The sequence below is a fragment of the Poecilia reticulata genome, chromosome 3 (assembly GCF_904066995.2).
Source record: "Poecilia reticulata chromosome 3, P_reticulata-male-v2, whole genome shotgun sequence".
Classification (NCBI taxonomy): Eukaryota; Metazoa; Chordata; class Actinopteri; order Cyprinodontiformes; family Poeciliidae; genus Poecilia; species Poecilia reticulata.
In genome coordinates, this window is record NC_088832.1 from 9,682,239 (window position 1) to 9,939,203 (window position 256,965).

Below are 256,965 nucleotides of genomic sequence, written 5' to 3' on the forward strand. Positions count from 1 at the left end.
CGTTACACTGGCTGATGACGTTGCTGTGATTCACTTTGTCTTGTATTTATATGTTTTGGCAGTTCTGTAATCGTGTCAAAGCAGCAACTTATTAAAAAGTGTTTTATTTCCGTTTGAAACCTGCCCGCTTCCATGGAAGGACAACAGAAAATCACTCTTATAAACATGTAAGGGAGTTATCACCCGAAAACATGGCAAATATCCATCCAATATATTGTTTTGTAAATTGAGGCTATTGAAATTCTATGATTTAGTTGATTATAATATTTTGTTAGTTATGTATAAGGCACACCTAAACACATTACCCTCAAACATCCAAAAACTCTTTGCAAAGAGAGAGAGCTGTTATAATCTTAAGGGGATACAGATTTTTAAGAAACCCAAATTCAGAACCAGTTTGAAAGAACGATGTACCTCTATTCAAGGAGTCAAATTGTGGAATGACCTACAAAATGATGTTAAAAATGCCAAATCATTGTACATGTTTAAGAGATTGTCAAAGATTGGATTCTTGAAGAAGTATGAAACAGTATAAAGTGAGCTCATATTAACGTTCTTTAATTGAGATAGACGACTGACTTTGTTTTTTTTGTTGCAGAAGATAACCATTTTTCCCCCTGTTTTGATTCAGAGTTGAGAAAAAATGGGCAGATATTATAAGATTTTTTTCTTCTTTCTGCTGCCTTTCATTTCATTTTGTTTTAAGATTTTGAAATACATATGGATTGAGATGTATATTTTAGTATATCAAAAAAACGTGTTAGGTTGTTTTTTTTGTACTAAATGAAATGAATGAATAAATAAATAAAAAAGAAATAAATAAAAAAATAATTAATAAAATCACCATACCCTCACTTTGTAGCCCTCTGAAAAATGAACCCATTTAAATAAAGAAATCCCTCCATGGGTGATACCACCATAGAGAGCGTTCATTTTATAGCGTTAACATCGGTGCTGTAAGTGGTCCGGTATGAAATGGGTGTGATAGAACAGCGGTACCACAGCACTCTGGGAAATTATTTTTGATGATAAATACAGAAACAAGCAACTATGATTCATGTTCAAAAGTATTTTTTTAACGTTCCATCTTATAGTAATAACTTAACAAAATTGTGTATTTGACTTCAAAGTCTAGAGTCAAGACTGCTTTAATTTATACATTGAAAATTTCTATAGTAAAATGCAATAAATTAGTTGTGATCTACAGAAGATCAACATTAGCAAGCTCAAGAATATGTTTAGCTCTTAATACATAATAGTAAAGGTTAGTTATAAAGACTAGATGACATGTCAATTTATGGTCTTAAATTGCAAAATAAAGTCTGCAAATTGGTTGTAGAATGGTTTAATTTTTACAGAACTTTGCATGAGCTACTTTCAAACTAAGTGTTTTGTGTTATACAACTACATTTCCTGTGGACTTAGAATTTAGTTTTGTTTCAAAATTATGTTAAGAATATATTAAATACATTAACTTTAAAATATTTTACACTAGAATTAATATATGGTATAGAATACAGACTTCAATGGTTTGGAAGACAAAAGTATTTGGAAATGTCCAAGGTTTTTAAAAAAATGTTTGTGAATATATCACAAAAGAGACAAGATGCAGAGTTGGTCCATCTGCAGCCTTTTCAATCACTTCTCACAGAAGTTCACTGAAAAAGTTTCTCTTTTTGTAATCTGGGCTTCTTTGACCAGGATGAACTTTGTTGGACAATGTTTTTTTCACTTTTGTCCAAAAAGAAACCTTAGGCCTCACATCCATTTCTCTCTGTGGGCTTTCGTCGTTCATCTTTATTGAGCTAAAACGTCCAAATGAATCTAGTGTTGACTGACTTGTTAACTGATCAGAGAATTCACTGATCGGTTGGTGTTCCCGCTAAAGCCTGAATAGGAGACCTCTGCGGATTGTGGCACAGAGATGGAAACAAAGCAGAATAAAGAGTTTGAATTGATACTGGTTACATTTATTTCAGCTGTTAGTATTTAATAACTAAGTGTTTTATGGGAATGTGGATCTTTCTGATCCAATTTGAGAAGCAATTTTGATAGGTAAACTTAATTTTATTGTGTCATGTAGCGCCGGGTGTTGGTCTTGGTCTTAGGCTCGGTGGTCTAGACTACAACTCTGCTACGTGGCTCCTTAGTTCCACGTCCTCCACTGCCTGTTGGATTTCTTTCAAAATAAAAGCCACTAGTGGCAAAAATAAGTGAAGTTCATGCTATATTAGGACAGGAGACAAGATGTTTCCATTCCTGAAATTATGATGCATAGAATAAAATATCTAAGTTACAAAACTATGTTACAGAGTAAACACAATAAAAACATGCTTTATCTGTGGCATTGTTCATTAAAATGGCACATTAATGATGTATTAAAATTAAATACGATCGATACACTTAATATTAGCAATTAGGTATTAATCAGCAAGTACTTTTACTTTTAATACTCAAGTATTTTTAAAAGCCAGTACTTTTTTTTTACTTTTACTTAAGTAAAATGTTAATGTGGTACTTTTACTTAAGTAAATTTTTTGCGTACTTCCTCCACCATTGTTGGCAAGAAAGTAAATTCTTTAGTTTAAATCAATGTTTATTGCTTATTCAAGCACAACTATTTTCCAACACATGCCCATCCAGTAAATATAGTTTAAATAAACATATGTACAACACATTTTGATCATAACAGGAAACTACAACACAATCCTTCCACAGACATACAATCATATTAAAAAGTTTTTAAACTAGTTAAAAAGACACAAACATGATACATAAATATAGAAGTCATGACTTTTACATACAATTGCATGCCAAGTCTTATAAATCCTAATAACCATGAAGTAACTAGCTAATATTTACTATGTGCCCTGTAAGTATTCTGTTTTTTTTTCAGCTCACTAATGCAAGACCATCTAGTATTCATCAGTAATTTTGCACCAAACCTGAATGCATTACTTTGTAATTACAGGAAGGCTCAGTTATGACTGAAAACAGATGTTTCCTTCACAAGTAAATATTAAATAAAAACTTAGCAGCCCCCTCAAAAATCACATCTTCATTTACCCTTTTAGACACGTTGCATCAAAACTCAGCAAACCAATTAAAAGCGAACAAAGACAAACCTTCATCCCATCACCTTCATTAGTCATCAGCGTACATGTCATATGAACAAAAAAACAACAAAAAAACCCCACCAAATTTAGAGAGCAGAAAAACAGTAACAGAAAATTTATAACAAAAAAAAAAACTTGGTGCATAGTTTCTATAAGTACAAATGCTCAGATCAGAATGATGGTTGGCCTGCTTTAGAAGTTCTGCATACTTATATTGTGAAGCTCAACTCATTACTAATATCAGATTTGTTCTTAAGGCCTCATTTTGGCTCAGCTAATTTGTTTTAAACCAAAGAAATTGGTTGCACATTCAAACATATTGCACACTGATAAAAGGCAGTCTCAAATGTCAAAACTACCAGGCCATGTTCAAGGCACTGCTTGCATCAACATTCTTGTTTTAGCTGTGTTTGAGACAGAATTTATCCACGCCGTTTTGTGAGTTTCTCATTGTTCTTTTGGCAAATTTCTGTAAAATTATCAAAGGTCTGTTCCAAACGACTAACCGTGACATTAAGTCATGGCTTCTTGGTTAGAAAACACTAGCCTGAGTGCTCCAGGTATTTTTCTGAAGCAGTTTAATTCCCTTGGTTACCGCTGAAGGCGCCCTGGGCAGCAGAGGTGGCGGCGCTAGCAGCGGCGCTCTGGAAGGTGCGGTTGGTCAGGACTCCCTGGGAAAACTCCTGCTGAGCCTTGGAGAAGCTCGCGCCTGTATTTCTGTACTTGGAGTGGACCTGGGGTGGGAATTATGACTAATATAGGTTATTCAGAAAAATACATTTCATAAAAGTCAACATTTAATTTGCATGACATTTACAAAATACACGGCAACAAAAAGGTATTCACCCCTTTGGATGTTTTTAACCCTTCTTGCTGCTTCTAAAAATTATGTTCAATTAAATTTGACTTATGACAAAAAAGAAAAAAAAAGCCAAAACAAAAATTAGCTCCTTAGAGCAGTGAAGTTGTCCTGAACTCTTAGCAGATACCAAAAGACTCTGACAGTGGTCCTGTTCAGCCAGACCACTTTCTCCCAAAACTGTACTGAATCCATAATTTAGATGCTCAAACTTAAGATGTACTTATATGCCCATTCTTAAGCAACATAATGCATTTCTAATGTTTTCTTTGGTTGCTATGGTGCGTTTTAAGTCATCTCAATGGTGAATTAAACCCCTTGTGGCTACATTATTCTGTAGCCACCAGAATAATGGTGTATAGCCAAACTGCAGGAGATAGACTTTTGTTTGGGTTGTAAAACGATCAAATTTATTTCATTTAGTGACCTGAAAAATCAACTTATTTGGTTGGTAGAATTTCTTCAATATAATTAGCCTACCATTAAGACTCAAGTCTACGTCCACTTTGTTTTGTAGAGGTCTAAGCACAACTGTATGAAATATAATAACACCTGCAATGTAAAAAATGGGTAACTTACCATTTTCAGCAGGATGACACCCAAAACAGCGTTGACGGTGAAAAAACCAGCCACTACCATCATAACCACGGCAACTGCCAAGTTTGTACGAATCATGCTAATTGATGAGATCCATCCACTGTATAAACCAACGACAAAGAAACATGACCACGTGTTTGAAATTTTCCTCTACAGTCAATGCTACACATGTTTAAAAATAAATGCTCCAACTAAATGCTGGGTTGGCTAGCATCCAAGCTATCCCCGCTGATACTTAGGAAAATATGAAACTCGAAAGAACAGAAGATGAAAAAGGCTTTCAAGAATTACCGTATTTTCAACACTGTAAGGAGCACCTAAAAACCTTCAATTTCCTCAAAAGCCGACAGCGTGCCTTATAATCCAGTGCACCTTATATATGGACCAATATTGAGCCACAACAGGTCTAGCAACTACAGTAAGAAACCGCCGACTTTATTTTTCCCCGTAGAAGAAGAAGCGCGCGGTGCATGCTGGGATAGTTGTCAGAACGCTGGTTTGTTAATAAAGTTTGATAAATACATTTAAAGCCAGCGGAGGGGCGGGGGAAGAGAGACGGAGACTGCGGTGGCAGTGTGTCGGTTGGTCTGTGTTACCCAGAAAGCAGTTGGGCACAATATCGCAACACCAACACCGTGAGTGAAACAATGACTGGGGCAGACTACTATATAAAGCACTCGAGGACCACTTCTTTACAAATGTGGATGTGTAATAAGAGTACGGAACAAATAGGCAATTCTATGCTATAAGGCGCATTCTATTCTATGCGCCTCATATACGAAAAAAGTTTTAAAATAGGCCATGGTGCGCCTTATAGTGCGGAAAATACGGTAATACACAACATGATGTTGAAAATAAACCCAAGAAGAAAGGCTCTGTGCACTTACAAAAAAAAGCACCGCACACAAGATAGGTCAACAGGAATCTGTCAAAGATATGCAAGAGAGTAGAACACAGGAAAGAAATAACCACCAAAACACTCAGCTGTGAGTTGTGCATGCACTATTACAAACCTACGCACATCATCATGCTCATACATACTGGAGAACAAATGTGAATGAAAATCTACCAGCACTACACTCACCTGTTTCCCCATGAGGGAATGCCCACTGATTGGATAATGTACACTGCCACTTGGAAGAAGAAAACAAAAAAGAAGAAAAAGAAGCTGAAGGAGCTGTCAGACCTGTGGATGAAAAAGAAAAACAGACATAGTAAGTGTTGTATAACATTTAAAAGTTCAACTTTCATATTACGGAAACACATAAAAAGGCAGAAAGTGCTTAGGAACCAGTAGTTGCTAGAAGAGTCTCAGCACTCAATGTCACAACTCTTCAACTATAAAAACGGTGGGTTAAGCACCAGTCATTTGCAGTCAGATAATAAGCTTAAACTCTAAAAGCAAGAGAACAACTTGAGTGGGAATACTTTTGTAATAGCAATAGTACACAAGCACAGCTATGCAATGTTTGTCCTCTAACTGCATGTCTTTTAAAAAAGCTACAATGTCTTTATTTAATACTTACAAGTTTAATTGGTTAGCATTAAAGAAGTGAAGTCAAGCTACTAAAATGCTACACATACATGTTCATACTTGAAAAATATTCATAAAGCATTCACAAAGGTTTTTCATTACACATTTACTTCTCTTTCACCATTACTTGGATCCAGTGCTGAACGTAAATCTGTACCTGAAGGCTTTGTAGACCGGCCTGTACCAGCAGACGAAAGACACGGGGGTGAAGAGGATGAACCACAGGATGGACAGACCGAAGTCCACACCTTTAGCAGCATCAGCGGTGAAGTAAGCCAGGCAAGCCAGGATGTTGAGGAACAGGGTGGCGCTGTGGACTGTGGTGATTCACAAGAAAACAGGAGAATATTTAATACATCCATTAGTTTTAACACATGAATGACTTATTCCTATATATACATATATTTTTAAAAATCATCTCTTTGGGTTTTGGGTGAAGGCATATAGAGATGCAGGCTACATACACATCCAGAGGTAGTACATTCTCTTGCAGATTCTGCGGTACTCCTCTGAGATATCCTCCTCAAAGTTCTGATAGAAGCATGGCTTTATGGGAAAGAACCTTGGAAGAGGCGGCCAGTTGTTTTCTTTAGCTGAGAAACAGATATTAACACAGGAGGGTGGAACTGATGCTCATACTAAAGCATTTTCTCAGTGCAACTCCAGAAAACATGTGCAGAGCTTTACCTCCTGGGTCTCTGTTGCTCCTGTTCTGCAGCTCCTGCTCCTTTCGCTCCAGCTCTGCGGCTTTCCTCTCCAGCTCCTCCTGCTGCTTGACCAGGTTGGCCTGAGCAGCTGCTGCCGTAGCCTGATGCACAGCAGACAAGTCAGTGACAAACAAGTTAGCGCTCTTCAAAAGAAAAGGCCCAGCAGAAAGCAACCCAAATAACTTCAGATTCATGTTAAGGTTAGGTTTTATTACTGCTGAGTTTAGCTGATAATGGATGTTAGATAAATACAAAGAACTCAAACTCTGAACTTTATAAGGTTTTGACTATTTCCTTAGAAAACCTTTTTAAACCATTCTGAGTAATAAACAGAACTTGACCTCATTGTGAAGTGTTGTGAATTGGTGACATAGAAATAAATTGAATTCTGTTTGCAAGGATACTTTTTTATTGTACTAAAGCTTGGAAGTACAGTTATACAACAGAACTTGGTATATACAGCTGACATTATTGATGCCAACCGACAGGTCAAAATATATACATCTAATGTACAATAAAGCTAAACCAAAACCTTTAAAATATCCCATAATTTCTGATATTTAAACGAGGAAAAGCCCACTACACTTTGGAAAATATCCAAATACGCGTCTCGTACATTTGCCAGTTAAATCTTAGAGGACATCTGGGATTTGTTGGAGCAAAATAATGTCTAATGTTTTCAGTAAACTTCTGACTTAGCAGAAGTTTTGCCTTTTTGCCAGTTTTCTTGATGTATTTTTCCTTCATCTACAAAGACCTTAACACTCCATTCATACTAAAGAGAAATCATAGGTACCCAGAATGATCAAACACTTAACCATTTTAAGTTGTCATGGGCAGCCCAGTAAACTTTAGATGATTTAAGCTTTTGATTTCATTGTGGAAAACATTCCCAACACAGCGACGCCCAAAATTTTCCTATTGTTTTCCCACCACTTACTTGTGGACTTTGCTCCACAGAAGTCGGAAGTACAGCAGGTTGGGATGAGGAGGTTTTAGAGACTGGGATGGTTGTTCCAGTGTACTTTCCCTGTGGGACGAATAAAAAAAACAAAAAACTATTGTTTGAAAAAAACCTAGACACACAATTGATCTAAATAAACGACCTTACATCTGTAACTATATTTCCTTTGTGAGCATGTTAAGATTATTGTGGTACAAAAATGTCTCTTTTGCATTCCTTGCTCATGTTCGAAATAAATATATTAAACAAAATATTTAATTATCTAAAGATCACCATTTGATTTGCGGTGAACGGGTTATACTCTCCGGTGCTTTCATTGACCCCGCTGATGGCTTGTGTGACTGATGCATCCTGGGAAAGGCAAAAAATAAAATAATAACACATAAAGTTAATATAGATATAACAATTTATACACTAGTAATGCATAAAGCGAGTGAAAGTGGCCTCTACCAATGGGCATGTGAGCTTGTAGACTTCCAAGATCTCTCGCCAATTAAGCCTGTCAAGATGTTCTGGATAAACAAGTCTGATCCATGAAGGCCCCAACTTACAAATTTCAGGACTTTAATAGAATCTTCTAACATATCTGTACAAATTTCAATAATACATTCAGCAGTCAAGGTGAGTCCAGAGAGGTCAGGGATAGTTTAGCAGCATAAAAGCGAGTTTACCAAGCGCCTTGCCTAATCGGTGCAATGCAGTAATCCAAGAGGAGCATTTCAATCCTGAACCATTTCACTGCAGATTAATAATTCACGTGGATGGAGGCCCAGTAATAGGCTTGTTGTGGTTGCTGTAATTATTTCATTAGATTGAGCAAGTGAGAGGGTTTACCTTTAAGAAAATACGTCTCCAATCATTCGCCTTATTTTTCAGGGCGTTAAAAACGCAATGAGAAAAACACTAAAGTTAACAAAACTAACGCTCGAGGAATTGGTAGAGTTCCTGTTTACAGAATGCTTTAAAAAGAAAAAAGAAACTCAGGGACGTGGAGAAGATATTACGTCTGAATGTTTGCAAACACCTGCTAATGATTCCCCTCACCTGCTCAGGTGAGTTAAACCGAGAGGAAGCTAATGTAAAAGCAAAAAACATTTCCTTAATTACTTGAATGATAAAGATAAAGTGCCCTACATTTAACTGAATACGTGTCCGACCTCTTATAGAAATTCTTGGCCAGGAAATACTAATGGCCGAACCCAGCAACCAACCAAACAGGTTTTCTCTTTCACTCCTCACCTTACACCTGATTCAAACCTGCCAAAAGTCACAAAGCTACATCGTACACACACCTGGAAGGGGTTCACGTCCACCGGGTCAGCGAACGGGTTGCTGTCAAGTCCCGACATCGTGAACAGGAACGGATAAATTTATTTTTGTTGCGTGAGGGAAAAAAATACGACAGGTCCCGAACTCTTCCCCGAGCGGCTCCTGCCTGCTCCCTCCGTGACGTCGGGTTCAGTCCGCGCATGCGTACTGCGATAGGCGAGCAACGTCTACAGGAGGTTGCCCTCGAGTCATTTCTAATCAATTAGGCCAGCTTTATTTATAGAAATGATGCAAATTGGTTTCAAATGTGCGCTTCTCGTGACAGTCTGCTGGCTCATGTTTGTCTCGAAATGCGAGTCGGGGCGTGAGCAGTGTTTGAAAACACTTTGAATGCGAGAACATGCGCATTAATCTGAAATTTAGGGTCAGTTTCCCCCCGCCGCGAGACTCCAATGTAATCTGAACCGTTACTATCCTGAACACATTTTCATTGTTCCATGTAATGTCTTTCACCTACAGCGTCAACCCGATGTTTAAAAATGTGTGGTCATTCATTTTAGAAGGCGCTGAATATCAGGACATTATAAAAGTTATAAAAGGGGTAAATAAAAAAAAAAAGAAAGCCAAGTTGATAAAGCAATGACTGAATATTTTACTTTTCCCCTACAAAGTAGAATTACCTGAAAGGTTTTCCCAGTGAGTTCTGTCTTGTGGAGGAATTCTGGATCATTCTTCTGTGGCGCTTTGCTTGCATGGCCGAATTCCAGCTCCCAGACAAAAAGCTCTCCCATTTAATTCCGGAATATGCGGAAGTATACTGGATTATTATGGATAACTGAATCCAAAGAGACCAGGTTCTGTGGCTACAGAACAAGCCCAAAGCATGACCCTTCCAACACCGTGCTTGACAGTAACTGGCATGATGAGTTTGCTGCGATATGGTTCTTTAGGGTTTCCTACAAACACCGCGGATTATTATCCAATATTTCCACTTTGGTTTCGTGGGTCAAGTCTTGCGGTTCAGTCAGATGCATCTTTTTCAAGATCATGCTAAAGTATATTTTTCACATAAAAGAGGTTTTCAAAACAATGCTGTAGTCATTTTTGAATGGGCCATTTGATACAAATTAAATTAATAGAACACCACTCTCTAAAGGTGGAAAAAAAGACAAATTCTCCGACGTTGTGTTCTAATTATCTAGACTAGGGTTCCAAAAAATAATAAAATGTAATAATTCTTGTTATTTATATAGTTTCCCATTTAGAACAAAAATAATGTGTGAACTGAACGTTTCACAATGGACCAGCCAGTGAAGAAACTTGAAGGACAACCTGTTTATCCAAAGGAAAAGCTTCACAGATGCAGTCTTGTTTCATTTCCAGTAAGCAGATGGAGAGAAAAAGTCAGAAGAGATGAATGGCACCGACAGATTTAGATTAAACCCAAAAGCTCTCACTGGGTAAACAGCAGGAAATATAAACAAAAAAGTCAAAACTATTCTCTGTAAACTAAAAGCAGCAGTTATTTTTCTGATATTCAAAGCCACTTATAAAATAAAATAAATCAGAAACAAAAATGGTAGATGCTATGCGATTTGAGGAAGTACTGAAACTGCATTTCCTGTGAGGCTGTTTGCACCTTTTACCCAGGTGTCACCTTTGTGGAACCATAAATAGGAGATAAGTACAGCTCAACATACACATCAGTGTCATTCATCATGGGTGTACAGTTATGCATCTTGAACAGTTTTCTTTAAACACATGGTAAAAATTATATATATATATATATATATATATATATATATATATATATATATATATATATATATATAGACTCCAATTACCAACATCTGGAGAAATGTACCTTGTTCCATTTTGAGCAGGTGTTTTTGAAGATTCTCACCATTTCTTTATGGAAATTTATTTAAAAAGTATGTTTGACAAAATGAGACTTGATACCGAAGTACCATATCTACTTTTATGAGTGATGATTCTTAAACATAGATGATGCATTAGATATTTAACAAACTACATTCCACTGAGGTCTTTTACTGATATTTTGCAATACCAGCCTCAATAATCTTGATCAGGATATTTCCCATTATGTCTTTCTTCTTCTTGAGGTGTGAAAAAGTTAAGGGGAATTATGTGCCGATTTGTGCAATTAGAAAAACAAGTTTGACTTGATGCATGAGCTGGAGAAATGCAACAGCAGAAAAAATTGTCCTTAAATACAAGCAGATTCTTTAATAAAGACAGAAGACGATGTGATTTTATACTCTTTCTTGGTTGCTATTGACCAAAATGCTCCAGACACAGGAAGTGGATGAGTAACAGTTGCATTTGTCTGCTATGCCGTACATAAGGCCTGTACAGTACATTACTCATGTTGTACGGCTGTAAAACAGTCGAATGCAAAAATCCTGTAGGCGGTCTGACATTCCTAAAAAGCTGGGATCCCATTGGCTGGAATACACACCAGCTGACTTGGTCCCTTCAATTGGTAGCGGCATTTCACCCTGTTAGTGAGGGGCGGCGGGTTTGTGTGGGGAAGCAGCACAAACTTAAAACACATGAAGTGGTTTTTGTCTTTCACACTCATACGTCCAGTCTTGATCTGCACATGCTCAAAATATGAACATCCCGACCCAGGATACTCAAAAAAAAAAAGAAAAAAAAAAAAGATAAATATTATACTTCAACTACCCAGCAGGGGCAGGTGTTCCAGCTTTGTACAGTATTTATACCTGTATATTATAGGCCATAAAGCATTTCTGTGATAATAAAATTTATTAAATAAGAAAAAAAAAAAGTCTTGTAATAAGAGTGTCCACTGCTGACACTGATTGTTTTAAACTGTAAACCGATTAAGAAGCTAATATTTAGGAGCTTAGAGTCCAGTGAACATTGGCGATGTCTGATGGGAGTGTGGGTTTTTGCCCGTTAAGAGGAAATATAAATCTTTAGGTCTCTAACTGTAACATTCTCTGATAAGTTTTTTTTTTTTTTTCCATATTCCAACATTCCCTTTTCCCTGTCCTGCTGCTCAGTCTCGCCCCTTGTGGTGCAGAGGACAGAGCTGCCAAGGCACTGTACTGTGAAAGCATGGTGGCAGTCGCGCCCTTCTTGCCTCCCTCCGTCTTCAACAAACAGAGGCCGAAGGTATGAGTGCTTTGGTGTTCCTGCGTCCTTCATACCATGAATTCATTACTACCATACAATACAAGGTGCTGGGGTATGTCCGGAGGATCCCTGCCAGGCCCGCCACCGTCTCTGATGTTCCTCGAGGCAGAATGTCTGGCACCTTTGAGTTTCTGCTTGCCCTTCTCTGGATTGTAAGTGCCGCGGCTGGTGAACTGCGGCCTCTCGTCGTAGGCGTCGTCCTGCTCCCCCGTCAGGCTGCCGTCAAAGCTGTCCGACCGAGAGGACTGAGACGCGTTCAGGGGCGGGGCCTGGGAGCGGGCCAGGCTGGAGCCCACCGCAGGAGCCTTGGAGTGGAAACGAAAGCGGCGAGTGGCGGCGGAGGAGGAGGAAGACGAAGAGGACGACGGGTGGAAGTGCGATGAGGAGGAGTAGGAGGAGACGGTGGAATAAGAGTCGGCCGAGTCCAGGGAATCGGGCTGCCGTTGGGGCGGGGCGCGTCGTCGGGAGTCCTTCCTGTCGGGTCTGCGAGGCCATGGGGAGGAGATCCTTGGACCTCTCTCTGAAATGACACCAGAAGGTCAGATACTCTGTAAGGAGCCGTAAATGGTTAGAAATCATTCATTTAAATTGGACCCAGGCGTTGTGTTCGAGTCCAATCCGACTCAACTAATTCATTTTAATTACAAGTCCGTGCCTGAAGTAAACCAGACATATTTTAATTCAGACTTTATTTTTAGACCATAATTTGATTCTTAAGTAAAGTATCTTTTCACAACTCTAGCTTTTGCTTACCGTCTACTAGCTCCATTTTGAAGCTTGTTGTAACCGCAGGGTGAGTCAAGAGCAAATCATCTGGGATGTGTGACTGATAGGAGAGGAGCAGGGCCAAATTTCAGGGTCTGGGCCATAAATCTAAACTCTAATTTACAGATGTTTGTTTTTATATACACTCTGTTGGTTGTTTATAAATGTTTTGTTTTTTTCGTTTTGATTTAAAAGTATTTGTAGTTTTCAATTAGTTTTTTTTTTTTTTGCTTGTTTGTTTTGTACCTGACTGGATCCCGCAGCCAAGAAGTGCCAAAAACGACTGTCAGCAGGATTTTAAATGCTTGTTTGCTGGGTTAAAGAAACAAAGATGCATCATTATGCATCACATTCCTGCGGTGAAAACAGCAAGGTACGTTTTTGTTTATTTCGTTTTCCGTTTATTTCGTTTTCCGTTTATTTCGTTTCGACAAGTTTTCACTGTGATCTGGACAGAAAACCTCGAACTCTGCCCAAAACCTTGAGCTGGGTGGCTGCCACACAGCCTTACACTATGAAAACATGCAAGCTGCAGTACGATTATTTTTTGATTTTGCTGCAAAATGACATACCAGAGAAGTCGGAAATGGTTTCCTCTGAATCCACATTGAGGTTTTCTGAGCTGTCAGCCGTACCGATGGAGGCTTCAGACTCCAGGGTCTCGTCATCTGAAGCTCGCGGCTCCAGTGCCAGCATCTCCACAGTCAACTCCTCTCTGTTATGAACATTTCACCAGGAACATGAGCAAACATCATCACAAACAAATAAATTATTTGTTCTTTATTCTATACCGAGAGTGCCTAATCCAAGGGTGTTCAAAGTGGAGCCATTTATTTTTGCGGACAATTTGAGAATGCAGTTGGACAAAGCTCTGACTTTTAAATCAAAAGCTACTTTGAAAAATGTTCAACGCAACTAAAAGTTATCATCTTTTCCAAGCTTTCTGGTTTCTTTATTTTCATGGTAAATGTAGCCCCATCTACTCATTGAGTTATTTAAACTATGCCTTTGTGCACCAAAATGTGCTTTTAATAGCTGTATTGCAACTTGCCTAAATCCAGCAAGTGTTTTCAAACTAAGGCTGATCCTGTTTTTATTGCTGAGAAGACAAAATATTTTTCAGTTTTCTTCAAATGAGCAAAGAAAAAAAATCCGATTCCTAAAAAGAGAAAAAATCTAATTATTTTATTAAAACAGCTCATGCCCAATTTGTTGTTGAGTAGGTAGAAAAAAAAAAGTTTTTGGTGATTTTAAATCTTAAAATTATATTTGCTTTGCCTGAGTTTTGAGCTGACAATTTTGGCCCACGTGACAAAAAAGTTTGTACACCCCTGGTCTAGTCTGTTCTGGGTCATTAACCAGTGATCCAAAATAAGACCAACTTCTTCTTCTGCAGGTTTTCAATCTGCTCTGTCAGCACTCTGTCCTCCTGCTGCATGGCGGCCTGCTGGTGCTCAGAGATTTCCACGAGTGACTCTGCCCCCTCTTCGCCACCACTCTCCTCCCTCGCTGCGTCGGCTCTGAACGGCAGCCGAGGACTGGGCGGAGGCGACGGCATGTGGTAGGTCAGCCGATGCGCTTGACCTTTTCCCTGAGGATCACATCAGCAGCACAAACACACGGCCTTAAAGATGCTGTCCAGTAGTGTATTTTTTGTTTATCGACCACTGAACACAGACAATAAAAAAATAAAAAAAAATAAAAAAAAACAGCAGAGGAAGGGAGTATGGATTTCCACGCAGGAATTCACAACACACAACATTTTGGAAAAACATCCTAATTGAAAACATTCTGGTTATTGTGCCATTTGTGTGTTTTGGTTGGTGACATCACAAGAGGCACAGGAACGGAGCTGATCAGCCTGGATTGGTAATAATTTAGTAACAGATTGTGAGTCATTTGCATTTTGCGTCGCAAGGGCTTCATCTTTATATGTCTGAATCTGATGAGTTGTTGCAGAAAACATTAACTGTACCATTTAATTCTGATAAAAGCTGGTTAGAAATTATTTCTGAAGATCTTTGGTAATCTAATTTTGTCAAATGTTTCTGAAAATCATGTAGTTTTCTATAAGAAACTTTTTTTTCAGATGCATAATATACAACTAAGCACGTTTTATGGATTAATATTAAAAACAGGAATGTAAAAAGAAAAAGAAAATGAATAAAAGTAAAAAATTTATGTTCTCATTCAAACCTTTTTATTGTCTTTTGCCTTTTGTGATGTCACCAGAAGTATCTGGATACGTCAGCTCGTTTTTAGCAAACCAGGTCAATAACACAGTAAAACAACTAACCCTGAAATATTTTAGAGATGAACTAAATCTTGGATTTATTAGAATGATTTAATAGAATAATAAATAAAAGTAGCTTTGATTCTGTTATCTCAACACTTTTTATCCCTCAGAAACAGCAGCAATACATTTTCACATAGAGTAACTGGACTACATGAAGTCTATAATATATATGTAAACAACTTAACATTACTGCACCACAGGGAAGATTTGCACACCAACTTTACCGTCTTGGATGTTTTGGCCAGCTTTAAGGAAAAGCAACAAAAGAATTCAAGTTTTTTTTTTGTTATTATTCTCTAGTTTCTCAAGAAGAAGTGAACAGAAAATATGCTTCCATTTAGAAATCAAATGAACGAAATCAAAAATTAAAGAAGCTAGATGGGGGGAAAGCAAGTGGTGATCTTTGTTCACACTTTGTTTCGGAGAAAGGAATGTGAAAAAAAAAAATCTCCCTCCACTTTTCTGATTAGACTCCAACCTTCACCTAAATTCAGAAAAGACGTTTTTCATACAAGAAGCATTAAGCAAATATAATCGGAGTCGGCCCCTTGACTGCATAATACTAATTTAACCTTAAAATAATGCAACAGAATATCGCTTGAGAAAAAGAAGAATGTAAGTGGATTTGAGTTGGTCTTCAACGTTTCTTCTGCATTATGTTACTTTCCTTTTGCTGCACTAAATTAATAACTACATCTCCAGGTTTGAATTTGTTAATAAAATTATTTATTCCAGCGCAGCTATGGATGTCAAGTAAAATCATCTTTTTGCCCTCCAACGTTGGGGCAAAAGGACATGATGTAACCAAACATGCAACGCGTCTATACAGATTATTGTGCAAAGTACGATAACTCTCCTTAACTTAATCCAGACATTTCATAAAATAGGACAAGGAACAAAAAGGTCAACACAAAATGATGATTTACTGATCTAAACCTCAGTAGCATATGCTGATATATTTCACATCTGTCAATGCAGGTTTAGAGTAAAGGACGTAAGCTTTAAGAGGAAAGAAGCTGAGAACTATGATGGATTAATTATCATACGTCAGGCAGACGTGTTCACAGATCGATCATCTTGCTTGATCTCACCATCGATCGACGAATGAGGCTCAGTTTCGACTTGGCCTTGTTCTCAGCAAACTCCAGCGTATTTATGTCCTTTAGGCGAACTTTGTACTTAGTCATCTGTTCACAAATGATGAGCTCCACACACCTGCACAGTGAGGTGAAAAGAAAAACCTCTGAATAACTGGGTAAACAATATGAACACCGATTCATCTCTACAAAAAAAATATATATATATAACGTTATTTTACTGAACAAACAACATGATGCAAGTCATTTCATCAGCATTTAGACACATGTAACACGAAGCTGCTACTGACTACTGACTTCACCTTTAGTCTCTTCCCGTTCATCTGTCCTTATTTTTATCTATCTGATGATCTGGCTAGGCTGGATTGGTGCCTCATTGTTCTCACATGGAATAGATTAATTAAATTGAACATCCTCTCTCCATCATTTTCCTCAGAGTCATGCATGTCCACATCACACTTTGCAGAAAACCCAACTAACATCCACGGTAAAAACTAAGGAGGATTTCAGCTCCATTGTTTTGTTTTAGAAAACAATGGAGCATGTTTATGGACATGATAATCATCTGTATCTAGTACGTTCATTTAATTATTTAAATCTGAGTGCAAGAAGAAAAAAGAAACGCACAACAGATTCCAGGTTGTCATTTATTAAACAAAGATTAAGTTAATGTTGGAAAGAAAGAAGGATGTGGAAAAAACTAAGAACTTCCTTTGTGACTCCTTGGGATTTAAGACGAGAAAGGAGCAGCTAATTATAAGCACTTGATTAATTTTGGTGTGTGTTGTCAGAGTAATGTCATGTGGTCATTTTTTATTTTAACTTGATTTTTTTTTTTTTTTAAGTTTTAGGTTACGTCTCAAATAAAATTGTGCTAGTCTCTATAATCATTTTACTTTTTAATAACTGCTTGCATTTCATAATCTATTCTAGAATAAAACTGTTTGAAAATACAGAAATTATTGCTCAAATTCAGACCATTTTATCTGTCAAAAGTTCAAGAATTCAACTTAATGTAGGTATTTATGTTTCACACAAATTATTTCCCATCATTGAATTTCTGACACGGTCAAACCAAATAACCATCATCATGACATTTCATTAAGCACGCACACCTCAATATTGATCATATTTCATATTTCCTTGACATATTTACAAGAGTTCTTGAAGTTGAATTCAAATACTTTTAAAATCTGATAAAAAAAAAAAATAATAAAAATATATATATATTTTTTTTTTGACATGTAAAACTTATTTTTCCCACAGCTGTATTTTGTGAAACGTGTGTGTGTGCGCGTTCTCACGCTGTGGTCTTGCTGATGTCCTGGACGCTCTGCATCGGGTCGGTGGTGTCCGGGCAGCGAAGGATGCAGGGAGCAAAAACGATGGCCAGGGCATTAGCCGACATGCGGTTCGTTTCCTCTTGCAAAGAGATCCTGGGAGCAGAAAATCCACCGTTAGATCACATCATCGCTCATCAGTCGGGCCTTAACGCTCGTGTAACTGAGAGGCTTTTATAAACAACCACGTGCGACGTCTGCAGGGGTAATGGCACAGCTTTACTCAATAGGACTAATTCCATTAGACAGCTGAGGTTTCATTAAACACTTAGCCGAAGAGACGTTATTTAGAAAACTTCCGCCAAGAAAGCAGCTTCCCCTTTAGCGTCAAAGACATCGTCAGTGTTTACATCCATCTATGGTGACAGGAAGTAGCTGTAATGTGTAATAAGTATCAGTATTATAGAACAAAAGTAAAGAGAACAAATGAGAGATAAACAGATGTTCAAATAGTTGATACTGGATGAAATCTGGGAGATCTGAAAACTGGTTTTTCTTTCTGTTAAGAAAAAAAAAAAAAAAAGAGTGGTCCCACTCCACTGTCGCCACAGATGCAGATGACCGACACTAATCCTTACCCTTCCTTAAATACACAACTTTTTTTTTTATCAACTACCACTGTTTTATCAGGAGATTTTGTTTTTTTAATGTGTTATAATCTGGATGTAATTGGGATCAGAACATAACTATGCATCTGTTAAATGAATTTGGACTAATTTGGGCTCGGTGTAACTGTGTGAATTATAGCAGCTCTGCTAACTGAGATCCATTGTAATTTGGTGCAACATAAATAACCTGAACTGGACCTGGTTCATCTCCAACACTCATCCACACGGCCTTCAAGAACTATTCCTTTTTTTGTCATATTACAGCCACAAACTTTAATGTATTTCTATCAGATTTCTCTGTGAAATAGAAAGAAAATGATACTCAGCGTCCTTTTTTGCAAATGACTTAGTGAGCATGTATTCAATCAAAAAAAGTGAATACTTTTGCCACCTTTCTCTGCAATGACAGCTGAAACTCGGCGTATGGTTCTACCAGCGTTCGACATCTAGAACCTGAAGTTTTTATTCCTTTCTTCAAGATTACTGAACAATCTGTCCACTGAAGGTGACTCTTCACCCCAGTCTTCTGCAGCCTCTCACAGATTCTCCTCCACTGTTGCTCTGTAGTTGCTCCATCCACTTTCTTAACAAAAACAAGCATACCCACAGCATGATGCTGTTACCACCGTGCTTTACAGTAGGAATGGCTAATTCATGGTGAAGTGCAGTGTTATTTTTTCTGCCATATGAAGAATTTTGAAGTAGTGATGCTGCTGTGTTTATATAGATATTAAATATAGCGGTTGACTATATTTACCACTTAGGCGAAATCGATTTCAGCTGAATATTTTAAAAAACCATTCAACACATTAGAGACTAGTTTGTGTATGTCTACAATTCTTTAAAATTCAACTGAAATATAAAAGCATTAAATAAATTCAGGGGGTGTTTTCAGGGCCAGACTTAGAAAGATATGGGCTCCTGGGCTGGAGCCAGATTTGGGGCCTAGTCTGGGATCTGCAAACATCAGTGGATCTGAATTGATGCATAGCTTGATGCTGTTCCCCGAAAACATACTGTAACTTCACAATTTTCACAAACATGAATATTGCCTTTTTCATGCATTTCGTATTCTATGACTCATGTCAAATAAAGTTTGCTGGAAAAAAAGAAGTATTGATTAAACAATAACACAGTTTTTGAGCCACCCCAAAAATTGCCGCCCTGGTCTACTGCCTTTGTAAATAATTTTCTGACGCAGGATGTTTTACTTTTGTGAACAAAAGAAAGGGAAAAAGAAATGGTTTCTGACCTGACGAGATGAAAAATGAGGCGCTCCAGAGTGTTCAGGTGAGTTCTGCTGAGCTGGTCTATGACGGAGTAAACCCCCCGGATCATTTCCTTCTTGTCCTGCAAACCTAGAAGCCAAATCTCTGTTTACAGCTCCAGAAAACAAAAGCCCGTCTGTCTCATAATCCCTGATGAGACGCAACTCAAAGACTAAACTGCGCTGGTGCTTGGCACTCACTCATTGCTCGGATGAACTCCTCGTACAGCTCAAACGTCATCAGCGGGTTGGGCAGGTCCCTCAGCCACTGCTTGAAGACGCTGGCGATAACGTGAATGTTGTAGTCGTCCAGATTCATGCTCTCCACATCTGCGAGGCCAAACGGTGGAAGTGTTACACATCCTTTTTGATCACGCCACCTACGTAAAGTTTCTTGCAGCCGTTTACCCGTGTCTAGTGCTAGCTTGAGCTCCTTGATCTTATTGGTGGAGCCGGACTTCCTGTAAATTCCCTCGGTGTAGAGGCCGTGCATCTCGATGTAGTTGATCAGCTTCTCCACCACCAGAGGAACCGTCCGCTCGTCGTTAGTCAGACGAGCGACCTCCACTCCGAACTGTCTGGTCGACAGCTCTGGATCAAACTGTCCACACACAAACATAAACGCATGAAAAAAAAAAAAAACCACACATTGACAGCCTATCTAGAATGACTTCAGTAGGCTGCGAAACAAACCATTTACTTTGTGGAAAACACGATTAATGTCACGGGAGGTGATCGTGACATAGCTGAATATGGCCGACTCACCTTCTTGCTGCATTTGGTCGTCTTCTGGCAGCACTTTCTGTGGCAGGCGTACCGACACACTGGATGGACACAACCAGACAGATCAAACAAGTCATTCCCATTATCCACAGAGAGGCAGTGTCTCCTCATTATTCACTTCAAGTTGACAAAAGCAACAAAAATCTATTGCTTAAAGGAACAAAGTGGCATTGGCTGGCACGAAGAAAACATCCTGTGGGAAGAAAGGAAAAGCTGTGTGAAAAAAGAAAAAAAAATCTCCTGAGACACGGAGCCGCAGACCTCATGAGTCCAGTTGAAAACAATCTGATTAGGGAATGAGGAGGGAGAGAAGGCAGAGCCTGACCACTGAGGCCTGTGTGTGTGTTCATCACGCTCACAGCCTGTGTGTGTGTGTGTAAGGGTTGTTGGCGCTTGTCAGGAAAAAAAAAGTAGGTTTCCTTGATTTCAAACAATTGATTTGCACACATAATGTGCTGATGAGTTCATCTTTTTCCCATCTGGGCAAGCTGAAAGTTGCTTTTTTCTTTTTACTTTTGCTCACAAAAGTAAGAAATGCCACAGTAATCACACCACTGCTGATTACTACAATCAGACAGCTGCAGCGTCTGCTGGCGTTCTCACTGAAACCAGGAGGACAGAGCACATCACCCCAGCTCTAATGTCTTCTCCATGTAGACCACAGAACATGTTTTAAAAATACTTCTGTTAATGCAGTGGTTCCCAAACTTTTTCTCCTGGGCTCTTAGAGGATTCTTAGAGACTCCCTGTCTCTAACATTTTTGGGGGCAAAATGAATGTACGCAGCTGGACATAGACAACATCAGTAGCCTACAGGCTGCTTGTTATGCTTACGGTGCTGTATGGATATTAGCTAGCTAGTCATCTTTTAGCTAACATTACCTGCATCCAACAGCTTTACTCAACAGTCAGTTTGGGGGAAAAACTGTGAAACGTTCTTTGCGTTTTGCTGCCATGATTCTAACACCTGCATAGCTCTGCACAGCAGCAGCAGGTCTCCTTCACTGCCGCACAGGTCTAAACCCAGTGCAAGTGACTTAGCGCTCATGTTGCGTTTAAAGGGGGTTTGGACAAACAGGTTACGACATGTTAACAACGGATTAAACAGTTTTAACTGCTGATAAAAGTGACAGAAGACAAAGATATGGGAAGTGTGGAAGCCCCTACTGTATCAAATTGACATAGAATGGCCAACTCTCTGTTATTCCTAAGATAAAAACCCAGCGCATACAGCATTTATGTTTTTGTTTTTTTTTCCATCCAGACGGCTTCCTGCGCCCCTCTGCAATGGCACAGCGCCCCCTGTAGGGGGCGCACCCCACAGTTTGGGAACCTCTGTGTTAATGTATAAATCACTGCTTAGCAACAAAATGCATTAAAGACCTGCTGTTGTATCAGCCTTCCAGACCGCTCAGGTCTTCTGGTTCTGCTCGGCATCCCCAGAACCAAACATGGAGAAGCAGCATTCAGTCCTTATTCAACACTAATCTCGAGCAGACTTCCTTTAAATCTAAACTAAAAACCCCAACTGATAAAGTTGCCTATGATTAGTATTAAGTAGAACATTGATGTTCTACTTAATACTAATGTATTGGGTTGTTGTAAAAGCATATTTTAGTAATCGAGTACTTTATAGATTATTTTTTACGAATAATCTGATCTCTCTCTCAGACAATTTAACAATTCTTATTGGTCCCCCAAAACATCATAAAACAGCGAAAAATTCAACCCCATGCTGTTAGCACTTAGCAACAACTCATAGGCAGAAGTGACAGCGCTGCCCACCACAAATAATGACCCGGGCGGAATGCGGTGCGCTAAATAATAAAATACAATTTAACGAAGCTTCGAAGGAGATAAATTTAGTAATCGAGGTACTCGCATCATTTGAGGAATCATTACAGCCCTACATTGATCCGTATATTTTATATGATGATTTTTAGATTATACCATTTGTCAAAACGTAATGTTGGTTGTTGCATAATTGGTTACTATGATGTAAAACTATTTGAACTGCAAAGTTGCTGAATGTGGTATACAAATACACTTGACCTGAAATGTGACAGCTTGTTAACTGGAAAAAGCTTTTTCTTCCATGTGCATTTTTAACTGATCAACTATAGATCCTCCTGTCAATCATCCAGTCAGATTATTAAATTTAGCCTCTGATCTGCCAAAAAAAAACAACCCAAAAATAATAATCTGAAGTTTTCTCTTTCAGTTCTTCAAATGGATCAAAATAAAAAACTGTGGTAGTTTTCAGCTTACAAACACTCCACCCAAGAGCATCTCCTTCAATGGCATTTACGCATCATAAAAAAACCAAAAAAAACTTCGGTGTCTAAACAATTAACTTCTTTTCCCCCTGTAACATTGAAAGCATTTTTCCTTCAAGGAAACTGCAGGACATTTTTTGTGGGTGAAAATTCTTAAAAAAAAAAAAAAAAAGAAAAGGAAGTAATTAAAAACTGAACAAATCTCAAGAGAAAACAGCAATCGATATCAAGACAAAGCAAATGTCTTGATTATTCTTTTAAAATATGTAAAATATATTATCTTGATGTTGGATATTTTATCTGCCGACTCACATTTGCACACACAGGCGCGATCCATCATCCAGATGAGAGAGGAGCAGTATTCACAGTATGTGGGGATGCTGTACTGAGTGGACTTGAAGATGTGTCCATTATGTTCTTCTACCTGAAGAGGGCAGCAAAGCGTGTTTATTGTTAAACCTCTTGACATTTAACACTGTAAACAAGGACAACTCGTATGGTGCTATTGTAAGTAGGCACTAAACGAGAGACTGAAGAGACTCACGATATCGGTGTCCTTTTTCCTTCGCTTTTTACGTTCAGGCTTAGGAAGCGGCTACATTAGAAAAAAAACAAAAAAACAGATCATTATTTTTGGCTAATAGATATTTTGTGTCTCTAAACCTTTGAAAAGTCACAATTGTGAATAGATTATAAAGTAGAGACGTCCACAGAATCCAATCATTTTAAGCAAACTTGGCCTTCATCAGTGATCTGCCGTTTAGAAACAAAAATTAGATTTTTTTCAGACCAGCAAATACTCCACATGCTAATAGATTGTGCAAACAACAATACTCTTCGATGTGAATGGTTTATCTAATTAAAGAGTTAATGTAAAGTTGGTTATATCTGGTAATCATAAGGGATTTACAGATGAACACACTGAACCATATCAGTGGTTCATTCTGGCCACCAGAGCAGCACATGAGCAGATAATAGGAAGGCTGAACAAAGGACGTCAAAATTCAATCATGCTGGATTTGAACATGTTAAAGTAAGGCTCTACGTTGTCCAGGGAATGCTACTTTAAACATGCTAGCTATGCTAACAAAGTGCTAATGATGCTAAAGACTTCAAAAGACGCCTCATTTTGTCTTTAACGCAGAGCTACCTCTGCTCATAATTTAAATATTTAATGACTGTTAATGATGAGAAGTTTTTAAAAATATTTTTCATCCTGCTCTTGAATTATTATTCTTATATTATGTTTTTTTAAAAACCTGTCAGGTAGTCGGATAATCCCATCTTCTCTGCCTAAATCTATTGATTATTGAAGGGCAATACAGTGTACAGACTTCATAATCTGTACTCTTTTGGTTGAATGTAGTTTTTATTTCCACTTTGGTTTTATGTGGCGTTTAGTTTTTAGTCAAATGCGTTTTTGAGAATCCATTTCATTTTTGTTTTTGGTTGTTTTGTTTATTTTGTTTTCCAGTTCCAATGTTAAGTTTTCTTTTGAAAATAAAGTGTATCTATTTTTGGCAGGATGTGCTTGCATTATTACGTCATTAACGTTACATCGGTTTAAAATGTTCTTCAAACAATATTATCGTTAATCGCAATAATTTTTGAGATAATCGCTCAACAAAATCTGTTGTGACAGACCTGGGTCCACATGACATAATATATAACTTGAGTAGAATAATAATAAAAAATATTTTTAGAGAACATGAATTATTTTTTCTATGAAAGAAATTGGGATTACTACTACTGCACAAAATTTGCTAGAAAAATTCAGCCATCTCTTCAAAAAAATAAAAAAATAAATAAAAGTTTTCCAGTCCTGCCATCCAGTAAAATTCCCCAAACTATTACCTTGCTGAGAGCGCCGTCCATCAGTTTGTACTCCGTCATGAACTCATCCAGGAAAACTTTAAATGTGTTGACCCAAACTTTGACGGGAGGCTCCCTCCAGTCCCTCTGCTCCTGCCGCATCGTTTTTTCCAGGATCTGCTCAAACAGAGCGTGAAGGTCTTTATAGCGGATGCTCTTACCGTCATCCATCTGCAGAGAAAACACAGGAAGAGCCAACAAGGGATTACATTTAAGAAATACAGCTTCCAGGATAAAATGCATGTAAGGGATATAATGGTTTACTGCAAGCGCTGTAGAGTAGGAGTTGAAGATGTTCAGGCGGAACTCCTTCAGCGCCTTTTTGAAGACGACGTCCACCATGGTGTCCTTCTTACTGTCCTCAGTCTCCAAATCATTGATCTAAAGTACAACGTATCATCACAAACAACAGAATTTCACCTGCATTTTAGTGTATAACTCCGTTTTACGCACACACGTGACTAAGATGTACCTTTTTTAGGAGGAAGTCGTTCATGCTCCTGTAGTCGTTGATGCAGGAGAGGATCTGCAGCGCGTCGTTCTGCCACTGGGCCGGCTCCACCGCCACGCTGCTGATCTTCACGCTCCTCCTCCGCTTCACCTTGGGGGACGGCTCCTTGTTCTCCTTCAAGTCCCTGAAGCCTCGGTCCACAGTCGGGTCAGGACTGCAGGGAGGCGACATGTTCTCCTGGCCCGCTGCGTGAAACAGTGACACTTTGTTATGACAAGAATGAAATGAAACACGACAGCGGGATAAAAACACAAACAACAAAGAAGAAGAAAAAAAGACATCTCACCATCCCCCAGGAGCGGTCCAGTTTCTCCATAGTCTCCATCCAGCGAATCAGCCCCGCAGATCAGCTTCTCTCTGGACGTCTTCTTATCCCCGTACTTCGATTTGCCCCAGAAGCGCATCTTCCCACGAACCCTGAACCATCCAAAAGAGAAACTTTTAACACATCTAAGACCAAAGAGATAGGAGTAAATTCTGAATAAATTTCTTAAAAACAGACAGGTGCACTTCAACAACAAACCTTCCGTCTTGTGAATGTTTGTGCATCGACTCCACTTTGACTAGATCTCCTGATGACATGGCTTTGTGGAGCTTTTTCTGCTCCTCTGAGCTCAAGGGCTGAAAGGTGGAGAGATAAAATGTCAAATACATAAACAAATGTTACAAATGAAGCTTTAGTTCCACAAAGTCTACAAAATTCAGTCATGGCCTTAAGTTTTTCAGAAAATCTGCACGTAAAAACCAGGAAGGAGAGGTTGCTAAAATACTTATTAAAAGTCTAATGAACCTCTTAAATCTAGGTGTGGGGTTCCAAAAAAGTAGCTTAATGAAAGATCTAAGTAATAATGCCTCCATCAACAAGGTGAGGAATCAAGGTGTTCAACAAAACAGTGATAAAAAACGGACGAAAGATTGTAAAATTAAGAATTCAGCCAAATTGATCAGGAAACTCAGAATTTAACTGAGCATTATTATTTATCCAGCAGGTCAAAGACTGTAAGTATTGACTCTTAAATACATTTGATGTACTTATAAACCAAAATGGTAGCAAGGAAAAACAAACGTATAGCATAGAAACGTCTGGCCATGACTGAAAATTTACACTAAAAAAAAAAACAATATTCCACCAGGAGATGGCGCCGTCCTACTGCTGAAAACATTGATTCAATTTGTAAAAATTTAGCAGTACTTTAAAACTGCAACCAAACTGTGAAAATTGTACAATATGTGAATAAAAGGCAGTTTAAAAACAAAGGAAAGAGAAATAATTTGTTAAGCGCAGGCAGATTACATTCCGTTTAAAGGTTTTCCAAAGTCTGATTAGTGAGGAGAGAGAAAGTGTATGAGTCACATGCAAACATGGCTAATTTCGGAGAAACACCAAGAGAACCAGCAGCTGTTAGGAAGAAGATAAACAGCAGCAAACCTCTGTGAAAATACATTTACAATGAGTCCTACACATCGCTAAGATAAACAGATTGACTATACTGCTGCTACATTCCTGTCTTCAAACACTAAAATCGACATTTAAAACAAAAGCAAACAAATGGTTTTAAGTAGAGATTTTCAAATAGATGAGGTGTCTGATTGGAAATGTCAATCAGTAGCTGGAAGAGTTAGAAGAGGCAAATCTGCTTCTGTTTTTCCTGCCCATATGTGACAGAGATTTTCATGGCAGTCTGAATGGCCCAAATCTGATATTTTAACAAAAGAAAAATCATATTTGTGCCACTTCCATAAGTGATAAGTGAGACATCCACACTTCTGCTCCAGAAAAAGCCAGAGGTGATAAATCAGGATGTAAACAATGGCTGAAAATTATGATTCTGAACTTATGAAAGACGTCTGTGTCACTGAAGCATATCACACAACAATCCCACCACTCTCGGCTCTGACTACACATCAAAACACACTTCTCTAAGAAGCTGCAGCTCCACATTGCCATTAGTTGTACTTTCTTTTTATTAACTTTCTGTTGTGTGACAATATTGTCGACTCTCCCATTGAAGAATAATTTTAACACTGATCCATAAATGGCTCCAATGATTATTACTTTTGTAAACAACGCGCTGCTGTGTGACGTCAACGTTCTTTGTTTCGGGTCATAAACCGTTTACACGGAAGCCTGATTAAATTGCGCATTTAATTATCAGTATGAATGAAAACACACACACACACATTCAAAAAAAAAAAAAAAAAAGATTTCAGTAAAAAAAATCAGAAGTGAGCATTGAGACCTGCTGTGTGAAAGTACCCTTACTGTGCTTTTAAAGAGGAAAAGCCAGAAATAAGCTCAGTTTGAGGCAGAAGTGAGATGCAGATCGAGGCTGTTTCTACTGAGTGGGTTAGAAAAGCCAGAGAGAAGAGCAGAGAGGGGGGCACCGCTGGCCTGGAGGGGGTACCATGTCTGAGTCACTGAAGCAGGCCTCTCTCAGGCCCGCCTCTGTGGAGTTCTGCTTGGACAGCGGCAGAGTGTAGTGGCGTGGGCTGGTGAGGCTGTCGCCACCGTAGTCGTCCTCTTCTGAGTCGCCGCCAGCTGCGAGGCTGGAGGCGCGGGTGAGGAAGTCTGAGCGCGTCCGCGCCATTCTGGCTTTCTTTTTCTGGCCCGCGCTGCTGACCTGGAGTTTACCAGAGGTGAGAACAGCATGAGCAAAGAGTTCCTGCATGGGCCTCCGGCAGAGCACCGGCCAATAGTCTTCCCCGGATCCTTCAGCTCGGCTCAGCTGGAGTTGGAGCCGCCCTTGCAAGGTTCAGACATCCACAACACAAAACCTACACATATACAAACACATGCCATGTAAACAGCAGATTGCTTACATCCCGAGCCTTTGTTGCTTTAGACGGCTTCAAAGCTAGTGTGGGTCCTTCTCTGGGAACAGTCACAGCTTGTCCTTTAGCGTCGGCGTCAAATCTGATGGATAAAAGAGGCACAGACCTAAATATGAGTCTGCTAAATCCATCCATCCTGATCTATAGAGACATTTTTCCTCCACTGTTCTTTAGAAAATGGCTCAGGTTCTACCATACTGCGTCACGCAGCAGAGTCTCAATTGGACCAATGTTTCAGATGTTGGCTGAAACGTCCCGACATGAATTTGACCTATAAATTCTGGCTGGATGTTTTTGGTCATTGTTCTGCTGCGAGGTGAACCTTTGCTCCACTCTTAAGTCTTCTGCAACCTCTGATGTGTTTTACTATTATATTGTCTCTTTCATCTGTGGTTTTCTTCTAAGAACTGTTTTGTTGAGTGTACCTCTCATAGCTGTTCTGTAAACAGATTCTCCCACCTGAGCAATAAGTTTTTCAGCAGTCAAATTCAGATTAAGATGCTTATCAAAAAGCAGATAAATATGTTTTATTAATGTAAAATTAGTACTACAAAAAGAGTGTATATGTGCAAAAATTTTGCAGTTTTCATCAATGAATCTTAGAACTGCCGTGGCTCCTTTTTGCTAACGACGTAATTTTAGCAGGTGATCCTTTCAAAGCATATCAGAGTACTCAGATAAGGGCATTGCAAATCATTAACTGAAATCCACCATTAATTGGCACCATAAAAGATTAGAAAGGTAGAGCACACTCACGGGGTAAACGTCACTTTGTCGTCTGGGGAGAAGAAGATGTTTCCTGGTTTGTCAGCCAGACTCACTGATGTAACTTCCGGACTCTGTGGCTTCTTGCCGGCTACTCTCACCCCGACTCCTGCTCCGTTTCGGGTCTCCAGAGTGAGCTTAGGGGCCCAGCCTTCGGTGGCAGGTCGGTGGTCTTTGCGTCGCTCCGTAGGAGCAGAGAACGGTGGCAGGGGCAGATGGGCAGGACGGGAGCTCCCGTGAGTGCCTGTGGCGACCGGAGAGTGAGGCGGAGGTGAGGTGGAGTCTGACTGCGTTCTGCCGTGAGGAGCTTGACCCAAGGTCTTCTCAATCAGCAGAGAGCTGGGCCGGGGACCTTTGGTGGACGTGGAGGTTCTGGCAGAACCCGGCCCGGCCTGCCTGCTCTGCTGGATCCTGTGCAGGGCCTCTCCTCGCTGCTTCTCGAACATCTCCTTCTCATACCGGGCATACTTGATGCGCTCCTGCTCCAACACTTCCTTCTGCTTTCGTATCTGCTCCATCATCTCCTTCTCGTTCTGCTGCTGCTGGTTGCGCCGTCGCTCCTCCTTCTGCTCGTTCAGCTGCACCAGCTTCTCTATCACAGACTGGTCGGTCGTCGTTGACGAAGGCGGAGAATCGCCCGTCTGGGCGGCGGTATCTCTCAGGTCTACCGGAGGACGGATGATGGCACTCAGCTCGTTGCTTAGCGGGGTTTCTTTCTGCATGCTGATGACCACAACCACCGGGCGCCGTGACGACTCTCGTTTCTCTTTGAGAGGCTTTGCGGCGGTGGCTGTAGTTGCATCTTTGGGGATGACGCTGCCGCCCTCGCGAGCGGGGACGTAAAACGTGGGGAGGTAGTTCTGGATTTTGGGCGGATGTGGGTGAGCGGGTGGACTCTGGCTTCTTTCGGGGAAAGCAGCTCCAGCTTCCTGTGGTTGGGTTGGGTTTGATGAAACGTTCTCCACATTTGATTCAGGAGCAGCAGGTGGGACAGGGGAGTTGGGGTCCTCGCCGTCCATGGTCTCCTCCATAGCCTTGGGCGGCTCTTCGTCCATCATGAGAAGCTCGAAGCTGCCTTTGGAGCTCTCACTGTCAGGCGTGCCTTGGGGTGAAGGGAGAGACGGGCTAGCCGGCGGCACCAGCTCCAGAGACCAACGCTGCTCCTCGGAGGGAGACGAAGCTCCGCCGCTATTCGCCCGGACCTTCAGTAGCTCCAGGCTGAACTCGGCTTGCTCCAACTCCCTCATCCGCCGGTTCTCCCGTTTGGAGCGAGTGGTTTTCTGGGTATTCTCCTCCACAGTTCTCGCCCGATCCTGCGCCACCAAAGCTGACGATGGGACTGAGGAGTTTTCTTCGGTTTCTACTTCAGAGTTGCTGTCTTCTTCCTCGTTAGCGGTGTCCTTTAGCGGCGTCTCCTCCCGGGTGCTGAGATCCAGCCCCATGGTTCCTTCTACCAGGTCTTCCTCCTCCTCCTGTCGCTGTTCTCTCAATTTTCTGAAGCTGCAAATCGAGAAGTTCCAGCGTTACTTCAACGCTATGATGAGAATCTCAGAAATGAAAAGTGAACAACCAACTCCAGAGTTGAAGTTAGAAGTACAAAGCCTTGCCCTCGGGAGCTCAGCAGCCGATTACAGAGCTGCTTTGGCTTGGGCTGTTTGCGTCATGGTATGAACTTACCAGTCTGATTGCACACAGAACAAAGCCCAAATACACTGCTGGTGCTGTGTGCAAAGATTAAGCTGCTTTTTGTCCCCCCACAAGCTTTAGCAAAACCATGCTGTCATCTACCCCTAGAAGCTATTTTCAGAAAGAAACTATAACATAAGGACTCTTTGTTTCACATGCATCCTCTCACACTAAACATTTTCCAGTATGTCCTACCTTTGCCTGCTGAGGAAACCTCTGCTAAATGCCTGCAGCTGAATCACAGCAGCATGCAAGCGCAGGTAGGACTCCCTGGCCTGGTGACAGCGCCACGCTGCCTGAATGACCAGGGCTGCGGACGAGCGCCGACCGAGCCAGAACCTCCACACTTTCTGCAGAACCCGAGTCGCCTCTCTCCACTGCCTGAACCTTTGACGTTCCCGGTAGCCTCTCCAGTGGGTCTGCAGACACACAGCTGCCCTCTCCTGGAGACCGGGGTCGTCATACTCCTCCTCCTTCATGGACCGGTACGTTCGCCACCATTTCTGTAAGGAGGTATGAATTATTGTTTTGAAACATTTATAAAATTAAGCAATGTAAATTTCTAGAAAAATAAACTTCTTAAAATATCTTTTGTGAAATCCCATGAAGTTTATGTCATTTTAAATTTCAACATGTCCACTTCATGGCTTTCAAGCAGCTTCACGCTCAATATGTGCATAAATTTTTATTAGTCGCATTTCCACATCGTTGGCCATTTTTCAGTTTTTTCCATTCTCCTTTTGACTGTAATTAATTGAAATTATGCACACTAGTTTTCCTTTTTTATTGCCTTAATGTGATTTTTTACAAGATTTTCTTTAAATTTGTCCCAGCACATCATCTTATTTGTAGTGATCTTGTGTTTTTCTTTTTTTTTTGGGTCGGGAAAATAAATAAAACTGAGACCTAAAAAACAACTACTTATGGGGAAAAAAAAGAGTCCACAAATTATATCAACGTTATTGTGCAAAAATGTATTATTACATTCAAACTGGACTCTATGTACCTTAGCACAATGTTTGTAACATGTCACATTTAAGCATCCCTCTGGATACTAAAAGTTGTTTTTATATAACTATGAACTTCATCTTGTGACACCTGTTGTTCACACAAGACAAAAAGACATTTAGTATTTTTTCCTTTATATTGTCACCTTCCTAAAATAATGTCCAAAGTCGCTTTTTGTCCAAAGTGATTTTGACAAAAAAAAAAAAACAAGAAAAAAAAAAAAAAACGCATGTGTCCTCACACATCTTTCTTTCCAAAATTGTATTTTGACAATGTTACAATAACTACGATAGAAGGCTAAAGCCCCACTTTGTCAGCAATTCCAATATATAAAATAAAGAAATAATCACTGGAACAGAACTAAAGACAGTCTTTGCCGCGGATCAGATCAGTGACGATAAAAACACTTCACCTGGATGCTGACCGCCGCCTCCCTCATCCTCACGAAGTGCTTCCTCTCCAGCCGAGCTCTGAATTGCTGCTGCAGCATGACGATGAGTCTGAGCACCTTTCTGTGGAGCTCGGCGTGCAGCCGCTGACGCTCGGCCTCCTGTAAAAACACCTGAGGGGGGAAAGGCCGAGATGGAGTCAGAACGGGCCGGCCCACATGCTTACTGTGAGTAAGGCAGTGAGCAAAGTGACACATTTCTTTATTAAAAAGAAGGAAAAAAAAACCCTGAATCAAAAGCGCACACACAGTGGCCAAGAAATCCCAGACCAGATATAAGCAAGGAAGAATGTCAGGCATGATCCTCTAATTATACAGACACATCCCAGAAGCATGGACCCCTCTATCAAACCCCATTCAGAGCTGCGACTTAAAAAACACCAAACATGAGGTTATATCTTCATTACATACTGTTTCTTTCAAAGACAAGATGCTTCCAGGTAATACCACATCATCCCAAACACAAATCAATTCATTCATGGCTTCAGGTATATATAATCACCTGCCCAAGTGTCTTATTTAGGTGTTCAATACAGCACAAGTATAACTCAACTTATATACTATGAAACAATACAAAGCCGTTTATTACACGTTTGTAGCCATGTTACAAATCATTCTTGGAGCTCAATGAAGTCAAATATTAATTTCTCGTTCCCACTCAGAGGTTTTATATTTACATGTCAAGTTGTCCTCAAAATTAACACCAATGAATTAATTTTTTGGTGCCTTGAACCTTTCTGAGCTCTGAGCAGTGATTGAACGGATGAATATAGTACATTATCGCACAAGCTAGGGATCGCCTTCGCTTTGCATTTGTAGAGTGAAACATGTAAGGCCATCTGGCTGTAAGACGAGACCTGAGCAACTGGAACCTTTAATAAAAAGTAACATTTAGGAGAAACTAAAAGAAAGCTATGAGAATCTGCCTAAAACTGATTTTATTTGTGCACATTTCCTTGTTCAAGCTAAAGGAAAATTGGCAGCAAAGACACTCAGATTTGGGAAGTTTGTAATGTTTTTTCAAAGTTAAAAAAAGATGAAAAAAAAAAAATTATCAATACATAATATTCAGTGATCTTTATGTAAGACTGTTCCTTGCGTAACATACCTTATTTCAATAAATAGGCTACGGAACTACTTAAGCTTGTATTGTTGGTGCAGGGACGCCGCTAAAACCAGCCGGATATTCATAACTTTCCTTTTTAAAATCACTGGATGAACCTGGATAGCGTCCACAAAGTGTTGTAATGGGACACTTCAAAGTAAAAAGGCAAAATAACTGCTGAAAACAAAAAAGGCCCCAGTACAAAGCCTTGAGGAACTCTACATGCAAGTAGCTAAAGAATATTCTGGATTCAACATAAAACAACCCCTCATTATCTTCAAAACTATAGAAAATAATGAGGGATCAGGCCAACGCTAAACGGAGACGGTTACGTACCTTTGTCTTTCCCACTTGATAGCCCTCTGGTTGAAGATCCAGCTGATCCATACTTCCCTGGATGCTCTCCCTCGTGGAACGGGTTCCCTCCGGCAGCAGCACACTGAAGTGATGAACAAAGTCCTACAAAAAGACCAGATTATGGAAACGACCTGAAATATCAATTCAGATGTGGATTTCTGTCCCATTTCCAGATGGAACATTTTACATCAATGAAAGCCAATTGAACCGACTCTGGACCAGCAGCAGCCGATCAGCAGCATCTCTATGATGCAACTCAAATGCAGAAAACCAGTGAGGAACATCCGGTTTTAGGTTAAAAAAAAAAAAAATATATATATATATACATTTTCATACAGATTCAAACATCATACATCCATTTCTTTAAACTGAACCTTCATTGCCTGAACTGAACACAATTCAGAGCAGCAGGGGGGCTGGACAGGCGCACAGATGCCGTGTTTATGCAATTACCAGCATGGGGCGTGTTTGAGACCCCGAGCACAATGAGGAGGGTCTGTCCTGACCAGCAGCGTCCATCAGAGTGATCCCATCCACAAGATATTTCTCATTACTGCTGAACACGACACAAAGCATGCTGAGGAATTTACCGTGAATGAAAATGTCTGCTGCAGTAATGATCGGAGTGAGATCACCAGAACACTTATTCTTTCCTTCGCCACTGAAAGTTTCACTCATGTGTGCCTGTTAACATTAAGGATGATGTAAAGTCTACCATGACCTGAAGAGATAAAATGACAGACAATGAAGTTTTTATATTCAGTTTTAAGTAGAAAAATTGTTCAACATTGGGAGAGAATTGTGGCCCAAAAGTGTAAAATTTGAAATTTTCCTTGGTTTCACATCCTTGTGCGTACGATGAGGTAGTGTTTGATTTTCCTTCTCTATTTAACGTTTAAACATCCAAGTAATCTGCAAGTGGGTGGGTGTGGGGTTCTTTGTGTTTTTTTATTCATACTTCCTAAAGATGGATTGAACAAATGTGGCTTCGTTAGTCACATAAGCTAACATTTCTATACCTTTTGCCTTGATATAGAATTACTGGTATAGTTCAGAGCTTTTAAACGTCCTTCATCTTATTTCCCTCAATTATTTCAGATCACTACAAAGTTGATGAAATATGTCTGATAATGCCCCCCCCAAAAACAACAAAATATTTATTTACACGATGAAAGAAATACCCAAAGCAGACATGCTATTCGATAACTCAATGTCTAGCCAATAAGGTGACCTATTCGTTATCTAAAATCTTGGCACAAGAGGTTATTGGCACAAGTGAACAAAACCAGAAAATGGAAACTACTGTAAGAAGAAACAGGAGTGGAAGTGAGCCACTCCCGACTGTCTTCTGTCCAGCAACTAACGCCCATCTGCATTCACCGCCATTCGCTTCATTAGCAGCGCAGCGCTTCTCACGGGGCTGACATCACTCCTCAGAGAGGCAGCGTGGTTAAAGACGGCTGCCATCTCCCACCCCCACAAATTCCCTTCAGACCCAACACACAATGAATCAAGAACACATAAAAAAAATAAATCATCACTGGCACTCCAGCTCTCGAGAACCTGAAAGGCTTTTCAGTTTCTGTTAGTTTTAAAAATCTTCTTGGCCGACACGAGGTCACGTACAAAAACGGGTTCATCTGCACAACACCCTCACTGTTTACTGGAAAACCAGATTTCTGAGCAGAGAGTTTAAAAACACATGAATGAGGCTTCCCTCATAAATCAAACTGGATACTAACCAACGACATGAAATCTGAACCTTTACAGGAGGTTTTAATCCGACACATTTGTAGCCTTTTTGGGATTAGACAGGAATTATCTGTAGGATGTACTGCACCCTTCATGCATAATCACCTTTTCTTTAGTAGATATGAAAAAGTCAGCTGCATAATCGCGCATTGACGATTTAGAAACAAAAACCCCAACACAATTTAATGAAAAAAATATATATACATATATTCAGAAGAAAAAAAAATCCCACATTAAGACTTTTTTTCCCCAAAAATTACCAACTCCACAATTATTGGCAACCAGAACAATTTAAACCATTTAACCATTTAAAGTGGATGTAACTAAAAGTTAGTTTAGTTATTTTCTCGATTCTCCTGGATTTTACTCACAAAGGTGAAGAAAGTAAATATGGGGACAAAAAAAAATCTCCAAAGCTCAGTGTTTGAGAACAGCAGTAAATTATGAAAACATGAAATCACAACGTTCGATGAGTAGGTCTTCAGGGGTTCGGCTGAGCCTCTGCCGCGGAGGTAAAGACACACTTGTGTAAAGTCATGATGACGCCCTGCTTTGCCATCACTTGCTGCAGAGGATCACGTTACATTGCTTAGCTAATCAGGGCTGCGGATGAGCACTGATTGAAGGAGCTCCACTCTCAGCATGGATTTGAACTTTTGTCTTTAATTACTTCAGCAAAGCTCACAGTTTTTACCAAATTCTATAGTCTAAATCTGCTCCTTAGTCGCATCTTTTCGGGGTTAGTACTGCCTCTAGTGGTGTGGGGGTGGTTACACAGCTAATATAATTACATTACTAAATCAGAATACCGCAAAGTATTTTGTGTGTATTTTGTGTGTCGGCGGGGAGGGGGATAAGAAGCGTTCGGTGAATGCGCATATGCAACTGGGGGGTTCGGTACCTCAAAAAAGGTTAAGAACCACTGCTCTAATCTTTGTCAAATCTCTGAATTTGTTAACAACAGATGTGGGATTTTTCTCCAGTGAATAAATGAGATCAAACTACATTTTGCTGGATTTTGTAATGGAGTTTTAACTTATTTTAATGCTTTATGCAAATTATTTTTTTTTTTTAAAAATTGGGTTAGGAGGAGGAGATTTAGTCAAGAATTTCACCGTGACGACGATGTGCATTACCTTGAAGGTGTACTTGACGTTGTATCCCGATTGCCGGATGCGGACTGTCTCCAGCATACCTGTGTACCTCAGCTGCCTCAGCACCAAGTTATCATCAAACCTCAAGGGCAGCTGTGTGTGTGTGTGTGTTTGTGCGCGTGTGTGAGAGAGGGAGAGAAAGAGAGAGGAGGGAACACGGAAAACAGATTTTTCTTTTTAGATTATTTTTAAAATTCCCCAAAGCAAGATTAGGGATAGTTACTAAAGCAACAGTGTCCAGCGTACCTTCTCTGCATTGGAACGGATGCACTTGACAAAGTAAGGCTCCGACTGACCCAGAGTCTCCATGAGCTTATTGAGCGAAGCCTGTGGGATAAAATGTGGGAAAAGAAGTCATCAAACCCAACAGCACGAAACACGTGGAGACACTTCACAGCTGTTTAACAGACAACAGCGAAACTGTCGCCATCTGCGAGGAACGCCGAAGCGTTAAAATTCCCTGATTTGCATCAGTATAACCGTCTACATACATTTATGTAAGGATGCGGTTTGCAAGAAAACAGGATGCATCTTTCTTTTTTTTCTTCATTTGCAGTGACTGTGTAATTAAACACAGACGGACACATGTGTGTCTGCATTTTTGTGTAATCACTTGGAGGCAGGAGGAATTCAGACTTTTTTTCATTTTCCCCCTGCATGGGAGATTAAAGCAATCAGCACAGCACAGGATGTGGAGAGTGAAGTCATCCACACATGGACTCAGGCTGCCTCCCCGCCGGCCGTCCACAGGGGCCTCAGCTGCACCTCCAGCAGCCACGAAACACTGTTCACTTTTAAAGAGGACCGGGGGAGAGGGAATCAAGTGTTTGGTTACGGAAATGTTACTGCCCGCTGATGAGATTGTTTTCCATATTTCAGTCAGCAGATACAGCACTGTGTTGACTGAGAAAACACTGTAGTTGTAAGTTGTCAGGCTTCTGCAATGACAGCAGTACTCCTATCTTTTATTTCCATGTAATCTGCTGCCTGGTTTTCCTATTTACATTGTATATGTAATAAAGTAATAAAGTCAAATTTTGATTACGCAAACTGTTTATCCAGCATAGCTGAGCTTATTTCAAACTTGCTGATGTTAAACTTCAAAGTCCTTTGGAAGTGGTTAAAATCTCAGCTTTGATGGGAAAAATTTTGGTTTGAATCTGAACTAGTTTTTTTTTTTTTTTACAGACGCACCAATCAAACTTTTTTTTTCCAGCTGATTTGGTTTCAGACAGACTCTAATTTTATATTCCAAGTCTTTAACACGTAAAACAACGCGTCGATAGATTTATTCAAATTTAACCAAACATAAATACTGTAATTGAACTTTGAAAGTCACTGATAAGTAGCAGTTATAAGGCGTTTTCTTTACAACTTTGTAATTTTGTGTTTTTATCATGTAAAGCATCTTGAACCTCCTTGAAAGTGGTAGCAAAAACACAAAGTAGAAACTTTTCACAGATTTCCCCTCCTGGATTTGAGGAGTTCAAATCCTCAAATTTGAGGATTTGAATCACTGACAGTGAATCATTCACTGTGTCAGTGAATGAATCACTTCCTTTTTTATATACAAAATCAAGCATGTTTCTTATTACCAGACATGATCTCACACATTATGTCTCTGGGATATGCAGTGTTGCAGACAAAAAAAAAAAAAAATAAATAAATCACAAGTGTAAATGTGAACAGAGATGTGTGTCATTTCGTCCCAGTCTCTGTAAGATTAAGAAAACACAACTTTTCACAATAAGCTGCGGATTTGCTGAATTGTAAAGCAGCGAGTTCATCCATCTGACCTGAAACTGTGCGCTGATACTGGGAGGTTTCTTCTTCTTGTGGAGGTGAAGCAGCGATTTGGTGATGCGGTCATGAAGCGTCAGGTTGCTAAGGTACTTTAGTGATTTGACGTTCAGTAAATGCTGCAGGCAGAAAGTCACAGTCAGCACAACCCGATCCAAACTCTACGTTAAAGTAAGACGACTCCTACCTTCGGAAGAACTGGTTTCGACTTGTAGTTTTTGTTCCTCCTGTTTATATGTATAAAAAACAAAACAGAAATAACCAATGGATTTTTTCTTTCTACAAACATCGAGTAGCAATAAATTACTTCCTGAAATTCTTTCTGAATAGGTCATAGAAGAAGTGGGACTATAATTTTTCCACTGGACAGGAAATATTCTTTCGAAGGGTCAGGCGCAGAGCAGCGCCGACTGAGCTGGTCGGAATGTCGGGATCAGTGACGGAGCCTCCAGCTGGGTGGAAGAGAGACCTCAGGAGGTATGTTGGGTTTCCAGACATCTCTGAGCTACTTCTTTACATTTCTGATCATAACATTTGGATTTCTCTAACCAGATAAAGTTAATCTGGAATCAAAAACATGTCCTCTGGTGCAACTTTAAACTGCATTCAACAGCTAACCGGGTTGTACATGGGGACGTCAAGAGAGCAGAAAGCTGCCTAAGTGAGGCGAACGCTGAACGTTTTATTGTGCGTGTGGAGGGTACTGACATCAGGATGTCGTGCGCTCTCTCCAGGAGTTTGCTGCTGGCAGAGTTGACGAAGATGCCGTCTTCTTCTGTGTTGGAGCCACCGGGAGAGAGGTGGCTCTGCCGACCGACGCGGCCGTTCCAGCCGAGGCCCGGAGAACTCCTGCAGCACACATGAGCAGGAACAGGATTAGGGCTGAAACGAGCTTTTAACCACTAGGAGAAATTATTCGGGTGAGGCGGTCACGCTTAAAAATAAAGAATTATTTTTCAAATTCGATCCCATTTCAATAATTTATTTTTCTCGCCTTCTTTTCTTAAGAAGAAATTACAATTGACAGAAAACATTTTCTGTCAGATGTATGACAGATTAGGTCGTGGCTACAAGAATTTTTGTTTAATTATGAGAACATAGTAATCATTTGAGCAATTTTACTAGAACGTCTTAAGATTATGAGGAAAAAAAAAGTTGTTTTAATAGAGAAAAAAAAATGCTTGGACGGTTACTTTTCTGTTATTTATTCTAGAGTCATTTCAGCTTTTTCGTCACACAGCCAAGTCACAATTTATTATATTAATTCAGTCTTTTTTAGTTGTGGTATGCACTGTGTTTACACAAATTCTGTCCAGGTCCATCACGAGGGCCAATGCAGAAACAAAATCTTGCAAAAGATTCAATTTAAAGTCAGCAGTTGCCACAATAGGGATGTTTGTGGACTGTGGGAGGAAACTCAGGCACACGGAGAACACTGCAGAGACCCAGTGAACATGGGCAGCTCAAACCGGTAACCGTCTGGAGCATCTTAATGATGCCTTGGAGACTCGAGGTGTTAAAACACGACACAGATCATGTGTCATTGATCCAAAGATGCTTTTCCATACTCTACTTTCTTCCATACTTCTTGAGACCTGGAAATTAATTTAATCTATTTCTGTCATTTTATAAACAGTGTTGGAACAATGACCAACCCGAGGAAAAGCAACATCTTTAACATACTTCTAGTGCTGATGCTACACATTAGCTGCATTTCCCGCCATGAAACGATGCAAATAAAGTTAAAACTGTTCCCTTTGCAGATGACTGCAATCCATGTGCTTACGTTCGGTGTAAACACCTCTATATAAGCAACCTCAATAAACTTTTGGGGATTTTTTAGGGTTGATTCAATAGTTTCTAGAGTTACGTTTGGTCTTAATAGACATGACTGTCAAATTTCAGTGCCAGAGTAAAGCCTGAAAACAACTATGATCAGCTGCATCTAGAGTTTCTGCATAAAACTTTACAAAGTATTGTATGTTTATATTACCAATTCTTATTTTATGGACTTGAACAAGGACAAATTATAATTTCTGTCTACCCTCCCTTACAGCTTGATGGTAAAGAAATATTTTAGCAAGTTGGAGGAAAGTAAACAAAAAAAGACTTTCCTACTTTATGACTTGGAACAAAGAGAAAACGGTGGGCTGATGCAGAGGCAGCAATTGATGATAATTTCGGTGCAGCTGAGCAGTTTATTTAGTTTCCATTTTCCTCCTTTGTAGATTTACAAGAATTCCTCCAGCAGCATTTCGGTGCAGGCCACACACAGCATAACGCACAAACAGCAGTAACATGTGTTTGGAAACTTAAACCGCGTGGCATTAAAAGACGGTTGACTTGATTTCCAAAAATAATACGAGGAGGAGTCAGGAGGAGTGGAAACGTTTCAATAGCAGATAAAACTAGAAAATTCCTGAAGAAATTTAAATGGGGCCTGCAGAGGTGTGCCCATCGCTTTGAACCTAGCATTTTAGCCACAGCTCACACAGCTGGATTTGCCCTTGGTAGTAACAGAAGCACATTCGTGGTCTGACATGCTTGACATGGTTCACCACCAGAGCACAATAACAGAGGCGCTAGCCAGGTCCATCACCATAGTGCTATAGCTAACCAGGTTCACCACTACAGTACAATGGCTGAACCCCATGCACAGTGAAATTTAGTCCGGACTGACGACTATAAGCTTCGCACATGTGATTCTCACTCACGGTCCAAAATAAAAACATGAAGACAGAGGGTAATTGTTTATTTCTAAACATTTTTCAATCTTCATACTAAGGATTTTAATTCACACTCCAAAATTCAGAGAAATAATAATTTTATGTAAGCAAAATATGAATAGTCTCAGGAAATATTTATTCTTCCCACAATGCATTGTGAGACCTGTCTCTGTTCTTATTTGTGACACTACTCACTGCCTCTGTCTGGGCCCCGTTGCTATGGTAATTAATTATCTGCACCTGGGCTGGCTCTCTCTGTCAGACAGTATGCTGGAGACAGAGTTTCTATACTTGTGAGACACCCAGCGTCGGTCTCAAGGACCCCCACAAAAAACCATAAGCTCTAGGCAACATTTTGAAAACATTTTACGGGAGCAGGCATGTGTATCTTTGTCATGACCGACTTTGAGATCAATAGGCCGATATTTGTGCCCGTCAGGGGGAGTTGGAAAGAGTTTTGGAGTCAGACCTCCACTGTGCTGTGTGTGTGTGTTTCAGCGAGAAAGATTACTGATTCTGTGAGACAATCGGCCTTGATTTTCCTCAATTTATGTCATCATTTTAACTCAGAATCCCACTAAAAGTAATAGCTCCCTTCTCGGGATCAAGCTGAATGTTTTGATACAATTTTGTGGGGGTGCACGCAGCGGTACGGGTTGCATTAACGGTGATGGAAGAAAAATAAATAATAAAGAGATGGCTTGTTGGGTGTAGAACAGTAGGTTCCTGCCATGCATTGCATAGCAGGCCCCAATAAAAACAGTAAAGTCGTTTTTGTAGCTTTAGGCGGGACCGACCTGGAAGACGTGAATGGATTTCACCTGCTGTGTGTTTCATACAAAAAAAAGCTAATTGAAAACACTGGATGAGGTGATGGAGAGATTTTGTAATTTTTGCAATCGAAAGAGAACATTTTGCCCTCAGTCCAACTGAATCAAACTTGTTCATGGTTTCAAATATCACATGATGTTTTGCTCATTAGTTTTGATAAACATCTACTACAGAAAATGTGTTGAAGATTTTATTTTTATTTGTAGATCTTAAAACAAAGACGCAATGTTTCTGCAATAAAGTAGGTGGATAGGTTTTCTTCTACTAAATTTATAGCAAATGAAATAAAAAATGCATTATTTGGTTCAACATTACTCGAGTTCAATCAAGTAAACAGCTTATTAGTGTGTCTCAGCTGAACACAGTGGCATGCAGACACGGTCATTCAGCCTTTCGATTCAAATTTGCAGATGTAAATAATGAGTACTGGAGTGGTTTTAATCTGGGATGAAGCGCAGCTCAAGCTTCGTTTATACAGTACGATGACTTAAAGTGTTTAGGTTTACAGTAGAATGACTTAAATTCCTGTATATTACTGGAAACATTGTTGAAAACTCAGTAAAGATGATGTTCGAAAAAAACAAACAAACTTTAATTACAGAACAAGATGCAGAAACATCCAGTAAAAAAAAGTTAATTTCCTCTCTGATTTACTTCCAGGTTTATGTTCCTTTCTTTCGTAATCTTTCAGAAAACTTGTCGATGTCCAAATCGGGCGGTGAATCTCCAACTGTAGGATCCAAAACATCTACTTCAACACAACTCTTCTGTTTGCATCTAGCCTGCCATACAAAGAAGAATTTTTCCCCCAGTCGATCATCGATCTCAGTAAACGGTGACGCTACAATATGCCTTTTGTACCGACTGTTTATCTCCAGAGCCTCCGAGAGAGTCCTATGAAGTAGTGCACTGTCTGCCGCTGCATCCAGCTGACACACACTCGGATATTTATCTCTCCCTGGATGATCTTCTGCAACGCATAGCTCTGACTTTACATCATGAAGGAAGCAGCTGGACCGGGTTTAGAGCTCTGTAAGTCTGTGGATCATGGGTGTGTGAGGAGGGAGACAGAAGGAGGCCAGAGGTCAGGCGTTGCATTAAGGGCTGGGGTTAACGGATTCGCTCCTGTGTAACAAAAGCCGTCTCATTGGAGAGTCTGCTTTGCAAGTCATGGTCGTTGCTTGTTGACCTCACCGTCAACAGATAATTAGAGGAAGTGGAGCTGAATGAGAGCATCGCTAACACTGTCAACACTTTAGTCACGTTTTTATTTTTTTAAGATATTACGTATGTACTGAGCAGTAGATGCATTTAAGAGAAAGCGCAGATTGCTTTATCAGTCTCTGATCTTTCTCATGACAATACCTCATAGTTTCTCTATGTTGTTGAGATAGGTGACTTTGCTGTAATACCAGGTTGAATAAACCAGGTACTGGCACTTTAGGCATTCTGGGCTGGAGCTATGCCTTATTTTATCCTTCTACACAACTTTTATTTTATACAGTTGGATAAACAACCAGCTTCTTTAGCAATAACATTTTGTGGCTTATGCTCCTGTTGGGCATCTAAACTAGTCAGCAGTCTTCCCCATGACTGGGTCAATACATGACATTTATGAGTTTAAAATCCTATTTTATTGTCTTGTAATATTCTAATCATTCACAAAAACCCATCAAAATTAACTAAATTTTATATAAACAAGTTTCATCATGATCACGAATCATTGATATTAATTAATGTGATGATTTTTTCTCTTTTTTTAATATTACCTCTTCAAAGGAGGATTAAAAGTTCCTAAAAACAACAATCTGTGCATTTAACTTTAACTGCAGAAGTTATTAGCCTGTTTTAAGTAGAGAAATTTCTGCTTTTAAATAAAACCACAAGTTACAGCTTCAAAAGCCGCTAATATTTTCCATCATTCCTTTCCTGTGGTTTACACTCCTCTAACAAGACGCCAGAGACAGTTTGGGAATGTTTCCATGCAGAAGTCCCACTCGTGGTCTGACCCATTTCCGGCGGACGCGCGCTTACCGTGGCGATTTCTCTGCGACGGCGTTGGTTCCCTGAATGTCCGACAAAGGCGTCCGTGGCGTCCTTCTGGTCATACCTGATTCACAAACAAACAGGCATCAGAGAATGCAAAAACAAAAAATCTAAAATAAATCAAAAATACTAAAAACAGACGACAAACCAAGACAAACGGTCACACAACACCAACAATAAGTCACACTTCTGACACCATGTGTGCCACTCTGGTGTTATTGCAGTGAGCGTTTTGTGCCTTTTTTTTATGAGCCATACAACCTCGTGGGGATGATCTGGTATTAAAGGTTAACAGTGATGTGATCTTGTTAGTGCTGAAATATGGAAGATGATACTGAAGAGTTATTTAAAATTAGTCTGGACTTTACACTTGCTTATTAATCCGATTAGTCATTTCAAATAGGGACATGTTGGGATCACATTTTAATTACCCAAGAGAAGCTAAAATCTAAGTGCGGTGGCAGAGTGATCTAACTGATGCATTGTCTTCTGAAGTCGTGCTGAAGAATCACAGAGATCTACGAGGGTTAGCCTACTCAGAAAGCAAACTGGGACTGAACATAATACCATTCTCTGTTTCATCATCACTTTGCACAACCTTCTCACTCTCATCTGGAGCTGCAAAGGTAGCACAGAACAAAACAAAACAAAAAAAAGACACAAAAAGAAACAAAACATGAGTTTAACTAAGAGTTCATGGAGGCCCGAGACGTCCGTGAGGTCGGCTGTGTGTCCACCACCGTGTGAGCGAGTTAGTCACTTCGTCCGCCACCAACGCCGTCACCGGGATTTGTTAGTGACATCTGACGTGAGGTGTAGGTGAAGAAGCGACTACACCGACGGGCTGTAAGGTAAGCTACACCGCCGAGAAGGACACCACCCAGAATAGCTTCTGCCCCAGACAGCGCTTTGCAACCATGCATTCCCACCGCTACAGGACTCATGAACACGTGACAGGAGTGTCAGGATGGCTGAGGCATGCTACTGAACAACATGCAGGAGGGAGACGGAGGGATCAGAGACCAAGCATCTAGTCTACAGTAGCAGCTGCAAAAATCACAATAAAAAAAACAAACATAGTGCAGTGCCTTGAAAAATTTTCACTCTTATTTTTTTCCCCCACATTTTATCAGAGTACAGTAGAAAACATAATGCTTTAATAAGATTTTATGACACAGACAAATAATTACTGGTTAATTGCAAAGCGGAAAATAAATGTAAAAAAGATCCAGCACTACCAGTTGCCTTCAAAATCCTGTGTCTGTTCAATCCACTATCTGAAAATGACAGTGTTGCAAATCTACCACAACAAGGTCATCAGCACCAAGAATGCAGAAGGAGCAACAATGGAACGGCTTGGATCACACATATCAAACTCAGGGTTCAGGGGCCAAATCTGGCCCACCACAGCTGTTGATGTAGCCCACATGAACAGAACCTTTATAGGAGCAGTATTATGCGTTTTCCAGCCACAGAATCATTTTATAGCACAATACAGTAACTATGCTACCTTCAGTTATAAATATGTTATCAAATATGACTTAAAAGAAATTTGATGCTTTGAAATTGGGCCTCTGTCTCTTTAAGAAAGTCCTGTTCTTTCCAAAACTCTGCCTTCAGGTAGTCATCGCATCCCTCCTCTATTAACCCTTCAACAATGTTTTTACCAGCATTTTATAGAGAAGTAGCTGGTATAATGAACTCAGCACCAGGTGTCTGCTAATTGTTGCTGCTGCTAGTCTGAAGAAGCTGACTAGCAAATCAATAAAATCAAAGAAGTTTTCATCTTTATGCTAACAAATTACATCAGTGCAAAAAGATGTTCAGTATCATTTTATTTTAAGAAATATCAATTGAATAGAGAGCACGCTATTTAGTAATATTTTAATAGAGTTTTGTTTTCAATGATTTATATCACAAACAGGGTCTTTGAAGACATGCGTGATCTTCATATGGCCTTAAAAGGAAATAGATTGATACCCCTGGTTTAGATAAAAGAATATTCATGTCTAGACTTCAAACTAATTGCATCTCTAACACAAGACTTGTTATGATGTCCAAGTTTTCCAAAAAGAATGGGAGAAATTTACAAAGTATGTAATACAAAAGGTCAGCAAAACCTTATCCATTTCACTCCACCACACAAATATGCACAATTCTGTGTTGGTCTGTCTCACAAAACCTCATTAATTTGTTTTGTAGCTGTTGGTTGTAAAGTGTTAAAATGTGAAAAGGCACTGCACATGTTCTTAAGAAACAGTTACTGAAGTCTTCTGTCGTAATGTGGCTACAGCAGAAGCTGATGATGTTGGTCGCTCTCATCCCTACAGCTCCCCTAACATGAAAGTTAGGAAGGGTTACAGTTGTCTTGGCAGCCTTACTGTACTTCTCCTCTTTGCATCTCTGCAGGATCTCTAAGCTCCTCTGATGCACAGGGTGCTGCAGAAAGCTAAAACTATCCATTTTTTTCAATACTGCACAGGGAGCAGCGTCATCATGCCCTTGGAGAAGCAAAACAAAAAGGAAAGAAAGAAGAAGAAAAACAAAACATAAGGGCAGAGGAAGGAGAAAGGGAGAGAGAGACATGAAGAGATTAGACAGTGTAGAAATGGAGGATTTCAGGAGATGCAGTTTTCTACTTGAACAAGACAGTTTTCTACTTGAAGAGAAGACGGTAAACATTTGAAAACGACACTACGAGGTTCGACTCTGTGGGTTTCTGTGTGAGGTCGTGGCCAAAGTTTTCTTTTTTTGTGGTGCAAATGTTATTTCAAAAATTAGCAGCTTCAATTTACACCATTTTAAAATGGTCAGTGAGAGGTTTAGACATTGACAAGAAGCTTGAGGTTTCCAAAGAGTTCTGTCTGCTTTTTAAGGACGTCTTACCACCAGTGCAGAACTCGCTTAATACGGGCAGCAGGTGAGTGTGGATGGATCCGCACACACATCTCATTAAACAGCATTTGCATCACTGTCGAAAACATTTGGCCACGACTGTGTGTGCTCACCCCATACGGTACCTCCATGCATCGTCTTCTACGGGTTTTTTCTTCCGTTCTGCACATCTAGTCTCTTTAGACAAGATGGTGGTGAGTGAACACAAATCAGTTCACTGGGATTTAGTCAAGAGCAACTTTGTGCTGTTGCAGAGATTTTTCAGAACACATTTAACAAATACCGCTGGGTGAGTTAGTTTAAGGATTTCTACAGGTTCTAAAAGTATATTCAAACATCCACAACAAAAGTGAAGGAAGAGCTAGAGAGGGAGCAGCAATGCTTACAGTAACAATCTGATACTGAGATCTGTGGCATTATAAGAGTGAACTCTAAAGACGGAAAAATGCATTCACAGAGCGAGGAAGCTGAGAGAGACAAAGAGCTAAACTACTGAAAATACGTATCAAAACTACAAGCACTAATAGCACAACACTGCAGACAATCGATACAAAATGTAGTGAGAAAAACTGAACTGCAGATCATCATTTTCTCTTTGTATGTAGTAATTAAACTTTATTTTACTACCTGATCTCTGAGTCAGTTTCAGATGTAAAGACGTAACATTTTAAAAAGGTATAATTTCAACTTTTAGATTTCATTCTACTGTGCATCATCTTTTTAAAGAGACTCTAAAGAAAGACCCGCAGTTGTGTGGGCAGCAGAATGCAGTGCTGTCCCTCCCACACGTGTTGCTATTCATTGCCAACTACCTGGTAGAGAAAACGCTATCACACAGACAAGTTTGCTCATTAATGGCTGCGTTTCCATTACATATGTGTGCAAAACTTTCTCAGTATTCCACAAATGTTGAAAAAACTAAACGTCACAATTGTGGGGTTTTTATTACATGATAAATGCAAAGAAAGGAAATCACATGGGAATCACAAGATAAAAAAGTAAAAACATGATATGCCATCGCCCTCTGTCGTCTTTTCAGACAGCAGTAACATCACGACTCATGTGAAACTAAATTAGAGTTTACATTGCAATTCTGTGAAATACACTAATTTCGATTCAGTCGAAAAACCACCTCAGCCTTTACATTAATCCAATTAATTTTTGTAATTTCAATTTGCGCAATTATATGGTTAATGGAAACGCAGTTTTACAAGCAGAATATCTGTCCAGCTGCGAACTGCAGGCTAGCCCTGTCTGAGCTGGTTTTAGCGTGGCGTACTTGTCTTATTCCAAAACCACAACTAACTTCAACAACTGCTCATCTTAAATTTTTGCTTAAAAAATAAAACATTGTAAATAACAGCCTTTTTAATTGCAGTGTTACATTTGTCAGCAGTTGAAACAATTTACCTTTTCAATAAGTTACTAACTTGATACGAAGGTATTTTAACTCGAGGTTAAAATGCTAGTGCATGTCTGTATATTACCACACAAAAAAAATTGGCTCGCTCGTCAACACTTAACGCATCTTAAAGGAGACACAAAAGTTGCTATGGATGCACTCTCTCACCAGTCTTCTTGTGTGTGTGCCTCTTCCCGGCCTCTCTAAAAGCCACCAGGGCCCTGAAGTACGCCCGGAGCACCGCCCAGCGGAACGTGGCCGACGGGTCGATGCCGATCAGGCTGCAGATGAACGCGTTCTTGCTGCTCTTTAGCAGAGCTACGATGTCTGGTCGCATGTGATCCGTGTTCTTCTCCCTAAAGTCCTGCGTTGTAGTGGAAGACATAAAAATGACGACATGCCCCTTTATCTGGATATAAACATCTTCTACTCAACACCAGACGGCAGCTCTTGAAAACTCCTGCTGACCTTAACGCCGTACTTGACCTTGCCAGCGTAGTGCCTGATGATGAAGGCGGGCTCCATGACGGCAGGAAACTCGATGTAGCTGTTCCCTTCATGCTGCCGCTTGAACTTATCCAACAGCGTCTGATTGGTGGCTTGAGGGAAGCTGGAATTAGGAACAGAGGCGAGCGCTTTGAAGAACAATAGATGTTGCATCTGCTTTTAATGCTGAAGAAGAAGAAAAAATAAGAAATCCGCCAGAGGATCAGAACCCTTATGCACTTGTTTAAAGCTGTCACTTGCATCATGGATCCTGCAGCATTAATCACACACACACACACAAAAAAAACCACACACACACAAAAGAAAAACGTTTGACGGTTTTTTGATCTCTGCTCCGAACACGATGAATTTATGAAGTCCAGAATAAATGAAAGATCGTGGCACACGTCATCTGATCTGCAGCCTGTTAGGAGACGCTCAGCGCCAACGCAGGAAGACGTGAAGCTGCTTTTTCACGAGCCGACACACCGCTCTGAGGCCAGCCAGATTGTTGAGCTCCGCTCACATGTTCTCCATTACATCTGAGACACCGGGCTTCACCTTGACTATTTGTTTTCTTTGAGTTTTGACGAGGCTGGCTTTAAAAGCTGTTCCTTATAACATCACCTTGACAACAAGTAGCGAAGAATTTAAGCTCAGAACGGAGCAGAAAACTTTACTATGTGTAGTTCTTGGCTGGGCATTGTGTACTGATGCCCATTAAGAATCTTATTTGAACTAATTTAAAGTCAATTATCTGCTTTCTGCTTGAGGTGTTTTTTTTTTTTAGATAAATAATTCATTAGTGAACAAAACTGAAAAGAAAGTTGTGAAAAACCCATAAAAAATGCTGTTTAAACAAACGTAATAAAACGACGACAGATTGATCTATTTTCATGAGCACAAAGAGTTATAAAATCTTCAGAAGGCATCTTCCTTAAAGCAGATTTCAGGTCAAATTTCCTTCTGTACCATTAATAGTAACAGCCAGAGAATCTATCAAGAACGAGAAGGAAGAAAAAAAAAAGAAAAGACATCAGGCGCTCACAGGAAGACAGGAAGAATGAGACACCAGGGGTTCTGGAACGGGGTGAAACCTGAGCTACAAAAACAAGACAGCTGAAAGGCTCCGTGCTTTCCAGCTCTTCCATGTGGGAAAAATCTGTTTCAGTGTCCAAAAGGAGAAGAAAGGCGAATTAAAGGAGGAAATATAGTTCTTAAATTAGCCGCAAAACAGCAGTGAACTTCAAAGTATCAGATGTACTTTTTTCCCCCGCTGCTATGACAAAATCAATTGAACAGAAAACAAGAGTTATGATCAAATCAAGATGTGAAAACCTTTTATTCACAGCATTAATATGACGGGACGTGACAGAAAGGTCACACAGATAGATTAGTGTTGATTTAAAGTTTCATGCTGCCTGAGGTACGTCAAGAATAAATCCTCCTCTTAATTCTGCATATCTAGATTCGTCTTCATGTTTCTTCTGGTTCATACCGTCCTCACAGCGGTTTTCTCTGGCTTACTCAACTGGCCTCTTTAAGATGTCTCATCGTCACTTAATTTAATTTGAATTCAAAAACCGTGGCGAGAAGCAACAGTGCGAGGATACACACATCCTGGGCCAGCGTTTTAGGTTTTACAGCTGATGGGGGTTTCAGGGTTTCAGCATGAAGACAGAACGGAGGTCTCAGTTGGAATGAAACCAGAAACTCTGCTGTCGTGTCAGCATGTCTGCCAGTTTTGTTTCAGCTAGCCAAACGCACTGGATGAACCTTTTCACAGAGAAACAAAAGGAAAAAAAAAGAAAAAGAGAGAGACTTTGCGAAGCAATGAAACAGTGAAACTAGACGACTCACTTGCACTCTTCGTCCAGCAGGTGGAACAGCGCTGTGGGCTTCTTGCTGATCAGGCCAATGCAGCCCGTATTGTCGATGTAATCGATGTTCCTCCAGCTGATGCCCTCCGCTCTGTACTCCTCCTGCAGGGTCACATGAAGACAAAAAGAAAGCCAAGTGTCAACGCTACCTGACCTTCAGCAGTTTGGTTTGATAAGGTGTGTTGTTTGGTGGGATTGGGTTCAGGTCCTACTTTAGGTTATTTCCAAGTATCGGTAAATCTGAGCACACATGTGGGGCACATCAGGGTTCCACTCTTGGGCAACTTTTAGTCGTCATCTACCTGATCATTCTAACTCAGATTGTGGAGTTGTACAACATCAAGGTGTCTGCATGCAGTATGCTGATGACATACAACTTTATATAGATTTTTTTCCTGTACTTTATATGTGATTTTTGGCTTTAAAAAGCAAGGTAAGAAGTCAACACTCATCTAAACAGCATATAGCAAAAAAGTAGGTGTCACCATGGACCTCAATTTTAAAAAAACAAATTAAGTCTTTCTCTAAATCAGCATGCAACCACCTTAAAATATTAAAAGAAAAATAAACGGTTTTCTACCAAAACAAGACAAACAATGATGCGTGTTTTCGCTTTAAATTGGATTGGTTATTGTAATAAAATCTATATACTTCTCTAGAAAAAAAAAATCTATTTAAAATTCTGCTGCCAAAGTCTCAACAAACGGCAAGAAGATAAATCATCTGGCTCCCTGTAAATAAATCTTGTTGATGATCTAGTAACATTTATTTATTTTGAACATGATAGAAGCATAGAGTCACACACACGAACAAGGAAAAGACTTACTTTTGAGGTAATGTTGAGGTTATTGTAATACTTTTGTATTACAATAACCTCAACATGCTCAAAAAGGAGTAGGAAGAAGATGTTCAAGTAATGACCCATTAATTGATTAAATCTGCATTTTAGTGTTTCCTTCTATTTATTTGATGCTGTTGTGCATTTTAAAGTGTATTTGTATTATTTCATGTTTTGGTGCTTTTAAGGTGTCTCATCTCTGTTCCTTTGTTTTCCTGTAAAGCACTTTGACTTACCCCATGCTTCAGCTATCAGAGAATATTCACTTACCTCATGAGAGTACCCGTTATTTACACATCAAGTTTATAACTTGCCAATTAAAGCAACATTCACAGGCTTTGTCTGACCTCTCTGTGCTTTCTTATTCTGAGAAACAACGTCTTCCCCAGTTTCATGTCTTCCTGGGAAAGACATTTATCCAATGAAAACCTTAATCCAGGAGAGGTTTAATAAAATGACTGGATTTTTTTTCTTGCTTCTCTTGTTCCTACCCTGGAGTCAGGAAGTAGAAAAAAAAACTAATTGAGTGTAAAGAATTGTTTATTCTGTCTGTGTGCAGGAACGTGAAGTTCACAGGGAAAAATATGAAACAACAAAACTTTAACTTCAACGTGCTACAAAATAAAACTGTCAAAATTAGATCCACGAGTTTTAATATGAACATAATGATATCAAGTAGTTAATGGAGCAATATCTCAGTATTATATCTGCTTTTCATAGAAATAAATGAATAAAATGAAAAATAAATAAGTCAAACAAGTCATTTTTGAATTTTTCAATTTTAAAAGAATGTCTGGCTTAAAAGATTGCACTTTATTAATTTCATAAAGTAGATCTAAAGATGTGCACAGTGAGTGCAATATCCTGGACCAAGCACTCCTCCTCCTCCAGAAACCACAGCTGAGTAATTACCCAGAGAAGTTGAGTCAGCACCCTTCTGACTCACAAAATGAATATTATCTGCTTCGTATACTTCCAACCATGCACCGTTACACTGAATGAGGAGCAGGTGTTTGCTAGAACCTTTTAGATTTTTACTATAAGAAATGACCCATTTTTGAGTTTTTTTGTTTTTACTGCCTTAAATGTGTTTAATGAAACAACAGCAGCATTTATGCTTCTCTTTTGTTGGCCAGCATCAACATAAAGTACTCCATAACTACTGAGTGGATTTTAAAATTGTATACAAATAAAAATGTGAAACCTTCAGCTCCTCTGACTCGATACTTCGTGTTGTAATCTGAACATTTTGGAGAGATTAATCTACACCAGTTTTGCAATTGTTTCCAATTTTCTTAGCAAAATAACCTAATCTGAACAACTAACATTTAGGAAACTTTGGTTTTCTAGCCTGGCTGAATATTCTGAATTGAATTTAGGTCTAGACTTTGACTAGGCCATCCTAACGGATTTACAGATTGATCTACACCATTTCATTGCACCTATGGTTGTTCAGTAGAAAGTGATCTTCCACTTTAATTCTTCCACATCCTTTAATAGTTAAGAGTATTGCAATGTACTAGAGGAGGGTGTGAAGCAGGCCTCACTGGAAACATGAAGCAAAGCCGCTTTTGGATGTTTTATCTCAGCTGAATCACTACCAGAGACTGACTCAGTGGAGCTCATTGATTTTTCCACACTCTAATAGTGCTCTGTTTTCCCCCCTGTTGGCCTGTTTTTTTCATTCAATTATGACCGGACGTTATGTCACAAGCAGATGCAATTTGGTATCAGAACCAGCTGTGATATTAAATAAAAAATTGTACATTGCTCTGACTGAATCCAATCCTGCTGGCTGAGTTTTAGTTTGCTGTAACTGTGAAAATATGCAAAGGTGATGATGAAGTCTAAGGACAAAGAAATGCAGTACAGTATTACACTGGCATACCAATGACTGTGGAGCAAACACTACACTAAAAGTCAAAAACTGCACTTTAACACCCTAACTTAGCAAATGGTGCAGTCCAGGAGCAAATTCTTCTAAATCCAATTGCTAGTGTATATTTTTATGCATTTATTTTCCAAGAATTTATATTGCTTAAGGTTACATTTTTATTAATATTTAACAAATTGGAAGGAGTAACTCGTCAACAAATAAGCAATTTCCCCTTCAGGGTCAATAAAGTATACTCTATTCTATTCTAACCCAGTAATTATAATTTAAGTCATTCAAAATGAAAAAAACAAAAACAAACAAATATGTAATGCTGAGGCTAAGAATTCAATTTTCTAAAATCAGATCTTAAAATTTTCTGAAAGGCAGTTTTCATACATCTTGATGAAGAGCAGCAAAAACAAAAAACAAACAAAAAAACATTGTATTATAAAAACGGTTTTCCTCATGATGATCTCCAACTAGCCGAGGTGATTTGATCCAAGTACAACACAAGCTAAATATTGTCGATATTGAGAAACTGAGGCACCAAAAGAGTTTGTAATTCAAATGCTTTACACTGAGAATATTGAAATCTGGAGTTAGCGTTTTATACGCTTATGGAAGCTGGTGTGTCTAGAGCGGACATCAAAGGCAAGCAAAGCCAACCCATCTCCAAAGCAAAGAGTCAAGTGATAAGTTGTCGGGCAGTAACTGGAGCCAGACAGTCAGTCAAAACAGTACATAAAAGTCGGCACATAGAGGATGACTTATAGATGTGTTGGACAGCTTTATCAGCCCTTGATGGACTTTTACAGAGGGTCTATCTAAGGCTTGCAGGAGGCCAAGTGGTTAGGTTACGCAGTTACATATGGGGTAAACAGATGTTACTGTCAGTACTAATGAGCAGATGCCTTCATTGGTTCCGTGATATCAATGCCATCAGGACATAGATAGGAAACTTTTCATGTCATCATGCAATATAGAAACAGGCCAGAGCAAAAGATGGCTGTACTTGGAGTGGAACTATGACCAAAATGACTGGACTGGTGACGCACAATGATGTATTCTGTCCAGCAATGACTGTTTATCCATCTGGAGCTGCCAAAGCAGAGAACCAGTCCTACCAATGATTAAAAGACACAAACTGACTTGCTTCTGACCTCATTGTGTGGGGAGTCATAGGGTGTGACTTCTTACTCTGGTACAGTCTTTCAGATAGAAAACACATCCTGCCAGTGCCCGTTGATCTACTGGGAGTTTTATAAATGTCTCTGGTTTACAGAGAATGGTTCAAAAATGAGAGAGCAAACCGATGTATGCAGGAAAAGCCACACTGATGAAAATGTGTTGATGCCAAAGGAAAATGGGCAGCTTTGATCAGCCAATCAACCACTCATAGCAATCAAGGTATGCCGCAACAACAACACATTAGTTAACCTTGAAACACAGTGACAGAACAGTCAACTACAGTCCACACAGGCTCACCAACACCGGACAATAACAGACTGAGAAAACATTGCCATTAACATGGCATTCATTTATGAATGCCATATTAATTCATTCATTTATGAATGCCATGTTAATATGAAAAGTATGAAAGAATGGTTCTATCATATTGTGCATCAAACGTTCAGGCAGCTGGTGGTAGATATTTCCATGGCACAGTTTTGACCATTAGTACCAACTGAGAATCATAAAGCACTAAAACTTACCTTAGAGTTGTTGCTGACCAACAGGGTACCAATCTACCAGCAGTATAACGCACCACGTGAAAAGGTGCAATACGAAACCAATAACCTCACCGTACTCCAATGTCATATTAGATCTTAATCGAGACGAGTGATTTTGGGATGTGGTGGAACATGAGATTTGCATCATGGGTTTGTATAAATGACAAACCTCCAGAAAGTGTGCAATGCCATGATGTTGATGTGGACCAGAACCTCTGAGTAATGTTTCTGACACCTCTCTGAATCCATGCCACAGAGGTTGGATTTTATGGAGGCAAAATGGGGTTTAGTCAGGTCGTAACAAAGTGTGCTTAACAAGATAAAGACTAAAAGAGTAGGAATGCTGGAAAAAATAAAAAATAAAAAATTGTTTAAAAAAAACAAAAGAAATATCATCAAGTGAATGTTCTCTGAACAATATCTTAAAGTCTCAACATACATCAGCCTGAACTGAACATGCTACAAATAAAGACTCTTGCTCTTTTTTTCAGTCAACCTGCAATAAAAAGATAAAAACCAAATTTTTTGGCGAGTCATTTTTTAACCTATCGGTCCAATGAGCAGATCTGATCTGATATTAAAAAGTACTATTTATTTAAATATTGTTGCTGTCCGTGTTTCTGAATTGTGACAGTGCAGGATTAGCTAAAGCAGAGAAGTGTCAGCATGTTAGCTTGTGTAAATATTGGCTATCGGCATGGCAGCAATCTCAATGTCGTCGCACATTTTCATTTCTGTGCATCCCTCCCTACGTTTCACACATACAGCAGTGACTAGAGCAGCTTGTTGTTTGACTAAACTGTGTAATTCTGCATCTTTTTCCTGGCTTTAAAAGGGGGCCCAGAGAACCAAACATGCCCAGGCAGGCCGCTGATTCCAAGCAAACACAATGTAAACCTGTGGGCAAATCTTAAATCATGACTTTAAAAGGCCTTTGAAGTTAATCAGATCACTTAGGAGGGTTTGTATCTTCAGCTGGGTAGTCACAGGGGACACAGTCTCAGCTTTACTACGCGGTTGCACAATGCAATGACAAGAACCTCCATTGTCTTACTGTTGCAAAAAATTTCACAGAAATGGCCTCTGGCATCAGTGCAGGCAAGTTGCTTTTTGAATGTTGAAGTATTCGGTGTATAATGAAACTGTAACTCACTTCAGGTCATGTTACAACAGGTAAACAGATCCTCTGAACCATTTGCATATTTCGTAGGAACACCTTCTTCTGGTAAAAAAAAACAAACAAAAAAAACATAACCTACCTGTTCAAGCTTAAAGATGTGCTGGTTGAAGTAATGCTGAAGACGCTCGTTGGCAAAGTTGATGCAGAACTGCTCAAAGCTGTTGTTCTCGTAGTCCTCGAAACCGAAGATGTCAAGAACACCGATGGACAAGATCTGAAGTAAAGGAAGACGAGAAAGAAATGACCAAATTGACATTTTCCATTTGGAATGTGCTGAAATCTGGGACAAAATGTAGCAATTTTATAAAAATTACAATTTTCTTAAATTTGAATGGTGAGGGCTTCCGTTTCATTTTACCTTGGTGGTCTCCTCCAGGTCTTTATTGTTCAGCAGAGCGTGGTTGATCCTGAAGACAATCCAGTCAAACAGAGCACTGTACAGAGACTTGGCCATCGAGTCTCGCACTGTACCAGCCTGAGAGGAGGAAGAACGCAACACAACACTTAGCTAGAGTCCACTGGAAAATGCACAGAGCAATCTAATCTATTTCTGCCGTCCTCATTTTTAAAGAGTATTTGATATTTTAAGAATGAATGAGTTTTTGTGTTGCCTAAAGAGGGGAAAAGGTAGAGGAAGAGGCAAGCAGAAGGTTTTTTTTTTTACTTTAGAAAATAGGCTAACTATGGTTTAAATATGAAAAATTATCAGACTTCTAAATACTGACAGACATCAACTACACATCAACTACTCAGCACTAAAAATATGCATCTCCCTTCAACCATTTTCAGAAACTTAAATGCATTTTATTTAGCTTTTAACTGGAAAAAACAACAAAGTAGTGCAAAGCACACAAAGCAAGGTTAATTTATAGAGCAATATCAGAAACATTTCTTAAAACTCCCTTCATTATTTAAAGTACTAAATACTAAATCTTGCATGTCCAATCAAAATATTAGCTCCTCATCACATTGTACAACCATCTTCATGTCACCTGGTAAAGACCAGATCCTATAAGTGTCTCTTTATACTTGATTTTATTGTTGGTGTATTCCGACAGTAACAATCACCTTTTCCTGCTTTCTGACATTTAGATTTTAAAAATGGCACCAAGACTATTTTTAAATCAGTGTAGCAAACAAAGAGATTTTGTTTCCCCAAACTGAAAATCTTTTTGCCTTATTTTATTATCTTTTGAGAGATTCTGATCTTATTTCCTTCTTATAAGTCAAAATAAAATGATTTAAAATCTAAATCTGCTGAAGGTATAAATTATTTTGGTTATTACATGCTGAATCTATTCTTTGTATTAATCCATATTTCTCGATGCAATGACAGAATTTAGCTTCCTGTAGATTTTGATCTGTCCTTTTTACTGCTGGTTCTGTTCAAATTTCCCCCCTGAGGCAGGTGGGGATGCATGAAAAGCTTCTGCTTTCTTTTTTTTGTCTTTAGACATACGTGTGGTTAATCTTTTTAAAATGCTTGGTGACCCTTTTTTTTTTGTAAGGCTAAGTTTAAAAATCGAGGGCAAATTGTAAAAGGGCTCCCAGCTTTTGCGTTTTAACGTAGGAGTCGAAATTTAAGACGCCATCCCTGAGTCACCCCTCGAGTTCACTTCGAGACACATCTGTGTCAGACATTAGAGCTCGGCCATCTGCATCTGACTTTGTGGCAGCTTTTGTATTCAACAGTCATAAAATATGCTGAAAAATGGGATCAGAATATTGACAATAAAAGTGATTTATATGACAGGGTAAAATATAAAATTCAGACAAATCGGACTTAAGAGTTTTTTTTTTTTATGTTACATTTCTGCTTTAAAAATCAAGCTTTTGAACTTTCACCTGACAATAAATCCTTTCAACATAGTCCTGTCATGTCTCCAATTGCTCAATATGGATTTATGACAATGTATATAATATATTCCAAAAACTATAAAAAGGCAGGAAGGAGAAATCGTACTGAGAGTGGAAACTTGGCCCAGATGAGAACAGACCAGACTTTCTGCCATGCTGCATTGTGTCACAGCAGAAAGTCCCACTATACAATACACTCTGATGATTGCTCTGTATTTGTGATAACAGCTGCATTGTCGTTCAATTGAAACAGTGTGACTCAGTAAAACGAATCACACTGTCAAATATTCTGGGAAGATCTGACCTTCCTGTAACACAGTACAAACCGCAGAGCAGCTTCCTCACTCTAAACCCTCCCTTTTTCGAAATAATTAACCAGGCTGTTTATTTAGCACGCTCACACCAAATATGTCTTCACTACGCCAGGAAGGATATTACCTTTCTGCTTTAGTGATCCGAGAGCTTTTCATTACTGGAAGGATGGATGACGGAAAGCATTCACGATCGAGACCAAAATGGAGAGAACGTACGAGTTGACGTCTTTTAAGTTTTGTTTTGCTTTATTGCAGTCAAAAGGGAATGAGGCTGTCGAAGCAATATTTACATAAAGACCACCCAGTGAGCTCCCATAGCAGTCACTGTTTGTTCATTTAGAACGACTCCTAAATATCCAGCACGTCATTACGAGGTTTGATGGGAATATTTAACACAACACTGGATTTCTCGGATGCTGAGACGCAGTAAGGAAGAAAAATTATGCCTATATCATTGCAAATATTGAGAGGAAAGTTGAAATAGTTGCTAGAATCTGTCATTTCTGATGCCTTTAATCTGTAGATGGTGATGTGCGTTTATCTTTAGAGCGTAGATCACAATGAAAAATATGCATTCCCTTCTCCCTGAGCATGCTGAAAGACTTTGTGATGTGATGATGTGTGTGTGTGTGTGTGTGTGTGTGTGTGTGGCTGCAGACGGAGGGACCCAGTAGGAGGAGATCTGGTGCTGGTGCACCCTGTCCTGTCAACACGACCGTGTCAGGTTCAAAAAGACCCGCAGCTACAATGAGAGAGCCGACCCGCTCCCTTTAGTAGAACAAGATGTGACTCAGATGTACAGCTGAACGAGCAGCTTTGTCTGTGTACGCTAAACCAGACACAAAATGGGTTAAACTATACTAAATGTGCAGTAAGTATCCAAGTTTGATGCTGCAACAAACCGTTTGCAAAGTGAAATTAATCTGATATTTTCGGTATTTTGTGCTTTCTCAGCCCAAAAGCAGAGAGGGAACTGATTCCTGCCTGACGACAGCCATTAGATATAAAGAACTAAAGAATGATGGCCATTATTTCACCCGTGTAAAAAAAAACAAGTGTTGATATAAACAGAAAGTAGGGTATCAACTCATTCAGGGGATGACCAATCACAGCTCCACAGCATAGGACCAATACTTTCATACTGACCCAGAAATCTGCGAAGCTTAAATCAGAAATGTCCAGGAAGTTTATTCAAAACCTATTAGGTGTTTGGGGAAATGGAAAGTATCTGCATTCTCACCTCAGCCAGCTTGTAGGGAACAATCAGCTTCTCTCCCACGGTGACTGTCTTCCTTGTTGTCAGAGCTTCAAACAGCATCTCCTCTTTGACCTGGTATCAACACAGACACGGATAAAAATCGTGACTTTCCTGCCACTTTCTATTAGGTTTGCCCTAATTGTAGTGTTTTTTAAAAAGCCTCACTTGCAGATATATATATACATATATGTATATTTTTGTCTGAGAAGTCGCTAAATATAGTGACAAAGTCGCTAAGTTGGCAACAGTGGAGTGACTTGGTAACCATGTACACGACCTGGCAGGAGGGTCTGAGAGTCACGTCTCTCCACGTTTCCTCTGCCATGAGAGAGTGGCTGACTTTCAGATCTTTGTGGAGGTAGATAAAATCAATTTCACATACAAGTATTGAATTTGAATGCAGAACTAAAAAAATAAAGTCTTTATTCAAAAAAAAAAATAAAGTGACAAGAGGACCTAAAACAGCTCATTCTGAAAGGAGCTGAAAATAGGCAGAACTGATCAGACTAACATCTCCTCATCCAAGAATGATTTTGTGCAAAAAATGTAATGAGTATATTATAGAGTATAGACCTATCCTAACCTGTTCAAGGAAGTAAAGCAGATAATCCTTAGCAAAAGCAGTGAGGATTTAAAGTTAGTTTCAGATAAGAAGTGAAGTAAAACTCCTCTGCCGTACCTCCAGCAGCTCTGAGACAACAGGCAGCACCTCAGGGTTACAGATGTCGATGGAGTCATCCCTGTAGGTCTTCCTCTTGTAGCGAATGTTTCCCAGGTGAAGGATGGCCGACAGCAGAGAAAAGATCCTGTTTCACACATCGTGAACAAACGGAAAACAATTTAACCCTGGTCAGAAAGCGTCAGGATAGGAAAGCCCCACTGAACCTTCGGTTTTCCTGCGTCACTCACTGTTTGCGCGTGGCAGGGAGAAAGCCCACCATCTCCATGGCCAGCTGGAGCCTCTCAAAGTCATGCTTCAGGTCCTCTCCTTCGACGGTGAAGCAGTCCTACAAGAAGCAGAGCCTGGCTGTTATCAGGCCCTACATCCACTGGGAGCCATCAGGGCCAACAGCAAATTACAGTGAGCTCACTGAAGCCTGCTGACGTCCACTCGACCTTAACGTATCTTAGCATTCATCAAACTTATCGCAAAAAAAGAGGCTTGAAATAGATCTTTGGAGTTTACTTTGTAACTGGGACTGAAAATAGCCAGGTTGCCTGAAGGAGTCAAAATAAGTGACTCCTGCCAGAACAGGCTATGATCAGGGCTCTCTGGGTCAAACCAACACTCCCGCCTGATGTGCAGAGCGACTTGTGTGCACATGGAGTTGAAAATCTGGCCTGGCTTCCTCCTTAAAACGAGTCCGCAGAATTTTGGCGAGCCGTCAAGAGAGCAGAGAGGAGCCGTGATTTATGGCTTTGTTTGTGTCTAAGTGATGTATGACAAACTAAAATAGCTGGAAGGAGAAACGGGGGGTGTTTGACTTTAGGCAACAGCAGCAACGTGTGGAAAAAGCTGCAGATTTAAGGTCATGATTGGACGTAGCTGATGCTAAATTAGCACCGTACAGCACTTACACTAGAATCATGCAGTCACTCCAATTATAAAAAAAAAAAGAATCTATCATTATAATATTGCTAACATAAAATGCTTAGCAGCCAAAAATAGTTCAACATGAAATTGTGGCTGAATCTGGGTTTGTTTGTTTATGAGAGGACGATAAGCTAACCACAAAGTTAGCGTAGCTTCACAAATTCATTGTAATCCAAAATTTCTTAACTGCAGCTATGATCACAAATTATCACTCCCTAGTTTCAATCAATCAGAGCAGAAACTCCGACTGACATTACCGCAGAAAGGAACCACCTCTAAACTATTTGTCGTTTCTTTTCAGTGAGTCAGACTTCCTTCTGATCCTTTAAAAGCGTTGTTGATCAGCAGTTCTCCAGATTTCCTGAAGGTCTGTCAATGATTTTACTTTTTTGGGGGGGACTTTGCGTGACTTCATATTTCCTCCTCACTCATCTTTTGCCCATTGCAGCATTTTGTGGTAGAACGAAATGAAGTAAGAAAGTTGAGAATAAATGAAGTTCTACAGTGGATGATTGGAAAGCTGTGTCTTTAGCAAATAGTAAAGATCCATCATTATTTAGTTGATTAACTATCAGCATATTGGTGTTATTATACAATTTACGATCTGCTAAGACGTTCTATCTTTGATTTTTTTTTGCTGATTTAACTAAAATATGTTGGAACAGATGTTTTAAAATCAGGTTGTGTCAATACAACATGGTTTGTTACAGGAGATTAGGAGTCTGCAGATAACTCATAAGTTACATTTAAATCCTCACTTTAGCTAATTCACACCTTCTGACTATTATTTTTCATACCATTGTACCCGAGTATTGGGTATAATTTCTCGTAGTTCAGCATCCAGCCATGACTCTCGTATGGCTTCATTTTATTCTATATTATTAAATATCTCCTGTTAATAGATATTATTCGCTGGATCAACGTCACATTTCCTTGAAGCAAATTCAGTAGAGAAAATTACTCTAAATGATTGGTTGTCAAATGCAAAAGGGTTAATGGCGCAAAACTGCAAAAGTACAAAATGGCAAAAGATTATTTCAATTACAAAAAAAACACATTTCTGAAATTTCCTTGACTTTATAATAATTTCAGGCATTGGACTGAAACAGCCTGAAGAATTATCAATCAAGACATAAAAATAAATATTGTTGTTTCCCTGATACTTTTCTAAAGTTTTACATTTTTATTTACATTTTTCATAATGTGAAATAAATACCACTCACGGACATTTACAATAAGACAGTGTACTTTAGCAATATTTTAAAGTGGAAAACGAGAGTGGGGAGGAAAAACAGAAAGGAGAGAACACAAAGACCAAATACACAACCGATTACAGGCAGTCGTTTTTGATCACTAACCTTTATCAATCCAGCATTTCCACAGCGAGTGTCAATTCACTCAGGTCTAAAAGCTGAACAGAAATGGGTCATTTTACCAGGATCATATTTCAAAAAGTTCTGTTTTCAAAACTGCTAAAATGTTTAATCGCTTTACTTTTGAGATTTTAAAGATTCTTTAATGCAAGTTTTGTCTGGCTGCATGGTGCATAATGCTGCACACTTTGGATCAGCTGGCTGAAAGATGGGTAAACTGGTTATTCCATAATCATAAAAAAAGAACAATGTTTTAAAATATTTCTGGGTGCATAAAACAGTCGGTAATGAGAACACAGGTGGATTAAATGCTCTGTTTGAAGTGGAAATGCTGGACTGGGAATGATCAAAATCAAAACAGGCAGAGAGAGAGCTACTGTGACTAGACATACCAGCACAACGGAGGGGAAGGCAAAAACAAACCGGGCTAAAATAAACATAAGTTAACCCAAACCAGGAAATACCCCAAAAAGCAACAAAACCAGTGGAGGAAAGGGGCTTTGGGGAGAGGGTGTGCAGGAAAGGTGTGGCTTGTTCCCAAAGCGTTCAGGTGACATTAAATCTAATCCCCCAGCCCCCAAACGGTGCAGATAGTTGACACTCAGCTGAGGCTCATATACTGACCGGTTCACTCTCACAGTAACTGTCCCAGTGCGGACGGCTGCTTGTCTTTGTCATCTGGAAATGTTAGGGCAGAGTTCACAGGCAGCGGGGTCAGGGTTAGACGGCGGCATGTCAACAGAGAGGCTCAGACATTTCAACAGCAGCAGAATGACCAGCTCATCACGGTGCAGATTAATGCTTATCCAGTCTGACTGAATAACACAATTCAAAGCGGAGGAGTAAACATCCATACACAGTAACACAGAGCAGCTAGTAGAGACAAACGGGGAAGAAAGCAGGTTAACACATCCTTTCTTTATGTACTAATCACAGTAAATGATGAATTACTGCCTGTCTGAGCCATGAGTTTTTTTTATTTCCTGTTTTAAAAATGTCTCAACAAAATAAATTAAGAAGATTATGATAAAAAAAAAAAACATTATTATTCTAATATGATCTAATATTGGATCATATTAGATCTAATATCAGGTATTCAGGTTATTACACAAGAAGAATTTGAAATGACCTTCAAGTCTTGTTTTAAAATAAACCAACCCTGCTTTGTCTGAGCGTTCTGTCGCTGCTTCCAGCATCACAAATCAATCAATCAATCAATCAATCAATCAATCAATCAATCAATCAATCAATCAATCAATCAATCAATCAATCAATCAATCAATCAATCAATCAATCAATCGTTGAACTCTTTGCCGTCTCATGACCACATGGAAAATAACATGTACAGTCTATTTCTAAAGTAATTTAGTGAGCTCATCATCATTTGACCATCATCTATCCATTTATTAATCCATATAAATATGAATCCATCTGCTCTTCACTCCATCTAAATCTAGGTGCATCTGTCTATTAATACATTCGTCTTTATATTCATTCATCTGTCCATCTATCTATACGATGTATTTTCTGTAGGTGTAGTATTTAAAGCCTGAAGTCTACACAAATATTTGTCATAAATACATAGCTAACATCACACATTTATGAAAAAAATGCAGAATTTTAAAATGAAAAATGCATAGAAATGCAGTCAAGACGTGACTGTAGCTTAGAAATGATCAATACTGGAAAAAAAAGAACCAGACACTGGAAAGATGAGTGTGATACAGAATATGTAATTTCATGTAAATCTGTAATTTTTCAAATTAAAATTAAAAAAAAGAAAATTACTTTTTTAGAAAACTCTGGCAACATGAATTGTGAAGGTTGTGTGTTTGTAAATATTTGAATCATTACTATATACTCGACAGAGCTTGCACTTAAAACGAGTCACTAATATATAGTTTTTCATTAACACTAAAACAAACAGGCTGCTTTAATTTAAAAACCCACAAGGCTTAACCTCAACAAACTTTAATTCAACTGCATTTCTGGGTGCAGGAGCAAATTTGTGTTAAGAAAAATACAAGAAACCCTAAAGGACACATAATGAAAACTGACAAAAGAAAAGAAACGGCAATAAATCTGGATGGCATGTCACAGCCGATCAGGTGGGGTTAAAGGTGCAAGAGGTGCATTTTAAGCTCCACAAAACAATGCGCTGAAGTAAACCAATGGGATGTGAACAACATGCAGCACACGAATGTATCCACGTGTTTGCATGTGAACGCCGGCGGCTGGGAGGAATGGGAGGAATTCCCTGCTCTCCTCTGCGTAGGTGGAGGAGGAGGTGGGGGAACCGGGTCCCTGGTTGTCATATCGTGACTATGAAAGCCCAGAGGCACAGAGGCAACAAGTTTTATAGGACATCCGCATTCCCTATGTTTCATGTGTTCTTATGCGAAACTCGTTTTTGTGGCAAGGAACACAACAAAGCTTTTTCCCCCCTTCCTCTTATCCCGTTTTATGAGTCAGAAAGCATGTGCTAAAACCTACCTAACACATATGCAGAAGCTATTACCAAAAATACTCCCACAAAAGCAAAGCAAACAAATTAAGCGGCTTGTGTTGTGGAAGTAGACGAGGGAATTAAGATGGTAAATATCCCATGTGCTTGCGAAGGAAAGGGTAATTAGTTTGTGTTAAAAAGCCACCGAGAGCGTTTCCGATGTGTCCCGACTTTTTGTTTTCCTGCGCCTGGACCCTGAGAATGATGAACTGATGGCAGAAAAACTAAACAGAAAGTATGCTCAACACATGGGAAACATTTATGGTGCTATAAAAGCCTCTACCTGACTGAGGTAATGATATTCTTCAGGCTTCTTAAGGTGAAAGGCTTTTCTTTCTTCTTCACTCGATCCTGCCAGCAGGTAATAAAACACATGGTAGTTTCTAAGAAAAAGAAGAGGAGGAAAGAAAACACGTCATAAATATATAGATGGATGATTAAGTAAATGGTCTCGGAGTCCAGAAACACTTTCACTAAAACAGTAAAAAAGTCTTTTCACATCTTTTTTTTTTTTAAGTAGTTTGAAATCCTTTGTTTTCCATCTCTGCAAAAGTCAATCAGTTTGGTGAAATAGTTTAACTGCTCACACAGTGAAAGTGAGCAGTTTCACCTTAAATTTACAATACTCCCATTTAATATTTAACAAAGGAAGCAATCTCCTCAGACTTTGATTTGTGATTATATTGTGAAATTTTGAACTTATTGTTCTCACACATTTAAATATGATTTTTATGCTGTGGATGTCAAGACCCTAAAATTGCATATATTTGTTTATGTCTGTCAGACATTCTGAATCTGATCTCAGTGCAGAGGTACTTACCGCTCATTGTGCTCTTGATAGACCAGTCTCGACTTCTCCAAGAGGTATTTTTCTACATACGCCCTGTATGAACAGAACAATACCAAATACAGCTGAGACCAAATTGTACTTTAAATAACAATCAGATTGTAGATCCTAAATGCATTTAAATTGAAACTTTTGTCAATAAATCCCATGTTTTTGGTCCTTTAGTTGCCTTTTCAGTTTCATATCCCAAACTGTCAGTATTAACCTACATACCAATCAGGGTAAAATGATTCAAAATGTATTTTATCACAGTTTGTCTCAATTATTACAGGATGTGGTTTGAATTATGTTTTATTGCATCTTAAAGTATGATTTTATTACATACTGCAGAGTTGCTACATAATGAGGTGTTACAAGCTCCCTGCACAGAATCTCTATCAGATTCAAGTCAGGATTCCTGCTGAGTCAACCTCAAATATCACTACTTACAGACACAGGTTGATCAAATCAAAACATTCAAATCTGCCATCGACAAATAATTAGAGAGAAAGTAGTAGAGAAAGTAGGTTTGTAGAAAGCGGTAGATGCTTGTCCTTCTTACCCTCTCACAGTGCCACTCTCCTGGTAGTTCACCTGAATGAACTTGCCAAAGCGACTGGAGTTGTTATTATGTGCTGTTTTTGCATTCCCAAACGCCTGCAGGGGGGAAAACAGAAAGATGCGATCAGAAAAAAAGAAAACTGACAAAACTGTAATTTATTTTTATTTTTTCATTTCACAGAAGTTATTGGCAGAAAGGGTCAGGTTGTGAGTCGACTTTAGGTGTGCACAGTCTTGATGCGAGTCGAGTGTGGAGAATGATCAGCCTCATGTCGGATTACCTTGAAGCGGTCACGGTTAGAGAGCACACATTTTGACGGCTCGGTTAAGACTATGTCATTCTGACGGAGATTAATAACAGATTGCCAGGATGTCTTAAAGAAGGCGTCGGACAAATTGCCAGAGGAAGACTAAAGAAGGGCCAAGAGGATAAGGGGGAATCTTCAGTGAGTAATGAGATCCATGTGGCCGTGTGGAACATGTGTAGTGGTGGTGCTGCAATAAGACAAGCCAGTATTTCCCCTCATAGCTCTGTTTTTGTTGTATGGCTGCCTGGAGGGGAAGTAAGCTTTTTTTTTTTTTTTTTACCATATATAAACTCTGAAGTTATTTGTAGCTCCACCACAAGTAAACAAATTCCTCTGAGAAGCACTAAGAGCTGTCTAAAGCCTCTCGTCTGTGAAAAGGGAAAACACCCCTCCCTGACCTCGCCCTTCACCGAACGCTGCTTACAAACACACTCCAAGAAATAGCTCCAGCGGTAATGAAACTATGACCACTTAGTATTTGTCCCAATACAACCAAAACTGATTGAAGGAAAATATACTCACATTTATTTATTTATTCCAGTTTCCCAAACCTGCAGACTAAATAATGCAAGGCAGCAGCACTAAGTGTGGAGAAGGCTAGCTAATAGTTGCTAGCGTATCAGGAGATGATGTTTTACAATGCTCACTGGTCAGGTAGCCTGGTAAAAACCAGTCCTTCACAGTTCTACGATTCTCTTCATACAGAAGGTCTGGAGTCTAAACTTTTGAGAAACGATTATTTGCTGGAGGCGTTGAGCTTTTAAATGTTACCCAATCACTAACGTCTGGCTGTGAAGTATGTAATGTTCGATGCTATGATGCTCACCAGAAATTGCCTGCACTCTGAATAACCATCTGCCACTGTCGTTAAGGTTAATTCAATATTTGGAAGCATGGCTAACACATACTGAACGGCGAATTCGTTCACTTCTTCCACTGCCATCGTTAAAACTACAGACCGACTGCAAAAGTCATCATTCACAACTTCTTCTGTTCGCCGATTGGCCAGGTTCTACTGGAGGAATCGAGGTCAATGGGAGAAATCTCAGACAGAGCAGTGAAGTGAGAAGAGAAGGCAATGGGCAGTCACCATGTTTGAAGAGCTGGAAGGAGTTTTGTGTACCACCCTGTACTGGTGTTACACCTGGTAGATATCATACTATCAAGACAAACTTTGTTTACCACCAAGCTAAAAAACATTAAGATTCTATTGGCCCACAAGGTCAAAATGAAGAACATATTTCCGATATTTCCAGAGGTGCTTGCTGTTCGTGGCACCCTCTCTCCGTGAACTGAGCTGACCTGCTTGGTTCAGTGACTGCAGGTCAGACGGGGACAGACCAACAACAGTTTCTCAGATGATGATAAAAAAATTTCCAGCGTCTTTAGCCAATAAAAACCAAGCACAGCAGCTCTCACACTGCTGTCAGGTCACAGACCCCAGGTACTGGGAGCGTTTCTGGGCTTTTTGTTAACATTCAGCAGGAAGCAGGATGTGGAACAACTAAAACACAGAAAGCTGATTTATGTTTGAGCTCCGGTTCGTTCTTTCACCTGCTCTGTGTAACAAAGGTGAAAAAGGCCAGATTCTCAGATTCTTAACGCATGAGGAAATAGCTTGACGGTATTTATGCCTCAGCAACATTCAAATAATTTGCAGAAGACCAATTAAGCAATCAATAAATACATTTTAAATGCGCAAGTTAAATTGAGAGAGATCTCAAAGCAAAGTTGTGATTTCAGAAACTTCTCCTTTAAGACTAAACATTTTAAAATCGCTCGGCAGGCTAACCACAACAATGCATATGTGTCCATTCTCCTTCTTGCATGGCCTGTCCAGAACTATTTAGGAACATCTCTGTCACCAAAGTCCAAAACTACAAAGCATTTGGGTAAAATAATACTAATAACATTTTTAAAAGATTCTAATCTTCCCTGCTCTCAGTCCCACAGTGTTAGTGGGACAGCAGGACTGACTGTGTTTAGACAGACATGATTCCCACCACTTCAGTTACTCTAACGGGTCAACAACATTATTCTTGGCCTCAGACCACAGAGCGAGCCAAAAGGCAGAGCAGTGACAGACTTGAGGCGGTGCCAGCGTGTTCAGGGTGTAATGTGTCTGAGTGCAGGCTCACAGTCAGGGACACTGCCACAAGGATGATATTTAAAAAAATAAAATAAAAAAGAAACCTGGATGTCTAGCTATGGATCAGTCATGCTGGGATATGATTTCTAGTTTTGCGTCAGAATTAAAATTAATATTTTATTTCCCCCATTCTTTGATCCAGAAGACATCAAGGTAACAGGATTTTAATCCAGCACCTCATTTCCAAATTAAAAGATATTTATCCCGAAGACAGGGGTTTTCTGTGCTTTCCTAAACTACCATCTTGTACGTCCGTGTCGTGACCTGAATTTATTACTCAACATAACAGAATAAAAGTGAGTCACGCAACTGATCCAAACGTGGACATGTCTGGGATTTTTTTTTTTTTTGGCTACATATGTAGTCTTTGTTTTTTCTTTTGATCTTTTAAAACAGGCACACAGTAGTTTAAGCTTCTACATAAAGATTTGTGCTCGCTTAAAGTACAGTATTGTTACCGTATGTTTATGTAACGATACTCTGAAAATTTGTATATCAGGTTTACTGGAGACATTCTCAGTTTTTCTGTGGATTTTGGATCTTTTTCACTCAATTTCAGTCATTTCAATTTTCAATTTCAACAGATCTTTATTATTTTTTATTGTTTTACTAAACCTAAAAGAAAAAGCTAAGTAAATTCTGTTGAATGGTTCTTTTCTGAACTGATAATAGTGGGAACTCTTGGCTTAACTGCATTTAATAAACAAGAAGAAATGATTTCTCAGTATTTGACCTGCTCATTTCAATCTTTGGTGTATTTGTAAATATAATATTTTTATACTAAACACTTGACATAAGACTATAAGTTACTAATATAAATTCTAACGTGTGTTATTACACATGAAAACAACTTTGTGAAGAAGCTACTTAAGGTGGGATTTTAAATGTCAAAGACAACAGTTCGGCAACTATAGGTTGAGTTTTGTTGTGATTCTGCAAATTTTGTCCCCCAGTTGTTATTTTTCTCATTTTAAAAAACATTTTTACAAAACGTCATCATGGTCAGCTACAAAGATTGGGCAGAAAAATAAACAATAAAAAACAGCAGCCAAAGCTAAAGTCTAAAGGAAATCTTTAAAGCACAATCGGAAAATATGCAGAACTATTGACAAAAACCTTTTGAAACAAAGTTTGGCTCCTGATTGCAAGTAAAATAAAAATCAGACATTGTTTAAAATCTCAGTGCCACTCTGCATGTTTTACAAGAATCTGAACCTCAAGTCAGACATTTTCAATACAATGTAATCTCCAACAGAAACTGCATTTAAGCAAATGCTCCTAGTTTCTTTGGAATCAAACTAGTTTTTGTCATTACTTTTGATGCCGTTCTGCACAGAGTACTTAGCTATCGAGCTGATTCAGTGACCTGACCTTAAATGGGACGAGGATGATCTAATTTGCGGTTTCTTTATTTTTAGGCATCGTGTTTTTGCACATCATCAACAGCTTGGAGGAAATTTTCACGCTGCCTTGTGTTTAGGGATCATGTGAGCCACACTGGGAACAGCTTTGTTTTTGTTTTAAAGCCCTTAAATCAAATGGGTTGTGACATAAAAAGAAAAAAGCTTTCCTCTGACCACACTTGGATTCTAGGACGTGCCACCAAACGTTCAGTGTTTCTTCTCCCAGCAGCCCAACGGGGGAAAATGACCCAAATCTGAATCAGTCAAAGAAAGCATTGTTCATTTGACCTCTTCATATCCTACTCCATGATTTCCACCAGCTGACTCCCCCACTGCAGCGACTGCACAGCATGACGACAACCATGCAAAACCACTACCAAGATGACCCTTCGTACACGCAGGTTACTTCCTTGTGGTGTGGTGTGTGTGGGCCCGCTGCATTGTCCCAGGGCCAATTCATAACTGCGACCCTTGTAATCTTAAGGCAGAGTTTCCCTGGGTGGATTGTGGTCGGTGTGGTTGTTTCATCACAGCGGTGAGAGGTGCAGTCATGGGTTCTAGCCAAGAGAAAGCACAGTGGGCTGTGGGTTCTGGCGGTCACTGCCGCTGTGTTAAATATCTGAGCATGGAGTACAGGCCGGATTTACGGACTGGTGGGGGCACAAGTAAAGCCTGGTGGCCCGCCAGGCTTGTAATGCACTAGGGGAAACTCTGAAGCCTATTGTAAAGTTTGGCCCAGTGTACAGGTTTAACCTGCCATTGTAAAACATGGAACATGAAATATAAGCAGCACTCATCAGTAAATATTATATATTATGTTGGATATATATATTACAGCAGCACTCATCAGTAAACAACTGCAAACAGTTAACCATGATATTTCAGTATTTACTGAAGTCAAACTTGCTTTTGTGTCTTATTAACACTAAAATGATGATTCAGTCAGATAAATTATCCAGAAATCAGAGGTATTATACCCAACAAGTCATACTTTCCTTCAAGGAAAAGAGCAGAATAAAATTAGAGCTAGACTGAGTTTAGTCAACAGAGGTCAAAGGTCAGCTGGTTCTTTCCATCTTGGAAAAACAGACTCTTCTAATGCATTTCAAGCACAGAAGCTAGGTTTAATACAGGGGACAAGAACTAAGAAATACATAAAATATGCAAAGAGTTTCCTATTAGATCAATCTTCTCGTCAAGCTCTCAGCTGATTACTCAAAAGCAAGACAAAAACAGGCGGCTTGTTACCGGAGCAAAGCTTAAATAAACTATTTGGCCAAATCCAAAAGTCCTCTTATGTTAGTGAGAAGGAAGTACGCATTAGACACGGTGATGGAGTTAAAAGGCAAAGCCAATAGAAAAATAATTGCGGCTCTCCGGCTCCCCTCAGCCATCAGAGACATCTTTTATACAACGTAAACCTCTGAATTAAAGCTGATGAGTGGAAAACATTCCTCAGTCCAAGCCCCCCTCAAAGACAAAAGCAAAACACAAACTGTACTCATATTGAAAATTAGCAAATTAACTTCCCCTGCCATCCGGTAAACGGTCGACGTCTGGATGAATTTTTCAAATAAGACTGTATCCTTACCCTTGGGCACCGTAAACAGGCCCACGAAATTTCACCGTTTAAAAAGTGAGACGGTTAGCAGGAAATTGTGCGGACAAAGGAACAGCCACAAACCAAATACTGCAGGATAAACATGCGAGAATTTATTTGAGGAAAATCATCTGGAAGGTATGGAAAGGCTGGAAGCGTTATTAGCAGATTCCTCACTGAACGTGATGCTGGAATGTCAAATTCTGAGCCAATTACTGCAAAAGATAGAACGCCACTAAGCAGCAGCACTTTGACCAAGAATAGAGAAATAATGTAGAAATTCAGAGACAAACAGAAGGCCTCATATCGCTCAACACAAAAATATTCTTAGGCAACCATAAAAAGATCTACAAGGATGAGAGTTCTAAGTAGGAGAGCCCTGATTGCAGAGTTCTGCTCTGATCTATAAAAAGCCTGACCTGCCAGTTAAGATTTTGGTTGATAAAAGTCACTAAATACAGCAACAATGTCGCGAATTTGGGAGCAGTCTGTTACTGTTAACTGTGAATCTGCAGATCTCCACCACATTTACTTTTTCTCGTGACGTTTTCTCACAGAAAACCAAAACGTTGGTGTCGGGGAGGGAAAGGACGATCGCTGCATCTCTACTGAAACCGCATTCCTAATGCTAATCTCTCATCTCATTCAAGAGTTTGAGCTGATGGCAAAACTTGATAATTTTTTTTTCCTCACACTGCGTCAGTCGGTTGTGTTGCTAAGCCATACCCATTCTCACTCCTCCTGCCATGCAAGTACTAATTTTCCTCTGCTGAACTTCTGGCCTCGTGTTACATAATCCAATCTGCATCATACAGCATAACAGAGCCACTGTACATGCATTACACTGCGCAGAGATTCCTCCAAGTCAGATGGAAAAAAGGCCAGAAAAACTAACAGGACCAGCAAACTCCTGGCTTGAGAGCAAAGCTTTACGAGTTGTACAGAAGAAAAATACAGTAGTGTTTTCTGTTGATAAGATTAGCTAAATTGACAGGCACAGAGAGGGAAGAGGATGAAGAGAAGGTACAAGGACAGCAGAGAGGGAGGAAAAAAGGCTAATAAAATTTCATTTCATGTTTTGGGTTTATGCATTTTATTAGGATAAAAGCCAGAGGTGGGTAGATAAGTCAAAATTTGTGGCACAGCATATTTTTACTTAAGTAAAAGTAAAAACTAGTTGGTAAAAAATTATCCAAGTAGTGACTGATCACGACATCAAATTTAATATTTAAATATTTAAAAATGATGTAATCAGACAGACAAAAATATCAGGATACGGACAAATTCTGGCGTTTTTAAGGCTAAATAAGTAAGCACAAATGCATAACATCTGCAAAATAGTCAGGCATAAGAAAATTTTCCAAATCCCCTTTTATCCAACAAAAAATGATGAAATACTTACAGTACATAATGTATGTATGTTAGAAAAGGGTAAAATACTTCAAGTCATAATATATACAATTACCGAATATTTACTTTATCTCCAAATGACGCAGTAGATGGAAGTAGATGGAAATAATGAAGTTTGTGTGCAAACAAAAACTTTCACTTAAACTGAGTCTCTGTCTGGTATCTGTGTTAAAAAGGAGTTTGAAGAACAGAGTCACTCTGTTCTTCATTCAGAGTAATTACTCTGTTCTGGGTAGAGTAGTCAAAATTTTTATTGAAGTAAGAGAAGCAATACATTACTCAGACGTGAAAAGTTTTGACTTGTTTTAACAATTTAATACTTTATCCTTCTTTTTGACGGAAACTTGAGAAATTGTGTTTTTTCAACATTAGCAAAATACAGCAAGAGACTTGAACATATTTGTAGTGGAAATGCAGGTGTTGACTGTATATAAAAGCTTGAAAAAGTAAAACGTGTAAAAAAAAAAAGCACAACTGAATCCACTTGTCATCCTGCTGATGATGGAAGAGCAGGGTGTCCTCCACCATCAGCCTCTCCGCAGCGTTGGAGAGAAATGCAGTCGTTCCTTCCTCTCAGCCCACTGAACTCTGAGTCACTCCACCAACAACTCCAAGAGACAAAACCTGATTGTTGGGTCTGACTGACCACAGCGCCCACCACAATGCTCAGCCACCAAAAATAAGCGGCTGAATATATTAGCTTACATCGTGTGTTATCATTTGCTAATGACAGCTCTGACAGGCCCACCGACTTCGCTCGCATTGAGCCTCGTGCTGCAGCGCACAGACTACCCCCATCCAGCTTGAACGTCTGCCAACAAACTGCAGCACAACAGACATGGGCGCGGCCCGGGTCAGTCTCCTCGTCCAAATGTAGTGACGTTATGAAGCCACTAAGTCCAAGTGATAACTTGAATAGAGACCTCTATCAATAATAAAACCACAGAGTGTTACTTTTAGGATAACATTAAAGTGTCACGCATCCGGTTAAAAAAAAACAGATAAGATATGAGTGGCTCTAAAAAGAAGCACAATGAAGCTTATGAAAGCAACTCCCTAAAAAAAAATAGAAAGAAAAAAGTCACTACGTTTACATTACTACGCATCTGCGACATAAAGGCTCTCTTCAAAGATTTATTGGATGCAAACAATTATTTTCCCTCTAATTTTTTTTTCAAAAGTCTGATTACATAAGCAAACTCAACTCTGAAGACGACTGGTTAAAAGTAAAACTCTAAAGTAATCCTGTTGTATTTTACTGCTACGTTTGGCTCTGTAGGTGGCAGCGTGAATCTGGTGTGCCAATTTATCTACAAGGAGGAAAAAAAAGTCTGTGGTAATAAGTCTTACATTGATTGATGAATCAGGTGAGATCATAAGAAAATTAAATGACACATGGCGAACTGCCATTATGAGTGACTGAGTTGTGTCCAGGATCATAATGAAACTGATAAAATTATGAAAAACAGAAAGTCAAGTTACAATCACAACTGGATAGAGTTTGATTGGCAGAACCTTCCTTTTTTTCCCCAGCATCTAAGCCGTAGATCCAACACCAGTCAAAGCAAAGCTGGACAGAAAAGCACAGAATCCAGAACCATTAGTAATGGACTGGCTGTCAAATAGCAAATGACTGATATAAATGTGGGACCATCTTGCCAGAGAAGGAAATAAAACACAACCACCATACAAATATGAAGAGCTTTAGTTTTTTGAGGGACTTCAGTGAGTTCAGCCTGTGGTGGATTTAAATGTATGAAAATATCAAGTTGTTTAGGTTTTTAACAGAAGTGGCAATTATGTGTCTGCATTATTAATGCTTTTTAAAACTTGTTGGAATGTATTCAAACATTAACTATAACAATTTTCACAAGTTTGGGCTGGATTAAAAAAAATATTATTCAAGAAAACGAAAACTGCTCCACCATTTCACATTAAAAGTTGCAAAATAAAACATGAAAATTAGAGAGACTGCAGAATAATTAAAGGCTTGTTTTTTTAAATGGTTTGAACAAATGTTTACATGTCTGCGCTCTCTAATGATGCAACGTTCCATTTGCATTCCTCGCTCAGAGCCTCTCAACGCGTTTATTTCGTTGGCTGGGTGGGGATAACGTCGGGTTCAAGTACGCCTGTGAACCCCTGAAAGACGTTGAATGAGTCACACGCCAGTGCGTTTTATTGGTCAACACGTGTTTATTTATGGGATGGGAGCAAACTAACTTTACAGAGTATTACAGGAACACATTTTAAAGCCCAAGTTACCGAACATAGAAGTTCACTCCGAGCTGTTAGTAGTTAGTTTGCTTGATGGTTAGTTTTGCTTTTAAAACATTTTTGATGTTTTGTATGCAAGTGAATCTAGATGATATGAATATATAGCTGCTGTTCTTCACGCCAGCACTTGATATGAATGTAAAGAATGATCTGTACTCTACCGATCTGGCTCAATGTTGATGAAGTTCTGCCAATAAATAGTATTTGCACATTTCATAAGTTTTCTTTCATGAACTTTCAGTCCAACAGTTTCTACATCACAATTTGTGTTGGGAATGTATTCGTACCGACAACCTGCACCGCAGTTTTATAAGCAGAGAAAGAATGAGAACCATCTGCCTGGTCGATCGTTCGGGACCCGACGTCAGTTCAAAACCGACTGAAATCAGGCATCGGTCATGGAGTCCTACATCAACCCAGAGCGTTACAGTGCTCTAAAAACAGCTCATTCAAAATCTAAAATGTTTATATGAGAGTGTTTTACATCTGGAATGCTTCATAATAACATACAGCACTTTAATCAGTCTAAAACCAAGCTGAGTAATTAGGCAAATTTGGTGGCATTCCACTCAGCTCTTCGCTTTGAAGACGGCCGCCGGCTGAGTGACCAGAGTCAATTTGTCAGCCTGTTCAGGATGTGTTTAACCAGCACTGAGTAAATGTGCTCTGCCTTTAGGAAAACAGGCCTATCTGTTAGAGCAAACACTAATCTCTGTCACACATGCCGCCCATGTCAATAGGGGATTTCTCTTCATTGAGATAGCGGTTTGGCTCGTTAAATGTTTCAGTCACTCCTTCTGCAGAATAGGTGCTTCTCATTATCTGACATTGTGTTGCTAGTGACATTAAAAGATGAGAAAACAACATTGCACAAAAAGTCAGTCCAACTGGGAGGTGGTCTCGGACCAGATCGCGTTTATACAGGAGCAATCTGGGATTACCTCGGCGTCCTGCTGGAAGACGACTAACGGATCCAAACAAACCCAGAAGATCAGCACCAAACGGATATACGGACTTGCTGTGAAAATGATCTGCAGCTCATTTGAATATATGCTAAAGCTATGGCGCGATTCAATCAGGAAAAAAATAAATAACTTTATTAAGATGAGCTCTGATACAAAAATGAGAAATCTAAAGTAATGTTTTTAAATGTAGGTCTTTATTTTGAGACAAAAAGTAGTTCATAAAATGTAGGGGGGAAAAAATGTATTTTATACCATTTTCTTTTCCTGCAAAATTTACATTGAATTTCTACAAAGGATAACACTAAAATGCCAGTAATATCTTTTTAGAAACTCTGAAATCCATGGATTTTTTACATTAATTTCCATCCAAAAGGAAAAAACAAAATCAATCCACCTTTTGCTATATTTTATGCTTTGTTTTATATAATAAAAACAGAAGGAAAATGGCCGTTCTTTAAAACTGACAACTTATAATTGCAGACAAATATCTACTCTCAGAAATGCATTTATTTTATTTTTTTATAAAAGTCTTGTGATGTTTTCAGCTCTAAAGGTTTATCTGCCTGCACTGAAATCAGATTGGCTCTTTAGGCTGTAAAAGTTGCAGACCCCTGGCGTACATGTACGGATGGGTTTACCTGGATTACCACACATAATTGTGGGTAACAATAGTCAGCATTGGTCTACAGAACCTTAAATGTTTTGCTCTGTCTTATGCGTGCTTCTGCGATTTGTGTGTGGCTTTGTCTCTGTTTTTGGAGGTGTGCCATGGGGGTGGCTCTGTGACGTGGTGAAAGATATCCGGAGCCACAGAGAAACTTTAATCCAACTCTTTACATTTTGGCTGAGTGTTTGTACAAACACGGCGAGCCACCGCTGCATTTCCAGTTGACAAATGTCCCACCTCAGTAGAGTCTGTGAGCACCAACGCCCAGCATCAAACAAACAATACAACCACCTGTTTGTTAGTTCCCCCATGTAGAATTTCAACGTTTTGGCTAAGACTTTATGAAGCCAGTGAGAAAATGAGTAAAAAAAAAAAAAAAGTTCCACTCAACGCTGAGCTCATAAAAACTGGAGCTGCTTGCAGTCCAGACATCAGCAGAAAAAGAGGAAATGCACGAGGCGCAGAGAGAAGCTTCCCAAATCTGGCCGCCATACAGTGAGCTGGAATGTTACAGTGAGGGGGAGTGAGAGGTGGGGACACAATGTCCTGGAAAACACTGAGCCACGTCCCAGTTTACGGTGTTCACACATGGGAAGTCGGGAAAACGGCAGAAACTGCAACAGACTTTGGACTAATTATAAGTCAGCTTTGAATCAAATTCTTCCAGAGCTGAACATTTAAGACTGCTGTTTGTTGCCGTTGCGAGTTAATGGGGTGTAACCAGAACTGAAGAAAACACTAAAAACAAAAGAAAAGAGTGGATCAAAACAACATTCTTAAAAAGGATGAGGTAACTTTTAACAATGAGTTCTGTAGTTCTCACTCCTTAAAGCTGCTGCTTGCATTTTCGAGGTTGGGGGGGGGGGGATCAAACTGACAAATATTTATTTCACTTGGCTTTTCTGAAAAGCTGACTGACCTACATATACGGCCAAGCGCTTCCTGAGTTTCCTGGCATCTTCAGCCGCCTGCAGCGGAAATCCAAGTCGAAGTTCACCTTTGATCAAATCCATCCAACAGAAATGCTGATTTACTCCACTAGTGGAGGGTGTCTTTTAATATCAAAGTGTTGCCCTCTTAAAAATGTACTACAATGGTGCTATTGTTTTACTTGCGCAAACAATACAAAAACGACCAACGTTGGCCGAAACCATTCCCATCCTCAGAACCTTTATTCTGCACTTGGCACAGATGAAAATAGTAGGTCCATTAAACACTGAAATGTGTTGTCCACTAGTTTTTTTAAGGATCCAGCCACAGACCATTAGAAAGGAAACAATTAGTCTACCTTTGTTTTCTCCCTCTTGTAAATACTATGAAGTTCACAAGAACTAGAACTTCAAAAAAAAATACCAAGATGGAGCCGTTTAGCAACAAAACCTTTAGGTGGGTTTGGTGTACCATAAAAGGAAAAGCAACTCTCACCCATTGCCAACTACGATATTAATATCCTTCTTAATGAATATTAATAAAATCTTAATAAAAGAGCAGAAATACTGTCTTCCATTGACAGACAAAGATTCACCCTCTAAAACACACAAATAGAAAAAAAAACTGATCATCAGATAAACTGTTTTATGTGCAACTTAGTTGCATCAAAGGCATCAGCAGCTTCCTGTTAGCCACTTATGCTAATAAAATCCAGTTAATGTTCAACTCAAGTTGACAGATTAAATGTCCATGGGTGTGTGTGTGTTAGTTATACCCTCCAGCATGTGTATGTTGACCTCTCTCATTACCCAACACCAACACAGAGCAAATCTCCGTCCACACGGCTTTCCATGCTGGAACAAAGTCGCAACAGGTGGTCCAGTCGCAACCCGCTCATATGTGCGCCGCATGTCCACCGTTAGCTTGGAGTTAAACTGTGTTAACAGGCTGCAGCCAGGTGTGGCAGGTGACTTACTGTAGCACAAGCTCAACACTAAAACTAATCCACCTGGTCAGGGCAGAAAGGGGGTCAATCCAATTAGTTTGATCTGGGAGACATAAACATCAGCCTGTGTGTCTAGTTCGGTCCCACAGAAATCATCAGGATTTCTGTTCTAGACACACAGATGTGCTCAACCATTAAAATAAGACACACTACTGTCCTAAAAAAGCTTCAGAAGAAGAAATAAAGGTCGCAAATCAGCTCTTGCTCAAAATGTTAACATACATGAGCCCTATTGAAATCTGTCAGAATTTAAATTCAACCACACACTAAACATTTGAAGTCCTTTTTAGCATGATACAAGAGGGGAAAGCCAGCAAAAATGTGTTCAAGTTAATCTTTCAAAGGGTCAAAATTCAGAGTCTGTTTATCACAGTAAGGGGAAAAGTATGTGGTATAATCTCCAAAACAAAAACACGCTAAATCATAAAACCAAACTGCAATTTCTGAAAATACGGTACAGCAGCCACGAAACAAAACTGGATGTAATTCCAAGAGAAACTGGTCAGGGAAGCTGCAATGACTGACAACAGAAAAAGCATCTGCGGGAATTTCTGCCAAGAACTGGTTTTGTTCTACATGTGACAACAATCTTCTCTATAATCCATATTTCTCTACTAAGGAGACGGGTTTCAAGACAGAAGCCTTCCTTACATCCAGGCCTGGCAAAAATCTTTCAAAACCTTGGGTATGAGGAAGAATGAGCAAGAATCTGATGAAACCATCCCTGTACCCTTGGGAAAATATTCAAAAGTTAACTTTAGAGTGAAAACCACACTATGTATCAAGAAAAAGTAAAAAAACAGGGGTTACTTCAGATGCACCTGGTGTTTATACGTTAAGGTAAGGTTTTCTTCGACCAAAGAAGATTTAAGTATTAATTTAATTGCATGCACATTTTTCCAACCAGGTTCTCATCACTGCTTAAATATTAATGCCTATTTCCAGTGACCTGGACAACAGCTGACATGAAAATCTGTGGGGAGAAAAAAATCCTCATCGTGAAATCAACTAATCTACAGACAAACTACAGGAAAATGTACTCTGCTGCATATGGCCAACTGGAATAATCTTTCCATGAGCGATTTGCTCCGGGGTAACATCCCTCATGTTTTCTGCTCCTTTCCAGATGTCTGCACTTTTCACACAAAGTTTTATTGCACCACATCTGGACATGTGGGAAGCACAAGATGACCACAAACTCCACAGCAGATGAGAGCCTTGCAAGAGAGAGAGCGAGAGAGAGAGGTCACCTGCAAGGATTTATGCAAGTCAAGTGCGGAGGGCAGGGTGCACTTTCAGCATTTATGCAATAGTCAAACTCAGGGGTCAGAGGTGAAGGAAGGAGGACTGCATATTCTAAAGGAGCCGTCAGCTGGGGCTCAAGAGTCAGCAACATGGGTGAGAAAAAAAAGGTTATGAGTAGGGGAGAAATGATATCGTCGCTGTTGTTTTTTTTTATTTTTAATCAAACGGTTAAAAAAAAATTAATTCATTCTCCATAACTTGACTCGTCCTGGTCTGAAAGGTTTTAGACTTATTCAGAAGATTTTTAGGCATTTTTGCAGTTCTGTGACTGTACTCGCATTTTATTTATCTGGCAGCATTTTTCCAAACTTAAATATCGTTTGCATTTTTAGGTATAAAACAGATAGATATCTAGTGCACATATCTCATTTGAAACCCTTTTAATGACTCTGAGCTGAGTTCTTCCCAGTACAAAGTGGTGAGAACTGGCAGCCCACTCCTCCAATGTTAGCATAGCATTAGCATAATTTAGAATCATCTAATGTCCCGTATTGACCACATCTGTGATGTATGACACTAGATTACCATAGCAACAGCCTCCCATTCCTGTTTGAAATAACCTTAGAACCAACTAAAGCTACATGTAGCTTATCTAGTAAACTTGTTTTAGAAAAATGGAAAAAAAAAAAACCCAACATGCCAATGAATGATATACTGTAATTGTTTGATGGGAGAAACATATGTCCTCTCACTGCAACAATTCAGCTTAGTTGCTTTATAAATTGATAACATGAAAAGAAAGGAAGCTGGTTCCCCCCAGCTTTGTGTTCGGTCCTTGTAAGCTGATCAAGTTCAGGTTATCAAGCTAGTGGCTAATGTGCTAGAAACACATTAGCCAAGTTGGCTTTACCAACTTTATAATAAACCAACACTCTAGTATGCAGGGCCCTAAAAATTTTAATCGAGATTCTAACATAAATTCTAAATGAAAAATTAACCACATAATGATGCTTTTAAATAAAATATTGGGATCAGGCTAGCAAAACTAGCATGTCTGTCGATAAAATAAACAACTTACTCAAAAAGAATAAACTAGATATACAAATAAGATGTATTAAATTTTATCTAACTTTTTTTTTTTAACATATAATTCAAGATTAAATAAGGGAATTATTCTCAATCTTCAAACCCAAAAGCTGATTATCTGTCAACAGTATTTGAATTACTCAAATAATTTTTCTTTGGATAAACAATCCTTGAAATTATTACTTAAGAGAAACATGGTCATGAGCTTTCGTAAAGGAAAGAGATTATCAATAGTTCCACCTTATTACCAATGTGAATTAAGTCTCAAAACTATGATCTCATCCAAATTTTCCATAAAAAGATTACATCACAACTAGAGGCTTTAAGAGCAGCAGAAATCTCTTAAGGACTCCAGACACCACAGCAGGTCCACTATAATTGTATTTGGCATCACCGCTTCTACGTCGTTTAAAATAATGGCTTTTCTGAGCGTCTCGTTCCAGCGTGAGGCGCTGCTGCAGGTGCAAGTGGGGCATCAGAACAGCTGACAGCAGGTGCTGACTGGGACATTGAAGGGGGCGATGTTGACGAAGCACCTGCAAACCGCAGCATAAATGAAGAGCCTGTGAATGGAAACAAACAGGCACATTGTCGGACAGCTGCCGACGAGCAACTTCACTGGAAAACGCTAGCAGAGCTAAAAGAGATGAATAAGCTTGTGTTTTCCTCCCAAAAAGGTAGTGAGAGCAGACAGAAGATACAAATTATTTCCATAGTTGGAAAACTTAGAAAATCAAAGAAAATAAGGACTTCCTTTTGAGAGCGGCTGAAATAGTTAACCGTAGCTAAGCCGTCATTTATCACTGAAGTGAGCCACTGTTTTCCAGCTCTTTGTGTAAACCCTGTAGGTCTAAACAACTTGTACTTTCTCTGCACATCGTAAGCCAACCATCTAGATGATAGATCAACTTTTGCCCAATCTTGTCAAAACACAAACTAAACTCAGTCACCATAAGAGCCTTAGTAACCCCTCAGTAACCTTTGACATCATGTAGCCACTGAGCATAGTTGTGCCTTTTACAACAGATAGGATGACAAAGCTGGAAGAGTATGTGCTCTTGCCCTTTTTTTTTGTATACAGTTTCAGGGGAAAAAAAAAGAGCCTGGCACTGGGGTGCAGAGATAAACACAAAGTGAAAAGCTACAGCTGCAGCTGCTTGAATTCTTCATTTTTCAACTGAACGAAATGCGAAACACTGTAACTCTGCAGAAATTGATACTTCTATAAAATACAGGAAAGAACAAGGGTTCTGAAATAAATCTACATTTGCAAAATGTACACGTTTATAAATTTGCTGCCTGCTTTCTTAAATAAAGAGGTGGTGAAATAAGAATGAGAACAACTGGGGAACTTTTTAACCATCACAGACGCTGATGGCTTTCCTTGTTTGGAACAATGTAATCTAAATGGTATGTAAATATATTGGGTTACAATAAGCTGAACACCCTGAACACAGAGATGTACCAGTCAGCTTTTCCTTTCAGAAAGCGATTTCCAGTTGTTTTTTTATCCGTTTGCCGATCCATTATTACAGATTCCAATCCAATCAACAGCTTGAACTTTCACACATCATTTTTGAGCAAAATACAAAAATAAACATCCAGGATTAGTGACATGTGGCTTAATGCATAAATTGGGAAAATGTTGGAATTCCTTTATTTCTTAAACCCAAAACTATTAAATCTCATTATTGTTTAATTTAGCAAATAGGAGTAATTTTGGTAATTCTAACTGGCCTAAGAAAGTAACATTGTGGTCTGATTTAACTTCAGACACCGATTAAAAAAAGGAGTGTGTGCGTCTTTTAATAGGTGTGTGTAAACCTCTGGTTTCAAATGTCTCGACTTTTGAAGAAAAAATAAAATTGGCCAGATCAAACCTCAACAAAAACAGGAAGTCGGTATTATCTGGAAACTCCTGGTTGGTACATCTTTATTTCTTATGTTATCAACAAAAAACATTTCTAATATGTCTATTTCAAAAACGTGCCATAGGCCGTGTGACAGGTTCACCGTTCCATGCATAAGATAAGATAAACACCAGAAGGGGAGCTTTTTATGCCTTGTTATTTGTCATGGTTCTGATTTACTACAGATCACTAGTGTTTGTGTTTATAGCACAAAAGAAAGAAGAGCATTTATTGCAAATGTTGTTGAGTCATACCGGCAGTAATCGAGGCTTGACAGGGACCTTTAGGATTTTACTGCTCTGTTTCTGTTTCCTTCAAGAGTTTCTTTTCATGTGGAAGATGAGTCATGTCCAGTCATTTCCTGGGATTTGTCTTAATGAGTCTGAGTCATGACAAGTTCCAGGTTTGTAGAGAGCAGCAGGAGGACACAATCATTTAAATGAGACAGGCCGTCCAGGTAATTTATTAGAACCTCAATCCGACTCTTCAAACGGTCCTCTCTGTGAAACAAGTGAAAAACAACAGTAATCTGCAAATAACTACCAAACTATTACCCTAACAGAATACTAATGGGAACTCTAATCAACAGAGCATTTCTTAAGAGTACGTACGGATCATTTAACATGTTGAGATAAAGCGTTTTTCATCCTGTTTCTGTTCCGATCAGGAACAGAGGCGAGTCAGAAGTTTAGATTAAAACAAACTAAAATGTGTTAAAAACCACCTTTAGCAGATCCACTGCAGTAAAAGTATTATACAAGAGAGTGCTGGGAAACATCAGTAGGTAGTAATAATGAAACAAGAGTTGGGACTCACCTGGTGAAAATTTCCCTTGAACTGTTGAAACAGTGGAGATTTCCAATTCTATCGGTAAGCCCTGCATTGGACGTCTATCTGCAGACTAAGTAATTTGAGTCATGACTTCATCTCTGTGTAATGGAGCCAATCTAGTCAGCAATAGGAACTACTGCTAAGATGATTAAAAACAGATAAAGCCCTCCAATTATCACGACAAGGTGACTCAGTAGAAGTTTCTTTGATGTTTTTGGGAGCATTTCATACCAAGGAACTTAAACATTTTAGGTTGTTGCAACATCACAAGAGTGTTTCTCATAAAATAAAACGTTATTTCTCAAGTACAGCGGGAAATCAACAATAAACTGATTGTGCAACTCACAACACTATAATTTTACTCAAAAATGTGTAATCGGCTGGTGTCAACACCCACTTTCTATGACTGGCTTTCTGTGGCCCCCATTGATCGAATGACAACTTGCTCGTACTCGTCAGCTGCAACATGGTGATAGTGTAGTTCTCTAACAATGAAAGTGCTGGTCAACAGTGATGCCACAATAAATCAGGGCGTTTTTGTGAATCAAAGTACTTTATCTAGAAAAAGTAGTGCAGGAAGACATCATTAGTCTCATGTTCTCTCACCTTTTGTGTTCAATTGTGCTGTACTTGATGTAGTTATTGAACAATGTATGTTAGTACTTATGTAAAAATAAGCCATGTGCTGGAAATTTAGCAGAGTGGTTTGGTAAAATGCTCATGGATGTAGTAGGAAGAAAAAGGTATTAAATTTCCATCTTGACCTCTCACATTTTTCTGTTGCCATGCAACATAATTTTCAAAAATGTGTCTATTAATATTTCTCAAATTATGACTGAGGTTTCCTGCCAATTTGATTTCCGACTTCTCTAAATATTTGTCAAGTTGGGGATAAATCCATTATCATACCACTTGCTTTTTAAATACAAATCAGGACAAGCTGATATGTGACTTGCCACATTTTGCTGTGAAATATGAAAAGACATCAGCTGTGTTGAGTTTATCTTTTCTAATCCAAACTGTTCCAGAAACATTTTTGGGCTATGCTTTTTGCAAGGCGGTTTCAAATGCAGTCCAGATAGCAGTAAAACTTGGTTTAAGTTTCTTATTTAACTTATTTGTTTGAGAAAAAGCCTAACTACATAAGAAGACCAATAATCTAACTTCAATAAAATGCAGAGCTCTGACAAATAACAAATATAATCTCGGCTCTTACATTCCCCATCTCTCTTGTGATGCCCTTTCCTCCATCTCAGCCTGAGGTAAATCTTATTTGACCCCACCCAGGTAGGGGAAAACCCATATTAAAGCACTACTCTTCCCGGTAATAGTGGGGGGCTCTGGACTGCCCGCATTATGAGTGCATCTCTGTCTTAGTGCAGGAGTATACTGAAGAAGCACTGAAGTAGATGCTGAGCAATGAAACTGCTGACCTGGGATGACTCACACCAGGGATATTTGTTTTGGCTGGGAACACAAAGGAACCCAACAGGAGCTCCAGAACTCACTGGGCCAAGGGGGTCTGTCAAAACAGCTTAGGACTTGAGTTCACCCAGAGAGGATTCCCTAACATGTACACAGTCGGTACTAATAATACAATCACCTCCCAAGTCTTAGAAATAATATCCGAACCTGAAAGGGCTTCAAGGAGAAAGTGTCTCATTTAAGCAAAAAAGGACAATTTATGCTTGCAAAGATGCAATGAAACAATGTTTGTATAGAGCACCGTACTGGAAATGTCACAGCTGGAAACAAACACCTCAAACCAACAGTCAAGTACGGGAATGGAGGGTTGATGATTTGGGTTTGTTGTTCAGCCAGAGGACCAGTGCACCAGACACAGAGGTGATACTTTTGTATACCAAAGTATTCTTCAGCCAAATCCTAAAACTTGGCCAAAAATGGGTCAATATTACAATGATGACAAGACAAAGCAGAAAACAAACACCACAATGGCTGAAAAAGAAAAGACAGAAGGTGGACCGGTTGAAATCGAGACATCAAGCTGATTGACTTGTCACAAACCTACTTGCAGGTTTGAACCCCCAATCCATCTCAGTTGCTGTTGTAACCTTGGGCGAGACACTTAACCCATCTTACCTGCTGATGGTCAGAGGCTGTGCCGGTGCAGGTCAGCTATGGCTACAATAAAGTAGCTCACCAGCGTCAGTGTGTGAATAATATGAATGTGTGTGTCAGTGGATCAATAAAGGTAGTGTGAAGTGCTTTGGAGTTCTCTGGACTTGATAAATTGCCATACAAGTAGTGAACATTTACTAAAGACAACATCTGAAGATTCTGGCACTGCAGACCAAAGAACTGCAGAGGGTTCTGCAGTCTGCTATTTAAATATTAGGGATAAAGGATGGCCTCACACTAATGCAGCTAATCCAGAACGTGCACTCCGTACCAAGGAGATTTATTGTTCAGTCACACCTTCAATCATTCCCAAATGTGAGGCAGCCACCTGAAAACCCACAACTCAGCAAGCCGACAGCAGAATTCAAAGCATGGCTGGTTGTTGAACAGCAGGTCATGATAAACTTAGGAAAGACAATACCAGGCAGATGTATTAAAAACACAACTTTCCCAGAGCTCAAACATATGTAGACTGAGAAGAGAAGCACACAAAGCTTTTGTTCATGAGGTCCATTTCTGAGAATGAATGAAGACATTCTGCATGCATAAACAGTCCCACAACGGAGACAACAGAAGATAAAACCAACCCAAACAATACAGAGCAGTACGTTTTACTGTATATGCAGGCAGTCACCGATATTAGAGGCTTAACGTCATTTCAGACGACTCTGCCACAAAAAGCTAAACACTTTGAGGAATGACCGAAAGCAGATAAGCACTAAAGCAAAACTGTGTGAAGTATTTGTCACATTTCATGTATGCTTCTATTTGTCTTGAGTCTACAGGGTCAGCTCAAGTCCAAAGCTGTTCAACTCGAGGCAGGAATAGCAAAAATCACTTTATGACTCTGGGACTGTGCTGAAATTAAAGCCTGTCAGACTTCTAAGTGCCTACATTTGGAATAATCACTGTGTTTAAGGAATGCCGAAACTTTCTGAGTTCATCTAATCAACACAACGTGTCCTTACAAAGTATGTTTTCATCTCGTTCTCAGCTGCAATAATGAAAACTCTGGAGCAAGAGTCAGGATCTCGACAAAGAGCTCCAACTGTTGGCTGGTTTCCAAAATAAACCCCTGTTTATGAGTGACATTTTCTACGTTGGGTTTAAGAAAAATATGGCTTTCAATGAACTTAGGTCTCAATGTTTACTTTTTTTAATTTTATTTTTTTTACAGTGTACTGTAAATGTTGGCTTTGCTTTGCTGTGGCACTGTTTATATGCAGATAATGAGTCATTTTAAGGTAACAATCTGACCCAGCCTCCACCCCAGATTTAAGCAAGCTCTTCACCAATTCTGGAGGATAAATGTTTTTTCTTCATGATTTCAAAAATTAATTCCCTTAAAATATTTAGTGTACAACACAAGATGGAAGAGGCCTTTACAAACTAAAAATGTTTTGCTTTGTTAAAACTCGGGCAATATTAACAACCCATGTCTGTTTCCATCACCTTGCCATTTTTGTATGCGTTTCAGGAGAGGGAAGGGAAGAGGCTGGCCATGTGGCATTGGTTTGGTCATGTGACAGTAATAGTTATGCAACACAGGATTACGATCTAACTGATGCAGAGAAGCAATGTCAGCATTGAGGTAAGAAAATTTATATCACATTGAGAAATATTTATCAGCCATAACAGCAATAAAATTATCAGATTTCAATACCAAAAAAATTTAGAGTAGAGATATCAGTGTATCTTTACACACAGAGATTAGAGGTAACATTTTTTAAATTTACATGAGGAACGCACTTTAAAATGAGATTTTTGTAATATCAAAGAAAATACTGCTTAATAAATCTTCCTTACTCTCCTGGTACGTCCCTAAAACAAAAGAAAAAAGCCTCAGGGAGGCAAGTGGACAAACGATCCCACTGACGTAAACTTTTCCTGTGCTGATGTCGTCCATCTCTCCCTGCAGTAGCACAGCAGCTCCAGTCTTGGCATCACTCACCATCAGGGCAGATATGCAATCTCCCTGTGCAAACAATTACGGGCAGCTCCTCTGCACTCACAGCTACTCACTCGTGTTGAGGCATTGGGGATTAAGACAATGTGCTTACACATTAACCAGAGAGTCACACACATCAATGGCATTCCTCAGGACTGTATTTACCAAACTGAAAGCAATAAAGTGTGGGGTAGTTGAGCTACCTGCAGCCTGAACTGTTGCCTTTTAGTTTACCCTTTGACCTTGGCTTCTGAGAGCATAGTTTCAACTCAACATTGATGCAAAACACTTCAACAAATTTTTTTTAATAGAGAATACATTAGTGGGATTATTATCGTGGTGAAAGAGTCAGTACAGAGAGGTGTTTTGTTTTTTTTAAACCAGGAAAAAAAAGCCACTTTTAAACTGTAGCATTTAACAGAAGATGAAGAAGGCTTTTCCAGATCAGTGAACTTGTGAATTGCCAAGAATAAAATGAAACAGTCAAGAGTAAATTCCTTCTTAGCTGCTTGAACTCAAAGTAACAACACGGCTTCATTCTTGACAAGAGGACCAAAAGTAAACATGGCAGCAATCAGGAGCTGTGACAGCCAGCATTGTAACCCATTGCGACATATAGAAAGAATCTTAACACAGCCCATATTTGCCTTTTCATACAGGCAGCATTATGCATGCCATTGATCAGTGTTGTGCAACTCTCAGGAATTCGGCTGGGCAAAAAAACAATGTGTAGTTGTGAACCCATCAAAGATCGTGAAATGGATTGCACTATAGTTGCAGGTCCCTGAAGGGAAAGAAAAAAAAAAAAAAAAAAAAAAGAATATGAGTGGAATGTCTTGAGTGATGAGAAAACAACCAGTTTCCTTCACAGACCTCTGGCTGGGCCTCTACAACATCCACCTTGAGACTATTTCCATGGTGCAGAAAAAAAAAAATCTGTAACTACACCATTGATAATTCACAGCCTGCATGCAGATAAGGCTCCTCTGTTCTCCAAATAATCCCCACACAGCTGGACAGAAACTGTACTAAATTTCTTTGTGCCAGTTAAGATCAACAAGAGACAGAGGCATGAAAAGCAGCAATGTGTAACTAATGTTATGTGTGGAAGCAGCTGCAATAAGACACACTGTGTAAACTATGACTGCAGAGATTCCAGAATAGCTAGCATCCATTTTCCAAAGTTCTGGCAACAAAAAAGGGGAACTAGACAGTAATTTTAGGAGGAGTCAAATTCACATCAAGTTTTTAACCGCACAAAAATATTTTAATAAAGGCCAGCTAATGTTTCCAAAGCCAGATAATCCCAGATTTTAGGTTTAATCAGGTCCAAATCAACTCTGAAATAAGAAGTCCAAAACCACCCACTACTCTTAAAATGTAAAACCTTTTGTTGCGTTTTTCCTATCCCCAATTCCACTGCACCTCTAAGGATGAGACTCAAATGCAGCAGATTTGGAAAAACCACCTGCACCAGTCTTTCTCGAAGCAGCACATTCCCAACACAAACCTTCCCCTTAATCTCATGACCGCACCGTGCCTTAGGTCACACACCAGCACAACACCTTTAAACTTCTTCAGGATGCAGTTGCATGCAAGAGCACACCACAAGACCACATGTTTTACAGGGGACTAAGAACCAAGCCACACTGGTGCACACAGGCCTCACCCTGCAGATACGCTGTCATGTAGCTCCTCTTTTGTTCCACTAAGCAGCTTGAGAAGTTACAGCCACAATTATAAACTACCATGTTTAACAAATATTATGCAAAACCTTCCAAGGGCAATCAAGCCATTGTGTGTCACTCACGATGATGTTATGATTAATGGGCACTTATCACAGTCACAAAGTATGACAGTAAAAACACCACAAACTTCCTACGACAATATTTTCTAAATATTGGAGAGGCATGTCAAAGTAGCATTTACAACAGCACTCTTCAGGAATCTCTCATTGCAATCAAAGGAGAGATTTTTTTTCCCTCAACAACAAAAAAAAAAAGGTACAAAACGGTTCCTAAACAAATTTGGAAAAATTATTATACATGCCCTTGAAAATACACCCGACAACCTTGCAAAAACAATTCACGTTGTGGCTGCTTGACGTCTTACAATTTTGCAGGATCTTCCATCACTGTGAAGTGGCACTTAAAGTTCTAAGAACTGAAAAAAAAAAAGTTTGAGTGGAAGCGTGTTGCAGAGCTGGTTTTAAAAAGAAATCAAAAAGTGAGGTCGGCAGCAAAAAATCTTTTGATTGCTCGTTAGTCACCAATAATTACTTGAAGTAGTTAAATAAGAGCTTTCTTTTGAACGCTCTACTGAAGTATTTCTGAAAAAGTAGAAGAACTACTCCTCCACCCCAAATGCAACAGGTCCTTAGGCCCTCAAGTCAAGTTCTGTTTTTCCAAGTTCTGTCAAATGATTTGTTCTAAACAAAACTAATGAATAAAGGTTTATTCCTCACCTCCAATACTGGTCCGGCTCCCAATATGATTTGCTCCACTCCACTGGCAAAGCCCTTCTGACTGAGGGCAGTCAGATGATGAATGAGAAAGTTTGTGCTTTGCGTCTTCCCAGAGCCGCTCTCCCCCGATATGACGATGCACTGGTTCTTCTGTCTCCTCAGCATTGCGTGGTAGGCCACATCCGCCACGGCGTAAATGTGCGGCTCCAAGTCTCCCAGCGTATGATTGTCATACATCTTCACATACTTAGGGTTGTAAATTGGCAGGAACTTGAAAGGGTTAATGACGATGAGGATACTTCCAACGTAGGTGTAGATCTTTTCCTGCCGGAAGCGCGAGCGCAGGTTGTCCAGCAGCGAGCGCTCGTTGAGCTCCGGCAGGCAGCACAGATCGGCGTGGTCGCCCCGAGAATCGGGTTGCGGGAGCAGTCCGCGTTCCATCATGCGCCTTCGCTCCTCCGTCACCTGCAGCCACATCTGGAGACTGCCTCCATAGTGAATAGATCCGTCCAGATTTTTCTGCCTCAGCAGGAAGCGATAATCATCGCCGCCAGACAGCGGACGGTGCTCCAGAGCCACGCGAGGCCAGAGCATCATCCTCTGCACGGGACAGTCGGTGGGGTTCAGAATCCATTCTTCCCCACCAAACTCCTTCACCTCGGCTAACACATAACACTTGGTGCGGTCCAGGTGCAGCCGCTCGATGACGCGCTCGATGGCCTCAGCGGCTGTGGTGGTCTTGCGGGCACTGATTGGACAGTAGATGGTCCCCTCTGCAAGGGAGCCTGGATAGATGCGCACGGTGAGCTCAGAGTTCTCAAAGCGCTGCCGGCGGCCCAGGGTGCCCATGCCACCAACGCCACCAACGCCATCGCGAGCACTCATGGCGGAGCAGGAGCTCCCATTAGAGGCAGCAGGCCTGGTACTGGCAAGTCCTTCACTGGGCTGGTGATAGCACTACCTCAAGACATCACCACTGGAAGAAAGAAGAATAACAAGGTAAGGACCAGAAACAATCAGTATGAAAGTTCCTTTAAGAAAACTAGGGCTGTCAATGTTAACGCATTAACGCCTGAGACTAATCTTAATTTGTTTAATGCATAGTATTACCTGGTGTAGATTATTCACATTACCCATTTTGACCTAAAAGTCTCTCTTCTGCAGAGGGTTACTTAGTTGAAAGCAGTGTGTTAAACGGTCTTAAACCGAGTTCATCAATGCAGAGTTGCAAACGCGAAGAATCAGAGTGGTGTGCTCAGAGGCAAATTTTGATTTAAAAAAAGACCACGCAGTTAGAACAAGCACCCCGTGTACAGAGGCTATAGACCTTTGAACGGCCATCCAGAGTTCGAATCCCAGTCTCGGTTCCTTTGCCCCCCTTCTACCTGCACCCTCCCTTCAGATTACTGTGAAATAAAGGCTACCAATGCCGAAAAAACTAACAGAAGACACTGTGATGGATGTTTGAATAAAGCCAACCTACCGTGTAGCTTAATTATTGCTTACTTGTGGTTTTTCCACCAAAGCACAACTAGTTTACAGTTACCATTTCTGAATTACGTTTCAAAGAAAATGACCTATTTTAAACCTTCCTGAATATGAAAACCTGGAAAACTGAGATGTGTAGTTTGAGACAATAAAACATTTTGGTAAATGTTTTTTTTAAAAACATGCATTTTTTTACCTTTTAAGCTTACAAAGTTAAGCTTTTTAGTGATTAATCAGCGCGATTAAACAGATTTTTTTTTTTAATTGACTGATGGCACTAGAGAAAACACAACAATCTCAACATATGTACAATGAATGAACTTCTCTAAACTGGTTTACAGTCTGGGATTTCTACGCAACCCATTCCACCCCACCAGATTACGAAATACACCAGATTTTGACACGTGGCCCTCGTGTGCTGTTATGTAATATGCTACGGGGTCATATTATTTTGCTGGAGACTGACATGCACACTCACACTGGATAAAGGATAAGTCATCAGGCTCAGTGGGATAACCATTAACACTCATACCCACTGCGAACGCTCACATAAGCTCCTCGCAGACCCCGACAGCAGCAGCTGCCACCCTCTTTGCTCCACGCACAATCACGCCATTCACAAGTTACCGCTTTAATGCAGTGACGGGGCATCATGTGGAGAGCGGGGGGGTCAACAGAGACAGACGGGAAGAGGCAGGGTTAAATTAAAACATCCCAGCTGCTCAGGAGATTTCTCTGCCATTCTGATTCAATTTTAATCATCACACTGGAGATAGTGACATATATAACAATAACGCAATGAAATAATAAATTGTTTTTTTTTCTTTGCAGCATCTGCAAAATAGCAGAAACATTTGTAAATGGCAAATTTATGCGTCACATTGGATAACAATGAGAAGCAGTGTATCCGAGCATAACTGAGGATTAACGTTCTTTGGGGTTGATTGGAAAGGCTCCGGCCTTCTGTGAATGAAGCACTGTATTATTTTATGATCTGTACTTTATGTAACACTTTAAACTATAATTCAGCAGATTAAAATAAAAAATACTGTTTCACAACGCTTTGTTTATTATAAATCAGACATTACATTCCTATGCAGATTTAAATGTTCAGTGCATTACAGAATGTGCTGGAATCTGCCTGGGAAAGGCCTGTGCAATTATATACCATCCACAGTAACATATGCATTTTTATGCGACATGTTATCCGCCCCCTGTGATGTTTTCATAAATGAGCTGCATTTACCCTTGTCTGTACTTTAAGAGCTGGCTGGCGGACCAAGTTATAAATAATCTTGAGGGTGCTCCTGCATGGAGGGATCCCGAGTATTTAATGCAAACACCAGCCTGTCACACACCATCTTTTGAACACATCTTTCATATTTTTTTAATTAGCTGAGAGCCACTGGTTGTCCTTGTTTTGACTTCAGTGATGGGGAAGGAGCCCTGATCTGATGGTCAACACCTCAGCTGGTTTGAGGTGCTTTATTTTGTCCGTCTGGGTCAACCATCTTTTATTCTTTTTTTTTTTTTTTGTAATAAATTTTAATAATGTCATGTCTTTTGAATCATTTATCACTTTTTAAACTTACAACAGGTATTTTAAAGATTTTTAATAACTCTTTTTTATTTTTGTTTTTTTTGCTTGTGGAGGCATATGATTGCTGTTCATAATCTAAAAAAACATATTTCTGCTACCTGTGCTATACTTTTGCCAAATGCTTAAGTTGGAGGCCAAATGTTTGCCAAAAAACAGCATATTGGAAATCGTGCGTTGTATTGGATACTTTATCACCAAACCAGGAGTTAGCTCACATGTCTTTAAGAACACCAGAAGATAACCAATTATATACTTCATTAAAGACCAACCACAGCAGAAAACGTGAAATCGAGATGAAGGAGGGGGTAAAAATAGCTGGTGCACACAGATGACCATGAAGGGCTCCAACAGGGAAATGACAACAATGCGCACCTAGTCCAGATAGTTTCCTGTCAGCCCGCATCCAACCCGCCATGTGTTGCCTCAGCAACTCTGCTACAACCCGCATGACACTGAAGTGCTGCACAAGACAATGTTTTCTTATCAATGCAGAAATACCAAAGCAAAGAGAGAAACTTTTCTTTGTTTTAAATAGCGCAAAGTTTTTGATATAAGCATGTTAAACTGAAGGATCTAGTGGGAGAGCTGTCCGTCTTCCCAATTAAGCTTTCAGTCTATGTCTGCACATAGGAGTGTTTTAGGCAGCAAGTTACAGCCTGTTGTCCTGAACAGATGGTCAGCTCACTGCTCAACAGAAAGGGAGGGGGGACTTAGGGCTGTGTCAGAGCTGCAGCGCATAGGACCACACCGACTGACTATTTACCTTCAAACAGAACCTCGACCAATCGCTGCAGTGCAATCAGAACCGCCGTTGAGAAAGTTATCATGCTACATGTAAGATGTGAAAATCTAATGCAGCTGTGTGCCGTCTGTGCAGTTTGATTTACTTGTTGATCAGCATAGGACTCCATTTCAAAAACGGGTGCAAAAAAGGTGTTTTAATGAAAAAAGGATACTTTATATAAATATGTACTTAGTAATGGTAATATTAAATAAAAGAAAAAATAAAACAAGCTCACCAAGTGTACTGAAAATAGTCTTAATTTTTTTTAAGTTTCAAGTTGCAAATACCCGACATTAACTTCATTATTAACATTTAGATTCTCTGAAAGATTTCATAAGTTATTTCATACTTTATTAAAGTAACCGACTTTTGACCTCTGTAACCATTAAAATGGTATCCGAAACCAGTGTTGTGTTGACGCATTACCCACAGCTTAGCCCAGACTACGACAAGATGACCTGAGCTTGCATGCAAATCTGCATCTGAACGAACCACAGAACTTGTAGAACAAGGTTCTCTGGATGGATGAAGCCAAACGAGACAAATCTGGCCTTAATGAACAGCAGCACAAACATCCTGTACCAATGGTCAAGGAAGTCAGAGGGATGTTGATTCGGGCATGATTTTTAGCAAAAGGATCCAAGCACCTTACAGTCTATAAGCCATGAAGCAAAAAAAAAAAAAAAAATCCGCATCTAATTGACAATGCTCCACGCTCTGCCATAATCGAAATGGCAAATATGAAGATCAGAGCTAGTAAATGAAGAAATATTCTGAGGTATGACATCATGTCACCTGATGGCCGTGTCTACCCACCGAATGTTATAAGGTTTGGTGTAGATAAGTGGGAGGTTTGGGCCCTGAAGGAAGAAACAAAGCAGATGGAGCACAGCTAGAGGAAACCTACTGAGGCCTCTCCCCCGTCTCCCTTCTCCTCACACAACTGAACCAGAAACAGATCCATTTACATGACATGAATGGTTAGCGTTAAGGCACCACAGAAGAGTTATCTGATCTGAAATCAGCGAGGGCAGATTTTCTTCCCTCTCCCCCTTTTCCTCAAGACGCAGCAGATCAGGGCAGATACAATCTCAACATACCAGAAATAAGCAATACTGGATTTCACATGAGGTAAATATTGGATTTGCAGATCACACAAGAGGAGAGTTCCCACCGAATGCTTTGAGGTATTGTTAAAGTTAAACTTGGGTCAGATGCTATCATTGTTAAACATAAGGCTGGGGACAATTATCAGAAGTTGGATTAGAGGCTTAGCGCGACCTTTACCACAAGCAAACGACGGAAACAGCAGCTGATATTTACCTATTATAAAATTCAACACAAAAAATGTCCAAGAACAATGTGAAAAGTCTAGAGTCGTTTATGCAAAATACAGCCACACAGTCACACTTTAAAAAAATGCTGTTGGTGAATGCAAGGCTTTCTCATGCACAACAGGTTTTTGTGCTTTTTGGTTGAACTGATGCTTTAACAAGCAGTTTTCTTTAGTTTCTCCTGTATGGAAACCAATCAAGATCAGAGCAAATCGCAGGCAGAAAGGTTGTGGATCTTGATTGGCTCAGACCATTTAGACCAGGAGTCTGCAACCTTTGACTCTGGAACCATGGATGGATCTCACAATGGATCTGACCTTTGGCTAAAATGATAAAGAGCCAGATAACCAGGCAGGTTTCCAGCATTTTATTTTTTATGGAATAATGGCATTGGATTTCCACAACAGAATGACACCAACAGTACAAGTAATATTTTACACCCATGTTTTCTTTTATTTTAAAGCTTACAAATGGAAGAAAACTGGTAGCTGTTCAAAAATGACATCTGCAATAGTAGATATTTGTGAAAATTACTCATCGTCTATTTTTAGAAAGTCATTGGACAATAGTGGCTCTAAACAACTTTTATTTAGCGGGGCAAAGGAAAAGTGGCTCTCTTGATCACAAAGGTTGCATATCCCCGGTGAAGACTGATACAACAGTTTTAAATCATGTATTGGTTGGTAATTCAACAGACTTTAAATAATATTTTTTTGTCAATGCAAGGTCTGTCTCTTGATTATGGGTCCTGGTTGTGCTTTTAGGCTTGACATCCATTAACTATGTTTTACAATCTTATGTTAAAGTGCGAAAGGAAGTAACTTGAGTCAACAATGCTTTGTTGACCGAATCAACGAGGAGTTTTAGTTGGGCTGACTAACATCGCAGAGTAACAAACGTATTGAAGAGCCCTTCTTCTGAACCCAATTGTACCCTTACTCATAGTCCTACCCATAAACACACACAACATTCAGTAGGTGCTCCATCATAGCATTTGTTTCCCCATGTGTAATTTGTTAGGTTTCTCTTGGCAAAATCAAAGTGGTGTTCAGAGTCTGTATATTATTATTATGGGATGTTGTAGAAAAAGGTGCACATATCTGAAAGACTGGTTAGTCCAGTTTCCATGGGTCATGACTTTGTTTATCAACCAAAACAAGGTTTTGTTTTTTTTCCTACACCGAGTATAAATTCAACGTGGGCTGTTTTGAAATTTTTTTAGACAGGGGAGAGGGAGAAAAAAAGACATTGCTTAGTTACAATATACATCAAATCATCCAGCTGTCAGCATGTCTGTTGCTAAAATAGACAGCTACCTGTAAGCTTGCTACCAAGGAAGCCTGCCTAACTGATTCAATGTTTTAAATATTCAGGCTCCATGCACTGCCTTACAAAGGGAAGACCAGTAAGAACAAACACTCTGAACAAAGAGATATCACACCGTCATTAAACGTATCTTATCTTTTTCTTTATCTTTTTCTTTTTTATACACTGTTATACACAGGTAAGTAGGTGCAAGGTTGCTTACAAACTTGTAAACAGTCTGTTTAAAATATACTGCTGGAAAAAGGAGGAAGATTCTGCATTCTTTTTGTAATCTGAGCATCATCAGTGAAGCCTTGTTGGACGCTTGCAGTGAAGTGCAACTATTTGTCTGACTCCTCAATGCCAGCCATTGTTGCACCGGTGTTAAGGATCGAGTTTGGCCAGCTTTCTATAACATGAGGTCATCCTTCTGAAAACTGGAAGACTGTCACTGACATCGCTCTCTGTGTCAGTGTGTGTGTGCATTCAAGAGCTGGTAGTAAAACAAACTCACATGTCATCTTCAAGTTACTAAGGTATCGTTTGTGATTACGAGTTTTTACAGTGCCATTTATTAGCTACATGCCAGGAGACTACACTGCCAGAGCATAGTGTTAAGCAGTCAGTTATGATGTAAGAAATCTCAGTTTAGTTTCTGAGGTTTTATTTATTCCACTTCTATAAACCAGCCACTGAGGGAGTACCAGTCCATGGCTTGGATAAATTGGTTGTGTCAGCAAGGAAAATTCAACAAAACCTAAGACCTAAGACCTAAGAAGCTGTTCACCTAAAGGAAATTAAACAAACAGTAAATAAAACTTTTAGCACCAGATTTGTTAATGAAACTGAACTACAGCCAGTGAAAGCTCTACAAAAGAATGATGTAGTGATTGCGATGTATTATTATTTTTTTATTTAAAAAGTGGATCAATCATTTTGAATGATGGCGCTAAAGAATTAAGTGCTTCTGTTAGACACTTGTGAGGATGTTTTTCATTAGTGTAAAATTAGAGGCAAGTAGTGTTTTATTGCTTAAGTTCATGTGCAACTTTCACTGTGAATGACAATCTAATCGACTGTCTTTAAAAAGTCAATTTTGATACATAAAAAAGAACAAGAAATGAGGAGACGACCAATTTTCATTGAACACAACTACTGCAGTTGGTTGCCCTGTTGCCTTGCAGGATGGCAATCCTGTGTTGATATCTCAACCTGCGGTCTTTCTGCATGCAGTTTGCATATTCTCCCTCCGTTTGTGTGGGTTCTCTGGGTACTCCAGCTTCCTCCCATAGCACACATTACTGTCCAGCTCATGTTATTCCAAAACCACGTTGAATCACGTTCAGGCATCAACTTGGTTGAGATTCAGATTAATTACATTTTTGAGGAGTCATTTTGTCAGAGTCTTGTGTTGTCTGTGTTGCACAGTGAACACAGGCAGATGCGATCCAAACATTTTTAGTATTTTTAGTCTTTATTCATAGCTGCCAGGATGTGATCCAACCGCTAAAGACTGACATTAGTGTCAGATGTGAAGATTAATATTAGCCTGTACGATATCAGGGACACAAGTAACAAGGTTAAAGTGAAAGATCAGTTTCATTGATGTCCAAGTTTTAATCAATTCAAAGATTTTTGTGTGTGTGTTTTGGTAAGTTTTAAACAATCAGGAAGCAATGGCTTACGCCTGACATACCACCTAAGACTGAATTTTGAAAGATGGAAAATAGTAAAGACAAAATGAACCGTGGGAAAATAAACACAGAAGCTCACAGACAGGCAGGCAGGCTGGATCACAAGAACAGAGATGTTGGAAGGCATCAGAGACAGACAGAAATGATAGGATGTTAGTCTTCCGAAAAGTGAGCTGTGGGAATGTGAGAGCAAGAAGCAGGGAGGAAGGGAGGAAAGAAAGCAATTCTAACAGCCAGTCTGGCATCAACTTGGACAGAGGACAATGAAGCGCTAAGCACTCATATTGCTGCGTAATTAGTCTGACAAAGCCTTTATGATTATTTAATACAGTGGAGGCTTTCCTGGCACTACTCCACCATATGCCACAAGATGTTCCTGATAATTCATCCAACACAAGCTGGAACTGATTTTTGTCCAATTCACAAAATGCCAGCAGGACTTTTCTGGACCAGATGTGATGCATCTGTCTCACCGCTACATGCTTTCAAATTAGACAAGTACAACAATCAACCACAGGCACCCAACTAAGACAGGATGCCTCTGACCCATCTGATCATGCTGGGGGAAGCGACTGAAGGCTGCAAATTCTGCAAGCACTGCACAATGTTTGGCTGGCTGGTGCATGTTATTCTTTTGCTCCTGCTTGACCTCGTTGATAAGCTGTAAAATCCCTTAGATAAATTAACAAAAGTGAGAAAAAAACTAATTTCTAATTGTTAGATTATACTTTTGAGATGAAAACAGAGTGATACTGTTAAATTTGATATTGTTGGCTACACCTTTCCTACTAAGTAGAAACCAGTTTGACATCATTACAATGTATTAATAGAGCTAGGCCTCATCGAGCTTAAGATTTTCTTTTGAAGTTCTAGAGTCGGGAAGAGAGGAACCAGAAGTATTAATTTGCTTTTCTGCACAATTTACCATAAACAATGAGAATGTTGTTAGTGATTTTATTAGATGCAGTGGTAGTAACACTTTACAACATTTCACTCATGAACACATTGACTTTCATCAACACTTGGAGTGTCATCCACTAAAAGACAAGCTTTGCAGTGTCTTAGGGCAGAGTACACATGCAAAGAAATCTATAACTCCTGGATATCAGGAAAAGAAAATATTCTTGACAGAATAACCTTGTTATTCAGTATATTCAGGTTATCAAGTGACCCTCACGTTTGGGCAAATGATGTCAATAACTATTGACCTGAAAAACTGCAGCAACCTCTGATCATAACGCTCCCTCCACAGGCTTGTACAGTAGGCACAAGGGTTACCTGTATTTTTGCCCTGATGTGCACATCACTCAGAAATAGGGCGAATCTAGAATCAACGACCTCTTTCGTTGCTCCAAAGTCCAAGCTTTCTGCAATCCAAGCTTTGTGCTCCCAGATATAAGCCTTTTTTGCTGATTGGGTTTACTGCGCTGTAGTTGGAAACAAATTAATAAGTTAAATAGACAAACTAAGCTATTCTGAAGACTGTATACCTCCAGTTAAAAGATATCTGACGTGGTAATAGGCTGCTCGAGGCAGAAAACTACTCAAGTCAATCCCTAACAAAAAGAAATGTTTCTGCTCGTTGCTAAGGAGACCAAAACATTTGGCTGCATTTAATGTTTAACGTTCTTTGGTGGTTTGCCTTCACTTTGTGTCTGCAGCAGCATGTTTGACATAAAGAGTTTCATAACCTATCAAAATCCCAACGTATTTCATGACAATGGCTTTTCCACTTGTGTATATGCTGTAGTGCATATACACAAGAAAAACGTGGGAGTTTTCAGTTTTAACAAAACACAAGAAAAACAAATTGAATTTTAATTATTTATCTACTAGATCATTGATAATCACATGCTGATAAACAAAATGTTTGATTACAATTTCTGGCTGACTGTCTGGTGGATCTCTAGCATACAGTGAATGTATTAAATGATAATATTAATGGTCATATTATCATGACTGTTTATTCAGACTAACTCCCACAAATACTCCTAATATTTGTGGGAGTTAGTCATTTTAGCTTTCCAAGCTGCATTTTCCCCTGAATATTTCAGATATGCTCTGCAAAAAAACAAAAAAACAAAAAAAATCCACGAACAGGTGAATTTTTCACGATTAATCTGTATTAAGATCTTAATCTTAATCTGTAATGCATTTTCACAAAAAAATTCCCAAATAGGTGACTCTGAATTTTAAACCACAGGGTCCACTATATACATATAAAATCATACGGACCACTCAAAGCCCTTTAGACTGTTGCCACGTTCACCCGGTCACACTCACTGACCAGCTTGGAGTCAAGTGCATTGCCCTTACACATTGACATGTGGCAGAATGAAGTCGTAATGTCATCATGCAACTTTTGGATTGCATGATGACTACTCTTCCCATTGAGTCAGTTTCCCCACAGTACTGTACCGTAATCAAAAAATAAACTGGAAGCTATGCCTTACAGTATCATTATAGAACTGTTTAACCTCTAAAGAAAAAAGCAGATTTGACTTTTTTGTACTGCAGAAATATTAATCTCAAACAGTTTACAGCAGATAATTAAAATCCAGTCACAGTTCCAGCATTTTTTTAGGTGTCACCAAGAAGCCCTGACGACTAGCAGCAACAAGTCTGTGCTTGGATCACTGTCCGCACCGTAATTAAAAATGACTCTAGGCCTCTTAGCGGAGCAGCGGATATCTGAGGCAGGTCATTCTGAACGGGGGCGCCCGGGCCGGCGGAGACTCCCTCCGCATTCCTCTGGCCAAACGTCAGCAGGTGACACACTACCAGCATGAAAATATGACACTGGAGGAAGTGCTAAAGGCGCTTGCTAAACTACGAGGCTGTCTTTTCTACGCAGGCTCCAATCATTGTTGTTGCCTGAAGAAAGAGGAGGGAGAAAACAGAGGAAGGAAATCAACTGAGTGCAGCTGAAGTCCCAAGGACAACATGGGAGGACAACACAGATTTCTGGTTTGAATCGACGGATCAACAATAAACCTCAGCGCAGAGCGAGATCTTGTGGGTCAAACTTTACAAATCAATTTTAGAAAACAAATTATACTGGTAAAATTTAGCTAAACACAAATTGAAAGAGCAAAGTTTAGTCACAAGCTCTTAAATAACTGGTGGATTTATTTCAGCACCCCCTTACACAAATCCAAACGGCTCTGAAAGAAACACAAACACTCAGGTTAAAATGTCCCTTTCCTTCTTCTGTAAACCTGACTTTTTGTAACAACTTTCTAATTTATTATGCTCCCACTTTGCCAAGTTGTGAAAAAACTATTTTTAAACTGCTAGATTAAAGCAGCCACTGGCTATTTTAAAAATTAAAAATGTGGAGTTTGTACAAAAAAAACACAGCTCAAAGTAAACAGCGCCACTCCTCTGTTGTTACCATGGAGATTTCCACTTCCCATGTCCACTCCCAGGACAATGACAGCAGCAATGGGTGAAACAGGAAGTGTTTGCACTGTGGGGGCTTCAACAATACGACACCATCATGCCGATGTTGTTGAATAAAGTTTATGTTTTTACCTCAACGATTAAGGTTTTAACTTTCTCTCAAAGAAAGTCAAATGTGTTTGTCAAAACAAACTGTGCCATAAATGATGTGTCCATGTGTACCAAACTGATTAACACAAATATGTGTATCATTAAAATACTTAAGTTAAATTATTTAATTATTTAGACACAAATGCTTATTTCCATTAATTTCAGTGAGTAGAGCTTGCAGAAAAAGAAAACGCAAACTTCAGTCTCAGAAAAGGAAACAATTGCATAAAATTTTTAACACACATTGTTGTTGCTTACACAATCACAGGAAAGACCGATTACTTGACAGTTGTCCAAAACACAGTCATTGAAAACCTGCAAAAGGAGAGTGAGCCACAAAAAAACAAATCTGATTAATATTCTTGGATTAATATCCAAGAATATTAATGGAAAGATGGGAATTAAGAAAAAAAAAAAAAAGAATGGTACTGTTCCTTTGAAGGTACCAGAAAAAACACCAAAGTAAACACAATTTTCTCCCATGCAATATATTACAGTCCTGGTCAGCCTGGTCAGTGAAGGCAGTTACACTTATTCTGTTCTGACCAGAAAGACAAGTTTAGCTGTTTGGAAACATTTCTGGTCATGAAACGGAAAGTTACTTTATTATGGTAACTGGGTTTTAAAAGATTAGTCGACAAGCTACATGAAGTACGTCTATCAAGCTGCTGACTGCAGGCTAGCTTCCTGAACAGATAGCCTGACTAATTAGCCACCTACTATTAGTTTGTTACACTTTAAGTGTTACTGTGTGAAGAAGAAAGTAGCAAAGAGTGTTTGTTTTTGCACAAGTAAACATATTTACTTAAAAACTACTTCTAAATTTAGCAATTCATTCATCAAAGTCTGCATATCAAAATTAAACTTATCTACCAAGATTAGCAATACTTGCTTCAATTGCACTGACTTTTGTCCCATTTATTTGTAATCTTTCTCTTCTCAACTTACCATCACCATTCCCCCCCCAACATATCCTTTTCAGTATCACTTAGCAATTTTGGTTTCCCAAATGACAAAAAAAAAAGTATAGTAGAAACTGTGGTTTAGGCTGAAATGTTGAACCTAAAACAAGCTTTTTGATTTCGGCTCACCTCATGCTTATGTTTAATTGTTGTAGTGAATGGAAAAATGTTTTCCCTTTCAAACTCCTTTTTAGCTCTGGAAACATCAATATGACACAGTCATTTGGCTGATAGAGTGGGAAAAGTGCTCCACCCTGCAATAAAGTTTTCCAGCAGACGGAGGGCATCAACAATTTACACTTTGGACATTTTTTTTTTTTTTTTTTAAGTTTAAAGGTTCCCTGGAAGTTAAACGGAAAAAGTGGTTATACTTCTGTTTTAAAAGATGCCAAAAATCTGGACTTCATGTATCTGCCTTACGTATACATGTAAAATATGAAAAGTCACGTCACGTATGTAGAGTCTGATATGAACATCCAAAGAAAGAAAGAAGGCCAGAAGCAGAATTCCAGCGGGAGCAGCTGGGTTACATTAATCTGAGCTGATCACAGTCACTTGAGACGGTGGAGCCACAGCATGTTTCAGAAGCATCCCAGAGGTGGCTCTCTGCACGACTAAAAATACACAAAGTCTCCTTTTAGCAGATGCTGTGTCAAGCTATACTGAGCTGTAAATTGGACTGGAAGTCAGACAGAAACAAACAAAAAACCATGGGATAAAAATTACATGGGATCGACGAATACTACGTGTTTAATGAATCAAGCTTTTGCACAGATGATTTTCCAAGCATAGCCTCATGTAAGGGAATGCCAACGGAGAATATTAACTTGAAGGACAGGTGCAGGTAGAAGTTTATATGCACAAAAATTACTTTTTGGGGGGTCTTATAGTGCGTTACCTGTCATCTTTTCACTGTGGAGTGTTATCAAAATAAAAAATTCATTGATTTTTTTTAAAAAACAAGCATTTCTTGTCTAAGTGATAGGATAAACAGAAAGAATAATTTTCTTCCAAAGAAATCATTAACAGGAGTGGGTGGCTGTCCAAAATGAACCTGGGTAGAGGTCAAGAAAGGCCCAGAGCAACATCAATTGCACTGACTTTTTTTCCCAGTCAGTGGAAAAAAGTCCACTGACTGGACTATTAATAGTGAAGTTAGAAGTTAACTTCTAACTTCACCATTAGAAAGAAACTTGACAAAAATGACCTGAGTTGCAAGATCAAAACCACTGCTGAGCAAAAGGAACATGAATGCTCGTCCATTTTGTCAGAAGACAGATTGATGATCCCCAAAACTTGCGGCTAAGGGAGACTCAAGGTTTAGAGGACAATACTTTTTTTCCACACAAGGCAATTTAGATTTAGGTTTGGATTAGTTGCCCCTTTCATAAAAAAAAAATAATTAACATTTATTTAAACACTGCTATTTCTGTCTTATATTTATCTGCGAATCTGACAGATTTATGTGACACAGGAATCTCAAAAAGGGTTAACACTTTATCACCACTTTTACAGATTATGATTGATATCATTCATTCAGATTGTGCAGAATTCACGTCCAGTTCATGAAGACATTTGATCCAATTAAAAACTTTCAGTAATCTCTAAAATATCAATGACCAGCAGTCAAAATACAAGAGTTTTGTCAAAAACAAACAAACTAGAAAACATACCGGAAGGCACTGAGATTAGAATAGACTCTACGCTAAAATAAATCAAGTCTTTCACAGTTGACTCAGTACAGCTAATATTGGCTCTAGTTGGTCATAAAAAGCCTCATTATCACAAATGAAGGTGTGAACAAGGAGGTCGCCGTCAAAGAAAGCAGGTACACGTGTCATTATCAAGGTCAAGACATTAATTATCTTTTGGACCAAAGCGATAAAATAACAAACCTCTAATCCAAGCAACACACACAGCAAGCGCAGTGCACACTTTTCAGGTCGTCAGCTGATGGTAATGACAGGACATCTAGCGTAAGGCTGGGCCTGAGCTGCAGAATTATCCCGAGCACATCTGTTTAGCGTATTAGGGGGAAAAGAATCCCGACCTGTAATTACAGGGGCGCGCTACAGAGGCTCTCGCAGTCTTCTCTGAGGATGGGGGATGACTTGCCGTCTTTCTGCCCTCAGCAGATCGGAGGCCGTTTGAAATCTGAGCCTGGTGGTTCAGCCGGAGCCGCAGCCCACGGAGAGACAGGGTGAGCTGCTGTGCGATGATAACGCAAATTTGGCTGCCTGCCTCAAAGGGGAGGATGACGGAAGATGTTGGTGAGAATATGTAGTGAGGGAACAGATAGAGTGAAGATCTGATGGTTTATTTTACATAATCTGCCTACAGGAGGATCCAGTGGAGAAAAGCTGAACTTGAACCACAAATATGGTGGTTCATCGTGGAAGGAAATCTTTCAAATAGACATTTTAAAACAATATCCAGGTGTTGAGAGTTGATTGGAAGATCTTTTCTTTGAAGATTGCCTCCTTAGATTGAACACCCTCTGACAACTCCAGACACAAGCAAGGTATTGTTTTATTTAGCCTGACTTCTCCTGTTCATGCATCGAGCCATTGCACCAGTAAAGTATGAAAAAGAGTCAAGAGTTTGTAGACAAGACAAGGCAAGTAATAAGCCTCCAGCAATGAACAATATAGTTCATCTTTCCATTGTTCTAATGAAAAAAACAAAACAGCTATGTGGACTTTACTTTAATGCATACCGAAGCATTAATGTAAGCCAACGATAACCCATAACAACCATGTACCTGATTGCAAAAGCCCTTAAAATATATTCTTTCATACTTAACAGGACAAAATGTTTAACAGGTTCAAAAAGGTATGAGTATATTTGCAAGATTTTGCATAGATTAATTTAGAATACAATCTAATGTTGAATACACTTAAAGAGTTGCACATAAGGATACTCCAACAAATTATTACATAACATTCAAATGCTAAAAACATTTCACAGCTACAAATCTGCTGCCAATGTAGGTCTACTTGTTGAGTTCACATGTCTTTATTCAGCTAAAGCAGATCAATAATCCACAGAAACAGGCGTATTGCAGAAACTCCTTAACCCCCTTTCTGAACAATACTTTATTGTCTCAGCTGAGAAGGTCAGAACAGCCCAACCCTTCACATGAAGTCCTGCTGAGCTCACACTAGCTTGAACTCTCCACGTGCACAGCTAAATCAGCTGGATATCTCACACTGCTCACCTGTTCAAAATCCAAAACAAAACGTAGATCAAAATTATTAACTATACTTTGTTATAAACTTGATTTACAGACGGGATGAGGACACAATCCAAAGGTATTCCCAATCCATATGGGAAATGCATTCTCTCCAGCAGATTTTGGGCCTACCCTCTGGCCTCCTCCAGTCGGAGATACCAGATAAACCTTAAAGGGAGGCTCACTGGAGGTATTCCAGTCAGATCCCTGAATCACCTAAACAGGTTCCTTTCGATGTGGAGGAGAAGGGACTCTAATTTGAACTCCTCCAAGATGATTATTCAGCTGCTTGTGTCCTGGATATCATTCTTGTGATAATGACTTATATCTCAAGACCACATGTGAGGGTTGGAATGTAGACAGACCGGAGAACTAAGATTCTTCCTGCTTGGCTCAGCTCTTTTTATGGCAGACTATGCCTGCAACGTTGTAGAGTGTAGACAAGGCCAAACTCTATCAACCCATCTTGGTACAAACAAGACACAAGACACTCAAACTTCAGTACTTGAGGCAGAGACTCACTCCCAACCAAAAGGGGACAAACAATCCACCTTAAACTTTTGACTTTGAGCAGCTGATTCTTATCACAACTACTTTACACTCAGCTACGAATTGCTTCAGTGTATGGAGAATTACGTCATCTAAAGAGCTGAGATGAAATCCTCAGGTTCCCAACCCAGAGGAAACTATCTCCATAACTACAGCTGGAGATTCTGTCCTTGAACACAACAAGCAGGATATGAGACGAGAGGCAGCCAGAGTTTAATCTACATTAGTAACAATCTTGACTTTGTGCAAAGGATGCAGCCACAGTTCTTGTTCTGATTAAGGAGGGAAAAGAAACTGCAGCACCATATTCTATTGAGGGTCAAGGACAAGTTACACAGGAGACACCGTTGTGACTCTCCACTTTAAAATGTAGCAGGACAACCAAACTCCCACATCACCTGTGAAGCAGTTTCTTATGGCTAATGATCTGGTCTATCGTTTCACATCCAGGACAAACGTCACAAGTTAATCTAACAGATAACTGGTCAGAAACTCCTTTTCAAAACACTGGAGTAAGCTTTCCCAGGAACACATACATAACCTTTGGTCCTCTATCTTAAATTGGGACTACAACCCCAGTCTGGAAATCTCCAAGAGTTGCCCCATAACTCCATGCAACATTAGAGAGGTGTCCTCCCTTTTTGCCCAGTGCGAGGAGTTGAGGTCGTGTTTGTCAGAGCTGGTTTGGCAGGGAAGGGCTGGGGTCTGCACCCCCATTCCCAATATCAAATAAACAAACTGGTTAAATAATTTAATCCAATTTTCACTAGAACGTGGAAAAACCTCAAATTTAACCTCTAAAAATCCTATATTATCAGCTCATTTATGGCACTAACTATGCATTAGATGATGCAGGAGAGTAATGCCTGCCATTATTGAGCCCAACATAAGGCCAAATTTAAAATCCATCTTATCAAGGCTTGCTTACTATCAGTTATCTCCACTCTTCCCCTTTTTGCCTCATTCTGAGAGAAAACAGACTACTATGGACTGCCAGAATTTCTAATAGATAAAGCCAACAGAGCAACGGTGAAGAAAAAACCCTAAATCATCCCAGACATTAACCTCAATGCATCATCCCATTTCCTCAAAACTTCAATGTCTTATGGTATTCGGCATAGGTGTAAAAAAAAAAAAATGTTGTCAAATTGGTTTTTGGTTAAACATGTAGTTTCTTATTTTTATTTTCCTACATGCAAATAAACAAAAATTGAACAGATGATGTGAGTGGTCTCATGCCGGGACTGTTTAACAAATGGGCAGCATTGTCCACCACAACACAGCAGCACATGCCTGGGGATTAACCATGGGCCCTGTCATGTTTGTGCCGAGAGGCTGCAGGGGGGCCAGCAGCTTTGTCACCACTGTAACATAACACACAGAAATTAAGCAAAATATAGCTTTGGTTTCAGGGAACATCTGAATGAGCAGCTGACATTTAACCCATTAAATGCCATGCACAGCTGCTGGTTACCGTTGCAATAATTTCAAAACAGACCTTGTACAAGGCCTTGCAAAAGTATTTATACCTTTTTACCTTGCTTTATGTCGAGACGAGCTCTGTACAACCAATCCGTAATTGGAAGGAGAATGGCCCAAATCTACATTTGGACATGTCAACCTATACTGACGGAGCGTAAAAAATACACAACTATTCCAAAACGTAGTCAAGAGACCCAAGGTAACCCTGGAGAAGCTGGAGAAATTCATAGCAGCCAAATCTCAGAAATGCTCACTTTCCAACCTGACAGAACATGAGCAAAGTAGAAATAAAAAAAGAAAGAGGGGCTTCTGGATTTGCAGATTCAGGACTGAAGTAATATATAAATATATATATGAACTGCAGAATGTGTTTGTACTTTTGTAGAGCACTGAATTTGACCCTTTACGGTGTTGTATACTCTCATTAAGATGAAACATGCGCACCCCACACAAATAGGAGTGTGGACCTGCCCATCAAAATATTGGTAAGAGCGGTTTCTTTTTATTTTTAAGCAATTAGGTCTCTAAAGAACAATTTGGTTACATTTAGATTTAGGAAGAACAAAGCAAGGCATTTTCTGCTCCATGTTTCCCTCCAACTGTTGTTAGCAGCCACAGTGAGTTAATGAGGGGAAATGCAAAATGTGAGGAAGCCTGTGAGGCCAAAGTCTCCCTCACATAATGGCTTGCTGAAGAAAGGGGAGCTTTGTGCAGCAACACAAGCAGGTTCCTCTTTAATGACTTCATGGCATGCCAATCACTTACGCCATACAACCCCGTCATGCAGCCACACCACCATTCAGAGACATCCCGATCATGTGAGCAAAACAGCATGTGATTCTCAACCAACCCCACCCCCATGAAAAAAAAGAAAGTTCAGAAAGTAACAGGTTGGGGATGAAGATGGGGTCATTTTACTGAATTGGTAAAAGGCTGTTTACTGCCTCTGTTTACAAGAGAACAACAAACTGTTACAATCATAAATTTAATGTTTCTAGACCTGGTCACTCTGCCCTTTTAAAATGTTGAAGTACTTTTGAAGATTTGCTTATTTAATTGATTATTTTTTTTCAGTGCCGACTACTACAAGACCTTTGGCATTTGTTAATACCACTTGGATTTAACAGAATTTTCCATAATAGAATAGAAAGGAAGGATCTGTGGTTACACACCTTTGTGCACCTAGGATGCAATGTCTGTCAATGTGGGAGATCTCTAGTTCTACAATAGTCTCATGCATGGGGAGGGAGACATTATTATAATGTTATTGTAGCTAGAGTTCTTCTGTCTTCAAGCACTGGTTGAAGAGAGCATCCAAGAATAGCAGTGGCCTTTCTGATGAAATGTTGTCATGAGCGTCTACAATCAGAAGGCTGATCATAGTTATCTTATGGTCAATGTTCACTGGCCAAACAGGGACCTGGACCACATTTTTATTAACCCTCCTAGAGTCATAAGAGACAGGGTCACTTAGAACCCAAGAGATTTTCCTCTGTGTGCGGTCCAGGGGGTCATACTGACCCTGTGTGCGCTTTCACAAGGTTTTTGTGTGTGGTTTTGAAACAGGCTGATGGGACAACCCCCCTGCTTCCTGACTGTCCGTGAACTATGACGCATTCCTCCTGAGCATCGTGCTACAACAGCTGGAGGGCTAATGTTTATCAACTATTAATCAAATAATTTAACCAGCCAAAGAAATAACCTGATAAACCAGGGGTGGGCATTTAATAAATCGTTTATCATTCATTGTAGTCATAAGAATTTTGATTTGTCAATATAAATTGCAATTAATGTTCAGTGTTACTCTCTTTTCTTTTTAGTTACATATAAAAGGAGCAACAAATAGTTCTTAACACCATGTTTATCATGATTATAATAGTACCACAAAATATTGTTATAAAATTATAAGTCCATATTGCCCATCCCATGCATGGGTACAATCTAGTTTGTTTACAAGCGCAAAGTAAACTTAAGCTTTCTTTGTTTTGTTTTTTTTGCCAAATTCAAGAAAAGCATGAATTTGGCAAAAGGGCAAATTGCAGAGATTTAGCACAACAGCTGCAGTCCTTTATATTTAAAGAAAATACTTTACAAAATGTTAAACAGTTATGAGAATTTGTACTTTTATGAGGCTTGGAAAACATTTCAGTGACACTTTCAGCTTCAAAGACATCCGGTTCATTCACCGTGAGGCCACACATCAGGTCCGACAGGGTGGCATGAGATAATGTAAGAGGTGACAAAACCTGAAACTATTTCATTGTTTCACGAAAGCAGTTTTTACTCATGACTAACACTGTTCACAACTTCTCTTAAAGTGATAGTATGCAGTACTTAATACGTCATAGTTCTGTCTGTCACGGCTGTGAAAGAAGCGGAAAGAGACAAACTGACTCTGTACACAATATTTGTATTTCATGCCTGATGAAACAGAACATTAACATTGATAGTCTGTAAACAATAAAATATCTGAAAGAGTCACAGTCTGCCAACACTTTGCCGTAACAATTAGCATGCAAAGCAAGCCATGGGCATGAAAACAAGTGAATTGTCATTTTTTTCCGCACATTTAGATTACAGTTTAATTGTGCTTCTTCAATCTAGCCACCAGCCTTATAGGAGCTTGTATTTGGGTCATCACTGCAGTTAGTTTTATGAAAAGTTGCCCCACCATGCTTAACTCTGTATGTTTCTCTATAAAAATTATGTTTAAAATATTTCTACCTAATTAGGCAGGAGATTTCATCCAAACGCTATGGAGGTCATCAGCTCACTATTGTACAGATGTCAAAACTTTAGGACGAACAGAAATGTTATTCAAAAATATCACTTAAGTGTGATTGGATGAAGCTGCAAAGTTTCTGTGACATACAGAAGTTTAATGATTAACATTTCAAAGTTTTACTGACTTTTCTTATGAAAAGACCATAAAAGTTTATGCAAGAGTTTCTTGGCGATGGACTCAACATTTCTGATTGATAGCCCACTTTGTTCTCACATTTTTCTGGGAGAGAGGCCTTCAATTGTACAGGGGGAAAAAATCATCCCCAAAGTGCTTCTTGTTACTAAACGTTGCTCTCAAAGCAGGTTTTGATCCGATTCTTTATTTATTGTAGCGTGTTTAAATAAAATTAAGGTTGAGCTTTTATTGTTGGTCCTTTTTCCAGATGTCCCAAATAATAAGAAGAGAGTGTCACTCAAAAAAAAAAAAACTTGACCCCCAGTCCTTCTCGATCCAATCCTGAACCTCCTGCAGAATCGCTTACTCAAATCCTCAAGTCCGAGTGGTTGCTGGACTTGCCTGTCGAACTCTTTGGACGCAAGGAGACGAAGCATGGTTTCAAACAGTTCTCTCTTCAAGTACAACCGCTCTACTCTTCTAACTCGGTGAGAATACCAGCTACTCTGTCCTGGTTTACAACTTCCCCTGAGCCAATGATGGGATCATTAAAATTATGCTGCAGCAGGTCAATTTGAGCAAATTAGATTTTTAAGGTCAAGTTAACTCTCATTACCTTCGCAATTAATTGCAATAAAAACTAAATCAGTAAAGTTAATGAAAAACAAGATTTCTGTCCGTCTGAAAAACCTTTAGGTGCAATAATAGGATGAACCAGAGGACAGAAGTTTGGGTTGATTTCACACCTGCTAGTCCTGTAGACTCAATTTGATTGGTGACCAAAATTGCAACATTTACTGTATAATTTTCAGCAGGTGTGTTGGCTTCCACTGCACTGTCAAACGATCCAAACCCTTGAAAAACCTGTTCCCATCTCGTCTGTGGTGGCACAGCACCAAGAACTGCATAAGGAAACGACAAAAAAAACCTCTGAAGACAACATGAGCGCAACTTCCTTCTTCAGAAAATGTTAAAAAACTAAAATGTAGTGGGTTCAGATTTTAGCGGTTGGAAGATTTTCTCTTTTGTCGCTGGTAAAAAGAAAACCACAAGCCATTTTTTTGGTGCGCATCAGAGTTCAATTGCGTATGCAAGTCTCCCCAAACCAAAAGCACTTTGTAGGCAAACCATCTAGAGTTCAATTAAAACAGACTAAGCAAAGCTGGTGTGAATATATCCTTGGAAATAACTGCTTTTTTATACAACTTGATCTACTCAACTTTTAGCATCAGATGATCAAATTAAATCACTCCACCTCTGTGTCTCCTCATTGAAGTGCAAGCCATTCAGACTTTTGCTGTGCTGAAACCAATACACTTATGTTGCAAAAATTAAAAATGCACACGACGCATTCAAGTTTTAAACCGCTAACTTTTTTTTAAAAAGAAAAAGTTCATCTTTATTCATCAAGCATATCCTCTGGAGAAAACATTTCTCCAAAGTTGCGAGGATTTTGCTCCAGGCAGACCCCACCCCACCCCAACATTCTCCATCAACATTTATCTCCTGCAGAAACTCAAAGAGTTATCCAATATCCCAAACTCTTGCTCTCCCCGGTGGCGTCTGTCGTATCTCTGCGCACACCACCGACGTGATAGAAAACTGTGGCCAGTCCCTTTAGAAATAGCAGAGCCAGGGGCCTGTGGGGTGTCAGATGTCAACGGGGAACCAGTTGCTGGAGTCTGAGTCCAGCTCATGCTCACAGCAGCTGTGTCTTCTCAGAGCCCACATTCCTGCAGGACAGACCCACTCTGCTCTCGTCACCTGCGCCCATCTAAACAGCATGCAGAGGAACTTCAAGGGAGAGGTTTACTGTACAGGCAGCTGCTGTTTTTTTGTTTCCCAGTTAGGAAACTATTTAATAAATAATAAAGCAGTTCTCTTTTCTGACTAAAAAGAAATGAAAAAACATGGGGTGGGTCTCCTCTTTCACATATACAATCAGAAATCAACCCATGTAGCTAATGTAGTGATGGACCAATAAATAACCTTTTTTCCCCCCTTATTCAGATCTGATAAGTGATTAACTGGTCATTCCCCCCTAATCATTACATGAATCACCTACTTTGATGCATTTTTTGTTATTTTCAAGTTATATAAAGATAGAGCAGATATGCTGTAATGCACAGATTGCAATTCCTTCATTTCGGAATGGACTCAAAACCCTTTTTCCCCTCCTGTACTTTCTCGTCCTTATGGAGAAAGAAAAACATCAACTCAGAAGTAGTCACGATTGGATTTGGAAGTACATATTACACATTCAGAAACTGAACAGGCTAGAAAACACCTAATGTATATATGAATATTAAAAACGAGATCAAATGTGATGCACTGAACGCCATGCTCGGATGCAGGGTGTTTTGTGCCTGCTGTCGTCTCCCTCCATTGACAGTCTGCACGGCGCAGCCATGATTCAGCATCTTCTTCACCTCGTCAGACCTCACCTTACAGTTCCAGCTGCTCTGCAGAAAGAGTCGCTTACCCTGTGTTATAAGCTGCACCGTCTGACCTCTACTAAATAATACATGTAAACACTGCCCATCCCACCACATTGCAGGCAAAAACTAAAAAAGGAAAAGGGAGAGAGAGGAAAAAAAGCAGCACCCTCCTTCCTACCGGGTCTCAATGACCCTGGATGATGTAGCAGTTCGGTTTTGTTATTAATTAGCTCTGTGCAATAAAGTTTTGTCAGCTTTGTGTATCCGTTTCTCCATCTCGACTACAAACGACGGTCCAGATGTGCACGTTGCAAAACTGCGATGCGTAATGATGCAAACAAGCATGTGGACAATCTCGATCAATCCCGTGTTTAAGGCTTAATCTGCTGCCCAGGGATGCAAAGCGAGCAGTCTGTAGAAACAGACAACTTGTTACACTGCTCACATCTCACAAACACACACACACGCCTTTAATTGTGACTAATCATTTAATAAGTTCTCCCTTACACACACACACCCAAAACGAATGACAGCTGAAAACAATGTTTCAAATGAGTGCAGATGAGAAGAACAAGTTTGTCACAAAGACTGAGCAGTGATTCATTTAAATTGTAGAGGCTGTTTCCAGCCCACCAACAAACAACTAAACATCTCTCTTACCTCCAGGCGTGTTGAAGTTAACTCAAAGCCAGTCTCGAGCTCCCCTTTCCCAGTCAGGCTAAGCTGCACAGTTACGCACACTTGTGGTCCCGCAAAGTGACTAAGTCTCTATTTTAATTCTCTGCATTCCCGCTGAATTGAGGAGTTTTTATTCCTTCTTTTGCCGCATGCCGACAAAACTCCTCGAAATTTCAAGCTCGCGGCGAACACTTCTTGCATTCCTCTTCTCCCTCGTTTTTTTGTTTGCAATTTAAAATGCAGCTTTCCGCGGCTCACTCGCTGAGAACTCTGCTTTGCCTTTTACTAATCAGTGCGGCCACACTGAGGCGCGTCCCCGCGGCTTATGGGCGGAGGGAGAAATCCCAGAGGGAGGACGAACCATATGAACTACGAACCAGAGCGCGCTCCAAACGCGGAGTGATGAGGCGTTCAAATCACCTCGGGTGTTCCATCCTCAATGTAGGGAATAGCGCCACGTAACTGCGTTTAAGTTTTAAATAAAGAAAGAAAGAATGGAAAAAAGAAAGAAAACATATCAGACTAATCCTGATAAAGAATGCGGTGTGATCCTATGCATTCACACACAAAAGGAAAATGTATACAATGGAATGTTGTTAAGTCCTTCTAATGTGTTTCTCTGTTTTAATAAAAAAAATAGAGCACCAGAAGTGCAAATAACAGGAAATAAATAAATATATATAGAACATTTTTGAACGTTATTAATCAACAGGTTATGTAAAGGAAGCAATCACCACAAGTGGTACACTTGCTGCAATACAACTGCAGTAAGTTGTACAAATTTGTAACGATTTGTGACATCGTTCCAAATACAAAATTCCAACTCCAGTTGCTTTTAAGGCCCGTCTCACTTTTTTTCCTTCTCATTTTTACCAGGCATTAATTAAGTTTATTGATTGATTAATTGATTGATTGATCGATAGATTAATTGGTCTTAAATCATCTCCGAAGACTAAAATTTCCGATTATCCAGGACAGCTCGAACACACCATGACAACAGGAAGTAAATAAAATGTAACACGGTCGCGAAGGAGCCAATGAAACACCCCGTGTTTCAAATAAACGATAACTCAACTATATGAGTCAATTTTAAGTTTATTTAGGGTTTCGGTTAACAAGTTTTATATAGTTGAGAGATCTGTAATCTCATTTTGTGTTATACAAGTATCAAAAAGAAGCACTATTAAATTTTTATTGCGTACGTGTTCTGTCAAAAACGGTTACCCTCTGAGTTACTCCACTATCCGGATCCCCGGATGTACGCAGCCAATCGGATGCGAGCTTCTGATTCTGTCTTCCCAACTGTCCAGATGCGGCTTATGATAGCCAGAGCAATGAGGGACAACAGTGCAGTTTTCATGCTGTTCATTGTTTGAATGTGTCTTTCAAAGGTAGGGACATTAAATGAACCCTGCATGTTGTAATTTGTCACTTTGTGGTGTATATGTTCTGTAGGTTATAGTTAGTTATGTAGCTTCGTGAGGTGGTGAAGGTAGCGGTTGGCTAGCTAGAGCTAACATTCGACTGTGTTGGCTGTTAGCTGCCTCCCATCAGAAAATGAACTAAACGCAATGCAGCAATACGACACTTTGCTGCGAGTTTATGACCCAGCAGACACTGATGCAACCCCGTCAAACACCAAAGTCTGCTTATAAAATTAGTTACTTTTTTTTTTTTTTTTTTTTACTCGAATGAACGAATCAAGTCAGCCCCTTTTAGATGTTGGATCAATGTGTGTTGGTTTTTGTAAAGTTTATTTAGCTAAACTTAAGGCCTTGAAATTACACAAGTTTAATACAGCCTCAGTCATGTTCATTACTTTTGTTTACAGAATCACTCGCTAAATATCAACACCTCAGCATAGCTATTAGTTCAGGAACTTAATATTTTTTCTATAATTTTTTTTTCAAAGCAACTTTTCAAACGGCATGGACAATAAGAATGAGATCAAATGATACCTGGGTCATGTATGGAGAACAAAAGTTAAGGTAGCTGCTGCTTTTTAAGACCAGAAATTATGGTGTAATTATTATACCTCTACTTTCATTTAAACCTGTAAAAGTTGTGGAAAAACCAAACAAACACAATTTTTTTTATCGGTATGCAATGTTCAGCAAACCATCTTTGGTAAATGTTCTCCATTTTTATCAGTTGAAGTAAATGCTTATTTACTTGTAAAAATCCCGTAATTGAGCCAAAATGTTGTTTTACCATTAAAAACAATGAACATCCATTGTTGAAACCAAAATGGATTCTAGTTGGGTTGCTTTTCAACATACTTAGCAACTAAAAATAATAGAAAATTCTGATCAAATTTAGATAAAATAGTTGCCGTTTTGAAAGAAATTGAATCGCTACCAGAATTGATTTTCCTACTTCTTGAAAACTGTTGACTATTCTATTAATTTAAAAATCTGACCTATTTTTGAGAGGAAGCAACACAGATTGACAAAACTGTAACAAGTCTTAGGTATGTTGATAATATTAATAAATAAACGGATAATGATAAAGGCATGCTTACATTGCCAGAGGGATTTTTCCACAGAAGGAGTCGCAGAATCGGTGATAATAACATTAACGTTACTATTTTTACTGTGCAAGAACCTAACTGGCAGATTTTGTTTTATTCTTTCTTTTTTCAGACTGACACGCCAAAGGATGGATCCTGTAGTGCTGAGCTACCAGGACAGCTTGCTGCGGCGCTCCGACGTGTCCTTACTGGAAGGCCCCTACTGGCTCAATGACCAGGTCATCGGTTTCGCCTTCGAATACTTTGCCAACGAGCGCTTCAGAGTCCTGGGCGACGCGGCCATCTTCATTAGCCCGGAGGTCACCCAGTTCATCAAGTGCGCCTCCTGTCCTGACGAGCTGGCCCTCTTCCTGGAGCCGCTGGATCTCTCTTCCCGCCGCTGGGTCTTCCTGGCTGTCAACGACAACTCCAACCAGACGGCCGGCGGCTCCCACTGGAGCCTCCTGCTCTACCGCCGCAGCTCCAATCACTTCGCGCACTATGACTCTCAGAACGGCAGCAACTCGCTGCACGCGCGGCGCATCGCCAGCAAGCTGGAGCCCTTCCTCGGCGCCGGCAGGAAGGCGCTGTTCGTGGAGGAGCCGTGTCCGTCGCAGCAGAACAGCTACGACTGCGGCATGTACGTCATCTGCATCGCCGAGGCCTTGTGCGAGAAGGTCAGGCTGGAGGGCTCGCCCCGCCTCCCCGTGCAAATCATCACCCCAGCCTACATCACCCAGAAGCGGGCCGAGTGGTGCAGACTGATCCAGAGTCTGGCTCAGAACGACCTCTGCTGCTCTCTGTCTTTCACCTAGCTCGTATGCTAGAACAGCGCCCCCTTCCCTTCCCCGTCCTCCGCCACTGTATCTACTGCTGGAGAAACAGAATGCACTCCCCGCATACCAGTATATAACTACATATTTATTATATTTCCCTGACAGTCAAAGTTTAAAAATGAAGAGGCGGTGTGATGTTTTTCCAGTGTATATGCACAGCAACGTACCGTATGTAAACGACACCAGCATGCCTATAAACCTAAAAACGTGAACATGCTTTGTGAGCTTGGAGAATGTGGAACAGGAAGCACTGAATCTTTTCTCTTGTTTGGTGTGCAGCGAATGTAGAAATGTTTACACAGATTATTGCTCAGGGTCATTTTAAATGAACTGAATTGACTATAAGAATGTGAATACGAACTCTGGCTCCTGCATCTTGTCTCGTTGTTATTGTGCTCCCGTTTTTTTGTTTTTCCAGCAGTTTCAGCAGGATTTGTGTCTCTACACCTGATGTAGATGTCAGACAGAAGCATTTTGTGCCACTGAGTATGTCTGTGTTATTTTTTGTTTGTTTGTTTGTTTGTTTTGGAACAAAGGGCAATGTTGAGTGGAGGAATGTATGTTACGTTCTCCAATAGTATCTCACATGCAGTCTGATCTGATAAGTGTGGCAGTCGTCACATTTTTGTGGACAGAAAAGGCGCTGTAAAAATCGCTCTGTGGTTTTTATTTGACATGCCAGCTGCCTATTTTTTTCTTTGTTTCTCTTATTAAAACTTGTTTGGCTGCAGAATGATATGGCTTATCTTCAGTTTTTGTTTTAAATGTTTCCCAATGAATATTCTTCTTGTTTAAGTTTTTAGTAGCGTTTGTTGATGCTGATAAACACATACTGAGTCTGACAAAGAACAAAAAGTTCACATTCATTTCAACAATTGATTTTATTTCAATACTAAAATTGAGTCTTAATTTTAATGATTTATTCCTATAGATTTTGGTGGTTATTGCTGACAGCTAACGAAAATGTAAAATTCATCAAAATATCGCAATAAACCCAATTTTTAAAATAATTTTTAATCTAGAAACGTTGAGATGTTCAGTGTATCCACTTCTGCCCCATTTTCTTCCACACTTTTTTCCTTCCATTTAACTTTCCATTAATACGCTGGAGGATATTAACTCTACAACACAAATACAGAGACGTATTCAAAACTTCCTCTGTTAAGACAGAACTCACAAAGGAGTCTGATTTAAGACATTTTATATGGGCTCTACTTTTAGTCTTGATCCAAATCTCTAGAGCACAGATGAGGGTCAGAATCTAGATGGACCGATCTACCAAGAGTTTTGCTTTTTGCCTCTGCTCCTCCTTCATCATCCTACCATCTCTCGCTAACACAAAGCTAGCTACTTGAACTCCAGCAGATTAAATTACTCAATTCTTGTGCCGATAAGCTGCTTCTCTTATCTGACCCAAGCAGGGACGACATTGACTCAGAACAGAACGAGGATTATATGAAACTTTAAAGGATCAAGATGTGTTATCTATGTTATCACTAAGAACATGTCTTACAGCTGACTGTTTACACAATGACTGATGATGATTTATTGGTTTGTTCTAAAAGAAAATCCAAATTATGCCTTCTGTAAACTGTTGCTGGGAAAAAGACAAAGTTACAGCTTATGTTTGTTACTAGTTTCTAACTTGATCATAAATAGAATAAAACAGAATAAATAGAAAGAGGTGAACTCTCTTTCATCATCACTGGTGAGTATAACTCATGTCAGTGGTTCTTCCTCCGAGTGGTTCATGTTTACCTGTCATATAAAAACTCAACAGCACAGGTATGGTCATGTAAAAAATTAAAAATGGGTGTTTAGGATTTCCAGTATCAATTTTAAGTTTACTTGTAAATCCAAATAATTTAAATCAACATTAAAATCTCAATAGAGAAACTTTGTAAAAGTGAATGCACTGGGATTTAATATTTAAACCTCAGACCATTAGAGTGGTGTACTAAGTGTTAATAGTTGCTTCATCAAAAAGAAGATTTTTAGAAGTTTTTAGATGTAATGAGGTCAACATATAAACCAAATACATCAAACATAGAGCTGTTGCCTTGCAGCAAGAAGGTTCTGGGTTCGATTCCCGGCCCCGGTCTTTCTGCATGGAGTTTGCATGTTCTCCCTGTGCATGCGTGGGTTCTCTCCAGGTACTCCGGTTTCCTCCCACAGTCCAAAAACATGACTGTCAGGTTAAAATTGGCCTCTCCAAATTGTCCCTAGGTGTGAGTGTGTGCGTGCATGGTTGTTTGTCTCTGTGTTGCCCTGCGACTGGGGACCTGTCCAGGGTGTACCCTGCCTCTCGCCTAGAACGTTAGCTGGAGATAGGCACCAGCAACCCTCCCGACCCCACTAAGGGACAAGGGTGTAAAGAGGATGGATGGATCATACCAACCTTGAAACATGGTGGTGGAAGTGTCATGCTTTGCTGCAGCAGGAGCTGAACAGCTCTCCATCGTAGAAACCACCATGAACTCTTCTGTTTATTTTAAGGAAAATGTGACACATCTGTAAAAACGAAAAAAAAAGTTGAAGAGGAAAATGACTTAGACTCTGAGTCAAAGCCCAGATTTTCATCCACTTGCAAATCTGGGCTTGTTTCCATGCTTTGCTCCTCAAACTTAAGTCAGAAGTAGATAGGTACAAGAAACATTTTGTGTTTACTGTAATTTTTCCGAGTGCAGGTCATCTGCCTGTGGTCTCCTTCCTCATCATGCTTTAATATCACGGTGTTAGAAATGTATAGATCTAAAATTAAGTCCTTAAAACGTCTCAAATTCATTAGAAAAAACTAAGTTGGCCTTAATCACAGGTCTTAAATTTTATAAAGGCAGCAGTATTAAAACTCCAAACATTCTATATCCTTGCTAACGAGCTAACTAGCTAGCTAGGTTGCTAGGTAGCTGTTTCAACCTAGCTAGCTTGGCATCACTACCATATAAAATATTAAGTTAGATTTTGTACATTTCTGTCGTGTTACAGGTCTTATAAATTTCATTCATAAAAATTATTTAAAACGTCCTCCTTTTTATTTAGAAACCCGCAGAGATACTGCATTTTCAACATCTTCAGCCAAGTGACAAACATGTTTTTGTAAACAGCTACCTGCGTGTCGGATGGGACATTAAAGCTCTGCTGCTGACAAACATCCCAGCTCGGCTCCCAGCTGCGCTCTGCTGTTAAATCTTGTTCAGAATGTGTAAGTGGGTCAAGTTCACATCATAATATCAAAGTGGAAAAGAGAAGGTGCAGACTCCAGTGATATAATGCTCCCATTGGGTTAACATACCAAACCAGCGAAATGCGGAGGTGACCTTTAGGTCTGAATGCTTCGAAAATACAAACTATTAAATACACACGGCAGAGGACGAGCAGCTGAAGACGCATGCTTCAAAATATGTACTTTCAGGGTCCCAAAATGTAAACTGAAATAGCTAAAAACAAACAAACAAACAAAAAAAAAGCTAGGAAAACATTGAAAATTATTTGAACTGTTAACATCCATGAATAATGTTTTGACCCCATTTTTGTTTTTAAACTGTATGTGAGTAACCAGCATGACTAAGTCATGCAAACAGTACCAGCAAATGTAGATTTTTGCATCAGAAGAAGAAAAAAAATCCATTTTGGATTTTTTTCACTTTATCCAAAAACAAAACCTTCATAGTTGCTGCCATGATGCTCTCTCGATCTGGTAGTGGTTAAACTGTAGCCCCCATAAAACTAGCGGGTGTTTACATTTACTGCATACATACAATGCCTTGCAATAGTATTCATGCTCCTTAGTAACAAAGCAACAACAAAATGTCTATACAGTCTACCTGAGCTTGATCTGCATTGCAAAAAAGAAACAGAAAAATCCAGTCTCTTGACATATGTAAACCCACATAAAATAGAAAATTAATTAACCTATGTTTTTTTTTATTTATATATATTTTTTTAATAATGAGGGTCCATCTGAAAATATTGTATGAGTTAATGGGGTAGGAGTTCATAAGTTTCTTTCTTCTTCCTACTCCTTTTTGAGCATGTTAAGATTATTGTGGTGCAAAAATATGTCTTTTGCATTCCTTGTTCATGTGTGTGATTTTTTTATTTCTATCATGTTCAAAATAAATACATGTGCAAAGCATGCAACAAAACTGCATCTGCACAATAACAATTGTGGCAAAATCTGCTTGTAAATGTGTTGACTCAGGGGGTCTAAATGCAAATGCTTGCTGCACTTTTCAGATTTTTAGATATTAAAAGTTTTGAAAGCAACATCTCAAATTCCTTCAGCTTTACAACCAAACTTTAGTTTAAAAGAATCACAAGTCATTCAAAAAAATGTGAAAAACCATTTGGATTTGGCTGCTTGGCCCACTGTGGTTAAGTCAGCAAAATTCAAAGTATTCCACAGTTAAAGGTTTTTAAGCAATACATAAAAAAATAATTCAGCATCCCGCAACAGCTCATCTCTTGGGTTGGGTCATTCAGGATGGGACTACTGGTTCGAAATAGCCATTTTGCTGGGAGCAACAGGGAGAAATCAAACCATCTGATGAGGCACAGACGCTGGGAGTGAAGAACACTGAATTCTTTGTGTCCTCTTTTTCCCACAGACAGTTAATCCAACCGTGAAAATGTACTCCTCTCCACATCAGGAGCCACGATACCACCTGTAAGGCAAGTACTGTGCGGCTCACGTTACAGCAGAACCGCAGGAGCTGTTTTCGTCTCCGTAAGCGACGCGTTGACTCTGATATTTATGTCCCTGTTGTTATTTTGCGCTAACTGCTCTGGCTTTTTCAAATCGTACATGTCACACATATTCTCCGCTTGCTCTCAGCTCTCCAGAGAGCGGGTGTTGCTCTCACTCAGTGATGGCCACGTGGAAATAAAAATACAGCCAACGCATCCAACTGTTTGTGAACACACTGTGGTCACAGCCGGCCTCCGGAATCCAAAGCACAGAGGCTACAACGCTTTCTGGTCCTCTGAGGATGAATTGTTCAATCAAACTGGTCATCTTTTTTATACGACATATCTTTTCTGTGAGACTTCTTTCTTGCACGCACTTCGTTAAAGTATCATATTTTATCTGCAGATTCCGTGGTGAAGTTTTAGACTTTTTTTTTGGAGGCTTCTTTTAGGATCTTGCGGCCTGCTTTTGAGGTATTCTTGCTTGGAAGGCCAGACTGAGGCATGCTGGCAGTGTTAGTCACCGTAGATTGTTTTCTTAGCAGTCTGATTTAACACAAGTTGTTAAAATCTTCTTTCTCAAGGCTTCAGGCAGCTCTTTTTAAACTCAACATGCTCTTACTTCACCACCAAACTAAATGTTTAGGGCTTAAAATGGGCAAGTTTCCCTGGAAATGCTGGACGTTGATATTTTAACCTTCTTAACCCAAAGTGATTTTGCCTGAAAATAATTTTAGCCATTTTAAGCGAGAATAAAATGTAAAGTATCTTTTTAATCTATCTTTTCCAGAAGCTGTTTCGGTAAGGTTCAAATGGATATTTTTAGGCCAAGTAGATCAGGGATCACTCCAAAAGCAGGAAGTGGACTATAGCACAGGCCATTCTGGGTAGATACAACCTCAACAAACGCCAGAATGTAGCTGTGCAGGAAGAAATTACTTGTGGTCTTCCTCCAAAGACGAGAGAGAAATCATACAACCGATAAAATCCGACGCTTTGCCTTTCCTCTGCTTTTTTTTTCCTTCAGTTTTGTTTGACTATATTACCAAAATCCCCAGTTGTATTGTTAAAATATATATGAAATATCTTATAATACATGTCAAAACAACTGAATATGCAGTAATATATAACAAAAAAGCATTTAATATTTTCAATTTGTTTCTTCATTCTAATATAAAATACTTCCAAGAAATGATATTTCTGTCCCAGAATCACCTCAGCCAGGAAGAAACGCCTTTTTTTTTTTTTTGCTCCTTTTTTTTTTTTTTCCTGTTTTCAGTTAAGGCGGCAGCAGGCCTCCCTTCATAAAATCGCCGGCTGTAATACATTTGGATCGCGCTCGCTGCACACAGACACATTTAACGACCCTCTGATGTAATGGGCTCTTGGAAGTCCTCCAGCTTTGTCGCCTCGGACGTGTGATGATTTTACAGTGTGTGACACAGATCGTTACCATGAAGTCACAGTCCGCCTCCTCGCTCACGCCGAGGGGGTCGCAGGTCAGAGGAGCAGCATTCCAGGACAGACAATACGACTCCCTGGAGGAAAGGAGGTGGCTGCAGCTCGTCTGGCCATCTGCTTCGACTCAACCCCACCAAAACTCCCTTTGCTCTGCTGCTGAAACACACGGAGCTTTTTGCAGAGGCTTCTTTAAAGAGACTAGAACGAGTTGGTGTCCCGCTGAGACTGATAAACTAAATGCTGCATGGGAAAATGATTAGCATCTACACGTTTTGGTTCACGACAGACTGAATTAAGAAGCAGAAAAACTTTGGGATACATTAAGGAGTAAGAAGAAGAAAACTAAAGATGAATTTTGCAGTCCAGTCACAGGACAGTGTCCCAGGACAGCACATCCGTTTTCTTAAGCAATAAGGAAGAAAAACAAAAACTACACTTCAAAAACAAAATCTTATTATTGGTATTTTTGGTTTAGTTTTTAGAGTAAACATTTTAGTACATTTGAAATAAGAAAACTATCTCACAACTTTTCGGCAACATTCAAGAGCTTGTTTTAAGTCAATAATTACTTAATGTTGATGAAAAAGTGCCAGTTGTAAGTGAAGTAATCTGTCATAAATCTCAGCAAGTTGAAGAAGAATCTTCAGAATTGTTTCTGTATTATTTTAGAAAATCTTCCACATGTATTTTCTAAAAACGCTTCACTACACATTGCTGCACTCCACTTCGTGCAGAGGTTCAGGGCTACTGAGAAACGATCACTTCCCGGAGGCGTGGACTCTGTTGAGGTTTTAAATGTTACCTAATTGTCAACATTTGGGCGTGACGTATGTAATACGCCAGTTCGATGCCATGAAGCTTACCAGAAATTGCCTGCACTGTAAACAACCATCCTCCACTGCGAAGAGAGAAGAACTGAGATGAGCAAGATGGCCGTTACTGTAAATTCAGTATTTGGAAGCAAGGCCAACGTGGACTGAACGGCTTTGTTCACTTCCTCCGCTGCTGTTGCTAAAACTACAGGCAGATCACAATTCTAACACAACGCAGAAAATCAACATCATCGTTCATGATTTCTCCTTCTGTCCGCTTATTGATCCGGTTGAAATTCTGCTGGAGAGAATCCAAGTCAATGAGAGAAAGCCCAGGCAGAGCTGTGAAGAGAGATGAGAATCGAGCAAATTGTGAAGGAAAGCAATGGCCAGGCTAAGGCTAAGGTCTATTTTGAGGCAAAAATTACAAATAGGACAATCCAAAATCAATTACATCTTGTAGAGGAGCATCTTTTTCCTTATGTTCATATTTCTCTACCCTTGATTTACAACATTGGATAAAGTTTCAGTGATTTTCCGGTTCATCTTAAAAGGCAATTCAAGAAAAGAATAAGCAAGAAAATTTCAAGACTGTTGCTCTTTTTGTCGGAAAGCAAAGCAGAAAACTACAAAGTCTTTGTCATTTTAACGTAGTTGCAGTTTAATTTAAAAGTGTCCAGAAATACATCACCATCCATAGAAAATTCATCAAATATCCTCAAACAAACATCATAAAACAAACACTCTGAGTCTTAAAGACTAACGGCTTCATTTGAAATGTTTGAGTAAAAGAATCCAAGCAACCTTTTATTTTACACAGATATTCATAAATGTGATGAAAAACATAACATTTCATCTAATCCCTCCACTCTTTTTTAAAAGCTATTATTGCTGTTTCACTGGAAACAAGTGAAATCTCTGTGCTCACATGACCTTCTTCAGTGAATATCTTTAAGATGACAACCGAGTACCTTTTACTGAAAAAAACAAAACACTTTATGTGACATGTGGCTGAAACGATTCGGACTTCATCTAACGAGAAAAAGTGCAACGTTATTGCTAGTTTTAACTCTCCCTCTAAAATTAAACTAGTTTGCTCAATTAGTCAAAAATATGTTTGATATAAACAAAAGGCTCACTCACGCTGGCAGCCATCAAAAAAATACAAACATTTCCTTCTTACTTACATCTCAATATTTTAGCCTCAAACATCAACTCTTTGTCATCCGTCTGCTCAACAGAGCAGTGAGGATTCAGCAGCATTTTTTCCCCCCGCTTTTCACACTAAAGCACATCTGCGATATTAACTGCTGACAATCTATAACAAAATCTACTTTCTATTTAGAAATAAATATACAGTCTGTTTGCATAGTCTGGAAGTGATCTTGGGTTGGGTGGTCGTCCCGGACCTTATAGATGCCTGGAACCTTGATGATGCAGCTGAGGAGGGATGGAGGGTTTGTTCTGATCCTGGATCTGTGCTGGGGCGGGGCGGGGGGAAAGGGGGGGGGTTGCATCATCGACTCCAAGCTTGAAGAGAGAAGGTTTAAAGTGGAGGGCAGAGGTTACCTGGAGCAGGAGAAGACAGTGTTGTTAGTGGAAACCTAACGGCACGGATAGTTTTTTATCCCCGTATGCATAATTATATCCTTACATTCTTAGCAACAGAACTAGTGAAGTAGATGAGGTTGGGCAATATGGATTAAAAATGAAATATTACCAAATCTGTTTTTAATCCGTTTTATTTTATTGTTTTCTTTTTTTTTAAAATAAATTACAAATGACTCACAAAAGTGGCTTTTACTTCAGTTCCCACTCCTGTGAGTTGTACGACTGAGTATTAGGTTCGGGCAAAGAGAATTCTTGTTTCATTACAAGAATATTGTGTAATATTAGGAGAATAAAGAAAAAAAATTCTTACATTATGGGGAGGGGGGTGGGGGAGTAATTTTAATGAGAAAAAAGATCAGAAAACGTTATCAAAATATGACGTGAAAAAATAGCTCCACTAGCGTTTATGGAGTGCGAAAAGTGACCATTGGCAATGAAAAGTTTTACAAAACGTTTGCTCAAAATTTGCTATTCAGTACAAACATGAACTGATTTCATCTAAGTATGTACAAGATTTCCACTGTTTTGAGGAAAACATATCCGTCTTTGTAATTTTTTTTTCTTTAGTGACACTGCCTGCAGGTGTGTTACCTCTCTCTGAGGGGCAGATTTGGGTTACTGAGGAAGGAGAGCTGCTGCTCCAGACTGCACACACGAAAGGCCAGATAGCACGACGAGAGGATGAGGAGGATTATTCTGATGAAATAGGAAGAGACAAACACATTTAGATGCTTCTGTAAACACAAAGGAAGAGAGCTGTAATGTTTCTGAATGAACACTGGGGGGCGGTGTTTACTATCCTGTCATGCATCTGTAAAAGTTGAAAAGAAGAAAGCTAAAACATTTGATGTATTGTGTTTTTAATGTTTTCTACTTTCCTTCAAACTTATTTTATTAATTATATACTTTTTCTTAATTCTCTTAATTTAAAAAGTATTTTAAACTTATTTGAACTTGTCCCTTCCTTTAACAGCTGGAGCAGGAATTTACAAAATGAGCGATGAAACAGACGGACTTGTGTAAATAAATGGAAACATCATTGTGGACAACCTGAGAAAATGAAAATACGTTTATGATTAATAAATTCTTTTGACATATTCACACATTTATGGTTAAAAACATTTACATTTAATGAATCAAAACTGAAAAAACATATAATTTTTATACTTATTAATTGCAAATACAATGAATACAAAAACAAACTTAAAGTTATTGTGACACGAAAGAAAGAAATACACGAATAAAACATACGACTGGAGCAGAAACTAACTAATGAATAAATTATTATGACTGAAAATTAAAGGGCAAAAGAAATAATCTAGAAATATAACCCTATTTGCCAATTAAATTATTTTTTAACAACATAACTAAATAAAAAAATAAATATTCATATTGATGCTAAAGTAAATTATGAATTAAAAAAAGTAAATAAAACAATTGATTCATTTTAGACGTCTAAGATTATAAATTTTAAATTATTTTGTTGTATCTTTTTGTTGGGTTGTTTTATTGTTTCTGATGATTTTTCCCAATTTTGCCTTAGTCCTCCATAAATCTATAACACCTTTAATTTTATGTTGCGTCTAAATCTAAAACAGCTGCATAAAACTGTATTGATTACAACTATTATGAATATGATATGATATGTGCTTTGGGTGTGTATTTTATGAGTGAATGAGGTTGAGCTCTATTTCTTCACTCAGCAGGTTAAGCTTGCTAATAAAACAAATGATGATGTACAGAAATAGATGACGACGAGGCGCATGTCGCTCTGTGACATAATGTGAGATATTGTGGTGAACAACGTTTCATCGGAGGACTGAGTGTTTCAGCAGCTCTGATCTCCTGTGACTGAATCACCTCCTATTTATATTAGCACATTAAAGCCCCGTGCGTGTGTGCATGTGTGTGTGTGTGGAGCTGGGAGTCAGCTGTTGGAGAAGGTGAAGGTGGTGTGTGTCCCTTCATCCACTCACAGCAGGGTGAAGAACTTGAGCAGCTGGTACTCCATCTGACCCAACTCTGCCACCGGCTCTGATAAAAGACCTCTGTCTGTCTGCAGACCTCTCTCTGAAACACACACGCACACATCATAACGCCACACCATTAACATTAGTCGACTGGGCTACATATTCCACTTTTTAGCTTTGACTTTTTGTGTGAAAACCTGAGTAAATTTGTGCTCAGATTAAATCCTTACTGGATAAAACCTGTCAAAGGAAAAAGTTTAAAAATCTGTGACTGTCAGAAAAACTTTGTTTTGTGGCAAAATTCTCATTAAATCTTGGCTATAAAGCTGTTTTCTGGGTAGTGAGTAGCTGCTGCTGCTCATCATCTTATAATAACTGGACTTTAGTGGGTGAACTCCATATACTGCCACCTACTGGCAACATCAGAAAAAAAAAGATGTAGCCAGAAATGCAGAGCACCTGCAGATGGTTTTGCCCATCTTTATAAAAAATAAATATTGGTAACTTCATGTAGCGACTAAGGACTGATTGTTAACATTTCTGACTTTATGCTGGGAGGAAATGGCACAGAATCGTGTGTTCACTAAAAAAAGACATCGTGCCTCATTCTCCATATTTTCCCTGATGTTTTGACTATTACTTGTGACTGAGTTGTTGTTTTAAAAAAAAAAATACTTCAAGTGTTTCTGTAGTAAGAATAAACACATTTTCACTATAAAACTGTAACTTCCAGTTGTTTTTAACCAAAACATTTCTATCCAAACTGGTTGTATTTTCTAAGATAATATTAGTGCCTATTTAGTTTATGGTGCTTCACATTACAAAAAGGCCAGAGAAGTGAAACACAGCTCAACAAAAACAAAAGTAAAAAAAAAACAAAAAAAAAATTTCTTGGTTTGCTGATTATTACAAATGGAAATATGTGGCTGCTTATATTATTTATGCTTTGGTCCTCAATCGTAGTATTAATTTATGTCTCATACATACAATGCATGTTGTTCACATGAGCTTAATTATTATTTTGTTGATCAAAGATGATTCAAAACAGGCAGAAACATGCACAGTGGGGTCATCATAATTCACACATACTGTACAAGGGGTTAGGAGTAACAGCAGGTTAAAAAGTTTAGTTAAAACACAGTGCCATATAGTAGGCAGTTTACTGCATTGATATGAGGAGTAAAAGTATTAAACTATTCCTCACTTAAGCTTTTGATTTCAAGCAGGCAGAACCTGCTCTCATCCTCTGAAGTGATGTTCATTAGTAGTTCTTTTGACTTTTGATTAGAGAAGTGGATAAGTGTGCGATAAAAGAAGTTTCAGGCCTTGAAGTTACATTTAGAGCAGATGAACTGGGTTTGAATGTCACATCATTCAGAAACAGGAAGGAAAAGACCAGACTGGACCTGGAAGCTTGAGCTTTTTTTTTGGTTGGTCATCTCTTTTTTTATCCAACGTTTTTAGTAAATAAGATTTATGAATCAACTTTGATGGTGCTAAAATCCTAATTTATTTCTGTCAACCTGCTAACTTTGATGTATTTTATGACAATGTGTAAACACTTTTCATACATTGTGACAGCAAGCTGCTCATTATATGTGCGTTGCTAAGATAACTGAATCAATATCATGCAGTTTACCACCTACTTTTTGTATTTTTTTTTTAACTTATTTTGTAGCCATTTTGGATTTGAAGTAAAAATTGTTGAGGAAAAAATACTAAAGGAAGGTCTAGTCTGACCTGCTGGTGATGTCAATAATATGCACAGGTCCGTGAAATATTCAACATGCTGCCCAGAGCATGTTGAGCATGAATGCACCAAAACATTCATCCATCCAGAATTTTCCAGAATGTTTTGTTGTGATAATCTCAACTCAATCCGCACGGGCACAAAGCTTTTTAATACAAGCCTCCACGTGATTTAATCTCCATCTTGTTGCGTAAGAGAAAAAAAAAAATCCAAACAGAGATTGCTCATTTGCTCTCACATTCACACAAAAACGGGAATCCTATTTTGTGTCCCGCGGTGATTCCTGTCTAGATTTAGCAAAGGGGGAGCTAAGTTTTTGTTTTTGGCTCAACCTTTTTAATTCAACTTATAGAAAAATAAAGTCACCTCTGGAAAATATTTTCTGGAGGAATATTTAACAGCACCGACTAAATATGTGCACAAAACATCAGAGACTGAATATGTATGTGTGTGTGTGTGTGTGTGTGTGTGTGTGTGTGTGTGTGTGTGTGTGTGTGTGTGTGTGTGTGTGTGTGTGTGTGTGTGTGCGTCACCTTCCAGTGGCGGCTCCGTCTTGAAGGGTGTGTCTGCTGCTCCCAGGCTGCTGGTGGAGCTGCCCAGCAGGTCGGGAAGGGACGAGGACACGGACACCACAGACGGTTTCCGTCTCCATTTTAACACCGACGGGAACTCGTCGACCACTGGGAACTCATCCGGAGCCGGGAACTCATCCTGCAGCGCAGCAGAAAGACGAGGCTGTCCAGTTACTCAACAAACCAGTTCATGAACATTTATGGTTCTAACCTGATATGAAGTTGAAAATATAAGACGGCTGTTAAATAATTTTTACATTTTTCATTTAAAGCATAAAGAAATTCCTGGCAACATTCTTTTCAATTCATTTTTGAATAAAATAAATAATCATTTGGGTCAGGAGTTCCCCAATACTATTATCAGGATTTCCTTTTCTTTTATATGCTTGTTTTATAATTTAAACTATATTATATGATCTGTATACATTGGCAAAAACTTGGAGATTATTCTGATGCTGTGCGTCCCATTATTATTATTATTATTATTATTATTATTATTATTATTATTATTATTATTATTATTATTATTATTATTATTATTATTAATTTGCTTGTCCTGTTATGAATCAGTTTGGAATCAGTTTGTTTCTGTGTAATGTTATTTATTACATAGTAAATTCAACAGGGATATGGCCACCACAACATTTGTGATCATTACTGAGCTGGTAAGTGACATGTTTTATTAAATTGAGATAAAGGGTAGATTAAATCAGTCTTCCTTCTCATTTTCAAACAGAAAAGTAGTTGATAAGCTTATTATTTTGTTCTTGGTTATGTAATCACATGTTTTCTCTTGTCCTAGATAACTAGTTTTCTTTGTTTTTAGAAAACCTGTTTGAAAAACAAAAATCTAAATAGTCTTTTCAATTGAACATGCTCACTTTTGTTACGGAGAATATCAAGGACAAGCCAGGGAGCTAACAGAGCTCCGCAACACAAGGTGACCTCAGAGAGCTCCTGACAGCATCGAGCCGACCCGGGGAATAATTCACCGCACGGCTGCAGCTGCGGCAGAACGATCGATCGATCTCGTCTGAGCGAAGTCGACCTCAGCTTCGGATCGATCCGTGCTTCATAAAACCCATCAAAGCCGCTTTTGATGGCTGAATTTGGATGATTTTGCGGCGTTTCGTGAAAGACTTTCACTCACCAGCGATAAGACCGGCTCTTCCATGAACTGCTTTAAGCTCAGACTCTTCCCGTTGACCTGCAGGGGGAAAAAACACACACGCCTCTTTATCTGACACGCTGCCACATGGACTTAATGAATAAGTGCACCTGGTGTGTGTGTGTGTGTATGCGTGTTCACGGACCTGTAAGTGTGTGCAGATCCTGCGGAGGACATCATACACACTGTCTCTTGATAGCAGGGAGACAAAAACATACTGAGGAGATAAAAGAGAACAGGAGGTTTTTTTAACTTTTATTCCACCCACTGTCGTGCCATGACGAGAAGATAATCAGCGTTATTCACTTCACCTTCTAGTGGACATAATGTTTTGCCTAATTAGTGCACTTAAGGTCATTATTAGTGATTTCAGCAAAAAGTCTTTCACCTCTTCTTCGTTGGTTATTTCAGTGGTTCCCCAACTTTTCAGCCTTTTAACATAAAAAATTATTTATACTCAAATATTTTTTTTATGATCCCCTACAGAAAACAAGTTGATGTTATAAGAAGCTAGCAGACAAAAAAAAACACAAAAAAAACAATAAGCTAACCTTAAATTAGGCTAACTTTAAGTTGTTAGTTTATTGTCTCTCTGGCTGAAGCGTCTACCTTCTGGTTGGTGTCCGTCGTGATGGCCAAGCCGTTGGGCACCAGGCCGGCCGTCTTGTGCTTCTTCACAAGTCGCACAGTAACAACGGGGATGGCCACCTGAGCAGAACGACAAAGAACTTTTCAGGAAGACACAAACCTTGGATTCGACCTCTAAACCGCTAGAGCGAGAAAGCAGGAGAGTAAAGACCTGATATAAAAGAGCAATGAGACGGGCCCTGCGGAAAACCAGCAGGGACACAAAACCTGCATTATTGAGTCAGAATGTGAGGAATGCGGCTTCAATAAGTGGCTTACTGTCACTGAAACCTCTGGAGTTTTGAGGAAATTGAAGGAAGAGCTGGAAAGTCCAACATCAAAGTGAAACATTTCAGAGACGAGTAAAGTTAAAGGTTAAAAACACGAAGAATAAAGACAGAGGGACTTCCAGTTTGCTCTTAATCCTGATTGACTTCCAGCGAAATCATTTGTAAAGCTGTGCAATCAGCTTTGCCAGGCTGTGACTTTAAAAGTCGCCCGGATCAAGTTTCCCCCACAGTCACTGTGAGTTTATTAAGCTGCCTCCTACCTTGATGTCCTTGCCGAAGAGGTTGGCATAGAAACACAGCCAGTTTCTGGAGATGTAGAGGCGGCCCTGCAGGAGGATGTCTCTAAGAAGAGCACAGGAGTACACTGACAAAAGAAGAAGCACAAAATACTTAACAAGAGCACAACAGTTAAAGAAATAACACGCATCCGACATCCTGTAGTTTAACATCACACAGTCCCAGAGGGAAAACCTCAAGCAGCGATCAGGAAATAAAATAAGCAAAACAGAAGTTCACTCAGAGCCGGGGTTTGTTTTATACTTTACATGTTTCCAAATCAGGATCATGTTCTGGTTTTGAATTTCCAGGATGAAACAAAAAATATTCCCCAAAGCCTGGAGGACGGTTTTCTAACGATGCATTTTACTGAACTTTGCAGATATTCTCACTGATGCAATACAGAGTTTCTCCACTTGGGGGCGGGGAAGTTAGCCAGGTATAAAAAAATGTTTTTATGCAAGAACTTATGAAATAAATAAAAAATATAAAAGAGAAAGGATTAATGAGTTGCAACAAATGTATTTATTTATGCAGAATAAATGTTTTTTTTGTCTCCGTCTTTCTGTTTTTGGAAGCTTTTAACAGTTTTTAACAGTCAAAAACAATAATAATAATAAAAAACTAGAAGCTAGAGTATTTTAAAATCATGCACAATAATAAAATTTGGCTAAAAAAAAAAGGCTGTGATATTTCTTTAAATGATAGATTTCTTCTAAACTTAAAAGTAGAAATGTACCTACAGTTTTAATTTCTATGCAGGCATGTCCAGCTGACAAACAGGAAGACGTAAAAAAACAAGAAGAAAGCTGAATCCACTACAGCTAAACTGATCTGTTTTACTCGATACTACTACTAACATTTGAATTAAGACAGACAAGGTTGTTAAAAGCTAAACTCTGCACTGCAAAAACACAAAATATTAAGTATTTTTGGTCTGGTTTCCTGAGTAAATATCTTAGTATCCTTGAAGTAAGACCAAACTAACTTACAAGTAACTTTTCTGCAACATACAAGTAAATACTTCCTTAATATTGACAGTTTTAAAAAGTCCACTGGCAGATTGTTTTACTAATAAGATATTTTTCTAGTGTTATAAGGGCCTGAAAACAAGCTCCCATACGTTGCTGAAAAGTTAATTGTACGCTAGTTTTATCTTATTTCAAGCATAGAAAGACATTTTTACTAGAAACTAGACAAAAATATTTGGTAAGACTTTGTGTTTTTTGCAGTGTGCATCAACACGTCACAGCTTCGTAAAATCAGAGGTTGGAAATCGGCCCCAAATCTCTGTCCCAGTAATTACTATGATAAATAATAATATTGAAGACTATTTTAAAGTGAAATACTGATGATTGCATAATAATGCAAGTTTGCCCTCTCAAAGACTAATAAACTTTCATTTTGTAAAGAAGTCTTAATACTGGAGCTGGAGGATATTTTAAATATCCAAAATAAAACAAAACAAATAAAAACAACAAAAAACATTAATGAGATGTATTACTGTCTCTGTAACCAAAATTGCCCTTCAAAAAAATATTAATAATCAGAATGTGAATCATTAAGCTCATTTGAACTTATCATGCGACTAATTGATCCACTGATCTGTCTCTTATTGCTACAGGCAAACTTAACCTAAAACAGCCACATTTTTAGTGGCCTTGTTTTTCAAAGTTTAGACACAAATTGATTTTTTTTTTTCAGCTGATGACATCACCACAAAATGACACAACAACTTACACCCACGCGCACACACACAGTCCTGATTTTCTCACATGGAGGGTACATGCTGTCCCGCCACAAGCAGCTCATGTGCACAGTGTAAAAGCTGACACGGTGACGGTACCTTTCATGAGGATCTCATCCTTGGGCACGCATGGGAACAGTTTGTGGTACTGCGAGTTGTACTTGCTGACAGTCTGTGCAGAGGGACAGGGCAGAGTCATGAGCAGCTCCTTGGCGGACCGGCCTGCCCGCACAGCGCCAGCACCGCCGACCCCTCCACCGCCGCCGCCTCCTCCTCCGCCTCCGGCCCCTCCGGCTCCGCTTGGCGCAGACACCACCCTCTCCCACAGAGGACGAGAGCTCTGCACCAGGCTCAGCACGTTGGCACCGTACTCACACACACACTCTCGCACATCCAAGGCCTGGAGCAAACCGCTGCAAGACACACACTGTTCCCCCCCCTGCCACTGGTCAGTGTTGGGCTGAGGTTACCGTCTACTCAACATGCATCTGCCTCTAAGTGCAGCTAAAACAAACACACACACACACACACACACACACACCTAGACTACAGACTAGCAGCAGCTACGCCTCATTTTGTTGCCTCAGAGCTCTTTCTCAACTACAAGGCTGCCTTTTTCTGTCTCAAATACACCTTCAGTGGCTCTGCCGCTGCTCCCTCCCCACTCCTCTTTCCTTCACACACATACACTCACTCTGTCCTTCAGCTGGAAAACACACAGGTACTTTCAACTCCTTTCTTTCCCTCCCTTCTCCTCGCTGCTGTCAGTTTCTCTAACGGCAAGAACATTCAAGTCACCAATTTCTTCTTCCCTTAAAAAAAGAAAAGAAAAATCACTAGATCTCTCCTTCATCTCCTCTCACCTCGCTGCTACAACTCACCTGCAGCCTTCAGAGTCTCTGCTACAACTTTCCTGCTCTGCATCTCATCTATCACTGTTTCGCTCTGTCGTTCTGCATCGCTCCTGGCGCTCTTTTCACTATTTATAGCACGCGGCAAGAGGTAGCTCCTGTCCTCTGAGCAGTGCTTGCAGAGGCTTAGGATATGTGGAGGGGGAAACCCTCGGTTAATGTTGTTCTGGAAGAATATGCCGACTCATTCAGAGTGGAAATTAGATCCGTTTCCAACGTGTATTGTTTTGCTAAATGACTAAAAGAGTATGCAAGAGGGCAGAGGCAGTTTGTGATCTTTTTTCTACTGAATTAAACAACCAAAGCGTTTGCCCCTCCTTGTAGATTTCTTCTGTTTTTGCTTTTTATTTTTGCTATACTTAATTGTCTCAGATCATCAAACTAAGCAATCAGACTAAAATAACTTTTCTGCAGTTTTCAAATGATGATTTCATCAAACCGACCTGGAGCCATGTGGAAAAGCGATCGGCTAATGGCCGCTCTTCTTTGCAGAAACGTTTTAGTTCAGCCATCTTGGAGGAGTTTACAGCGTGAGCCTCATCTTTATGGTACATGAATTGGATTCGAGTCCGGTTCAAAGCCAAGCTTTACTCGGTTGTTTCTTTGGAACACACTTCCAGTTTTTAAATGCACTTCTTGTTTAATTCCTCGCTTTTATACAGCGTCCTTTGCAGACCAGAAACCTCAAATCCCAAACCATCACACCACCACCATGTCTGACAGTCTGTTTCCACAATTCTGGGTTAGTTTTAGCTCAGACGTAACATGAACCACACTTTCACTTTCCAAGAAGTTCCACTTTTGTCTCGTCAGTGCAGACAAAACTTCCCCAAAGGTCTTGTGGATCGAGACGCTTTGTGACACATGAGAACAGCCTTTGTGTTTCTTTTTGTCAGCTGTGGTTGCGGCCTTTGAACTCTCCCACGGAGGCAGTTTGTGCCCAGCCTTCTTCTTCATGTAGACTCATGAACTCTGACCTCAACTAAAGCAAAATGAAGCCTGCAGTGTTTTGGATGTTCTGGAGTCTTCACCCTTCTGGGTGAAGTCAATGAACTCCTGGAGTCATTTTGCTAGACTGGACACCACTTGGAAGATTCACCGCTGGCCCATGTTTCCTCATGCTAGCTGGCATCCACTAACTACAGCTTATACACCAGGGATGTTGAACTCATTTTCATTTTGGGCCGAATCAAAAACCTGAATGTTCTTAAAGGGCCGGTTGTGCCAGAACTAAGCTGTTAAAATATCAATGAGTGGCTGTTTGTGTCAGTTTCTTAAAATTAAATATTGAACATCGTTTCAGACTGACCAGTCCATCCAGGATTTTGTGAATGTTTCTGGGTTTTTTTTTTGTTTTGTTTTGTTTTGCCAATATATGATGCTAAATGTAACTTTTATTACTTGTCACATCGGTCATGGACTATAGCTTGACGTCAAGTAAGGCTGAGGCAGTAGTCACTTAAACCCAATGTTTTCAGACAATTTTAAGAAGAATTTTTTGCAAAAATCAGGAAAATAAATATGTGGGTCTGTTGATTTTGTGTGGGTTTTGTATGAATTTTGCAGATTTGTAAAAAACTGGAGGGACTAATTTGGAGCCTAAAGGGCCACATAAAAAGCTACGGTGGGCCAAATTTGGCCCCGGGGCCTCGAGTTTGACACATGTGTCCTACACTGTAGTGCGCTGGATTCCCAAAGCGTTAGAAATGGATTTGGATCCCTTTTCAGACTTCGAATACTTGTTTCCTATACTGTTTTCATTTAGATGATGTGTTGCTTTTTGAGATTTTTTCATTTACTTTACGCTATAAAATGTTCTATTTAAAGTTATTTCTTACATTTGATCGTCAGGCCTGAGTTATGCTTTTGAAAATGTACACAGCTTTCCAAAAACTGTGGCTCATCACAGTTATTTCACAATTTAACATGAGGGACAATTATTTTTTCACATGGGGCCATGTAACGGTGGAAAGCTTTTTACCTCAATAGATGAAAGAATAATTTTTTTTTAAAAAAGGCTGCCTTTTTCTGAAATTCCACTTTATGTGCTGATCTGACATAAAAACAGAAAAACCTGTAAGGAGGGTCAATACTCTGGATTTGGAAAGATTATTTTGATATTTCAAGAGGTGAGCAACATGTTCACATTTCACAGCCTAACGCTACTGAAGCTTCGTTACGCTTTTATTAGCTAATTTTACTTCATGTTTGTTTAAAGCAAAACCAAAACAGGACAAACTCACCGATCCCCTGTAGCATTTCTTCACATCTTCATAGGAAAGGTCTTCAATCAGCTGAAACCTGTGGTGTAGTAAAAAAATTTGTAAACAATATATAATAATACATGAACCAAACTCACACTATTATTCTCTATGTGGGAAAGGTAGGCTTAAAATAACAGATTGTGAAGATATTCCTGCAAATCGGACGGAAAATTTGAGCCAAAAGAGGTAAAAACACTCGAGATGCACATATTGTATTACATGTTCATTGTATCTGAAGCCAGAGTTGGCATTAGATAGATATACCGAGCAGCTGAAGCGTGAGAGCGGCCAAGCCAGGCGATTATGTGTCGCTCTTTTAATAGCAAGAGTTTCACTTCAAACTCGCCTCCGGAGGAGCAGATGTCCCAGCATGATGCTCATAAATCTGCTTCCGAGGCAGGAATAACAACTCAGCAGAAAAAAACGCAGCACAATCAATCCTGGAAGGAAAATGTCACTGAACTGCTCCGTTCAGGTGTTCTGGGGAAGGCGGCAGCCGGTGCGGACCGAGGAAAGGCTGAATGTGGCGAGGCATTTAGATAGAAGGACAGAGAGAGAGAGAGAAGCACACTTCGTCTTTCATCTGGTATCTCACTGAAAGTGTCGGGTGACTGACAGCGAGCTCAGGGAGTGAAACGCGGCGCTGATATGAAAGCGCCGCCGCAGGAGGAGGCACTGATAACACTGCGGCCCAGCAGGCACTCCGACGGAGCCAGTCAAGCTGCTGCTGGTTCCACTGGAGAGCTGAAAGTGAAAGTCCACACTGCGGAGGTCATTCCTCAGTGAAAACGTATCATATCAGCAGCCGGTCAGGACCGATTCTTGCTTCACTATTACACTGGGTTTGAAAGTTTTACCCATATTAGACGACACCTGGGTATGTCTAGACTGGAAACAGTATTTACACAAAATGTAAAAACTCTCTCAATTGCTCACCTGGAATGACCATTTATCTGATAAGTTCAGATTTTTGGATCAAACCTTTGACAGAAGGTCTCCTAAGACATGTACTTTTCACAAACTTTTATGAAAAGAAACAAACAAAGAGAGAGTGGAAGAAAGGAAAGAGAAAAAAATAAATAGAAAGAAAGAAAGAAACAAAGAAAGAAACAAAGAAAGAAAAAGAAGTATAGAAAAAAATGAAAAAATTAAGTAAAGAGAGAAATTGAAAGAGACAAAAAATAGAGAAGGAAAGAGAAAAAAAGAATGAAAGAAGCTTGCAGCACTCTAGACCATCTTTAACCTTTTACAATAGTGATGTTGCTTACTGCAAATAAAAAAGCGATCTGCCCCCATGAGAGGCGAACCAGCACAGCAGGAACCACTGACCCGATGAACGAGAACACGCTGAAACTCTGAGCTTCTATTTATAGGAAACGGGCAGAAACCTCTGTAGAGCTTTTCAGAAATGCCGACCACTCGAAGCGCTTTCACGCTACAATCACAACCATCCGACTGCACTTACAAACACATGCAGTCACACATTGATACGCAGGGCCAGCCGGAGTGAAGCGCCTTGCCCAGAGGCGAGACGACATGTGGCGGGGGAAGGCGCTGGAACTGAACTCACAACTCACAAGACCTAATTAAAAGCTAAATATTATGTTGTCTCCTTCCTATAATAATGACCAAAGTCATTTTTTGCCACAATAAAACTAAAATAAATAAATAACCACCTCTTTCTTTCCTAAAGATGATTTAGGTAAAAACAATCTGACTGGTTATTATCATAGGAAGGTGACAATATATTACATATGTATTCAGGAGTTTGAAAGAGAGCAGATAAATATATAATCAGGGCCCTTCAAGCCTTTCTGGGGCCCTAAGCAGCTTTTTCTTGAGGGGCCCCCATGCCAACATGCCAACACCAGATGATTTATAATTCCTAAACTACACTATGCGTGTAACATACCTGGTATCATTAGCATAATTTGTAATTAGCATACATTATACCAGAACTATTATGACTATTGATTTCAACCTTACAGGAGTAACAAACAAAAAAATATAATTTGGATTTTAAAATGCAGAGCGGTATTAAAGTGTACCATTTTATTTTAACTATTTGAAAGTAACATCAACTAATAAACACAAAATTTAACATCTTATGTTTTCCGAACACTAACAACAAAATTAGATTAATCATTACTATCTATAAAAAAATATAGTTATAAAATTTAGTTTGCATTATTCCGTGTTATTTTAAATACATATATTTTCTATCATGCTAGTTTATTGCTCTTGGTGGCCTCCTGGTGGTGTGGGGGCCCTAAGCAGTCGCTTACCTTGCATATGCCTTGGGCCGGCACTGTATATAATAAATGTTACTGTCTACTATTAGAAAGGTATGAGGGGAAAGTAAAGTTCCTGGGTAGCTCACATCCATGGCTAATGTCTTTCTAGCTCTAAACTGTGATATAGATGTTAATTACTTGTGAAAAAAACCCCACATATTATTCTGAAATCTAAAAATATGTCCTGTGATTCTTTAGAAAATGTCCTTATGAAACAGCGGTCTATCTGTCTTCAACCTTGAACAGCGTTTCTGATGTGCCAGCTGCCATTATGCAAAGCCTCGTCGTCCTCTCAATGCAACAGCTCTGTCAGTCAGTGTCCTTGCTCTGATAGCCTGCTCTGTAACAGGATAGGATGACCTCTGACCTGAAACAACTGTGTCTGGCTCTGATGTTTCTTTCCATGCAGCTCTTTGTCACAGTGAAAACTCTGGCTGGGTGCAGGAGAGTGGGGACTGATTGCTTTCAAAGAGCGTGCAGCAAAATGCAACGTGCATTAAAATATGCACGTCATTCAAAGCAAGGCGTTCTGGCAAACAATGACGACACAGAAAGATGTCATGTATAATCTGAGGGCGTTTTCACACCGTTTCTGGTGGACTCCGTTTGATTGGGGACCAAAATTGCAACATTTGGTCCATTTTCAGCTGGCGCGGTTCACTTTCACACGATCCAAACAAACTGAAACACTTGTTCCCCTCCTCGCCCGTGGGGGCGCTGCACCAAAAACAACGGACAGAAACAACAAAAATAAAAAAACTTCTGAAGAAGACTTGAGCACGACTTCCTTCTTTACAAAATGTAAACAAAAATGGAGTAGCGTCGGTTGTAGGATTTCTCTCTGTTAAAGGAACCATTTACCCCACTAGTGCTAGACACAAACGTTTGTTTTGGTTGTATTTACCCAGAATACCCTGCATTGTAGTCCACTTCCTGCTTTTAGAGTGGTCTCCAGTCTGCTTGGTTTTCACATTCAAACCGCACCAGAGTTCACTTCAACCAAACAGAGACCTAGGTTCATAGAAGGACCAGAGTTAGCTTTTTTAGCCCATATCAGAGTTCGATTATCATTCACATCTCCTCAAACAAACTGGATTTTCTAGGCAAAAGGACTGAAGGATCATTAAAGCGGACTGACCACGTCCAAACAACTTCCCATCATTCTAATGCCAGAAATGTTGCTCACAAGTGGAAAAATATTTTCTACCAGGAGTAGAGATCAGGAGCAGAGCTCAGATGCCCAGAGGAACAAACCCAAGAGATTAAAGAGGAATAAGAAAAACACTGAAGAAGTGCGTCTTGTTAAGGCCTGCGAGGAGAAACACCCTTTCTCTACAAAGAATATTCCACCATGTTTTAGGTTTGCAGCAGTGCACAGACAACATCTTTTGGACCGGTGAGCAGCATGGCAGATATTTTGCCAAGCACGGTGGTGGAGTGGTGATGATTCAGACTTGCTTTGTAGCCACACACATCCCCCATGAAGTTCTCTGTATGCCAACGCGTTGTAGATTCACAGTGTGTGTCTGTCTGAGAGATGAAACTCAGGCTGGCCTGCTTGAGAGGCTGCTGCACGACCACAGGAGAACCGCAACGTTTTGAACAAGTTCCTCCACAGTGATGTGTGTGACCGTGTGTCACACAGGAAATAACTAAATTAACTTGTCATTGCTAAAGAGGACTGTGGAAGTTCCTGGGGGGTTTAACACAGAGCTTGACAGTGTTGAATCTGTTGTGTGTTACGGAACACTTTACATTAGATTTAAATGGTTTTAGAGCCTCTTAGGACCAGACGGGTCGGACTTATTCGGTTCAAACGCCAACACGAGCTTAAAGTAATCAAATCAAGCTAACACCGGAGTTAGTCAGGTCACGAAAGGAATTAAAAACTACCCCCCTTAACCTCCTCAACGTTTAATTATTTTACGTAGCTTGACCCAGAAAAAGAATTGGAAAAAAAAAAAAAATCCCCCTTCCTGGAAAACACATCTCTTCATCTTGTGACCGTGCTATGAACAATAGCGTATGTGTGTTGCTCTTCCTGCTCGCCGGCTTCCTCCTATAAATAGGCGGCAAGGCGGCGGATCTGCACTCCCAGGTGGAGAGGAGAGAGTGATTATTAAAAACCACCGGCGGCCCCGCGGGGACCAACCGGCTCTCTCCACTCCATCTGTCTCTTTCTTTCTATCGCGAGATCCAGCTTTTCATCAGCGGCCAGTACAGGTGACTGAACGCTGACGGTGCGGAGCTGTAGGAGTTTTTGTTCCAGCAGAAAGGAGGTCATGATGCAGATATGCAAAGAAATAAAAAAAATAATAAAATAAATAGTAAAATAAGAACGCCCAACATCCTTTGAGGATAGTGAATTTACACTATAAATTTAATCCCATAGATATGATACTAGGCTCACACAACAGCTCTCTTTAATCTCTCATGTTTTCTTCTTCTCCAAAGCAGAAGGTTTTGAAAATAGAAGCTAAAACGCGACTCAGCAGTCGTTCCCCGGAGAACAAAGCGACGTGTTGCGTGCTGCACGTGCGTTTGCGTGCACACGCGTGCGCCTTTCGTCCAAGGATCACTGTGCCCTTGGCTGCGAGGCAGAATGGTGAAGCTAATTACAAGCTCAAAGAATCCCAAATTAAATCCAAAATTAGAAAGTGAACACCTCCCACTGGTGGCCGGAGCAGTTGGCTGTAAACGTTGAAGTTTTGAACGCCGGGCCTTTAGAGGATATGTCTTTAGAGTCTGGATTGAAACTCAAGGTTTTGAAGTTTGTTACTCAGTAGTTAAAAGAAAACACAAAAAACACTATTAATCATACTTATCTCTAGTTTTGGTATGAAAGAATCCCAAAATGAATGTCTCTAGTTTCATACTGAAACTGAAAATAAGAGAAAGTCTCTGGGATTATTAATAATTGTTTTGGTGCGAGTTCCTGACTGTAACTGTAAATGCAGCAGTATGATGGTGCTTTACAAGTTTATCCAGGTCATTAGAATATACTCAGATTAAAGTACTATTGCAAGTGAATGTTTCGTTTTGTTTTGTGTTTTTTTTTGTGAGTTATGATCTTTTCCTTTGCAGGCCGGCTTGTGGGAATATTTGCTGTGTAATCTTTTTAAAACCCCTGTTCTTTAAAATCAGGTCATCTGCCTGGAGCCCATGAATATCTACAGAAACTCGCAGCAGCTCGGCCAGAGTTCATAACAAAGAATAAAATATCTTTAAAAAGAAACAGTAGTGGTTCCTAAAACATATCTTCTTTCTCCTTGGACTTACAGGTTGGTACCCAGAACTAGAAAGATTACATCTCCAGAAATCACTTTTTTTATTTTTTATTTTATTTTATAGAATCCATTACTAAATCATCAACATATTTTTAAGGATCTGTGTTTTGTGGCGGCTTGTAAAAACCGGTCAGAACATTCTAGAACCTCAAGCACACTTTCAGGAATCTGGATAAAGTTCTCGGCAAGTATGAAAACAGATGAATCAGGTCCCATGTTATTTTTTTAAACAATGTAGCTGAGGTATTTTCTTGGTGACTGTATAATTATTTTTTTTAAAAAACGTCACTAATTTTGACTTTACTTTAACGCGTTGGTCGAAAAGAGAAACAAAATAGTACACTGTTGTACTATTTTGTTTCTCTTTTCGACCAACCTCCTGCAAAGATGTTAAGCTCCACCCTTACAAGTTGTCCCATAATACAGATAGATGTCGACACTTTCAGTTTATCCATGTGATCCAGTTTACAAACCCGAAAGCTCCAGAATGCGACCCATAACTTCCAGGAAGCACCCTGAAAATGATAGACAGTAATCTCATAAGTCTGGAAAGTCCTAGGGTACAAGTCACCTTGTCATAGTTAGTTCTGAGAATGTTACAAAGCTAACTGTAATATGTAACTTTCATAAAAATGTTTCATTTTTTTAGCACATTTGTTAAAAATGTCACTATATCCTGACAACAGAGAAACAAGCTAACGTTACAGGAAAACTGTCCATTTCTCCAGTTCTGGGCCTGAGGAGCTGATGACAAGTCACCTCATAATATATCGCCCAATCAGTTCCATGTAATTTATGGGAAAAAACCCCATCTCTAAGCCCCTGAAAGTCACAGTTAACAAGTGGCTTTGTGTACAGTCCAGTGCCTGTGGATCGATAGAAGAGTAAACTCTGAAAAGAAATCTGCAAATTTCAGAAAATATTCTGTAAGCTCTGGGAACGTTTGACTCGTATGGTGTACGGCTACCAACGTTAAAAAAAAAAAAAAAAAACACAGCAGGTCGGTTTCTGTGTAATGCCACAAACTTCTACTCAAAACATAGAAGAAATGAGAGCGGCGCTCTGCTCACCGAGTCCTACAAGATCAGACCTGACGTGTGCACGGAGTGTTAAACTCCCTCTCATTCACAGAGTTTACCAACACACCGCGCTTCAGAGCCAAACCTCATCCCAGAACAGATTCCAGATTAATCTGCTCCCGCCTCCAATCCTCCTTACGTAACAGACAAACATTTTGTTTGTCGGCCTGTTGCAAAACGTCGCGACAGATTAAGACACTTTATATTTCTGTCATTATAACTTATTGTTATCAAAGCAGAGTGTCTTTTGCGAGGACCTCGAAGGGGAACATAAACAGACTCCCTGTAAATTTCTGTGTGAGAACGTGTGTGTGAGCTTGACCATTGTTTCACATCAAATACAGAACAAAATGAGGCTGTGAAAATAAATCTCGCAGGGCTGGAACCCACGATCATCCCACAGGATGCAGATGGTTTGTGTAGGGAGAGAGAGGGGGAAAAAAAACAAAACAAAAAAAACCCAAAAACATGTCAAAGCAGTGAAAGTTGCAAAGAGCTGCGTGACATTTGCCTGAAGTGGCCGTGTGTGTCTTCGTCTTTGGAGGGGTCCAGGTCGTGTGTGGAGAGGAGGCCTGTTACTTCGCCCTGCTCCTGCTGCTCGGTCATGCTCCTGGCCCTGGACACACAAACACACACACAACTCAGCGTTAACAGCAGGCACGTCTCCCCTGCTCGATCCCCACGTTTGGCTTCAAACAGAGAGAGACAGAGAGAGAGAGAGAGAGAGAGAGAGAGAGAGAGAGAGAGAGAGAGAGAGAGAAAGAGAGAAAGAGAGACAGAGAGAGAGAGAGAGAAAGAGAGAAAGAGAGACAGAGAGAGAGAGAGATTCCCCGAACGGTTTCTGGGTCAAAACAAGCGGACTCTGTCTTATCGCAGTGATGCAATGTTTCCAGTTGGATTCGGCTTGTTTGTAGTACATTTAAAAAAAAAAAAAGGAGAGAAGAAAAATGCCCACTTGGCAGAATAAAATTGTGTTCTGGTGCTTTTGGTAAATAGGTCAGTGTGTACTTGCACCCAGATGTCTCATGCAGAAAAAGTAGAGCACCTTAGTTGGAGACTGTGCAGATGGCTGACCTGATGTGCCACCCCTTCCTCCCCCCTCTGGCGCCTGAAAAACACATGCTTTAGACGTCTCCAAGTGCAACCTCAGCGTGTTACAAAAGCGGGAGAACATAACGGTAACGCAAGAAGAATCTCCAATGGTAGTGTGTTTTTTATTTAAAATTATTTTAAAGTTAAAGTTACCCATGAGTCGGTTGCTAATAATCAACTGAATCTAAAAGGAGGAGGTTTGAAATAAAAGCAGTTTTTTTTTCCAGCTTTGTGTTCGGTGTGACGGACTTTGTTGCTCAGGTCAGTTCAAGGCCTCGCTGACGCTGGTTTGCGCAACGGTTCAAAACAGACGCCAGGAACCGGTTTTGTCTCCAAGTCTCCGTCCTCTGCGAGGTCGTCGAGGATTCTTATGGCCAGCGTCCTCAAGTGGACACCTGCTGGCGCTGCCGCCTGGCCGCCGCACTTCTACAGAAACGTTTTAGCTCTACCGTCAGCCATCAGTAACTTGATCTTCGATAGTTCAACACGACAGGGAAGATTTAAATGTGAAAGCACTTTAATTTGAGGTTGTCTCTTTTAGGAAAATATTTTCCACTTACGTTGGACGATGGTTCCTAGCAAAAATTTAGATATGTAAACTTTTCCCACAGTTTTTCACATTAAAAGCAGAAACCTCAGGGTATTTTACTAAAATGTTATGTGACAGTCCAACACAATGCAACGTGTACTTATGAAGTGGTACAAAATACATTTTATTAGTATTATTATTTATTTTTTATATTTTTTATAAAAACAAACCTCTGAAAAGTGTGGTGTGCATACGTCCTCCCAACTAAGTAAACTCCCAGCATCTAATTAGGAAATGGAGCTGATGTGTGTAATATTTAATCACAATATCAATACAGATGCTTTATGAAGGTCTATGATATGGGTTAGAGAACATCAGTAAACAAACAGCATCACTTTTTTTCCCCCAAGGATAAAATTGCGTCAAAGTTTAAATCAGAGTTGGCTTATAAAACAGTACCTCTGGTTCAGAAACGTCGCACAGAGCTCTCTTTAAACCTACAACTTATAATAAAGAGGAGCAAAAACTCAAAGACTGAGAAAAGCTTTTATCAGAGAAGCAGCCAAGAGGCTTTCAGTAACTTTGGAGGAGCTGCAGAGATTCATAGCTCATGTGGGAGAATCAGCTGCTAGTTGTGAACTCCATAGATTTAGCTTTTTTGGAAGATTGGCAAAAAGAGGTTAGATGTTGGGAAAATAAGCAATAATAATAAAACTGGGATGGTTTGGATGGAGATGTGTTGGTGTGTTATAATGGCCCAGTCCAAGCTTAGACCTGAGCCTAATTGAGAAATTGTGCTAAGGTCTGGATTTGATGTTCACTGTTTCTCTCCATCCAGTCTGAAAGGCCTTGAGAAATTAAGAGGAATAGACAAAGATGTCATCTTTACATGTTCAAAAAGTGACTTTAAAAAGTGCTGAATGCAAATGCATGCCACACTTTTTAGATCTTTATTCGTCGAAAAACATACATTTTGTTTTGACTTTCACAATTAAGCACTACTTTGTGTTGAACTACTACCCATGTAAAAATATTATATTTGTGATGCGACAGGATGTGTTTACCTGAAATAAATGTATATAATTTCATACATGTAGAGAACTGCTGACTATCCTGACAACGTCATCATATGAAAAACCCGTCATCAGTATATAATTACATAACAAGCTGACAACTTGACAACCATGCTGTAATTTTTATGAACAAACCAAAAAACATGGCTATTACGCCAATGAAGTTACTACAAAACTCTTAAAACCGATACATTTACTTGCTAACATCACTGATTGCTGATTTAAATGCTGTTTTTATTTTTTATTTTTTTCCAAGGTGTGTAGCATGTCATTTTGGAAAATCATTTCGTCTCATCATCAGACCACAGAACGCTCCTCTCGGAGTCTCCCGCATGTCTTTAGATAAACTCCAGGCAAGATTAAGATTAAATCTAAGCTTTTTGTTGCCACTCCACCATTAACTCTGATCGCTGAAGGACCCGGCGAACTCTCTGCAGCGTTAAGCTCCTTCCCCGTGGCTGCAGGTGTCTCAACACCCTTCCTCTCCAGTCCTCTTCCTGCCAAATCACTCAGAGAGCTCCTGGCAGATTTAGATAAGAACTACACTCCTCTAACCTGTTAATTACGGATTCAACCAAACTGCATGTGACGTCCAATGTGCTGAAGTTTTTTTTGACTGCATCTTCAATCAACCGACACGCACACCGGTTCCACTCAGGCGATCCTCGTTTCTCTAACCATGACACCGGCAACATCAAAACGTCTAAACTTAAAACTTATCGAATGGATCAATCAGAACCACTACAATCAGTTGACATATCAGAAAGAGTGTGGATGTACTTCCTTAACATTGCATGCTCTGAACATTAAATTTAGCGCTCAGATTTGCTGCATATTGACGTTTTTAAGGGTCCTGCTCCATGGTCATCACTGTGGTTTTTCTGAAGCCCATTATTTCCTTCACATCCCTGTTTTTTTCTGCCTTTCTAACATGGATGCAAACACGTCGCCTCTGTGCCGTCCTCTGGGGGCAGCGGGGAAGTCGCTACCACCTGCTCCTGTGTAATTACAGGTGCTGATGGAAACAGGCAACCAGCGTGGAGTTTCCAGAGTATTATCTCTAATTGGCCAGAAGCTTTACGTCAGCCGCTGACCTGTTCAAACAACAATGGCTTTCTGATGCTTGGAAGTAGAGCTGACTGCTTATGTGGGATCGAGGAGGATTAAATGGGACATAAAAAAAAAAAAAAGAAGCTTTTTGTAATAGATAAGGCTGGGAACTGCAGGGTCATTCCACTTTTAATCTAAGTTTAAAGGATTCAGGGCTTGACTTGAAGGTAAAGTGGGGACTTAAAATTTGCTGTTTGGTTAAAAAGATGTCCTGATATCAACTCTTTACCACACAAATGAGATGCTTTTTAATGCTGAACTGTATTGGTCATGGTCGGACTTAAACAAGGACTTACACTGGGGCAGTAGCCTGGGGCAAGGAGGTTTTGAAGGTGGCAGTGTGGTGGGGTGAGGGGGGATAAAATCTGGTTTTCTATGCATCGAAATGTAGTAATGGCGTCAGATAGCAAACGTCAAAACTTGATTGTCTCAGCGTGGCACCTGGAAAACATAAGGTCACGTGAACCGCTCCCAACAAGTTCTGCACCAAAGGGAAATGTGACTGACTGTGCAGCACTGAAAGGGAATGCTCTGAAACACGACAAACATGAGGAGCCACATTTTACCTGGAGGTGGAACTGAAGCAGCTGATCTCATCAGGCTCATGCGACATCACCTGAAGTCCAGGCATAGTTAAAGATCTGTACGTGTTCTTTTTTAACTAATGGAGGCTGTTCAAGAAACAAAACTGCACACATTTTAAAAACCACAACAAAGACATATCCTCAGGGAGCCAGACTTTTGTATCCTCTCTTAAAGTGGATTCATAAGTCTGGAGGTGTTTTTCTCTGGGCTTTGACTAATTTGTATTCCAGTCTTTGTTTCCTACAATGTGTGTTTGAAATTTAAGAGACCAGACAAGTGCACGGATAAATCAATGTGTTGGGCCTAAAAAAAACCCCCCAACTAAACAAAACAAAAAGTCCTGCACAGTGTCAGTGTCTTCAGTTGCCAAGTTGTCAGGACACAGAGACATTTAAATCAACATTTATCTGGGGAAAGTAAGACTTAGCTTGATTAAGACACAAACAAACTCTGTGATCATCAGTAACTTCCAATTAATTTGGAACGTTTTCTCATGCAAAGTCTCCAGCTCATATTGAAAAGAGCAGGGCAAATTAAAGGAAATGTGCAGAGAGAGCACTGAACATGCTCAACGCCGAGATGAAAAGAGAAGTGAGCTCAAGCAAGTTACCTCTTAGGAATTCTTGCAAACGCGTCTAGAGACAAGAAAAACCCAAGACCGGCGAAATGAACCGCCACAAAGGCAGCCTTTGATGATGTTCTCCAATGAGCTCCTTAAACATGAGTTGAAACAATAACTAATAAACACATAAACAGCAGCAGCATCCACACATGCAAAAGTTTTCATGCAGCATCAAATTACAACAATAAACTTAAACGCTGTTGATTTTCTGCAGTCGACCAAACCAAAGTAGCGAATAACCGCTGAAGGAGGAAGGATGTACGGTTTTAAAAGTGTTTCAATTCGACTAAGCCTCGTTTACTCTGACGCCATCCAATGATGCTCCAGAAACAAACAACTGCAAACGTTCCCACCTAAATTGACAGGCTGAGCAATTTTGTCTTTCCCTCCACACCCCCAACTTTTACGGCAAGAGGAGACTTCTCAAGGTTGATGGGGGAGACATGGCGATACTGAAAGCACAACGGTTAGCGAATGACTTGAGACCGGTGTGGATGTTCACCTACACAGGTAGAGCTGCAATGCCTCAGGGAGCAGACCAGAAAAAACCCAGACACGTCCCACGTCCCTGTGATCTGACCGTCCGTGTCCTTCTTTGTCTCTTGGGAGAAACATTTTGCGTTGTCACAAGACATCCTCCAATCCAATAAACTGTAATCTCGTTAGAGGCTGTTAGTCAGTGAGAGGGTTGAAGCACGCGTTCTGCCCCCATTTCCCTGCAGTCCTTCAGCAGCCACGTCGTTGTTGTTTTATGCAAAACGACCAAAGGTTCCACCAAAAACTTCTTTTTTTTTATATGTAAAAAAAAGAACAGTCTGTCCTTGATTATAATCAGTTACAGGTGTTGTGTCACCATCCTATTTCCACACCAGCAGTAACTGACACTATCGGTTTACAGTGCCATCCTGTCGTTTCTCTGCAGTTTAATCCGACGTATTTACATAGAAACAAATTGCAGCTACGCCAGCGCAGCCGACCTTTGCTGTCAGACGATGTCAGACAGGTAATTGTTATTGCAGGGGGGAATGTTTGTTATGACGAGCTTGCAGTGGGTTTCTCGGACTTAGACAAACAATGGCATGATTACAAAACAAACGAAACCAAAATAAATGCAACGCAGGAAATGAATATCTGCCACTTTTGCAACTCAGGTAAAAAAATACCCTGGATCTCTTGGTAACATTATTCTCTTTTAGTTTTTTTTCCCCTCCCCTTGTGCGTCCTGTATATCTATGTATTTTCTCTTTTCCTTATTGCAGTGCATCGTCTTTATTTGTTCTTGTATTTTACAGGCAGAAAGCCCATCAAAGTGCAAAAGAGGTCCAGCCTTTGGACTCTGACATCTGCACTGCTTGAGGCCTCCTGAAATAACCTCCCCATTGTGCAAGCGCCTCAAAACAACCTTTGATGAGAGAGGTGTGTTAAAGTCTGCACAAAGCTCCAAGTGTTAACCTTTCTGAAGATTAACGGGAGCACAATAAGTACTGTTTATAGCTTGCTGGGATTTAAGGATAAACAGAAGTTACAAAAATAACAGTTTAGGGAAAATAGAGACATCTTTTTGCTTAATAAGGTGTTATGCTGTAAGGTATAAGTTCCCAAGACAGAAAGTAGAATATATTTCTTATTTAAATATCATAAGCATTTTCTTTTAATGAAAAATCAATATAGATATTTTTTTTAAATTCCAAAGCAAATCCCAATAGTGTTGTGAGGTTTTGTATTTCACTCCTGAACTTTATCTACATTTTCTATGGCGAGTTTTTCCAGAACAAGTCTTTGAGTTTATATAATAATAATAGAACCGTTGAAGGTTGGCAAAATTACGCTAAAAACCGGAAAAAAGCGTTTTCCTTCAAAATAAAATGCATAAACTAACCTTATAAATGCATACTATATGCAATCATATAGGAATATAATATTGCAATAGTGATTACGTAATAATTCAGTCCAAAGAAAAACATTTCAGCATTTTTTTTCTACACTAACACAAATTGAGAGGCGCCAATTTTTATTTTGAAATCCTCACCGGAAGTTCGTACCGTACTCGTACTAGCTCGACTTGATTAAAAGTCTTTTACCTGTAGCTCTCTATGTGCGGCGACTCTTTCCGCTGTGTTGCCACCTTGAAGCCCCGCGCAGCTCTTCAGGTCTCGGTTGCATTTCCAGATATCATTTAATAAGTTTTATCCGCGGGGGAAAAAAAAAGCCTCCCAAACCGTAGCTCCCTTACCGTAAATAAAGAACCAGCAGTAAGATGAGCGAGCCCTGCTGAGCTGCGTCGCTCTCACAAGTGTGTCCGTCTGTGGAGGTGGGTTGAGCTTACTTACCTATCAGCCCAGTGTGGGCTGGGGATTAAACTGAGGCTATTTTTTACCCCACCGACGCCCAGCGAAAACAGAGAACCTGCATTATTATTATTATTATTATTTGTAACTAAAATGCTAAGTGAAAATATTATCTCCGCGGAAATAAATAGCTAAACTTTATGTATTTTTTTTTATATACGGAGTGTTCATATTTACAGCCATGGTTGTAAAACGAGCTGTAGTTTAACTTAAAAAAAAATGCACATCTTTAATCTCTTTAATGTTTTTCACATACCATATTATATACCGTGAGTAAAGTAAGTAATGAGCAGGGTTTTCTCAGCAGTTATACCATGTGTATCTATTGAACTGGAATACAAGGAGTAAGTATTGAACAACTGAAGAAAATGCTAAGAAAGCCAAGAAATCATCTGAAATATGTAAATATTTAGAAAACATCAATATCAATATGAAGCTGATTTAATAGCTATAAGAAGTTTTCTGAGTGCTCTTATTAAGGATTGCACAGAGTGGTATAAGGTAAAATACCTTCATAAAAACCGATTGAAGCTACACTTCTAAACTTGTGAATTTGATAATGAGTACTAATGGAGTCATAATTCAGAAAAAGAATATTATCTTTTATTCTCATATATTGCACACACTGCGCAAAGACTCCACTGCTATACAAAAGGCATTTCGCTCAGCTGGACCAGGAGTAAAAATTTCTCTCAGGCTTGCAAAGGTTGCTGACCCCTGGCTTACGGATTAAACTAAACTAAAAACAGACGAGGAGTGGCACAGTTAAAGCACGAACGACTTCATCTAATATTTTGGTACAATCATGAATCATTGGAATTTTATGAGGGAATAGATACATGTTAAAGATTATTGTGACAAAACTTGAAATATTATTCAAAAGTTAGTCATTTTGTAACTGATCCCCTGCAGCCTGGAAGGAGAATCATTTTCCTCCTGATAGCAGCACAGTGCAAACCACAGGAATCTATGACTTCACCTCTGTGAGGGCCTACTTAAAGCTCAACAAAGCCAACGTTAGAGCAACAAATGCTGCCATGATAATTATGTCTTTTTGTCATAGTCATTTCCACAAAGCAGTGTCATAGCGCATTATGCAAGTGTTAACGGATGCGTGACTCTGCAACACTGCTAATGAAACCTGTAAAGTTTTGAGCGGCCATATTGCAAATAAACTATTGCACAACCTGCAATAGTTTTATGAATTATACAGAAAGAACTTCAGGCCCTGATGACCCTGAAAAGACAAACAGGAAACGGAAAAACAACCGATTCCTGATTTTCAGCCCCGAAACTGGTGCGACCGAAACCTGTGAGTTCTGAATTTGTTTTTACTCGAGTCGTCCTCTGGGTCTGATGACATTCCCTCGCTGTTTTTGACTGAAAGGTTCTCGACTGGTAATGATGCCTTCCCTCCAGATGCCTCCACTTATACTCATTGTGTGTTTGCACATGTGCTAAAGTTGCATCCCACTAGCATTACTCCTAATGGGTTAGCATAAAACCGGCTCTGTCGATGTTATAACAAAGGATTAATAATAAAATGCCCTGGACAAAAATGATCAAAATTTTATATTAAAAAAAAACAAAAAAAAAAAACACATCTCACATATCAGAGCTCACTGCAGTTCCTCTTAGTCTTTAGATGTGCAACTACTCTGTACCGATGGACGTTTGAACTGCAGGGATAATAGAAGTCATGTGAGGAAACAGTCAAAGAAACTGTGACACACTCACGTGACAGACTGATATCCTCTCAGTGCGTTCCTGTTTTAGTGCTTTGATTCTGCTCATATCTCACTGTTTTTCTATCTCTAAAGCTTCTCAGTCACGACTCCCAGAAAAAAAAAAGAAAATGCAGAAACCACCTGCTTTTAGACCTGTATTTTCATTTTACACCAATTTAAAAAGATTTCCATCTAATTTACTTATAAAAACAAAAACAAATCTATGCCACAGTGTGAGCACCAGCGGCGTGCTGCTTTGGTTCAGTTTTACGCCCGATGTGGACTTCCTGTGTTGCGTTCACTGACCTGGCTCTGCAGGCTGCTATCCTCTGACTGCAGTTACCATAAGGATGGCTGTAGTGGGGGAGCTGGTAGTATCTGTCCTGGCCCCGGGCCTCGTCGGCAGGCAGAGCCTTAGGGCTGGCCGCGTAGATAGTGCATCCCATGAACACCTCTTGGAAGTCGCCCTCGGTGTCCAACGAGCAGCTGGCGGGCGCCGGTGTCCTCCAGGTATCCTTCCTGTGAGCGGCCTGTCCTGTCCTGATGCCAGCCAGCTGCTCTGTGGTGGAAAAGCCATTGGCTCAGCACATTGGTATCTTTAGGCCCTCCTCCTCCTCCTCCTCTTCCTCCACCCTCCCTTCCGCCGAGGCCAGAGCGGGAAGGATAATCAGATTCCCCCCCCCATTTACACTCAACAAAATCATCCCCGGCGTAATCGCTCTCCGTCACCGATGTTGCATTATACTAATGCACGGAGTCAAGTCACTTCAGGGGCATTGGGGGCAGTTAAAAATACCCCAAGCTGCCTCATGCCAGTGAACGCCACATCAAACCCAGATAGGGCCGTGATAGAGAGGGAGCTGCAGACAGCTGGGTCACAACAGATATCAGAAATGTTGAAAATGAAGGAGCAGAAACAGCTTGAACACTGAACTGAGAGATCCTGGGGGAGAAGATCGTTACATTTTACAGGTTTTTGATGTTTTTCCTATGCAAAAATAGTAAAAAAAGACAGTCTGAAGACCCTCAAAAATGTAACTGTTTCATTTCAAAACGATTTAAATAAGAAAACTTTGTTTAAATCACCAAGTATATTTTCCTTCTACGTCTTTCGGGGACACTCAGTCGTTGTCCAGGTGTTTCTGATGACCTTCCATGGTCTTCCTCACACGTGGTCCGTCTGCTGGAGAGCAAAACTCCAGAAAGTCTAGAAAATGATTGACTGCTCAAGACCGCTGGAACAAATTAAAGCAAAGTCTGACTGCATGGAAGCAAAAACTAAAGAAATAGTGGAGATTTTATACTTTGAAAATCTACATACAACTTAATATGCATTAGCATTTCTGGGATGAAAACTTATGAAAGGATTTGTAAAGATGTTGAAGTATTTAAACCTCAAACTTCAGCCTGATGTATGTCGTCGTGACCAGCGTGATAGAAATGCTGCTTTAAACTGGACTTTGATTCAGCTCAGACCGGCTGGCCTGTTTACAGACACTGCCCTCCTGTGGCCACATGCAGCAGTACACCCCGACATCTGCAGTCAAAGGGATTATTTTAAATTTAGTGATAAACATGTTAAAAATGGAAAATGTCAACTGGAAAGTGCTCTTTGCAGAAAAAAAAAGTTGACTTTGAGTAAATTTTCTATCTCAGTTTGATATGTGACATAAATGACTTGGGATGAGATTTTTATTGTATCAAATCCCTCCAAAAAAAATAATGGCTTTATAACTTTAAAGCATTTACTTAAAAGAAAATAGAAATAGATTGTTTTATTGTTAGTACGGTCTTCTTGTTAGCCGTAACATTTAAGTATTGATTGGAAACAAAGACTTAAATCAAAAACAGACTAATTACAAGTTGAATGGAGTTATTTTAAATACAGTACATGCTCAGGATGTCCCGTCGATGGGGTTCAGTTTTCTCTCAGTAACATTCAAGTAATTTTCAAGGCAAGTTTGTAAACTTTTCCAGCACCACACCTTAGGGATGAAGACAATGAACTAAAGAAGGGTTTAAATTCACAATTACAATATATCATTTATTTCTCTTAATGTCTTGTCACAGTATTCAATATGAGCTAAAACATAACAGAATTTTTTGCATCATGTAAAATAATTTTGGTCATTTTAATTGACCTAAAGCAAGAATAATTTAGCCTCATTTAACTTCAGACAAAAAAAAATGTCCATGTGTCTTTTTATTAGGTGTTTAAAGGCATCTGGTTTCAACTATAAATAACATGGCTTTTAATCAAACATTTAGTTCTTTCCAAACCTTGGAAACACCCAATTGAAATGAAAGCATTTTCAAGGACTTTAAGCACAACAATGGAGAGTAAAGGAAGTTACCCATTCCTTTACTCTCCGGCGTTATGTTTAGAGCGTTTACTTTGAATTTAAAGTTCAGGGTGTCGCGGTGAAGCGTTATTTTTCTTTGTCACACAACATCTTGGCCAAGAAGTTCAGCTTCGATCTTTATCAGCTTCCACATCTCTGCTGTCCTGCTACGTTTCTTCTTGGACATCTCATAGCTTTTTTTTTTTGCCAACTCTTCCGTAAACCAGAGACGAATTATTCAGTTAGCATTACTAAATGCTGTACGATCAGTAGATTTGTCGCCACCTGAGCTGCTGCTCCTCCTCGGCAACCAGGCTGCTTCTCTCTTTGCTGGGCCAGTTTCAGACTTCGTAGGTCTTTAGATGTGAAACTCTCCGGATGACTAAGAAATATTTAAACATCCACTGAATTTTAATCCACGGGTGAAACGGTAAAACGCAGCTGAAGAAGATCAAAGACACATTTTCAAAGGAACCGTTTAGTACAGCCGACGAGCAGCGGAGGAGAGAAAAAGCCATTGAGCAGTTCTTAGGACAGATTGTCTCATAAAAAGATTTATTTTTTTCCAGCCCAAATTTACAAAGGCAAGTTACAGAGTATTGTATAAAAAAGAACCATGGTAATGTACACTTTACACAAACTCCTGAAGGGAAAGACGACAGAGGAGAGAAGGGGGGGAAGAAGAGTTCTGAATTTCTCACACAAAGAAAATGAAGAAATTGTAAACATCCTTGCAAGCACCGAGCTCCGGTACTGTTGGAGGGGGGGAGGGGGGGTCGGGTGAAGGGGGTGGTGGGTGGTGGGTTGAGGAGCGGCAGGACAGTGGGGTGAAAACGGAGGGGAGGGTGGGGTGGGGGGAGGGTGGCTGCGTGACAGGAGGTGGGGTGAGGGGGAAAAAAAAGACAAACGAGTGAGTGTCTCTGTGTTCTCACAGAAGAATGTTCGACTAGGCACCAATTGAGACAACTGCTGGCCAATAAATATACTCTTCACCATGAAACAAATACAGTCCTGCGAAATACAAGAGCCAAGCACTTTCCAATATGTTGATAGCAAACGTTAACTTTTCTGGCTTTTTCATACACTTTAGAATAAATGATTTTCACTGGGCTTTGCTTACTACTGAGATAACACTACTCTCAGAGAAAGAGAGAGAGAGAGAGAGAAAGAGAGAGAGAGAGAACAAATGCACTTGTCACAACCATTGTCTGATAAAACTATATGCAGTCTGCTGGTACTAAAACCCCACTGACTTTAATGACAACATCACAGCTGCCTAGATTACCCTTACAGATTAAGTACAAGTCACACACCACCACATTCAGCTTTTAAATCATGTCAGCCATTCTTCTTTAAAATGCGCACAAAGTCAAAATATATACCGTCCTGTCAACTTTTTTTTTTTTTCCTTTCTTTCTTCTTCTTTTCGGGGGGCAAGAAAATGGTAACTTTTTTATTTTATTCCCCCACCAGGAATGTCCGTGAACCTCAAAATGAATCGCTGCGGTTTGTTAAATGTGAGAAATGCCAGGTTTGGACACCAGGTGGGGGTCGTTAGGCATGATTCACTGTTGGTGGAGGGGAGGGGGGGACGCTACTGTGGGGGTGGAGGGGAGAAATAATAATAAAAACAACAAAATTACTTATTTAAAAAAAAAAAAGACATGGTCAATATCCTGTCATTAAAATGCTTCAAACACCACGGTATGACCTTAAACCTTCAACAATCGGTAACCTGCAATCAATGTGAGCAGCACATGGATAGAATTTCACCCAAAAACCACCCCCGTGGTTTGGGAGCCGTGTAATTTAAAGCCTCTGGTAGAACCGGGGGCCACACTCACGTCGACTAAAAGCTCACCAATGGGAACTTATGGAGCAGGACCCACATGTTGTAAGGCTTCTCAGAGACTCTGAGGCAGGCTGTTTAATTTAGTGTTTATTAATTTTTTTTAAATCAGGTGTCAGGATCTGATGTTGTGCGTTAGGAGCGGCTTGGTCACCATGGATCTGACCTACCAGTTGTTACGGTGAAGCCACATGAGCAAAAGAGAAGAGAACCCACCCCCCTCTGCTTGATCACATTAGCCAGAAAAAAAAATAAAAATAAAAAAATCACTCAGACTTCCTTCTGTTTTCACTTCATCTGACTGGATTAGCTAGGAGACGCTAATTTAGAGGCGCGTTTTGAGGAGGCGAACGGCGATGTAAACCCAAGACGAGGAAAACCGAAAGGAAACGTACAAAAACACGTGGCCAAAAAAACAACAAAAAAAAAACGCAAGACGGCTTTTCGACAAGTTTCTCTAACAGTTGCATGCTTGAATAAATACAAACATTTACGCACAGAACGGGGTTAGAAGCCTATATATTACAGCAGAACAATACATGAGTCCAAGTTTTACACTGTTCACAGGAAAAACAATCAAGAGTGAAAGAAGCGCAGTGACTGAACAAACCCAATCGCTCGCTGATGTGGCTTCACCGTTTTAAGTGGATGTGACTCCTTTCATGGTGAAGGGGACCAAAAAAAAAACAAAACAACCACATTTAAAAAACTAAACAAAAGCATGACTGAACCCGGCGTCAGACACCTCCGAAGATGAACACACAATGATATGAAAGAGAGTTTAGAGAGAGAGAGAGAGAGAGAGAGAGAGAGAGAGAGAGAGAGAGAGAGAAAAGGAGACACGGATAGTGTTGGTTTGTTTCTCCATGAGGTGTGTTCGCTGAAACATGACGGCATCATCCCTGAAACTAAATGTGAGGTGTTCCTTTAAGAAACAAAACAAAAACAAAAGCCGAAAAAACTTGAAGTGATGACGATGAAGATGGGAAAACTTCACTCTCAGGCTCTTAAGTCTCTGAAGAAAGCAGCTGTTACCATCCTCCCCCTTCCTCTCCCCTAAACGTAGCCGAACATTTGTCAAGTTAAGGATATACTGTTGTTTCACGGCGTACTGCAAAGCCAGTCTTTAGTTGAGTCGACGCCGCTTTCCCTCCCTCCTACCCCCCTCCCAAGTACCCCAAATTCAACCCGCCAAGTTCTTTTCTGTGTGACAAAAAAGAAACAATGCAGTCTGAAAACAAAAAAATTGAAAAGAAAACACGAAAAGCTGTTCTGGCAGTCTGTTTTTGCATTGTATTTGTCGACAGTGCAAAGACTAGGTATTCAGAGGGTCGGTGTTTCCTCTGCGGGAAGGGGCAGAGCGATGGCTTTGAACCTGGGTTATACTCTTAAGTCGTGTTACAGTCCTCGGATCGGAGAATTTGGGGTCTTTCGTGAGGAGAAGAAAAAAAAAAAAAACAACAAAAAAAACCCAACAAAAACAGCAACAACATTCTGCCTTGCCTTGGGGCAGAGAAACTAAAAAAATAAAAGATAGAAACACCATTCAACTGATGTCTAAAAGGTAACAACCAGAGGATGTTGCTCTCAAGTGAGCCAGTCACATGAATCTCTGCAGGGTTGAGGTGTGACGGTCAGGTTTCCCTACGAGAGAGACGCACAAAAAAAAAACTGTTAATAACAGGTTACTGGTCTTAATTATTAAGATAAGATACTCAAGATATCTGAGCAACTATATGATCTCAATAAGATTCCAAATACACTGTGAGAGACATTTAATGGCTTATTTATTGGAATTGGCAAACAGTTTAAAATGGAAAAAAAAAGTCAAAGTTATTATTTCATTTAACTTTACAAATATGTTAACATGTTAAAAACATAGAGTACAGTCTGGTATTTTTAATTTTTCTTTTTTTGTATGTATTTAACCTTACTGAGAAGTCAGATGTGTCAGTTTTTTGACTGAGTTTTACCATTTTATTTTGTTTTCAATTAAATGTCACTTTCTAAAGATTATGTGGTAATGCTCACATTTCAAATTCATGTTGCTGAACTGATTTCTAAAGTTGACACAGAAGAAACAAAAAGAGCCAGAGTTCAGCTATGCATACTTTACAAGGAAGCAAATAAGTTTTTAATCCGACATAGTTAATTTATACAGCATCAATTACCAACAAATTTTATCTGGTTGCATTTAATAGGACAGGCAGGTCAAACTCATGTCCACTTACATGGAATCCAATGCAGTTCTTTATTATGATATATATATATATTTTTTTTTTGTCAAATGTTTGCAAATTATGTGATTTTTTTCATATGTTACGTTCTGTAACTTTTGATACCCCATTGAAGAAAAATGATTTTAAACATAGTAAAAAAAACATTTGTTTTTCTTTATTTAAAAATCTAAAAAAAAGAAAAAGAAAAAAAAAAATCCAGTAGGTAAAAACGTGGTGCTGCTGAAGTGTCAGGCCTTTTTACAGAGCTGTGACTCCTTTAAATACATAATCATCAAAATTCTACAATATCCTGTTCAGGATTCCCACAATCATCTCCCAAAATGTTCCTTCATACCATAATAACCTCTTGGGAAGCATTTCTGCTGAAGGGACACATGAATCACACCATCCTGACAAGTCATTTATCAGATTTGGTGCAATTTCACAGAGCTGCCACCAGAGGTCGCCGCAGGCCGCAGCAGTTGTGCGTCTCTGCGGCATCTTCAACATCTCTATTATAAACACTGTGATCCACTTGTCCTCAGAGGACCTACTTAGGGTGGATGAGCTGAGAGGCTAAAAGCTGCGCTGCATATTGTGCTCGACTGCAGCAGAGACGAGAGCTTTGTTTGGACACAATTTAGCTTGTCTGCACATTGCTGCCTTTGAGCCGACAGCATAAATGTAATTGAAGAGCGCAGCGTGACGCCCGAGGGTGTTCCACTCAAATAAACCCTGGACAAAGAAACGCTATTTATTTATTTCTACAGCACAGATATCTGGGCCAGAAATCATCTCAGCCATTACTGTTTTAAACTGGAGTTACAGAGGCGACATTAAGCATTTCTAAGCCACCTGTGCTTTTCTGATCTGCAGTCAGTCAGCTTGTAGCTTGTGTTGAGTTTCAGTGTTGGAGGTATTTTGCCTACGTCTATTGAAGTGGAAACGGTTTAGTATTATGGATTTCCACCACTTAAAAAAGTGATCAGGCACAAAATCGGGGTGTAGTGATGGACTTAGACCTGAACCTTCAGAGTCACATAAAGACACTTATAAAATCGGCCCTGTATCACCTGAAGAACGTTTCCAGGAGTAAAAGACTCTAGTGATATTTAGAGAAACTCATCCATGTGTTTATCTTTAGTCACATTAATTAATGCAACACTGTCTTCACAAATCTGCCTAAAAAACACACACAAAAAAAACAATCACGGTTGTAGCTGATCCAAAACGATGCTGCTCAAGTTCTGACTAAAACCAGGAAGATTGAGCACATAAACCCAGTTCTAAAGTCCTTCCACTGGCTCCTGGTAGCTCAGAGAACATATATTTGTTTTTTACAAACTATTGTTTTATAAACTAAACTAAGTTCCTTTAAATCAAGAGTAAAGACCCACCTACTTAGAGTTGCTTTTGAGCCATAATAAATGGAACATTGAACAACATAATTGAAGTGCGTTGAAGATTTAAACCACTTGACAAAATGCGATGTCTGTTATGGATTCACAGTTGCTTCTGATGGGTATATGATGTTTTTATGTTTTCATGATGTAAAGCCTCGTTGCTAAAATGTACTTTGCAAATAAACCCGATCGACTGATTGGTCTGGGTTCATTGTTTACAGTCCAGGATGACTGTGGACTGACGTACCTGTGGCATAGGACAGGTCATATTGCCCTGAGAGCAGCGGGTATGCCAGGTGGTGGTGAGAGGGCATGATGCGCTGGGATGGCGACGAGCGCGGTCGGTCCACGTCCCTGTCTCTGTCCCTCTCACGCTCCCGTTCCCGCTCCCTGTCGACGGCGGCTCCCCGGTCCTGGTCCCGTTCTCTGTCGTGGGGCGGTTTGTCGCCCACCGTGGGGGATTTGCTCTTGTACTGGCTGACGTGATGATGCAGGATGTCCAGGGCTTTGGAGTCTGTTGCCGTTTTAGTGACCGTGGGGCTAGCGCGGGATTTCTCGCTGCCGTCCTCACCTCCCGCCATTTTACTCCCGTAAGTAGAAAAAGGATAACTTCCAGATAGGTAACCTGGGAGGGGAAAATGTCATTTTGACAAGCAGATTTGGATACATTTAACGTTTACCACCTGCTGTTGACAATATATTTTGGGTTGTATACACAAAGATCCTCAAGAAATCTTGAGGATCTACCATGAATGTCATCATATTAATCTAATGTATATAATCCACTATCCTCTTAAATATTTTGATAAAAAATTAATAGAGCTGTAGACTGTTAAAACATGGTTTTTTTCCAGACCAACCACTTAAAATGTCTTAAATACAGAGCAGCCACGAGAGCTATGCCCCGTATTTTATTTGCAGTCACACTGGCAGAGGAAAGCTCTGACGTTAGCCACTGGATGAGGATAACATTAATAAAATCAGCAAAGTTCACTACCAGAGCTCACTACAGTAGAAGTGAAGGGTCTGTTGTGAATAAAAGAAGTAAGAGATTACAGAAGAGGTGCATGGATGTGTGTTTCTGGAGCACATGGTTTAAATTACAAGGAGTGCCAAGAAGCTAAATTACCCCAGAGCTACATTTTCATTACGCTACAGCAGCTGAGAGAAGGGCAGCTAAGAAAATCGCCAGTTGTAACTTTAGCGCTTAACTTGCAACCAAGTGCCTGAAGGAGTTGTTGAAGATGGAATATCAAAGGATCCTTTATGAGTTCAAAATCAATTACATAATACATCGTTTTGCCTGTACCACACACTGTAAAGGTCACACTGAATTGTTTCTTGGTGGAACCAACTAGGGCCTTCAGCCGTGGGTAGTTTTTCCCCCAGAATCAGATTTGCCATCTTGTTGTGTTAGGTGGTCAGATGCCCCAGGTGTGGGCTTTTATAACATAATAGAGATTTTTTTTTTTTTTGAGGCGTCACTCATTGTCAATCTGTTTTTTCCATGAACTTCAGTGAACATAATTAGTGTCTTGTGCTCAATAATTTTTAATCTAACTATTAATGTAATGACAATGCTCATATAAAGAAGACTTGATGAAAGATTTCAGTTCTGTTTGCTAACATGTAAATAATTTAATAACCATAAAGTTGTTAAGCAAGATGACATTTACATTTGACTATTTTTAACGACTCTGGATAAACTTTGGTAGTAGATCAAGAAACTTCATTATTTTCACAAAGACACCAACGGACAATGAATCACAAACTATTTTAAAAGACCAATCTTGTTCAATTTTCACTTGTTTTAGTTTTTCAGTTAGATCTACCAAAGAAAACATAGAAATATTGTAATGTATAGTTTCACAGGCCATTATTTTCAATTTATTGTACCATACTGCTTATTGAAAATAGCAATGTGGAAAAACATCTGATTATATAGCCTTAAATCATACTGAGATATTGGCATCCCTTAGAGTCAGACACTTAACTATTTTAGGTTAGTGGAGAAAATAAAGGGAAAATACATACACTAGCTGAATAAATACAAATAAAATCTTAGTAGTTCAGACTTTTTACAGCTCACCGCATTTGGATAAAATCTTAAATCATACCTGGGTAATTCTGCATCATGACCGAAGACATGCCCCTGTATCCTGGGTGGTTGGGGTCATAGCCTTGTCCATAGGGGTATCCATGCATGTACGGCAAGTAGCCTTGGTGCTGTGCTAGTTGTGATGTGAACTGCATGTGCGGGTTAGAACGAGAGTCTTTGCTCATGGCTCGATGGTCCTCGGCACTGATTCTGGGATCACTGCAGTCTTTTCCATCCTCCTTGGGTCCACTTTGACCATCCTTCGGCCGGACCCTTTCTTCCTTTATTTTTCGATCCCTTTCCCTTTCGTCTTTCCTCCGATGCTGTTGTTGCTGGTGTTCATCCTCTAGTTGGAGTTTCTGGCTCTCTGAGTACGGCTGAGGGCAAGAAAACATGTCAGCACAAATCGGAATAGTGAGCCTAAAATACCAAAACATTTTTGCTATGAGTTAATCAATGGTACTACCTGTCTGTACCACATGGGTTGTTCCATCCCTGCCTGGCCTCTGGAATCGAGAGCTTGCAAAGAGTCTTCCTTTCCATGGTGACCCCCTTCAGTCAGTTTCATCTTCAGCCCCTCAGCTTGCTGGGACTTTGGATCCTCCCCCTTTATGCTTCCAATAGACTTGGAGGACAGCTCAGAAGGCGAGTCTCTGGATTTGCTTGGTGGCTGTGGTATCTTTCCGAGATCTGACTGACTCGGGGCTTTGGAGAGGCTTGGTGGCATTGGGCTCTTTTGTTTCCACTCCTCCTTCATGGAGGCTTCTCGCTCCTTCATGACAACATCAGACTTCTTCTCAGCAGCTCGATGCTGCTCGGCCATCTGCCTCTGCCGCTCCTCATACTGTTGCCGGTAGGCTGGGTTGGTGTTCATCAAGTGATTATGGTAGGCTTGATCAGGGCTGTATGCATACGGGGGTACATATGCATACTGGTTGTAGTACAGAGGCTGCATGTACATGTTTGACCGCTGCTGGATGACTGAGGGCTGTTGTTGCTGTTGGCCAGCAACACTGGGGTCAGGTTTTCGCTCTTCATGAACTTCAACCTTTACTTTCTCCTCAACTTGATCATGTTCATCATCTCTTTTGATCTTAGCCTGACCTTCAGCCACTGGTGCAACTGGATTTGGGCCACCGGGACTGGGGTTTACATAGTTAGGAGAGTAGTAAGCCTCGTAATTGGTATAGTAAGGGGAATCTTTGTTGGGTGTCTGATTTGGAAAGAGTGCTTTTTTGACGCTTTCCCTGATGGTTTGGTCATCTGTCCTGACTTTGACACCATCTGGTTTCCCTTCACCATCCTCCCCAGCATCTGAAATGTCTGAATAAGCTGGGCTATTGGTTTTGACTGAAGAGTTGTCAGCACCATTCTGATTTACCACATGATGTGGTGTGAGAGGTTGCGGCATACCAGTGCCATCTATCCGACTGGCAACACCAATAGACGGACTTGGCGCATTGTCGGAAAAGCTGTAAATTTTGTCAGCCTCTGCCTTGATGCTGGCCAAGCGACTCTGATGGGGGTCTGAGGAACCGTTGAGGAGACCTTCTCCCTTATTCCCTTGATCACAAGGCTCAGAATATGGAAGCTTTGCTTCCTCTAATTTTCCACCCTTTCCCGGAGGCTTGGGACTATCGGCGTCCTTTAGACTATCCTTTTTCTTTTTGTCTTTCTTCTTCTTGTCTTTGGAACTACTTGAAGCTGGATCTCCAATAGCAGGAGGTTTAGGCTGTGTTCCTCTCATTTGAGGGCTCTTGGGGATTCCCTGTATCATTGGGGCTAGTCCTGGGGAGGAATTTGGGTTTCCAGGTGGAAATGGATACATTTGTTGGGATCCTGGTGGTCCAGGGCCAATAGGACGTGGCGACTTCAAGTTTTTCTGGGCAATTTTATCAGTTTTTGTACCAGTGTTAGCCTTCTTAGACTTATCTGATCCTCTCTTATCATCTATGCCATCATTACTAGCCTCATCAGTAAGGCATGGGCCATCTTCACAGCCATCCATCGGTGCTCCTCCTGTGTCTGGATCAGCCTCAACTATTTTCTTTTTACTCTGCTTTGAACCAAACTTTCCAGGAGAAGGAGAAGGACTTTGTGCATCAAAGTTTCTGCCTTTCGGAGTAACTGAACGTGCTGGGGACAAAGATCCTTTCTGGGAGATAGATGCCCCATTACAGTTTCCGGGTTCAGGGTGGAGAGTTGAGTCCTCGCCATATTCACTGTCTCCATCCAAGTCCAACTTTATGTCATCATCATTGTGAGCACGGGTTTGGTGGTACTTCAGTCCATTGATGTGCTTGTATTTTTTGTTGCAGTTGGGATGGGGACAGTCTATAAGAACCGGAGATGGACAGCTGCGATCGAGTGGCGGTGGAAGTGATTCCGTCTTAATAGAAGGGATAGAGAGACCTGCAGCTCCCACGCCTCCATTGTTGGAGTTTGTCCGCATTCGTTTGTTGCCTTTGGTGTCCTCTGAGCTGGAGTTGGGCTCCATGTCAGAGGCAGGTTTGGTCTTGCGTTTTCCAGCCGAAGAAGGGCTGGCTTTGATGTCTTCCGTGTTGCTGTTTGGAGGGGTGCGGCGCTCTGATGGTGTCTGGCTGCCCCTACGGCCCTTGGTGTTTGAGGCGGCACGCGTCTTGTTGTTGGTGGCGCCCTTGCTGTCTGATGAGTTGCTGTTCTCATTGATCGGTGTGTTGCTGTTCGGTCTCATTCGCTTACCTCGACCGCGACCATTTCTCATTTCCAGATCACTTGTGGGTGATTCACAAAATCTGCAGTTATAAGTAAGAAAACATGTTTGAGTTAGTTATAGGAAATACATAAAACTACACAATTATTTTGTTTGCCGTTTCCATCACGGAGAGCAGTTTTAATTGCACTGTTGCTGAAACGTGCTATACAAATTAACTTGCCAGGATTTAAAATGTAATATTAATTTAAAAACATTCCAACAATTAGGGGTGCACCAATAAAACAGCCCTAATTTCCTTAATATTGTGTGATGCTTTTGTTTTACAGAACGTTATAGTTTTTAGTATCTTTTTACTTAAATTAATACAACTTTTCCTTGTGCAATCAATAATGGACAGTATTTCAGCTGGAAATTCTAAGAATAATCATAACACAACTAAAGCTGGTGTCAAGCTCTCAATAATGGCAGGTTTCACATATTTTACCTAGATTTAGTAGGTTTATACATTTAAACATGTTTTTTTTCTCTTAAGAAAACTGTGGAACCAAAATGTGGAAATCTACATTTCTGAAGTATTTTCGTAACCATAGTTTTCTAAATATTTAAAAGGCAGGTGAAATTCCAGAATATAAAAGATTAGTCACTCCCCTTTGTTTAATAAAGCCACAGAATGTGACATTCTTTCACAAGAAAAAATAACTAATATGCAACAATAAAACTAAGGCTCATTTTACATAACTCTGCAGTTGTGAAGAGAGATATAAACCCTGTTTCTCTGAACATAATATCCAACATCTCTTACACAAATAAGCCTGTTAACAATAAATACTATATGAATAAATAGTTGCGAACACTCTAGCTCCTTTCTCATCAAAACACGAAGCCATTCAGACACTTAAAATAGCAGTGTGGGATTATCTCCCCTTAACAGTAACCCAATTATCTTTCTGCACAGCAGTGAAGGTTAGCAGTCTGTGACAAAGTCAAACCCAGGGCTGCTATGACTCACAGCTTCCTCTACAAGTCTCTCTAAACAATTTCAACCCCAGCAGGGGATGTGAATACATCCGCAGTCTGACAGTGGTGCAGGAATTTAGACCAATTACAAGCCCCCGTTTATATCCAGTGTGTTGAAAGATTTCTGAATAATTTATAGTGGGTCCTTAATGCAGTCATGCTGCAAACTGTAAGACAATCTCGTAGCAAATGCGCCCAAGCAGACCTTATAAACGGAGCGCCACAGTGATACATTAGTGGGATAAAGCATCTACTTGTTTTCCATTAGCACTGATTTAATCTTGATTTTTTTCTGGTGCACTTAAGATGCCCATTTGAATTCCAGACTTGTATTTACATTTAGATACAGTTTTTTTTGTTGTTGTTGTTGTTTCTAAAGCAGGTGTTTGGTAATGTAACACCGCCATTTTACAAATCCTGCTTATTTTGCATCCAAAATGTTGGGGGGGATTTGTATACACAAGACCACATAAATACCCTCATGCTACTGCCATGAGGTTGATGTTAGAAATGGCAGCCTTTGTGATAGAGAATGCTATCCAGTGTTGGGGAGAGAAAAAAAAAAAAGCTCTTAGTCCAATAATTGGATTCTGCAATCTGGCTTGTTAGAGTAGCTTTCTATTTCCACTGCTGCCTCCTGAGACATCAGCTGCTTGCCAATGAATCCTGTTTCTCCAGGCTCAACATAAAGACTAACATGCACTCGGTGGTCCGGCGGCGCACTGGCAACTCATTGCATTAAGCTGTTGCTGCTACAGCAGATTCATATCACACACGATATGAAAAGGTTAAGAGGCTTTGTAGCGCGGGTTTGGATAGAGTATGCATCAGTGATTTGTGGCGATTGTGAACCCTCTTCCACCTTGACATTTACAATCCCCAATGCACGACAGCAACTTTAATTGCATGCTAAAGCTGCTTTTGCACACTTGAAGGGAACTAAACAGGGGGATGCGTCTCACCTGGGGGGAGCCCAGTCATGCCGTGTGCAGTCTAACAAGGTGCCAACGTAGGTCTTGTTTCTCCAGGTGACATTGACCACCAGCATGCCTGTAAGACAGGGGGAAATAATAAATCACATGTTGACATATATTAAAGCACAATGACTACTTTGTAGTAAATTACAAAGAAAAGAAAAGCTTTAAAATACACAAACATAAATATTAGAGAGCAGAAACTCTTTTACTGCCTTCAGGCTGTGAGCAAAATGTACAAGAACAAATCTTCTCTAAATGATTTCATAATGGAAGATGATTATACAAGCAACCAACCAGGGCTGGGTGATATGTTGAAAATGATATCTTCATACTAGATAAGTTTTTAGTCCATTTTTTTTCTCTTGCTTTCTTTACTAAAAATTAAATTACAAATGACAGAAAATATTTTCAAAAAGCCTTCGCCCTCAGGCTTTGACTCTACCACAACTTCTTAAAAAACATGCACAACCAATCCAAAGTGAGTGGTTCAGTTTGACAGACAGTAAATGAGTAAGACAAACCTATTGACTCCCCTGGCATTGCTGCAATCTGTCACATTTAGAAGCTTCTGCGTTGCCATTTGGCCAGCGTGAATTATGTAGCACCCATCGTGTGCTACCCAACCCGACCCCGGGGCCGAGCGTGACACCTGATCCTGCATCTAAAACCTCAAATTAGTTCCAGACACAACTAAATAAAGGACTGGGAAATAGTCTGTGCCTGGCCTTGAAAGTAATCCTGCGCAAAATTAATCATCACACATGCACTACTCAGGCTTTTCCAGCCTATTACAGATGTATTATCTTTAATGTCCAACATGACTAACCTGATTTTGACCAATTCTGTAATCAGGATCTGATCTAATAAACACAAATCCAAACTGATCTAAGGGCAAACTGACCAATTGATTGGTGGATCTCTACATTTGAGTTTCAGTGTTGCTGACTCTGCTATCAACTCTTGTTCATTGGTTCACTGGCAAAACAACATATCGGCAATTTAACATTTCATTAAACAGTCCCTTCAGGATTTTGCAATTTTTGATTTTTTGCAATCAAACTCAGATTCTGTAATGCTACTTTATAAGTATCTGCAAGGAATTTTGACATATTTGCACTTCTGTATGACAGTAAATGTGGATTCTTGTTACTTGACGAAAAGTTGTTCTACAGTGAGGTTGCAGTGTAGAACAAGTAAAAAATACTGTCACCTGCAATTGGGGAGTTAGCCACTTAAGGTTAGTCACTGAAACCCAATGTTTTTGACCATTTTTGTGGAAAATGTCCAATCAACTCTCAATTATGCATTTGGTGTAAAAACATGTGGGAATCTGTAGATTTTGTGTGTATTTGCACAATCACGACAAAATGGAGCAAGTGATAAATATTTAATTTCACACACAAGAGCATCAGGAGTGCATGGAACAACGGTACACAACCACAACAGCCAGACAGCTTCTCATTATGCTGGTCACTGACTTGGTCACGCACTGGTGTTGGACAGTATCCCAATCATCAAGCATTTGTCTCAAGTCAGCCAATATAGATGTGGTAAAATCTCATCTCCATATTTCTGTGCACTGCCACCATGATGTGGGGGTTTCTTCATAGCTGCCCCACATCATCACAATGCCTCCACCACAACCTGTTTAGCACTGGCAGAGAGTTTAGCAAGTTTGTTTTGTGTGCAACAAATTAACTCCTCTACAGCTCAGCCCAAATGAATTATCCTTTTTTTTTTAAACAAATATGACATAATTTAAAGGGAAAACAAACGTTCCTGCTTATGATTACAAAGAAGCATCCTCAGAACAAAGCAAAAACAACAAAAAAACTGACCACTTAAAAATAAACTTAGTATTTATATGCATTAACAGAACACTGCACAAGCTGCTGCTGTGAAAGTTGCTCGAAATAAACGCGCCAGTTGAGGCTTTTCAGATTTCTAACCAAACGACCTCCGAGGATTAAGAGCAGCGACTGCGTGAAAACATTCAGGATTTATTGCCCCACACCCTCCCTCTCGCTCCCTGGTGGTGACCTCAGCTTGCCACTTCAGCACTGCAGAGAAACCGGACGATGCAGTGAGCTAACTTATCTAATGACACAGGAATGCTGGCTGGCAGCTTCTATCCTCCAGAGCATTTTATTAGCTTAGGAAAACCTCTCTTGCTCACCCCACTTTCCCTCCCTCCTTCACCCTCTCTGTCATTTCCTCTTTTCAATGGTATAACCATCCCTAGCTTACAATCTTCACCCCCCTCTCTTATCCCCTCCCTCCCACACACACACACACAAAAAACATTCACAGTTCAGACCTCATTTTTCTCCTGCTGCCTCTGGCATAAAGCAAGAAGAGCATAAGGGATTTATATATGTTTACAGCAACCTGCTGACACTTGGCTGCATGTCTCCTGCCTTCAAATCTGCGGCCGCGAAAACACGAGCACCTGGTCAAGGCTGCAAGCGACGGCAAAAGCGCGGCGGGGTCCTCGAGTTCGGATTTCTGTCACATTTAAAGAACCCAGACCCATTTTCTGAAACGCCTTCGAGAGTCCGCCCCCTAAGCTCTTGAAACACTCAAACACAAAATGGCTCTGGCAGCTGGTCGAGGCAGGGATGTAAATCAAGGCGGCGCACATGAATGACTAGCCTTTCTTGATGTGCAGGATATAGCCCTTCCTTCGCTCTGCCTGCAGAGAGAGAGAGTGGATGGGGGGTGTTGGGAACGATACGGCGAAATCGTCGAGTCTTAATGATTTTAAATTAGCCCTTCAGATAGTATGTGGCCATTTATGCAGATGGCATAATGGAGAAGCATGAATGAGATTCAAACGTTTCTGTGGGGATTTTTTTTTTCTTCCCTCCCACCCCCTCGTAAATTTATCTTTGCCTGGAGTTTAGTCAAATTAATTCCCATACTAAATTGTTTTTAATCTTGGGACAAAAAAAAATAAAGAACTGAAAAAAAGATGTGTTTTTTCAAAGATTAGTTATAGAATTTGTACGTTTTGCAGTTATTAATGTATTTCACGGAGCTACAAATGTCAACAATGTAGATTTATTAATATATAGCTGTCATTTTTAGTTTGAAGTACAGTTTAAGTCATGCAGTTTTTTTAATGACAAAACTTTCTGCCAAATTAACTCAAAGCAGAGAGAAAATCAATTGTTAGTTTGGGAATAACCATCATACCTTGAAAACCACAACTTGTGATAAAAATACAATTCTTCTAATTCAGGTTTTTTTTTTTTTTTTACATATGAACTGGCTTACATTATCCGTACTCCAGAGTGTATACCCTTTTGTCCAATGTATGCTCCATTATTTCATACTAAATAGATTATTTTAAATCCAAGACAGTTTCTGCCATGAACCATTTTGTTCACTAAAGTTCAAAAATTGGGTGTCACCGGTTTGAGTCACAAGTTTGAATCACATTTTAAAAGATTGTGTTGCCACCCTGCGGATGCTTTTACGTCTCGGGGCATGAAGTTGTTGCCGTGGCATGGATTTTGCCTCAGGTTCATTTAGCTTAAATAACGACCGTCTCACAAAACCATCTTAAAGTCACCATGAAGATTTTCCATCATGACTCAGGACTAAGCTGTGGCTCCGTTTTCAAGGATTTTTGCTGTTTTTTTTCTTTTTTCTTCCTGTGAACTGTTGTGTTGTGTTTGGCAGCGTTTTAAGGATCCCTGCCCTGCCTGAAGATAAATCTTCGCAATCTGACATCGCATGTGCTTGCCTTTTGGTTTTCCAGAGGAATTTCCCTGTATTTCTCTTGACATAACTCAATGTCATCTAGCGAAGCTGCGTGAAAACAGCTGATGAGAAGGTGGGACGATCAATCTTATCGAGCACTTTCAACTCTAGTCGCTCTGGCTGATTAATTGGCCAGAATGATTTCATCCTGTCAGGAGCAAAAGAAATAAAAAAATAAAATGTGCGAAAACATCCACAGTATTGCACGACGTTTATTAGAAAACTACATTGAGGTGGAATTACAGGATATTTACGAGCCTGTGGAAAAGGCAGCTGCAATCAGAGTGATGCCGCTATAAAAAATACACAATGCAAACATCTTATCTGGCACCTTGCTATGGTGCCAGGTGCTCGGTTTATTTATTTTTTTCCTCCCCTGACACGCTTCCTTCTGGACAGCTTCCCATGCTGAAAGCCTGGAAGGAACTCTGTAATCCTTGGCTTCTGAGTAACCTCAAATCTCAGCCTCTGGCTTTCTCTGAATGATAATAATACCGCTGCCTCAAGACGACGTAAGGACAACTCAATCACATTTTCAGTCACATGACCTCCAGTTACTGCAAGATGATTTGAAGAAGTGAGCAAAACTGATATTGGTTTATGCAGATTTCGCACAATAAATAAGAGATAATGACATTATTACTGAATCCCTGTAGCTCAGAGAATAGACTTTAATATACTGATGTTAGTTTATAAATCACTGAACGGTTTAGCACCACAATACATTAAAGATCTGTTATTGTTGTGCCAACCATCTAGACCCTTCAGATATTCTGGTTCTGGTCTGCTCTGCATCCCCAGATGCATCCCCAGAACCAGAACCAAACGAGGAGAAGAAGCATTCAGCTTCTACGCACCATAGATTTGGAACAAACTTCCAGAAAACTGTAAAACAGCTGAAACACTGGGTGCCTTTAAATCTCAACTTAAAACCCACCTGTTTAGAGTTGCTTATGGCTAAATTAGGGTTAGAGTGCGGGTTTTGAGGTCTTCAATAATGTTTTTAATTTCTTTTTATTTCTTTTCTCACCGTCACTGTTTCTTTTTAAAAAAATATCTCTCTTTCTCACTGTTTATTCAATGTCACATGCTGTTTTTATTTTAATTATGTAAAGCACTTTGAAATGCCTTGCTGCTGAAATGTGCTATACAAATAAAATTTGATTGATTGATTATACCATACTGAAGTCTTTAGTTCTGCAGTTGCACTAAATTGGGCCTGCAACTAACTTATTATTGTAGTAATCAATGACTATTGATTATTCTGATGATTAATCAATAAAACATTGGCACATTCTGCAGATTTTTCATTTAACCACCTTAGCCTTTTTAATAAAATATTAGAAATGCGTTGAAAGACGCAAATAAATAATTCAATTACTTTTAAAAATAAGCTTTTAATTGTCTACAATGCAACATCATAGCATTTCTTCAGTGTGTGCTTGATCATTTGTAGCAAAGGATGCAGCTAGCTCAACCTACAGTGTAGGGCTAATCAGTTGACTATTTTTTATGGATTAATTTATCAACATTTGGTTAGCAAAAGTTGCTAACCAAATGTATAACAGATGAGCATTAAACATGGAGGAAAGCATAGACATCAATAGAAACTAGGATTAGTTATTGATAGTCAAAACCTGCTTCTTTTATTCCCCCTGCATAATGACAATTTTCTACACAATTTAGGGTCAGTATATCAACTAAATCTAATTTGAATTTTCATGTTTTCAGTTTCAACGTGTCAACAGCTTTTCCACCACAAAACAGCAACATCAATCTTGAACACCAAAACAGAACAAATGGGCTCTATTATAGATGGGAAATCAGCAAAAAGTCATAGAGTGAAGTATGTTTGGTATTTATCCTTTATTTCCAAAAAAAGTGTGCAATTGCGCTACAGAACTGTATTTTCTATTCTTGACTCAATTCCTCACTAGCGTAAGGTGATTGCTTTAGACAAGAACAAATAAAATAAACACCTGATCTTCGATGAGTGTATTAATTCAGACACAAAAATAAAAAATACAAATAATTTCACACAATATGGATTATGGGTGAAAAACAAATACATCATTTTCTGAATATTATCAATTGGAGCATATAAAGGAGCCTTTCTCAGCAGAAAGAAACAAATGTTAACAGCTTTTCAATAAGCTGAATAGAGTTCAAGATGACTTTGCACATATTATTTCCTTTAATATACATGTGTATGTTTGAGCCTTGATCCCGCTGTTGACTGACTGGATTTGTTTCTGGATTTATCTTAGTAGGGAAGAAAAAAAGAATCCAGCTGGAGTTCAAAGATCAAAAAATAAAACTTGCTGAGCGGAGCTGCATTTCACTTGGGATTTGTTTTGTAGGGAAGGGTTTCAGCGGAGTGAGAGAAAAGGGTCAGAGCGATATAAAGCGAACCCAGTTCCCCGCTCTCTGCCCTCCCCTTCACGTCCCCCTTATTGTGTTGGGCTTAATAGGGTCACCCAGGACAACTGAAGGAAGCCCGCATTAATGAGAGGAATTGGCCTGTAATTTTAACACTCGTTTCCTTTCAGCGCTGTTGAACAACAAACGGCGCCTCTATTTGGGCTCTGAACGCAAAACGTGCGAGATTGCTTTGGACGAGAGGACAATGAAAGGCGAGAAATGAAGTCAGGAGTAGCGAGTATGCCTTGTTCTGTTCTAAGCCTCCCCCTCCTTCCCACTTAACACATTTCATTAAGTTCCAGCAGGAGCAAAAATATCAAGTCCTCTGCTGCTGCTGAAGTCGGCACAGGCTGGGAGTTCACTGACTGACCTCTGACCTCCTCAAGCCCAACAGGAATCTGCAGAGGTTAATGGCATTTTCACTGACTGACCTCGTCAAAATGCCTTAGTTATCTCTGAAAACGGAGGATCGTTTCTCTGCGATAATTGGGTAAAACACTCAATTAGCAGTATAATATTTAAGGTTTCTATTAGTCTTTTGATGTGTAAGAAAATGTCTGAATAGTACAAGGCATGGCTTAGAAAAAAAAACAGCAAAACAAACCAAAAAAAAAGAAAGAAAAAAAGAAGTGTTCGCTTGTGTGAACAATTACCAGCACTTGCAATTATCACCTTTCAAAACACACTCAGAATCTGATGTGATTATTGACAGACCCTCTGCTAAAAGAGATCCATTTGTCTCCATTCCTAGTGCTCCGTGTGATAGCTCTGCTTTGAAAGGCTGTATGCAGATTATAAAAAAAAAAAAAAAAAAAGTGGGAACAATGAGAAAAATGGTGTCAGTATTCATCAGAGGAGATAAAAGATAACTGGGTGCTGCCACGAGCAATAACCATAACCTTGACAAATGAAGCGTTTGAGCACCCAAGTGTCGAGCATGTTTTCATTTTACTGTGTTATTCTGCTCTCGCGGTGCATAAAGGGAAGTAGAGCTTGTCCGGTTATGTGAGTGTCAAAATACTAAGTCCTCGGGATGACCTTTAGCTTAAATGCTGGGCAGATAGCGATTTAGGACGAGCCGTATGAGTCACTTTCAGCACTGTGGAGGTAATACATTGGAATGTAGTCATGGCAGTAGTCTGTAAAAACCCCCCAAGGGGCTTCAGCGCTCCAGTTCGAACTCTCCTGGGTTAGGAGCTTGTGTGGTCCTATATTCTGATCCTCCCTGACCCACTAAAGGGCTACATGAAAGTCTTGTAGTATAGATTGCTGATTCTCATAAAAAAAAGGAGACAAAGATGGTAAGAAAAAAAAATCTTAAAGGGGCCAAGCATGCAGTGCAAGTTTACAGCAAAAATTAAGTAACTACGCTAACTTCAGTCATTATAAAAATTGGACCTGTGTTGCTTAAACTGCTGCTCTTTCTGAAACTCTGCCTTCAGAAAGTCATCAAAACATCTCTTGAAGGTGGCGCTAGGTCCACCCCGGCATTTTTCCACAGTTGAATGGTTGCCATGGAGATTAAAGGATTTCTCAAAAAGGCATCACTCCAAGTATGTTTTTGAAGAGAGAACAAACATTATAACGTGATGTAAACCTCAATAAAGTTGATTTTACATTATAGGTCCCCCATTAAAATTCAGCTGCTGGTTTCAGATGAATATTTGTCTCACTATTTTAAGATGGTATTTTCGAGGGTTCAAAGTGTTTCTGGTTTTAATGGTTACAAAGATAAAATGTCTGAACATTAGTATTATAGCAGCAATTGTGCTGCTTGATTCTACTTTCCCTTTAGTGCTCCGTCTGGGATTTCTCCCATTGATTTCTCTGGGATTTCTCGATTTCTGAGGCAGAATTTAACCGGGCCAGTCAGAGATCAGAAGGAGTTGTGAACGATGACGCTGATTTTCTACTCCGTTTTACATGAAAATATTTAAACCACAAGGAAAAAGAAAAGGTTCACACTTTATATTTCTCCAAAGTGCTTAAACTGTGTACATTTTTGGACTGATTTATAATTTGTTGCATTTGTAAAAGATTGAAAATCTTGATGCAGATTTTATCTACAACACTAATTATTTTCTGATCATAAAGATGCACAAACTGTAAGGAATGTAAAAAAAAAAACCTGATGAATCCAAACATCTTTCATTGCAGAAACATAAAGTACATATATAGACTTTAGTACTGGAGGTGAAAAATGGTATAGATGACTGCAGGATGTGAGATGGGTCTGGTTGATGATTTTATTTGGATTATAAAGCTGCAGTTGAAAAGTTCAGGCTGCCTTCTGGTTTATAAAAGGAGAAAGTCTGAGGTAACTCTCCCTGACAGGAATAACAGCCTGTGAGAAGGTCAATTCTCTTATACCACTGAGAGGAACGGAGCGCAGTATTAGTATGCTTTCCACATCGTCCAACATTATCAGCTGCATGCAGCAGTCTCTACCTCCACATAAAGAAAAACAGCAGCCTGCCATGCCGGAAATGACCAAAATATAAAATCCTTGACATTTTTTCCACATTTTTACATGCAAATAGCCCTCTAAGTAATCAGCACTGCAGCAGGGAGCAGTATCCTCAAATGTCATCCGGGTGAATCTACAATCTCTTGTTAAAACAACCCCTCTGGTGTTTTTCCTTAGAGGAGATGGTGCTGAGATTAAGCGATGGATCTGCCAAAGGCACATTACTCAAGCTCTCCTTGACGTGTATAAGGAAAACATGATATCTTGTGACAACCACTGGCAAAGCCCTCCAACTCCTCCAGGCGTATGATTTATACTTCGAGACTGTTTAAGCATTTGGAAAAAGGCTGTTGTCGGTCAGTAAGAACAGGAACAAATGTCTCTTTTTTCACAAGATTTGGGTCAATTCTGGAACCATCTTGCCAACTTCACCCTGGGACTAAATGTGTGACTAACAAATCAGGCTCTCTCCCTCAGGAACAATAATCTGTGACTATCTGAAGTTTCCCATTGTGTCATTTTAACCACATGTATTTAGGAAAGCGACATTCTAGCTTGGAAATTCTCCACTTCCACTTTTGCACAGTAAGCACTGGTGAGGGTAAGAGTTGGCTAAGAGAGCGGCCAAAGAACAGGAAAATGAAAATCATCTGTGCGCGGACTGAGGAAATAAATTGTTTTACCACTTTTGCTTTAATCCTTAGGATCTGTGCCCGGCAGTTAATAAAATTGGTCTTTTGTGATTAGCTTTGCAATCCATTTTGGTTGCTGCTTATTGGTCTGATTGACAAATACAGGCGTCCAGACGACGCTTCCTCTATTTTCAAGTACAGTTCCTCCAGCAACGTCCCAGAGAGAGGCCATGGCTCGTCTGAAAAACGATGTAATGAGTCATCAGTAAAAGACAGCTGGCAGGTGAGCAATAGACATCCATTTTTCATACAGAACTGGCTTAATCATATCCAGAAAGTAAAAACAAGGAAGAAATTAAACAAATTACACCATTATTACAGGCAAGATGATATATCTAGTCAATGACACAAAACTACACACAACATCGGGACAAGATGAGATTTTAATATTTAGGGGCTTACTAAATACCAATTACCAGACGTAATCTATTTCTGGTGAATTTGTGTGGAAGTAAGTTGATAATAGAGAGGCCCACTTTATAAATGAACTCTGGTTTTCTGTGCTAGAATAACCAATCTATGCTAGCTTTGGAAAAACCCAATCTATTCTAGCTTTGGTAGAGTCTTTAGCCTAACACTACTTTAGCCATGCTCGGGATCATAAACATTTCGATTTTGAAGCTGTTAACATTGTAATAGCATGGATAATAGAATTTTTATTAAAATTCCAAAAACAGTAAAAATGCTGATTCCCCCCCAAACAGGATAAAAAAATTACTTAAAAAAAAATGTTGGTCAAGGTAGCTGTGGTCGAAGAATCTATTTTGTTTCCCTCATTCTAACTAGAAGTGCACAACTGCGGCCCTGATTTTGGTCAATGAAACAGTTCTTTAGCACTAATAGGAAGCTCTAAAGCAGGTCTACAATTTAGTTAGCATCGTTAGAAGCTAAATGGTTAACTAGTGGCTCTCCGTGCCAACAAACCCTCTGCATACACTCTGATAAGCAATTTTCAATAACTGACCACAAAACAACCGCGTATCTACTTCCTTTCCAAGTTCAAAATAAGAGTCTTAGACATAGACACTGTAATGTAAAGCATTCTTCTTCATATCTGGGGCCCGTTATGATAGCTTGAACCGATGCAGCAACTAGACAGTGCTACATGAGATAAACTTCACTTCCATCTGTTATACATTCCCATTTCTTCTACGCAGAAGCCTAACAGTTATTAACTGCCATGATAACACCAAAGCTGGAGATGCTGCAGTGATGGTGGCTGTATAAATAATCCATGAGACAAACACTTATCACAAACAGCTTATATTATTCATCTATTAGGGAGCATAAGAAGCTGTGGGACCTGCTTTGGGAATAGCCTGCTGTGAACTGAAGGATCTGTGTGTGCGTGTGTGTTGTGTGTGTGTGTCTAAACGCCACACTGCCACTGGCATGGAGCTGCAGTGTTTGGCTAAAGGGGCCCCCTCTGTGTTCCCTCTGCCCTGGAGCAGGAGCCAAGGCGTTCTGGGCTCCGTTTCAAGACCAATAAACTTCTCCTGCATCTCAGAGATGGCATTTGGAGGTATCAGCATGCTAAGCCTGGGAGGGGCCGCCCCCGTCGCCCCGTCGACACGACCCTGGGAGCTGCCACTGCCTCGTCTGCTCTGAGGGGATTTGTTTCAGTGCTAGGCCTTAAAATACCATTGCTCCTACCCCTCCTCCTCCCCACCTCACCCAGCTAACCTCCTCCTGATCTCTATGCTTCGGTTGCCTCCAGACTGACAGCATGACAGAGACTTTCTCCTACGTTAGACATTTTCTGTTCTTCTACAAAAGACCTACATGGCTTTAATTTCTTAAAAAAAAAAAAAAAAAGGTATGTGGGTTTTATTTTAGAGCAACCCATGATGCATTTTAGCTTCCATTAAGTTATTATCCAGATTTGGACGCATGTGTGCTCAAAGCCTCAAATTACACGAGACAAAAAAAAAAAAAAATCCATTCATCCTCATCAAGCAAGAATGTTGTCAGGTCCAACCAGAGGTCCAGCTTCTTTGATCGCTTTTTATGATGTGTTGCTTGCTTCCTCCTCGCCTGCTTCCTTCTCTGGCTTTCAGAGTGAGTCGGGTGAGGCACAGACAATTACTAGGAGCTTGTTGTTCATTTACTCCCACTAGGCCAAAAGGCGGAGGTGATAAAGCAGCTGTTGTTTGGCATGCTAAATTGTATCCGCACGCACATTTAGGTAGGGGGTTAAAATGCCTGAAATGTACAAATACGAAAGAATCTGGTGGACACTTTTTTTAATTCACCTCTAATCAGAATGACTGCTGTGTTTGTGTTCCTGGTTCTTTGAGTCTCTTTTTTTTTGACAGGGTTGGTTCTTATTTGTTGAAGTAACAGCAGCTGCATGGGGGTGTGACGCAAATGGCAACCAGGTCGATTTCATTCCAAGGCCAGTCAGCCTTGGATTTTTAGGAGCTTGTGCCATAAAAAAATGATGCAGAGGGAATACAGCACATATCTTTGTGTCGTTTAATGTGGTGTGAAAAAAGCAACACAAAGGAAGTCATTGAGAATAAGTTCACTGACTATACCAAAACTGAAAAATCTGAAGAATGCAGATTTTAAGGGTAAAACAACACCCTGGTGTTTCCTTTTAAGACACAACCATCAGGCTCTCTTATAAATAGAAGCTCATTTATCTGCAGCTAACAAGCAGCGAATTCAAAGAAGCCGTTTGTAAGCTAAACACTCGGCTTTATTGTTCAGCAATCAAAGATTTTTCATGTCGAAGTTGAGTTAATATACAAAGCTGATAGCTCATTAAAAGGTAAAATTGAGAGCGGGGCTGTGGGTAATTTTATTGAAGGTTTGAATCGTTGCTACTTTGATGGAAAACCATCGAGAAGAATCAAACAAGAGCAAAGGCCTTGATCAGAGGAAAACCAATAGAGATGTTAAAGATGTGCGTTTTGATTTGCATCTCAACTCTACTCGACACATAACAGGTTCTTATGTGTTCTCTTCTCAGCGTCTCTTACAAATACAGCAAAATTCAGTTTAAACAAACTTAGAATGAAATGTAAACAAACTTCAACAGCGTCCAAAATGTAAAGACATGAAAAATGTAAACAGAAGAAAAATACTGACCGTGTTTTATTTCTGCTTGCTGAATCATTTATGTCCTTATATACAGGCTGAGGTTTAAAATACCAAATAGAGTAAAATCGTAGCTGTTCGGAAAGGTTTTTATTCTAATGATGCCATTCCGCAGTGTAAACTATGTTTGAACTTAATGAAAATATTTAATAAATGTCATTAGGAGAAAAGGAGAGTTTGCTTACAGAAGTCTTTCTGTGAATATCAGGGTAAAAAAATACAACTATAAATAATTATGATGTTGAATTGAATGTGTGAAGCTGCTAAACTGCTACCTGATCGTTGCAGTTAAATATATATATTTTGTGTATTTGATGGGCTTATGCAAATCGTTTCTAAGTAGCAGATGGTGTTACTATTGGAAACCGCATCTTGTATTTATCGAAACAGGTCAAATATGCACCATCTGGTGATTATTTGTTCTTAATTTGAAGGTTTTATTGATTTTCAAGTTTTTGTTTTGTTCTGTGAAGATCTGTCAGGGTTAATCAGTTTCATTAGAAGTGATGAGCTGTAATATTTCACATGAGTCAGCAGGTCCAAACAGGGTTCAAAATTGCAATCAATGGAAATATAACTTCATATAAAATCTTCAGAAAATAATGTGTAATTTAATAAAACTACACATGCGATTTCTGACTTTTTAGAAGCTTTTGTCTTCATAATTCATTAAAACCAGTAAACGACCAACACAGCCCAAACAATTATACTGGGGTTAAACACAGCATGCTACCACCACCAACACTATGTCAATACACAAGTATGGTATGTTGCTACCGGTCAATAATAAAAGCTTTCAATAAAATGTAATTGTGTAATATTGATCTTGGTTACATTAAAAAGAAACAAACATTTGTTTATTCCACTAGCAACAGTGGCCGGTGAGAGAAATGCTTAACTTCCACCCCCTGACAATCAATGGCATAAATTACAGTATACCAAATGAGTAGTACAGTATGAAAACATGCATGTACATGCAATTTGTTCCTGTCAGCTAACATGGACCATATTTCTTCTCCATGTCCATAAATCCCCAGTAATAAATTGAGTGCTTTTGATATTTGAAACCGTGTTTTTCGACGACGATCGCTCTGCCCTTTCAAACCACAGCTCTTGTTGGGGGAGAGGAAAGGAGGGAGCCGGCTACCTTAAACGAACATAAGAAGAAAAATAACTTAGTTTAAAAAAAAAAAAAAAAAGTCATATCACATGTAGCTTCTTCCTATCAAGCAACTCTCATGGCAAATTTCAAAGTAAGCCTAAAAACCCTGACAGAAATAAATTACGTCTGCTTGACAAGTCTTTTTCCTCTCAGATAAAAAGAAGAAGAAGAAGGGGGAAAAAAAGCATCTTCAAAGCGAGTGCACTTGTAATCTTACCCGAGTGGTCTCTAAAGCTCTGACAGCCATAACAACCTGTGCGCTACACCTGCAGAGTGCCCACCCCCCACCTCCCTATCACCACCTCCCAACCAACTCCCTCCCCCCCCTCCCTATCTCTCTTCACCTCACCACTTTAAAAACCACTCTAAAGCACCCACCGTCCTCCTCCCCACTGGGCCAGACAGGACAGAATCAGAGGAAAACACAGCTCCACCAGACCAAACCACCACCTCTTTCAGCCAAAATACCAGCTTGAGAGAAAGAGAGAGAGAGAGAGAGTGTGTGTGCAGGCAAAGGACAGGGGGAATGTGAAGGGAGGAGAGGGGGGCAGGGCAAAAGGAGGGGGTTCAATCACTCTGTGGGAGGCAGAGAATGAGGGAGAACAGCATAGTACTGGTTTTGGCTCAGAGCCATGTTTGTGTCACTAACAGAAGTGGCCTTGTCTTCCCCCAACTCCCACCCCCCACACCATGCACTCACTCTCTCCCAGTTTGCCTGGATACAGAGTCAAGGGGTGACCGGCTGGATGCTCGGTAACAGAAGAGAGGGAATCAAACACGGCTCAGAGCTGGAGCAAAAATCACAAAAAAAGGAAAGAGGGGAGGAAAAGCCACTCGATGGCAAAACAGGGGCTGTTTTGGGAATGTTGATGAGGCAGAGTTTTTTTTTTATTCCCCCCACTTCTCCTCCTCTGTTTGGTTCCTCAAAGTGAACCAACAGGCAGCACTGTGGATGTGTGGGCGATTTGTACTCAGCATGCCCGCAGAGCGGCTGAGCGCAAGCCGCTTTGAAGATTCACTGTTTGCATTATTTCACATTCACAACAGAGAGAGGGGGAAAAAAAAGAAGCAAAGTTTCTCAGATCCAAAAGGAACCCTGATAATGATACTGATACATCTTAAAATTAAATAAGCTCAATGTGGTTTCAATCAAAGGCTGGGGAAAAAAACAACAAAAAAACAGAGTGCCTAAGATTTCACTCGGATTGCACCGCAGGAGATGAGCCAACTATTCCCAACTGGCATGCTTGCAAAAAGAAAAAAAAGGAAAAACAACACGGCTTTTGTTGTGGAGGCATGATGTTTTTGAGGAGATATCTCTGTGCAACAAACTCCCGTCTGCACACTCCCAGGCAGAGCAGAAAAAAAAGAAAAAACAAATCAAGGCCACCTAAGAACTGGCTGCCAACCACTATGCTGCCTGGAAGTATAATGCAGTATGTGGTGTTAAAGCACAAATTGGAGCCACCACTATTTCCTCAGGCAATTTTGCTTATAGTGAATTATATTTCAGGAGGCATGAAGGTATGAAAAGTAATGACAAAACCGAAAAATTCTTTGATGTCTTAGCCTCACAGCAGTCACTCTGTACACCTTCAAAGACATTTACATACATTCATCAATGGCATAGATTAGGGGAGCACCGATTGCACTTTTAGGGCAGATTACCGATCTTTAAAAACCTCAGCCTGCCAATTCAGGTTTTGGTCAATATGGAATAAAAAAATAATAAAAATATGATAATGTCATAGGAGTCAGAAAAGTTAAGTTGACAATAGTGGAGTGACTATTGTTAACCACACACAGGCAAATGAGACCTGGTGTCCGGTCCTCATCTGCACACAGTTATGTTTCCATTACAAATGTGCGTAACACTTTGTCGATATTCTGCTACTGTCGAAAAAGCACAATTTTGCAATTGTGGTTTTTCCATTAAATAAAACGGAATAAAAATAAGTGAATATGTTTGTTCACACGATGTCATCTAAAAACATAACGCGCCATCATCCTCCTGCCACTTCCTGTCATCGCCTTCAAGTATTCCGCTGGTAGAAATGTCCGGCTGTTGATCATGTGACTCGTGTGATGCAACAAAAAATAGTGTTTCCAATGTATTTTCGCAAAATACACAAATTTTGATACAGCTGAAAAACCACCTCATCCGCATTCAAAATTGCCGTGTTTCCGTTAAGCAAAAGTATTCTTATAATTCCAATTTGCGTAATTACATGGTGAATGGAAACACACACGGGGATATTGTACACAGGTTGATTTTCAGATGTTTGCAGAAGTAGATACGATCCATTTCATATGCAAGTATTGGCCAATCGTGAGCCAAGCATGAATTTGATCCTTGGTTTTAATAGTGCATGTGAACCAATGCAGATGTGATGTATGTTTGGCATCACAGCCATATTGGCACACCCAGTTGTGCTCCAGGTTTGAACCATCTGACCCAGAATGTCTCAAATCCTTAAGAAGGTTCCAGAACAATCCAAGAACCAAAGCGATTCAAGCCTCCGGTGAACTGGAACCTGCTCCAACACTGTTGTCATTGTTCACAGTGAAGCCAGTTTAACATCAACATGGACTGAAAAGCTCTTGGCCAAGGTAGACGTCCCTGCTGTAAAAATCCAAACTTTCAAGCTTGAATTAAATTTGCAGCTGCCCTAATGTACAAGCCAAATCCCTCGGCCAAAGTAGGCAGATTGAGGCTTATAGTCAGAGTGACAACGCATATTTGGATAAGGTGGCGCTTTCGCACCTACATGGTCAATAGCACAAAACTGTTCAAGACTGCCTTCAGATTCTTCCAACTTCACCTCAGATCAACAATTAAATGGCTGAACCCTGGATATAGCTGGGTGCTAAAGCAGGACAATGATTTCAAACAGATTTCTAAACTGTTCTTGAAATTAATACACTGAAATTAATCTACCAGAAGTTCTGATCTCAACCCATATGAAAAGCCAGAAAACCAACCAATGAATAACTGAGCTCTACTGTAAAATCCAGCCGGATTTATTACAGTAGAGTGTTGATGGCAAGCATTATCAAGGTGCAACTTGTTGAAGAATATTTAACATTTCACCACATAACACAGAGTAGTGATTGTGTCTGAACAGCTTTGACTGTGTGGATTAAAGAAAATATACAAGAAATTCCAACCATTGCTTAAGCAAAAAAAGCAAAACTAACTGAGGGGAACTGTACAAGACCAGACGCATCAATCCCATACGTTTTACAATATTTCCTCTTGTGCAAAAACAAGGCAGAACCTAAGTGTTTCACGAGAAGAGATATTTCTGAGTATTATCTTTAATCACTTCTCTTACCGTCTTCAGTTTCTTGCCACACGATGCCTTCAAGGTTGACACTGGTTCCGGGCTCGCACGGTCCCAAGCACTCGGGTTCTGTGGCCAGGGCCACGTCGGATGTGTTCACCGCCACCGAGCGCGTGCGCACCATTATCTGCTCGCACGGCGAGGCAATTTCGCTGTTGCCGACCGTGGCCAGCAGGTGGAGAGGGGGAGGAGCTGGCGTGGAGACGGGAGATTCCATCTGCGAAGAAAGACGAAGAGGTTTGAGAGACCAAAAAAAAAAAAACATGAAACACTTCAGAACATCTTTCTAATCACACACAGAGCTAATGTAGTTCAGTATATTATTGTAAAACAGTTTTAAGTACGGAGATAAGCATACAAATTTGGATGTTCACCTCTCACATTGTATGCTTTCGTATTTCCCATTAGGTATTTCCAGAATGACAACCACTGTTTCTGAGGCTTTTAAATTTCATGACTTGAATTAACTTTGTCACATTATATGTTTTTGACTTTAAATTCATACAAATTTAAAGTAATAATGCGTAGCAAAATCAGATGGCAAAACTGAAACTGAGGACTTTGCTGCTTGAGTATCTCATACCAGTCATCAACTAGAAGGACATGAAGATGTGTGACAGACGGAGAAACTGTCGTCTTAATGGTTAGCATTAGCTTCTCCAATTTTTTATGTGGTTAGCGGTTAAGCGTTAGCTCATGCCAATCTAAAAAATTTTATCAGATTTAGCATTGGCTTCTGCTAATTTTTTTTTAAGTGTGTAGTGGCTTCTAATTAGTTTAGATAATTATCAGTAAGGCTTTGGAATAGTTCAGATTTTTGCTTAGTCAATTACTGGTTACTGAACTTAACTTTTTGGTTAGCTGTGCTCACTGCTGACAGCAACAGCTGCCAGTTTTAGGGCAAACATATGCTCTGTTACAACCATGGCAGACATTTTGAAAAATGTCCACCGGAGAGTCATCTAACGGGCCATTTTAGTGCAAAATTCTATGTAACATGACAACATGTGACATGGTGGTCACCTGGAATAATGGAAAAATTGAATTATTTATAATTATAAAATAATTACCATCTTGAATTATTTTAACTTTTTTTTTTTTTTAAACTAGCACCTGGGACATTTGTACCAAGTTAGGTTTTTGTATCTGCATGTGAATGATTTTGTGAATCTACTGCACTAATGCTATGATTCAGCCAACATGGAAAGGGAAGTGGATATTGAGAGATTCTGGTAAAGGCCCTTGAAAGAGATCCTCAATAGAGCGAAGGGCGATGCAGCTGTAAAGTGGTGCAATGAACTACTGTGTCTTTCCTCAACCTTTCTCCTCAACCTCAGAGGTGATTAGCAGTCAGGGAATGAAGAGGAGGAATGTGAACTGCCTTAACTGCCTCTGTGGAAGGACAGAATTAGAAATGCAGGGTCGAGCAAACAAACCCCCTCGCCACAACCAGCTCTTCCAGCTTTCCTCCCTCGCACACAGCAGAGCTATCCATGACACCAAATCATCTCGCAGACTGATCGCTCATTAATTCTCTCAATTAAAAAAGCTAGTTGCGGTAAGGGAGTAGGCCGCAGAGGGTCAGTAATTGATTTCACCTGTTCTGACACGCCGTGACAGCGATGAAACGACAGCAGGTCCGTGTGGGAGAGGAGAACGAAAAGGACAGCCAGGCGGGGACACAATGAGAGCGACCAAAACTGGAAGCAGGAAAATGTGGGTGGACAAAAAAAAAAAAAAGAGAGAGAGAGGGAGACATGGGGAGGAAAACTGATGATGATTTTAGGGCCCGTTGCAGCACCACTCTTAGTGCTCTTTATTCAAGGCAGTCGACATTAAAGCTCTCCAAATAATTAGCAGTGAACTGCAGGAGGAATGCCAGACTGCAGCCAGCGACGCGCATTTATTAATTGGGCATAAACCACTCAGTGCTCTGGAATATGCTGCCAACGCTGAATCCAATTACGCTTAGATGACAAAACAACAACTGACACAGTAGATTATCAGCCTGCAAAGCCTTTAAATAACTGTTTGCAGGGTACGTAGCGATCCAAAAACTACAAAACAGTCGCTCCTGACTACGAAGTTTATTGCATTTAGACGAAGACAGTAAGTCCACCACTTTGATACAGAATCAAACGGATGAGCTGCTGCTTTTAATCGTCTTCATTCAGTGGGCTTTGCTTCAGGTATGCTGGACGAACAAGCTCAAACTCGACATCGGCAGTTCTCAGATGTTTGATGAAATGTCGACCAAACTGTTCCCGTAATGAATCTCGTCTCTGATTGGAAAGAAAAAAACTAATTACGATACTGAGTTTCTACTTCATCCAGTGTGATTCTAATGTTTGACTACTAAGTGTCGAAAGATGGAGTAAGATTAAAGCTTCCCCCCTCCAATTTAAGATATAGTTATAGATTATACACCGAGATATTCTGTGTGGGTTGCATCAGTCACAGGATAAGAAATCTAAATCCACGATGACCAGGGTACTTTGAAGACCAAACATTAATCCATGATGAAATTTCATATTAGCTCTTGTAAGTCTTTTTGCTTCATGGCTTTCTGATGTCAGGGTGGATGGCCCATTTTTACTGCTGCCCAGAGGAAGAACTAATTAATGTGTTCATGGAAGAGTCGAAGCTGACGAAGTTGCTTGGCTGAGTGGATGAGACAGGATGGGAAATTCACATTGAGCTGTCACCATACAATGGTTCTGTATTTTATGGAGCCACAGAGGGCTGAAACCAAAAATGACGGCAGAAAATTAAAGGTAAAAATAGAGTAAGTTGCTTTCAAATTATTTGTTAATGGAGTCATACTGGTTATTTTGTCTGTTCTTTATTTTGTAATGCAGCTTTGGTCATTACATTCCAGATCCAAGCTACGACCATTCATAGCGCTAACAACCGACAACAGAGGGAGTGCGCACCGATCGGGCTGTCCCTGCATTTATCTGAGATGGTATTGTTTCTGAATTATGGAAACTTTGTAATTTAACATTTTTTTAACACAAAAACACGGTGCATCGCTGGCGGACTGCCCTGGTGGACTGCACAGCTGCCACTGCACGTAGCATGTTTCCTGGGAGAAACTCCAAGTAATTTTGCTCATTCAATTCACATTACATATTCATCTGTGACGTGCGGTGAGGTTCATAGCTGGTGAGGCACAGACTTAATTATAATTGTATTTACAAATCTAGACCCCAGCATGTTATTGTTTACATAAAGAAAATTTCGTACAATTTACGTACAATCCTGGAGGGCAGAAAGTCTATTCTTTAACAAGTGATGCTTAGCCGCGCCGCCGCAGAATAATTATGTTATCTCAATCAAACTTAGACATGTAGATATTATTAATTTCGTGCTGTGCTTAACAGCAAAGGGAGAAACCGTTAAAGTACAACTCAAAACCATGTCTTTCTCTCTCTCTGTATCAGCGCAGCTTCTGTATGGCTAGATCGCTGTTACTGTCTCTTACTCTGCAGCTGTGGAGTCACAATGTCTGGGTTCATGAGCGCCCCCTGCGATGAGGCAAGAGAACTACCTGCCTCACCTCGAACCTGTTCTCTGCCATTTCTGATCGCTCCTTAGCACACGAAACACGTTACACACACAGTTGGTGACAATAAAAACACAGTACATTAAATACATAAGCTAAATTATGGAAAATCTGTTCATACATTAAATGTTTTTAACCATTTTATTGGCGACGTACAGACAGGAGGAGCATGCTCTCATAGAATGACAGCCAGTGCAGTTATTGCGCAATCCCAGGTGAGGCTCGCTGCTGCCTCTCCGGCTTCGCTTCTAAGCCTTTGACTGGGAAAATGGGAAAATTCAGCGATTTTGAAGAAAAATAACATCAGATTTGGTTAAATTAAATGAAAAATAGGTACTTTATAGTACAAACCACAGGGTGAAAATATCTTTATAAATATATCTTTATAAATAAATAAATAAATATATATATATATATATATATATATATATATATATATATATATAATTTTTCCTCCCCTGACCACACGTCACTGATATTCATATACTACAGATTTTGTGACTCCACTAAATAATAGTGACTAGAAGGATGTCGCTTAGAGATATTTCTGTTCCAAACAGAGTCAGAAACCTAAATAAATGAGAAAAAGGTGGAATGGAACATTTTCTGATAGTACAGGAGACCCCTGGTATTCATGGATGTTGGGGACCAAAACTGTCCACAAATAGCTAAAATTCACAGACTCCCCTCCAAAAAACAATTACAATTGTCTTTTTTTTTAAACAGTACAAACACCAGATATACCTTAACATGCATTAATACGCATTACCATGGGAGCCAACATCTCCAGTCTTCTTTATTAACAATCTTGGTGGTGCAGCCAATCGGTGCCAAGGAAAATGACTGGTGTTTGGACACAGCCAGTAGCGTGTCCAGTAGCACTGCGCCAAGATATTTCCACTTTCTAAGCTGCCTTTTCTGTTTTTGATAAGTTGTAGGTACATTTTACTTTAAACAAATTATAATTCAGATTCAAGCATTTTTATGACTATGTGAATATATCATAAAAATAATTAACTGTAATGAAAAAAACAAATACAGCATGGCTTACGCAGATGAAGGTGACATTGACCTGGAGAGTTAGCTGGATTAATTACATAGTTGAGAATGTCATTGCTTTAGGCATACTTTACCTCTTCATGTAAAGCTGTGATCAACGGTTCCCATAAATATTTTTCATGTGGTTTTCTTGAGGTAAAGTTTTCTGGTGGTGATGATGTATTTAAGCACCACTCATAAACCAGATAAATCATAGTAAACTGCCTCACTGTCACCAGAAAACACCATTAAAGGTTTTCACTATAGTTCCAAAATACAATCATACGTGATTTCAAAGTTCTTTTTCTGTGTATTAGTTTTATTAAATGATTAAATTGACCCAAATCACAAGTCTGTTTTATACAAATAATGTGTCAAATCGATCAACAACCACACCACCAGTAAACAGTTTCAGTGTTGTGTTCAGCAGTCTCTAAATGTTAAAACAGTAAGCAAATGGGGAGGGGAAAAAAAGTTTCAATTAGTATGAACATTAATATGAGCTCCCACCCTGCAGGTCTGGTTTGCAGTGTAATTGGAAACTCATTATTTCAGGAATTAGGAAATCTTAAGAAAATATTCATATCTGAAAAGACCCTTCTCAGCTTCCGTATTTTTAAAAATTAGGTTCTAAAACTAATTTTGCTTTCTATATTCAGCTTTCGAAAAGTGGAGAATTAACTTGAGTCTAATTCTATTTATAATGGTAGATAATTAAAGCGAGAAATGATATAAAGGGTAAAAAAAAAAAAAACATACATTCAGACGCAAAGGTGTCCAATTAATTGTTTTTCCAATTGGATCTATTTTTTATTTTGCTTAATTATCTCCATTAGTGTGCAGCTCTATTTCACTGTTATTACCCAACATCGCTAAAATTAGGAACTCTATCTAAATGAGCTTTAATACGCTCAGCTTGTGATAAAAATCAATGATAAAATTATTCATTTTAAGTGTTAGAATTCCCCCGAGAAACCTGCCAGATTCAAAAGACCTATTCAATTAGGTCTGATTAACTAAACACAATCTCAGAAGGGTCACCAGGCTGCTGTGTTTACATGCTGTCTTGATGTGTGAGTGAATAAAAAGATTTTTGCCGCAGGGCTGGAGCATACACACAAACAGCAAAGTGCCTGACGTTTTGCTCGAGGTTTAGAGAAAACCACGAGCAACTGAACTACAGAGCTCGTAAGATTACAAGGCTTCACCCAACGCCCAGCCCATGCCAAATTCCAAGATTTCTTCCCCCTCCTTGCAATAACTTGACAGACGGATTTTGAAAACCACAATGCCCGACTGTCACGCAATCTTTTTCTAAACTGAATCCCCGTGCCAACCCCCTCCCCCCTGGAGAAAGCCACACTGGGAAAAATAATGTTTAACACACTGGGCCTGGAGCTGTGTGTAACCAGGGCTCTGACTGAAGGGGAATTCTGCCTGGATTTAACAGACCAAACAGCAAACTGAGCCGCGCTGCCCTATTTACCTGAGGACAGTAATCTCTGCTTTGACGTTTACGCAACAAAGTCACACAATGAGAAGTCGGTACTTGTTCTCTTATGGCTGATAAACAGAAAATACAGATTTTACTTAAGGTGGCAATGACCCATTTTGGAACCATTGTCCAAATTTGCTATCTTACAGCAAATTTTCCTGCAACTGATGATTATTTTAGTTATTGATTAGTCTATATATAGACAATTCAATTCCTTTTTAAATAAGATAAAACATTTTGTTGCCTAAAATACAAAAAAGCGTTCCCTTTAGGATACACTTAATCATTTTTAGCAAAGGTTGCACCTGCAGCTAAAAAAATACATTAGCTTCCCTTTCTGTCTGATTTATTTAAACAGGGTAGAGCTGATACGTTGATATTTTTTTCTGGATTAAAGTTAATAGTTAGCGGCAAAAGGTGCTTACTAGGAGATTTTCTTTTTACAGATTTTAAACCAGGTGAAGCTAAAACTGCCACTGAAGTTTTTTATATCTTAGGTGTGACGTACATATTTTTAGCTATTTTCCAAATTACCCCTTTTTTGAGTGTTTACTTCAGTTAACAATTAATCAGTTGCTAAATCAGTTGACGGTTTCAATAACCGATTAATCGTAATTAATCGTTTCATCTGTACAGCAAACACATTCAGAGAAATGCAAATAAAAACAACCATTTTGTGAATTCAGTGAATTCGGTAAATCATCTTACACAACATGGGAGAACTAATGTAAAATCTACCATCCGACTCACTCTTGAAACAATGAAAACTTGTCTGTTCAGGATTAGCGATGTAAATGTTTCAAAACAGGAAAAAAAAAGAAAGAAAAAAAACCAGACAAACAGCAAACACATATTGATATGTGAAAAATATTCGTGAAAAGCAATGGCCGAGGAACTAAGGGTTTGTACCTTTGCTGTTCGGAGTTGCACAGACCACAACGCAGCAATGAAATAGTTCAAAACATTTGATTTGTCATCATTTGCGTAAATCTATCCCGAGGACATTTCAGAGCTGAGAGAGTAAGTTTTGCTGATTAAACGCTTCTCATCAGAGAAAAAAAAAAACTGATGCAAATCCAAATAAACCAAGCCTGCTGCTTAAGGAGATCATAAGAGGGCTCCAAGAAAATTCAGAGACTTTGATTTACTCCAGTGTAATCCTGTCATGTATAGCCTGGATCTGGTTTTTAAAAATAGCAACGAGTCATTCTGTACAACGCAGCGTAGACTCAAATCGTTTTCACACACAAACCTCATGTTAAACATGGACGTACAATAAATGTTCTGGTCACGGTTTACGCATTCTTACAAAGCAGCCGCAGATCACAGAAGGAGGGGGAAAAAATCCTGCAGATGTGGTTCTATACCTAACACTGCTAAACCCTGCAATCATCTCTGGTATTTTCTTAGCATTAGCAGCTGTTATAAAGTGAATACCAAAAGCAGCTTTCTTTTCCTCCAATGCATTCCAGATTTTCCCTCTCAGTCGGCCTTCAACTCAATTTAAAGCTGTTCCCTTAAATTAAATCAGCTGAACTGACTGCAAATGTGTTACTATTTGGGCTAAAAGGACACCTGATTACGTAAAGTGAAGTGTAGCTACAGTATTTCATTCCAAAGCAAAAAAGGTGGCAGTAAACAGCTTGTATAATTATAATTATACCTACCTACACAAGTGTGTGAAATGTAAATAATTAACTACAACAACGCACAAATATCCTAACGTGTGTAAGCTTGCTTCAAGGCATTGGAGCATATGTTTAGCTTAGTCTGTCTGTTAGCATGCTTGTGTTGATTAGTGAAGTGATAACTGGTGTGAAATCACCAAGCGCACTTCTTTTTTCCCCACTATAGCCTAAATATTAACAATGAAAAAATAAAGTTACTCTAAGAATGTTGCAATCAGGATTGTTTTTAAATTTTTACGGTAACATTTTGTTCCAGTTTGAATATGCTGCTCTAACAGAGTTAACTCGGTTAAGAAGTTGCAATAATGTTCCAACACGGAGTCACCTGAAACAGATGTAGAGCTACCATTTGTTTCTAGAGATTTGTCGGACTCCATCGTCAACAGATACTGTATGTCAAGTCTTCCTAATTGCTGACATCGTAATCGGAGCACTTTACGCACACCACATGCTAATGCTGGTTTTTATAGGTTGTTTCACACCACTCGTTGATAATTTGTCTCATAAAATATTTCAGTGTTGTTCCACATAACTGCATAAACTGGAAGTCATAGAAAAAATTGTTCTCCTGCCTTATAAAAGTACCAGTTTGCTTTGAACGTCATAAAATTTAATGATGACTGTTTCGACTGCTCTCTGTGCAGCCATTTCTGGAGAACCAAAGCCCTATGACTGTTGGATTAATAATACATACAGTTTAACAAACTGCATGCAAACAAACACTCCTCTTTTTTTTACTGGTAGTTATGCAGTTAAGTTATAACTAGATATAAGATTGAATATTTAGATATTTGAACAAAACTGAAAGTTTGCACAGAGCTTTTCTGATCAATGGATTACCACTCAAGGTTTTTTCAACCATGGTCAAAAATGTCAGTCTAATAATGATGTTCATAATTGTCAGTGCCGTAGCGTTAAAAAGTTACCAAAGATCATTTTTAATTTTTGTTCCGGAAATCTGCCATGACGTGGTAACCTAACCTGATCCACCATACTGACTCACCTAGCTGACAAAACGTACTGAAAAAAAAAGAGAAATAGAAACAAAAAATAGCTATCAATTATAAAAGCAAGAAGCCATGGAAGCACGTCTTTTTGACAAGCTACTTCATTTCATAAAACAGAATTATGGCTTACTTTTAACAGCCTAAGATCAGTGCTTCTGGTTTAATGATGAAACTGACTCAAAGAGCGAACCTCGTTAAGCTTTATGTTGAGTTGCTGACGATTAAAGCTTGAGGGGGTGCCGTTCTCACACTTCATGCTGGCTCAGATCACTGCTTCTTCCTACTTTAAAAAGAGACCCACTTTGCTAAAATGATTTACAGGTTTATATAAACAGCTGACCTTAAATTCAAACCAATCTACCAAATTTAACATTACAACTTTTAACGCAATTTTAGGGGGGGAAAAAAACAAAAATTGCAATTCATAAATGAATACTCTATTCAATACCGCCATAGCAGACTGGTTAACAAAGCACAAACACGAGAAAATAATTCAAACGGACTACCTCCAGACATTGCACACGTCCTTTTCCTCACTCTCTTTGAAGCTCAGACTAATCACAGACGGAGAGAGGAAATACAAACGGGAACACCTGACATCTATTGTAGACTACCAGCTGGGAAACGTTCTCAGTTTCTAGGCAACTCCTCTCGGTTTCAGCTGCTAATGTGATTTCAGGAAAGCATAAATAATACAGTGAGGAAACTAAACGGCGATGAAATCAGTCACCCTTGACCTGCAATCTCACTAGAGCTGTAATGAGCAAGAAAGGATCTAAACAATTTAAACAGCTACAGACTCAGATACTTGCCATTTGACATAACTGTGAGCATGTAAAAGACATCCGAGATAAAGACATCATCACATGCTCAGCGACAAGCTTTGCGCAGCACGTAGATTGTAAATTGATTGTAAATCCCACATCATTATGACACACCTTGGTTGATGAATCATGACAATTTGCTTCATATACAGCATAAATGTCAGTTCCGAGCAGCAGTTGATCTACAGCTAAGCTGGTGTTTTGCACATTCGTTTTTAGGAAGAAAACTCATTTCATAACAGTGTAAATACAGCCATGCACTATAAATAAGCCTTCCTTTTGTACAAAATACACTCAAAACAAAGCAGTTTCTTTTATAAAAGCACAAGAGGCTTCACCTGATGAAAAGACAGCATGCAATAGTCAGGAAAATACTGCCAGAGCTACCAGCGACATAATGGGAAGTAAAAGTGATATAAAAAGGCAGAAGGCGCAAGGGACCGCAGGGCAGAGAACCGAGCCAAGATAAGTGGAGCTTACCAATTTGCTCACTTATAAAGCAGTGGCCTAATTTACCAAGTGAAATCACTGTGGATAGACTTTGTTTTTTTTATTATATGATCAAATTGGGGTTGGAAAACTAAGCCTGCATTAAATAAATAAAATAAATAAATAAATAAAACTAGAAAAGAACGTAAAGCACAAATGTATAAACGCAATTTTATTTGTATTTTTTCCATGTTGAATTTGAATAACTGAGGAAGTACATCACCAATTTCAGTTTCATCAATTTCAGTTTTTTTTTTTTTCTTAATCAATCAATTCCAATTATAATGCCATGCAATGCTAAGCATGATACTGTTGGAATTAGAAACAGGGATGATCTGATTGAGTGAAACCACTGATCCATCCACTAATAAAGACAGGACGGGTCTTGTGTTGAAGGAATTCAGATTTTAAAGCATTTAAGTTCTTAGAAAAAATGCTTTTAGCTCATATAAACACATGAAAATTTAATCAGATTCATTTTTAAATTTGTCAGATTAAATTTTAAAGTACGGTTGTAAACCATTACAGAAGAAATGTGGTGAATTTTTGGGTAATTTTACCAACATTTACAACCCGATAAAGCTAGCAGTCTTCTTTTCAACTACATAGCCTCTGCTTCTTCCCCTTATACTAAACATTCTGTTGATAGATTTAGCAGCTCTGTAGCATAACGTTAATGTAAATATAGAGGCATCATTCTGAGGCACGTCATGCCAGTATCATTCTTTTAAATATTAATACAACTAAAGCTATGAGCACAAACTAAATTGAAAAAGCATTTAGTTTGAGCGAATGCTGCACTGAATTGCAGCATTCACTCCTCTGGGATGGGCGTCTAGCGACGGTGGACTGTCGATTGCATTGTGCCTTTAATCTCGACAGTTGCCATTTTGAACGTTTCATTTATTTAAACATCATTTTAAACAGCTTACATCCCATCAATACAAGGTTTCCTCTACATGCAACTGATCATGGCGAACCATCACGGCAAAATAAAAGCCGCCACGGCATCAGAAAGAAGTTGCTTTTTTAAAGTTAAAACAATGCAAAGCATATGAGATATATATATATATATATATATATATATATATATATATATATATATATATATATATATAGTCTATAGTATATTTGTGCACTTATACTACCCATAATTAGAGTCTGAAATTAATTAAAATATCACAAAACTTTCTTATAAAAAAACCCAACACCGCTACTGTGTGCTGCACTGCTTTCAGGAGTGAAGGAAAACTAGAGATGACAGTCCGAAGTAGAAGGAGAGAAAAGACGAAAGAAAGGTACCAAAAGAAGTTTACATTGAATGCATTTTTAGCTGAAGCTTGTGAAAACGACCCTAATCTTAACGTATGTTGCATCTGAATGATACTACAGTAGTTGCTTAATATTGTTTGACCTTCATGCATAATGTTTTAGACACATTTTGGATGGTTATGGCATTTAATCAGCAGCGTTGGGTTACCCATCGCCCCCCACTGCAAACCATTGCAGTTTGAAAAGAAATCCCAGAGGAAACCCTGCAATAAGGTGAAAACATTAGAATACCATAGAGAGAGGGCAACAAAGTAAACTGCGAACGAAAAATTTATCAAATCAAATTAACCGGTACGACCAATAAAAAATAAGTTTGAGCTAGCTTGAACTAATCAATCCGGTTTCTTGTAACATTCTCAAGCTATGCTCTGGACGCCAACCAAAGGGTGAAAAACAATTATAGCAACTAGTAAGAATGGCTTAGCTACTTACACAAAACTTTGGCACCGATTCGTGTCCTATCTGAGATAATTAGCCGGTATGCTACATGACAGGTTGGTTGACTGGCTAACATTCAGCAGGTGGAGTGGTACACTTTCCTCATGTCTTGGTTCAGTCTGACCTTGTCAACCTAATTCCTTTCTCTTTTTTTCTGCCTCAGCTGGCTGCTCTGAGACTGGGCCTGGTATTGTTTGTTAGCACACACTGTGGGGGTTGGGTGGAAAGTACAAGGGTGGGCTGTTTGCTATCATGAGCAGTGGAAGCACTGTGCAGAGACGCAAGGCAATCTGAACATCCTTTTTCATTGATGGCAGTCAAAATATGTTAAATGTGAGGCGTAGTGTGTGGTTTTACTGATGATATTGCTTAGAGAGGAATCCAAAAAGCAGGGGAGCTTAAAGGCTAAGGTGATTTAAAAAAAATTTATTAATCAAATTCAAGTCCAGACAAGCTAAGTGTCGAGAACCATCAAAACTATTATGCATGCTAATTGAAGTACACCACTCCTATTGAGTCATGGTTTGGTTGAAATAAACCAAACCAGCCATAGCCATGTTTGAGGAAGTGATACAGCAAAAAATCAACTGCTGAGGTAAATCAGACGATTCTTATTTTTATTGACAGTTATCGGTTGAAGGGACACTCAAAAATCCAATCACTGGATGCATTATTATAAGCACTAAGACAAAAACCCCTGTGGACATTGCAATAGAAGAGAAAGGGCTGAAAAGATGAAAAAAAACACAGACTTATAAGAAGCTGTTTGAAAGGAAACTGTATTTTCAAGGAAATCTAGACACGTCTGCACTTTATTTAGATCATGTGGAGCGCACGATGTTCAGGAGATAACAGGTAGGTCAATCTGAGCACAACAAAGTTCCTCTATTTTATCCTCCTTTTGAGCTGTAAACCTCTCCTGTTTATGGTAAACACACAGAGGTGCTTTTGTATCGCTAGCTGTGCAAATCACAACAACTGTACGCATGAGGTGCCAAACGCAGTTTAAAACGTAAACTTTAAATCATTTTGTGGTCATTTTAAAATAGTAAAACCATGTTTTACACTAAGTGCTCTCTTATACGCACCTCTGCTTCAAACATTAATAACTACTCAAAAATAATTCTTGATCATCTCTTTATACAAAATATTTAAAGAAAATTCAGAATTAGAAGTGTTGGCAAGTCAAAGCTTGTTGCAAAACAGATTAAAAAAATGGCACCACTGCAGAACACATACATAGTGTAGTTCAGCTTAATCTTTGATATTTTTGACTCGTTAAGGGATCTTATAAAAATTTTGCTGGTAAAATGATTTGAAAAGTTAGCAGAATGAGAGCAGACAGTACTTTATACACTTCGTTTTATGCTGCATTATTTAATAGCAATGTCTCCATAAAATAAACTCAAACCACATGGTTAAAAAATTCCCAAAAGAAAACCAGCCACCTCTATCCCTCACTATCAATTATTGAAGCAGTTGCCGCAGTCACACTGCGTTCTCAGCTAGTTCAACCCTATACTGCCTAAACGTGGATCTGGGATTCTATCCACTTCTCACATTCCTCATCCCGACTGTAGGTCAGTTGACAACAACAGTATCTATTACAATGTTACGCCCCATCCTCGTCAAGGTCACCCACTTGCCTCCGACAGGGAGAGAAGCTGTGCTGGGAGCAGAAATCCAGATAAGCTAAGCTGAGCCCACGAGGATTTCTCTTTCTCCAGCCCACTCCATAGTCATAAATCTTATCTCCTGGTAAAAGGGAAACCTGACTGCAAACTGAAAGGCTGTCATCAACCGCTCAGCCGCCTAAATTCCCACCCAAATACCGATGATTCAGTCCTCTTACAAGTGTAAACGATTTGTAAAAAAAAAAAAAAAAAAAAATAGAGAAAAAATATGGCCAAGAAGAAAAGAACCCACACGGTTTACTTTTACCCATAATGCAGCCGTGAGCAATGAGATGGTTTTATCTTTCAAGTTGCTCCGCTTTTAAAAGCCAAAGGCAGTTTAAAAATCAAGCAGAGTAACAACACTTGAACCTAGACATGCTATCCTGAAATCTTATCAGCTAGGCAACAAAGAACATTTTTACAAGTCCTACATAGCATACAAAGAAAACAAGTTGTTATTCAGGCGGTGAGATTTCCCCAGAGTTCCCAACCTCAAACTATTTATAGATGTTCTGTTAATCTGTTTCCCTTGTGTTAACACTCGGCTGTGGGTGGTGCCTTCTCCAAACATTAGAAAGACAATCCTGAGTCGCGCATCAATAAACACGTTTTTCTCAGATGAGATTTATGCCAAATTACTCCCCATTGTTCAGCGGCTAACACCAACAAAAACTAGGCCTATTTAGGTCACAAGCTAACGGCACACTTTAAGACATAGGGTATTTCTTTAAGAAATCACACAATTAAAAAATAAAAATATAGCTACACAAGGAGATACCTTTAGATAACCCTTTGAAAAGCTTCCAAAGAATACTCATGGCTTATCCTTCCACAATGCAGTCAAGGTTTTAGCAGTTCAGATGGTGCCTCGGATGATAAATGAGCGGAGGTTAAGGCTATGGCCGTAGGAGGAGAGATGTATATCTGTACATATGGAGGAGTGTACTCAGCTTTGTTCTACGAATGGCCCTTGAGCTGCACCCCATGCTCTGCCCCTCAATCTGCCTCTCTACCCAGGCCTTGCTACTCTCATTGACCCCAACTGCAGGCTGTCTCATTGAACCATGTCTACCTTAATGGGTGGTGATGTGCACTATTACCAAGTCCCAGTAGTTCCTGCACTAAAGCCTCAAAAAATCCTATAGACCTTTACGCCTTAATGCACCTGGAGGCGACGACTGCTGCAGCTCAAACCACATGACACTTGAACACAGATGCTGGTGAAAGGACGAAACGCCCGAAAAGGCAGATTAATAATACAGCAGGGGGAGAGTAGGCTAGGACTCAATCCATCTATTGATTTTCGTGGTGAAGCTAGAACTGGGTTTTCAAAATAAAGTGAGCAAAACACAATTCGGATGGTCATTTATCAAATGGTATATGGTGTTATATTGATGAAACTTTTTTTGTGCTTAGTTTTGTTTCACTTCTGTGATTCCGTCTTTCTCCTGCATGTGTTCAGGTCTAACACTTTACCTGATGACATACTTTAATCCATACACTTTATCACACTCTCCACAACTTGCAACAATTATGTACAACCTTTCAGTCAACCTTTGTGCAATTAGAAACAGGTAGTAAAAAAAATATATCTATCTTTAGATAACCCTTTGAAAAGCTTCCAAAGATCACTCATGGCTTATCCTTCTAAGTTCACAATTTTGTCTCTAAACTTTGATCTGAAAGGGGCTCTAGTCTACAGCTGTCCCCTCCCTATTAGTGGCCTGATATTCACAGATTTTTCTGTCCAACGTGACTACAAAGTGTTTGCTGGAAATCTGCCTATCTGCACATGTTTTTAAAAGCATATCTTAAATATTCAAAATGCAATTGAAATTGAGAAAACATTTTTGTTAACTGGAATAAATAAAAACAATAATTCAAGGGGAAAAACTATAACTGGAACTATCTAGCATTTGTAAAACTAAAACATACTGAAATTATAGACCTAATATCCTTTGTTTTTGTGTTTATGAATCTATTTATTAGCTTTTCAAACTGATGTTAAATTGATTTACTGTTAAGAATTAAACAGTTATTAGTGTTTTACAGGATGTCTAAAGTATTTGTGAATCTGAGATAGTTGTGGGCAGCAGCTGTCCAAAACCACTTGTGAGTACTGGAGGTTCACTATTCAAAATATACTATTCAAAATCTTGTAGCTGACAAGAACCTCTCTGATGGCACAGATGTTTCAGATTTATACACATACCTTACCACACATTTGTGCTCATGAGGAACCCTTGCATTGATTACAGCCAATCCAATTATTCAGAACACAAAGGGTGGGCATATATTGTTCACCTGAACTCTGTTAGAAAAACTACTAAGCTAAACTTATTGCCAAGAAGTTATTGCATTATTGTGACTTTGTGCCGTGTTAGCTGAATGATAACAGTGTAACAAAAACTACTAAAATTTGTATACTTCAGCTACTTTTAAAAAATCATTCTTCGTTCCTGAATAGTAGTAGAAGTTATACTGAGAAGTTATACTACATAGCCTGTAATAAAGAGGGAATGACGTATGTCTTACAAACAAAACCTCAAAGGCAAAGATGTAAACAGAAGCTGTCACCTGGAAAATAAAATCTAGCAAGAATTTTTTCACAAATATTGTGGTTATTAGATTATTTTTTTTTTAGACATAACTTGAATCATGCGTGTTAATGTTCCACAAACAAATGCATCTATTCTTACATACAAGTCTTGTACAAAAAACAAACTGACCTCCAATGAATGTAACATGCTTTTCAACCTATCTGTATGTAAGTTCTGACATGTATACGTTGGAGAATCACAAAACTAAAACGTTTGCACCAACTATAAAATTCTTTAAGACCTCAGAGCCAAAAATGAATCAGTGACTCTCAAAAACAAAAAGCTGCTTGAGGTGGTTTAAACCGACTTGCAAGAACAAAAGCACCTGGTGACCCTTAAGCACTTGTGAAACACTTCTACGACTTTAAATGTCAGCCCAGTCCAGAGGAACCGTGAAACTGAACTCCCAGGCAGAGACGCTCAAATAAATAAAACCTCTCTTGATCATTAAAACCTCTATTAAAGTCAGAAAGTGGTGATGTTGATGTTGAGCAGGAGTAAAGTGAAACCCACTATATCACACCAAATCTCTCCCCCTTAGCCAGACGCTCGGCAGAGGTCTGCAGCTCTCAGCCGTCAGACTTTGATGACCTTGTTAGTTTGAGTGCCTAATCTGCTAATGCCCTGATAAAAATAAACAGTCAGAGCAGTCATTGTAGTCCCCCCACACACACACTTCATCCTCCTTCCCTGTCTGCAGCTGCTATCCATGAAACACAGATGATACCTCCATCTTTATTTATCCTGAGGACTGACTGTCAAATTGACAGCAAGAAGAGCCGGAGGGGGGGCGGGGTTCCTGCCGGTACAAAGATAGATAACTGCCCCTTAACATGATGTGACTGGTTTATGTCGGATATTGGTGTACGCAGTAAATTCTGCAATATTAGAAATGAGTTATCTGTTTTATGACAGCCACTGAACCCTATTATTAGCCACAGGCCCGTTAAGCAAGATTTTATTTTTTTAAGCTACACACAGCTTCGAAGAGAATTTTGTTTTCCTTCTTTGGTGTTAATAATTCACAGACAATAAGTTATTAAAGGAAAGGCTGGAATAAACATAAATTCTTAAAAATACAGCATAGACCGGACATAAACAATAAAAGTGCACCAGTAAAACAAACGCATAGTGTTATAGCCGTCTATTGTGACCAGTGGGCTCTTCGCCGACCAGCTACACTTATATATTGAACTAAAGTAATAACTTGCAGCATACAATGTAAACAAATGGAGCCAGCAGCAAAGTCTCATTCTTTCGAGGATGCATAATCTAAATGGATGTGGTTGAAAATAATTCAGTTTTCCAGATGGACATAGAAGTCCCTCCTAATCGAATGTGGGACTTCAGTTATTGCCGAACACTTAACAACTCTCCATCCTTCCTTACGAACGGGGAGTTTATTTCCATTTTCACTTCACCCACATTACTCCTGCAACTACATCAACAAAACACAATGAGAGATTTAACAATAATGTAACGGCGGGCTGCAAGCGGCACAAAAACAAACCGGTGTCCACCTGGTGTTCTTTACTTCCAGACTTAAAAAGTTCTCCGATTCACTGTAGTTACGGATCACTCCCATCGACTGAAATAACAAATTCTTAGCATGCTATTCATTCATCACTCATTAAATCTGTTTGGTTGTACGGCACAATGAGACAAAAGCAGCATGTCAGCTGACTGTGTCAACACACTTTATCAAACTCCCACGATGTTGCTCACTGCAGACAAATAAGGAGTCAAAAGCTTCACAAATAAACCGTACGTGCTTTGAAGGCGCGACTTCTCTGCACACAAAGGAACAGAATGCATAAAGGGTCTGCAGGTAAAGGTAACATTTAGATGAGAAAGTAGCAAGCACCCATCTGGAGAGCATGTCAACACACGCTGCCAGGTTGCTGAAATTGTAGTCGGCCATAAAATATAGGGTTATCAGCGAAACTGGGCCAACTAACAATAAGGTTCATTTACAACCCTGATGATGTGCATGTTGCACTTGTACATAGTTCACGGATCATAAAATCTATTTTCTAAACGTCATGCACTTAAAAGCAGAAATTTTTAATTTTTTTATGATGGCATTTTGTCTTTCAGAGCTCTGATTTTTACAAAATAAAAAAAAAATTTATTAGACAGTGGAGCTCTATGATTTTCACAAGGTATAAAATCTGGATGGAATTGCTGAATTGAACAAAATGAAATGGAGTGTAATTGTGAAACACAGGATACACAAATGGTACTTTACGGATTGAACCACACAAATTTGTTTTTAACCAACAATCTAAGCCTGTGTATTAGGTAAGTTTGAAGACCAGTGTTTATGCCTGAAACATCAACAAGAGATGACGGTAGCTAGAGTTAACCTCAGCAAAGGGAAATGTGTCTTTACTCGAGACATTCTGTTGCCTTAGAGCTTTTGAAAACTAATTCTCATGTTTTTGCACGGTTTATGGAAATGCAACAATATTCTAGCAGATTTCCCAAATCAAATCCAACATCAAAACATTTTTAAGGTAAATATTAGTTCTAAACACAGAAGGATGAACAGTTTCTACGGTGTTGGCCAGGCGTCCAGACCAACATCCACCTGGACTGTTGAATGTTCTCCCTCTGCGCCTTGGCTCCAGTCAGTTATTTCCAGCTGTATTACCCACATCATAACCTTGTCCAGAACTGCTTTAAATAAAAGAAGAGCTGTAGACTGCTGACCATATGGGTCCGGATAGAGGATGTGAGAGAAACAGCGTGATGCGATGAACAACGTTTCAACGGGGTGGGGGCTCGTTCTCACAACAGATAATGCAACGCTTCAGTATTCAAGGACACCGGCGCGGTCTCTGGTGAGCATATCAGCATTCATAAGAGGACTCTCTGCTGTGGCAGGGGTGACTTTGATGCATGTTTAAGGAAAGCAAGAAGCATGAGAAAAATCAAACCCTCAATGCACAGGGGAGTAGAAAAGTCACTGGCATCCAGCCAGTTTCCGAGAACGGCTCGAGCAAAGGGCAACCGAAATTTATTACTCGTGGTATTACAGCTTTAATTATTAAAAATTGTGTACCAATAAATAATGTAAAACACTCACTGGAAGGAGGAATAAAAGGGAATTAACACTCTGGAAAAAAAATCTTGATTTCTGGGAGCAAGAGGCAGAATAGATTGCTGATGTTGCAGTAAAATCTCAGGCAAGGTGTCAAATTCAATATTTTTTAGTAGTTAGTCCATAAATTCTTTATATAGTCCCCCATCCAGTTTATACTGGACCCGGGCCTTTCGAGAGACTCTTTGTCTCTCATTTTCTAAGTGTATATTTCCCAAACTGAAAATGTACTCAAAAGTTATTGTTTGGCAGAGTTTTCTGTAACAGAGCTGGTTTAATTGGGCTGTTCTGCTGACAAGCACTTCATCATAACTCCTTTTGGACTGTTATTTTAATACTCTCATTCCTTCACAGGCCAAGTCTGACCCGGTATAAATGCCCGCGCCAACCCCATAAATTTGAAATGTCACATCAACAGTGACCCCGCTCCTCGATGCCAAAGTCAAACAGTTACATGTCATCGGGTTTGGAGAAGCTTGGCAGCAGAGCGGAGGAAGACACACATGTTTGTGTGCTTAGCACAGAAAGTGTGTTTATTTTCGTCTCTCTTCCAGGGCAGTGGATTGGCGCGAGGATTTCAGCGCGGCGATGACGAGTTAAGCTGTTGGACCGCGGCCCGGGCCACTGTGCCACAAGACGCTTTAACTCATTGTCAAATATTCGCATTCCCCTGCATATTTAACACAATCGGCTTCGGTGTAACGCTCTCGTGAGAGTTGTGCGTTTCCAAATGAGTAAATCCAAGGTAAATAGGGCTGGGAAGGAGGAATGTGCACTGAATAAAACATTCAATTTCCTATGTAATTAATTAAGAATTGAAAACGTTATTTTCAGCCTGAAATGTTTTGGTTTAATATGACAATGCACAAGTTAGCATCTAGCTTTCCTGGAGATGATCCTGATTTAACCTTATAGACCAATTTATAAAGCACCAGAAAATGTCCCAAAAATCTGATTTGGAAATTATCCAGTAATGCCCTTTGGCCCATGCAGCACACACCAGGAGATTGACCGCGTCGTGTTATGAAGTATGAGTGGAGCGTGCAGGAGGAAGGGTGACTGATAAAGTACGCCACGGTCACCGGGTCAACCCTTATCGACGGAAGCTTCTGAATCTAATCTTTTCACTGGAGACGTTTCTGAGACATGTCTTTGTGTCAACTGAGCCTCTTCTCTGCACTCATTGTCATTGTTTGTATTCTTTTTTTTTCACTATTCCAGAAACCTATTCAGAGTTTTGTCAAAAGCAACATGTGACCCTGCCTAACTAGTAAATCCACAGTTGTAGCAATTAAAGTTGTGTAGCAGTTGTGTAAAACCCTTGATTAGGTTTGGGAAGAATTCAGATTTTTACAAGAATGGCATTCAAAACATTTTTCCAGCCTTCTCGTAGTAAGCAGGCAACATAGTGATGAAGCACAAGATTATGACATGCTTATCTAAAGCATAGAAGTAATTGTAGGATGCGTCATCGCTTTTACAATGTGCTGAAAGTGTGCTGATATATCTGTAAAAATCAGTTATATTGGCGACATAACAACAGTGTCAATATTGGATATTGGACCAAATTTTCTCATCTGTGCATCCCTACATTTTACATCTTTTGATTTCTCAGACTTCATTTTTGGACCCGTCACTGACGCTGAAAAAAGGATGCAGTCACTGGTCGGAAATCAAAAGGATTTTCGAGTTTTCAAATGTTCGATCATCTGTCAAAGTGGAGCATCTGATTCTTCCATGCATCTCTTTTGGAGAGGTAGTAGTGTGGAAACGTCTTAATCTGACTTTACAAGCTTAAATGTAGAAGTCTGAAGAACAGGTTTTTATTTCAAATTATGCATGGCTAAAACCCCAACAGTTTATCTTTTTTGAATATTCAGAAACAAAAACAATACAAAGAAACAAATGGTATATTAGAATCCCTTTGCTGTGAAATAATAATTACATTTACATTAAAGCATAATAAAGACTACGCTTGTTAAAAGCCCAAATAACTGGAAACAGGTTCAGCTGTTCTAATTTCTCTCGTATGTGGTGAAATAAATCTATCATCTCATAAATGTTTGACATTGGTCCCAAAGGAGGGACGTGTACTCCCTTTAATTTCTATCAGGAGAATAATCCCCTTTTGAAACCCTTTTTAGGGTGAATTAGAAAGGCCCAGTATTCAAAGAGATGAGTGCAGAGAAGGGGGCGGGAATAATCACAAGGGCCTGGCTGTCTGTGTGGATTAGAATGGGAAGAGAAAATCCTTTCATCTCAGATCTGTACTTCCAAGCTTGGGAGCATGCTTGCACAAACCTCTAATGCACACTCCTCATAAAAGAAACCCAAAGACCTCTATATTGTCTTATTCTGTTTTAACATCCAAGAGGCAGTTATTTAAATTTAAACAGATGGAATTCAATTACGCTCCAAATGAGTCTGACAGTCGCAGGATTAGAGAGGCGCTTATTTTAAAAAAAAAAGAAAAAAGAAAAAGGAAAGTGTCGTTCTCTGGGGCTGACCTTTCAGTTTGACAACACAAAACCCAGGAGGCCACCCTCATGTTCTTACTTTCCTCCATCGTTTCTCATGCTGAAATGTTGATGGCTGCACTATTTTAGTCAGACAGCTTGTTGACAGAACCTCCTTAGCCAGAGAGCAACAACTAACGTCTCAGCATAACACCATCTGACAGATAAGAAAATGGATTAGCCATTATGCGTGTTTGCTCACTTGTCTAACTTTGTGAGTGTGAAAACAACTGTGCATGCGCGCAACAGGAACTGGCACTTAAAAAAAAAAAAGACTACTTTAAAGTTGTTCTCGCACTAAAAGGAGAAAAAGCCTCGTTGTTAGCAAACTACTGAATAGTTTAGAGCATTTGATAACATCTGGACCGGAAATTAAAAAACAAAAAAAAATACACTCTGGTTATTTCCGCATTACTAGAAATTTGCCCGATAGGATCTAGAACGAAACTACATTTCCAGATTTCAGAACTGGAACAATCAAAACATGATCGCATTGAAGTTTGTTTTCAAAAAAAAAAAAAAAAAAAAGGAGTGGTATTTTTAGGGTGGAAGTAGATAAGCACACAGCGGGGGATGGTGGCGGACTGAACTGTACAATGAAATCTGTGTAATGTAGCTTACACTTGAAGAAATAGGAGAGAGACGAGCCAAAGCTAACAGAAACACACTTTCTTCATACTCTTACTCAATTCAACTGTGTGCAGCAACAATGACGATGTGCGCCAAGGACACGAAACACAAAGAAGCCTGCAGGTCCAAAACACAAGCAGGAGGAAGAAAAACAACATGAACGCTTGTTTTGGGTGAGGAGACTGCTGGTATCCCCATTTGGACGGAGTATTACTCACATACTGGAAACTGCCTCAAATAACTCATGCAGGTTTTTCTACATTTACTTTGAGCTGCACAGAGTGCAAGTGTACACAAAAGTCATAGTCTTGGCATGTACCTTGGCTTTGACGTTACCGTTTGGTACGTCTTCAGCCCAGCGACGGTGAGGTAAGCAATACAAAGAGACATACTGTTTTCTTCGTACAACAGGACTTCTAGATAAAAACTATTTTAATATTCTCTGCAGAATAAAAGAAAATGGACAATTAAAAATATCTCAACTTGACCAGTTCATGTATTTAGCAGGCCTGTTGCAAAAAGCAATAAATCAATCAATCACATGATAAATTAAAACAAACTCAATAATTTCCATTTGCATGATTTATCGTTTTTCTCTTTCTACTAAAGATTGGATGACAAAAGTCTCGATTCTGGTGCTTTGGTCTTAACTGGTCTTTTTTGAAGGACAAGTTTGTTTACAGAGACTTCATAATTAATTTTATTTGTCGTTTTGTCAAGTTAATTTGGATGTTTAAAATGTTTTTCAGTTCATTTTTAAAGAATGTTAAGTATTATTTAAAAATGTTAGCTTATTGATCTTTGAGCATGCGTTCTTGCACCATTATGCCATTAAAGTTATATTACTGGAAAATGGTCTCAAAACTACAATATTATTATTTATCACAATAACTTATGGGACAATTTATCGTCCAGGCCTATACTTTAGAGACAGCATATATATGTTAGTGTAAGAAAATGGAGAAATCTATGAAAAAACTGATCTGTATTTAAAGTCATGGTCAAATCAAGCTACTTATGGAATCTAAGTGTGTCATCAAACTAATTCATAACAAAACTAATAAATTGAACTAAAACCAAACTTAAATAAATGTAAACTTTATTCAGCAATGAGAGTTGACAACATCGTCACAAGAACACGACGAAGGAATCTAATAAAAACAAAGCACAACTACTAGCAATGGTCTTTTGTTAAGTATTGACTGCAGTTTCTGTAAAAAAAAAAAAGTCTGTTTTGATGTGTAGTCAGAGCTAAGAGTGTTGGGATTGTGGCATGATGTGCTGCAGTGACAGACTTCTTTTCTAAGCTCATAATCATAATGATCAGTCATTGTTTACGTCCAGATTTACCATGTCTGGCTTCCTCTGATGCAGAATTATGATGCATATTTCACATCAATGACATAAAGCTAGATAAAATGTGACATGACTCTCAGACTACAGATATTTTGATACCTATCCGAATTACAGCCACATATGTTAGATGCACAGATCAGATTTTTTGGAGAGTCAAAAAGATCGTAGTTGGGCCGCTGACACTGTTGTAAAAACAACTGATTTTTTCGCATCTGGGTAGAAAAAGCAGATTTTAGGTAGCATTTGTCTGCAGTGATATATTACTATACTCCACACTTTTTCCCACCTTTTTGCACAGAAAACAGACCCAGGTACCAAACAACTTCACACCAGAAACATGAGTGGTTCCCTAAAGTTGTTTAACTCAACAAACATACAGCAAACAATCCCTTTAGGGTGAATACAATCAGTTTAGGGGGAGGGCAAGAAGTAAGTCTCTATACCACTCTCCTTCAAACAATGCCTTGCTGTGAACTTCCTCTTTGTTCAACAAAAAAGCGACAAGGATTGTTAGATTACAATGATCTTCTCAGTTTGTTGTTACTGATGGGGTTTTTTAAATCCTGGAACCCGAGGTGTCAAAGTATACGCTTCTTTTAACATGATACCACTGCGGAGACAAAACCTTTGGAAACAAGTGAGAAATCCCCAAACTGTTTTACAACCGTAGCAAGTCGGTGCAAAGTTTGGGCCACTTCTTTTCTGCGTTGGGAGAAAATTCCAGTTGAAGGAAGGGAGGGTGGTGGTGGTGGTAAGGGGTGAGCCACGTCTGCTCCTCCCCACTGTGTGGGTTTTGTTCTGCTAATCAGACCACATGCCTCAAGGATTGAGGAATCCGAGAGCTCTCAGCCAGCTCCTCTCATTCCACACACAGCCGCAGCGGCCTGTGACAAACTATTCAGTGTGTTGTGGGGTTAAAGACTCTATCCATTCATAACACTGCTCACCCGCCTTCCCTCCTCTCCTAATCTCAGGCAGTTCTACCCCTCTGCCCCCTCTTCTTACCCCTCATATGCCCTCTCTCTCTCTCTGTGTGTGTCTCTCGGTTTCTCACCACAGCAGTGGATTCTTTATCTCTCTCTGCATTCAACACGCTGAGTCTGAATAGGTTTATTATTAGACTACGGTCCAACCACACAGCCACCACAAATTTAAATAGAAAAACAAAAATATGTGTATATTCACTTAGTCCGGCCCAAAGCCTGGATATTCGCCTTCCTCTTTCCTCTCTTGTTTACTCCCCCAGCCCACCACCTCTTCTGTATTTTGTTGGGTTCCCCCCCTCTCTGTTCTCTCCTGCTACTCACGCATCGAGAGGCGAAACGAGGCACGTTGGAAATTTTCAGGCCGACAATGGAAGACAGCTGCTCTGGATGCATAAGTCTTTCATGAGCTGAATTGGTTGTACAAGCCTCAACTCCCCCTCAACCCTCTCCCCTCATCCCGCACATGCCTCCCTGCTAGCGAGCGGATCCAGACACAGCACAGCACACCTCCTGGAAAGCTAAGCGGAGAGAAAGACGGGGAGGCAAAGACAAAGCGTGACAGAGGCTTTGTTTGACAGATCTTGGATGATTTTTTTTTTCTCCCCCCCTGCCAAAGTGGACCAAGAGATTTCTGTTTGGATACTGTTGCTTATTTCTGCTCCGCACACTTACCTAACGAAGACAAAACTGATGAAAGAGCTGGTTTTTAATTGGACAACGTCAACTATGAAAACAAACTATAAGTGGGAGTCAAAACACCATTGTCTTTAATTTGCAAAAGCTGCTCTGGCAAAAAGAGAATCAATCTTTCCATTATATCATCCAACGTTGGCGACAGCATAGAAATGCTTAATAAAAAGCACACACAGCATTTACACAGAACATAAATCCACACACACTCGTCAAGAAAATAAATAGCTGAATCTGGTTGCAAGTGATAAATAGTGTTGAAAAAGAAAAAAAAGTTAATTATTAAAGCACCTTATTTTCCAAAAAAAGGAGCAGTTGAGAGAACAAAGCTTCCTCAATTGGCAAGAAAAAAAACAGCAACAATAAACGCAAGTTCTGCTGCATTAAATAGACCACTCCACTCAAGGAATTATCATACTATATCATACTATATATCATACTATGTATCTGAATTACAGCTAACAAGATGTAAATTACTTTTAAAACCGAGTGTCACGCGGTTCCAAGAAAGCAAATGCAACTAACAGCAGCAACCACAACAATAGTGCATATCTGACACATTTTTCAGTCCAAAAAAAAAGTATGCCACCAACTCTCCTGCAGAGGCAAAGAGCTGCAGATAAAATAGTAGGGAAATGCTTCTTGGCCAATTCAAGGTGAACAAGGAGTTGGATGCTTTAAAAAAACAGAAACAAACAAAAAAAAAAACCCTACAACCTGCCTTGTTTAGTCTGCTTTAATTGAACAGTAGTTCATTTGACTAGAACATTCAGTTTGTTTTTGGAGGTGTGAATGCACAATCAAGCTCTGATGCAAACCGAAATAGTGAACTGGTCTGCCTAAAAACCCAGGTCTCGGTTATGTTGAAGTGAACTCTGGTGAAATTCGAATGTGAATGCCCAGTGGACCGGAGATCACTCCAAAAGCAGGAAGCAAAGTATACTGAAGGGCATTCTGGGTAAACTATGAAAACAAACGCGCAATTTTAGCAGTAGTGGAAGAAAGGAGGCATGGTACCAAATTTCTAAAGTTTGACACCATTTCATTTTTGGTTACATTTTGCAAAGCAGGAAGTTACGCTCATGTTTTTGTGTTGTATCCTTAAGTGGTTCTTGGTGCAGCGCCACCACAGGTGAATAGGTTTTTCAAAGGGTTTAGTTCATTTGACACAGTGCAGTGTAAAAAGCAAGAACACCAGATGAAAATCTAACAAACAATGCAATTTTGATCACTAAGCAATTTTGGTTCTTGACATGCTATTGACTGTAATTGGCAAAGCAGCCAATCCAAGAGCCCCTTTTTTTCCTTATTTAGTTTAGCATCAAAAAGAAGACAAAGCCAACTTGACAACCATTACTGAATATATGTTCTGCCTGCTTGCAAATTGCTCATACTGTACCTAAAAAACCATAAGGTTTCTACAATGCCTTCTACCATGCAGGGCAACTCAAGAACTATTTACTATTTCACTTTTAAAAAGTCTTGAACATAGACACACAAAGTATAGATATACTATTACCAGGGTTTCCCCCAGAAAACCTGCAAAGCCCGGGGGTTGGGCGTCGAGGCGGTCCACCGTGTTTTTGTATTAAAAGATGTTAAGTAGACAATAAAAGTAAAAATATCACTGGGTAATTATATGTTATGGGAAAACATCGTCAGTGAACTGCTATATAAACCCACAACCAGACTTAAAAACAACTAATCAAAAAATACAATTAAAATAAATATCAATTATGTCCACTTCTGTTAAATCCAAGTTAAGTCAGAGGCTCCATCAGGCCCCCCAGAGCTTCAGGGGCCCCATAAATGCTAATATTTTAACATTGACCACAGATATATAAATGTAACATTTGTTTATTGAGATTATCATTGCTGCTAAATTTGACATAACGGTTTCAGCATATATAAATTAAAAGACTTTAAATTATTAGACATTTATCTATAAACCTATCACAGAAGCTGTTAGAGGTGCTGATGTTCTTAGCAACAAAAGGGGATCCAAAGTCATATTCTGCTCCAGGCCTCTTAAACCCTTGGACCGGCCCTGCATGATGTGGTAATCTGCTGCACTACGCAGAGATGCGCAACAAATGGGAGATTTAATTCAATGCTGCTAATGTGGCTTTAGTGGCTCTTTCATTTCGTGTCTGTTGAGTTTTTAACAAGGGGACACAAAAACTATTTTGTTTGGTCGAGTTTCTGGACGGGTTTTTCAGATGTCTGGTGGCCGCGCGCATCAACTCTGTCTGACTCAGTGGACAAAACATTTGATACGGTTTGGTGCTTAATGTAACTGGAAAAATAATACTAGTAATAATAATAAAATAAGCGTGATGCGTGACTGCGAGGAGAGCGTGAAAGCTCCTCACCGGGTTAAACCTGCACGATGAGTGATTAGCACTGGGTCGTTAACCACTAACGCACCGACCAACCGCGAACACAGACCTAAACTTCAACAGAAAAGGTACTGACAGTAGCTAAATTTGTTCCAAAATAAACTTCGCTGATGAGAAATTTGCAATATGGAATTTTAATATGGAAAGATGTCGTACCACGCCCCACAAAGACCTAGAAACTAGAGATGTGCCGATCAGGTTTTTTCCTGCGATACCGATACCGATCACCCATGAGGGCCGATCATCGATACGATCACATAATTATTTTTTTTTATCATAAACACTACCGGTTACATAATGTGGAAAAAGGAACCATGAATTCACCTTAATTTAGACAAAAACTTGTTTTTAATAACTTTTTCCAAGAAGAAAACTAAACAAAACAGGCATTGTGCAAATTGTACTGTTATCGGTAATACTATCTTTAACAGACTGATAACATATGAAGGCTCTGAAGAGGTTAAATAATGCAAAGAGCCAAAATAAAACCTCTCAACATTGCCAAAAAAATTCAAACTTCAAACTCAACATTCAAAGGCAAATACAGGATCCATTACAATAAACAATCCAGAGTTACTGAATGAAAACTTCCTGACAGCATGGCGGCTAGCTGATTACTGCTAGTTCTGATTGACCGTTTCTGACTGAGCAGAGTAATTATGCAGAGCAGGGAGGAGATTGATTATTTTTTTAGAGATCATATGTCTCATGTTAGGACAGCGAAAGTTTTAATACGTATGTAAAATGTATTTTTTTTAGGTTAGATGCTGCAGTTTTAAACAGAGGTTCGGTGTGAGAGTCACTACCAGGTGGAGCAGAAGCGGTGCTCTGTAGCGCGTAGCAGTGGTTCAACAGCGAGAGCAGAACCAGCGTCTTACATCGCAGCTCGGAGACTTAAATAATTTTGCGGGTTATTTGTTTAGCTTTCTGACCGTCATGCTAATCCGGGTGAGTGTTTGTAGCTGTGCGCTGCTTTACCTGCTATCTGATCCTCTGTATTTCTTTTTTACTGCAGTGAGCCTCGATGTAGCAAAAGTCCGTCAAGTATGGCATTGTTTTTATGTCGTATTAGCTTCGTTGTGTTTGTTGTGTTTGACATGCTTCAATTTTCCGCCGCAACACGCAAACTTCCCCATTTACTCAGTGCGTTATAGTTCCACTTCGCTTAGGATTTGTTGCTGCAGGTTTGCGCAGTGTGAAGGAAAGAGGAGACCAGCTGCACAGGCAGGCTGCGAAATGAGATGCAGGCGATCGGTATTGGCAACAAGAGCCAATGATCGCTGATCACCGATCATGCACTTTTTCACGAAAATCGGCCGATTATGATCGGTGACCGATCGATCGGCGCACCTCTACTAGAAACATTGAAAATGTAATCTTTTTCCAACACATTCCTGACAATGTCAGAAGTTTTAAATGCTGTGCTGCAAAAACCTCAGAGTTTTCTAAACTCCAAACTAATGGTGTTACAAAGAGCTTTTACCAAAATTACAAGAGACACAACGGGCAGTTTTAAGCTCTTAAACCCTACACTTCTTTTTGAGAGTTCTGCTCACAAAATGATGCGCCCAAAATGAATTGAGTACTCAAGGTATTGAATGAGAGCAAATGAATATGGCACGCATTAAACCAATCTGCCTAAATAATTCTGTTTTTTTATTTTGAAATAATTCCAAAATATTTAACAAAACAGTAAAAAAAAAAACACAGAATCTGACTACCACCTGTACTGAAAAATTAAATAAGTCAAGCATGGACATTTTAGACAAGTACTAGCTGATAAAAGTTTCAGCTTGTTAATTTGAAATTATAGTTATTCCATTTATTAAAAATGTATTTTGGGGTTTCCTTAGAAAACATAAAAATGAACTAATTTTTGTCTCCAAATGGCAAAAAATGTATTTAATACAAAACTATACAGCAGTGAAAATGTAAGTAATTTTTGCCAAGCTGTCAAAGAAAGTTATGAACACAGACAGAAAACGAGGGTAGGTTTCTTCAAAATGTGACTCCTCATCATCATTAGTGTAATATCAACTCAAAGAAAAGGGATATACGATAATAGATGCAGTGAAAATATATTTACTCAATTCAGGAAACAAAGACAAAAGCAGTGAAAACAAACAAGATCCCTTGGTAAACAATGTTGTGCAGGATAATTTAATATTCAAAACAGGTTGAAAAGGTTTGAGCATAAACTATATTTATTGAATGAAAACTAATGGATATATCTAAACATTTATATAGAATCAATAACAAGGGCTGTGCAGAATTGATTAAAGACCTTTCTAATAGTGGGATTTTATAACAAGGATAACTAGCAGCCTTATCTGGAAACAATATTATTTCTTGTACAAATTAATGGTCAAATAGAGTCAACATAAACATTTATTTTGGAGATATTTAAGGTGTTTTTACAAGTCTGTTTTGAGGAACAGCCATAAACAAACCCTGTCTCAAGCCACCCGGCTGTTTGCAACAATCCGTGACTACATAAGAGAACCTGGCCTCGTGGAACCAGTCACCACTAGTTATAATGTAGCACTGCCCCCACTTTACACCCACTCACAAACTCTACTCTGCTAACATTTTGTATCAGCTATTAAACAACAGAAAGAGGCATGCAGAATGTGCATAACTCCGAGCCTAAAAGTGTCTTATAAAAGTGCATTTTTAAGTGGCTCACTAACTGGAAAAACTGAGTACCACCTCTCTTGCCTCATGGATAAACAGCCGTGAACTTCAGGGAGATTACTACTTGGCAACTCATTAGCACTTCTTTTTAGCGTGGAACAATGAAAGCAAAATATTAGTGAGAGACTGCATTAACACAACAAGAGCTGGAGTTTTCCTCTGCTTGAGCGTGCAGATTTTCACTAAATCATCAGCTACTGCATATTAGCAATGCTGAGTTTTGAGTTTACAGACAGCATGGGTAGGTTAGGACTACATCTGTGAATGTCTGATGATTAAATATCTAATCTGAACACCAGTACAGACCACAGTGTGTCATTAGACCTCTCCACTGAACATCACAAAGGAGGGGAATGTGGTTTTAAATTGGCCCAAAAACTCTTGAGTGCAGGTCAGGCCTGAGCGAGCAGTGAGTAAAAGGAAATCTGAAAACAGCAAAAAAGGTTGTTGGGAAGCTGCCAGTGAAGCTCTTGTTGCATGTGATCTACAAACTACTTGGAGTCTAACTTTTTCCAACCGCAGCGTTTTCAAAGTTTCATGATTCCAGGCTGCCCTTGCGGTAAAATTTGTTTAGTAAGAAAAGTGATAACCAACCCCAAAATCCTTCAACTGAACACACCAGGCTAAACAATCTGGCAATAAAAGTAACTCCAGCTGGCTCTGAATGACCACTGGAAAGATGTGGTTGGGCTATCAAATATTCCTAAATAAAATGAATCATTTCCTGAGCAACTGAACTATAAACACAAGCTGACAACTGTATTCGTCTTCCAACTCGCTGTGTCAATCTGTTTTTTTGTGCGGCTGAATAGCTACAGATAATTACGAGTTATTCTCTAAACACACCTGTGATTAATGTTGATGATGGGTCTCCGTGGCAAAGCAAAACTCTGCAGTTTGCAAAATTAATATTTGTTTAAAAAAAATATGGTTGCATGAGAGCTTCTTTTTCAAACACACTATAGAGACTATTTTTACTGACAGAAATAGGATCATAAAATTTGTATTTATGATAGCATAATAAATCCTAAGTATTCCACAACAAATGTGGACATTCTGACCTTTAAATCCAAGAACTGAAGCAAAATCCGCAACACGTAGTTGCAACCCAACAAGCTAGGTAGCAATTTTATGTAACCATAGGAGGCAAATATTTTTGAATCGAAGCTGCATAATCAGCAGGAAAATCGTAAATCGGACACATGCTGGTGTAACAGAGATCTCTTACAAAAAATAAGGGTAGGACCTCAGCACCTGTTAGTAGCCTCAATAGAAGAGCATATGTTCTGCTACTGATTTGCGACATTTAAAGGAAAATTCACTTTCGTGTATCCCATCAGGCTATATAAGCCATTTTGATTTACGCAGATTCTAGCAGGCAGTTTGATTTGCACTGGCATGTCTGGGAGGGAAGGGGCACGGTGAACCTTGAAGATGTGTGGAATGCGTGGTATGCGCCGTTCTGTGCTGCCAAAAGGAGCAGTCCCAGGAATAACACACAAAGACTCAGCCATTATTAAATCATATTACCGCAATTATCGCCTACACCTTCACTCTAAAGTCAACCTCACTTTGTGGAAATAGTTTAACAACTGACATGCAAGTGAAAAATAAATTAAGAAGCAATTTGTTAAATCTAAATGAGATGAGGGGGAAAAAAGAAGAAAGAAAGTCTTATATAAACTAGGACCATCAATGTCCATTATGAAAGTCGTTTTTTTTTTTCCTTTCTTAATATTCTTCACATCTAATTTTGTTTTGCCTACAAGCCCGAAGCAATTCACATCACTGTGAAGGCGACTAATGGTAGTTGTGGAAAAATGATTAGTGTCAAACATTTTTCACATGCAGCAGCGAGCGACTCCCTGAGGGCAAATTCTTCAAACAGGCAACAATGCAGAAATCACAGTGGCATTGAGGCAGAGCAGAGACAACTCGGTACAAAACTACATATCATCCGCTCTGTGACCTCAAACGCCTGTTATATCAGCATGCTGTGATCCAAACGGTCTCAAATAAATGACTCCGAACGTACTGTGGTTAAAAATGGCAAAATGTTCAATCACAGCGATGTGGAGGAACAGATGAAATGGGTCTCCTGTTATTGATAATCTTTAGGCGCGGTACTTGAAAAGAACGATTTCATCCATTTGTGTGAACTGGTCCTAAAGGGGGAGTTCATATTGCACCACTTAAACATAAAACAAGTTCAAAGTAATGGCTTGTTTTCTAACCCATGTGCCAGAAACCAACTTATTATCAAATAAAGCTTAGCTGAACTCTATTAGATCTCTATTACTAATTGATCAACTTTTGCAGAAGTTTGATCCAACTCCATAGTGGACATCCACTGGTTGGAGCAAGAAGATCTTGGGTTCAATATAGTGGTTTGGGTTTTTCTGTTTAAAGTTTGCCACCCCACCAGACCAAGCATTGTTTCCTTATTATAAGTACAAGTTTTTATACACCAGTAACAGCGATAGTAAAAACTGATTAAGCTACGTTTGTAGTCGAAGCGTTGAGCTGGATGAAAGTTGGTGAGAACCAATTGCGTTGGTACCTGCACCTGGCTGTTGGTTTCACACACTATTATTTTGAAATCACTTCTGAATTTTTGTCTTCATTGCAAAATTAATCCAATCTTGTAGATTTCTCCCTCATGTTGTATCAAGACATGCTAAGATTTTAAAAAGGTGATATTGGAATACAGTGGACCGGTGGTATTCGCGGGGTTAGGGATCACAGCTGCCCGTAAATGGCTTAATTCCACTCATACTCGAGACTCCCTTCTAAAAATTACTCTACCTGCTTATTTCAGTAACTCAAACACCAAAATAATCCTCTATTTGAATTAGTACGCACAGCAGAAACTGTTCTAGCAGTACAGCATGAGGTAACATCCACAGCATTTAGTGTTTCTGTTCTTGGAGGAAATAAATAGTGCTCCTGGATTGGCTGCCTTGCAAACACCAGCCAATAGCGTGTGAAATACCCTTGCATCTAGGTATTTATAGGGATGCTTTGCAAAAAAAAGATTAAAAAATCTGCAAATAGGTGAATTTTCCAACAAGACAAAGACAAATTTGGCTGCTTTTGAACATTTCTGGCTTCACTACCAATCACCAAGACGTTTTCAAACTATAGTTGGGTAGCTACAGACAGCAGACTGGTTATTATAGCCGATAATCCCAGAAGTTTGAGACCTTTTGTACAATAATCACTCAGAAAGCACTTAGCAGATGAGTAAATTATTGCTAAAACTTTATGCCAATGACGATAAATATGCTTATCGCCATATTTTATAGCAGTAGAAAAAAAAGATTAAATTATTGTTAAAAACAATTAGTTTCTATTTTACAATCCTGACTAGACCTGTCGCGATAAACAATAAATCAATTAATCGCACAATAAATTAAACCTATCGACCTCATTTTAATTATCGGCTTTATCGTCTCTTCTTGCCTTTTTTTTCTTTCTATTGATTACACTGAATGAAAAAAGGCTCAACTCCGGTGTTCTCCACTGACCCTCCCTTCCTCATTTCCTTAGTCTAATGTCCAGCGCACACGACACGAGTTTTCGGCAGACTGTCGGCCCATTTTCAAAACCTGAGGGACCCACACATTAGCCGACAGAAATCCTAGGCAAAACGGTTTGATCGGGTTCGATCCTGCTGTGTGGTGTCCAGCCACCTGGGCACAAAATAAAGGCTACAAGTCCAGTTAATTCATTTTAAAACCAGGCATTAATCAATGCTTTACTAGAATCTACCTGTGACGCATGTGGCTAGAGTCAGCGTAAAGTCCTGACTGAATGAAAATCATTAGAACCTATTTATGTCACCTTAACGAAGAGCAGCTGAAAAGTTACCGGGTTCATCAACTGCGGTAGCAATTTGGCTCCAACTCCTCTGCTTGTCATTTCTATATTCTTTGCACAAAATGTTGAATAAATATTAATATTGTTTCCATATATCATCTCCGATGTCCGCTGGACTTCAGGTTGTGCCGTATTTGGGATTCCCCTCAGTAATTTCCCCTCAGAAAGCACGGAGGAGAATCCGAGCTTTCCGATTGGCTACATGTCACATTCAGCGTTAACGCCTCCAGTCGGGAAAAACCCCTGATTTAGATCGGAGCGGCCACGACAATCAACCGTAACACACCACACACTGCAGAATGATCGGTTACGAAATCAGCAAGAATCTTAGATCGGCCAACGTTCTAAGATTATCGTAAGGGGAAAATAGGGGCAAAAAAAATCGGCGTAGTGTGAACTACTGCATTAGGTAGTCGGATGTGCCCGTCTTCTCTATTTAAATCTCGCGATTACTGAAGGTCAATAAAGGAAATGTAGACTTCATAATCTGCACTCTTTTGGTTGAATGCAGTATTTATTTCCATCCATCCATCCATTTTCTTTACACCCTTGTTCCTTATTGGGGTCGGTGGGTTGCTGGTGCCTCTCCAGCTAACGTTCCGGGCGAGAGGCGGGGTCACCCTGGACAGGTCGCCAGTCTGTCGAAGGGCAACACAGGGACAGACAGGACAAACAACCATGCACACATACACTCAACACACTCACACCTAGCGAGAATTTAGACAAACCAATTAACCTGACAGTCATATTTTTGGACTGTGGGAGGAAACCGGAGTACCCAGAGAAAACCCACGCATGCACCCACAAATATACAGAGAGAACATGCAAACTCCATGCAGACTGAGAATCCATTTTGTTTTTTCTGTTTGTTTTTTTTATTTAGTTTATTAGTTCCAGTCTTATGTGTTCTTTTGAAAATAAAGTGCATCTTTCTATGGCAGGAAATCGCATGCATTATTAGTCATTTCCATGAAATGAGTGTCAAAAGGCCTTGAAACAATATTATCGTTTATCGCCATCATTTTTTAGACAATCGCTCAGCAAAATTTGTTATTGTGACAGGCCTAATCCTGACATTTTTGATGAATACATTACAAATCAGGTCTTCAAGACTCCGCATATATAAATGTTTTAAAGACATTCGGAGGCTTTTAATTGACATTTACTCAGTTCAATGGGCTACGAGGTATAGCGTAGCATGCGCTGCTTCACAAGTACACACAGGTGTGCCAAAAGCCACAGTGTGAACTAAGCTAGCTGTAGCTTGCACCACCACCCCCATTACAAGTCAGCCTTTCTTCTGTTTCATAGCTTTTACAATCCTTGGCACTACTTAAAAGAATGAACTGTAGCACAACAGCAACAGTCTGTCAGGCACAGGCAGCAAAGAGAAAGAGCTCAAGCTAGCTCTCATGAGATCCCTCCACCCCCAGCGCTGGACAGCAGCAGCAATGCAGAGCTCTTTCCTTTCTACCCCCCTCCCCTCCCTACTCCCTGCTTGAAAGTAACACTGCCAATGTAATTTTCCATGAGAGCTGCTCCATTTATCAAGGCCAGTGGCACATCGAGGAAGCTGACAATGCCTCACTCCTCTAGATTTGTATAATGAGAGGTGGGAGAGTGAGACGCACTCACAAGGTGGTTAGCACTTGTACGAAGGAAGCAGAGATGATTTATTCAGCATCTGAAAGCCAAAGCTTTGGGGAGTATTAACTTGGGACACAGAAAATGTAGCCACAGCTATTACACCGGCACCATGGAGAACAAGATTGCTAAAGAGACATGTACTGATTAGCAGATGGATTACACAACTCTAGTTCCTTCAAATGAACCCATTTTGAAACTGTTTTCCAACACCCTAATCCTCCTTTATTTCAACTGATCGCACTTTGCACAACACACAGCAAGCATGTATTACACAGCTGAGCTGAACTCAAACTTCCCCGCCAAAGAAAGATTGAACGTGAAACGAGCCATTAAGTTTGACACAGTGATCCAACTGCAAGCAATAATCATTTTCTGTGTCATTTCTAATTCCCATGAATGCCAGTTTTACAGTTAACTGCAGGATGCAAAAAAAAAAAAATCAAAACCAAACCCAAAAAGAAAACTGAATGCTCCCGTAAGGTGGATGTACAATAATCAACAATATTTGCACAGTTGCAACATCTTCATTACCAGCTGACAGGGAAACATGAAACCGTTTTTGAAAGGTAAATAGGTTTCCTAAAAAGGAATTACGAGTTGGTTTTAGCTCAAGGGCTGTGGTTAAAATTTTGTTCCCCTTCATGCACAACAATCAGAAAGAAAGTTGATCCCATAAAAGAACAGTTTTTTGACTAACAGAAGGTCCACTTTCTTCAGAGGCACTGGGAGAAAAACTTTCAACATACTGGAATGAATTCTGATCACCAGTGTTGATTTAGGGGCTTCTCAAGTGTTTTCCTCATTTGTCATAATTTTAGAATAAAACTGCTAAATCAAACCGCCTCTGATAAGAGCTGGCTCATTTTGAGCTGGCCAGGTTATCTGGTGAGTGGTGACAGTCCATATCCACCAACAGTGATAGCTTACTTTATATCTACTTGCCAGCTCAAAGGGACAAATCTCCTAACTTTGCTTTAAGTTTTTGTTAATAAAAAAACAAAACAAGCAAACTATACATTGAGTTACCTTCAAGTTTGTCCTTTGATTCGGACGTTTACATGTTTTTATTTTTACAGCATTCGAAGATTTCCGATCAGTGAAGTCATTCCAACAATGTTTAGGTCCCTGTTTCATGTCACAAGGTAGTCACATTCCTGTAACTTTAATGAGCTTAAGAGGTGATACTGGACTGAAGACCAACAGTGACATAAGTGATATATATATTTATATATATATATATAAATAAAAGTAGAAGCATCAGCAGTCCACGGTTTGAAGTGAGAGGACATGTACCTCTTGATTTTCCAGAGTCCGTTGGATCTGAGAAATGTGCTGCTCAGTGAAATCTGATGCTGATAACATGCTAAGGATGCTCCACAACAACTGGGCTTGTATTTAAAGCATTGAATGGATTTGAAAAGGCAGCATGAGGATCACAACAAGCCCTTGGGGGCCATGGGGATCCCCCACACATCTCATCCACTGCTCAGATGAATGCCGAGTGTTGAAAGCCACACCTTATGGATTCTGTAATCTCAACAGGACGCCATGAAAGCACACATAGTCCGGATGAATGGACAAAGTTATCTGTAGTGTGCACTATTGCCTCTATTTATCAAGGAACGATGATCTATAATGAACTTTACTTATATATTAGTGGTTAGATCTGCAGTCTCTAAACATATGCTTCATGATGCTCATGAAACAGCACAATGTATCAGGTAGCAATGGTCCTTGCAGTATCAGAGTGAGCAACAGCACGATCACAAAGAAATGCTCGTATGCAATATTTACTAGGCTGGACTATTAGATTTCAAGTTTCATGCATTTATTCTCTAGATGACAGTAATACATATCACCAGTTGGATGGAGTCTCACTCTTCTAGGCCACACTTGATGAATATTTTAGTGACGGACATGCTATAGCTATAATATTTGCTGAAGGTACAACACGAGTCATCGACTAATGCCTAAGTTCACATGACAAGATTTTAATGCAAATTTTTCTCCCGATTTCCCCGTTCTGACAATTATTCCGATTACTGGGATGAAATTTAAGATAATCTTAAGAGGTATTGCTGCCATGTGTGGTGTGTGAAGATTGGTCTAGTCCATTCGGAAGAATGTCGGGGACCACTCTAATCTAAAATTGGGAATACTCAACATGTTGAATTGACTTGTCTCAATGCCGCAGAACGTTTGGTGTTCCTCGAGGAGAAAATGCATTTTCTCGTCTCCTCCATTTAGCCCCTTTGGCTAAATGGATGTGACATTTAGCCAAAGGGGACTTTAAAATACACCAAAGACATGGCGAACCAGAAAATTTGGTTAACATTGGAGACATAGTTGTAGTGTTTTTTCTCCGCTATACTCCAGAAACTATTGATTTTTCCTAGTCTGTCACATTTATCTACTCTCAATTCTTGTTTGGTGAGATTTTAGGAGATTTTCTATTTGACATTTGAATATTGGCGAGTTTGTGTGTGGTGCATTGCTCATGCCATGTGGTTGAACACCACACACTGTACAGCCAAACCTGTTATGGCTAAGACATTTTATTGCCATGTGTGTGGTCTCTCAGGTTTTGAAAATCTTGCCGGGTAAACTAGTCATGAAGTGGATCAATTGATGAGAGGGAACTGTGCTGCTCCCAGAGAATGTGTACAAATCTGATTGTACACAGGAATAGTTTTCACAAGTGATGTTTTTACCTCATAGAAACAGGCTCCAAACACTATGACAAGAAAGTGGTAAAGGATCCAAATTGTATTTGAAAATACGCAAGGACAAGCACATTTAAGAATACCTTTTGCTTGAAATACTCATTCTCATAATAATAAAACTAATAATTGATAGTAAAAATGAATTTGTTAAAACTTGTAAGGCAAAGTTTATTTAAATTTAAAATATGATCAAGCCATCAACCTAAATGCATTCTTCTGGCTGTACTTGACGTTGCTTTTTCTCTTATGGAACGACAAGTTATACAGAAACATACATCAAAGAAAAGCAAACTGCCTAACAAGAATTAAATGCTCTTTTTGTGCATTTTCCTTCAACTGGGCTTACCTGACTATATAAAAGCCTCTTCAAGTCAATATTGATTAACGCTGCTTTTGAATCACACCTCACCACCCTCTTGTTTTCAAGGATACATTTCAACAGCCTGCAGCTACAAAGCAGTTCTGACCTCTGTCTTTTATTCATTGCTGCCTGTTGTTCTTGTTGGTTCTCCCAAAAAAAGGTCCTTTAATTCTAAATACACTATGACTACAAAGACTTTCCTAAAATTCATTTCATAGCTGTCCAGCCACAGGAGGCTCTACAGCTTGTGTTCATGACTGGGTGTCCTGGATTTAAGGAATCAAACAGGCTTCCTTGTCGCCCATCCCCCACGCCACTTTCAGAGCACCAGGAAAACAGAGGAAGGCGTGCTGAGCACCAGCTCCCCCTCCACACACACTGCTCCACCAGGCATTGCCAGGGCTTGTGGGATTAAGAATGGAACACGATGACAGACAAAAACAGTCCTCTGCACTTCCCCACTCTGCTGTCTTTTATACCGCAAGAGCATAAAAAGGCTGCTATGAAGCATACAAAAGACACAGTGATAGATCCGCTCTGAGTGAACAAGATAAGTGTGGGTGAATAGCTACACAGATCTTTATATTATTCTTGTATGACAATGTCAGCGTCGAAATTGTTCAACAACAAAAAGAAAAAGTGGAACACGCTTCGACGTTTGCTTGACTTCGCAGGCGAAATGCTTTGTACCGCCCAAGGCTGACAGTGTCGATTGTCTTACGGTCCGCAATTAATTCTTCACTGGCTAATGTGAAGAACTTTAGTTAACTGTTACTTAACAGGCCTTGAGAAGTGTTTCAAATGGGAAATAAACTGTCCATTCCTTTAAGATAAATAAAGCCTTTGCAGTCAAGTCGGGAAAAAGAACATCGCCACTGTGTGGACCATTTCCTGTGACGGGTCACGGCATCCCATTCGTCAAGGGTGCTCTCATTCATAGGATGGTAATAAAAGAGAAAACAGCAGTGGGCCTCTTTGCATGCATCACATGTCAGATTGCTTTAGGGAATGCAATGCATCTCCATGCCTGCTGAAAGCAACAGGCTGTCAAAGAGCAATGTCAAGAAGCCCAAAGCGCTGGTTCAGATTGCATTAAATAGATATCAATGAAAGACAGTTTTGTTTTAAAGAGCTGCATCCATGGCTTCTAAAACTCACTAGAGAAAACAGAAAAGCCGTGGTATTCTAAACACGCCAATCAGTCTTTTCATTCTACTTTTTTTTCTTTTTCCTTTGGTTAAAATGTCAATGCTTTGATCTAAAGAAGAAACAATACGTATACATCCATGCAATTTGAATGTGATCCGTCAGAGCAAAAGGCGATGATAGAGATTCAACAAACATCACAACGGAGTAAAATGAACAACCTACCTTCTCATTTTTAATCTTCTTTAACGTCTTGCATTCACTGTTAACATTTTCCACCTCATCTGGTTCAGTTTTGGAGGTCAAAGCTGGTACTATCCCAACAGATTCAAGTGCAATATTCCCCATTTGATTAGCATCTGCCAAGTCTGTTGATTGTGTGTTCTCAAAGGATGCATTACGACTATTTCCCAAAGCAACTTGGGCCTGAGATACGTCCTTCTCAGAGACACCAATTGCCACGACTGGGGCGCCATCTGTTTTGTCTTTCTTATTTTTCCCCCCGGCTCCTTCCTTGTCTTTTTTACCACCGAGAACACCTCGGGAGGCCTTGCCCCCTTTTTCCATGTTCTTCCCGGAGGTGGAATTGTTGCCGGCAGCGACCGCGCTTGCTGCTGCACCTGTTGGTTCCCCTTGAGTCCGTCCGGTGGGCTCCTTTTTCCCCCCATCCGCGGAAGCTTTGCTGCTATTGTCTTTAGAGTTCTTGCTGCGCTTGTATTTGGATTTGCTCTCCTTGCCTTGAGCGCCGGAGACCGGGCTGACGAATCGTATGTTGTCGGGCAACGCTGCCACTGCGCTGGGTGGTGCCGCCATGCTGTCCTTGGTGCCAGACATCTCAAGTTTGTCCTTCTCTAAGTCCGCGTCGAGGTCGATGATCAGATTTCCAACACCGATATCCCACTCATCCCCGCTGTCGTAAGTGTCCACCGCATTCGAGTCCACACCTTTCCCGCCTGCAGTGCCACCACTTAGGGACATTTTAGTGCCAACGGCCCAGGAATGCCTCGGTGAGGTCCGACACCCTCTCGGACGGTTGGGAGTCAGGGGCAAGGGTCAGAGAATCTTCACGTTCTACTCCTTTCTGTCCCATTTAACCACATTGTGTCCTAGAAAGAAAGAGAGAAAGAAAAGGCACAAATTAATCCAACAATTCAGACACAGAGCAGCGACAGCATCTCAGAACACAGCAGCTCATTGTAAAACAAACGTTTGATCGCGAGCCAGTAATTCTTGGATGATCACTGTGCAAACCACCACGGTAATACCCACTGGTAACAGCTCCGCTCCGAAACCCGCTCTCCATAATCACTTCCCACGGTCGTCATGGCAACCGTGGGAAATGTAGCCTAAATCCTGCTTTGACAGCCAAGGTGGCCCCCGCTGTTCTGAATGACTGACTTTCTTTTCACAAAGCGCCGCAGATAGTGTCACTGCTGATAAATAAGTAGCTGGCCGATCGCACAGCCCACATGCTTTATAGAGCTGTGCCTTTTCAACTCTAGAGCACAACAGTCATGATTCAGGAGAAAAAGCAGGCTGCTGCATTTGCTTACAGAGCATAAAACAAAGGTAATTGTTTTAAAGTAAATCAATACTATGGTTTTACACAAATTTCACTTGTATCTGATTGTAGACGAGTTGGAAATCAGCAGGAAAAAAAAGCAAGGGGTAATCATGTGGATTTTGGATTGTTCTCTCCAAATATTAATGAATAATGAATTGAATAAATACAGTGACTGGTTGCAGAAAGCTACATGAAAACGACAGATCAAAGTGAGCCGGTTGTGTCCATTTGTGTAAAATATTTCCTACATCTTTTTTTGCATATGCGACATTTGAAAAAATCCTGGGAAAGATGGGAGAAAAAAACGGGGAAGGAAATAGATGTCTCAATGGGAATCACACAAGCTCATCAGCTGCAGTTTACAGCTGCACTAGCGCTATCACAGTTTTTCCACATTATGCTTTAACCTTCACTAATATGTCACACTGGAAATGGAAACATTTTAAAAATAAGCTGCATTAGGAACTGAGGAATTTCTGTAACCATTATATTTTATTTTGTACTATATCTAGTGGAGTAAAATCAAATAAAATTTTATTTGTATAGCATATTTCAGCTACAAGGCTTTACATCACAAGCACAAAAACACAAAGTATTGCAACATAGAATCAATCAAAATATTACATTAAGTTAAGTGCCATCGTTAAATTTGCAATTGATTACATTTCAAATGCAACTCTAAACAGGTGGTGTTTTAGTCTAGATTTAAAGGAAGTCAGTGTTTCAGCTGTTTTACTGTCATGAAGTTTGAGTCATGAAAAAATGGCTTTATATGAATTTTAAGGTATAAGCCAGCCTATTTTACTTTCTTTTATTCCAAAACAAGAAGACCACAAGTTCTGCACAACAGATATTACTTCTTTTTTTCCCCATACATAGGCATAACTGCTAAAACACTGCATAGTGCTCCTTTGAACAAAATAATATGCTGATTCGGGATGGCAATTATCAAATTGTGTCCCTATATGGTGAATTTTGATCCAACATGACAGAGATAAATTCTGCATTGAGACGTTTATAAACTCTTTTTTTTAAAAATCACTATTTTTGGGACTGCCAAGTTTACATTTCATTCCACTGCATGAAAACAGAAGTAAAAATATAAATCCTTAGTATGGATTTATTGCTGTTATTGTGTGTACTTTACGGAGAAAACTGCACTATTTAATGTCTTGAAGTAGCCTATTCAATAGTTCCTACGTTTTTCTGCATGCTACATACAAAACAAAAAAATAAATGTCATGGAGTGAAAATAGGAAAGGCTACTCTTCTAGTATGGGTGTATTTGAGACATTTAGAACAAAAATAATTATTGATATACTGAAAAATGTGACAAGATATAAGCATTTCATATAAGTCATAGTGGATTCCGAGATAACTGGGTTATCTTTGTTTGAATTAGATTTTTTTTTAAATGACACAGAAAAATGCATGTGTTGCTACATCAGGCTAGTGGTGAAACGGTCCACAAAGAACAGTCAGACATTTAATTTCAAATTCACACAGGCCGATAAAAACTTTTAAGTTTTATAGAATCACATATAAAGTTAATTTGTTCATCAAGAATGTCTCTCAAGTTCAAGTGTCTAATCGTCTACCCGATTCATTTACTTGTGTTATATTCAGCCAGGCTAAACTACAAATGTTCACTCACTTTGACGTTTAAAGCATGTGTTACTTTGACTCATTCAGACTGAATTCCCACCACATCTGAAGGTCCTTTCACTTTGTTACCGTTGGCAAAACTAATTAGGTCAGATTTTCGGTATGCTGCTACGACAAAGAAACCTTGTTGCTAGTTTTTGAATTTTAGAGTTAGAGTTAAAGTACATGAAAAAAACACATCTCTAGACACAGAGGACTGTTCCTTTTCATTAAACATCACTCATCTGTCATTAGACTAACACTGCAGAAGGGTCACAGATTGCAACCCCCTGCCCTGCAGTGACGGAGGTAAAACTGTTGAACAATCATTTAATCACTGCGCCTACTTCTTCCTCACAGATGGTTCCCCAAAGGAACAACAGGCAGTGGTAGGTTTTTGGTGGGCGGAGAGCTACAGCTGTCCCCGTAAAGCTGCTTTAACAGTTGTGAGGTCCAATTTGTCCAACACCTCCACAAAGGAAAGATTGTAACTCTATCAGCAGTTGACCCACTGTACACCCCCCTTAGCTAGAACTGCAGTGCAAGTCTCTTTTGGGAAAGAAAAAAAATAAATAAATCTGTTGAGTAAATGCCCCAGCAAGTGCCTCATTGAGCGAAAGCCATGCCTGCTGCAGAAGTCCCACAGGGCTTGTCCTTTTCTTTTTTTATTTTTACAGATCAAGTTTCACTTTGCTTATCTATCAGCAGCCATGTAGGGGTGACTCTGGCTTGACGGTGCTAATGTGAAGACAAGGAATAGTAAGTTCACCAGGCAATACAACTAAATTAGATAAGGAAGTGGGGGAGTCTTCTGAGTCACGAAACAAAAAGAACCAAGGCAATTCCCCAGTTTTTTAAGAGTGTTTCCAAACCTGAAAGTTTGCTTTGATTAGGGAACAAAATTTCAACATTTGTTACATTTTCAGCTGGTGTGGTTCGCTTTCACAATGCGCTGTACCAAACAATATGAAAATTAATTTACATTGTGGCGCCACTGCACCAAGAACTACTGAAGGAAACAACAAAAACCTCAGAAGAAGACATGAGTTCCATTTCCATCTTCACGAAATGTAAACAAAAATGAAGTAGCATCAAATTTTGTAGGATTTCTCGTTTGTCTTTGGTTAAAGACCAGGGGCCATTTTCTAGTGAACATGAAACTCACACATTTGTTTTGGCTGTATTTACCCAGAATGCCCAGAATGCAGGAAGCTATAGTCTGCTTCCTGCTTTTGGAGCGGTCTCTTGTCCACTTGAATTCCCATATAAATTCGAGACATGGTAGAGTTCACTTTAATTGAACCAAGACCTAGGTTTTTAGGCAGACCAGAGTATACTTTTTTTGGTCCTAACAAGAGTTTGACTCTCCCAACAAACCAGACTTCCTAAGCAAATGGACAAGAGTTTGCTTAAAGTGGTCTGAACCCCCACACTGTTTCAAAGCAATGGCTGGAGATCAATAAGGCTTCTGAGAATACAAGTCACTGCTAGCATTAACTGTGGTCAACTGAAGGACTCAAATGCAACCACATAAAAGCTATAAATCAAAACCAAAAAACATAATGGCTTATGACAGACAGCATTTGTTTCAAATAACAGTGTAGAGTTTATATTTACTGTTTAGCAGATGCTCCCAATGTCAAGATGAGGCAAAAACATTGATTGTTAAATGTTAAAGTTGAAAATTCTAGGAATATATTAAGTAACAGGAGTTGGATATTTGCTAAAAAAAAATCAATCTTTATTGGCTTTTCTCCACTATGGTAGCTGGTATAATTAAAATTATAAAAGACCTTACAGTCTCATTATGCTTGTACTTTTTCATTGAGGTACAAAGCCACTCACAATTATTATTTCTCATGTCTAATCCCAAGTGCTCAAAATCTTAAGGACAGAGAGGAGATTCGCCAAAGTTACTTTTAATTGTCTTGTACAGACGGAGAAGAAATCACGGGAGATTTTAATCTCTGAAATGCATGCCCTGCATAGTTGCAGTGCTATGCGTTGTTCCAGCTCCAACTAGTCAGACGATGAGTTTTCACGAGGAACTGGGCCAGAGCCATCCTCCCACGCGTTACTGAAACAATAAACCAAAGGGCAGGAGCAAAGAGACAGTTTGTTTATCTTCTGTCAACTTCATATTCTTTCAAATTGAGAATGTATACGTTTACTGACTTTGGTCAGGAAAAATAAACAGTTTGGAGACCTACTGTTAGGGTCTCAGATGTAATTTGACTTAAGAGACATGGTTATTAGTTGTGAGAAAAAAAACGGATTATTTAAATTTGTTTATAAAGTTTGAGTCTATTCATTCCAAGGAATCTATCAAACAGGTCATCAATGGTATAGGTCTGCTTTTTTGGTAGATTTTCCACCATCTGAGGAAAGGAAAATAGTCGTCGCAATTTTCAGCAACAGTATCGCAACTACATGTTTTCCTGATACTCTGCAGCCCAACATAATACAAATAGGTAAATTTTTAACTAAACTGTGCACTTCCTGCATTTCCATTGACAATTTAGCAGCATGAATTGGAAATACGAAAATAAATTTGCACAATGGAAACCTTGCCAATTCAGGAAAAACTGTTTTTTGGATAAAAAGTCATGGAACAAGGTTCAAATGTCGAAATTAATGTATTGCGCAAAACTGCAAAGGAAGCAGTTTTTTCGCATCACACGAGTCATAATCAACAACCAGATTTTACTACTGGCAGAAATGACAAAGAAGATGTCAGGAAGTGGTAGGAGGATGAGGGTGCGGCATGTTTTTAATGACTCATCCCGTAAACAAACTTATTCAAGTGATTCTAATTGCATTTTGTATTTACTGCAATAGACATTTGCACACACTTGTAATGGAAACCAGGCTAATTTGCAAATAACTGCAAAAGTCTTGCTGATGAACTTTAGCTTTTAATCTGCTGGATTGACATGAGGGATCTAAGAACATGTACTTTATAACCATATGTCAACTGAATAACAAAGTGCCTCAGCACTTTGAAGTCAAAGCGGGGCTTAATGTCAACCAACGAACCACAAATCATTCAGATAGGGATCACCTGCATTATTTTCACACTTCCAAATGTTCAAAAACTGAAAATCACACTTTTTCAGTGTGTAAACCGATCAACAAACGGCATACTCTTTGATTCATGTTTTAAGTTGAATACAAATCCAATAAAGGTTGGGAACACATGCTTTGATGCGTAAATTGCAGTAATCTTGTATTCTTTTCATTCTCTGTTGGATACAGAACTACCACTTCAATCAAAGAACCGGTAGCACTTCTTGTTCAGGGTTTGTTACATTTCATTCTTGAAAGGAGCAGAAAAATCTGTAGCAGCAAGTAAAAGCCTCATCGGTGCATCCACCCACTGGCCGTTCTGTCTCACGTCCCTAAGATACAGCCGTTTCAGAAGGACTGGGTCATCATTAAACAAGTTATTGTTAGCAGAGTGACTCATCAAATTACTCAACATATTTGACATAAATTAGTTGCGATGGCTTTGGAGAAAGTCTAAGAGTCCTCACTGCATCTGAGGATAAAGATAATTAGGGGTCTCTGACTTCCACAATGCAGAAAACACAGAAGGAAAGTTAACACGGTTGAATGTAAGACTTAAGTTTTGTCAGCACCAGTTGACTGGTGGAACAAGGATGTTACAACCACTTGTAGTGAAGAATAAAACAGATAAAAGAAATAGAAATAAACAAAGGCTCTGATCGTTATGGAAGGTTTTACCGTTTGCTGGTTTTCCTGCGTGACGTATTTTGGTGTTCAGTTAACTCCAAAACGGAGATTTTATAAAATGTGAAAACATGATTATTTGCTTTGCGCCGATTGAGTTCTTTAAATGATAAAAGAAAAAAATGACAGTGAAAAACTTTTAAACACCTTATAAAATCATTTAATACTCCGTGGAATTACAGCAGTTATATTTGTGAAACATGAATAACAGCAAATGTGGATTTCTGGTTATGAATTTGTTGAACTGTTTTAATTACCTCCATAATCACACCCCTTTTGGGTAAATAAATATGGTTAAAATGGAAAAAATTGGAATTCAGAGAAATAAAAACGGGAAAAGTGGAATGAAACGGAAAATAAAATGGCTTTCATAGGGCCCTAGACACTGTTCCCTGGCCAAAGTGCTAAGTAGGAAAATTTTGCATTTAATAACAAATCCACATCTTTTTAAGCAAAACATTCTTGTCACCTGGAATTTGTTCTTTTCTACTATATTTTTCCTTAAGATATTGCCTTTTTACTCTATCGCTGAGCCGTAAAAATAAATATATATAAATTTATAGGCCTTGAGTACTTTCAACTTGGCAACTTTGGCCCACGTGAAAAAAAAGTTTGGACACCACTGGCCTTAAAGCATTTACTTTTTGAGATACATAAAATTTTATGTGCACCTTATTTAGTTCCTACCACATGCTTAGAGCCAGAAAAGCCCCATTCACAATATGCTTTAATAAAACCTAGCTGCTTTCTTTTGACACACCACAGTAACGATAGCAAAGAATGAAAATATCCTGTCTTCACTTACTGTGAAATGTAGATCTGTGATTTGACATCCTATCAAAGCAAACCAGTGAAATCTGTCAACTGTGTTGCTTAGTGTCCTGGTTAACTAATGATATTGGCATAAAATGATTGTTTATTTATTTATTTATTATTATTTTAAGCATTCAATCGCCATATAAACGGTTTTCTGATGGAGAATGAAAGTTGTAAGCAAACACAATGACTCAACTTGTAAAACATCTTTTTTTTCTCTGCAGGTCATGTAAAAGGGAACACCTTATCTGGAAAGGCTCAACAGAAACCTTAATGTAATTGGATTGTGCGCTTGAGCTGGTTACCAGAATAGAAATGCACCCAGCCAATCCAGGAGATGGGAATCAGAAGTCTGTAGGGTGGCTGGATTCCTCATTGGTTAATAATTTCACCAACAGAAAAAAAGAAAACTGTCAGTCTCTTGGCATCATTCTTACATCAGAACTGGATCCAAAATGCAGTTTTGTGAAAATAAGCAACATCCATAAGGTTTCTCTTACTGACAAGGCTACAAGTAGAAACTGAATGAATTTAGCATATAATTATTTGCAAACCTGTATTGAAATGTAAAATATTTAATAACCGTAGAAGAATGGAGTATTCGAGAAACTGCGTCTTCTCTTCTTCACTTCCTCTCAAGAAGAGTCTGTGCACAACTTTTAGACAAATTACATAAGTCACTGATCAGTCTGTGTTTTTCTGTAAGCTCACCCCCGCCCAAAACAATTTTAAATCTCATCTAGCATCTTTTGAGAGCTGGAGACTTGAGTGAGAATCAATCATGCATATTCAAAACTTTGCCCACGGGGGTGTGCACACAAAAAACAGCATGACTATTAGCCAGAGCCGTGATTGCAAAGAAACACTTTAAAATCCAGTTTGCTTTTATTATATTCGAGAGAGAGAAAAAAAAACGCTAGCTTGATTGCAGCAGAGCTGTAATTCCAAAAGAGACAATCTATCTTTGATAAAACTATATCAATCAATACAAATTTATTTCCATAGCACATTTCAGCTATAGAAATGTGCATCATACAGTCACCACTTAAGAAACAAGCAATAAACATTACATAATGTCAAAAGCCATCATCAAAATCATCAAGTAAATACACAAACATGTTGATCGATGTTCCACTTACTATTAATCAAAACAGCTGGAATTGTAATCTTTATTTGAAGAAAAGTCAATGTTTTGGCTGTTTGCAGTTTTCTGGACGTTTGTTCCAGATTTGTGGTGCATATCAGCTGAATGCTGCTTCTCCATGTTTTCTGGGGATGCAGAGCAGAAGACCTGAGAGGTCTGGAAGGTTGATATAGCAGTGACAGCAGATGTCTAATGTATTGTGGTACTAAGCCATTCAGTGATTTATAATCTAGCAATATGTTGAAGTCTATTCCTTGAGCTACAGAGAGCCAGTGTAAAGGTTTTAAAACTGTAGCGATGTGCTCCATCGTCCTGGTTTTGGTGAGAACTTAATGCGTTGGTGCAACAACCTCTCAATATTTGCTGGTGACCTATAATTTGTATATTTAACCAAAATTGCTCAATATTATAAATATATGAGTGGAGAACCCTGGTATAAAATTAAACTGGGATGCAAGTTTCAATCGTTTGCTGTGTTTAGCAGCAAAATTAATAAGGTCCATTGGCCTCACTTTGCTCATGAGCTGTGGAACAACTGAGACTCCTCTTATCATGCACAACCATATCAATGCCTTCCTTTTATAAAAAAACATGCCAAATTAATGTATGATCATTTCTGAAGGGTTTGCTAGAAATTGAGATGCATTCACATTAGTGCAACAATAAAAATACAGGACTGTCAAAACAGCAGGCACAGCAGATTATATATATATATATATATATATATATATATATATATATATATATATATATATTAGTCCCATAGCCTCAGCGGTAATGTAAACTTTCTAAAATTTCTAAATAAGTTATAGTAGCAGTCATCTATTTTTCAGAGCAGCACTAATGAGGTAAATGTGGGGATAGAGTTAGACAAACATCTCGAGGTGATATGTCAGATTATTGTCTGCTGGTTTTAGAAGACACTGCAATTATGTTGTGTGCTTAAGTCTCTTCTTTTAATGATCACCAAGAAGTTGAAAATATGAAAATTGCAGAACTAATTAGCCTCTTTTTTTCCTCCCTCTTTAAAACCAGCTCTGCTTCCTTTGATGGCCATATCTACAGTTAAAAAGACTCGCTTCCGGGGTGCTGTGGTGGCGCAGGGGCAAAGCACAACCCATGTATTGAGGTCTTAGTCCTCATGCCGGTGGTCGCAGATTCGATTCCCGGCCTGGTGACATTTGCCGCATGTCTTCCCCTTCTCTCATAATCCTCTTTACTTTCAAATAAAGGCCATTAGAGCCAACAAAACCTTTTAAAAAAAAAAAAAAAGACTTGCTTCCAGGGATTAAATAGGCAAACTGAGACAATAACGGGATGTGGACTTTTAAAGTAAAACGTCCTCATCTACCTACATATATTTTTTCCCACTTGTATTTTAATAATTAATTGTACTTTTAGGGAATAAAGGAATACATTTGAAAGCAACTTTAACTTGCACTTGTTTTCCTGAGAGTCCAAATAAATAATCCAATGGTGGTGTATTTATGATAACTTCTGTTGGAGCAGATGAAAGGAACATCCACACAGAAGCTCCTGTGTTAAAAAAAAAAAAAAAGAAGAAAAAAAAAAACTCAGACAAGGTGCCAGATTGATTTTTCCTGCGTTCAAAGGGGCCTGGAGCAGAAACAGGAGCAGCTCCATTAGCATGCTGAGCCATTCCACTCCACGGCCGTTTCTGAATTACACAAGCAGTCACCAAGATTCTCAGAACACTTCTAATTATCTGAGCTCTCGCTGGTCTATAATTGAAGCACTCGGTTTGAATGCGGGTTGACGTGGTAACGGCAGAAGCGTCCGCGGTGGTGCGTTTGTTTGTATTTGTGGGTCAGTTGTAAAGGAGGCTCACTCGGTGCATGGGGGAGTTTAAAGACTGATTATATATCATTACAGCGTCCATCTGTGTTGCTGGGTTCATATGTAAATATACCTGTCTGCAGAGAGCTTACAGACATGAAGACAAAGACTGAGGAATGGAATACAATAGTATCGGAGTAGATATTTCAACTGACCCAGATTAGTTTGACTTCTTTCTTTCTCATCCCCAAATAGCACTTTCCTATTATGACTCTACCACAAAAGCCCCTTTGATTAGGGCTACACAATATTAGAAAATCTTGCGATAGCGCCAACATTGGTAAATATCACAATGCATGCCTATTTTCTCCTTTCCGTTCTTTCTCACCATTGCTTCCATGCCTATGATCTTTAAAATTTGGGACAAAATCATTTGTGTCCAGTGTGAGCCTTTCCAACTGGCTAAATATTTCAGGTGTGTTGCGTTAATTTACTTATTATAGTGAAAATAGAGAAGTAGATAGTTTAACCTGTTGAGGAAAAAAATAAAATAAGTAGGGTGTAGAAGTTAATCAGACTATAACAAACGCAGCCCCACCGCTTGTGCACAAAGCCCCACCCTGCTCCGCTCACATCAATCACACATCCCACATGATTCGCACTTGACTTACTCTGCAATTACAACAAGCGACAAGGTGAAGCTAGAAGACGTTAAACAACAGCTAAGAACGAGAGATGGTGCACTGCTAACTGAAATGGTGGTCGACCAATGAAAGCAGAAAAATCTTAATTTAAATAATATGTCAGGTTTACGTCCGGCTCGATCTAAACTCTACATTTGCATGAAAATGCAAGTTCATGACACTTGAGATTTATTGGTCGACAATTATTGCACTCCGAACAGCGCTTTGTGATATTTTGCGATGATATAATAATCATGTCGTTCTTCAAGGCTCTGCTCCGGCATGGCTCTGACCTCCTGAGGTTGTAGCACAAAAAGTACGTGGTGAGCCGGAAAGACGCCAACATCTCAGGTATCAAGTCAGTGTTTTAGTTTTTTGATGGCCAAGTTCAAGCTGTCATCACACTGGACAAATTTAACAAACCATTCCAAGTTTGTGCATGCTCAAATTGCTGTTTGAATAGTCTAAGCTGTAGAATAGCCTCTGTTCTGTGTGAAGGGACCGCTGTGGACAAGAACTTAGCAAGTGCTAACAGTTCTGTAACATTATGATACGTTTGAGGGGTGAATAAAGTAAACCGTTCAGTGGTAGTACTAGCTAAAAAAATTATTGTAAAAGACCATATTTGATCTTTCAATTGGCAAGCTGTAAACAAAACCCATAGACGTAAAGAAAAATCTGGCAAATATGAAATAGTAAAAATAAGCAACCCTGACCTCAAATAGTTTGTCAGAATATTAACACTTAAAAATGTACGAATACAAACTGAACGTTATTGAATATTTAAATCTGTACTAAAAGTCAAACGCTACAAGAAACTTTGAGTTGAAGTGGTGTTAACGTCCTGTGTTGTAGTCTGACCGTTTAAACTATATTAAGCAAAGAATTCACTGTTAAGCCATTTTCTTAGAGTTAGTCATATGCCTAGCTCTATTCATAGCTACTCAATTCAAAGTCAGAGCAGCAATTATAACATTCCAGTACAAAATGAGGCACTCCTTCAAGAATTTGGCAGGTCATCGATTGTGACCGAAACATTACAGTGAGACCATCCCTTCATCTCACAAAAAAGAAATAGGAAACACCACCACAGTCAATATCCCAAACAAAGCAGAGTTGGAAATGAATCTGGTTCAGCCTCACCCTCATCTGCTGCAGCTTCTACTCAGAACAGAAAAAAACACACACAAGTGATATATTGGGCAAATTAATGAATTGTAGCAAGTTTTTTCTAAGGATCATGTATTAAAATAATTAGACAAACAATAAACTGAAGCTCATTAGTCAAATCAAACCAATAAAGAAACTGGTGATAAAAGTGTATGAATTATGGTGAAAAAAGCAAAAACAAAAAACAGGTTTATTTCTAAAAAGCAATTTTATTGTAGTTGGGGGAGAAAAAAAACAGCATTAAAGCCTTTGGATGTAATTTTTCGTTGAATGGAGTTAAATATTATACTGTTGCAAAGATACCAGGTCCCATCTCTCCCATTCTTATCTGCAGTACTTAAAAGTAATGGGAGATCTTTAATAGCTCATCAGTCCTTTTTTTTTTTTTTTTAAAACAGTCTCAAATTTAAAATCACTCAGTTGTTTAATAGAAACCAGTCTGTGTTTCCAAGCAAGTTTCAGTGGTAGGAATTAGCAGTGGGCTGGGGTTTGCAGGGCTTAGCAAACCGCAAAGGGTGAAACTCTTCCTCACCGTGGAATACGAGCGTGACCGTCACGCCTGACTGCCTCCAGTTAGCAGGACTTTAGCTAGGCCCCAACACTATTTAATGGAGGTTCTCTTGATTGTCCATACCGTGACCAAAAACAGATGCTTTTCGCTTTGCCAAGCAAAGAGCATTGAAGTGTGGTTGACCCGACACGTACAGTGGCAGACTAAATGCATTAGATTCCCATGCAAAATGTTCATGACAAATAGTTCCCCATTTTCACAAGTAATAACAATTAGCAAACGTTTATTTTCTTTAGAACGAGCCAAATTGTTCACTGAACACGGTTTTTAGCTAGGTGAAACAAAAAGGGCAACGATGTCAATAGCAGCTGCCACTTCATGTTAACAAACACTGAGAAAACTTTTGTTACAGCTATTTTGAGACAAAAATAAGTAGAATCTTCCAAAGAAAAGTCACAACCTTCATATAAAAGTGGTGAAGAATCTTTAGTTCGTGTTTTTTTCCCAATATAGTCCACTGTCCTAAAGAACACAGTCGGTATCAGAATGTTCTACAAAAATTGCCATCAATAATTTTGTTTTTTACATTTGCTCAACAATCAAATACTCCAAATACTAATCCTAAACCTGTCTGCATAATAACGGCCAGAAATTGGGATTTAGCATGAAAACTCAATGTTTGCGAAAACTAAAAACCGACAGTATGGTTGTTATTCTTTTGTTATTTAAAACACCTTGGGTTCCAAGAGATTAATATTTAACATGAATATATAATTTGATTGGCTAAAAGCAAATTGACACGCTCTAGTGCCGATTTGCTCAAGTCACCAGAAGGTCACCACATTTATAGGTGCGTCTTTATAGGTGAAATTTTTGTTTTTGAAATAAAAAAAGACTAAATTGTCCACAGTGACAAAAAATTTGTGTAATAAATTTAATGTTAAAAAAAGAAAATCAAATTCCAATGAGACTATATTTCTTCCACATATGTGCATCAAGTTGTTTTTTAATAATGTGAAACCACATTATTAAACTATGTTGAAACATAAAGAAATTTAATATACTTAGATAAGGCTCCTTTGTCATCTTAACTCATTAATAGGAAGGAAGAGTTGTGAAACAGCAAAGCTTGAGGCAAACAAGCGCTCAGTCTCTTGGCAAACAATACTGTGAATGTTTGCAGAGCAGAAACAAACTTTTTTTTTTAATCTACGGTTTAGTTACTAGTTTAATTGTGGGCAGGCAACTGTATTCAGTTCAACTGTGGGGGTCCACAAACAAATCGTTACTTTTCTTCTTGTAGAATCTATTCTCATGTGAGCTTAAAAACCAGACAAGCACCACAGAGAAAACGGCTCCAGATTACTGTAGAGTCAGAAGTCTATGAAAAGACACCAGGCAACTTACTGAGTGAATAATATACTGGACTACTGTTTGTACCATGGGCAGCTGTGCTGCTGCCATGTGAATGTCTAACTAGAGAAAGGGCATGGACGACCATTAACCCCAAATATCTGCCTGACTCTCTCCAAGCAGCTGCACAAAGAGGCAGAGTCACAAAGAAGCAGGGCTTCCTGCAGTATCAGCGCTCTGGCACACTTCAAGTCCCAGCAGCAGTGCCACATTTCAAAAATCACATCGACATGGAACGCAGTAACTTAGACCCAATTCATCAGTGACCAGGAGTAACGGTCCGAACTTTTAACAGTGCAGTAACAGTCCAAACGGCTTTATTTTATTTTTTCTTCCTCTCCCTCCAAACGCAGCAGAGGAGCGTTATTTTGCAACTGAAATATTGCTCGTAAAAAACGCACAAGCTGACAATAACAGCTGACAGTAAGTGCTGACATGTGTACACACTCAATCACTGCTGGCATTTGAAAGGCAGGAAAATGTGCGTCAGGGAGCAGAGGATGGCACGCTACATCTCAGTCATGATAGAATAGCATTTTTAGTCCCACTCTGAACACCAATAAAAATCAGACACATGTACTCGCGCCTTACGGCTTTCTGGAACCAGCTTCTTTTAGGTGCACAAGCACCGCAATCTTTCAGTACGTTTAAGCACCTTGATAATGTCACAACCAGATTATGGTAACATAAGAAGAAGGATCTATTTGAGCTGTATCCCTTTTATTTTGAACATAGAAATAGGAAGTCGAATGTTCTGAAAAAGATTAAATGGATTTGGCTGAACTTTTCATGACTTCTAATAAAAGAAATGATCTGGACAAGCTCTGGATCTACAGAAAACATTGATGCAAAACAGAATACAAAAATATGAGACATTACACTTGACCAGCTGGTAGATACTCATTTCAGTCATTTCACCATATTTCCTTTATCTGGGCTGAACGTCTCTCTGTACATTGCATTATTTCAGACTCCAAAAAGCTGAGTACAAAATGACAGAAACTGCAAGCATACAAGACAGCAAAGAGATAAAGTAGCAGTGAACCTACTTTAATCAGTTGCTAGCAAGTTGTTCTAAAAACTCATCCATGTAGATGTTTTGAATGAAAGAAGACAATCTCAGCCAAGTTAGCCAGCTTTAGTGTCAGCGAGGTGTGCAACAATATCAGAGAAGCCACAAAAATCTCCAACAAGTTATTTTTAGAGGACATTTACCACCGAGGTATTCCAGCTGTCAAATATTAAACTTGAAGGAAGATGGCGTTGCATAAGAAGAAGGCTCAACATAGCAACCTTAAATAAGTCAGTTGCTGTGTTTTATCCTTTGCAGATTTCAACCTATGAATCATGATGGATTTGGAAATGATAGGAACTGTTATAATGTCAGAATTTACAAACAGATTAGGGCTGACAGGCATGGTTTAGAAATAAAATGTCAGATTTTCTTTTGTACTAAATCAGATTTCCATCAACTTCCTCTCACATTTTTTCCTTAAAAAGTGATTACAAATGACAGAAAATATCTAGTTTGAAAAAAGGCTTTCATATTCATTCTTTCTATGAGTTGACCTGAAATCAAAGTAGAAATAAAAAGAAGAACACACTTGTCAAACAAGATGATGGATTGGGCAAGATGACAGCATTATGAACTGTGAAAATACAAGAGTGCTTTGATGGGGAAAGCTTTATTTTTAACTTTTCCAAGAATCAAATCTTCAAAAAGAGAACATTTTATCAATAAAACTGACTTTTCACCCAGGCCTAAGACAGATACTCATGTTTACCGATAGTAATATTGGATTCTAAAGGCTAAGCTAAAATCTAGGTAAATTAAGACCGTAGAGGAAAAGTGGTTGAAATCAAAACTAAGTAAATATTTATGTAGACATTACAGTTGTTCGACGTTATCTCGGCTAAAATGAAGAAGACTACAGAAGGAAGTTTCTTACAGAGCATGACAGTTTGATGTCTTACGCCTGCTTCGATAAGTAATTATACTGTACAGATATCCTACCATATTGAAATGGGTTTATACAGGATCAGAACCATAATAAATTAATAGAGTAAAACAAAGTTTTTAGAAATTTGGTCAGTTTTATACATATCTAAACATATCTATCGACAAAATTCATGAAAATAAATAATTACAGTGAAAAATAAACTGGTTTAAGTACCTGGGTTTGAAACTAACGTCATACAGCTACAAAATGGAAATGATGAAGTAGAAATGGATGGGTACAAAATTAGGTTTCAGAGTTGGCAGATGGACAAATTAACCCAGAGACGATTCAAACTGATTAACAGCATTTACCACTTAAAAAGTAGCTCTGGTTTACTGAATGGTGATCTGAGGATGGTTCTGAGATGCAATGTGTGAATTGAAACATTTAGGTTGAACCAAGGTGGCTGTTGCTCACCACTAAATGTCTAAGTGCCCTCAGGCAAGACACTTAACCCCTCACATCTACTGGTCTGTGTTTTATGTGTATCAGTGTGTATTTTAGTCTGCAGATGGGTAACTGACTAGCAGAGCAAACCTGAAAGGACTATATAAGTGCAGTCAATTTAGCATTGCAACAGCTCATTGGCAGTGGATGTTTGCTTAGCCTGAGCTTTCATTCGTCACCTCTGAACTCTCTACTTTGAACAAATGGAGTCAGAAACACCTGGAGCTGCAAAATGGTTATAAAGTACAATTAGCCTGCGTCACTAAGGGCAACACCGCATGTTTGCTTAAACATATTTACCTTATTCAGACATCCGACGGCCCTGTTTAAACAACTGCTGCCACCGTGACCACCGTGTCATCCATTACAAGGAGATGCACAGCACCCGCCCCCCACCCCACCATAAAACGGCAATCCAGCTCTGAGTGCACAGTCGCACTATGACCCAGAACACCAAGAAAGCACAGATTTGCTTGCTTTGTCCTCCGACTGTCGCTAGTATAAACAAACTCTTATCCGTCTCATCTTCCATCAACCTCCCCCGTTCTAAAGGTCTGCCTGCTCTCAGTTTCTCCGGTGTCAATCTGCTTGTCGATTTGAGATTCAAAGCTAACAGGTTGCCTCTGAGACGTGGCGCTCGTCCTGTTTGCGTCAACATCCAATCTAGTTTCTGAACAGGTTACAGTGACGCGGGATCATTTTAAGTGTGACATATTTTGACACGTGATCGTTCAAGTATTTCTCTTCACTGCCATAAACAGCGAAGCTGAGTTTACGTTCCTCCGGAGAGAGTTGGGTCTCTCGCTCTCCAGCAAATACTAACAACCTGAGAACTACTTTATAGGTATAGTTTTAGTAGACAATTTAGACTGTTGGCTGTAAAAATGCAGCTAGCTCACAAAAAGAACATCTTGTACTTTTTCCGTTGTCGTTTTTCAAGGCTTATTAACGGTCGGTATGATTACAAAGCTCTTTTATTAAAAAATGTGTTTTGTCTTCAAACTAAATCACAACACGATAGGGAGGGAGAAACTGATGGCTTAATAGAAACAGACAGAACTGCTCAGTTTCAGATTTTATTGTCGTCCATGTAAAATCCTCCTCATCAAATCGGCACAAATCTGCCGTTAGTTGCCGAGTGAGCTAAAAACACAAGCATGTTATTTCCAAACCAGTCACTGCGGTCTAAATCACTCACATTAAAGCTACAAGATTGCTGCTCTAGCTGTTTAGACAAATGTCCACACTGCAAATGTTTTTATCATGGCCAATAAGCTTCATGGTAATGGCACTGAAGCCAAAAGAAAACAACATGCACTCCCCGCAGCTACGCAGCGTGATCTGTCCAAATCCATTAGGTTTTTTTTTCCTCCCCCCTCTGAACTGTTGCTTTATTTGCTTGTATAAGGGTCTTTACTCCTGAGATTAACTGTTCTTTCTATTGATTTCCCTCAGCTGAGGAACTGCGTGATGCTGTTTATCACGGCATGGCACGCGTTTCTGGTCCAAATGAAGGTTTCTGTTGCATCGGTGTGATAGAATAACGAGGAATAGAGGAAAGTACTGACAACTTCCTGCAGTTTTATTAGATATGAGGTTCGTGATGAATGTTTAATATGGACAGAGGGAGGAAGTCATAGTACCCAGAGAGAACATGCTAACTTCATGCAGAAGGACTGAAAGCCGAAGTACCTTGTTGGTTCAAGGGAACAGTGCTGCTAACTGTGCCACCTTTCACTTTGGTTTTTAAAGAAATTATCCCTCATTTTGAACAATAAAATTAGTATATCTAAAAAAAATATATGGAAAATTAGTTTTCCATTTTTTGTTCCTTATACCAAAGATAGACACTTGTGTTTAAAAATGATGCAAGGTTATCCTCATTTATTTTGTCAATGCTTAGGTTGTGTCGTTGGCAGAGTACTCTAGCATTTTTTACAATATTACAGATAGAAAATGAAGACAGGAAAACTTTTTAGATACCAATTATAAGCGAAGCCTTGCAACGCCTATTCTCAGAATGTCCCCATTGCTCTCTACTACGCTAACGCTAGCTCCCCACAACGGAGTCTGTCGTGAATGCTCGTGCTAGTTAGCATAGCCATAAAATAACGGCAGATAAGACAAATTTCCTGTAACTTTAAACTGTTTCTCCACCATTGGGCATGGACAAGCATGATTGACAGTGTTAATTTCCACCTCCTGGCTCTGACAGGTTGTTTCTGAATGGGACTGCTGCATTTCTGCTCCTCTAAAAGACATAGGAGCTCAATTTCTTCACAAAATTATCTGTATCATGTTAAACTGTCACAACATTAGAGGCAGTTTCAACAAACGTAAAAAAAACAAAACACATTGTTAATAAATGTTGCATACAGCAGCTTTAAGCCAATCAGATGCGTTTTATACTCCACTTTTCTTCCCATTGAGCCTGGCTTGCAACAACATACTCTATTCTGTGCATATTACAGAGTTGCTTCAGGTGACATGCAGCCAGAACATTAAAACAGCTTTCTTAACAGAGTTAAGTGTCAGAGAACGTGCTGCAGAAAGAACTTCAGTGCTCTTGTTATCATTGTTGAGTAAGTGTAACACTGATACAGAGTTAATTTGATCAACTTCACTGTAGCATCCGACCAGGTCTCAGCTATCAGCACATGCCTAATCCCAAATGACTCGGGTTGGTGCTTAGAGCAAAACAAATCCTGATTGGGACACCTGTGCTATGGATGGCAAAAATAAAATAAATGACAAAATTACAGCTCCAGATTTTATCCTACTTTTGTTTGTTTAGTGATGTGAACATTTTTCTTCCTTAGCTGAACCATGCGTGGGCAAAAGCTGCTTTGATAAATATAGCTTTTTAGGTAAACTGTTAAGCCATAAAGCATTTGTTTCAACATGTGCTGCTAGTGAGATGATTTCCTAAACAGATTTTTACTAAAAACAGACCTTATTTTTCCAGAGGAATTCAAGTTCTAGCTAAACCTCCTTCCTTGCTTCACTCTGCTGCGACTGTGTAATTTGCGGATGTTCTCTAATTTACTCATCAATATCACAAGTGAGGCTGGTGTCGTCTGAGAAGCAAGCGTTATTTTTTACTTTTTTAGCCTCTTTGATTCGGCAGATGACAGTGGATTCTACGCTATGATTAGGGCGACAGGGACAGATCCTCCCACACGCTGCCACCGTGCTACAGTATTGATGTGCTCTGAGGCATTCCCGCACATCACTTCTTCAAAGCCCTTTTCATGCTCTACACTAAGCTCGACACACACACGCAAAAAAACAACAACAAAAAAAAACTTCTTTTTAAAAGTGCTGTGACATTTTCCTCCCGAATCTGGGAGGACACTAAACTGCTTTCTTTCAACAAACTAAACAGCTTTCTGCAACAATCGTTTAAGTGGAATATTCAATTAATTAAGTGGAGATGAAAAATTACCATATGCGAGTTGCAGGGAAGAAGATAATCAGTGTCAGAATCAAGTGAAGCACGGCTGAGTAATGAGGTCATGTTGCTTATGAGAGGATGAATGAAGACGGTATTGAAAGCAGTGGCGTTTTAGCCATGCTAAAGCGATTAACGCGGCAACGGCGACAACAAAAAGGGGAAAAAAAAACTAACTTGAATTGGCATTTCTTTCTAAGAACACACACAGCGCGATACTTAAAAACCAAAAGCAAATGAGACAGCGTTTCTGCTGCACTAAACACTGTGCACACAGGCTATAAAAGACAATATCTTTATAGCCAGTGTGGGGGGAAGAGTTGAATCTAACCTGGGCTCTCATCCCAGGAAAAGATGGATCACCAGTTTTATGGCAAAAGCAGCAACTGTGCAACAAGCACTCAGTGTACTTTTTTTTCTGCTGTAACTGGCAATTCACAAATTAGAAATCTAATCAATGCTGCAGAAACGACTGCAGAGTTGCATATTCCTTTACAGCTTCACGGCCACATACTGTACGGCTGCAAAATGGTAGGCACAGGGAAAAAAAAAAAGGATTTAAAACTGTCCCACTCAACAACATGGAATAAGATGTAAAGATTAGCAAAATTTAAAGAACAGTTCTTATTCTTACTTTTCTCTGCTGAAGTGTTTGTCTCGAGCTCAATATATACCGTAGTGGGCAGACAATAGGTTGTAAAGACACTAAACCAAACTGCATTTAGCCTGTAGATCTGTACCATCACTAAAATGTCTGCAACCATTTTTCCTTCAAGTACAGTAGTAGAATTTGTGTATTTGTTTAGAGCTGTTGCCTTGCAGCAAGAAGGTTCTGGGTTCAATTCCAGGCCCCGGTCTTTCTGCATGGAGTTTGCATGTTCTCCCTGTGCATGCGTGGGTTTTCTCCAGGTACTCCGGTTTCCTCCCACAATCCAAAAACATGACTGTCAGGTTAACTGGCCTCTCCAAATTGTCCCTATGTGTGAGTGTGTGTGTGCATGGTTGTATGTCCTGTATGTCTCTGTATTGCCCTGCGACAGACTGGCGACCTGTCCGGGGTGTACCCTGCCTGTCGCCCGGAACGTTAGCTGGAGATGGGCACCAGCAACCCTCCCGACCCCACTGAGGGACAAGGGTGTAAGGAAAATGGATGGGTGGATGTTTATTACAATTTTTTGCAGAAAATGTGTCTATTTGCGGAAATCTAAAATATTTAAAACATCAAAACACAAATGCAGTGTTGGAAGATGAAATGCTAGGTTTGTTATGTTATTGGCTGTTACGTTATTGGCTGGAGTTTGCTAAAAGCCAATCCAGAAACGGCAAGTATTTTCCCTTTCGCTGATTGGCAGTAACCCCAAGAGCAAAGAAAAGAGCTAACACATAGAATGTATGTGCTAGCTCTTGCGGTAGCACAAAGATGGCTTCGTCTGTATATTTGGAGTTTGAAATATTAAAATAGGAAAGTTAAAGCGCCTCAAGAATTTGTGGATTTTAGCTATTCAAATAATCACAACGAGCAGGTTAAAAATTTATCAGATGAATAATTTAGATTTTTGCCTGAACTCAAATTTACAAAATGTTGTCTGCATTACTTTTAAATAGCTGATATTTTTAAAGGCCTCACAGAAACAGCCAACTCAGATTCAACTTTCGCAACGAATTGTATGTTGGCATGGCGACCTTAAAGCCACATCGACTGACTGGGAAAAGACTGGATTGAATTGTTGAACCCCTCAGGGCTAATTAGCCTAAAACTGGCTAATTAGCCTAAAACTAGTTAATGACTGGTTAACTATGACTTAACCAGTCATTGTTAAAATTTTTTCTCCATCTCCACCAAACTCAACTGTATTTATTCCGATAAAAATATGCAGTAAAAAAACAGACATAAATTAAGACAAAGAATTCTTGTTTAGCACAAAGTTTAACAACTAACATAAAAAATGTTGGGTAATAAACTTCCTTTGGACACTAATAAAAAATAACTGAAGAGATCTAATATGAATTAACGGTGAGTAACCTTTACCTTCACCCTGAACATTGCATGCTTGTGAAAAAAAAAAAAAAAAAAAAGCCCTGCATATGAGCATCAACTGAATTATGCATCTTGACATTTACTAACAGCAATTTTATAAACGACACAAAGGCAAAAAGGTTATAGCTTTAGAACAAAATGCTTCAATTTCCTTATTTAAAGAGCTGTTAACATCCCTGAAGGTATTTGAATGCCCATCTAAATTAGTGTGCACAAGCCAAATCCTTCCTTAGCTTGCCTTTAGTTGGTGTGTGGCCATGAGATGATGGCAGCCTTACAAAGCCAACATAATCCTCCTGTCCTGGACTAATCTAATGCCTCAGACCTCTAAACAAACATGGTTAAACTCCCTTGTTCCACTGTGTTTCTTTTGATATCCAACCCAACGCAGAACAGGTTCTGTACTGCAAAAAAAATCACCACTGAGCAAGTTGGGGAGGGGAATTCCACATTTGAGGAAATGTATATTTCATGAGCGAAGACTTATGCCAACATCTGCAAAGGCAACTGAGAAAAAGGCAGAAAGCCATTATGCCATCACTTTTACATTCAGTTCCCAACAGCTTGTTTGTCGCCAACGTTAAACTGTCGAATAAGACGGGGATTCGCTCGAGTTGCGTCGCTCGCATTCGACGCCGAGTGCTAAATTTCTCCTCACATCTGATGTCTGTTAGACTCATAAAAATGTGTCTGGCAAATTACTACAAAAGCAAAGCTCCCCAACACCTTCGTCACGACGAGCACACATTACTTCTATACTTCTAAAAAAAAAAAGAAAGAAAAAAAAGATAATATCTGCTGAACAGAAATTGAAAAGATAGTTGGATAAAAACAAAGCTGCTCTCTTGACAGTAGAGAAGGCTGACAAAAATATGATGAGCCACAGCCAACGGGAAGCACCAGACCTTCTACATGAATGAATTCAATTTTAGGGCAAATCCTCTGGGCCTCATGTTGGGATATTACCATCTTTCGTATTGATTCTAGTATGACAAGAGAGGAGGAATGCGTAATAAATCTGAAGATAAAGCACCCTTGTAAGTAGAAAATCAATGACAGACAAGTTGGTAAAGAACGCATACAGATTAACCACTCCTAAAGCTTCTGCAAACAGCTTTAATCATTACAGGTACAACTACTAAATGACACTCATTCCTGTAAAGCTGTTGTGTTGCTCTTCACACTAAAAGCTGTTTATTTGGTCAGATAGCTCACTACAATTGATATGCTCAGCACTTTGCAGTTGAGAGATCTCAGATTTATCAATTATTTATGCTTTTTATGTTCTTAAAGCCGTGTGTGGATCTCTACCGAGGCGGCATTTCCTGTATGTCGCAGAAAATTGTTTTCTGAACAACAACGTAATTCTGATCTCCGCAAAAAAAAAAAACTAAACCGCGGGTCTGGTGCTGACTGACTGCTTTGCCAAGTTCTGCCAATGTGTTACCAAGACTGGTTAAACGCTCGCCGCACATCAGCTCTGCGTGACACACAGCATGACAGGGTGTGAACAGTTCTTTTACGTTTTTTTTTTGGTCCAGTCGGACAAGCCAACAGACTAAACATATAGCCGTGTCTAATTATGTTATTAGTCAACAATGCAGAGAGCTCAATGAGAACAATTAAACTTCTCAATGTTCCTTTTATTGCTTTGGGAGTTTGTGGATTTATATACACAAACAAGAAACCACTCAAACAGAAAAAAAAAAACTTTCACACATTGTGTTCTACATGAATGGCTTGGGTGTATGATGAAACTCCTTGGCCAAGTGATGGCTCTTCTTTTACAGCAGGCACTTCAAATGTTTTACGAATCTTTTTATGTTTTTCTGAGGATGAAGACATTTCTTGAAAACAGTCATTTCATAGTTTTGCAGTCTTGTAATTTTTTATTTTTTATTTTTTACTGTGCGTCAGACAGTAAAAGAAAACACAACAGGGTTTGTTTCATACCCTTTTTGATTATACAATTGTTTTGAATAATTTTTCTAACTCTATTTCGAGGAATTCAAGTAATGGGAGTTCAGTAGATAATATCTACTACAGAGTTTCCCACAGAAAACCTGCTAAGCCCGGTGAAAAGGATGCTAGGGGAGTCCACTAGTGTGCCAAAAAATGTTGCTAGTTACAACAATTCAGAGATACAAAAGCAACAGGGTGGTGAAGGGACGGCACAATTGGTGCGCACCCCCTCACACCCAGTTCAACTATAAACCTAGCTTAATCCGTCTTTGCCGTCTCTGGTGTAAAAATCACCATATTTAAAGCAAACAACGCTGAGCTTGGTGGAGGGGCAAATAAAGGCTGGTGGCCCGCCAGGCTTACAGTACACTGAGGGGAAACATGTTCCAATAGGAGGTCTGTCAGTTATTTTAGTTTTATCACCGACAGTAAATCATATTTCCATCATTTAACATGTAACAACAGTGATAATAAGGTTTTCAATAATATAACAAAAAAAATTAAGTCATACATAAAATTTGACAATTTTTATGATTATCTTAATTATAAATATAATTAAGAAACCAAGATATGGGAGAAATAAGTTGATGTGAAAACGTTAGGCAATTACATAGTTAAGACATGTTTTGTTTACAGTTACAAAATGGGAACTAATGGAAACAATAAGCATATGGAAAACTAATATCTCAAAATGGCCAATAGATAAATTCACCAAGAACCTGTGCAAACAACATTATATTTAAAAGGAATTTTCTGGAAAAAAAAAAAACAAATACAAAGATTAAACTCAACTTCTGTGTTGACCAGACTTTATTGTGTTGTAATTAGGGGCTGGTTATTTAGTCTGTTTCCCATTTTAAACTTTTTACAAAATCCGTCATTTCCTATTCAACTTTTTCGGGTACAATTAGTTATTATTTTGTTATAAAAAGCCTACTGGGCTCGTCAATTCATACTCACACTAGAGACGATTTCTTTCGTGTTTTAGCGACCGCTGACTAAGTGATTTGTTATCAACTCTTATCTTATGTGACTTCAATAAACAATGTCTAATAACTGGAGGTCATTTAAACCATTACGCATGCCAAAGGTCATGTACAAAATGGCGGTGTGTGGGTTTGAAATGGGGTAGGAACTGGTGGAGGAGAGAACCGAACTGAAGGCCATAAACACAGTACGTAATTATATGCTCTCCAAATAATACAAACTGAAATCTTATTTGGAAAAAAACAGCATTTGAGGTGTTAATATGGTATTCTTTAGTCCTCGTTGTTTCATGCCCAACGTATGGGGGTGTGAATGGAACCCACTTCCTGCGGGTTGTTTTGTACCAACCATGTGTCAATTCCTACCCCATAGGGAGACATCTTGTACTGGCTTTGGCCAATTTAAAATAATGTCCTTCACTCCTTTGCAAGCAAGAAGCAGGAATGTGACACCAATAAACAACATCTACCAGGCAAAGTTGGGTTAGACTTATTATGCTTAAATCAAAACCCCTAAATGATCAAATTTCAGGGTCAACTCAAGCAGTCCAAAATGGGTATCAGAACAAAAAAATTTAAAAAAGACCTCCAAGTAAATAAAGCAGTCTGCAAAGGTTTTACAAGAACAACTGGTAAGTGACAAAACAGAGAAATATAGATATGAAATGGGTGACAACCTGGGTGAAGGACTAAACTGAACTTTTAGAAGTCTATTAAAGCAGATTATTTAAGTTTTTGATGTGGACAAGGTGTTATGGTGGTTTAGTTCATGCAGCAGGTCAAAACACTAACACAGTGATTAACTTCCTCCACTCCCCAACACTCAAATCACCAAAAGAAGATTGTCCTAAATGTCCAAATGCATTTATTTAACCACTAGCCACCATTTTGTGGCATTTAACGTTTCATTAATAAAGACTTTATTTGAAGACATAACCAATGCCAGAAGGGACCCATGTTCACACTGCTCTTACAGCTGGCCCAGTTAAAGAAAGGAAACGTGGAGAGAGTATATGAAGCCTTTCATTTTCAGTTTTTCTGTGGGTCCATTCCACTCAGGACCCCCTGGGGTCCCACGGTTCTTAGTCTGTCCTGCTAATGTTTCACCACAACAGTGTTTCCACACACCTAAAGGAGCAACATGAGTGCACTCAGACATGTGTTTTTTTTTCTTTTTTACAGTTAATAAACGTTATTGTCCCCAGAGGGGGGATAACTGACTGTAGCGCTCCTCCAGCTAAAGAAATGTAGTTAGCAGTTACCCAAATGTAGCAGCTCATTTCAGCTATTTCTAGGACAGCTGAAAGCCTAAAAAGCGAGCAGAACTGAGTTAGCTTGGCGTAATGAGCTAACTACCGTGAGAGTAAGGTTAGCAGGCTGGCACAGTAACACAATGAGCTCAGAGTGCAGTCAGCCCTGGCTAGCTGCTGCATGCTGTGTTACAGCTAGCCTCCTAACGTTAAATGGCTAACGAGTCGTAGCAATGTTAACAATGACAGAAAAGGATTAAAAATGGGACAAACTTACCGACTTAACTAAACAATCCTATTCCAAACCGCTCTCCGTCCATGGCGGTGTGCGCTCCGTGTAAAGAATAAATCAACGTGCAGGCGACTGAGTTTGCAGTAAAACCTCTAAATACAATCTGAAGCTCTAGTAGAAACCAGTGGCAGCGCACTCCCCCAGACACCCAACACAAGAGAGGAGGGGAGGCCAGCGATTCACTGGACTTCTGCCATCACACTTCGAGACATCGTCCACAGCGAAAACAGCCGAGTCCCAGGCGCATTTTCACCGCTGCCTTCCCGAGCCCCAAGCGAAGCGGTTCTTCGGTCGCAGCCTTCTGCGAATGAATTCCACAGTGAACGGCTTTCCATCCAGGTTAATTCCTCCGTGTTCGCCCGTTTGTGAAAGAGAGCACCGCGTTTGCTTCTTCGTGTGGGAACCGATACAATGTAGTCAAGCAGCAGGCAAGCAGCAGCAGCAGCGAGAGCGACTAGGAAATCCAGGAGAGGAAAGTCGGATTGAACTGTTACACTCTCTCCACAGCTCCACGGAGCGAAAGGAAAAGGTGGAACTGGATCAACCGGACTGCGATTTGACGAGCCGGTTTTTCAATGGGGAAACGTCCACCATTTGATCCCAGCAGCAGCAACCATGAGTTGACACACACAGAGGCGTTTGTGTGGTGGTGTCTGGGGGATGGAGCTGAGCTTTTAGAAGTACTGGGGTCACGAGTTCAAGTTGCCTCAATCCCCAGTTTTGAATTTGTTTCATACCTCTGACCCACAAGGTCAACAATGTCTCTCAGCGTGAAAGTTGTATGTTGTTTTTTTTACCCTATGTATGTGGAACATTACATAAAATGACACAAAACTGACTGACATCACTTGATTAAGCCTATTAAACTAGAGACTGTGTGGCACATAAACATTAAATGCCCATTTTTCCTTGATTGCCACTGACCGGTCAAATTCTGATTTCCATAAATAATCAAAATACTTAACTACAAGCAGCAATAAATGGATATGTGATGGCTAGATGGATGCAACATAGTTTGTTTACAGATACATGATAGAGTTAGTGTAGCAAGTTATTTTATTATTAGCTGATTATGATGCCGACCTGTTGGCTGTTCTTTCACTTGGTGATTTGTTCATTAAATATACCTCCAAAAAATGAAACTAGATATTTATATATACAGGAATATTCTTCAAAAGATTTGGCACATCATTTAATTCTCAAATTAACACCTGGAACCAAATTAAAGGAAATGGGTGCTACATGTTGATGAAAGAATATTATGTCTACTTCATACCTATTTGATGAACAAAATCAATAGAAACAGTCAAAGTATTGTTTATTATGCAGATAGTGTATCTGCATAATATTATCCAGATAGCATATCTGCATAATAAGCAGATATAAGTTGTAGTTCTTTTTAAATAGTACTTTTTTCCATTTTACACCAATAACAGAGTCATGCATAGAAATTTTAGGGGGTGCAGGTGCTCAAGAATAAAAAAAAAGGTACCTTGTGTGACACAAGGAACCATTTTAGCATGATATGTATTATAAGCCACACATAGTACACTGTAAAAATAAAAATGAAAAATCAGAAGGGCACTTATAGCTTAATAAGACATGACATTATGAGCCTCTTTAATATTTAAACTGGCAAAAGCTAGTAGATTATCGGCAGGTGTTACTGGCTGCTTTAATCTGTATGCACACGGATGAATATGGGGATTTCTTTGCCAGTAGTCGGCTGTTAGGTGTTTTAATTAAAACATTGCTCTTGTTGACCTTTTCCATGCAAGTTAAAGCAGCCCATTGGAGTGAAGAACTTATATCATAATGATAAATTGAGTGTCACGCTGGAGGCGGGGAAACGACAAATTCATCATCCTGCTTCTGTCATCAACGGGCCCGAATTAAAAAACAGACAAACAAAAAAAACAAGACCAAAACAAAAGATAAGGCAGGTTAAAGATTTTGAAAGTTCTTATGTTTTATTAGAAAGCTTGATGGATGTCATCCCGTTTGATTTGGAGATGAATAACTAGAACGACACGTGGAAGGTGTCTGAAACTCTGACTACACAACGGAAATCAATGCTGAGGTCAGAATTTGATAAAACAAACTGCCTCGTTACAGTCCTATCTGAATTTACCCCGTGTCCTCAGTTCCAGCGAAATAAATCTTTTAGCAAACAACCAAAGGGGAGTACGGGTAGAAACCTGCTGGGGGGGGGGGCGAGTCATAAAACATCATGCCAACATTAAGATCCTTCCAGATCTGTCACAGTTTCAGCTCTCATAGCTCTACAGATAACCTTTCATGTTTACGAGCTTCAAACGCTGCAAACGGCTTTAAGTCGTTGTCTTGCTCGGCCCCGGTTTCCCTGGCAACAAGGATATGATAATGTTGCCTTTGACATGACAGAAGGAATCATCTCGCTAACAAACAGAGACAACAGGCGCAGGGAGGGCTCCGGGAGAGGAAGGGGAGGGGGTTGAATTAATGGACTCATTTTCACACAGAGGGAGACGCAGCAGCAGCAGCGGCAGCAGCAGCAGCAGCTACTCCATCCTCCATCTTCCTCTATTGCCTTCGATGCATTCCTGCTGGCAGGCACACTCTGGCTTTCCCAAGGGAACAGCCAGCCTCCATTGGCAGGCTAAATAACAGTCAGTGGCCGGCGGGGACCAAGAGGGGACAGAAATCTGATGATGGCTGCCCTTCAAGGCTGCGGCTCCAAAAACCGAGCATGAGCGTCATGCCATCTAAAACCTGAAATGAACAAGCTGCATGGACGCCATGTGTTTTCCATCAGTGAAAAAAAAAAGAAAAAAAAAAGGGGGCTAATCAGCCAGCCATGTGGAATCACAGAGGGGTTGGCTCGCTTCATGTGATCTTCTTTCCATTACTCCATAAAAGAGACTGTAAAACCTTGAAGCCCATCTGAAAGAGACTTAATCTCCAGTACTTTTGAAAAAATAAAAATAAAATAAATAAAAAATGTGTGAAGTAACTGTCTCAAAGCATGTTCGTAGATTGCAGGGGGAAAAAAAAAAATACTCCTTTTCCTAGACTAGATGTAGAGCACCGAAGACGTGAGTTAAGAGTGCGTCGTTTCAGGAACTTAACTGCTGCGGTTCAGACTAAAGTGTTCCGCCGTATTCTGCCTGACCTTAAATTTATTCCTCCTACTTCACCGCAGGATTAACTTGTTTTTGTCTGAGGTGAAATTTAGTCACCAGAGCTGTCATTTTCTGCTCCTTGCAACTGCAGAAACATGGCATGTGATGTCAGCACGTCTATGCTCTTCTCGGTAAAGTTAGGTCAAGCCTTTTGTCGGTGTTATGAACCGGGAAGCAGGTCCAGGCTCTGGTGTGTGTGAGCCATCTGACATTACACTGATTGTTCATTACATGCGTTTTTCCACCAATCTGGTTCCAATGACTTTGGTACCAAAAAAACGATACTTACTGGGCCACAGCAAGTAACCCGTTTACTAGAGGCGAGTTTTAAGAAAATCAACAACTACAAAGCATTGAAAGCTTTGAATGTATAAAATGGTTTTAAGAAGTTACAGTTTCAGAACTGCAACACTTTTTAGCTACAAGAATACAAGTATGTCTGGAGTATGTCTGCAGCTAGCCTGACTAATTAATGGGCTATTATTAGCTTGTTGTACTTGTTGTGCATGAATGTCGAAAGCATTTGACAGTTACGTAATGTTTTTTGCTTCAGTCAGTGAAATAAAATTTAAATGGCAATAAATGACTAATAATCAATGCGTCATGTTTCATTAGCAGGAGCAATGGATAAATGCTTGGGGTAGTATGGTGAGCTTTTTGAGCTTCACATGATGTCATCATGTTAGAATGTTGTTCCCTCGTCAAAAACGTAGCAGGAGTGTCGCTTTGATTCTCTCCATGCATGTTTGAGAAGTCCTTGAATCTCCCATGGCAACCATTCAAGGGTGCCTAAAACGTTTGCTCTCACAAAGCGCCACCTATTTCCACAAATCCATCTGACAGAGCACCTCTCCTCCATATCTCTCCACTAATCCTCCAGACTAGCGGCAGCTGCAATTAGCAAATTACTTCTCACTGTAATGCTCCTAAGAACGACCGTTAACGGAGAGGCACTGTTGTGACGACATGCTGAAAGCAGAAGCTTCTTAAAGAGACAGAGGTCCAATTTCAAGGCGTCAAATTAGGAAGTCAGATTTCTTTTAAGTTATGTTTTGATATGCACAGCATTTCTAACAACTGAAGGTAAAAACAGTTACTTGATTGCGCCATGAAATGGCACACGTGTCTGAAAAGAGCATGGTACTGCCTCTTTTAACAGCCAAGTTTCATCGTATCATTAAGGTGATACGATGAAACTGTAATGTTTTGATCAAGGTTCTAGGCTTCTTCAAACTAATTTTCTTTTTTTTTTTTGATCAGCATAATTTGAGACAAAACTATGAAAACACAGAACTTTCACATAAATAAATAAATACCACTAGCTAGCTCTCATTTTCCCACCTTTTGTTA

At 39.5% G+C, this 256,965-nt stretch overlaps 5 protein-coding genes across 20 annotated transcripts; 1 reads left to right on the plus strand and 4 right to left on the minus strand.

Moving 5' to 3' along the window:
* Positions 1–1,006: 1,006 nt before the first annotated feature.
* LOC103462136 (secretory carrier-associated membrane protein 2-like) lies at positions 1,007–9,286 on the minus strand. Its single transcript, XM_008404697.3, has 9 exons — positions 9,070–9,286; positions 8,051–8,128; positions 7,754–7,843; positions 6,794–6,914; positions 6,571–6,699; positions 6,264–6,423; positions 5,657–5,758; positions 4,555–4,672; positions 1,007–3,850 (listed from the first exon to the last, which is right to left on the minus strand). Exons 1-9 carry the CDS (start codon positions 9,124–9,126, stop codon positions 3,695–3,697), a joined length of 1,011 nt encoding a protein of 336 aa, XP_008402919.1. The 5' UTR covers positions 9,127–9,286; the 3' UTR covers positions 1,007–3,694.
* A 1,981-nt stretch (positions 9,287–11,267) lies between these two features.
* Positions 11,268–114,794, minus strand: myo9aa (myosin IXAa). 8 transcript variants are annotated; one of them, XM_081605025.1, is made up of 45 exons: positions 114,448–114,794; positions 90,469–91,444; positions 66,132–66,226; positions 65,564–65,626; positions 65,027–65,126; positions 62,862–62,915; positions 60,180–60,277; positions 59,950–60,076; positions 59,253–59,342; positions 56,200–56,316; positions 55,921–56,055; positions 50,198–50,319; positions 48,320–48,461; positions 48,020–48,215; positions 45,936–46,055; positions 44,122–44,172; positions 43,543–43,618; positions 38,660–38,800; positions 38,139–38,178; positions 37,948–38,070; positions 36,398–36,478; positions 36,134–36,244; positions 33,225–33,347; positions 31,748–31,897; positions 30,523–30,830; positions 28,633–30,141; positions 27,865–27,958; positions 27,450–27,665; positions 25,568–25,665; positions 25,331–25,461; positions 25,006–25,229; positions 24,798–24,914; positions 24,516–24,704; positions 23,206–23,256; positions 22,974–23,085; positions 20,368–20,426; positions 20,011–20,203; positions 19,804–19,932; positions 19,588–19,693; positions 17,692–17,823; positions 16,382–16,505; positions 15,515–15,535; positions 14,377–14,585; positions 13,567–13,709; positions 11,268–12,749 (listed from the first exon to the last, which is right to left on the minus strand). In XM_081605025.1, exons 2-45 carry the CDS (start codon positions 91,351–91,353, stop codon positions 12,238–12,240), a joined length of 7,917 nt encoding a protein of 2,638 aa, XP_081461151.1. In that variant the 5' UTR covers positions 91,354–91,444; positions 114,448–114,794; the 3' UTR covers positions 11,268–12,237. The 8 variants fall into 8 exon arrangements, with proteins under 8 accessions (XP_081461151.1, XP_081461156.1, XP_081461153.1 ...); XM_081605030.1 differs by lacking the exon at positions 27,450–27,665; XM_081605027.1 differs by lacking the exon at positions 62,862–62,915 and having other exon boundaries at positions 114,448–114,793.
* A 904-nt stretch (positions 114,795–115,698) lies between these two features.
* Positions 115,699–118,546, plus strand: senp8 (SUMO peptidase family member, NEDD8 specific). The gene is made up of 2 exons (XM_008404696.3): positions 115,699–115,856; positions 117,108–118,546. Exon 2 carries the CDS (start codon positions 117,124–117,126, stop codon positions 117,787–117,789), a length of 666 nt encoding a protein of 221 aa, XP_008402918.1. The 5' UTR covers positions 115,699–115,856; positions 117,108–117,123; the 3' UTR covers positions 117,790–118,546.
* Positions 118,547–125,405: 6,859 nt separating this feature from the next.
* gramd2aa (GRAM domain containing 2Aa) lies at positions 125,406–154,401 on the minus strand. 9 transcript variants are annotated; one of them, XM_081605031.1, is made up of 12 exons: positions 154,008–154,401; positions 145,127–145,231; positions 137,935–137,992; positions 134,880–135,219; positions 133,018–133,121; positions 132,450–132,548; positions 131,986–132,057; positions 131,823–131,879; positions 130,634–130,835; positions 128,357–128,450; positions 126,972–127,076; positions 125,406–126,338 (listed from the first exon to the last, which is right to left on the minus strand). In XM_081605031.1, the coding sequence occupies exons 1-12, from the start codon at positions 154,145–154,147 to the stop codon at positions 126,335–126,337; spliced, it is 1,380 nt and encodes a 459-aa protein (XP_081461157.1). In that variant the 5' UTR covers positions 154,148–154,401; the 3' UTR covers positions 125,406–126,334. The 9 variants fall into 9 exon arrangements, with proteins under 9 accessions (XP_081461157.1, XP_081461159.1, XP_008402903.1 ...); XM_081605033.1 differs by having other exon boundaries at positions 134,880–135,207; positions 154,008–154,400; XM_008404681.3 differs by having other exon boundaries at positions 130,634–130,811; positions 154,008–154,390.
* A 2,180-nt stretch (positions 154,402–156,581) lies between these two features.
* znf609b (zinc finger protein 609b) lies at positions 156,582–253,038 on the minus strand. The gene is made up of 8 exons (XM_008404680.3): positions 252,440–253,038; positions 225,762–226,642; positions 185,246–185,471; positions 168,287–168,374; positions 164,079–166,386; positions 163,632–163,989; positions 161,762–162,139; positions 156,582–159,536 (listed from the first exon to the last, which is right to left on the minus strand). Exons 2-8 carry the CDS (start codon positions 226,512–226,514, stop codon positions 159,493–159,495), a joined length of 4,155 nt encoding a protein of 1,384 aa, XP_008402902.1. The 5' UTR covers positions 226,515–226,642; positions 252,440–253,038; the 3' UTR covers positions 156,582–159,492.
* Positions 253,039–256,965: the final 3,927 nt, after the last annotated feature.

Coding starts and splice junctions, on each gene's coding strand:
- LOC103462136 (XM_008404697.3), bottom strand. CDS start 9,126: ATGTCGGGACTTGACAGCAACCCGTTCGCTGACCCGGTGGACGTGAAC. Junction 6,915..7,753: donor CTGTGGAGCAAAGTCCACAA/GTAAGTGGTGGG, acceptor GCTGTGCATCAG/GCTACGGCAGCAGCTGCTCA. Junction 6,700..6,793: donor GAGCAACAGAGACCCAGGAG/GTAAAGCTCTGC, acceptor TCTGTTTCTCAG/CTAAAGAAAACAACTGGCCG.
- myo9aa (XM_081605025.1), bottom strand. CDS start 91,353: ATGAGTGCTCGCGATGGCGTTGGTGGCGTTGGTGGCATGGGCACCCTG. Junction 56,317..59,252: donor TTCCCTACAAGCTGGCTGAG/GTGAGAATGCAG, acceptor TCCTCCTCTCAG/GCTGGTACAGTGCGAGACTC. Junction 50,320..55,920: donor ACATCTTTAAGCTTGAACAG/GTAGGTTATGTT, acceptor GTGACCCTGCAG/GAGGAGTACAGAGCGGAGGG.
- senp8 (XM_008404696.3), top strand. CDS start 117,124: ATGGATCCTGTAGTGCTGAGCTACCAGGACAGCTTGCTGCGGCGCTCC.
- gramd2aa (XM_081605031.1), bottom strand. CDS start 154,147: ATGGGATGCACTATCTACGCGGCCAGCCCTAAGGCTCTGCCTGCCGAC. Junction 145,232..154,007: donor ATAGCAGCCTGCAGAGCCAG/GTCAGTGAACGC, acceptor TTGTGTGTCCAG/GGCCAGGAGCATGACCGAGC. Junction 127,077..128,356: donor CTCAAGTTCTTCACCCTGCT/GTGAGTGGATGA, acceptor CTATTTCATCAG/AATAATCCTCCTCATCCTCT.
- znf609b (XM_008404680.3), bottom strand. CDS start 226,514: ATGTCCCTAAGTGGTGGCACTGCAGGCGGGAAAGGTGTGGACTCGAAT. Junction 185,472..225,761: donor AGAAGATTAAAAATGAGAAG/GTAGGTTGTTCA, acceptor CTTTCTTCGCAG/ATGGAATCTCCCGTCTCCAC. Junction 168,375..185,245: donor GTGGCAAGAAACTGAAGACG/GTAAGAGAAGTG, acceptor CCTGTCTTACAG/GCATGCTGGTGGTCAATGTC.